The sequence below is a fragment of the Adiantum capillus-veneris genome, chromosome 26, assembly GCF_014529385.1.
Source record: "Adiantum capillus-veneris isolate H3 chromosome 26, ASM1452938v2, whole genome shotgun sequence".
In the NCBI taxonomy this organism is placed as follows: domain Eukaryota; kingdom Viridiplantae; phylum Streptophyta; class Polypodiopsida; order Polypodiales; family Pteridaceae; genus Adiantum; species Adiantum capillus-veneris.
The window spans coordinates 104,307,732-104,580,221 of NC_140956.1; the positions used below are offsets into that span (position 1 = coordinate 104,307,732).

The 272,490-nt window shown below is 43.9% G+C and overlaps 1 protein-coding gene and 1 pseudogene across 3 annotated transcripts; one reads left to right on the forward strand and one right to left on the reverse strand.

The window, feature by feature from the left end:
- Positions 1–96,986: 96,986 nt before the first annotated feature.
- Positions 96,987–97,628, reverse strand: LOC147423933 (uncharacterized; annotated as a pseudogene).
- Positions 97,629–122,232: 24,604 nt separating this feature from the next.
- Positions 122,233–241,580, forward strand: LOC147423934 (uncharacterized). Of its 3 annotated transcripts, XM_086500909.1 has the most exons (10): positions 122,238–122,560; positions 122,962–123,145; positions 130,732–130,818; positions 130,913–131,040; positions 166,147–166,243; positions 170,753–170,830; positions 170,902–171,127; positions 236,500–236,723; positions 240,921–241,021; positions 241,140–241,580. In XM_086500909.1, the coding sequence occupies exons 1-9, from the start codon at positions 122,322–122,324 to the stop codon at positions 240,984–240,986; spliced, it is 1,329 nt and encodes a 442-aa protein (XP_086357035.1). In that variant the 5' UTR covers positions 122,238–122,321; the 3' UTR covers positions 240,987–241,021; positions 241,140–241,580. The 3 variants fall into 3 exon arrangements, with proteins under 3 accessions (XP_086357036.1, XP_086357035.1, XP_086357034.1); XM_086500908.1 differs by having other exon boundaries at positions 122,239–122,560; positions 240,921–241,580; XM_086500910.1 differs by lacking the exons at positions 236,500–236,723; positions 240,921–241,021; positions 241,140–241,580 and having other exon boundaries at positions 122,233–122,560; positions 170,902–171,135.
- Positions 241,581–272,490: the final 30,910 nt, after the last annotated feature.

Genomic DNA, 272,490 nt, shown 5'->3' on the forward strand with positions numbered 1-272,490 from the left:
GCCAAACCACCACTTAACCATCTTGTGCATAGTTGTGTACTGATTATCTAAACTGCTATCATAAACAAGAATGCAATCCCCTTATTGGATAGTATTTGGTCTTAGCCTATGTCGTTTGTCAAAGGCATCTTTGTTCTTTAAACAAGCATTCCTCAATTTTTTCTTTACAGTTTCTACATCCTCACTTCCCGTTTCTAGCTGTTGAATTCTCAAAGCAAGTAAATCTTCTCTACTCATCTCTATATCCCAAGGCAATATACTCCATGTAGCTATCGTCTCCTCAAGAGGCATAATAGGTTTCTGACCACATTAGCTCCGATGGCATGAACCCTGTAACTGTATTGTGTGTGGTACGGTCTACCCATAAAGCATATGGTAAAAAACAAGGCCAATTATCAATATGTCCTTTGCATGCTTTAGCCAATGCCTTGATAATGGGAGGATGTCCCCTTTTACTTTTATCATTTCCTTTAGGGTTATATGCGATCGTGAGAGCTAACTTAATACCCAAACGATAAAAAAAGTCTCTGGCCTCATCAACATCCAGTTCCCCTGTGTCCGTCGTAATTTTACCAACACATCCATATTTGCATACAACATCTTCCATTAAAAACTGCATATTGCACTTGTAGCTTTAGTTCGCAAAGCCCTCCCTTCAACCTGGTTTGTCAAACCTTCCCTGGCAAGCACAATGTACCTCATTTGCCATAACCTTATAGGCATTGTAATCAAACTGCCGACCCATTTGAAATGCATGCACAATGGATATGTTGGATGTAATCCATCATGATGCTTTACATTTGAGTACATTTGACATACAATACAGTTTCGACAAAGTCTACCACATCTTTATACATACCCTTCCACCAATATCGATCTTTGATTTTAGAAAAAGTGGCCCAAACTCCCCTGTGACCTGCCCATGTGGAATTCCTTAAGTACTTGGAGTTGTGTTACGCTATCGCAAAACCACTCATTGAGGGGTTCTCTTTGTTTCTTAGATGCTTCCATAAAAGCGCATCCTGTAAGAAATACCCATAGGCCTTCTTATAGATTTGGTTAAACTCTTGATTGGTACAATCATCTTGCTTCTTCAGTGTACTCAAATATTTCCCAATCAATAGCCATTCACTGTCATAATTATCCTCTGCAAAGGACTATAGTACATAACCCATACTTTTACATTCTCCATGCATTTGTGCAGAGGTAAAGAACCTCAAGCCCACATCTTCAATTTTAGACATCATAGACTCCTCATCCTCAAATTTGGCCACGAACAACATATCAGCTACTACCGGATTATCCTTACCTGCAATGTGATGAAACTCATGATTTAATGATTTTATATATGCAATCCAACCTAAAATAGCTATATCCGGTGTTCAACAACTTGTAATCATCCCAAGTAATGGTAAACAATCTATCTCCACTATTTTACAAAAGCACCAATAAAGTACTCCTTGTTGCACCTCATTGCAGTTGATACACTCCAAAGTTCCCTTTTCACCTATGGATATGCTCTTTGTCAAAGCACTTAATACGTTAGCACCATCTAACTGCATACCTTTTTCCTTGTCCATCATCCTGTCCATTAGTCCACTCAATACCTGTAGGGCTCATGTCAACCTTCACAATTGGCCTCTCGCTTTTAGAGTCTATTTTCCTCAATGTAAGAGCCTCATGTAACATCTTCTCGAGTTTACAAATAACCTTTGAGTGTTCTTCTTTCCAAAAAAACTTATGTCCTTTTTTTAGCAACTGGTACAAAACATCTTCAACATGTGAAAAATGGGGTAACCATATCAAGTAAAAGACACACGCACCTAAGAATCTCCGCACTTCTGTAATGGAATTGCATGTCTCTTTCATCTTTTGAATAGATTCCACTTTGGTAGGGCGTGGTCTTTTACCATTTGGTCCACAAAGTGTCCCACAATCAAAACTTCTTTTACCCTGAACATAGACTTTTGGCCTAAGAGTGTAAGGTTAACCTCTTCAAGCCTATACAATATCCTATCACTATCAACAATATGCTTAGCCACAAATTTTTTGCACCCTCTCTTGTCTTTGACTTCATCTTTTCCACCCTCTTCACACCCTTTTATCGGCACGTCTTCAATGAAAGGCATGGTAATTTGAGGAATGAAATCCCACAACACTTTGTTCATCCCGTTCATCATGTGAGCAATGGAATTAGTTGCTCCCTACGGCAAAGTGCACATTCTTACTAATCCCAAAGGTGTACACATGGTTGTCAAATCCCTGCTTTCCATAGCCAGTTGAAACTAATCATAGATTGAGTACAAATCTCCCATGGAATAGATGATCCACACCACAGTAATGTAAGGCTGCCCTAATATGACTTGATAGGTAGAGTGATCTTGTACGGGAAAAAATTGTTCATCTCTTACATCCCCAATGGTTATTTTAACATTAGGGCATGCACCATACAAATCCCCTGATTGTGCATTGGCAGCTTGAATACGCCACCCATGTTCCACATCAACATGCCACTTTCCTTTCAAGAATAAGCTCTTTGACATAAGGTTTTACTTCTGACCCATGATCTACCAATGCAACAACCAGCTCCTTTGAATCACCTACCTTCACCAAAGTTTCAGTAGTAGACTTGGCCCAATGATTCCGTGTAAAATGGCTACGAGGTATATCATCTGTATACTCATCCTCATGAAATTTGACATGTTTTACTCATCTTGGAAGCTCGTCATTGTTCACTATACTTCCCCATTCATCTTCACCTAGTTCTTCTTCCTTTTAAAACTGCTCAAAATAGCTTCAATTTGTTCATAAATTCTTTCCATCCCCTGTGTCATAGATGGGTCGTTTTAGGCCCATATAGTATTTGACACTTTATCTTCATGTTACTGTCATGAAATTCCCACTTTGCAATACCTAGATCTCACCTAGGGTGAACTCCACCCTACTATTTAGAATGCGCTCCTCAAGTACCTTCTTCACATCAATAGCCTATTCAATATCAGATCTCAGTTTACATGAAGGACCTCGTGCTTTTCCCAGCTTTTCTCCTTCGGCCTCATCCACTGAGACGTCGGCTGGGGTAGTAGGCACTCCTGAGCTAGATTCTTTTCCCTTTGGTACCTATGATCTAGTTTTTTTCTTTGAAGTTCCTACCAGATCCTCTTCCCTCTTCCACTTTTCTTCTACAAAAGCCTCATTGTTTTGAGATTTAGCTATGTATGAATATATTGAGAGGGAATCTATAGGGTCTTCCCACTCATTAGTCTTTCTAACACAATTTCCCACTTGGCACACTCTGTTGATACGCAACTTTTCCTTTTTTCGCATATGGCCAGAAAGTTCCATTCCTGCTAGAACCTTCAATTGGTTTTTCCTATAGTTTGTTCTCGATTTCACACGATAAGTCAATGCTTCAGCTACACTCGCATGGTGTTCCTACAAAATCTCTTTCATGCTTTTCTTCATACCTTCTCTCTTATATTTGGTCTTTAGAGGCAACCCTGTTTTCTACAAATGTATCTAGCCATCCTTCCAAAACACCACATCTTTATGCTTGGCTTTAGCAAATTTATCACACTCATTTCTGACATGATCGAGATTGTCTCACCAAATACAATTTTGATTTCCACTTCCTCTCTGTGGACCGCCTTGTCTCGATCAGATGTTGAACCTTTCCCTTCAAGCTTTGCAGCTTTCAGATTGATGTTTAATTCATGGATTCCCTTTACAAGCTCATCCATGAACGACTTCTCTAGCTTTGGAATCTTCTCCTTTATCGACACATGAACCTCTTCTTCCTTTTCTTCCACATCTGCATTCATCCCATCTGACTTATCCAGTTTTTTTTGCCGTTTTACCACCATATCGACTGCTTCAATCGCTTCTTTCCAATCTAATTTCAGTCCTAATTCCCCTGCGGGATCCCCATGGAGATCCACTAAGCTCTTTTGCAATTTTGGGTCTGTAGCCTACACAAAAAGTTCAACTTTCTCCGAATTAAGAGCAGTACGTTTGGTTGCAGATAATTGACCAAATCTCTTATCAAAGTATCTTAACAATTCAGGAGCAGATAACCCCTTATTATGTTGTTGCACCCACTTTCAAAAAAAACTCTTCTTTGTAACGTGCTCCTTATCTTCAAGAAAGTATTCATCTTTGAGAGCTTGCTTAAATGCTTCCCACATAGCTCCATGTGCAGTTCAAAGTTCCTCAATCCATGCCCGTAAATCAGGCATGATCATGAGTACAAAATTCTCCAGTGTAGCGTACTCTTCTGCTCCCTTGTCTTCATAACCTATTCATATACTTTGCAAAATTTGGAAATGTCACGACCTTCAACTTGCCCCAATTTATCTATCATTGCTTGTCTAGCTTCACGAATCCAAGATTGCATTTCTCTTTTCCACCTTTGAGTCTTCATATGTTGATGGTCCAGATGATGTTGATGAATTGCTACATACCATTATCTTGGCTTGCTGACATTAGTCATTTGATAAGTGGAAGTGCTACTTTCTTTAATACCGAAGATCAAATCAAAGAATTAGAAAAAGCTATCAGAATACATGAGTGCATGAGATGAGATGAGAGAGTATAAAGAAGGTCTAACATGGACAAAAAATCATCATTTGCACCTCGTAATTCAACAACCACCCCAACATTGACTCATGTCAAGGATGACATGAAATCGAAGGGGGGGAGTGTTGGAAGATTTAAATAGTGGGTGCCTTCTCTAAAAAAGGAGGTGCTTGAAAATATTTTTGAGCCTTTGTAGCATAAAGTGCTTGTAATTATCTTGCCAAAAAACCATTAGACTGTTGTCTACTTTTAATTTATGAAGAATTTGGAGCTATGAATCTTTAAGTTGTATATTTCCAAAATAGTTTAGCCCTTGTACATATAAGACACTTAGCCGGGATATAAAATGCAATTTTTGTAGATTTTCAAGAGGCATTATTATTATTGATGAAAGTGATAAAATAAGGTTTCTTTGCACCTCATGTGTCATCTCTTACTACTATGTCTTTATCTCTTTGCACTGCACCACACAATCATTGTTGGAATTTTGAGAGCACCATTGTGTTAGTCTTAAGGAGCTCTATGCATGGATATAAACATTGTAAGTGTATCGTGAGATCTGAGCATTAATTTCCATGATTTTCTAAGTAACATAAATTTCATTTTGAGTGTTGTTTCACATATCTGGCTAGTGAATTAGAGTCCTAATTTTTGGAAACTATTGGGTGGGTTAAACTCCAGATTTATTGACCTAACATTTGTACCTGCGGAAAATTGCATTTTTTCCAAAGTGCAATTTTAGGATTTAATGGTCTAGAAATGTTTTTGATCTTGCAAGGATAGCGCCTACTAAGTTTTGTGTTGCTTGGAGCCAATTTTCTATTGGAAGTGCATGTGATGTGTGAATGGATCATAGAGATAGAAACCGCATTTTCAGTGTTAAGAGCACACATACATGGTTTTAACAAAGTGTATTGTGTTTAGACAAGAGGATGACAACCTCTTAGCATGCCTCTATGTCCTAGTCACGTCACTTGCTTCCTTGGATTGAAATTTTGGTCTTGGGTTTGTCTCTTCATGGGTTGTGATAGGAGATGACAATGTAAAACCCCTAGACAATAGATCTTTACAACTTATGGAACAAGCTCATGAGCTCAAAAAGGGAAAAAATGACCACCACCTAGAGTCATGTGAAAAATTACCAAAGTGAGAGAACAAAGAGGGGAGAGAACCTCAAGGCAACCACAACAAGCTCAAAAATGGGACAAGGGTTACTTACTAGGCCTAATAAGACAAGTAAGTATCATCAAAAGTCCATTTTGTTGAAAGTTTACAAGTAGAGATAATAATTGCACTTCTTACTACAATTTATCAGGCCTTCTAAAATGACCCATTTTTGCACAATTTCTTTACAAATGGATTGTATATGTTTTCTTCCACCCATACACCCACAAAAAGTATAGACATCACTTTCACTTTGTCTTCCACCTAAGAAAACGCAATAGAATTTCCATTTTCCCAAATTTAGCCTAAGGAACACTCCCACAAAAAGTATAGACATCACTTTCACTTTGTCTTCCACCTAAGAAAACGCAATAGAATTTTCATTTTCCCAAATTTAGCCTAAGGGAACACTCCACCAACCCAAATTTCTTCAAAATCACATTTAGGGCCTTAATAAATAATGTTGTTAGAAGCTGGACACACCCCACGGCATCTAACTACTCGGAGGACTATTGTTTTTGTAATTATTAATTCATTAAGGAAAACCCTATTTTTCACCTTGTAATTATTGGGACTTACAGAAGTTTCCACATTGTATCCGAGTTTTGATAGTTAGATTGAGTAGATGGTTGATTTTGTAACTTTAGGGTTTAAGAAGTTGTAAGGTATATATACCACTTTTTGACCTTAATGAAGAACCTTTTGTCATTTTAAAAACAAGTTGGAAGTCTGTGAGTGAGCGTACTGTGTACGAGAGAGAGAGTGTGTGAGCTTCGTCTTGACGCTACGTGTGATCTGGTGGTCGGAATCGAGTGCGGAGAAGTGCAGCGTGTTGCCCCCGACTAGAGCTACGCGTCAATACCAGCATTGCGCACATACGGTCCGGCTTTGCGAGCTCCTTCTACGAGCTTCATCGGTTGTTTGGGTGAGCATACGTTGTCCGAATTTGCATTGCAACATATCCACGTGTTCACATTGAGTAGAACTACACATTAGGCACTTTAGATTTTGGAAACGAAGACCTGCAAATTTCGGCCAGACATCCTACGTGTTTCTGCACCGGTTGTTTTAGGTCGGGATTTTGGTTCATAGACCTTAGGGAGAGTGACCTATTGGTATTAGTAGGGTCTCCTTCAAGTTCTATGGTGTTTCGAGATTGTTTGATGGATGTTCGGCTCTAGAAAGCGTTGTAGGAAGTTTCCTCTTATGCACTCTTGAAGGCTGTGACTTAGACAATTGGTAGAGACCTCTGTAGGAATTAGTTAAGAGTCGGTCGAGTGTAGGTCGACACCTTATAGTTGCTTCCACGCGCCTGCGGGTCGAGCTTCGTCCTTAGCTGACATTACATGTTAGGTGAGTTCTCGCTGTGCTAATGTCCGTCGCGGCGTATCCGTCCAACATTGGCGCCGCTACCGGGGACGAAAACCTTAGGTAGGTGACCGAGACTAATCCTTGAGGAATGAGATTTTTGGCTTTCCAAGAGTCTCGCTTTACATTTAGATAGGATCAGAGGGTGGAGGACTCTCTAGGTCTTAGAGGGAGTCTAGGAAGCATGTGTCTGGCCTAGATCCTTCGACTTAGGTAGACGAGGTTGACTTAGGTAGTTTTACGTAGTAGTCGATTCCTAGAGTAGGAGTTGGAGTGGTAGAAGCGGTGAAAGGAGAGCTTGAGAGTCCGAAGAGGCCAAAAAGCAACCAAAAACACCATTATCACCATTTCACGTGATAGGTAGGAGTAGAGTAAGTAGGACATCATGATTCAGGATCTAGAGCATTTCATGCATGTACACTTACTTGGTAAAATCATTACAAGTTTGTCAAAGACGCAAAAAGACGAAAAAGTGTGTTTGAAAGCCTAATTGAAGTCCAAAAGTTACTGTGAGTGTTTCTGATAGATCTACAGAGCATCAGGAGCATTCCTGTCAAAAAAAAAAAAAAACTTTAATTTTAAGCAGGAGACATCCTACGCGTAGGATGTCTACAAGCTAATCTAGGAGGAATTTTGGGATTTTTAGTTGACCAGTGTGTTCAAAAGGTAGGGTTTACCCTAATTACAACTGGAAAGTGGAAATTTGGCCATATCTTGACAGGATAAGGCCAGATAGACTGAAATTACCAGACATCCTACCCAAATAGTGCCAAAACATTATTTTGGGACCAAAACCATAAGGTGGCTGCATGAGCATGTCTTGCATGATATATTGAGTGACTGAAAGGGGTTTCACCTCATTTGGGTAAGAAAATTGGGTTCAAAGCAGACTTTAGCACTTTTGACTAAAAAAGCAAAAACAACTGAAATTTGGGACTTTTGACATCCAAAACAAAATCTAAGCATACCACTGGCTTATTGACATCAAGGGGAAGCTGTGGGACAAATCTGGGATCAAACAGGCCAAAAAGACATCCTACGCATAGTATGTCTTTTGAGTGATTTGGGACTCCAAACTGAATTCTGAGTATACCAAAGTGATCAGCAACTCAAGGGGAGCCTGGGCTTTGAGTTTGAAGCCATAATGATGAAAAAGACATCCTACGCATAGGATGTCTAATGCAAGAAATTGAAGTCAGACTTTGACTTTGAGCATAGTAAGGTGTTATATAGCCTAAGACAAGCCTCCTAGTCAATTTTGGTCCAATTTGGAGTTGATTAGACTGATCAATACCATCAACAGGCCATCGAAACAGATTTCTAACTCTTTGACCAGCTAATAGGTGTCCAAATCAAAAAGTAAAAGCAGTTGTAAGCTCAGCACAACAAGAGGAAACAACAGTGCAAAAATCCAGGCGAAACACAGCAGGAGACATCCTACGCGTAGGATGTCTATTGGGGCATACTGCAAAGAAAATTTGACCTGGCATAGACAATGAGGTCCCATTTGGCTTAAGGGTTCCAGAACTTCTTTCAGAAGTGAATTTGGACCTTGTTTGCCCATTTGACGAAGCAAAAGACTGAATTCAGACTTTTTCGCGTAAATTGACCAACAACGGAGGGAGTACAGTTTCAGATTAGCAAACTTAATCCAGAACATCAGCAGTGTATAAAATACAGTAGTGGTTGAGATTAACTCTCCATTTATACCAATCATTACTAAGATAACCTCTAGCAGATAAATGCTTTGATTCGATTGCCAAAATTAAAACGCTTGTGAACAGGTATATTCAGCAACAGAGCAAGAAGTTGTGCAGAAACTGACCCATTGCCAGGTGAGTGGTTGAATTTGTGATAAATTGCATTCATAAGTTTGATGAATTTAAGATCAGGAAGATACATAATTAGAGACCAGAAAGTGGCAGGTGACCAAGGTAGCTTAGTGTCCACAGAAGAGAGTGTAACTCAGGCAAGGATAGATCCGCTAGCACCGATTATTGAGGAAGGTAGTGATACTGACACTTCGTCAGACAAATCTTTCTTCATGATGGGTGGTCAACAGCCAGGAGGTTTCACCTATGATGGACCTATGCGAGGAGGAAGCACCTCCCAAAATCCTTTGAATGATTCCAGACTCACGAAGATCTTCTTGGAGGGAACAAACTCGAGAGGAGCCCTAGTCTATTCAGACTATCGAGGCCGCAAGTGCATTTGTACCGAAGAGAGGATAGCTCAAAGATTGGAGATAATCCGAGTGTATGATGATGGAGATAGGTTCCGAGACGAAAAGGGGAACCACTATTTAATAGTTAGTAACCTTGAAGATTACAACAGATATGGAGATAACGTGGCGAAAGGAAAAATGGTTTCAGAAACTCAAGAACCGCCACCAAACATTGATCGGACCGGAGCTATATTTATGTATGATAAGAAAACAACCAGGGTTCCAACTTATAATGAGAATGTGGGAATCTACAAACATGAGAGCGAGGGTATAGTCTCTTACTTTCGTAGCAAAGAACCATACGTAAACGAATTAAGCAAAGACAAGGTTCTTTACTTATTTTCTTATGAAACTGCTACGGGGAAGGGCATAATTTTTGTTGATAGATACGGGCGAGAATACCAACGTATTCTCCCAGAGGAAGTAGAGAGAGCAATAGGCCCAGGAGCATCAGCATATGCCCTTGAGGAAGTGCCAAGAGCCGCCCACACCCCAAGCAAGTCAACGAATCCTTTTTCAGATGAGTATGACACTACTTCACATTCCACCCGACCGCAAGCATTCAACAACCAAGACCAACCAGCAAACCAGCCATCATTGCAGGCATGGCTTCGACAGAGTGCAACAATGGAACCAGACCAAAACAGAGATGGTTATCAAGCCACACGAGGGTTCAGGGATTTGCAAGAACCACCACTCTATTCAAGGTATCAGGCAGAGAGTAAGCCAAAGACTCAAGGGTCAACAGAGCCTGGAGGACCACCCATGGAACGAGTTTGAAGAGAAGAACCACCTCCAGCGAGAACCGTTAGAAATTATGGCTTAGGAGCACCATTAGGAGAGGAACCAGCCTATTACAGAAGGCCTGAGGAGGTGTATCGACTGGGACGGGGTGATCCAATGATGAGGTTTGTAGACCATCGAAGAATTAGACCCTCTCAAGTGCAAAAATGGGTAAACAAGAAATACACAGGAAGCAGAGACCCAAGAGATCATGTAGCAGCCTTTGTGCGTGTAATTAGAGCCGAAGAGGTGTTAGATTTTCCCACCCAATTTGTAGGTTTTGGACTAACCCTAGAGGAAGATGCTGCCACGTGGTTTGACTCTGTAGAGCGTAGAGACTTTGAGTCAATGGAGGAAGTGTTTAACGAATTTATTGAGGTATTCTCTCAAAGGGGAATAGCTCATAATACCGTCTCACAAATCCATAAATTCAAACAAAAAGAGGGAGAATATGTACGAAAGGCAGCCCTAAGACTAAAAAGATATGTTAAGTTCTGTCATGTTGAAGAACTGCCAACTCAGTCCAGACTTATGCTGATATTCATCCAAGGACTAAGAAATGCAGATCTCCAGAAAGACTTACAAATGAAGAGTAGCACGACATTGAATGAGTTGACCAAGGAGGCTCTGTACCTTGTGGACAATTGTGCGGTCTACAAGGAAGGTGAGTTCAAGGACCTTGATGACGATTCATCTTCACAGCAAAGTGGAAGCAAGTCTTCTAAGACAGTACCAAAAGGAGAAGTAGCGGTAAACCAGGAGCAGCTCGTAGATGAAGTGCTAACAAAGATCAACTTGTACACCAAACCCCAGGCTAAACAGCCCAAGTGGTGTGCTATTGAACAAAAATGGACAAACCATGGGACCGAGGAATGTTATTATAACAAGGGATATGTGAGAGAGAGACCTTACACTCCCCAAGCTCCAGTAGCTTCCCCTCAAGTTCCACCGATGCCTAGATATCAAGCAGACAACTTACCAGGACCTGTAGGTGTAGAAAGACCACAACCGGTGTTGGGACAACAACCACCCCTACCAGGATTACGACCAGTTGGTATAAGATACACACCAACAGTAACTGAATCAGAAGAAAAGGCTTTGGTTCCTATGCATGCATATTATGGAGATCCCAATGGATATGCAGCAAACCCTGTCTATTAGAACCCTCGACACCAGAACCATGGAGCATGATAGGGAATCAAGGACCACCAACTGCTGCACAGGCCGCGGGAGAAGGAAGATATAGCCTAGATGAACAAACACTGATGTTCATAGACAATGGAGGCATGGGCGGACAGAGACATGCTTACCAACAAAGAGGAGCTCAAGGAGCACCTCAACAACCCAAGGGACCCTACTACAAGTGTGAAGGAGACCATTGGTTGAGAGATTGTCCTCATGATAAAATCATTAGAGTCAATGCGTATTGCCCAGAATGTGGAATTACTCATTTGATTCCCGATTGCCCTAAAAACCCGAGCAAGGGAGCAAAAACCACCTTGAACATGTTAGAAATAGTACCTTCCAGTGGAGGATCGGAAAATGAAACAATCATACCTATTCAGGCAGTAACACAGGCCCAAGCCCAAAGAAGGACGAATGAACCCATAGTTGAAGAACCAAAAACCGATGCCCAAAGTTCAGAAACGAAAAATCAGAGAAGCACTTGGAAAGCTAGAAAGGCGCGTAGGAAAGCCAGAAAAGAACGAGAGCAAACAGCCCTATCCGAGGAGTTGAAACATACCAAGGACAGATTGGAGCGGTTAGAGGATTTAGCTAGCCTAAGCTCACACACCACAGCAGCCGTAGCACCCAAGGAAATAGCAGAGCCCATAAGTGCAGGATCAGGAGGATCTGTACTAGCAGACAAGGTAAATGAGCAGTTGGATGCGCTTCTAAAACAGCGTTTGCCACAAAATGGGGAATTTATGCATATCGAGTTATGCCATTTGGCTTAACTAATGCACCACCACTTTCCATAGGTTAATGACTCACGCATTCAAGGAATACCTAAGAATATTCTTAGAAATTTACATGGATGACCTGTGTGTACACTCTCTTTTGCGAGAGGAACATATGGACCATTTGCAAAAGGTCTTTGAAAAGTGCAGGACATATCGAATCTGTCTTAACCCGAAAAAGTGTGTATTTATGGTTAAGCAAGGACGAATCTTAGGACACATTGTCTCAAAAAATGGCATAACCACAGACCTAGACAAAGTCAAAGTCATTGTAGACCTGCCCAGGCCTACTAATGCGAAACAAGTACAATCCTTCATGGGACACTACGGATATTATCGAAGATTCATATACATGTATGCGGTTATCGCACAACCTCTGTATCGTTTGTTAGTCAATTTCGAGTAGACCGAGGAGTGTGAAACTTCATTCCAAAAGCTGAAGGAAAACCTTATATCAGCACCTGTACTAAAGGCACCAGACTGGGATAAGATATTCCATGTGCACATTGATGCTTCAGCATATGCCATTGGAAGTATTCTAGCTCAACCTAGAGACGGAACAATGGATTTTCCGGTTTGCTATGCGAGCCGACAGTTAAACAGTGCAGAAAAGAACTGCACAACCATCGAGAGGAAAGGGTTAGGAATGATTTATGCTGTAAAGAAATTTCGGCATTATTTGCTTGCAAACAAATTTGTGTTCTTCACAGATCATCAAGCTCTTTTGTACCTAGTAAATAAACCTTGCAATACAGGGAGAATCGTACGTTGGTTTATTATATTGCTAGAATTTGACTTCAGAGTGGTGGTCAAAAAGGGTAAAACCCATCTACGAGCAGATCATCTTTCAAGGATACACAACGGGGAAGCTCCTGAAGGAGTAGATGATGACATACCATATGCTTATCTTTTCAACATTGAAATAGTACCCAAATGGTCTCAGGAAATTGTTAGTATTCTTTCCTTCGGAAGTGAGTTTGATAATACGAAATGCGGATTCAAACAACAAACAATTCGACAAACAAAAAACTTCCAGTTGATAGCAGGACGGCTGTATCATCTTGGATCTGACCTAATCCTACGATTATGTATAAATCCGGAAGAATTCGAGTGCTACCTTGAAGAGGCACATGTCCAGGGTTGTGCATTTCATTTCTCAACAGTGAAGACACACCAGAGACTGAAACAGTTAGGTGTTTACTGGCCAACTATGTATGCGGATACACATTCTTATGTTACCAATTGTACTATATGTAGTGCCAAATGACCAGTGGATCACGCAACTTTGTTTCAGGTAAACATAACACCTACATGGAGTCAATATATCATTGACTTCTTAACCACCAGGACGTTCCCTGAGAACATCACGAGAGCATGGGAAAAAGCTATAGAGCTGGAAGCACGTGACTTTCAGTTAATTGGGAATCAACTCTATAAGCAGGGAAAGGATAATCAACTTAGAATCTGTGCAAGTGAAAGCAAATACCTGCTGATTCTAGAACATGCACATAGTGGAATAAGTGGAGGCCATTTTTCGGGCGATAAGACGGCAAAAATTGTCTTAACCGCAGGAATTTGGTGGCCTACATTGCACATGGATGCTGGAGAGTTCGTAAAGCATTGTGACGCATGTAAACGCACCAAGATGCCAATAAAAAGAGATGAGATGCCATTACGGCCAATGATGGGAGCAAGAGCATTTGCAAAATGGGGCATTGATTTTGTGGGACCTATATCACCCCCTGCATATCGCACCCATACCCAATATATCATTGTGGCTACGGACTATCTCACAAAATGGGTCGAAGCCAAAGCAACACAAAAAGCTGATGCACGCACCACGGCACAATTTTTGTATGAGAATGTTTTTGTACGTTACGGGTTACCAATAGAATTTGTCAGTGACCGTGGAACACATTTTCTCAATGAAGTCATTGAATATCTGCTAGAGGAATTTATGGTCATACATAGGAAATCCGTACCATACCATCCACAGGCCAATGGGCAAGCTGAGGCCACAAATAAAACACTATGCACGGTTCTCACCAAAATAGTGTCAGAATCAAGAACAGATTGGGATCAGCAGCTACACTCAACACTATGGGCATACAAGGTAGCTTACAAAACATCAATAGGAACAACACCATACAACATGGTATTTGGCCTAAATGCTATACTATCCATAGAGTTTTTAATCCCAACTCTACGAGTAGCAAAAAGCTTGGAATGGACAGGGCATGAGCTCTCTTTAAGGATTGATGATCTTGAAAAGCTAGATGAACTCCGCTTACGAGTTGTCGCTTCAATCTATGCTAAAAAGAGAAGACAAAAGGAATTTTTTGATAAACATGTGCGTACCAAAGAGTTTAAAACAGGTGATTACGTACTTGTTTATACCTTGAAGCAACATGCCAAGAAACTTAAAAAGCGAGGGATGGGACCATTTGTGATTAGTGATCTATCACAAAGTGGAGCTGTCAAGCTTGCTACATTAGCAGGTGAAGAAATGCTAAACTGGATTAGTGGATGTGGACTGAGGAGGTAAATTCTATGTTGCTGGGGCAACCTTGGCAAAAAGCATACAATATATTTACCCACACGAATTCTATGTGGTGACACCAAATGATGCTGGGGCAACCTTGGCAAAAAGCATACAATGTGCAGATAGATTGGAAAGCAAAGGAGGTCAAAATTCAACATGAACATGAACAACAGGTGATAGCTTTTTCTCAGCAATACAAGCATGATCAACTGCAAGCCATGCAATCACCGGGAACAAAGCCCAAAGCACAAATGCCATTAAAGAACATGATACCCACAACAAACAATCAAGTAAAAGCCAACCATGCTAATTACAGACATATGAAGTCACCGGCCGCAATGCAAAGATCTAGGCTACCAAAACCCGGGAAACAAGTATGGATGCGGAAAGATAGAAATGACATGGTAGACAAACAACAATGTAACAAAAGGATTCCAACAAAGCAGACGGTTAAACCACAAACCAAGGTCATAAAACAGATGTGGATCCCAAAGCAAATGCTTAGCCAGAACCCAAATGTCACTCACATTTGGATACCAAAGCAAAAGCCAAAGGAATTACCTTCAGTACAAGCAACAATGGAAAGCAGACAACAGCATTTCAAAAAGGAAAACCGACATATATGGATGCGGATGAAAGACAAACCAGTGGCAAACAAGAAAGAGCCAAACCATCTACAAAAAATCGGCAGCAACAAAATACCAATGGAAAGTCAAGGTCATAAGGCCCATAGCCATTACATCCCAGCCAATTCTATCCTTAGAAACAGCTACGACTCCATCAACAGTGTCGGCAAAGCAATTGCCTTTTGCAAAAAAGACAATTAAACAGAGAGCAGCAGAGTTACAACTGTTACTTGCAAAGAAAGCAGGAAACCTCGACGGCGAATGCCAATAAGCATCTTGCTTATTCCCTTCTCTTGCACAGCATTAATTTTTCCATGCATTGACAGAGTATGCATAAAGTAGGGCCACATTAATCGGCCAGGCATTAGCACAACTTTTTTTAACCTATACACGGCACATACTCCGAGGCAAAACCTTGTCATCAGGGAGGACTCCATCTACGAGGGGGGGAGTCATTCTAGAGGCACTCTCAAATGCGGAACCAATGACGGAAACAACAAAAAAAGGGCATGATTTTCGACTATTTTAAGGGGTGTTGTTTGATTGCAAAATTTTATGGAGTAACCCAAGTACATATGTCCTTATACAGCATGAATCTACAGGTATATGGGGCCAAACGCCAAATCAAGCCCTAGGTGTGTGTATATAAGTAGAAATAGCCATTTTTCAGGCAAAATATTGGTAAAACGAAGAAATCCGGCCATAAAAATTGCATGTGAGTGTATATAATGTGTTGCGGTGATATTTGTGATTTAATATGATTTTTGGGGATTTTCTGGGTTTGATTTGCTATTTTTCTTTTTAATTTTGCTAATTTTCGGCATAAAAACTTCAAAAATACAAAAAGCAGGTGAAAAACAGTCGTAATGAAAAACAAAAAATATGGTGATGATCAGTGACTATAGGACAACCTATGGTACAATGGGGGTGCAATTATAAGACTGGAGCGGAAAGCGTGTTTTGGCCAGGTTTTGACCGAAATGCCAAATTTCTGGTAAACAGAGCAAATGGAGTCCAAATCAAGAAATTTTTGAGCCTAAACCGCATCTCGCAAGAAGATAGGAGCACATGTCAAATTTCATGAAAAGTGGTTCGGGGACCTCCATTATAAGAAATTTTCACCCCATTTTTAGCTCATTCTCACTATTGACTTTGTGGAGAGAGCTTCTGCCACCTAGAGCGGATCGACCTTCCAGCAGCTTCTACGATGCGCACGACTACTCAACGAGCTCCAGACATGAGAGGTAGGCTCACCACCTTGAGCTTTTCGCGCATGTTTGTCATTATGTCGTGAAAATTAGCGTAGGGGTCACACACAAAGCGAGCGGTAGAGACCTACAAGTAGAGACGGCTAACTCGAAAGCAACAAGACTTCATCGGCAACTCACCCTAGTCTAGGAGACCAGTCCTGGATGTCCAAAGGCAGTAGGAAACCATCGGAAAAAACCCTAATTCCCAAAAAACCGCAAGAGGCCACCAAAGGGGAAATCGGCGAAACGGCAACCAAATGCTACCAAAATTCATGGGTAGGAGCATTTCGACATGCTCGACAAGTCTATATGATCTGCATGACCAAAAGTGACCCGAAGCGGCACTAAACTTCAGAAACGGAATCAGAAACACAAAGCGTCAAATTGCACTTGCGGCCAAACCGCAAGTCCGTTTGCCACCAAACTTCACGAGCGGCTTTCCTAGACCATCAACAACCAAATCCTATGGTGGTAGACCACCACAAATCATCAAAGGTATGTAAACGCAACCACGGGTGCTTATAGAGCGACAAATTGCCAAATGGAACTCCAGTGAAGCCAAAGTCGACGGAAACCATACGGCAAGGATCCCCAAGGGGTCAGGAAGCTATGGAGATCAACATCGAGAAATTTCATCAAGTAAAAGCACTCCAAAAGTCAAAAAACGGCTCGGAGGCTCTAATATCCATTTCACTTTTTTGTTGAAATTAGGCTCAAAAGGGACTTAGGGGAGCAAAGGGCAAGCACTGGGAGCACTAGCACTGAAAAAATCACCAGGAGACATCCTACGCGTAGGATGTCTCAAGGGCACTTTTTGGCACAAACTCCAACATCTTTTATCATGCACATGTTCTGAATGACATTTACAAGCCATACACCAAGTTTCATCACATTTGGACCAAGTTTGACCTCATATGCATGGAAAAACGTAAAGTTACGACATAGAGGCAATAATGGGCCAAAGACCTACCAAATCTTGTCCAAATCCCATGAAACTTGCACAACACATTCACCAAGACATCATCAAACAATCTGTGTGGTCAGGGAGAAAAATTGATGAAATAGACATCCTACACGTAGGATGTCTAATTGACCTTTTTGACATGCAAGGGATGTTTTATCATTCCAGATCCAAATACCTCATCATTAAGAGCCCATATGTCAATTTTGAAGCCATTCTAATCACTTTTGACCCTCAACACCTTCAAGATACACTTTTTGAGCCCAAAAATACCTCACAGAGCCTTACAAGCATCAAATATTGTCCAAATTCAAATCCAAGAACATGGCCATGTTCCATAGGCCAAGGACAACCCACAGAACAAGTTTCATGTCATTTTGATGAAAAAGACATCCTACGCGTAGGATGTCTCAAGCATACATTTAGCCTTCTGTGCAAAGAATGACATCATGGGAGCCAATACCATGGTGCAATGAGCCCATATACCAATTTTTAACCCATTTGGACATCAATTGCTACCTATGATGGACATTCTACCCAAATTGTGACCTAAAGCCTGATTCAGCCCAAAAATCAACTTTTTTTGATATCCAAATTCAAATCCAAGCCTATAGCGATGTTCCATGAGCCTTACACTACCTGCATGTCAAGTATGAACCAATTCTGATGAAAAAGACATCCTACGCGTAGGATGTCTAGATGGAAATTTTTGACCAGATTTGCACTGTGAGCACATGCACAGCTTCACAAGTTCCTTTTAAGCTTTAATTTCAATTTTCAAGTCATTTGGATAAGTAAAACTCACTTTCGCAGCTAATATGGAAAAAACACTAACTTCTGACTACTGAGTGCAACAGGATCTATGGCAGCCTCGAAGTCACCGGCAAAGAGGAAAAGAATGACCATCAAAGATTGTCTGGACGAAGTGGAACCCTTTGTCATTCCAGAGGGAACACCAACACCTGGATACAAGAAGATTTGTTAGAGTCAAATGACCTAAAGATCTACCAGGGAGTGTTCAAAGACAATGAAGGCAATGTAATAGAGCTACCAATGCTACCAAGAGAACTCAATGAATTTGTACGAAGCAAAATGGCCGGCCACTTGGAGAAAATTGACCTCCACAACTACTTCGAAGCAATACCAGCAGGAGTGGACATCAAAAGAGTATGGGAGTTTGTAACAAGCATCAAAGAGGATGGAGTGGCCAAGGTAACAGATTTACAAGGCAGACCAGATACAAAGATCATAATCACGGAGCGGGTTGTAGCCCATGCACTAGACCTCTCCAATGAGGGGGACAGTGTAACAAAAACAAGGGATGAAGTCAAGGTGTACAAGGAGAAAAAGGCAAATTACACCTTTGAAGACATTGCCAGCCCAAAGGTGGCAATTATGAGCCAGTTGTACAACCAGTACTTCCAAATGTGCACGAAGAGGCCACAGAAGTACAGGATGCCGCCAGGTGCAATTGCCACAACGTTTACTTGGGCAATGACGAAGGGCACCCCAAAGATAATCAACTATGCGCCATACATACATGACAACTTAGTAAAGATGGGCAACAAAAATCCAACATACATAGTGCCAGGAGAACTGATCACCAAGGTGGTTTATGGGGCACTACACGCTAAAGGAAGGTGGCGTGACCCCCCATCTCAGAATGATTGGCTGAGAATCAAAGAAGACAAGGAAGATGAGCCGCAAAGGGCACCAAGGGTGGCTACGAGATTGAAGAGACGGCTGGAGCCAGTTGAAGAGGAGCAACCCGAGTAGAAGAAAGGAAAGAAGGAGTTTGCTCAAGTGCCAACCAAAGAAAGCGGCAAGACTCGAGAGGCTGATGGAGAGTTTCCGAGCAAAAAGAGCCCTCAAGGGTGATTTAAACGAACTCTAGAAGCCATCTTTCGAGTCTATGTCCGGATCTTCCAGAAGAGTGCAAAGGGACCGCTTTGAAGATTATATCAAGAATTTCGAGATTCTTGATGCTGCAGCGGAAAACATTCCCCATGTCCCTTTCACCGAGGAGGAAGTGGAGCAGATAAGGCAGACACTACTAGATGAACAAGAAAGCCAAGAAAGAGAAAGAAAAAAAAAAGCAGACAGGGACTTAAAGGGCAAACCAGCAGCTTTACCAGATAGCCCTAAACCCAGCCCACAGCCATCTCCACCGCCCTCACCACCTCCCAGCAGCCCTCCACCAGAAGATAAGGAGACTGAGGACAAACAAGATGAAAGGCAATCTGAGGAGCAAGAGCAAAGGCAGTAACCTGAGCCAAATGAAGAGGCCAAGCCTGAGTCTGAGCAAAAAGGATTAGATGAGGCCTACTACGCATTTTTGGACCTGCTAGCTGTAGGCTATAAAAGGGAAGAAGCCGCCACAGTTGCATTCGACTTGGCGAGGACAGGGCAAAAAGAACAGATGCAAGGCATCCGGCTAGTGGAGCTAAAAGAAATTGCTACCGACACGGTAGACCTGCACCCGCCCTCGAATGACTGGGACGTGGTGGTGACAAAGCTAGCTGGATCGCGAGCACAATCCATGGCTTCAGAGAAAGAAATGACAACTCTCAAGGCCACTGAAGAACAGATCAAAAAGGAGGTAGATTCTCTGCAAACACAAAGCCAAAGGCAAAAAGAGAGAGAAGATGACCTGCAGCTTGGCAACGGCTCTACAAAACTGCCAAGCAATGGAAGAAGCAAATGAGGCAGCAGCAAAAAGAATACAAGCAGCTGCAGAAGAGTGTCTACAGCTCAGCAAGTCATTGCGAAATTCCGAAAGAGAAAGGGATAATCTGACACTGCAGTTGGCTGAAGAATCGAAAGAAGTAGAGGCCATGTGAAATGCCAAAGAAAAAGCAGAGATAGAACAGGAAGCAAGCCTGGATGAGGTCCTTGAGCTCAAGGACCAACTAAAAGTCAAAGATCAAACCATCCAGAGGCTGCGAGCATCACCTGCTAGAGTCAGAGCTACGAGCTCGACTCAAATCATTTCCGAGAGTCAACTATATGAAGAGCAAATGCAGGAACTTCAGAAGGAGCTGACTCTCGAGAGAAAGCAGAGGTTAATGATGGCTGAAGGTTCTAACGTAATGCAAACAGAATGGAGGAGGGCCAAAAAGCCCTGCAAGAAGAAGTGGAAAACATAAAGAAAAAGCTCAAGGAGGCGGAAAGAGTAAACGTTGAACTTAATGACCTCCTCGTGCATATGGGCGGAGAAGCTGAAGCGGAAAAGCAAACACTCCTCAGGCAAATTGAGGAGTTGAAAGGCCAGCAAGGAGGAGAAGCAGAAAGCTCAGGGCCAGCCGCCAATGAGGGCATCGACCTCGAAAATGTGGCAGATCCTATGGACACACACATGTAAGAGGAAAGCATAGCAGGATCCTCTCAAGAGCCACAGGATCTAACACAAAAAGAGGAGGAAAAATTATGTAAGGCAATAGAGGAAGAGCTAAGAGAAAGCACGAAGGAAGCCTTGGAATGGGAGCAGAGGGTCTTCAAATCTATGACAATTCAGAAGATCGACGCCAGCAATCTCAGGCGCGAGTGGCTTCAACCCTCTCTCCCATATCCATTGCTGAAATATGAAGCAGCAACAATAAACAAGCGGATCAGAGAAGAGCCAACGGAACCTCTCTACAATGCAGACACCTCAAAGACAGAGGAAGTTAAGCTTATAGTTGATTCTCAGCCAAAGTGGAGGAAGGCTTGGCTTACCAAGTACCCACAATACCTAATCCACCTGGTAGAGGCACCTAAAGATATCAGAGACAATCTTAGCTTCTGTCCCCTACCAAGGGTTAGGACGTGGAAGGCACAGCAAATTTTGCAAAGAAGCCAACCCACTTGGCTGAATCACCCAAAGCTGTTGGGCGTGAAGGCAGGTGAGAGAATAAGTGTCCAATACATGGTGAAAACCCTAACGGGCACCATAAAGTTTTTCACTGTCTCACCTGACCTTACATGCATTATGATGAGGATGATTTGCAGAACCATCTTAGCAGTGTTCGAGACCTTCAAGCCAGGCCAGGTGACCGATAGCATATTCTTCTTCCTGGATACATACAGATGTGCTTATGATCTGTCAGGTCAGTCTTCCATGGAGGTGATACATGCGTTGTATCAAAGAATCATGTTTCTACCATCCTATCACCTCCAAGCTTTTGAAGAAGCATTCTATACGGGGTTCTTCACCATGAATACAGATATCTTTGGTCCAACAATGCTGAACCTACATGCCAAGTACGAATCACTGCTAAAGATGCGGGAAACAATCAGATGAAGCAGCAGATCAAGGCCATGTCGGGGACAACATGAGCAAGGAGGGGGGGAGTGTTAGAAGCTGGACACACCCCATGGCATCTAACTACTCGGAGGACTAATATTTTTGTAATTATTCATTCATTAAGGAAAACCCGATTTTTCACCTTGTAATTATTGGGACTTACAGAAGTTTCCAGATTGTATCCCAGTTTTGATAGTTAGATTGAGTAGATGGTTGATTTTGTAACTTTAGAGTTTGAGAAGTTGTAAGGTATATATACCACTTTTTGACCTTAATGAAGAACCTTTTGTCATTTTAAAAACAAGTTGGAAGTCTGTGAGTGAGCGTATTGTGTACGAGAGAGAGAGAGAGTGTGAGCTTCGTCTTGACGCTACGTGTGCTCTGGTGGTCGGAATCGAGTGCGGAGAAGTGCAGCGTGTTGCCCCCGACTAGAGCTACGCGCCAATACCAGCATTGCACGCGTACGGTTCGGCTTTGCGAGCTCCTTCTACAAGCTTCATCGGTTGTTTGGGTGAGCATACATTGTCTGATTTTGCATTACAACATATCCACGCGTTCACATTGAGTAGAGCTACACATTAGGCACTTTAGATTTCGGAAACAAAGACCTGCAGATTTCGGCCAAACATCCTACGTGTTTCTTCACCGGGTGTTTTGGGTCGGGATTTTGGTTCGTATACCTTAGGGAGAGTGACCTATTGGTATAAGTAGGGTCTCCTTCAAGTTCTATGGTGTTTCGAGATTGTTTGATGGGTGTTCGGCTCTAGAAAGCGTTGTAGGAAGTTTCCTCTTATGCACTCTTGAAGGCTCTGACTTAGACAATTGGTAGAGACCTCTGTAGGAATTAGTTAGGAGTCGGTCGAGTGTAGGTTGACACCTTATACTTGCTTCCACGCGCCTGCGGGTCGAGCTTCGGTCTTAGCTAACATTACATGTTAGGTGAGTTCTCGCTGTGCTGACGTCCGTCGCGGCGTATCCATCCAACAAATGTTCAAGCACCCATCAAGTCCAAAGGCAAAAAAATTCAAAAATACAATCCTAGATAATACGCGCACTTATTATCTACTATGCCAGAATGAGCCCATTTTCATCATTTCTTGTCATTTATAGAACTTCCATTTTCCAAAACATTTAGCCTAAGGGGACGCTCCACTTCTTCAAAATCACATTTAGAGACTTAATAAATCATGTTCAAGAACCCATCAAGTCAAAATGAAAAAAAAAATTGCAAAAATACCAACCTAGATAATACACACACTTATTACCTGTTATGCCAGAATGAACCCATTTTCATCATTTCTTGTCGTTTATAGCTTTAGCATGCTATCAAAAGGCCACACCTAAAGTTTGAAAGAATTTGGACACCAATACGTAGTCATTTTCGAAAGCCTTTCAAATTTTTTTCTCAAAAAGCCAAATCTAACTATTTTCAATGCTTATAACCCATGTGCATAGCCAAAATCCACTTTTCTTGGTAGAATCACACCAAAATCATGCCTAAGATAATAATGGTGCTTATTATATCATATGTAAATTTTTGGGTCAAAATTAGCTTTGGGCCAAAATTGGTTTTGGGTGATTGCATCTTATTTTAGTAGTAATCTTGAATTTGGCTTTCCCACCCTCAAATTGGGTATCAAAAGATTTTCAAGTCTAAAATATACTTTGCTTACCAAGTCTTATGTATTACCTATAGACTCCATGCAAAGCTTGCTGGCTATAAGGAGAAGGCCATGAAGTAGAAATTGCAAGAGCTTCCCTTGTACTACCAGCTAGAGAAAGAGTCCATCACATATGACTTACAAAAATATGTTGAAAGACAAAAGTACAAACATCAAGTTGATTATGTTTTGTAAGGCAAAGAAACATATGCAAAATAGAGAGCAATATACCTATTGGCTTAGATACATTAAAATAACTACGAGTCACAATCCTCCACGGAAGATTTAGAAGTGTAGACTCAAATGGGGCATCAAAATATTTTTGAATTTGAAATGTACTGACTTACCAAGTCTTGTGTATTGCCTACAGGCTCCATGCAAAGGCCGCCATCCATGGCAAATAAGAAGACCATGAAGTAGAAATTGTAAGATCAAAGTAGCAAAGAATACATATGCAGGGAAACCTAGCTAGAAAAGCATCATGTAGCAATTTTCCGTGGAAGATTTAGAAGTGCAAACAGCCAGGTGATAGAGCTCTAGCTACTCCCCAAAGAAATCTATGATGTAACTAAAGCTCTAAAGGTCTGGGAATTAAATAGGAGATTGGGTCTGCTACCTTTCTTTGAGATGGAAACTTGCAAAGTAGATTGAAAAGTTCTTATGAGATCCTAAGCTCAGTTCAAGAAGATGGCATAGCTAGAATCATTGACTCCACTAACCAAGCTATCGGGGTCAACATACCAAAGATATAGTAGCAGAAGCACTCAAGCTACCAGTGGAGGGTGAATTTATGTGATCCAAAGTAGATTTACAAACTGATTATGAGATCCTAAGCTCAATTCAAGAAGATGCAATAGCCAGAATCACTGACTCCAAAAGCCAAGCTATCGAGGTCAACATACCAAAGATATAGTAGCAGAAGCATTCAGGCTACCAATAAGGATGAGTCTGTGTGATCCAAAGAGAAGAAAAGAACGGGGATCTTTGCTAAGAACAATGCCATAACCAACTTTATAGACATGATTCACAAGCCGCCAAAGGATCCCACCAAACTCTACCACCATCACTTTCATTTTTCTACTAAGAGACCCCCAAGGTATACATGTCCCAACCATGATGTAGTATCTGCCTTTACACCAACTCTGAAGACTAATCTATCAAGACTAGGCTTTTGATTCATATTGACCATGCTTTGTGCACGATTAACGCACTAAAGAGTAGTAAGAAGGGTTTACAAATTTCTTATTTAGGACCTCTTGAAGTGTTACCATATACATGTGGTAGTGATGTGTGTGAACACACTAGGACCGTCGGGGTATTTTTTCCCTCTTTACTAGGAGGTTTTTTCCCCTGTGCATTGTATATACGCCCATCAGTCTAGGGCTATCTATCTTTCCATTGCACACTAAGTAATACACTCTCTATTGTGTGCCTTGAGCTTCCTTCATCTTCTCCAAGCTGTGTGCGTTTCTCTGCAACCCTAATTCCAACAATTGGTATCAAAGCAGGTCACGTCCTCCCGGGCTTAGTCGCCAGCTGCTCCAGCACATGCCTACTCACTTTCTCCAATTCCAGTGAGCTTTGGCGAGCATTCGCAGGCTCATTTCGGCCTCCGTTTCCACTATAGGCAGTACTGCACAGGCTATTTCGTCATTTTGTGCAAAATTTTTGTCAGTGCCGTTTTCTGCATAACAGGTGCCTTATAGTCTTCTACGGTTTGTGCTATATAGCACGTGTTGTTCCCGCTCCGTTTCTCCTATTTTCGGGCAGTTTTCACATCAGGTGCAGCATTTACCATGGCTAACACAACAACACAGATATGTTCAAGATGTTTGCTGCTGCTGAGGACAGGTTGGATGGGGACAATTACCCTATGTGGGCTTATATGATGCAACATGTTCTTGTGTCAAAGGGCGTCTGGAACATTGTGCAGGGCATTGATGTACGTCCTGGTTCTCAGGATGTAGGCGATGTTGAGGATGTTGCAAGTCTTGCTGCAAGGATTGCTGCTGTTAGAGTTGTTTTGCTATGGGGCAGAACAAGCTCGTTGGGATGTTAAGGATGCACAGGCTCATGCATTGATTGCGTTGTCTATGAAGCGCACCATTGTTCCTCACATCCGTTCAGCGAAATCTGCAAAACAGGCTTGGGATATTTTGGCTGGTCTTTATGCAAGTCGCAATGAGGCTAAAATTGCTTTGCTGCGTAAAGAGCTGGAGTCAAAGATTATGCATGAGGAAGATGATATGGACACTTTCCTTGCTAGTGTCAAGGATATCAATGAGCAACTCATTTCTGCAGGTGAAGTCATTTTAGACAGTTCCCTAGTGCAGACTGTTCTTGATGCCTTACCAGATTCTTACCAGACTTTTGCTAGTACTTGAAGACTTATGACCCAAGGAAATCCTGAAGTTGTCAAGTTTGATGCATTATGCACATTGCTGTTGCAAGAGTCACTTTCTAGAAAAAACAGGACTAGGCAGCGTGCAGCTGAACAGGCTTTTATTGCTTCTCAAAGAAAGGGTGGTAACAGTAATGCAACCACTTCTTATGGTTCTGCTGCGAGTGGCAAAACTTTTGCTCCTAATGCTTCTATTGGCAGCACTTCGTCTGGCAATTATGGTGATAAGGGCAAAAAGAAGATGGGTTGCCATTATTGTAAAGCTAATGATCACTTGATCAAGTCGTGTCCTAAGTTGAAGGCCAAAGAGGCTAAGAAGAAAGAGGGTGGTTCCACTGCAAATGCTGGTTCCACTACAAATGCAGCCATTGTTGAGTCTTCTGTGAAAGGAGACTGTGATGCTGATGTCGATGCAGAATGGGCTTTTAGCGCAGAGTGCACTAACAATCCTGTTGTCCATGATACATGCTTGTCAGTTGCTGCAGATTCACATGTGTGGTATTTCGACAATGGTGCTACAAAGCACATTACCTCACATAATGAATTGTTTACCTCTCTCGAGTCTATCCCTCATGGAAATTTCAGTCACATGTGCCAACAATGCCTCTTATCCAGTTCAGAGAGTTGGAAAGATTGTGCTTACTGCTGCTAATGGCAGTTCTTTCACACTTGTTGATGCACTTTATGTACCTGGGATCAAGAAGAATCTCTTGTCTGTATCCGCACTTGCTAGACTTGGACTTGTAGTCAAATTTGTGGATGACAGATGTACAGTTCATGATCTCAGTTTTGGTGATGAAATTGTTGCATCTGGCCTTTTGTGCCGTGGGCTGTATAAGCTCACTTTGTATGACAAGTGTGGACAAAATTTTGCAAATGCTGTTGCAGATTCAAGGGCTATTTCAGATGCAAAACTTTGGCATGCACGTTTTGGTCATCTGAATTTTTCCAGTTTGCTGCGTTTGCAGAAATCTGATATGGTTGCTTCTTTGCCGCCTCTTGAAGCACCTGTCAAACATGTTTGTGAAGGCTGTATTTTTGGTAAGATGCAGCGTTCTAAATTTCCAAAGGATGGTTCAGTTCGGGCCACATGAAGGTTGCAGCTTGTGCATAGTGATGTTTGTGGGCCCATGCAAACTCCGTCCTTGGGCAATTACCTGTACTTCGTGACTTTCATTGATGGTTACCCCAGGCATGCATGGGTATTTCCGCTTAAAGCAAAGTCTGAATTTTTTACGTGCTTCAAACAATTTCTGGCTTCAAACAATTTCTCGAAATGTACTATGGGCACCCTCCGTTCCGATCGAAGGGGGGAGTATATGTCTCATGAATTTAACGCATTTCTGGCTAGTCATGGGATAAAACATCAATGTACAGTGCCTTATACACCTCAGAAAAATGGTGTTGCTGAGAGGAAAAACAGGTCACTGACGGAAATGGCACGATGTATGGTCAAGAGTCAAGATTTGCCGCATTCTTTTTGGCTTGAGGCCATCATGTGTGCCACTTATGTACTTAACAGGTGTCCTACGAAAGCTTTGCAGTCTATTACTCCATATGAAGCATGGCATGATAGAAAGCCTTCTATTGAGCACATGCGTGTTTTTGGCTGTTTGGCAAATGCTTTGGTGCCACAAGTGCAGCGCAGAAAATTGGATGATAAGGCTGTCAAATGTATTTTTGTTGGTTATAGTGCTGAAAGCAAAGGTTACAGGTTGTATCATCCGCAAACAAAACGTATTCTGGTTTCTCGGGATGTAGTGTTTGTGGAAAATTATGTTCAGCCCTTGCTGTCATGTACTAGAGACAGTAATGTAAGCTCACAGGACATTTATGACACTTTGTTGCCTCTTTTCAGTGGTGGAACTACGAATGTAAGTTCTAATGAGGCAAATGTACAGCCTATGGGGGTTTCTGAAAATGTTCTAGATCAGCCTATTACTGATGCAGATGTACATGTTGTACTTGATGAGGAAAGGGCTGAAAATGAGCAAGCTAGAGGTATGCCAAAATGGTTGGTGCACACTTTGCGTGACAGTAAATTGGATTCACCTTTGTCTAGTCGTACTCGTTCAGGCTCTCTCCATGCATCTTATGCATCAGATTGTTATGCTTTGGCTATGTCTAGCTTACATGATGTTGAGGAGCCTCTGTCTTTTGATGAAGCACAGAATTCAAAAATTGGATGGCTGCCATGCAATCAGAATATGATGCACTCATAGAAAATGACACATTGACTTTATGTGATTTGCCTCCTTGCAAACAGGCCATTCGTACGAAGTGGATTTACAAGTTGAAACGCAAGCCGGATGGTGAGATTGATCTCCATAAGGCTCGACTTGTTGCAAAGGGTTGTGCACAGCAAAAAGGCATAGATTATGAAGAGTCTTTTTCTCCCACTTGTCGTATGACTACTGTGCGTTTTCTATGTGCATTGGCAGCTCATTTTGGTTGGGATGTATATCAATCAGACATTGTTACTGCTTTCTTGAATGGTAACATATTTGAGGAAGTTTATGTAACGCAGCCTCGCGGTTTTGTCATAAAAGGACAAGAGGACAAAGTGTGCAGATGTAAGAAGGCTTTGTATGGGTTGAAGCAATCTCCTCGTGCTTGGTATGAGAAAGCTGACACTCATTTGGTGAAACGAGGCTTTCGTAACAGTCCAACAGAAAGCACATTGTATGTAAAGCGTGAGGATGATGTACTTCTCATTGTGGGTCTTTATGTCGATGATTTGCTAATCACTTGACCAAATGAGAGACATATTGCTGAATTTAAGGCTGATTTGAATGCTACTTTCAAGATGAAAGATATGGGGCTGTTGCATCATTACTTGGGTATACAATTTACGCAGTGTGATGATGGTATTGCCTTGTGCAGAAAAGTTACATAGAAACATTGCTATGTAAGTTTGGACTTGAGGATTGCAAACCTATTGCCACTCCCATGGAAACAGGTTTGAAGTTGAGTCTACATGATGCTGGCAATCCTGTTGATGTCACTCTTTACCAAACTGTTGTTGGCTGCCTCATTTATGTATGCAACACGAGGCCAGATATTTAGTTTGCAATCTCACAGGTCAGCAGATTTATGCATAGCCCCTGGGTCTAAGCATTGGCAGGCTGTCAAGAGGATTTTCCACTACCTTAGTGGCACTTTATATCTTGGCTTGTTTTATCCCAAGGGGGGATCATTGCCGCCATACTTACATGCTTTTTCAGATCAGATTGGGCTGGTTGTTTTGACACGTGAGTGTCCACAAGTGGTTTTTGTTTCATGCTTGGCAGTTCATGTATATCATGGTTGAGCAAGAAGCAACCTACTGTAGCCACTTCGAGTTGTGAAGCTGAGTACAGGGCAGTCTTCACAGGTACTGTTGAGTGTATATGGCTTAGACGCCTTATGGATTATTTGGGTGTTGGACAGGACACTACCAACACTATCTACACTGATAGTGAGAGCGCTTTGGCAGTTGCGAGGAACCCAATTTTTCATGCTCGTACAAAGCACATTGAGGTGCATTACCACTATGTCAGGGAGAGGCTCTCAGCAGGAGAGATCAGCTTGGCTTATGTGCCAACACAGGACAACCTTGCAGATCTTTTCACAAAGGCATTGTCTCGTGAGAAGCTTGAAGCTTTCCGTAAAGCCTTGGGCTTACTCCCCTTTGTGGACTGATCTTGTCTTCAGGGCATGGCACTTCCCTTTACTCAGGTGCCAGCTCTCGTTCACCGCATCACTCCAGGGGGGATTTGTTACCATATACATGTGGTAGTGATGTGTGTGAACACACTAGGACCGCCGGGGCATTTTTTCCCTCTTTAGGAGGTTTTTTCCCCCGTGCATTGTATATACGCCCATCACTCTAGGGCTATCTATCTTTCCATTGCACACTAAGTAATACACGCTCTATTGTGTGCCTTGAGCTTCCTTCATCTTCTCCAAGCTGTGTGCGTTTCTCTGCAACCCTAATTCCAACATGAAGTCCTATTGTGGATTGTGTACCATGAAACTGGCATGGCTAACAATCTACTACCTACCCTGAATTAGAGCACATAGTTCATAACAAGGGGAAAGAATGAAGAGGAAAAGAAAGAGAAACTAGAAACAACAACCAATTATCCCACAACATCCAAAAGCAAGCTATTGAAACCCTTTGAAGATAAATACAAGGAAAGTAACTAAGTTCCTATGGACAAGATGAACTTTGAAGACCAACTACCAAAATATAGTGCTCCAGAACCCTCTTACATGAAGGAAGAGAAAAAGAGATCTGCAAGCGGAAATCAAAAGATGGGTGAATAAAATTCTAAATTTGTTAGAGTGCCACCTCCAAAAGAGCCACAAGGTTAGAACAGAAAAAGAAACCTATTAAAGGAAAAGGGGCCTACAAGGGGGCTTTGAAGAGTTATGGCAGCCTAGTCTACAAAATCTTTGCACCAAAAACCCCATGTACCATCCACGTAAGGATCTCTTCAAATATTTAGAGTTTCTTTATGGCCAAGAGGAAAGAGAAAGAATAGAAAAAAGGTAAATGCTACCACCATTAGGGACAATGATCCTCTTCCCGTAAAAGACCATATGTTAGAAAGAGTGGCAAGCAGCAAGGAAGCATATATCTTTTTAGATTGATTTTTGGGCTACAACCTACTCGCTATTAAGTTCATGAATACCAACATAAAATAGCCTTTGCCATAGAATGAGACATATATTCTTATTGACTTATGGTATTTGGCATGACCAATTCTCCAACCACATTTCGATAATTGATGAGCCATGAATTCAAAGAATATTTACAAATATTCTTAGAGATTTATATGGATGACTCATGTGCTCATTTATTATTTAGGGAAGATCATACTTGGCTCATCCAAGTGAGCGTAACATGGATTTTCCCTTTTTTTATGCTAATTGACAGTTGAATGGTGCTAAAAATAACACTAAGAAGAACTATATGATAAACAAAAGGAAAGGTTTAGGAATGGTTTAAAAGTAAAAAAAATTCAACACTATTTGTTATCAAACCATTTTACATTCTTTGTAGAATCATCAAGCCTTATTATACTTGGTGAATAAACCTTGCAATACCATGCATATCATTTTATGGTTTAGTATCTTGGTAGAATTTGGATTCCCTATTGTAGTTAAAAAGGGCACAATCATCAAAGAGATGATCACCTATCCAGGATGACACAAGACACAACACCTAAAGGCATGATACCCTACTAGCGATCTCTCCAAGTATGCCTTAATTTATTAGTATACGACTAGATCTAAGGTTCATATAGACTTGTTAAGCCCTGGATAGAATACTTACTAAGATGGATTGGATTGTTATCCGTTTTTCCACTTGACTTGAATTCAACTCCTGTCAAGCCCTCAATTCTTTGCCTACAACCTCGTTCCTTTGTCAGTTTTAACCAAGTTAGTTGTTTTCTCTCAAAGACTATACAATTTTTGCTAACTATTGTGATTGGTATGTGTATGTCACTTCAATCTGAGCCAAGTGAGTCACCAAATGAGACTTCCAAATTCTACCCTGCAAAGAGCTAAAGGACTAATTTGCAACTTAGAAAATGAGTTAGCATGTACTACTTTGGATCCAATGGAACCCAAACTTGACCAGTGAAGTTGTATTATGTTGCTCTAACATTGTACAAGCTCAAAAGTCCAAAATCTTGTCCCTGGGGCTCAGCAGTAAATAATCACGATTATTTAGTTTTCTCAATTTTTTCACTTTTTAGGCTTGTTTTTCCATATAGACACTTGGTTGTAGTCTCTGGACAAGTTTCACTGAGTTTGAACAAGATTTGTCCAAGTTATCAACAATTGTTTAAGTGTCTACAAACTCAATTTTCAAGAATCTGGCTTAAGTCTCACTTTTGTGATCCAAATTTCACCAAATTTGATATGAGAAGTCGACATGATATGCTTGACCCTGTGGTATAGTCAATTGTGAAAAAACTCTCAAATCTGGGACAGATGTAAATAATCACGATTATTTACTTCTGGAAATTTTTAGCATTTTTTTGCCAAGATGATGATACAAACAGGTAAAGCAACTCAACTTAATCTCCCTAGCAAAGTTTCACCAAGTTTGGATAAACCCTGCTCAATTTGTTAGCAATTTGTGTCTACAGAATGTCTTTACAAAATTGGCCGCAATTTTCACTTTAAAGATCCAAACTTCACCAAATGATGTGAGTGTTCAATACAACATGATGGAACCTGTGATATGCTTGGTTGGCCAAAAATGTTTGAAAATTGGACAAAAGTTAATAATCGCGATTATTACATCTGTCAAATTTTAGCATATTTTTTGTCACCTGAGTATACACACATGCTAAACAATTTAAACTAAGCCTCTGAGTCAAGTTCCACACAATTTGAACAAGATTTATCATGTTAAACTCAATTTCTCGATAATCAGTACAGATTTCACTTTTTATCCAGTTTTTGGTATGTTTTGTGATCCAAACTCTGTGAGCCTTCACAAAAGATGTTTGTAATCATGCATAGAGTCTCTGATATCAACCTTGATCAATTTTGAGCCAAATAAAAATAATCATGATTATTTACTTTTGGCCTAAAATGAACAATTTATCCAATATATCTTTTTGTGACATGTTTTAAGCCTCTAAGTCAAGTCAAAACTTAATTTGGCCTAAATTCTCAAAAAAATGTAAATAATCTGAGTTTTTGTCAACTCTTGAAAATTTACCTCAAATGCATCTTTATGCTTACCCACTGGTTCATACAACTTTTATGAGCATAATCTCCACCCGGTTTTAGTGGTTGACTGTCTTTTGATTTTTTTTCAATCCGTAGACCTGAAATTTTGCAACTTCACATAAACAGCTCACAAATGATTCTTTTGGAGTGAGCAATGATTTCAGATTTTCCTCGGATTCTACTTACCCTACTCCTAGGTTCTGCTACAGTTAGGTTGTCGAAAGTGTTGACAAACACTTGTTTTCTTGTTTTTTATGGTTTCTTGAGCATTGATCTTAAGACTTGTCTTGTCCATCAATCATTCTCAAAATCCCAACATAATCCTACAATCCTACAAGGTACTTAGCGAGTACAATTTACTCCCAAACTACCTCTACATAGCAAAAGACGACACTCTTAAGCTATGTGGTTTTACAGAGAAAGTTTAACTCTAGGCAATCCTAGAGGAAGTTAAAGAACAACTACACTAGATGCTCTTGTTTTCCCTAGTTTAGGTCCATTCGTTCCCCGAGAGTGGCGCCAAATATGGGTGGGTTTCCTAACCTCACTCTTATCTTATTGCAGACATAGCGAGAACCATGAACATAATTGTCAATCCATGGAACGAAGCTGACTTGACTAGTGCATGGAGGCTATACAAGAGGGTGTCAATCTCTTGGGAAACAATAGACAAATCGCATCTAACACAAGCTATACTCAAATGGCCTAAGTCATCAAAAGCTAGTCACTAATCGACAAACAAACCATGATCATTACAGCATTAAACGACATCCGAATGCTATGGAAATTCTAGGACACGTATATAAGACCTAAGCATACGTGCTTATGGTTTCAAATCTCACTTTTGATGAAGTGCAAAAAATGCAACTTTTAACAGTAGTGAGATTTTGACCTAGTCGTTTTTGACCCCGAATGCATCTAAATGCTTAGCAATGATGCCCCAATATCCCACCTATACTTATTTTGTAATTTCCTAGCTTAAATTCCTACTTATGATGAAATTAGGCCGCGGGTCGGTGACGTCAAAAGCTATGATTTATCATGATATATTTACGTCAATGCGTAGAGCTCTTACATGTGGTTGCAACGCAATAGATGACACTTCAATGTGACAATCGATGAGGGAGATAGAAGCAGGAGAAGGAGAGAAGTGAGCGTCGTAAGCTCACGCTGTGTATTATTTATCCAAAAAACCTAATAATAACTTTACAAAATTGGTTTTTATACCTTAGCCAAGGTTTCTTAAGTCAAAACTAATCATCTGAGAGCTCTAATCAAGGATAACTGATACAATCTGAAAGCTTATAGCTCTGGCTCATAGATTACAACATCCACTTGTCAAATAGGAGTTACAATATTCTCAATTTATCAAAAGAATAAGTGTTTACAATAAAACCTCTCAAAAAATGTTACATGGGTTAGCTTGCTACTAACACCTTTATCACACTACATTGTGCGGTAATCTTTCTTCAAGTGTCCCTTTTTATGGTAGTAGTAACACTCAACATTTCTCGTGTCTTTGTCACGACTCTTACTACGACCTTACTTGTGATCTTGAGAACGACTGCGACTATGACCACGCTGCCTTTGCTTGTCACAATTTCCACTAGCCACATACGCATCACCATGCCAACTCGCATCAAGAGATTGACGTCGAATATCCTGAGTGAGCAACGTACTAGCAACATCGCTAAAAACTAGCTTGCCATTAGGTGCAGAATTGCTTATGGCTATGTTGAAGGTATCCCATGACGATGGTAGCAAACATAGCAAGAAAATGGCCTTCATTCATCACCAAAGTTGAGACCTTTTGAAGTAATCTGCCAAAATATATTGTTGAACTCGTTCAAGTGAGAACTAACATTATGTCCTCTTTCATATTCATGCACATAAGATTCTTCATCAAGAAAACCTTGTTTGAGGCATTGTTGCCATCCCATGTTGCACATAGAGCATCCATAAATCTCTGGCATTGGTCTTATCCATTATGGTAAAGTAGATGGATTCACCAAGGTGCGGACAAATGGTCGCCATAACATGCTCATTCAAGTCTTCCCATTATTCATCAATGTGTACACATTCTCTTTTCTTTCACGCAAGGTGCTATCAAAGCCTTTGTTGATCAAAACATCTTGAATACACTGCTGCCAAATAGCAAAGTTTGTGCCATCAAAATTTTTGATATAGTACTCTTCTCTTTTGGAAGCACTACTCGTAGCCATGACTCAAGAGAATGTAGCCAAAAACTTTATGGTAAATTGCCTAGGATAATTTTGGCATAGTTTCCCCTAGAACATGAACAAAAACTCAAAACCAAAAGTAGTAAAATCACTGTGTAGAAATAACTAGAAGTTCCAAGAACGCATAAAATGGACTCATGAGAAAAATACGACAGTCTCTCCTATGTACGGGAGCAAACTCTCAAACCTGACAAACCAAAAGGAAGCGTATAAATTGTTGAGAACAATCACTAGGCATAAACTGCTCAAAACCAACTACTGTGTGATCACCAACTTGGTGTTTAAAGCATAAGAAACCGTCCAGATACATGTCCTATGGCGAGGATACCATAAGTGAGCAACTCTTGCTACCTGTAGCACCGAACGTATCTTAAAATTCGAGAATACCCCAGGTCAAAGAAAACCTCACGCAATGATCCTTTTAAGGCGAAAGGGCTCTTCCGGTCCAAGTCTAAGAAACAACCTAGAAAAATACCAAAATAGCCAAAAAAAAATGGCTCCACACGAAGTACAATAGGTAGTGTCCATAAGTTGAAGGCAGTGTCCGCAACTCAACGTTCATGAATGACTGTGCTCAAACATGTGTGAAGAACTGCTACTGATAGCCGTTTTTCGGCTCTCCGTAATTGCTATAATAAGCTACCTCACCCTATCAAAATCACCCAAACACTGTGGCTCTCCCTACCATTTCACTCTATATAGGCGTGTGTGAGTCAGGGAATTTTTCCCATATCTCCTTAAAATTCTCAGCTAGCTAGTAATTTAGGCTAGTTGAGTCAAAAAAATAAAATATATTATGACCTATTTGTGTGTAAATATTGCATTGTATATATGGCCTAAATATAGAATTTTTTATAATTATTTTGATATTTTATTTAAATATTTATACTTAGGTGTATGTTTTACTAAACTTGTGTATGCCTTCTTTCATCCTCTTACACCATAAGTATATATTTGCCAATGTGTACATACTCTAACCTCATATTTTTCTTTTATACAAATCACCCCTACATTTTCACCCTCATCTTCGTGAAAACAAAAATTGATTTCTACTCTCTTAGTCACGTTTATTATATTATTTACTTGCATACCTTTTCCTCTTTCACCCAAAATAATACAAAGAGGGACCATATCATATGATTCCAATATCTTTCCATATCCATAATTTCTCCATATTTTTTTATTATTTTTATTCATTATTCTAACACCATGTGCTCATTGAGCTAAAATCCATGAATAGTCCATACACTAGTCCCACCATGTATATATTGCTTTATTCACCAATAATCCTCCTCCATGCATGTGTAAAAAGAAACTTGGATGCTTTGTATTATGATATGACAAAGGAGGGGCTCACTCTTGGATGCATTGTACAAATTCAACAAAGGAGGGGGCCACTAAAAGACTTTTGCAGGCATAAAAAACACGCTTTTTGGTGAGATTTTTGGCACCCATCTCCACTCTGAATTTCTAGCTATGGTCAAAAGAGAAAATGTGGATAAAAAGCTGAATAATCACCTCAAAAATTTTGGTGATTTTTGGAGCAACCACCGGTGAGCTATGATTTTTTTAGTGGACCCTAGTCTACCCACTTTTCTCACAAAGTAACCCATAGTCTTCTCTCACCTCCTTTCCCACTTCCACACACATACACTCATTCCTCTCCATCCCTCACTCAAACCTGTAACTTTCATGTCTTACTTCATCTTCTTCACCATTTCCATCTCTCCTTACTCCATAGCTCAAAAGATTATCATCTCTCCACACATATAGCTCAATTTCTTCATCCTTTCATAAAAAGAGAAAAAATCAGAAAATAACCAATCTCAAGCCCTGCAAAAGGAGGAGTTTGATCATGGAGAATTCAACTTCCCCATGGTCACAAGAACTGCACCGACAAAGTTCTATAACCGCTTCATTCACTGGAGGAGAAGGTGGAAAATTTCATTTACATCTTGTGGTTTCCACCAAATTGTGTATATTCTCATTCTTCTTTTACTTTTTATCATTGTATAAATTATATAATGCACCTTGAGTGCATATGCCATGTAATTTTACCCCATCCTACTAACTTCAAACTACTAACACTAACTGCTAACCCTTTTTTTGTAAATTGCACCCACTCTACTCTACCGTGGAGTAGGCAACCTCAAACCAAAAACCACTCACCTCTCTAGAATCTTCTCTATTTCACCTCAATAATTCTCTCCTCTTGAGCCCACATCCATGTGACTCAAGAGACAAGAGAGCCCCACTCTCATAAGAACATATAAAAATTTTCATAAACATGATTTTCTATGAAAATGTTGATTAGGTATAATCCTAATTAGGGCTCTCCTCACCTATAAATAGAGCCCTTCTCCCTAATTAGGTATGAGCCCTTCTCCCTTTGTAAATAGAAGGATCCCTACACTATTGCTCACTACTTTGAGCGTGCCATTCACCATCTTAGTTTTAGGGAGTGAGAGTGAGCTCTCTATACACCATTACATGTGGTGTATAGGAAAGCTTCTTTGAGCTAGTTGTAACATTGCAAGGGAGTGAGTGATTCATAACTTCCAATCAAAGTTGTACCTACTCTTGTGCATCAATTTAATCAATAAGTTGGGTGCAAATCGCGGGTCAAAACTCTCTTGAGTCTCTCAAATTCACGCTTGGCAACCTCATCTCGTTTGGTTTAAGGTGACGTGTTTTCATTTTGAGATTCTTTTGTAGTATCTGCTTGTATGTGACTCAAGAGCTCTTGTGTTTGTTTTTCTTGCTTGGGAAAACATTATAAGAGGTTTTTATGGTGAGAGGTCTCCCATAACCCTAAGATAATGTGTAGATTGCAACATCATCAAACTTAATCGTGTCTCTTGACTCTCCTCCAAGTTGTTCATACACCCACGTCAATCATTAAAATTGAAGCTAAATTCTTGCACAAAGATCTCTCTCTTTCTTGTGTGTGTGTGTGTGTTTGGTGTGTGTATTTGTAGCATTTAAATTAGTGATAGTGTACCCTTCCTTCTCGCTTGTATGGCTAAAGGATTCTCCTCTTTTGCGTCCTAGTTCTCTCTCTAACTAAGTGGTGCCCCTATCTTGTTTGGGTTTGGCTGTGGGTTGGTTGTTGTGTTGTGCTTGTGGTTGCCCCTGCCCCAATTGAGCAGCACGGGAGCCTTGAGGGGTGTTTAGAGGTCGCCTCTCTTGTTGCCCGCCCCGGACGGCCTCATTACATGCAGTAAAAAGTATCCATGTGTGCGCGTCTGTCGTACATGTCGGAGCTAGGGACTTGCCGAGCACCGTGTGCGAGCCACGAAGGCTGCAAGCACACAACTAGCAGGCCTAGCAAGCTCACAGAGAGCAGGGGTGTGTCACTCACCTCCCTGCGCGTGTCGCCGTGAAGGATTCCTCGCCGCGAAGAAGAGGGAGCCGCCGCCGTACTGCGCTCAACTGCCTCGCTGCCGCAGGTGCCGTCACAATGCTCGATCACACACACGCTCTCTCCCTCTCTCCCTCAAGCGCGCACACACACACACACACACACACACACACACACACACCTCTGAGCACACAATGGATATGGGGATGGAGATAGGGCAAGAGAACTTCTTCTATTGCACACTGAGAGAATAGGTCAATTTTAGGTTTAGGTGACTTTTATATGAGCTCGCCCCATTCACATTTGGGCGCCCATGCTTAGCCAACTAACCCTTGCGTGTTCCAGTTACAGTGCGCCTCTCATCGACGATCACTCTACCCTTTCCCTATTGGACGACAAGCCCGGTGCCTGACTTTACTAAATAAATAATACGGCGTCCGTCGTAGGCGATAGGGTGTCCGTGAGCCACGAGGGTTAACATGTCCCCCTTCCTGATGTAGATTCCGTCCTCGGAGGCTATTGAGTTGAAGCTTGTTATGTCCATGTTGTAGAGCATCTGGATTTGAATCTGCAAGGTAAAGTCACTGTTTCAGCAAGCAAAATTATATGGCCATAAATCATGAGGGGAATGTAAAGTACATGTGGAAATGAGTAAATGCAAGATTTATGAAATGTTAAGCTGCCATTAAGGACAAATAAATCGCACTTTGAGTAAATTAATTAATCAAGAGTTTTGGGCTTATGGGTGAGTCTATCAATTAGTTAGCTATGACTAAGGTTAAAACAACTACTCTAGTACTAGCTAAGCTAAGAAGATTATTTAAATGCAAGATTCCCTAATTATGCTTTTCAGCTTTGATTAGCCAACTAGCTCTCACAACTGCAAACAAAAGCTTGAAATGTTAACTGTAACCTCGATGGAAGTCTTTTAAATGTCATTCATTTTTTTCTTTTTTCTTTTCTTTTTTTTACTTTGGTTCACAATCATTTGACATGTGTACTTATTTTGTATGTCTGGGGCTTTTTGCTTCTCAAAGAAAAGTGCCCACACTGGAAACCTCTAGGGCTCTAGTACCATAGACAATACATGTGAGTGCAGTACCAAATCAAGCCAGGATTTCTCTTCCAGCATTAGATTTTTTATTTGTGGCACTTATGTTTTTTGCTTCCATTTCCTTTGTATTCTCACTAGTGTTTTTGTTGTTTAAGTGAGCAAGCTTCTCTATGCCTTAAACATTCCTAAGGTCTCAAATACTCAGATAATTTTATCAGCTAGGCCTAGTGGTCAAGTAATTGCGTTAACCTAAAGTCGCGGTCTCCTAATCTCAAGGCTCATCCATAAGATTAAACTCTAGTTCCATCAACTTAAGCAAAGACAAATTTATACATCTATAATGGCAGATAACAAACATAACTATTGCACTCAAACAAACCATGAAAAATCATTACTAGCAATTATACATATCCACCAACATGAATCATGGAAAGTAGTACACCTGGAGGTATGGAGTTGCTCATTTCGTCGAAGCAGATGTCCTCAGCCATGTGGATGGAAATCCATATAAGTCCTACCTAACACATCCAAAAAACAAGCACTATACCTCTAGGAGGCATGTCAGTGTGAAAAAAGTAAAACTCCTAGAAAACAAACTCAAAACACAATCGAGACCCCTAACCTACCTATCTGTCATCCCTTTTAGAATCAAGGAAAGAGGATATTATATAAACCGGGTGGCCACCCTAAGGTTAGGCCTCTATCCTCATCTGTTTGAGCCTTGGCTGTCTTTTTCGTATGGATGGCACGTAGCTCCTCTTGGCTTAAAGGATCGTAGTATCTTTTAAATTTGCTCCCATTGAAGAATCCAATGGTTTCAACTCCATCAAGAGTCTCCACACGAATGGTTCCTTGTGGGGTGATCTCACATACTCTATATGGTCCTTTTCCCGCATATTTCAACTTTTTCTTTTCGTTACGCACTCCATACATAAGGACTTTATCACCAACATTGATATCTTTGTTCTTTAGATGACGGTCAAACCATTTCTTCCTCCTATCTTTCTCCACAAGTGAATTTTGCACAGCTAATTGCCTCTCTTCATCTAGCCTTTCAAGGATATATAATCGCTCAACTAAGGGGTTACCATCCCAACCTTCTTGAGAAGCTACTCGAAGACTAGGAACGACAAACTCCCATGGCATAACTGCTTCTTGGCCATACACCATCTTGCATGGTGTGCAGTTAATGGCAACTTTATACGCAGTACGATAAGCCCATAGAGCTAATGTAAGCTTTAAATCCCAATCTGTGCAATGAGCTTCCACCGTTTTGGTTAAGATAGAGATTAGGGTCCTATTGGTGCTCTCAGCTTGGCCATTTGCTTGTGGATAATAAGGTGTGGATTTATGGTGAGCTATCATAAAGTTGGTAGTGAGTTCTTTTATTACTCCATTTATAAAATGAGTACCATTGTCACTCACAATCTCAAAGGGACAACCAAATCTTGTAATAATGTTCTCAAAGAGAAACTTGGCAGTTGACCTCGCATCGGCCTTACGTGTCGCCCTGGCTTCCGCCCACTTTGTCACATAGTCAGTGGCAACGATAATATATCGAGATTGAGTGCTACAAGCTGCTGGACTAATTGGGCCTACAAAGTCCAAACCCCATTTTTCAAATGGTTGAGTCACTTTAACAGGATGTAAGGGCATCCTATCCTTTCGTTGTGTGATCTTGTAACGTTGGCATTCATCACATCCTTTTGCAAAAAGTGATGCATCGTTAAATAAGGTTGGCCACCAATAGCCTGATTGCAACACCTTTCTAGCTGTTAGTTCCCCTGAGAAATGTCCTCCAGCTATACCCATGTGGGCTTCTTGCAGTATGTATAAATACTCATCCTCACGGGCACAACGTCTAAAAATATCATCCTTCCCTATCCTGTAGAGAGTTCCCGCAATGAGAGAGTAAGGTTCACATTCTTTTAACAGTTTTCGAGCTCTGTCTTTACAAAGCTCTTTGGGTGGAAAACCATTAACTAGAAAGTTCACAATCTTCTCACTCCATTCAGGTATGGTTTTGACTAGGAATAGAGAAGTATCAGGCAATTCATCATCAACTCCATTAGGGGCTTCACCATTGGGTATGCGAGACAAATGATAAGCCATGACAGGTCTTTTACCAGGTCTCACCACAACGGTAAAATCAAACTCAACGATAATTAACAACCATCATGTAATTCTTCCCGTGGAACAAGGTTTATTTACTAGATACAACAAGGCTTGATGATCAACATAGAACACAAACTTGTTGGCCAGAAGGTAGTAGAGAAATTTCTTCACTGCATAAATCATACCTAAACCTTCTCGCTCTGTAGTGGTGTAGTTCCTTTCGGCATCATTCAACTGACGACTTGCAAAGCTAATGGGGTAGTCCAGTTTATGTTCTCCTGGTTGAGCTAGAACACACCCAATAGCAAAGTTCGATGCATCAATATGCACATGAAAAATTACATTCCAATCGGGCACTCGTAGAATAGGAGCACTAGTCAAGGTCTTTTTCAATGACTCATAAGCATGGTCACACTCCGCAGTCCATTGAAACTCAATAAGAAGCTTGTACAAAGGACGAGCTATCTTGGCAAAGTTTAAAATAAACCGTCGGTAATAACCAACATGGCCCATGAACCTTTGAACTCCTTTATAATTTGTAGGTGGTGGCAATTCAGCAATGGCTTTAATTTTGCCCTCATCTATGGAAATCCCATTTTTGGACACTATATGCCCTAAAATGACTCCATGTTTAACAAAAAATTGGCATTTGAAAGGGTTTAAGGAGATGCAATACAATCTACACTTCTCAAACACTTTTCGTAAGCATGATAGATGATCTTTCCAAGAGGAATAAACACAAAGGTCATCTAAGAAAGCTTCACAAAACTCCCTCAAATATTCTCTAAAAGCAGTGTTTATTAATCTTTGAAAGGTAGCCGGGGCATTGGTTAAGCCAAAAGCCATAACACGAAATGCGAACACTCCAAATTCGATTATAAAGGCTGTTTTAGCTTGGTCCTCCAGCACAATTGTGATTTGATTGTAGCCAGAGTACCCATCTAAAAAGCTATAAGCTTCCTTCCCTGCAACTCTTTCAAGCACGTGTTCCGAATATGGCAAGGGGTAATGGTCCCTCCTAGTGGCGGCATTGACCTTCTTGAGATCTACGCACACTCTGAGTTTCCCATTCTTTTTTGGCACAATCACTATTGGAGACACCCATTCTGAGTGCTCAATAGGGTATATGAATCCGCATTCCACAAGCTTTTCAAGCTCTTGTTGAACGATCTTTGCATATTTAGGATTCATTGGGTAGGGTCATTGATGAACTGGTTTAGCCATGCTATTCATGGGGATTGTGTGTTGCACCAGGGAAGGTGGAACACCTTTCATATCATGATATGTCCAAGCAAATATATCCCTGAATTCCTTGAGAAGTTCTTTAAGTACACACTCCTCAGTCGCTGTCAGATCTAGGGCAATGAAGACAGGTTTCGACTCTTCTCCTGGGTCTGCTAACTCTATTTCCATAACTATCGTTGGACCATCATAGACTCCATTAGTCCCATCGATAGGTTTTCTTTGGGCCTTTGTATACACAACCTTACGTTCCTCTGTGGTATAGGATTTGAAATGTTCAGGTGCAGGGTGTAAGTCTGTGGGGTTCTGTTGTTCTGTGGACTGTGATTTAACTTCTGATTCCTTTTGTTGTTGAGCTAACTCTCGATTTTGTCGTCTCCTTACGGTACGGCTCAACCTTGGCTTCTCTGTAGCCTCCAGTTGTGCGATGTCAATGGGTTGTGGACTACACCACATAACGCTTTGAAGGTATTCACCCCAGTTATCTACCAACTTTCGATGAGCATCACATGCCCCTATATAATTAAGCCATTATGCAGTAGATTTCTTTTCATTTATTCTAGCACGCACATTTGCTCGATATCGTTGCCTCTTATATCTCTTACTCTTCTTGTTTAATTCTTGATTACAGTCGATTTCTAGTGAAGACTCACTATATGAATCACTACTTGTGTCTTCTGCTCCCTTGGATAGATTATCATCTAGGTTACCACTGGGCCCTGAATGGTTTGTCCCCACATTTGCACTAAGATTTAACTCAGATTCTTCATCCTCAGAGTCAATTTCAACTGGTGATTCTAACCCCAAATCGTGTGGGCTATAGTCTTGTGAGGCGCTACTGGTTTCAATGCCAGTCAAACTTTCATCTTGTAGATCATCAGAAGCTATATGCATTGCTTCTAGCATGTTTAAGGGTACAAGTGGTGGTATTTCATCCCCCTCAGGTGTTACCCAGGTCGTCCCCCTATTTCCCCAAGTGTCTATGGTTGCTGCTAGGTGGACCCAATCCACATTGTCCGACTCAGTCATCCCAGGTAGTACATCCATATAAGGAGAATCTTCCCCAACATCAATGTCCGCTTTACACGTGTAACAATACTGCAATGGGGCCGAGTGAACTGTGGTGTCAGATCTATGATCAATTATAAACCTGTTTCCTAGAGGATGTGCTCCAACCCGTCACAAGATCCACTCGAATGACAGAATCTTGGAACTGCAAGTAGACATGGTTTTTAGACCAGTCATGCACCATTTTTGCTTCCCTCATGAAAGGACGTCCTAAGATCATCTCCGATGCCATAGTGTGTTTGGAGAAATCCATAACAATAAAGGTAATCCTTATTTTATGTCCAAAGACCTTGATCTTGAGATCTTTTAGCATCCCAATAGGTTTAACAATAGACCCATTGGCCATCTTCACTACTATGGTTGTGGTCACAAGGTGAGGTCTTCCCATAGTTTCCCAACAATTTTTAGTCACAATGCTAACCCCAGCGCCACCATCAAGGATTCCCTTCACAGTTAATCCCTTAGTAGTGATTGGTATGGTCGCATTGGATTCATCACCCTCAAAGTATTGTCCCAACTTGTTAACAGGTATTTCTATAACAAGGTTCTCATCTAGGTTGGGTTGTGGATTTAAGTGTTCCTCCTCTATTGGCATCTCCCCAGCTCCATCCATCTGTGTAAATTGTGGTAGCCCAAACTTCAGTTCTCCATTGAGGAAGGCTCAAAGAGCTGAGACTAGCTCGGGGTCTTTATATAGTTTGGACATGATGGTGGTTCTAACTTCTGAAGACATGAAATCCATCAATTTGGCAATGTTTAACGGAACCTTTTGGCCTTGAGTCCCTTGACGTGGGGAAGATGGGATCTCCATTTCTTCGATAGGATCAGGTAGTCCCTCTGTAAACATTCTTTCCATCAAGAAGTGAGTACGCCCACTTTCCCATGACTTTAAGTCACTTTCTTCTTGGATGACACGAGGTATGTCCAAGGGTCTATGGACTTGGTGAGGTTGTTGTTGCGTAGGGAACACGGTGTCTATAATCTGGATCTTCCTAGGTGCTGGTTCTAGATCCCTTTGGGTATCTTCTACCAAACTCCTTAATTGCTTGACTCGCTCAATCTCCTCTATAGGGTTTGGGTAAGTTCCTATCTTCTTTTTGGATCCAGGCCATTGTGTCTCATGAAGATCTTCCTTGTTGGTTTCTATGTTAGTGGTTGTTTTGGTCTCCATGGTTTCACCTGAATCGGAATCTTCTTCAGCGTCGTTCATATATACGGGGTCGTCACCAGTCCCTATGTTGGTCTTTGAACTGGGGTCTGACTTCGCTGCTTTTTGCAATCTCTTTCTTCGCGTTTTCTTCTTTTTCTGAGATTGGGCAATTGATGTCGTGTCTCTTTTCTCAAGAATATAATTTTGTTTTTGGAGCATCGATCGTGTGAGTACATTTACTGGTACCATGGGTGTACTTGGTGATGGCTCCTCGGTAACTTCAATCAAGTTTAATGGTGTGATCTTCGGTGCATTTGGATTATTTGGACATTGGGCAATCAAATGATCTATGCCACATCGATTACACATGAGTGTTGGCATTGTAGACGTGCTCGCTTGATTGGTTTGCATTAGTGTGGCGTTCTTTTGTAGCCTAATAGGACACTCAGCTACACGATGTGGACCTCCACACTCATAGCATTGAAGAGGTGGTCTCTTGGCAGTGTAATTGATATTTTGGCCTCTTGTAGCAAGAGCAGCTACTTGATATACAGGTTTGACTTGTCCCCAATAGTCCTCCATGTAGTATTGTGGACTTTCTTCAAGCACATCCATCCCATAGGCAATATTAGGATCTATATCTTCCTCAGAGCCTTCCAAACAAGCAATAGATGACTCACAACCCACTTGATTCACAGAAGTGATTCTCGGATGTGGTGGTTGCGGTCCTAGCATTGGAGGTGGTAAGGGTGTTGTTTGGACAATATTTTGGGCCCTAGGGACCATGTGTTGTGCTGTTAGTTCAAGAGGTGGGGCCGGCATCAATGCAGGCACTTGAGGTGTGTCTGTCCATGCTAAGGTTGGTCTATTGGCCATCGCACGCTTAAATACTATGCAATCCTTAGCTTGATGACCATACCTTCCACAGGCATTGCAATTCCCATTGAATTTTACTCTAAAAGTAGGGCACTCACTGGTACTATGCGGTCCATAGCATACTGAGCACCATTGTTGCTACCTTCTTGGATACATATGATTATTTTGCGGAGCACGATTGTCTCTAAGACTCTCTTGAATAGCCTTGGTGAGATCTGCTAAAGTCATCTCAGATATCTTTGGCTCCTTAGCAATAGTCTTTAGGGTCATTGGTTGATGCCCCGATGCTTGCGAGCTAAAAGATTTAGGCTCAATAGACACTCTTTCTCCTTGAATCATTAAATTATCCTCCAATTGGATAGCATTGGTGGTGACTGCTTCCCAAGTGGTGATACCTCTAATGACTAGGCCATTGTAGATATCCTCATGTCGTAATCCCCTAATGAATCTATCAAGCAATTGATTATTATTGAAGCGCTCATTTGGATTACAACGAGAATTCAAATGCTTTAAGCGACTAATAAAGTCTCTCACCGACTCTCCTTCCTCTCGTTCGACTTTTTGGAGCTGAGAGGCTACACCCCAAAGCACTCCCTCTCGTATGTATTCTTTCAAGAACAGTCTCTTAAGTGTAGGGTAATTGTTTTTTTCTTCCATACTTAGGGTTCTATACCAATCCCCTGCCTTCCCACTTAAGGTTAGGCTTAAAGCATTACTCTTATGCAGGTCATTGTGTTCTCCTAGAGAATCACATATTTGTTCAAACACTTCGATATGCTTTCGCACATCCCCGTCTCCACTAAATTTTTGTGTGAGCTTGGCTATTTGTATTGCCTTACTTCTAGGTTCCCTATCAGGCGTGTTACGCATATTCTCAGTGATAGATCGACCAATAGCTTGAGAAAATGTTGCCAAGTCACCTAAGTGAGCAGGTACCGTGGGTGGAGGTGCTCCAAAGACTACATGTGGAGTAGGTATTGGCATTGGGACTGGCGCATAGGAAGCCATTGGGTTCCACACTGGGTACGATGTTGTGCCATGTGGTGGTCCATAGTTCATATGTGTGGACCTAGGCATAGCAGACGTCGGATGTGACATGCTAATGCTAGCCGGTATAGTCCCATGGAAATAAGAACTTGGGTGTTGTGGTTGGGGAGCATAGGTAGTTGAAACAATGGGAGGGGTAGGGACTACATGAGTGTGATGACCCATAGGTGCATACGATTGGTACACACTTGTAGGTACTGTTGCAAGTATTGAGCTACCATGTAAGGGTGCTTTACTAACAAATGAGGTCCATGGCGTGTTTCTTGGCATGCCCATCATTGGGGTAGGCATGCTATACGTGGTGTCATCAAGGGAAAGATGAGCTAGACTTGGAAAAGTAAAGCTATTACTTGTGGGCTCAGATTGCACTGAGACCCCTGGCGAAACAACATATGGGGGATCGATGGGACTCACTGGGGGAGTCTCCATTTGTGATAGAGTGGGTTGTTTCCCTTTGCCCGTGTCTAAAAATCGCATAGGACCCGTCGAAGGTATGTTCATTCCTCGATTTTGCCTCTCCGACTGGATAATCCTATGGATGACATTGCAGATCATGTGTTGTTGTTCCTCTAGACTAGTGGCACTAGATGTGGATTGTACAACTTCTAACCAACCTACATGGTATGTGTAGCCCATGTATAGGTCGGTCAAAGTCTCCGTGTGTAGGTCATATTCCCAATTTTCATTGAGAAATACCCCGTCCAAACTTGGTGTACTAGAGGGTTGCCGTGAGGTGGATGCAATGTTGCTTCCCGTGTTTTGACTTTTAGTCACCGCTACCTTAGAGGCGACTTTGGAAGGTGGTAGCTCGGTAGGGCCCTCATTAAATGAGGTAGGTAGAATGTCCATGTGGACACTCTGAGGGAGTGTGGGGTCTACAGGAGATGTGAATGGTGATTCTACTTCCCCACCCCCTTCGTTTACTTCACTAGCAAGTTCAGAGCGCGTAGCTCTACTAAAAGTTTCCATCAAACGGCTAAAAACACTAGTTCCAGGTTGTTGGGCCCAGCTAGGTACGATTTCATTTGTTCCCCCGGGGCTTTGTGTAAGATGCTCTTCCATAATATTGTAGTTAGAGGAAGAGTCACTAGCCGCTATTTTTGGGTCTTGGGTTGCACTACCTTGGGTCCCCGTCGAGGGCCTAGACCCTAGCGTGGAAGGATGGTGAGTACCCCCGTAAATCGAAGCACTAGCTAGTTGTTCGGACTCTAGCACACGACCAGAGCGTAGATACATGTGCTTTGGTCGCCCTACAAGTGTCGGCAAGTACCCTCAAAGGTTACTTGCTTTGTTTTGTGGGTGTTTTGCACCTCGTTTTCTACTTGATTTTTTCTTGTTTTTGATGTTTTTTGAGGTTCGAAAAACGGATTGGGACATGTGATAGCTCAAAACGAGCGTATCGCTTAGGAGATCTAGGCGCACTTTACAGAACACTGTTTGACTATCAGAAGCTCCCAAAGTCCCTAAAACACTCAATTTCTCCTAGTTTCTACTTGGGCACATGGCTTAAAATAGAAAGTTGAAGGGTGACTTGTGGAGGGAAAGGTGAAGGCTTTGCCCCACGTGCTTTCTCCTTTCACTTGAGCACTAGCCTATGTATAGTGAATATCATTTTCCTTATATCATAAGACCAAGACCATGCTCAAGCTCAAGCTCAAGCTCATCAACCGATCCCGATCTATCTTTTTGAGACAAACTTACAACTAATTTTTGTGTGGAAATAAATATTTCCCTCACAAGAGAGCTTTGCGCATGAAACCTCACCCGAAAATCTTCCTTTTTTTTTCTTTTTTTTCAACAATTGCTTTTTTTTCTGTTTTTTGAAGATAATGTTGACGAAAACGTGCTGATCTGTGGGCCGTGAAACTGCTGCGCACTGAGCTGAACTAAGTGCGGATAACAGGATCGTGCAAACCAGATCTGAGCCTTTTCGACTGTGCAGAACACAAACTGAACTAGATGTACCGAAAACGGACTGAATTGACTGTGCTGAACCGAACTGTAAGCAGAAATCGAAATGTGCAAACTTGTTGTGAGCTCAAACAGAACTGTGTGAGCTACAGTAGCAGAACTGTAATAGACTATGCAAATAAACAGACCTTTCGTACACTAACCCACAACACAAAACTCTTGCAAATCTACACTAGATCTGCGCACACAATCACCAGGCTTCTCTTTCTTCCTTCCTACTTAAGCTTAGTGACTCCACGGGGCATCACAGAGTGCTTCCTGGAGCTTGGTGCAGGGCAACTCCCCGGCAGCGGTGCCAAAAATGTGCGCGTCTGCCCCACGTGTCGGAGCTAGGGACTTGCCGAGCACCGTGTGCGAGCCACGAAGGCTGCAAGCACACAACTAGCAGGCCTAGAAAGCTCACAGAGAGCAGGGGTGTATCACTCACCTCCCTGCGCTTGTCGTCGTGAAGGATTCCTCGCCGCGAAGAAGAGGGAGCCGCCGCCGTACTGCGCTGAACCGCCTCGCCGCCGCAGGTGCCGTCACAATGCTCGATCACACACACACTCTCTCCCTCAAGCACGCACACACACACACACCTGTGAGCACACAATGGAGATGGGGATGGAGATAGGGCAAGAGCACTTCTTCTATTGCACACTGAGAGAATAGGTCAATTTTAGGTTTAGGTGACTTTTATATGAGCTCGCCCCATTCACATTTGGGCGCCCGTGCATAGCCAACTAACCCTTGCATGTTCCTGTTAGAGTGCGCCTCTCATCGACGATCACTCTACCCTTTTCCTATTGGACCGACAAGCCCGATGCCTGACTCTACTAAATAAATAATACGGCGTCCGTCGTAGGCGATAGGGTGTCCGTGAGCCACGAGGGTTAACACCATGCGAGGATATCTGCTCACAAAAGAGCTCAATAGCACAATGGTATACTAAAACAAACATGCATCTGTCAACGCATCTGTCCGCATAGAAATTGCTATTGAAATGACTGTCAAAATTGCCCGAAAAGCAATATGTCTGTATGTGTTTAGGAACCTGCAGAAATTGTGTGTGAACGGGCTCAACCCCCTGTAACCTGCGTATCGGTGTCAATATGGGAATGTCAGTGCCCATTCCACCACCGAACAAAAATGCGCTAGTCGACTAGCCGCCAAGAGAGTCGTAGACAAAAATCGTGCCATAAAGTATGATCAGTGCGTTGGGTGCCGATGCCAAGTGTCACTCCTCTATGGTAGAGGCACCTCACCCGTGCATGTTGCAATCACAATTGTCCTTGGGAAGATGATCGTCCATGAAAAAACTGACGTCAGGTCGAATGTCAAAAATCTACCCGTAATGAGAGCTATCGAGCCGATACGGAGCGCCGAGAAAGTAAGTGTGCTCTCTCTATCACTCAGTACGCCGATGGCAGTGTCGGTGCGAAGCTACAAGTCGTTGATGTCCCAGTGTCAAGGTCAACGGACTAAGGCCAAGACTATCTATGAAGTTGGTGTCGGCACGGCTAATCACCAATGCCAAGGCCGCCTCTTGCCGTCGGACGAGAGTCTCCGATGTCGAGAGTGTGGAGTCGGTGGTCGATGTCTCTCTCTCTCTCTCTCTCTCTCTCTCTCTCTCTCTCTCTCTCTCTCTCTCTCTCTCTCTCTCTCTCTCTCTCTCTCCTGTCTTATCTCTCAAGCTCTCTCACGGTGAGAGTATCTCTCTCTCTCACCCTCTCTTGTGTGTATAAGTAGGTTCAGAGAGTCGAAGGCAAACTTTTTAGGGCTTTTGTAGGATTGAACCCTTCTACACAAGGATGTAAGTTTAAAACAAAAAAATTGAATTTTGTCAAAAACCTGCATGGGGTCTCTGATGAGTCCGCTGGCATATTGAGACCTATCGACTACAGAGGGGTTCCTTGAATCCTTGGCCTTACAAGCTGCCCCGTTTCTACTAGTGAATTGCTTGATTTGAGCTCCTGTCTCGCTACTTATCCCTGCTCGATTCAGCCTCTTTGATTGTGCTTTCGATTTTGTTTATGGCCCCGTATTTGCAAGATTTCACCTTGCTTGCTATTGCTTGAAGATTTTCCTACTCGATACTTTCCACACACTGCTTCGATTTGGTTCTTCTTGCCTTGTTGAGCTCGTAGCTCTGTTGCCCGATTTCCCTGCAGAACAGAGCAGAACATGTGACTCACTGCTCTGCTCTTTACCTGGCAAAGCATCAAAATCTGTGACCACCACCAGTGACTCCTTTAGTCGTGCACTCAATGTTCCCATATACATGTGGTAGTGATGTGTATGAACACACTTAGGACCGCCGGGGCATTTTTTCCCTCTTAAGGAGGTTTTTCCCCCCATGTATTGTATATACTCCCATCATTCGAGGGCTATCTATCTTTCCATTGCACACAAAGTAAAACACTCTCTGTTATGTGCCTTGAGCTTCCTTCATCTTCTCCAAGTTGTGTGTGTTTCCCTACAACCCTAATTCCAACAATTGGTATCAAAGCAGGTTGCATCCTCCCGGGCTTAGTTGCCAGCAGCTCCAGCACATGCCTACTCACTTTCTCTGATTTTAGTGAGCTTTAGCAAGTGTTTGCAGGGCGATAAAATTTTGGATAATCTTGAAGAGCTTAGTCAGCTCAAATTTTTTATTCGGGCTCATTTTGGCCTCTATTTCCACTCAAATTTTTTATTCGGGCTCATTTCGGCCTCTGTTTCTCATTTTGTGCAAAATTTTTGTCAGTGTCATTTTTTGTGTAACAGGTCTCTTACAGTCTTCTACGGTTTGTGCTATATAGCACGTATTGTTCTCACTTTGTTTCTCCTCTTTCCAGGCAATTTCCACATCAAGTGCAGCATTTACCATGGCTAACAACAACACAAATGTGTTCAAGATGTTTGTTGTTGAGGATGGATTGGATGGGGATAATTACCCTATGTGGGCTTACATGATGCAACATTTTCTTGTGTCAAAGGGTGTCTAGAATATTGTGTAGAGCACTGATGTACGTCCTGGTTTTGAGGATATAGACGATGTTGAGGATCTTGCAGGTCTTGTTGCTTTATGTACCTTGGATTAAGAAGAATCTTTTATCTGTATCTCCACTTGCTAGACTTGCTCTTGTAGTCAAATTTGTGGATGACAGGTGTATTGTACATGATCTCAGTTTTGGTGATGAAATTGTTGCATCTGGCATTTTATGCCGAGGGCTATATAAGCTCACTTTGTATGACAAGTGTGGGCAAAATTTTGCAAATGTAGTTGTGGATTCAAAGGCTATTTCAGATGCAGAACTTTGGCATGCATGTTTTGGTCATCTGAATGTTGTCAGTTTGCTGCGTTTGCTTCTTTGCCACCTCCTGAAGATGCACTTGTGAAACATGTTTCTGAAGGTTGTATTTTGGGTAAGATGCAGCGTTCGAAGTTTCCAAAGGATTGTTCAGTTAGGGCCACATGCAGGTTGCAGCTTGTGCATAGTGATGTTTGTGGGCCCATGCAAACTCCATCCTTGCGCAATTACCTTTACTTTGTGACTTTCATTAATGATTAATCCAGGCATGCATGGGTGTATCTGCTTAAAGCGAAGTCCAAAGTTTTTATATGCTTCAAACAATTTCTGGCTATGGGTTAAAATGTCTCGAAATGTACTATGGGCACCCTCCGTTCTGATCGAGGGGGGGAGTATATGTCTCATGAATTTAATGCATTTTTGGCTAGTCATGGGATAAAACACCAATGTACAGTGCCTTATAAGCCTCAACAGAATCGTGTTGCTGCGAAGAAAAATAGGTCATTTATGGAAATGACACGATGTATGGTCAAAAGTCAAGCTTTATCGTATTTGTTTTGGCTTGAGGCCATCAGTGTGCCACTTATGTACTAAAATGGTGTCCTACAAAAAATTTGGAGTCTATTACTTCATATGAATCATGGCATGATAAAGAAATCCTTCTATTGAGCACATGCGTGTTTTTGGTTGTTTGGCATATGCTTTGGTGCCACAAACACAACACAAAAAATTGGATGATAAGGCTGTCAAATGTATTTTTGTTGGTTAGTGTTGAAAGTAAAGGTTGCAGGTTGTATCATCCGCAAACAAAGTGTATCTTGGTCTCACGGGATCTTGTGTTTGTGGAAGATTATATTTAGCCCTTGCTATCATGTACTAGAGACAGTAATGTCAGCCCACAAGACATTTATGACACTTTTGTTGCCTCTTTTCAGTAGTGGAAGTTTGAAGGTAAATTCAAATGAGGCAAATATATAGCCTATAGGGGTTTCTAAAAATGTTATATATCATCCTATTATTGATGTAGATGTACATGATGTACTTGATGAGGAAAGGGCTGAAAATGAGCAAGCAAGAGGTATGCCAAAATGGCTAGTTCATACATTTTGTGACAGTAAATTGGATGCACCTTTGTCTAGTCGCACTCGTTCAAGCTCTCCACATTCATCTTATGCATCAGATTGTTATGCTTTGGCTGTGTCTAGATTACAGGATGTTGATGAACCTCTGTCTTTTGATGAAGAAGAATTCAAAAAACTGGATGGCTACCTTGCAATTAGAATATGATGCACTTATAGAAAATGACACATGGACTTTATTTGATTTGCCACCTCGCAAAAAGGCCATTGGTATGAATTGGGTTTACAAGTTGAAACGCAAGCTGGATGTTGAGATTGATCGCTATAAGGCTTGACTTGTTGCAAAGGGTTATGCACAACAAAAGAGGCATAGATTATGAAGAGACTTTTGCTCCCACTTATTGTATGACTACTCTGCATTTTCTATGTGCATTGGCAGCTCATTTTGGTTGGGATGTACATCAATCAGACATTGTTACTGCTTTCTTGAATGGTGACATATTTGAGGAAGTTTATGTAACGTAGCCTCATGGTTTTGTCAAGAAAGGACAAGAGGATAAGGTGTGCAAATGTAACAAATCTTTGTATAGGTTGAAGCAATCTCCTCGTGCTTGGTATGAGAAGGCTGACACTCAGTTGGTCAAACGAGGCTTCTGTACCAGTCCATTAGAAAGCACATTGTATGTAAAGCGGGAGGGTGATGTACTTCTCATTGTGGTTCTTTATGTGGAGGATAAGGTGTGCAAATGTAGCAAAGGTTTGTATGGGTTGAAGCAATCTCCTCGTGCTTGGTATGAGAAGGCTGACACTCATTTGGTCAAACTTGAGGCTTTTGTAGCAGTCCAACAAAAAGCACATCGTATGTAAAGTGTGAGGGTGTTGTACTTGTCATTGTGGTTCTTTATGTGGATGATTTGTTGATCACTGGACCAAATGAGAGACATATTGTGGAGTTTAAGGCTAATTTGAATGCTACTTTGAAGATGAAAGATTTTGGGATGTTGCATCCTTACTTGGGTATACAATTTAAGCAGTGTGATGGTGGTATTGCCTTGTGTCAAAACAGTTACATAGAGACATTGTTATGTAAGTTTGGACTTGAGGATTGCAAACCTATTGCCACTCCCATGGAAGCATGTTTGAAATTGAGTCTTCATGATTCTCGTGATCCTACAGGTGTCACTCTTTACCAAATTGTTGTTGGATGCCTCATTTATGTATGTAACACGAGGCTAGATATTTAGTTTGGAGTCTCACAGTTCAGTAAATTTATGCATAGCCCAAGGTCTAGGCATTGGTAGATTGTCAAGAGGATTTTCCCACTACTTGAATGGAACTTTACATCTTGTCTTGTTTTATCCCAAGGGGGAATCATTGCCACCAGACTTACATGCCTTTTTGGGCGCATATTGGGCTGGTTGTTTTGACACACGAGTGTCCACAAGTGTTTTTTTTTTTAATGCTTGGCAGCTCATGCATATCATGGCTGAGCAAGAAGCAGCCTACTATGGCCACTTCCAGTTGTGAGGTTGAGTACAGGGCAGTCTTCACAGCTACGATTGAGTGTGCATGGCTCAGACACCTTATGGATGATTTGGCTGTTAAACAGGACATTGCCAACACTATCTACACTGACAGTCAGAGCGCATTGGCAGTTGCGAGGAACCCAAATTTTCATGCTCGCACAAAGCACATTGAGGTGCATTACCACTATGTCAGGGAGAGGCTCTCAGCAAGAGAGATCAGCTTGGCTTATGTGCCAACATAGGGCAACCTTGCAGATCTTTTCACAAAGGAATTGTCTCGTGAGAAGTTCAAAGCTTTCTGCAAAGCTTTGGGCTTACTCCCCTTTGTGGATTAATCCTGATGGCATGGCACCTCCCTTTACTCTATGTGCCAGCTCTTGTTCACCGCATCAGTCCAGGGGAGGTATGTTGCCATATACATGTGGTAGTGATATGTGTGAACACACTTAGGACCGTTGTGGCATTTTTCTCTCTAGGAGGTTTTTTCCCTCGTGCAATATTGTAAATATGCCCATCATTCTAGGGCTATCTATCTTTCCATTTCATACTAAGTAAAACACTCTATGTTGTGTGCCTTGATCTTCCTTCATCTTCTGCAAGTTGTGGGTGTTTTCTTGCAACCCTAATTCCAACACTCAAGAAGCTGTCGTGCTCCACATGTCTATCCTTAGACCCTGTATACACAACGAGTGAAGTGTCACGCTACTCATCAGCAAAGTGTACTCGCCTAGACTGTGAAGGGTTGTATGGCAATGGACTCACATAGACAATGGAGTCTTTGATGCCAAGAACATAGATAAGAGTCAAATGAGCACCACGATGACCTCACGCTATCACAAGTGAACCTCTCCTCATCAAGTAAGAGCTTCTTCTTTATATACATATGAATAAGGGACTCAATCACTCCATTCCCACAAAGTGAAGCTCCACCCATATTAATTGTGCATCTCTTCCCTTCCCCACTCTCTTATGTGCTCTTCTTGCTCCCACATTGTTGGCACCAATCCTAAAAGTGGTATCATATCTTTGGTTTCACAACAAGTGGAGTGCTACAAAGAAGTGAGCTTTTCACTATGGTGAGCTTGCTTTAAGTGGGAGCTTGATTTTGGTGAGCAACCACTAGTTTTGTGCTCATGGAAGCTTGAGAGACGTTCCCAAGCTTGAGAGGAGAGTGTATTGCAAGTGTGTATGCCTTTCTTGCAACCATATTTGCAGAAAGAATGCACGTTTTCATCTTTGCAGGTCATGTTTTGGGCTCCAAAATGGTGTTTTTTGCATAGCTTTTGCATAAGGATTGTGATTTATTCAAGGTGAAAATTGGGGTTTTGGCACGCTACAAACCGGTGGTGATGTCCATTTGGATTGATTTTGACCTTTGAAATTTTTGCAATAACAACCTACGATTTTGTTTTACAGGAGTTTTGTTCATTCCATTTTTGTTGTCAGATTTTGTTTATTGTGCGTCCAAGATTCCACACACGATTTGCTCTCAAGGGTGAGAGTGGTATTGGCAATAATCTGGCTCTCAAGTGGGAGTATATGATGCATTTTGAATGCGTACATGGCTGATATGTATGGTAATATATGGATCTCTTCAAGATCATTTCCAAGATACAATTTGCATAGATTTTGTGCATGTTTGAGTGTAGTTTGATGCGCATTTTGTGCTCAAAATTTTAAGCAGTTAGTATCTGGGTTTGATAGCCTTTTCATTGCCAAAAATCTGGCAAATTTTCCCCATCAGTTTTATGCACATGATTTGATGCAATCCAGGTAGTGATTGCAAGTTCCACTCGAGACTTTCATACGCTATTCTCTACATGTGGAGATTAGTGCAAGTATGCTCGATACTAGACGGGGTGAGCTTGATGATTAGCTCACAAATTTGCACTATCTTGTGTAACAGGTAGAGCTCATGTATTGACATTGTGGGAGCTTCATGCTCATTGATTTCAATCGAGGGATTCCTGGATTGTTTGTCATTGTGTTTGGCAACATGCCATAGTGTTTTGGCATTGTTTATTTCCTCATTTTTTAATGACATTTTGCTCCAGCTACAGAGTGACTCTGTCGGTTTTTTGCCACATTTTATGCGCTTTGTGACAAGTGCTAGAGAGCTGTTTTAGCCAAGTTTTGGCTTGTGCCTATGCGGATGGTCATTTTTCTTGTGCTCTCATTGCATATGATCACAATTTATGCATGATTGGTTCTTAGTTTTGGCATACGGTTGTGCGCTTTATGCAATCTTTGCCATAGTTTTGGTGGCAGGTGTTTGATCAACTAGTTTTCTTTTGCATTGTGCTCAGCAGTTATGCTCTCAAGGATAGTGCATTTACACTTTGTGTAGACTGAACTGTAGACTCATTTTGCGCTTAGTTATGGCATCTTATAGTAATAGTTCATCATTGGATACACACGTTGGTGTATCAGGCAGATTTTGGAGGCACAGATATGTGATTTCTTGGCATTGTGGCAGACCAAGACACATGAGGAGACTTTGTTTCAGGTATTGAAGATAGCAAAGGATTTGATTGGTTGTTGTTGAGAGTACAAGTGTGGTAGACACTCCTACTTTTGTAGGTTCACCCAAACATGCGTGGACTTTGTCTCACAATTGGCAACTGGATAGCAATGCTTCACACCATGTTACTCCTCGTAGGGAGTGGTTTAGCACATTTTTTGCTATGAGACAAGATGGTGTTCCTGGTATGGGTGACATTCATTTACACTTCTCCAATGGATATATGATTGTGCTCCATTATGTTCAGTATGTGCCTGATGCTTGTAGGAGTCTGATCTCCATCTTGGAGCTTAGAGATGTGGGTGTCATGTCTAACTGACTGATGAGTCTTACTTGATGAGGAGAGTTTCATTGGTGATAGCATGAGGCCATCATGGTTCTTGTTTAACTCATCTCTGCATTCTTGGTGTTAGAGATGCCATAGTCTCTGTGAGTTTGTTGCCATGCATACGCTTGTAGTCTAGGCGAGTACACTTTGTTGATGAGCAACGTGAGACTTTGCTCATTGTGCATGTAGGGTTTAAGGACAAACATGTAGAGCAAGACAAATCTTTGAGTGCATGACTAGAGTAGTCACCAATGGTAGTGACAGATTTTGATGCTTTGCTAGTCAGGGAGCAGAGCAGCGAGTCACATGTGTGAGTCAGTGCAGTCTCAGTGACTTTGCAGACATGTACTCAGTGGGAGATGAGGCATGTGTCTTTTGCAAGTGAGATCAATGTTTTGCAGGATGTGTCTATGGATATACAATTAGAGCCGTATTGCTCTAGTGAGACACAGCAGACGTTGTCAAAATTGTGCAGATAGAGGTAGAGTGGGCATGCTCCTTAGAGACACATACATATATTGATGACAAGGAGTTCTTTGATATGGTTATGCTAGATGATGACATGGTTATGCCAGGATAGGTAGAGCATGGTACAATGGATGTAGGGATGGTCGCAATGTTGAGCACCCTTGATTCGTCAGATCCGTTTGCGTCTAGTCCTGATGGTGCAAGGATTGCACATAGTGTAGAGGTGGTTGACAGGGACGTGTTAGCCAAGGTTGCATGGATTTTGTCAGCATTTGGGACAGTCATGTATGACCTTTTGAGGTCGAGACCCAAGATAGAAACTACAGTGAGAGAATTTTCAACTGGCATTGTTAGTCATTTGATGAAACTGACACTAGCATGATGCATTGTGGAGCATGTAGGTTATTAGCAAATACTTGCAGGACCTACATCTAGGATCTAGTAGTGTTGCTCACACTTCCTTGGTGCTACAACAGATACAGGTGCATGCACATATTTGGAGTGAGCCAGTGGGCATAAGTTGAGAGAGTCTCTCACCTATATCTCTTTTGTACATACTAGTAATTATCTAGTAGGATCCACTTATCGGCACATTCTCTTTTAGTGGGAAATTGTTGGGGTAAAGGCTCATACGCCACATGGAATCTGGCTACTCACCATGTCTAACCGCCCACATGTTTACTCATACCTTATTTTTTATATACATATGAATAAGGGGCTCCCTCACTCCATTCCCATAGAGTGAAGCTCCACCCATATTGTGTGTGAATATCTTCTCTTCCCCACCCTCTCGCGTGCTCTTCTCACTCCCGCATAGTCGACACCGATTGTACATATTGTATGGCGGAAATTTTGGATCCACACCCTTAAGATATTTGTAAGACCATGCAAAGACCTCTTGATGGATCAGATGTTCGACACTTATGCATCAATCTTGGATGGTTGTAATCAGAGGGGACATTGATTCCAATTTTCCTTCATCCTCAACACTCTCCATTTCTTATTTCCAAACATCTTTGAGTATTTTCTTAAGGTAGATAGATATATTTGCTCTTCCATTTGACTTTTACCATTGGAGGTTGATGTCGGATTTGGTTGGTCCATTTCTCTTTAGATTTTCCATTCTTTTGCTTGGATTGTTCTTAACTAGCAGAGAATCTACAAGAAATCTTATCTTTCATAAAAAATTTCTTTAATTGATAAGCATCCTCTAGTGTGTCCTTTTGTTAATCGTATAGGCATGTGATTTTACTTGACCTTATTCACACATTTATTCCTTGTATCATCATTGTTGACTAAGGTTTTGGTTTGAGAAGTCAAATCCACTACTCACCTTTTGGATGCATTTGATATTCACTCTCTCACAATTTTCCTTTCATCACTAGCAGCTTGTTGAGGTGATACGATTTTGAGAAAGTAATAATAAGAGCCTCTCTCAGGGGCATAAATCTTAAATACAGATCTCATCTCGAATCCGTCGACATTGTATTTACTCTTTTAATTCTATTATTTATTGGGATTTTTCTATATTTTTCCCAACTCCTCAACCATATAGAATGACATGATGTCATATCCTTCCTCATTGCATAACTTGGTTAGATTTAGTTCATTGATGCAAACATCCACCATAGCCAAGATTTGTGACCACTCCCAAAATGGTGCTTTGTAAATGGTTTTGGTGTGTAAACCTTATCGACTATGTCTCTTTGTAGGGCAAAGTCCTCACTCTACATGCTTCCACACTTGAGACTCCACACATCCATAGATTTTCTTTTGGATGTAGCAAAGCAGTCTTTGTGAACCAACCATGGTTGTTGAGTCAAAATCGTCTACAGATGTCTTGTCGACCTCTCAATATCTATGGTTGCTCAAATTTACTCTTGTAACTATTTCCATATGGCATAGATAGAGGTGTCCATAGCCCCAATTCTATAGCAGTAGCTATTTCCATGACTTTGGTAATTGTTTCCATGTGGCATAGATAACCACATGCTTGGATTATCTTAAGTTATCTCATAAATGGCCATCCAAGAATGACGTCTTAATTGTTCTTTTACAAATCTCAATAAGTGTGCTCATACTTAATGCCATAAGAGGTAACAATTGCTTTTTCCAAGATTCATGAGGGTCTTTTGGATAGCCATTGTAAACTATGGGTATTCTTGGTGATCAAAATATGTGCTTTGCGTGCTGAGGGGAAGAAGTTTTTGGGATGTTTCCATGTGGCCAAGGGGTAATCCCTATAAGATGGAATGAGGGTAATAGGGAAGGGTATAAAAGGAGAAATGAGGACCTTTTATTGTCTCAAAATGAAAGGGAAAGTTCCCCCTCCTTGGTGGCTAGTGGGTGCCTTCCTTGGCCTCATGTGAGGGTGGAAGGGGATGCCTTAGTTGTTCAAGTAGAGGACTCTACCACACTAATTAATGGTAATGGTTAATTTTTCCATGCTCCAATTGATGTGAAGCTTGGCTTGCAAGGTGTGCACATGTAGGTGAATGCAATGGTAAAGTAAAATTTGCAAGTGTTAGGATGACTCCATTTGTCATTTGATGTGAAACTTGGCTTGGAAGACGTGCACGTGCAAGAAATGCAATGGATGTATGGCCTTGATTTTACTAATGAATGTGACCCAATGCTTGGCTATTTAGTGTTTTTTCAATGAAACCTTGTTGGGATTTTGGTGCATAAAGAGCTTATAAGGGAATTAATTAGATAATCTTAAAAAATTTGTTGGATAAGGAGAAAGAGATGATCTGATTCATTTTCTTAAAAGGAAGTGAAGGATCCTTTTTAACCTTAACCTCTAATTTTGACCATAAAGAATCCATCCTTGCGGTTTTAGGTTCTAAACTTGAGATTTCTTTGAATCTCCTTGGTTCTTGTGGACTTTTAGGGTTATAAGCTGGCCACTTCTCCCTACTGGCCTCTCCTTGGGGCTTTGATTGCCTACTAGGGTTACTCCATTTGTGATTTGAGCCATGTAGGTGTTGCTAACTTTGCCTATTAATTTTGAGCTCTCTTTATCCCTTATGTTCACTTTGACCCAATGACCAAATGTGAAAATTTCTACTTCATTCAAGTGATGTTTCCTTAAGATGACCTTGAGGATGAAAAAAGTACTTAGACATGGAAAATGAGCTCCAAATGAGATGAAATTTGTTCCATGCAATGTGCTTGTGATGCAATGAAGATTATGTACTCAAATGCAAGTTTTGTGGTATGACTCAAATCTTGATTCGTGACAGAGGTTTTGATTTTTCTTTTTTGAGTGTCCCCATATATTTTTAACCCAATCCTACTTCTACTACAACAAAGAAATAAACTTTACTTGAAAGAACAAAAGACAAGATTAAAAACAAAGTTGATGCACACTTTTTGCGACTTTCTTTCCTATGAGACTAGACCCATCTTGTGATGATGTTGTGCACTACATTCAGCAAAACTCTCACAATGAATTCCAAAACTACCTAATGGTCTCGTGGGAGTTTCTTACTCCGTTCCGTGGCTACTAAGAGTGCTTGGAATTCCTTTTCTCCATCAGCCTAGTTAAACCTCAGTCTAAAGGCAAACAAACATGAGTCCAAAAAAAACAGTATAGAGGGTTTTTTGCAACATCAAGGATGTACTTCCTAACTACTTTAAATGCTTGATCCTTGACAATGACACCAATATTTGTCGATACGCAGCAACATACAATATAGCACAACTCGCTCTCAAACCAAGATTAAAAAGCCCATCTAAATAGGGTAGTGACCTGAGTAGTGCTTGGAGGCTACAATAGCCAAATACAACCATGAGGTGGTGCTATAAAAGATCCTTAATTCAATGTAGTACAAATTATATACCTAGTATAGCAAAAATTCAACCTTATCCACTAACTAGAATGTGATCAAAATTAAACCCAAATGTAATCGAAGTAAAATTCTAGAAAATAGCTAACTATTGAGGTAATTGTCACTCAAATTTGACATTGGCGCAAATCATGACCTGAGACAGATAGCCCAAAATGTTGCAATCAAATTCTAAATTTTAGCACAAATCTAACACTAGTCTAGCCCATGACTCTAACTATGAAAACAATTTAAAAATAATACAATTAAAACTCAACTTACAAGCTCCAAAGATGGAGGGATAGCAAGATACTCACACTTTAATCACGCTATAATTATGATGCAATCAGTGTCACAATAATGGTGTGATGCAATTTCTATAAACATAGTAGCAACGGATTGGGTAAGCATTGTATTGACAAGGAGATTGATTATAATGAAGGGGAAAGCTCTAATGCCACACACAATGTAGTAGCACTATTGTCCAATAGATCAAAGTTACTAGAGACTAGAGACCCTTATCCAAATCTAAAAATTGATATTCAAACCTAGGCTAATTTCACTAAATTGACCTAGGCTTAAGATTTACATCATGGGTGCATCTTACAAAACTCTAGAGCTCATAATATGAGGGCATGTGTCCTAGGGAGCATGGCTCCAAGACATTTCCACAAGAGCCTTGTTGCTTATAAATAGGGGATTAGATGGGAGAAGGTCCAATACGTGTACCCCTTGTTCTCTAAATGGCATCAAAGAAAAGTAACCAAGAAGCCGGGGGGAGTGCATGCTCTTTTTGCTTGTGCATGGTTGAGACATTCATTCTCCTTCCATACTCTTCAAACACATGTGTAGGGCTACCTATAGACACCCTCGCTACCAGTTCAACCTACACAAGATAGATCATCCTTTGGTTTGTGACGTATGTATTCAAGGCAATGTACATGAGTCTTCCCCTTGAAGGCAAACCACACAAATATCCCAAAACAAGAGTTTGTTTAAGCATTGGAAAAATGGTTCAAGCACAGATGCTTGCCCCACCCACATAACATCATGCGCGTCTCTTCTCCCCTTTCCCACACCGCACCATACACACACATTCGTGCACATGTACTCTTTCAACTGGTATCAGAGCTTCGATTTCATGGCATTTGTAGCACGATGGCTGCATTGGTTGCTTCACAAAAATAGGCAAAACGGGGACACCAGATCCAAGAGCAGGAGATTCGGATCAGATCAAAGTGGGGAGCACCTGGGTCAACCCGCCTTCCCTATGCGTGCACAATGGCCTATATAGGAGCTAAGGTTTCCTACCTTTGCTATACTACATAGAAATTGACTCTGTGCAAATCACTATGCAAGCAAGTGAGTAGCCAACCTTGTGTGCTTGGAGAGAAAATCCTTATGGTGCAAGAAAGTAAAGGCTTCTTGAAGCTTTTAGGGGAGAAAAAACGAGATTTTCAAAAGTCAAAAACGTTACTTTGAAGCATTTAGGGAATTGGCTTTGAGAAACAAAAAAAAAGATAGCACTGGAGTTTTTTGGAGAGCAGTGGCAGAGATCTCTATTTCTTTAGAGTGTGGTTGTGGGTGTGCATGCACACACACACGTACATCAATGGTGAAAATTGTCCAAACAATCTTTAGGTATGTGTACTATGCATGTGCATGTGTGTGTGTGTGTGTGCACGCGCACACACACACTCACACACATGAGCTTGTGTGTGAGGTTGAAGAGCATCTTCAAGCTTCACGTGAGTGACGTTCGAGCCATTCTTAGCATCAAAGAGAGAGAGAGAGAGAGAGAGAGAGAGAGAGAGAGAGAGAGAGAGAATTCTAGGATCTCCTCCGACTGTGACACACACAACGGCTCAAATTTTGGCAACGTGTGCATACACAAGAGAAAGAGAGCAGGAAGGGAGAGAGAATGCATTGGCTCTTCTCCGACAGGCATTCAATATCGCAGGTGGCCAGATAGCTTTGACAGTTCTCCCATCTCTTGTGTTGCCGCATCAGCATTGCATTTTCATAGCTTGGCTCTCGGCATCAGACAGCTAGTACATCTTGGTTGAGAGAGATTCTCCCAAATGGAATCTTCTCAGCATCGACAGCTTTGAGTGTTGGTGTTATGGCTTCGACGACCTCGGCATACAAGTAGAGAGAGAGAGAGAGGAGATTGGCTCTTGGCTGAGTTCCAGCTTCAACGAGCACACTCTCTACAATGTTTCATCTTTCTTGATTTCAACCATTGCGAGCTACAACAGTGGTGCTCTTCCATCTTCTGATGGCAAAAGATGGCATCGAGCATTCTTCTTGGATTTGAAATAGCAAGAGTGAGAGAGAGCATTTTGGCTCTCCTTTGGTGTATCTTCACCATTGACTTTCTTCTCTTGCCCATTTCGGAGTGGCTTTGCTCCAACAATTTTCCCTTGGCTTCTCAATAGAGAAGAGACTGCATCATTGGCTCTCCTCTAGGCCGCATTTGGAGCTGCCCGGATCCACAGTGCCTCCTTGGTGTTTTGGCTTTGATGGTTCTCCATTTTCTTGCTTTGGCGACACACTTTAGACACATATGGCTCTGACAAACCATTTCAAAGAAGATTTCCCACAAGTGAGCATAGATTTTGGACATCGTTTATACGACCACAGGTGGGAAGTTGTTCTATGTGTTTGATTTTTGGTCGTATGAGTTTTTCAACCAACGAGGTCGTGTGCCAAATTTTAGGTGTTTTTCTCACAAGTTGCGCGTTCTTTTCTAGTGTAGACTATGCGGCACAGGTACTGCTCAAGTATAACTTTGTGGGTCATTCTAGAGAGTGTTTTTAGCATGGTTTTGTTTGATTCTATGCTATGTATGCATATGTGGATACAATGTGAGTTAGCTATAGGTTGCAAGTAGGAGATTCACAAGTTTACAAGTTTTTTGGACAGGTGTAGTTGTCCATAGAGCCACTCATGTAGGAGTGAGCTAGTTTGCCAAGCTTTTGGCAGCTTGTGTATACCATATGTGGTTTTTCTGTTGAGACACCAAGTGTCTATTCATGTTGAAGATGCGTTTTTGTGAGATGTTTTGAGTTTTTATTCAATTTTTAGGGGAAACTCCATTGAATTTTTCCATTTTCTTGCCATGTTTTGTGCATATCTGCAATTTACTCTGTAATAGTTTAATGGTCAAGTGATTCCCACTTTGACATTGATCGAGTTTTCACTCTCATTTTGATAGGTTTTGTCAGCTACATAAGCTAGTGTGGTTACAATATAAGTAGTCATAGGCTTTATAGGTTTTATAGGTTTCTGCAAATCTTTGCAGGAATTTTCTTGTGGGATGCATTGAGCATGTTTTCTCACTACATGCATATATGGCTATGCGCTTTACGCTCGGTTGAGCTATTTGTCCCAAATTGGGGTCACTTGGTTTAGTGACATTGTTTATGACTACAGATTATAGAGATTGTTTAGAATAGGCAAGCATTGATTTTGATGCAGTTAATCATGGTTTTTATGATTGTATAGTGGTCCAGTGATTTTTCACTTTGTTGCCATTTTGGCACGGTTTATGGTTAAGATTTTGCTTGCGTTTTTGGCTCAGATTACAAAGGAAACTCTGCCAGATTTCTCCCATAATTTCTTGCCTAGTTTTGGTTTCTTTGCACTTATATAGCAGACATGTGATAGTTCAAAGTTGACAGTGATGACTCATGAGAGACGACGGTCTCGCAATTGCCGATATATGCAATGTTGGCATTGTGATCACACAAGGCACATTAGGCATCACTGTTTCACACGTATGAGGCAGCAATGGAGTTGTATGCATGATGCAAATGAGGATTTAACACATGCTAGAGCGGTGGCTTCATATGCTAGTGACAGTGACATCACATTTACCTTTAGTGTTCCTCTATGTACATGTCTTCTAGAGGTGACACTTGTCCCCATTGGTTGCTAGATAAGGATGTAGTTTTCACATCCACTACATCCTGAGTGGTTCAGCACTTTCTCTAGTGGGAGCTTTGGTTGTGTACACTTGATCGATGGTTCGGCATTTGACATTGCAAGTGCAAGAGATGTTTGATTGTCATTGCCCAATGATGCATCTTATATGCGATGACATGTGTGCTATGTTCCTTACCTTCTGATCTCAGTGAGACAGGTAGCAGATTGTGGGTGTCAAATACTACTTGGATAGTACTCTTTCCAGATGCATTGTGGATCACGAGTGATTTCCAAGGGAGCCCGCAGTGGCTTGGTATATCCTATGCATGTATTTGAGATACGAGATGGCATAGTCTTAATTTTTTTCTTGGTATGCATTGAGCGAGAGACGAGGCATGTCTCCTTTGCGGGTGAGCTCCACCATGTTCACAAGATAGAGCATATAGCTCTAGATGTGCTAGTAGACTCTGTAGAGACAAAGGTAGAGCAGCATTGCTCTAGTGAGACACAATAGGTGTTGTCAAAGTTTTTGCAGATAAAGGTAGAGCGGGTCTGCTTCCTAGAGATACAAATAGTGATGACGAACATGGAGTTCTTTGATTTTCTTACGCAAGAGATTGATGAGTTGATGCCAAGACACATAGTTGTGCCTATGGATGATAGGGACATAGCCATCCCAGTGTTGGCCATGACACACCCATATGTGATGAATAGTCTTGATGATGTAGTTCATGTTAATAGTGCAAGGGAGGCTAGTACAACCATGTTTGCGCAAATTTTGTTAGCGTTTGGGCGTCTCATGTATGATCTACTAGTGTCAAGGCCCGACTCAGCAGCTACAATGGGAGGATTTTAAGCAAGGATTGTCAGTCGTACGATGATTAACACTAGCATGATGCATTGTGGAGCTATACACACCATACAAAGATGTTCGTGGAATTTACATACATGCTCTAGTGTGGATACACACACTCACCTATCACTAGCACCAAAAAGGTTGCATGTAGCTCAATTGAGCGAGCCGTGGGCGTAGGCTGAGGGAGTCTCTCACCTGTTTTCTTGTAATAACTAGAGGTTTACCTAGTAGCACTCACTTATCAGCACATTTGTCTTTAAGTGGGAGGTTGTTGGGGTAAATGCATTGTGCCTTTTCTTGGGGTTGGACGTTTGATGTCCACCAGCTACCCACTGACCATAACCCCTTATTAGTTTTACATAAATACACCAATAAGGAGCTCTTCACTTTGAGGCTTGCTCCACCCAAACATCACCGTGCATTCTCTCTCCTTCCATGCACCACACTGTGCACACACGCATCCATGCACACACACTCTTTCATGAGTTGACTAGATGTTACCATATACATGTGGTAGTGATGTGTGCGAACACACTAGGACTGCCACGGCATTTTTTCCCTCTTTAGGAGGTTTTTTTCCCCATTCATTGTATATATGCCCATCACTCTAGGGTTATCTATCTTTTTATTGTACACTAAGTAATATACTCTCTGTCGTGTGCCTTGAGTTTCCTTCGTCTTCTCCAAGCTGTGTGCATTTCCCTCCAACCTTAATTTCAACAATTGGTATCAGAGCAAGTCAAGTCCTCCCGGGCTTAGTCGCCAACGTCGCCAAGACACCCTTGCTCATTTTCTCAAATTTCAACGAGCTTTGGTGAGCATCAGCAGGTCGACAAATTTTTTGGCTAAGCTCATAAAGCTTGGTATGCTCATAATTTCATTTCGGACTCATTTCAACCTCCGTTTCCACTGCAACCAAGTCCGCATAGGCAATTTTATCATTTTGTGCAAAATTTTTGTCAGTGCCAATTATTTCATAACAGGTCCCATACAGCCTACTGCGGGTTGTGCTATATAGCACGTGCTCATCTCACACAGTTTCTCCTCATTTTGGGCAGTTTTCACATCAGGTGCAAGCATTTTCCATGGTTGACAACAACGCGGATGTGTTCAAGATGTTTGCTGTTGAGGACAAATTGGAAGGGGACAATTATCCTATGTGGTCTTACATGATGCAACATGTACTTGTATCAAAGGGAGTTTGGAACATTGTGCAGGGCATTGATGTACGTCCTGGTATTGTGGATGCAAGCGATGTTGAGGATGCTCCAGGTTTTGCTGTTATGATTGCTGTTGTCAAAGCTGTTTTGCCTACGACTGAGCAAGCTCGTTAGGATGTAAGAGATGCGTAGGCTCATGCATTGATTTCATTGTCTGTGAAGCGCACTATCACTCCTCACATCCGTCCATCAAAATCTGCAAAACAGGCTTGGGATATTCTAGCAGGTCTTTATGAAAGCCGCAATCAGGCTAAAATTGCTTTGCTGCGTAAAGAGTTGGAATCGAAGATTATGCATGAGGAAGATGAAATGGACACTTTCCTTGCTGGTGTCAAGGATGTTAATGAGTAACCAATTTCTGCAGGAGAAGTCATTTCTGACAATTTACTTGTGCAGATTGTTCTTGATGCTTTACTAGATTCTTACCAGGCTTTTGCTAGTACTTGGAGACTTATGACCCAAGGAAATCCTAAAGTTTTCAAGGTTGATGCATTATGTACATTGATGTTGCAAGAGTCACTTTCCAAAAAAATAGGACTAGGTAGCATGCAATTGAACAGGCTTTTATTGTAGCTCAAAGAAAATGTGGGAACAACAATGTAACCACTTCTTATGGTTCTGTTGCGAGTGGCAAAACTTATGTTCCTAATGCTTCTGTTGGCAGCACTTCGTCCGGCAATTCTGGTGATAAGGTCAAAAGGAAGATGTGTTGCCATTATTGTAAAGCTAATGATCACTTGATAAAGTAGTGCATGAAATTGAAGGCAAAAGAGGCTAAGAAGAAAGAGGCTAGATCCACTACAGAGTCCAATACAAGTGCAGCGATTGTAGAGTCTTCTGTCAAAGCAGATTGTGATGCTAATGTTGATGCAGAATGGGCATTTAGTGTAGAGTGCACCTATGATCCTATTGTCCATGATGCATGTATGTCAGTTGTTGTCATAATAATCAATATCTAATTCTCCTAAATGATTTTCTCATATTAAACTGATCATTTAATGTGGGGAAGTGCCAAGGGAGAAAAAGCTAGAATATTGGTTAAGTTAGCAGACCGGCCACAGTAGGGATCCAAAGGAGGGAAAATAGGGATCCAAAGGGGGGGCCATCTGCAAAAGATCCATGTGAAACAATGGGCCAAAAAGACCATAAGGTTCAGCCCATTAAGACTTCCAAAATGCTAAGGTTCCAAAATTCAAAGGTTGTGTCCAAAGGTCAACCCTAGGGAAAATTGGATGCTTAGTGTGTGCCCAAAAAGTCTTTCTACATCCCTACATGGGAGGGGGCGAGCCCCAAAGCTAGGGGATGAGAGAGAGAGCCACACACACACACACACAGGCTCCCTTTACACAAAGGGAATGAGGGACACATGTCAGCTCCCTAGGCCAGATGCCCACAAGGTGTGCCCAATTCCTATTGGAAGACCCTTGAAGTGGACCAATGAGAATTAAGCTAGAGTAAATCTAGTTTAATTAATTTAAAAACATTTAATAAAAGAAACCAATGAGAATTAAGTCTCCTAGAAGACTATTGGGCAGTCTCCCAAGGGGTCCAATGAGCATTCAGGAGCCCCATGGCTTGCCTGATTCCTATTGGCCAGGAGGCAAAGGGGTCCAATGAGAGTTTAGTTTAATTATTTAATTACCTAAAACTCTCACAAAAGGGGAAAGGGGGACACATGTCTAAAGGCTATCACTTATGCTGCTTAATTCCTATTGGCTTGACCTGGGGAGGTCCAATGAGGCAAAGGCCAGACTTATTTAGCAGCTAGGGCTCGCCCAAGAGAGAGGGGGGGCTGATTTTTGCTTGGCATTGACACACACACTCTCACACTTGACCATGTGTAAAGGGAAAATACTCTATCTCCTCCCAAGCTTTAATGGAGAGCTCATCACCTACTCCAAGCTTGTGAGATAGAAGCCTACATCAACACTCTCTTGGCATGTGGATGCAAATCCAACCAAGAGCCAAGCTTCAATGCATGCTCATCTTCTCTACCAAGCTAATTACTAAGCTAAGCTATGCTAATATGAGTGATTATGTGAGGAGATGTACTTCTTTCTCGTAAGATACTTCTTTTTCTTCTCAATCTACTCTCATACCCTGCTAGCTCTCACCATCTTCGAAGGTGTGTGAGGTCTTGGGTCTGAGAACGGGGATAATTCAAGTTGTGTTTGATTAAGTGTTTTGCTTGGTGCATGAAGCTTCCATCTTCATTGCACTAGCTAGTCTTGAAGGAACACAAAGAATTGTATTGTACAATGTCTCTCTTGATGGGAGAAACCATAATACAAAGCCTTTTGGAGGGGGGACCGGCTCCATGCAAATCCGGTCCTCAACTGTTGTCAATAGCTTAATTTCTCTCTCTTTTGAAAGTATTGTCGATGCTATCTAACTCGGTGTTATGCTTTTTGTTGCTCTCTCCACCCAAGCACTCTTGTAATTCTCATTAGGAATTTATTCTAATGAAATGCCCACTATATTCATGCTAATTTCCGCTACACATAAGATTATAGGCCATTAAAATGTTACATTGGTATCAGAGCTCAAGGTTTCTCTTTTCTTGCTCAAGAAGGGAGGTCCTCAAGCTAGCTACAAATGGTTGGTATTATTAATTGCCTGTGAGTAAGTAGAATAGGGATTTTTCAGCCTTGCAGTGCGCCTGCCTTTGTGCAGTTAACGGGGCATCACCGTCGAGAGCTATGGTCTTAATAGTGGAGTCCTACGGGGCTTGCCTACGGCTTAACCACTATTGAGCTATTAGAAGCTTGATAGGAGCCGGTGCTGTTTTGGTATCGAAAGACCCTCTCTTCTATTCCTTGCAATTAATGGTATTCGAGCCGCGGGTACAGTAGCTTGAGTGCTTTTTCTAAAGGGGTAAAGAGGAGTAGCAACTAGGGCTTGAAGTGCCAAAGTACACCTAAAAAGTTTACACCTAAAAGTTGTTAGAATGGCTGACAATAGTAAAGAGAGTGAAATTAATGTTGATAACTTTGATTTTGCTCATGAGCAAGCTACTAATGATGCTTCAATGCTTGTTAACTATCTTGTCTCTAGGCTTCAACAAGCCATGGGCAATCCATCTCTCCAAAGTGAAGTGCAACGGCAGCTCCGTGCTCACGGGATTCTCCAAGTTCATCACCATGACGAGAGAACACCTAGGAAGCCTCCTTGTGAGACTACCAAAAGAGGTCTCTCTCCGATTCGGGAAGAAGAAGAGAATCCATATGAAGGGCTCAAGAACTTACTTCTTGATGATGCATCTCCTTCCCAAAGGAGAACTCAAGAGCCTCCACCGAAGGAACGAGAAAGAAGCGAGTCTCCCGTCACCTCGGCGGAGATGGCTCCACGAAGACGGCGGGCTAAACGCTCTCCATCACCACCAAAGCGGAGAAGACCATTACACTCTTCTCCACGCCATAATTCAAAGAGGGATGATAAAAAGCAAGAGAAGAAAAAGGCGAGAAAGAGGACACCCTCTTCTCCATCTTCTTCATCCTCTTCCTCTTATGAAAGCTATGGTGAAGACGACAAAGATCAAGACAAGAAAAAGGCGAGAAAGAGGTCACCCTCTTCTCCACCTTCTTCAAATTCTTCATCTTCTGAAGCAAGTGATGGTGCAACTTTTGAACCATCAAAAAGAAGAGGCCATAGGAAATCCTATGCCGCATGGAAGAGGTCGTCCAAGCTGAAGAAATTCAAAGAGGGAGGGAAGAGCATCTCTTTCCTTACCTATGATGGCACCTTTGGTGCTACAGACAAAGTTTTGGCCTTTATCCAGCAATTCGATGCGGCGTTTGGAGATGAGGGCTTCACGGAGTCCTCAAAGCTACGCCATGTAGCTATGCACTTTCAAAAGTCCGCCAGACAATGGTGGTCTAGCCTACGAGCCAACGGTGAAGCTCCACGAACATGGAAGGCTTTAAGAGCTTCCATTATGAAGCAGTTTTTGGCCACCGATGCCAAAGACAAAGTACTCACCGAATGGCGAAGCTTAAAGCTCTCTCCAAATGAATCCATCCACAAATATGTAGACAAGTTTTGGGACCTACAACTCAAAGCCACTGTCTTCAAAAAGTTGGATTTTGGAGAGCAAAAGCAACAATTTTGTGCGGGCTTAACCGAAGAAATGGCGGAGTATGTCAACTCCCAAAGGCCACGTACCATATCGGCGGTAATACACCATACTATGGTGGCCTCGCGAATCAATTTCCAAACGGGGGGTAAAAGAAATAATAAGCCCCCGGAAAACAAGGGTTCCAATGAGCCTAAGGGGAAGGACAATGTCCAAAAGTCTCCTAAGGGCAATTCCAACAAAGCCAAAGAGAAGGGAGTTTACAAAGGAAAGAATAAACTCTCTCCTGAAGAGCTTGAGCATTATCGTAAAGATAACCGGTGTTTCAAGTGCGGCGAACAAGGGCATGCATACCGCGCTTGTCCCCAAAAGAACAACCGCCAAGATCCTCCTAGAGCTTCTTTGGTTGAAATCCAAGAGGAGGAGATTCACCAAACTCACCACAAAGGATCTTCTCTATGCCATGCTTGGGGAAAGGTAAGAGAACACGATGCTTTTATTCTCTTTGACCCTGGTTCTACTCACAATTTCATATCTATGGAGTTAGCCACCAAGCTAGGCATACAATCCTACGAGATGGGAGATATCCTACCCGCAGACAGTGCCTTCAAGGGGCAAGAAGCTTCAGTCACTCCCTTAATCGGGAAATTGAGGCTTCATGTCCAAGGCTATGTGGACAAAGAGGACTTCTTTATCTCTCCTCTCAAGCATGAGGATGTAATCCTAGGGGCACCATGGTTTGACCGCCTGGCTGCCGATGTTAAATTTCCTGAAAGGAGAATCTCCTTTAAGTTCAGGGAAAAGGACATGTATATAGATGCTAAGGAGATGGGTAACACCATCCCCATTGTATATACACCAGCTTTCAACAAGTCAATAAAGAGCTCTATTTCCGTGTACATGATTTTTGTTAAAGATTCTCAAAATGAACCTAATGCTTTAGCAAAAGAAAATAAAAGCAACCAAAAGGAATTAGAGTTATCCAATTTTCTCAAGGGGTTTCAAGATGTCTTTATTGACGACATCCCTTGTGAGCTACCTCCTAAACGAGGTAATGACGACCATGCAATTGAACTTCTTCCAGGAAGTTCACCGCCTAACAAACCTCCTTATAGAGTTTCTCAAGCTCAACAAGAGGAGATTATGCGGCAAGTGCATGAGTTAATTGAGAAGGGCATGGTTAGGCCTAGCTCATCTCCATTTTGCTCACCTGTGCTATTAGTGCAAAAGAAAGACGGCACATATCGTATGTGTGTCGACTATAGAGCACTAAATAGGATCACTATCAAGAATAGGTTTCCCGTTCCACGGGTAGAAGACCTATTTGATAAGCTACAAGGATCGACCTACTTCAGTAGGATTGACCTAAAAAGTGGCTATCATCAAATAAGGATAGTTGATCAAGACATTGTAAAGACCGCATTTCGTACTACATTTGGTCTTTACGAATACATTGTCATGCCTTTTGGCTTGACTAATGCACCAGCCACATTTAACCGTTTAATGGAGAAGTTGTTCAGGCCTCATCGAACCTTCACTGGAGTGTTCTTTGATGATATTATCATCTACTCTAATTCATTGGAGGAACACAAGCAGCACCTCCAGGTAATATTTCAAGTTTTAAGAGAGAATAAACTTTATGTTAATCGAAAGAAAAGTGAATTTTTCTTGCAAGAGATTCAATATTTAGGTCACATTATCTCTCAAGATGGAATCCAAATGGATCCATCCAAGTTAGAGGTAATAAAAGGATGGCCTAAACCAAGGAATCTTCATGAACTAAGAAGCTTTATAGGTATGTGTGCATACTATAGACGCTTCATAGAAAAGTTCTCACAAATTGCGGGACCATTACATGACCTAACAAAAAAAAATGTTAGGTATACGTGGTCTGCTAAGGAGAACAATGCTTTCGAAAAGCTTAAAGAAAAGCTTATCTCTCAACCTGTGCTTACACTACCGGATCTCTCAAAACCATTTGAGGTCCAATGTGATGCTTGTGGTGATTGCCTTGGGGCTGTTTTGCTCCAAGAAGGGCACGCCATAGGCTATGAGAGTCGAAGGCTCGACCCTGTTGAGCAAGCTCTAGGCATATACGAAAAAGAACTCCTTGCAGTTCTACATGCCTTAGACTCATGGAAGCACTATTTATTGGGGACTCCTTTCATTCTGCGAACGGATCACCAAAGTCTTAAGTACTTCATGACGCAGATCAAGCTCTCCGACAAACAAATGAGGTGGGCAAATTTCCTTTCGCAATTTCATTTTCATATTGCTCACATTGCTGGCAAGCATAATCAAGTAGCCGATGCACTCTCAAGACGCCCGAGAGTGAATGCGGTTTCCATAGCAACTCACAATGATCTATCTTCAATGATAGATGAGTATGCTATTGATCCCGATTTTAGAGATGTGATTTCAGCCCTTGCATTAGGGAAGAAAGAAGAACCATTTACTTTACAAGATGGTTATCTTCTCTATGGCAATAGACTATGCGTTACTAACTCACTACGTGAGAAAGTAATGTATGAATCTCATGCTCCCCCATATGCGGGGCATAGAGGGATTCAGTCTACCCTAAAGGGAATTGAAACATATTTCTATTGGCCTACCATGAAAGTGAACATACACGAGTATGTTTCCAAATGTGTGGTATGTCAAAAGACAAAATTTGATAGAGGGAAGCAACTTGGATTGCTTCAACCATTGCCAATCCCTAATTCACCTTGGGAGAGCATATCCATGGATTTTATCTTTGGATTGCCTAAGTCTATCCATGGGAATACGGGAATATGGACGATAGTAGACAGGTTCAGTAAACAAGCTCATTTTATACCTGTCAAAAAGACTATCAAAGCCCATCAAATGGCAACCCTCTTCATTTCACAAATTTTCAAGTACCATGGCTTGCCAATGTCCATAGTGTCGGATAGAGATCCTAGAATGACCAGTAATTTCTGGAAGGGTCTCTTTAAGAATTTAGGAACAAGGCTAAACTTCTCTTCGGCCTATCATCCACAAACTGATGGCCAAAGTGAAATAGCTAACCTAACCATTCTTGATCTACTAAAAGCCTATGTAACGGAAGTAGATCAAAGATCCCAATGGGAGAAGTACTTACCCTTAGTAGAGTATGCTTACAATAACACTGTACATACTTCTACAGGAAAAGCACCTTTCGAGGTAATTGAGGGAAGATCAAAAAGTCCCTTGCTACTTAAGGTACATGGGAAGATCTTCGCTGCAGATGAGTATAGCCGAGACCTACAAGAATCTTTTCAAAAGATTAAGGATGCTATCTCTATCTCACAGCAAAGGCAAAAGGCTGCTGCTGACAAGCACAGAAAAGCCCAAGCCTTTAAAGAAAACGATTGGGTCTTGTTAAAGTTTCCCAAGGCTCGATTAAGGCACACGACGGGCAAGAATCCTACGGGCCACCAAAAGTACTATGCTAAACTAGCAAAAAGGTATTATGGTCCCTTCCAGATTCTTAGGCCAATCAATGAGATGGCCTATCAACTTAAGTTGCCCAATCATTGGCTCATACACAATGCTTTTCATGTGAGCCTATTAAAGCCTTACAAAGGAGAGCCACCTCAAGAACCAACTATTGAAGACCCACCGGAGATCGAGGACCACGAGGAGGTGCTGCAGCCCGAGTCCATTCTCCGACATGAAGACAAGGTATTAAGAGGCGGTAAGACTATCCGACGATATCTTATTAAGTTTAAGAATTATCCTTTTGAAGATGCTAGATGGATGCAAGGCATACAATTAAAGGATAACCTAAACCTTGTCAATGCTTACAATGCTTCCCAAGAGTAAGCAAATGTACAAAATGTTAAAAATGAACAAAAATTTTTTGTCTTATAAGACTCTCTTTTTCTTTATTTGTGCACAAAATGAAGTACTATGCATGCTTAGATCAAGTTTGCGGAGACGACGTCTCCCAAACACCAAGTAGAGCTTGTCACTCTACTATGGAAGACTGATAGGACTAATGTGCAGACATGCTTGCGGCAGCCTCAGGCTCTCAAGCGCCAAATGGACTAGTCATCCATTATGGAATGATGTCGTAGGGTAACATAGGGATCCTCTACCCGCTAAGAAAAGGACTCATGCATATGCTTTATCTTCTCTACACCATAGTCGAGGACGACTATGATTTCAAGAGAGAGGTAATGTCATAATAATCAATATCTAATTCTCCTAAATGATTTTCTCATATTAAACTGATCATTTAATGTGGGGAAGTGCCAAGGGAGAAAAAGCTAGAATATTGGTTAAGTTAGCAGACCGGCCACAGTAGGGATCCAAAGGAGGGAAAATAGGGATCCAAAGGGGGGGCCATCTGCAAAAGAGCCATGTGAAACAATGGGCCAAAAAGACCATAAGGTTCAGCCCATTAAGACTTCCAAAATGCTAAGGTTCCAAAATTCAAAGGTTGTGTCCAAAGGTCAACCCTAGGGAAAATTGGATGCTTAGTGTGTGCCCAAAAAGTCTTTCTACATCCCTACATGGGAGGGGGCGAGCCCCAAAGCTAGGGGATGAGAGAGAAAGCCACACACACACACACACACACAGGCTCCCTTTACACAAAGGGAATGAGGGACACATGTCAGCTCCCTAGGCCAGATGCCCACAAGGTGTGCCCAATTCCTATTGGAAGACCCTTGAAGTGGACCAATGAGAATTAAGCTAGAGTAAATCTAGTTTAATTAATTTAAAAACATTTAATAAAAGAAACCAATGAGAATTAAGTCTCCTAGAAGACTATTGGGCAGTCTCCCAAGGGGTCCAATGAGCATTCAGGAGCCCCATGGCTTGCCTGATTCCTATTGGCCAGGAGGCAAAGGGGTCCAATGAGAGTTTAGTTTAATTATTTAATTACCTAAAACTCTCACAAAAGGGGAAAGGGGGACACATGTCTAAAGGCTATCACTTATGCTGCTTAATTCCTATTGGCTTGACCTGGGGAGGTCCAATGAGGCAAAGGCCAGACTTATTTAGCAGCTAGGGCTCGCCCAAGAGAGAGGGGGGGCTGATTTTTGCTTGGCATTGACACACACACTCTCACACTTGACCATGTGTAAAGGGAAAATACTCTATCTCCTCCCAAGCTTTAATGGAGAGCTCATCACCTACTCCAAGCTTGTGAGATAGAAGCCTACATCAACACTCTCTTGGCATGTGGATGCAAATCCAACCAAGAGCCAAGCTTCAATGCATGCTCATCTTCTCTACCAAGCTAATTACTAAGCTAAGCTATGCTAATATGAGTGATTATGTGAGGAGATGTACTTCTTTCTCGTAAGATACTTCTTTTTCTTCTCAATCTACTCTCATACCCTGCTAGCTCTCACCATCTTCGAAGGTGTGTGAGGTCTTGGGTCTGAGAACAGGGATAATTCAAGTTGTGTTTGATTAAGTGTTTTGCTTGGTGCATGAAGCTTCCATCTTCATTGCACTAGCTAGTCTTGAAGGAACACAAAGAATTGTATTGTACAATGTCTCTCTTGATGGGAGAAACCATAATACAAAGCCTTTTGGAGGGGGGACCGGCTCCATGCAAATCCGGTCCTCAACTGTTGTCAATAGCTTAATTTCTCTCTCTTTTGAAAGTATTGTCGATGCTATCTAACTCGGTGTTATGCTTTTTGTTGCTCTCTCCACCCAAGCACTCTTGTAATTCTCATTAGGAATTTATTCTAATGAAATGCCCACTATGTTCATGCTAATTTCCGCTACACATAAGATTCTAGGCCATTAAAATGTTACAGTTGTTGTAGATTCACATGTGTGGTATTTTGATAGTGGTGCTACGAAGCACATTTCCTCACACTGTGATTTGTTTACCTCTATCGAGTCTGTCCCTCATGGAAATACGGTGACTTGTGCCAAAAATGCCTCTTATCCTGTTCAAGAAGCTAGAAAGATTGTGCTTACCGCTCCAAATGGCAGTTCTCTCACACTTGTTGATGCATTGTATGTACCTGGGATCAAAAAGAACCTTTTGTCTATATCTGCACTTGCTAGACTTGGTCTCGTAGTCAAATTTGTGGATGACAGATGCACAGTTCATGATCTCACTTTTGGCAATGAAATTGTTGCATCTGGCCTTTTGTGTTGTGGGTTGTATAAGCTCACTTTGTATGACAAGTGTGGACAAAATTTTGCAAATGTAGTTACAGATTCAAGGGCTGTTTCAGATGCAAAACTGTGGCATGCACTTTTTGGGCATCTGAATTTTTCCAGCTTGCTGCGTTTGCAAAAATTTGATACGATTGCTTCTTTTCTGCCTCTTGAAGCACCTATCAAACATGTTTGTGAAGGTTGTATTTTGGGTAAAATGCAGTGTGCTAAGTTTCCAAAGGATGGGTCCATTCGTGCTACATGAAAATTGCAACTTGTGCATAGTGATGTTTGTGGGCCATGCAAACTCCGTCCTTGGGAAATTACTTGTACTTCGTGACTTTCATTGATGACTACTATAGACATGCATGGGTATATCCATAAAAATTTAAGTCCGAAGTGTTTATGTGCTTCAAGCAGTTTCTTGCTATCGCTAAAAATGTCTCAAAATGTACTATGGGCACCCTCCGTACCGATCTAGGCGGGGAGTATATGTCTCATGAATTTAATGCATTTTTGGCTAGTCATGGGATAAAACTAATGTATAGTGCCGTATACGCCTCAACAAAATGGTGTTGTTGAGAGGAAGAATAGGTCTCTTACAGAAATTGCACGATGTATGCACAGTCAAGAGGATTTTTCGCTACTTGAGTGGCACTTTGCATCTTGGCTTGTTTTATCCCAAGGGGGGGATCATTGCCACCAGATTTACATGATTTTTCAGACCAAGATTGGGCTAGTTGTTATGACACACGAGTGTCGTGGTTTTTGTTTCATGCTTGGCAGTTCATGTATTTCATGGTTGAGCAAGAAGCAACCTACTGTGGCCACTTCCAGTTTTGAGGCTGAGTACAGGGCAGTCTTCATAGCTACGGTTGAGTGTGTATGGCTCAGATGCCTTATGGCTGATTTGGGTGTTGGACAAGACATTGCCAACATCATCTACACTGATAGTCAAAGTGCATTGGAAGTTGCAAGGAACCCAGTTTTTCATGCTCGCACAAAGCACATCTAGGTGCATTACCACTATGTTAGGGAGAGGCTCTCAACAGGAGACATGAGCTTGGCTTATGTGCCAACACAGGACAACCTTGCAGATCTTTTCACAAAGGCATTGTCTCGTGAGAAGTTTGAAGCTTTTCGCAAATCTTTGGGCTTGTTCCCCTTTGTGGATTCATCCTGTCCTCAGGGCATGGCACTTCCCTTTACTCTTCATGCCAACCCTCGTTCACTGCATCACTCCCAAGGGGGATTTGTTACCATATACATGTGGTAGTGATGTGTGTGAACACACTAGGACCGCCGGGGCATTTTTTCCCTCTTTAGGAGGTTTTTCCCCCCGTGCATTGTATATACTCCCATCACTCTAGGGCTATCTATGTTCATTAGGAAAAATATGAACCCTCTATGGGCCCTTTGGGATTAAGGTTAATTAGAGGCCAGCCAATGAGAAGAGGGTGGTGGACACACTCTATGCCCTCAAAAATGTAGGGGGACAAAGTAGTTTTACACTTTTTAAATGGGCTCTTACCTAGTGAGAAGGTGGGGGGGGGGCATATGGAACCTCCAACTTCCTTCCTTTTTGATCCGGTTATGAAAAAATCCCAAAAATTTGAAATTTTTCAAAAATTTCAAAACTCAAATTTCATCTTCTGAAAACCCCCCTAAAACTATTTTATGGTCAAAAAAGCATTTTTTGATCTCAAAAAGTCAAAACGTGCATCCAAAAACCCTAAAATTCAAAATTTTTATAAAACTTTTAAAAAATCTTTTTTTGCTATCCAGAGCTCCCCCAAAATTAGTTATTAGGCAAAAAGGGATTTTCTCTCTCTAGAACCCCTTTTCCAACCCCTTCTTGGTTGCAACCATCACACTCATCCTCTACTCCAACACTCTCTCTCTTTACACCATCTCCATTGCTGCAGCAAGGAAGCTCCTCTCTCCTCCCCTACCACCTTCCATTGCCACACCAAGCAAGGCTTATCCACCTTCTCCTCCCAGTGCCACACCAAGCAAGGGTTGTCCACCTTCTCCTCCCATTGCCACAAGGGTTGACCATTTTCTCATATCACTTTATCACACCTACATTGTAGCAACAAGCAAGGTTCGTCTCCTCCTCCTAGTTTGCTTTGCTCAACCATGGCCAACTCTACTTCGCAAAGGCGACCAAAGGATGAGGTCACAGCACTTGCATGCCACAACACTAGAGGTGTAGATGATGAGTGGGTGCCACAAGAGTTCACCAAAGGTTCTTGGGTATACATGCAACCATCTGCTGTTGGCCCTCATCGTGTGCCGAATCGTGCAAACTTGGATCTTCATTGGAAAGGAAAGCTCCTTGGTTTCAAGAACCGCAAAGACAAGGGGACCATAGCCATTGTGCAACATGTTTTCTCAATGTCAACCATGCACTTGCAACAACCACCTCGATTTCCAACACATTGTAAGTACATGTTTTGAGAATACAAAGCTAGGTGTGAAATCACAGTGTAATGTTATTATGGATTCATACTTAACATTTGTCATGCATTTATAGTCATATTTCCATCCACGTTGGTGGAGGAGCAGCCACTACATAGTCTCTCCGGCACATTCAATGCTATACATACGGATATTGGAGCAATAATGTTCCCGCATCTTTGCCCAACCAAACTGGTTCAAAGAAGGATTTTCTTCTATTCTCACTCCTATATTGTCCCTACTTCTACACAAGCATTTGGAACGCTTGAACCCATCAAAGTAACTTCCTTATTAAGTATGGAGTGGCCAGTCCCAGATTTGTGGTCGGTAGCATCTTTCAAGCAAAAGATGATAATGGATGTCCAAAACTCTTTGAAATACTCTAAAGCTTCTAGGTCTGTGGGCTTGAGCTGGTGTTTGCCTATTCATTGTTTTGTGCACATTTTTAAAGAGTTTGGATTTGTGGAGACTACCACAATGCTTGTATGTAAAGATGCGCATTATGAGGAATTAGGAAGGCTTTTAGAAGAGGACTGGGGTTTTGTGGAGGGCATGCACAACGGGGATCGGTACCGTTGTAAGGTTGGAGCTTCAGGTATTGGAATGCGCTATTTGAAATCCCGCACCTCCTTGTACATACGATTTCACTATGATCGTTGGATGTGCAAGCTTGGAGTGTGGACTCCCTTACAGAGTGTAGACAGCGCTATTGCAAGCTTTGACATTGCAGTGAAGATGCCCAACGATGCTTTGGAGGCAGTCCAAGTGAACAAGCATTGGACTCTCAGTAATGTTCGAGAACATTTGGTTATTATGGGTTTTGAGGCCCTTCAACAAGCACAATTTCGTTTACAAGGTCACAAGGTGAGAATCCTTCCACCACATTTTCAATACATCATGGTTTGTCGATCATTAGATGCTTATTGTTATGAATGTCTGCAGATTGGGAAGAGAATGGAAGACAAATTGAAGGTCGAGGAGGACTGGGGGATAGATGGAACTATGCTATCGATCTTATAACTTTGTAACTCTTGCAATTTTCATATTGATCCCCGCTGTAATCAACATGATTTGCTTTGGCAAATCATGCCTTTGAATATAATTTTTTGCATTGGGATGAGAAATCATTTTTTGGTGAAAGTGCCTTTTTTTTTTAATGTCTTAAAAAAAGGGTACATTATGAAAGGGGGGCCACCTAACTCATTCACTATTTTCACTTTTGCAACTCCTGAGCTCCTGCACTCTCTATCCACATCCCGGGCTAAACATGGATGCTGCCACAGCCTCTGCATCTGTACCCACATCCACCCCTTTGTCACGCTTCATCCTCTTCCTCGAGGACACCAAATACAAAGGGAAGTTGGACCTCCACACCTTTTTTACTCGTCTCCCTGACCTTGACGCCACAGTTGCCCTTCACATGGATGCATTTGAGGAGATTACTGCGTTCATGGAGGAGCACATCATAAAATATTATGTATCTATCCCCCCACATGCAGGGATCTGGGTGCCTTGCGATCTTTTGCGCTATATACACAAAGGTGATCGTCCATTCGCCAAGCGGTTGCAACGATTCCAAGAAATTGCAACCAATGCAGGCCATTACTTGGACGAGCAAGCCTCTGGGGTGTCAGCGCTCAAGAAGCGCAAGTTGGGGGTGGAGTACCTTTCTCGGCTCGCAACATTTATCTTCTTGGTGAGCGAGGAACCTGATTTGGAGGAGCTCCGCTTACCACACCTTCAAGTTGGGTCCTTTATCAAGGACACCAAGGAGCAGCAGGTTATCCCCATGAACCCTGCAGCGGAAGGAAAAGCACACCAGCTGGAGTACCCTAGGGGTCTTGAGGAAGTGGTTGAGAAATCCATAGTTGCGGCTGGCCCTAGTGACACTCCAGTGCCACTACCACTGACGGATGTGGCTATCCCAGAGGTAGAAATTAGCCGCTTCTCCTCAGTGTTAGTGGATAGGGAGGAGTTTGTGTTCCTGCATGATTTGGAAAAAGCATTTGGCCTGCGCATGGATGAATGCTTGAGCGTGCTATGCAACAGCAGCAAATGTCCCTTAGACAATACGCCAGATGCCCTAGAAAGCAAGCTCTTGCCAGATGGGGACTCTGTTGCTGACACTATTGCAGTTGTATGTGCGGAGGTCGTGGCAGCAGAGCAGTTGCACGTGGCTGATGAAGATTTCCAAGCCACGCAAGCCAAGGTTGAGGCTGCTAGGATGCCTATGCCATTATGCAACCTCCCATCTGATGATCCAAAGCTTGTATCTGTGGTGCATGGGACCATTGACTTGGATGCAAAGGGCAACAAGGAGGAGGATGACAAGGAGCAGGAGGTAAATTGTACCTAATTTTCATGTTACTATTTTATCCTTCATCGTCTTTTTTCTCAACCTTCATCGGTTTATGACAGGATGTTGTGGAGGTTGATGATTTTGCTGCAAGGACGGGTGGCAAGCGGACGGGCTTTGGACCTCAAGCTTCCCTTGCGCATTACCTCGGACAACTCCCCCCTGGCGATGTGGCCATTATCCATAATGAATTTACTCCCCAAGCCCATTTTATGACTTGGTCGTTAAAAGCTTTGAGCAAGTTTTTGTGTTTGAGTACCATTGCTCAAACTACGCATCAAGTGTTCCTAGTGCGTAGATCCCTAGTATGCACAGCGTTTGGCACTGGCTTTCGTGGTAAAGTGCTTGCCCAGATAGGGATACATGCTTCCATTGGCTCAACTGACCCAAATGCCATAGCGCAGTCCCTCTTGACTGGGGAGTTGCCTTACGCGCAAAATAGGCGCCAGGAAATGGTCAAAAAAATTCTGAACTCCTCAGATACATGATGTAAAATCACCGTGCTAGAAGGAATAAAAAATATTTGAAATTGTCTCTCTATATTGCAAATTCTTTTCAATCTGATTTGTCAATCTTGAAAATTGTTTCAATTGGTGATATGAATTGTTTTTTGACTTTGTTATTTCAAGGTATGTAATTGCAGTCAAATTGAGTATAATTGTGATTTTTAAGTACCCTAGGGGGTTAGATTAGCCTATAAGCTGCAAAAAATGCATGGCCACAAGGGCGCGCAAATGGCCCATCCATCAGTTTTGGATGGGCCATTTGCGCGCCCTTGTGGCCAGGCATTTTTTGCAGCTTATAGGCTAATCTAACCCCCTAGGGTACTTAAAAAGCACAAATTTATTGCAATGGATTGGTTTTGCAGCATTCATTTAAATGCAACCTTTTTATGGCAATTCCAGTATATGTTCACACTCAAGGACACTAGAAAAGCTCAAATCAATTATGAAATGAAGTTTCCACCAAACTATCACTTGCTTTAGTTCTACCTACTACACCCTTGCACCAAAAAGTCAAATTACATTGGACACTTGGTTTCCCAATATGTTATTTGTTTTGATATCCTATAAGGAATTCAAAGCTTGAAATGACCATAAAAAAGGTGTCCATAAGGATCCATATAAAATATTGATGCAAAACCAATCCATTGCAATAAAGTTGTGCTTTTTAAGTACCCTAGGGGGTAGATTGGCCTATAAGGGGCAAAAAAAGGCATGGCCACAAGGGTGCGCAAATGGCCCATCCATCAGTTTTGGATGGGCCATTTGCGCGCCCTTGTGGCCAGGCATTTTTTTGCCCCTTATAGGCCAATCTACCCCCTAGGGTACTTAAAAAGCACAAATTTATTGCAATGGATTGGTTTTGCATCATTCATTTAAATGCAACCTTTTTATGGCAATTCCAGTATATGTTCACACTCAAGGACACTTGAAAAGCTCAAATCAATTATAAAATGAAGTTTCCAGCAAACTATCACTGGCTCTACCTACTACACCCTTGCACCAAAAAGTCAAATTACATTGGACACTTGGTTTCACAATATGTTATTAGTTTTGATATCCTATAAGGAATTCAAAGCTTGAAATGACCAAAAAAAGGTGTCCATAAGGATCCATATAAAATATTCATGCAAAACCAATAGGTTTTAGTAAATTTGGTTATTTTAAGTACCCTTGGGGGTAGATAAGGCTACAAGGGGCAAAAAAGGGCCTGGCCACAAGGGCGCGCAAATGGCCCATCCATCAGTTTTGGATGGGCCATTTGCGCACCCTTGTGGCCAGGCCTTTTTCTGCCCCTTGTAGGCTTATCTACCCCTAAGGTTACTTAAAATGCACAAATTTACTGAAATTGACTACAATTACATACAGAACTTGAAATTACAAAGATAATAGACAGAGTAGACACAACTGTTGATCATATTGTCATTGGAAAGTCAAATCATTACAAAGATAAGGGTGTGCAATACAAAAAGAGGGGTAACCTCGGCTAATGCTCGAAGTCTCGTCGCAATCGTCGTGCAACCTGCATATCTTTTGGCTGTATTGTCACTCGCTTTGCATGAATGGCACATAGGTTGGTATCTTCCAACACTGAAATGATGTGGGCCTCTGCAACTTCTTGAATAGCCTCTAGCGCTATTGCTTGCATTCTATACTGATTTCCATAGCTTTGAAGCACTTCCTTCACAGTGCGAGCAAAGGGGGCGCGTCGAATCAAGAGCTCCGTCGTCTTCTGGTAGTGGCGGATTTCTGCAAATGCCCTTGCTATTTTTCCGCGCCGCTGCGGTTGTCTTGGGGGCACTTGCATATTTGCTGGCGGGCGGCGTGAAGGCTTCTTGAAAAACTTAGACTTGCGTCTGTTTACATGCTTAGGGGCTGGTTCTGCAGCCTGTTCTGATTCTTCCTCTTCCCTTGGTTGCCGATCTTGTCGTGTGGGGAGAGCTCCCTTGCCTTGAGGCAATGTCTTCCCCCCAACGGCCACCCGGTGTGTGCGCGGTATGTTTTCTCGCAGCCATGGTGGCTCACTCTCCGATTCGGTGTCTGTATTGACCACCCGAGTCCTGGATGGTCCTGCTTGTGATTGGGGGCGCGACGGTTGCTCCCTATCGGACTCTGATGTTTGCTGGCCCTCTGCTTCTCTCCAGCGTTGGGCACGTTGCTTCATTCTCTTTCTAGGTGTTATATCTTGAGGAGGTGGAGATTCAACAGTCCTTGATGACTCTCGTGCCCTACCACCATGCCCACTACCAGAAGAGTTCCTGGAACGGCCAGGTGTTCGTGGCCGTTTTCTTGTGCCTTTAAGCCATGACGGCTTCTCACATCCTTGGAGGGTGTTTTTGTTGGCAGGCGGATGCTCTTTCGCAGTTTGTTTGGTGCACGCCATTTCGTTGGTAAGAGCTCACCCGTTCTTAAGAAATGAGTGATTTATGAGAGCATGCAACATTTATAAGGGCCCATTTAAAAAGGGCCCTGTTCACACTAATTTTTTTAAAAGAAGTATTATTTTTTAAATAAACATGTCGCTAAGAGTTGGACCCTGCGTTCACGTTTAGTGACTCGCGCAGTATCCACTTTGATCCTTGTCGCACTCTGCATCGCCGCCATGTAGCATGCTTGGTGGGACCTTGCGACATTTGCCACTTGTTGCTATGCTCTTGACGACTCCATTTGCGCACTTCAATAGCAATCTTGGATTGTCGCGCACGCTCCATTGTGAGCTTACGAGCAAATGTTGTGCGAAAAAACCAGTTGAACATCTCCTCCAAATAATTGGATTGCACCATTCCACCACCATGTCGAGTATTTTTGAAGTGCACTCCCCTTGCTCGATAATGGGACTTCTCCATGCCTTGAGTGCTAAAAATTTCAAGCGATCCATACTTGTGCATAAAAAATGCACCATGCGCAAACAAGATATGATGTTCACATGAGCAAACGATCCACATTAGTAAATAAAAACAATCCCTTGTAATGAATACACCATGAATGACTTACCATGTAATGTGTGATGTTATTTTCACCCCAAGAAAGGGTGAAGACCTTGGTAAAATCCGCCAAAGCTTCTTGAAATGATTGCCGTTGTTCTTCTGTTGTGCTGTTAAGGCTCATAAGCTTGACCATTTTATCAAAATGGGCCCAAACTTGCTTGCGCTTGTTTGCAAGCTCGCCATTTGAATCATTGTCAGTAGTAGCTTTGCATAACTCCTTCCAAAGCTCCCAAAGGTTACCTGCCTGCTGGTTGGAGCATCTTTGAGCATCATATCGACTTGGCTTTTCTTGGGAAACTTTCTTCAAAAAGTGTCTAGCTTTTTGTCCACTCATTGACACTTGTTGAGCAATTTCATGGGCCTCCCCTGTGTTCTTTGCAGCAACTATAGACACATTTCCACCATGACAGCCAATGGAATTCAAGAGTACCTCCACTCTTTCGATCCCTTCCTGGGACTTTTCCAACGGTTTCATTGTGAAAGCATAGTCAATGTGGAGCTTCAATAGCCTATCAAAAATACGCATGAATGCGTGTAATGTACAAAAATGTACATTCGATAGAGGAAATCGAAAGATTGGATTCCAAGTGTGGTCCTTTTGATCACGGTCTGGGGCATTGAGCATGGGACATCTCAGAATAGACGCTTCCCATTCTCTACCTTCATCTCCGACATCATGACAATCTAACCCTTGTTCTCCATGCCCTTGCCATGGAAGCATGTAACTGGCCTTTGCAATGCTCTTATGTGATTTTTGTCCATTAGGTTTGTACCCTCGAGTGCAAAATGGACAAGGCATGAGAGAAGAAGCCCCTTGTTTGCAGCCAAGCAAACACTTTATGGTCTTCAAATCCCCACCTAAGTGCCACTCCACATCATAACTACCAAAGCCCTCAATCTCCAACTTCTGACCTGCAATTTGGGAGTGTATTACTTCTGTGATCCATGGAGTTCTCTCAAAAATCCACGAAAGTACTCCATTGGTCTCTTTGGGCACCTCAATAGCACCCAACCACCAAATGTATTTCTCTGATTACACGCTAAAAGATAGGGTGGGATATGGCTCGACTGAATCCCTTCGCTTGGTTTGCAGAAGGGCCTCGTTCATTAGAGTGACACTTAGCCTCTCTAACCTTCGGCCTTTCACTATTTGACACTCATCGAGTTTCAGCACAAAAGCGACTTTTGTGCCAAGCACTACAAAATAAATAGTGCTAAGACCTTAAACTTCAGCTTCTATGAAAAGAATAATACCAAAGAAAAAAGTAAAGTGTGTCACCTTCTTCAGGTAACTCGTAAAATCTAAGCATGGCTTCTTGAAGCCTTCTAAGATCCACGAAAATATTGTTCCACATTGTGTAAGGAAAGCCCTTATTTGAAGGTCTTATGGATTGTTTCTTACCTTTTCCCCTTGTCTTTGTTGCGCACGAAGCATAAAGGGAAGTTGGCATTGTGTCCTCAATGTGTAGGTATGTCCTAATGCGGGAGAACACATCTTCGTTTGTGGCCTTCTTTGCGAGCTTGACCTTGTGAGGAACGGGAAATAGGTTTTCCACAATGCCATGTTCTTTGAGGGCATCCTTTAGGAGTTGAAAAATAGCCTGATAGGCTTTGGTGCTGATTCCAGCCTCATCACAAGCTTGTTGAACGTCATCATCATTAACCACATTTCTTAATTTACGCATAAGGTCCTTGGTGACTGCATCCTTAATGTGCTTACCTCCAGGTGATTGTAAGATAGAAATAACGTCCTCGGTATTGAGACAACTAGTGAGAAGGTTGACTCGATTATCTTGGCTTGTTCCACCGCATGCCTCCTAGATGAAGTTTCTAGCAACAAATAAACATAAATGTTAGAAAATAGTGTGAAGTAAGAATGCAGCATGCAAGTAAAGACCAAATCACCTTGTGGCTGTAACTCGTCATTTGCGTGCTCCTCCGGAATGTGCAAGAGTTTCAATGGATGAATACGGGCGTTTGCGTTCCCTTGCACCAAGGGGTGTTTCTTTCAAGTATGTGATGATGTTGGTAAGCTTCTGGATGTGGGACTCCTTTTCTTGCATTTGTTGTTCAAGACTTTTAACTACCCTCTCCGAAGAGGCAACACTCTCTTGTAATGCCGTCGTCTTGAGGTGAAGAGCTTGACATTCGTGCATCCACATATGCAAAGAAGCACCTGCACCCATACACAGCCGCTTGCAATAGCCTAACAAGCCTGCTTCTCCCCTCCCAAGAAATTGAAGAAATGTGGAAAGGCTATTAAACGGTGGATGGAAGCGGCTTATAGGATCGTAAGGGTACAAATGGCCATCCACCCAAATGTCAACATTGGTCTCACAAGCGGTGCGACGTTCCTGTGATGACCTTTGATCACCTTCACTAGTGGTCTTCGGTGCAAATGCCGTGGGTAAGCGAATATGTATGCTTTTGGTGTGCGGAGTACGTGGTGGTGGAAGCAAACCATTTGTGATGTCCGTGAGCACCATGGAAGCTGTTGCGTGAGGAAGCAAATGATGAAAAGATAGAGGGGGAAGGGTAGAGAGGCCGAGCAGGATGGGAGGAGAGAAGGAGGGAGGGAGGGGAGGGAGAGATTGGGGAGGAGGAGGAAGGTAGGGGCAGAGAGGGAGAGGAGCGGGAGAGGGAGAGAGGAGGGAGGAGGGAGGAGGGAGGAGGATGAGAGAACAAAATGTTTATTACTTTTTGGGGGAAAAGATTTTTGAAAAAATGGACTTTCTAAGCTTGTGGGTTAAAAAATGGGTCAAAAAATGATTTTTGGATATGTATATATGTTGGGAGGGAGTTTTAAGTAAAAAACAAATAAAAATGAAATTTTTTTAAAAAAGCCAAATTTTGACTCTTTTTGACCCACGGAATTGCTGATGTGGACACACCCCTATGCTTCCTTCACTTTAAAAAAGGCTAGAGAGAGAAAGCAACCTTTTAGGTCCACATCCTACATTTGTCTAAAAAAAAGGCTAGAAAAGCCTACTCAAAACTACCTTCTTCAATGCCCTTGCCCCCTAAACCCCACACAACATTAGCCTTAATCCCTAAAAATTAGGATTCCTTACAAGGCCCATGCAAGGTTCATATTTCTCCTAATGTTTTATTGCACACTAAGTAATATACTCTTTGTTGTGTGCCTTGAGCTTCCTTCGTCTTCTCCAAGCTGTGTGCATTTCCCTACAACCCTAATTCCAACACTAGCTAGCCACATCCTACGTACCTCATATTTAGTGCAATGCTTCTCGCCTTGCAGTCAACCATGTAGCCATGTACTACTTTTCATGCATATTTTGATTTCATAGCCTGTATAAGTTACATCAAAAGCGCTTTCCAAAACTTACTCTCCACAATCCCTGTGCAATCTAAGTCAAGCGACCTACCATTTGCACCCTGCCACTTGCATTTGACTCCCCGCATTCTCACTACAGTGTTGCACACTTTATTTCTTTACTTGTTTCTATACTAAAGGTAACACATAATACAAAACTTGAATGCCTTAATTACATGCCAAATCAACCTGCAATAAAAAAGAAAGCTAGAAGTATGTTGGACTTGTGGCGGTAGGTCTCCAGCTCCTCCGCAATCTCATTCTTCCAATGGTTTAGAAATGGAGGAAGGGAATTATTGCCTTCATCCTCTCTTCCTTTGGCAATGAGCATTGTGTAGTTAGCGGATGCATCTTCAAAAACAAGTGCCTTCTTTCTCCACATAGGTGTCAACCAACAATTTGTTCAATAGTGAAGAAACTGATAATCAACATTATATATAATCATTCATCTCTTATTTTGTTCCAAGCTAAAGAAACCACGCCAATAGAATGTCCTACCATCAATACTTGTTTCCAGTTAGGGGGCTTCCCAGGGCTTTGGTCATGATGTTTGTGATAGGTATTTTGATAGGGAAGTTGATGAAGAGGTGAGGAATGTCTTCTATTGTTGCTTTGCACCTCCATAAAATTCCTATCCCTAGACAAGCCTTCAAATTTTTTTGGCCAATCCACATTGCCTAATGAAGAATCAACCAAAGGAGGACTGACTCTTCTTGCAAGGAATGTCAGAACTCCATAGGTTTTTTAACTTGAATCCCCACTGTCTCCTATCTAGGTTGACTCTCCATCTTTTATTCAGGATGACATGAATAGGTGGGGAGGGAGAGGGTGAGGGAGCTTGAAACTTCCTTACCAAGCAAACCCTTGAGTAGCACAGGGCCATATAGACTGAGGGTTCAACATAGGTAGGGTGGAAAGAGATCACACCTATCTTTGACTTTGACTATTTCTCAAGGTTTGCAATTAAATATAGCCACCAAAGTGTCATCTAAATGCAAACTATGTGTGTCTAGAGACCAAATGTCTTTCCAAACCCTCATGCCTTTGTTGTGTATAGTGAGCGAGGCTCGGAGGGTATTCTTAGGGGGAGGGTGATGTTGATCACTAGCCACCAAATCAAATTGTTAGGGGGAATAGAGCAACTATGATTAGATGACCAATTAATCTAAAGGAGAGGTATGAACCTATACCAGGGATCCCACAATGATCTGAGAAGGTTTGACCTGTTGCTTAAAGAGTTGAACCTTCTGAAAAAGGTAGCGATAGAAATGAGGCTTTCCAAACCTTGTTTTCAACCAACCTAAATCTGTTAAGTGTCTAAGCAAGAGGAGAGACCACTCTTCTTGGGGCGTTGAGGGCCTATACTTGTAACTTATAAGTTAATTTGTTAGCGCCGTGAGAGAGAGCTATGATCCCTAACCTTCCTTTGGATTTGGGAAGGTAGCAAGTGGACCATCTGACTTTGGAAGTTTTCTTGACAAAGGGGTCCCTAGCCCATAAAAAGTTCTTGCATATTTGTTCCACATGTAGTAAATGTGTGTCAAGAGGACTCCAACACCAGAGATAGAAGACTATGTAGGCCACAAGGTAGTGGTTGATGATCACAACTCTGCCACTGATAGAGATTTGAAACCCTATCCACCTAGTGAGTTTAGCTTTGAACTTAGAGTAGACCCAATCCCACCTCTAGGTAAGGGAGTCCCCAAACCCCATGGGGATACCAAGCAACCAAAAAATCTTCCCCTCCTTGATGACTTTGAAACCCTTGTTGAGGACCCATTGGATATTAGGGAGAAGAAAGAAGACCCCAGTTTTGGTGTGATTAATCTTGGAGCCTAAAGCTGCATAGAAAATATCAAGGGCCTCCCAAAAGGCTCATATGGAGTTCTTGTCTTGAGAAAATATCAAGGGCCTCCCAAAAGGCTCATATGGAGTTCTTGTCTTGAGACAATATCGTGTTGGTGTGATCCGCAAAGTAGGATAGACATTGTTGGTTGGGGGGGCTGGGCATAGTGATGCCTTTGACTAGCCCCAACCAAATGCCTTGCTAAATGAAATAATTGAGCCCATTTGCTACTACTGCAAACAGCAAGAGTGTAAGTGGGTAGCCTTGCCTAGCAGAAAAATTCAAGGGGAAGTGGTTAAAGAGTAGACCATTGATTGCAACTCTTGCTCTAGAATTCCCTGGAAGTGTTTTCACAAACATGATGAGCATAGGGATGAGCCCCATGGATTCCAAGCTAGCAAGAACAGGGGATGGGAATGGAGGGAGCTTTTTCTAGACTTTTTCTCAACTGAGTAAAAATAAAAAAAGAACTCCCTCCTGGAGCGAGCTTTTAGGAGAGAGATTTTTTCCTTCTCTGAATCTCTTTCCCTCTCTCTATCTATCTATCTCCCTCCCTCTCTCTCTCTCTCTCTCTCTCTCTCTCTCTCTCTCTCTCTCTCTCTCTCTCTCTCTCTCTCTCTCTCTCTCTCTCAACCAACTATCAAAGTGAGACGACAAGAACTCAGAACCAAACATAAATGGGCGGTCGTACCACTAATGTGTGGCAATGTCTATAACCCTTACAAAAAGTTTGTCAATTATTGACAATTTATAAGCTAAAACAAGGCTTTTGATAAGAAATATTTCTTTTTTTTTACAACAAACAAAAGATGACAAATCTATGACACTAAAAAAGTTTGTGAAATCTTGTACCATCATGTTCTGAAGCAGTTGCCTTAGTGTTAGATCTTGCTTTGCATGCATGAAAAACTCTTCCATGACGGATAACATTTTGAGAAATTTCTGTAGTTTATGGCCACCATCAACAGTTGGACCATTTGTTGAGCCTATTTTTGTAGACAGCATTTTGTGATGCTTTGTGCAAGTACCACCACAAACTTTGCATCCGACTGTTGTCAAAACGCTTGGAAAAAGACTCCATCAAAGCTGTTTTCAAGCATTTTGGAAAGCTTGATATCGACAAGTGATGTCCCTTTGTTCCTGTGGGCATTTTGATATGTTTTTTGCAATTCAATGACTAGGTCTTTGAGCATCTCAAGATGCTAGCCTTGTTGTGCCAACTGCGTTTTGATATGCTAGGTGCAAGAGAGACCACCTCGTCGTAAAGCTATGTGTCGTCAACTGCCTACCGTTAGAGAGGCATTTTGAGAAGTTATGTGCGGGATTCCTTGCTCCAAAAGCAGCATTTTAATAAGCCTGCAAATTTGACTGTGCTACAACTTGTAGGGTTCACCTTGTCACCGCCACAAGACAGGGGCAACGTTTTAAGAGGCAGTGACCAGAAGCCTTTATTGCCTTGCTTGCCTACTTGTCAACAACGTCCATGCTCTACATCATTTTGAAAAGCTTGCCTAGAAATATGTTTGACCACGGATTGAGCCAAGGATAGCACTCAAATTTGACTGCATTTTGGAAAGTCGCTTGCCACCTTGCTTATGCTCTATTTTTGCCACTGTTTTGTCGGCTTTTTTGAGATGTTGACCTTGACCATTGCTGCCAAGCCTTCTTCACATGCACTCGCCTTGAAGATTCACACTCCTGGCTTTGATACCAATTGTAAGTTTTGAGATGATAGCAAGGTAGAGCCATGGCATGGTGCAGAGGAGCATACAGAGGCACAGAGAGAGAGAGAGAGAGAGAGAGAGAGAGAGAGAGAGAGAGAGAGAGAGAGAGAGAGAGAGAGAGAGAGAGAGTCAATTGCAATAAGACAAGGCACGGTATTCACTTGATTGAAAAAAGAGTTACATATATACATAGTAAACCTTCCATGCAAACTAACTGTGCTAATTGCATGCCATAAAAGATGTTCCCACGGGTTTGCCTTTACCAGACCAACCTTGGGCTTGGAACCCAACACAATCTATATATATATATATATTCCTCTCTCCCCCCTTCTCTCTCCCTCTCTCTCTCTCTCTCTCTCTCTCTCTCTCTCTCTCATGCTCATTCTCATGTTCAAGTGGGCGCTAGGAGAGAGTTATTCCATTATACAAACCGGTTGCTAAGCTATAAAAGACAAATGATATGCAAACAAAAAAGTCTCTTCTATAGCAACTCTCTCTCTCTCTCTCTCTCTCTCTCTCTCTCTCTCTCTCTCTCTCTCTCTCTCTCTCTCTCTCTCTCTCTCGTCTCAAGAGATAGAGAAGGAGAGAGCTTGAGCTCTTGCAAGCACACACACACACGCACACACACAAAAGTGAGAACATGAATCCGTTGGTAGACTTGCAATCGTATGTACTACCAGCCCAATCCGCAATAGTGTAGCCATAGAGCTGCAAATCCACATCAGCTCTATAAAAGAGTGCATAATCCAAAGTAGCACTCACATAGCGCAAAGTGCGTCTCATTGCATCCAAGTGTGATTTTTTGGGAGACGACATAAACTGACTCACCAGTCCAACTATGTAGCTCAAGTCTGGATGGAGATAGTAAGTAGATCAAGTTGCCCACAACCTTCTTGTACATGTAGCATATCAAGCACTTGACTTGCATCATTTCCCAATTTCAAATTCTGATCGAAGGGCATTGCAATTGGCTTACAATCAGCCATACCATACTTTTTCAACATATCCAAAGCATATTGAAAGCCATACACCTTATTTTGTGGGAATAATTTCAATGCCCAAGAAATAGCGCAAATCTCCCAACTCTTTCATGTCAAACTCCTACATAAGTAGAGCATGCACACCCTCTATTTTACAGGCACATTATCACCTCCAACAATGAAATCATCCACATAGATACATATTACCACAATTCATGTCGCATTCTTCCGCACATATATGCATCAGACATCTCAAAGCCTAATGAAATGAGGAATGCCACAATCCTCTCATACCAAGCTCTAGGTGCTTGCTTCAGCCCATACAATGCTTTCTTTAACATGCATACAAGGTCACATAGCCTCATATTTGCATAACCTTGTGGGCGCTCCATATACACAGCTTTCTCCAAGTCTCCATTCAAAAATGCATTCTTTACATCCATTTGTTTCAACACCCATTTTAATGTTGCAGCCACTGCAATAAACACATGAACGGTAGCCATCTTAGCTACGAAGTTGAAGGTCTCTTCATAATCAATCCCATAAGTCTGTGCATAACCTTTGGCCACAAGTCAAGCCTTGTACCTGCTCACACTGCCATCAAAATTATGCTTTATTTTGTAAACCCACTTATATCCAATTGCCTTCTTATCCTTTGGTAATGGCATCAATTCCCATGTTCCATTTGCATCAAGTGCAACCATCTCTTCAACCATAGCTTGCCGCCATTTTTCATCCTTGACAACATCCTCAAAACATGTGGGTTCTACTTCCTCTTTAATCTTTGCCATAAATGCACAATGACAAGCCACATAACTCTCATAAATCAATATCTGCACAAAATTTCTTACTCTTTGTAACTTGTGTGGTCCAGAATCACTTCCAAGTGCCCTATTCCTGCTTGCATTCTTCTTGCACCCGAAGTCTTCACAGAGGGTATGCCAAACTCCTCATCTAAACTCTGCTCAAAACCACTGCTATCGCCATCATCATAACCAGCACTCAAATTTGGCAACTTAGGGGCATCATCAACTTTTCCCTTTCCTTTACTTGATACATGATACATTTGAAGAGTTTGCATGACTCACTCTTTCACGTAACCTGTCACTCCATGGATTCTCACCATGACTTGCACTAGAGGACCCTTGTGGCCCACTCAAAACTTGTGACTATGCACCTGTATTTTTTGCAGCCACATTCTCTCTTACATCAGTCCCCCAAATCGTCTTTTACATCAAACATACCAACTTTCTATTTCATAAAAAACGACATCCTTGCTCACCCTCACTTTACTCATGTGATAGGATTGTAACACTTGTACCCTTTCTATTCAAGGGAATAGCCAATAAACATGCATTTTTCTACTTTTGGATCAAGCTTACTTCTTAGCTCTTCTGGCACATACACATAAGCAATACACCCGAACATTTTAAAATCTGATTCATCTGGTTTTTCACCACTGAACTTTTCTTCAAGTGTCATATCATGTACTGCAACTGTAGGGGTCCTATTCATAACTTAGACACTTGTAGCAATAGCCTCAGCCTAATAACAATGAGGCATGTTCTTTTAATTCATCAATGCTCTAGCCACTTCTGCAATGTGCATGTTCTTCAGCTCAGCAACACCATTTTGTTGCGGAGTATACCTGCATGAAAACTACCTCTAAATTCCATGCTTTTTCAGAAAACAATTGAATTCATTGGAGAAGTATTCTCCCCCTCCATTTGACCTCGAGCACTTTACATGTTTTCCAGATTTTTTTCAACCATAACTTTGAAATTCTAAAAATGCATAAACACCTCACTTTTCTGCTTCATGAAGTAGACCCATACCTTCCTCGTATGGTTGTCAATGAGACTCACGTAGTATCTACATCCGCCCATAGATACAGTCTTTGTCGGCGGACCCCATACATGTTTATGCACTTTATCCAATGCATTCCTGCTTACATGCTTATCATGAGGAAAGGATGATTTTTCCTGCTTTCCAAATTGACAAGCGTCACATAGTTTTTGCATTTCAGCAACTCGAAACATAGGTAAACTTGTAACCGTCTCCTTAGTCTACATCATTTTTAGCCTCTGCAAATTTACATGACCAATACGTTTGTGCCAAATCTCTATATCCAAAACAACGCCTGCACCTCATGCACACATGACAGCATTCACTTCGGCCACATTCACATATAATATAAACATTCTGCCCACTTTCTTTCCTTGTGCAACCAGCTTTCCATCCTTCTTATGCTCTTCAAAAGAGACTATCGGAGTTAAACCTAACCTGTAAACCCTGCTCAACCATTTGCCCAACAGAAATTGGGTTCTTTGTAATGTTGGGTACGTGTAGTACATTAGCCAGATACTTCACTTTACCATCTTTCATAGACAGTGACACATTTCCTGTATGCATAATATGATGTGCAATATCATCCCCAATATTTACATAAGCAGGACTTTGTAAAGTCTGCATTTCCTTAAACCATTCACCATGGCTTGTCGTGTGATTTGATGCACCAGAATCAACATACCAGACGTTATCACTAGATTTTTCCACATTTACAGACCTAGTATTCAACATGTGTTGCACCACAAATAGCCTCTCGGACTCATCTACATTCATGCTAGTAGTTGCATAATTATTTTGTTGCCTCCTCTCTGTACAGTCACATTCAAAGCGACCATGTCTTCCACAGCCCCAACATACTACATTTTTGTATTGACCTGCATTATTGCGTTGCGCATTTCCACGACCTCTTGGACTCACCCTGCCTTGAAAGTTTCCTCAACCACCACGTGTTGTGACCATGATTGTTGTTCTACTATTGTGCTTGGTGGTTGCCTCTTCCTCGGCCTTTTCCACGAACTGTACCACGTCCCCTTCCTCTTCCTCTGTTGTTGAAAAGGACCTATTCAGAGTTGTTTCCACCTTGCGTAGAGGAATCTTCCTCAAGTTCCTTCTCTTCCACAATCAATAAGGACACTAAAGCTGTAAACGAGAAAATGTTCTCTTGAAGATGGATGTCGGTTTTAAACTGTTTGTACTCAGGACCCAAACCTCTCAAATAGACTTCTACTTTATCATCATCATTGACTGTAACACCAATCAATGTAAGTGACTCACATATGTTCTTTATCTTCAACAAATAGTCATTGATAGACAAGATTTTCTTCTGAAAAATATTCAGTTCAGTTTTCAACCGCAACGTCCTTGCCTTTGTGTTGGTCACATCCAATGATAGCAAAGTGTCCCAAGCCTCCTTAGGAGATTGAGCATCCTATATATGCCCAATCATAGTGTCATGTACACTGACAAAAAGCCACTACATGACCTTCCAAGCTCCTTGGTTTCAGTCTTTAAATGTCTTAATTTGTGCAGCAGTCGCACCTTCCTCTGGCAGTGATGGTGTTATCTCATGCTCTCCATCAATGTAGTCCCAATAACCTTTGCCCATAAGCAAATTGGTCATTTTGAACTTCCAAGCAAGGAATTTTTTCTTGTCCAGTTTCTCACTGACAACCTAGTTAAGCCCATCATTGTTGAACGACATGTTTCCAACCCTTTACACAATCTTTGAGCAGCTTGCTGAAAATAGACGGTTACTACATGTAACCACAATCTGCGTACATACACCTGTTACAATGTACTAAATAGTGTCTATGGACACTGCAACCAAACCAAATCTTTTTGCACCACCTATATGCAGATCTGTAGAATCCCAAACCTTAGCGTTTTTGCACGCGAATGCACACTAACTCTCGAGAATGTCTCCTACTTGCTACTCCAAGCTCCTTAGACACAACCAGGCTCTGATATCATGTCAAGAGATAGATAAGGAGAGAGCTTGAGCTCTTGCACACACACACACACACACGCACACACAAAGATGGACGCAAAAAACTGTTCTTCTTCTTCTTCTTCACAAACTCAAGATGAGGTCTACAAAACATAAGGGAAAACCAACATAAAAAGAGAACTAGTACAACGGTCTAGTATGAACCCCCGCTAGTGAGTGAGGTGAGTAGATAAGTGTGCCATCACTCCGATAGGTAGACCAGCTTGGTGTAGTCTAGCTGTAGTATCAACCGACGAAGATATGCGTATCCACCAAGGCATGCCAGTGATGATGACTATCAGTGGTAGTCATCCAGGGGTCGTACATGTTGAGCTTGACATCTCTACATCTCTCTCTCTCTCTCTCTCTCATGCTCATGCTCAGGTTCAAATGGGAGCTCTCTCTCACTCATGCTCATGTTCAAGTGGCACCCACTTGAACATGAGCATGAGAGAGAGAGAGAGAGAGAGAGAGAGAGCAAGAAGGGGAGGAGAGAAATATATATATATATATATATATATATATATATATATATATATGTATAGAGAGAGAGAGAGAAGGAAAAAATCTCCCTCCTAAAAGCTCGCTCCAAAAGGGAACTTTTTAAGGCACCTTTTTTTTTTTGCTCAGTTGAGCAAAATTCTAGAAAAAACTCCTTCAAAAGCTCTCTCAAAAATCTCTCTCCATACCTCAACTCACAAGAACAAAAGACCACTCCAATATATTGTAGGCCTTATCAAAATCCACCTTGATGAATATGAAGTCTTGGCGTGACTCTTGGGCATGCTCAAACCCTTTCTAGATAGATATAATTGCTTCCAGGAGACTTCTCACCTTATTTAACCCTTTTTGTTCAACAAAATCCAATTTATAAGGTGGGAGGAGATTTTGTTAGAGATAGCCTTGGCAAAAGTTTAGGTAGTAGTCAACATGGTGAGTGATCTTCAGTTGCTCAACTTGTTCATGTGTCCCCTTTTATGAAGAAGTTTGATAATTCCCGTGTTGATTGAACAAGGCAAGGCTTCATGGATGAGAGAATCTTCCCATATTCAAAGTAAAAACGAGGATAAAGTCTCTTTGAACACTTGGCAAAACTTAGTTAGCGATCTGTCGATGTCGAGAATTTTCTTGGGCTTGGCACCTTCTATGGCTATGTGTATATCTGGGAGGGCGAGGGGGGGAGCATGCGTGGATCTTTGCTTGCTCTTAGACCACCGTGCATCTAGCTTCCAAAACTTTGGTGATGCAAAAGGTCACATAACACGTTGTCCTTGATGGAGGTGATGGGACACACTCTATAGAGAGAAACATGGGAGAGGCCTCTCTTTAGGTCTTCTTTCTAAGGAGCTTGAATATTTCCTTGGATGGCATGTCGAGTTTACGTGCCCACCATTCTTTAAAGAAGATGGTTGAGTGTTTGAGAATGGGTTCCTGCTCTAGCCTGATTTCATGTATGAGGCTAAAGATCAAGGGTTGGATGTCCAAAGAGGGCGGCTGAGATTCTAGACGGATCAAATTAGATTTGGACCACTTGATTGTGGAATTTGAAGAGGGTCTGTTGGGTTTTTATCGTTGCGGTAAACAAATCCTTGGCTAGATAGGGAGAGGTTGAGAATGCGCCATTCAGATAGCTTTGATAGCCTCCTAAACCCGAGGAATGAAAAAAAGGTAAGGGTTGGTTTGTAACCAGTTGGGGTAAAGCCCCATGTGGCCTGTTAGGCTAGGCACCCACCTGCTATACTTATTCATTATGTACATAATAGAATAAGGGGGCTCACATATTGAGAGTGAGTTTTAGCCCCTGCAAACACAAGGGCTCCTCTCTTCTCCATTGCTACGCACACTCACACACGCTCCCGCTCGCGCACTTCAACTAGTATCAGAGGTCATGGCAATTGCGGAGAGCACGACAACATTGTGGCGGAGATTGCGGTGAAGCTGTGAAATTTTCAGCACTGTTTTACAGCATAATTTTGGCTGAGACAAAGATCGATTTTCAGCTTGATTCCCCCACTCGCTATCAGAAATGTTGTGGTCTACAAATTTCCAATTGAAAGTTTTTCCAAATTCAGCATTGATTTTGTTGTACGTTTGGCAGATTGCCTGCACAAAGGTACACAACTGCAAATTTTTATAGATCTATTTTGACCTGTAAAAACAACCCATTTAGGTCCATTTCCATCAAATGCTGACCATTTTTCCAAGATCTACAACTTTGCAGAAGGAAGTTTTTGCGAATTCTGAACGGTTTGAGAGATATGGCTGACCAGCTGCTGCAGGGTGTTCAGAAAGTTGAAGATTATGTATGCCTATTGTGGTGATTTGCTACATTCGGAGAGCTCGGATTGAGCTTTGTCATTCTCTTGTTTTGTGCATTGATGTTTTTCTCTCAGTGAAGAGAGTGTGAGTTGAGATTTTCAACAAATTTATGCGCATATGTTGAGAACACTTTGTAGATGTATGCATTCTTGTAGACTCTCAGGATTCAAGAGTGGATTCATCACAGGTTATGTACATTGACTTGTGCGATTGTGCAGATTTTGAGAGTGTGGTGCACGGATTTGCAAAGAGTTTTGCAAACATTTCTGGCATGATTGTGAGTTGAATTTTCAAATGATTCGGATGCTCATTTGATACACATTTGGTGCATGCTTGATGCTCGTTTATATCGCCATGTGGATGCACATGATGTGTGCTTTTCAGAGAATGATATTCTTCGCTTTGCAATGGCATATGTGGGCTGATTTTCAGCTGATTTGAGCATCAATTTGTACCATATTTTGGTTGGTTTGCATCCAAGTTTATGCTAGTGTATGCCTCGCTTGTATAGTGCGGTTGATGCACTCTGTGTTTCCGATTACAGGATTGTGTTCCAGGTTTAGGGAGTTGAGACTTTGGGGCAGCTCATGTATGCTTGAGTGCGGATTTTGCGCATGTTTTGCTCATGGTTTTGATCATGTTTATGGCATGTATGGTTATTATGGTTAGATTGCCAAATACTTCCGAAACTCTTGCAATTTTTTCTTGCGAGTTTATTTGTTTATGCGCATGGTTTGCAATGGTGTTTTGATTGCAATTGGCACTCATTGGTTGCTTTGCCATAGTGTTTTGGCATCGCAATGTGAGAGTGTTTGCTCACCGGATTATGTGATTTGACATGTATGCGGTAATCTCTTCAGGCGAGAGATTGTTGATGATAGTTTCATTGGTTACCACAAAGTGCTCTTGGATTAGAGCGGGTTTTTTGGCATCATTTGAGCGTTTTTGTTCACATATTTTGTTACATTGATCACCATATTTGCTGACACTTCTCTTAGACTGATTATGTTGTATTTTGACAGTACTTGGTGTTACCATACACATGTAGTAGTCATGTGTGTGAACACACTAGGACCGCCGGGGCATTTTTTCCCTCTTTAGGAGGTTTTCTCCCCCGTGCATTGTATATACGCCCATCACTCTAGGGCTATCTATCTTTCCATTGCACACTAAGTAACACACTCTCTATTGTGTGCCTTGAGCTTCCTTCATCTTCTCCAAGCTGTGTGGTTTTCTCTGCAACCCTAATTCCAACAATTGGTATCAGAGCAGGTTGCGTCCTCCTGGGCTTAGTTGCTCGCTGCTCCAGTACACGCCTACTCACTTTCTCCGATTTCAGTGAGCTTTGGCGAGCGTTCGTAGGTCGACAAAAATTTTGGGAGATCACAAAGAGCTCGGTCTGCTCAGAATTTTAATTTGGGCTCATTTCGGCCTCCGTTTCCACTACAGGCAGTACTGCACAGGCTATTTCGTCATTTTGTGCAAAATTTCAGTCAGTGCCGTTTTCTGCATAACAGGCGCCTTATAGTCTTCTACGGTTTGTGCTATATAGCACAAGTTGCACCCGCTCTGTTTCTCCTATTTTTGGGCAGTTTTCACATGAGGTGCAGCATTTACCATGGCTGACAACAACAACACATATGTGTTCAAGATGTTTGCTGCTGAGGACAAGTTAGATGGGGACAACTACCCTATGTGGGCTTATATGATGCAACATGTTCTTGTGTCAAAGGGTGTCTGGAACATTGTGCAGGGCATTGATGTACGTCCTGGTTCTGAGGATGTAGGCGATGTTGAGGATGTTGCAGGTCTTGCTGCAAGGATTGCAGCTGTTAGAGTTGTTTTGCCTACGGCAAAACAAGCTCGTTGGGATGTTAAGGATGTGCAGGCTCATGCATTGATTGTGTTTTCTGTGAAGCGCACCATTGTTCCTCACATCCGTTCAGCAAAATCTACAAAACAGGCTTGGGATATTCTAGCAAGTCTTTATGCAAGCCGCAATGAGGCTAAAATTGCTTTGCTGCGTAAAGAGCTGGAGTCGAAGATTATGCATGAGGAAGATGATATGGACACTTTCCTTGCTAGTAACAAGGATATCAATGAGCAGCTTATTTCTGCAGGTGAAGTCATTTCAGACAGTTCCCTAGTGCAGACTGTTCTTGATGCCGTACCAGATTCCTACCAGACTTTTCTAGTACTTGGAGACTTATGACCCAAGGAAATCCTGAAGTTGTCAAGTTTGATGCATTATGCACATTTCTGTTGCAAGAGTCACTTTCCAGAAAAAACAGGACTAGGCAGCGTGCAGTTGAACAGGCTTTTATTGCTTCTCAAAGAAAGGGTGGTAACAGTAATGCAACCACTTCTTATGGTTCTGCTGCGAGTGGCAAAAATTCTGTTCCTAATGCTTCTGCTGGCAACACTTCGTCTGGCAATTCTGGTGATAAGGGCAAAAAGAAGATGCGTTGCCATTATTGTAAAGCCAATGATCACTTGATCAAGTCGTGTCCTAAGTTGAAGGCCACAGAGGCTAAGAAGAAAGAGGGTGGTTCCACTGCAAATGCTGGTTCCACTACAAATGCAGCCATTGTTGAGTCTTCTGTGAAAGGAGACTGTAATGCTGATGTTGATGCAGAATGGGCGTTTAGCGCAGAGTGCACTTACAATCCTGCTGTCCATGATGCATGCTTGTCAGTTTTGCTGCAGATTCACATGTGTGGTATTTTGACAATGGTGCTACAAAGCACATTACCTCACATCGTGAATTGTTTACCTCTCTCGAGTCAGTCCCTCATGGGAATTCAGTCACTTGTGCCAACAACGCCTCTTATCCAGTTCAAGGAGTTGGAAAGATTGTGCTCACGGTTGCTAATGGCAGTTCCTTCACACTTGTTGATGCACTTTATGTACTTGGGATCAAGAAGAATCTCTTATCTATATCCGCACTTGCTAGACTTGGACTTGTAGTCAAATTTGTGGATGACAGATGTACAGTTTATGATCTCAGTTTTGGTGATAAAATTGTTGCATCTGGCCTTTTGTGCCATGGGCTGTATAAGCTCACTTTGTATGACAAGTGTGGACAAAATTTTGCAAATGCTGTTGCAGATTCAAGGGCTATTTCAGATGCAAAACTTTGGCATGCACGTTTTGGTCATCTGAATTTTGCCAGTTTGCTGCGTTTGCAGAAATCTGATATGGTTGCTTCTTTGCCGCCTCTTGAAGCACCTATCAAACATGTTTGTGAAGGCTGTATTTTTGGTAAGATGCAACGTTCTAAATTTCCAAAGGATGGTTCGGTTCGGGCCACATGCAGGTTGCAGCTTGTGCATAGTGATGTTTGTGGGCCCATGCAAACTCCATCCTTGGGCAATTACCTGTACTTCGTGACTTTCATTGATGATTACTCCAGGCATGCATGGGTATGTCCGCTTAAAGCGAACTCCGAAGTTTTTATGTGCTTCAAACAATTTCTGGCTATGGCTGAAAATGTCTCGAAATGTACTATGGGCACCCTCCATTCCGATCGAGGGGGGGAGTATATGTCTCATGAATTTAATGCATTTCTGGCTAGTCGTGGGATAAAACACCAATGTACAGTGCCTTATACACCTCAGCAAAATGGTGTTGCTGAGAGGAAAAACAAGTCACTAACGAAAATGGCACGATGTATGGTCAAAAGTCAAGCTTTGCCGCATTCTTTTTGGCTTGAGGCCATTATGTGTGCCACTTATGTACTTAACAGGTGTCCTACGAAAGCTTTGTAGTCTATTACTCCATATGAAGCATGGCATGATAGAAAACCTTCTATTGAGCACATGCGTGTTTTTGGCTGTTTGGCATATGCTTTGGTGCCACAAGTGCAGCGCAGAAAATTGGATGATAAGGCTGTCAAATGTATTTTTGTTGGTTATAGTGCTGAAAGCAAAGGTTATAGGTTGTATCATCCGCAAACAAAACGTATTCTGGTTTCTCGAGATGTAGTGTTCGTGGAAGATTCTGTTCAGCCCTTGCTGTCATGTACTAGAGACAGTAATGTAAGCTTACAAGACATTTATGACACTTTGTTGCCTCTTTTCAGTGGTGGAAATACGAATGTAAGTTCCAATGAGACAAATGTACAGCCTATGGGGGTTTCTGAAAATGTTTTAGATCAGCCTATTACTGATACAGATGTACATGATGTACTTGATGAGGAAAGGGCTGAAAATGAGCAGGCTAGAGGTATGCCAAAATGGCTGGTGCACACTTTGCGTGACAGTAAATTGGATGCACCTTTGTCTAGTCGTACTCGTTCAGGCTCTCGCCATGCATCTTATGCATCAGATTGTTATGCTTTGGTTGTGTCTAGTTTACATGATGTTGAGGAGCCTCTGTCTTTTGATGAAGCACAAAATTCAGAAAATTGGATGGCTGCCATGCAATCAAAATATGATGCACTTATAGAAAATGACACATGGACTTTATGTGATTTTCCTCCTGGCAAAAAGGCCATTGGTACGAAGTGGGTTTACAAGTTGAAACGCAAGCCGGATGGTGAGATCGATCGCCATAAGGCTCGACTTGTTGCAAAAGGTTATGCACAACAAAAAGGCATAGATTATGAAGAGACTTTTGCTCCCACTTGTCGTATGACTACTGTACGTTTTCTATGTGCATTGGCAGCTCATTTTGGTTGGGATGTACATCAATCAGACATTGTTACTGCTTTCTTGAATGGTTACATATTTGAGGAAGTTTATGTAACGCAGCCTCGCAGTTTTGTCATAAAAGGACAAGAGGACAAAGTGTGCAGATGTAAGAAGGCTTTGTATGGGTTGAAGCAATCTCCTCGTGCTTGGTATGAGAAAGCTGACACTCATTTGGTTAAACGAGGCTTTCGTAACAGTCCAACAGAAAGCACATTGTATGTAAAGCGTGAGGATGATGTATTTCTCATTGTGGTTCTTTATGTCGATGATTTGCTGATCACTGGACCAAGTGAGAGACATATTGCTGAATTTAAGGCTGATTTGAATGCTACTTTCAAGATGAAAGATTTAGGACTGTTGCATCATTACTTGGGTATACAGTTTAAGCAGTGTGATGGTGGTATTGCCTTGTGTCAGAAAAGTTACATAGAGACATTGCTATGTAATTTTGGACTTGAGGATTGCAAACCTATTGCCACTCCCATGGAAACATGTTTGAAGTTGAGTCTACATGATGTTGGTGATCCTGCTGATGTCACTCTTTACCAAACTGCTGTTGGCTGCCTCATTTATGTATGCAACACGAGGCCAGATATTCAGTTTGCAGTCTCACAAGTCAACAGATTTATGCATAGCCCAGGGTCTAAGCATTGGCAGGCTATCAAGAGGATTTTTCGCTACCTTAGTGGCACTTTACATCTTGGCTTGTTTTATCCCAAGGGGGGATCATTGCCGCCATACTTACATGCTTTTTCGGACTCAGATTGGGCTGGTTGTTTTGACACGCGAGTGTCCACAAGTGGTTTTTGTTTCATGCTTGGCAGTTCATGTATATCATGGTTGAGCAAGAAGAAACCTACTGTGGCCACTTCGAGTTGTGAGGCTGAGTATAGGGTAGTCTTCACAGCTACGGTTGAGTGTGTATGGCTCAGACGCCTTATGGCTGATTTGGGTGTTGGGCAGGACACTACCAACACTATCTACACTGACAGTCAGAGCGCATTAGCAGTTGCGAGGAACCCAGTTTTTCATGCTCGCACAAAGCACATTGAGGTGCATTACCACTATGTCAGGGAGAGGCTCTCAGCAGGAGAGATCAGCTTGGCTTATGTGCCAACACAGGACAACCTTGCAGATCTTTTCACAAAGGCATTGTCTCGTGAGAAGCTTGAAGCTTTCCGCAAAGCTTTGGGCTTACTCCCCTTTGTGGACTAGTCCTGTCCTCAGGGCATGGCACTTCCCTTTACTCATGTGCTAGCTCTCGTTCACCGCATCACTCCAGGGGGGATTTGTTACCATATACATGTGGTAGTGATGTGTGTGAACACACTAGGACCGCCGGGGCATTTTTTCCCTCTTTAGGAGGTTTTTTCCCCTGTGCATTGTATATACGCCCATCACTCTAGGGCTATCTATCTTTCCATTGCACACTAAGTAACACACTCTCTATTGTGTTCCTTGAGCTTCCTTCGTCTTCTCTCTGCAACCCTAATTCCAACACTTGGTGTATGAGTTAGCTAGGATTTGGCTATTGTCAGCTGATTGATTTGTGCTTGATCTTGTCACAGGTTATCACCATGGATTTGGCATGTACATCATTGTCAGGGTTTGTGATTTTCCATACGAAGTTTGATAGTTCAAACTTTGAGCATTGGAAAGCAGGTATGCATGATGCAGTGTCTTAGTTGGGCCAAGTGTTACCACTACAGGGCATGTATGCTAGGCCAAAGTCTATGAAACTGACGATGAGTGGGAGGACTCGGATGAGCTTGCACATTTGACGATCGTGTTACACCTTGGTGAGTCTGTCTATCGCATTGGTTTGGATGCATGTACAACTAAAGAGTTATGGAAAAGATTGTGCAATGATTTTGGCACAAATGAGTCTAGAGAGATGCCTACAGTCAAAGGACAATCTTGCAAGCAAATAAATGTTGTGTGTTGGCATTGTGGTCATACAAGGCATGTACGTAGGCGTTGTTTTTGGTGGGTGAGACAGCACAGGAGACAACACGAGAGGGATGATATCACTTGGATGTGGGAGCACGTGTAGCGTATGTGGCTACACATGACAGAGATGTTGACTTTACTTCTATGTTTACTCTTGATTTTCTTATGTCGGTTTTTGACCACACATTACCTTCGCATTGGATACTAGATGTGAGTGCTACATTTTATGTCACGCCAAGTCGTGAGTGGTTTAGCACATATGCTAGTGGCATGCTTGGACATGTGTATCTAGGTGATGGTTCAGTGCATGACATAGTTGGTGTAGGAGATATCTGACTATTGTTGCCGAGTGGTGCATCATACATGTTACAAGATGTACGCCATGTGCCATGTTTGACGCACAGTTTGATCTATGTGAGTCAGTTACGAGACATCAGATGCCAGGTAGTGCTTGATAAGAACTACCTGACAAGCCTATCAAATGCCAGGTAGTGCTTGACAAGCACAATTTTAGATTGCATCGTGGACATCTAGTCATAGCGCGAGGTGCTAGTGTTGGCATGAGTCATGCGATGCGAGTACGTCATGTGCGAGACGACACAATCTTTGTGAGTACGCAGCCATGCAGAGAGACGAGGCATGTCTCCTTTGCTGATAGATTGCATGATGCTCTAGTTTGTGAGCATGTTGAGCTAGTTGTGCATCAGGGCATGTCATTCGTCGATACGATGACATATATGGATGGCTTGAGTGCTGAGGATTCAACCATAATTTAGTCATTTATGGATATACTTAGGCTAGAGGTTGATGCGTGTGAGTTGGAGATAGGCATTGCTCTTGCCACACAAGGTTTAGGACAGACAAATACTCTTGGTGCGCATGTGACATGTGATGGACACGAGGATGGATTACAAGGTGGAGTTCGGGTGTGAGGGTGATTTCCTACATGAGTGGAATTCTGAGCCAGATTTGACTGAGATGGTCAAATTGACGAATTGCCAGGACTGCATCAACATTTGGGAGTCTCATGTACGAGCGATTGATCTTGAGACCCGAGATTACATTTGCGATAGGTGCATTTGCAGTGGGAGCAGTCAATCGTGCAATGACTGACGTTGGCCTTGAGCATAGGGGCACTTTGCAGTGTATGGTGAGACAAGGTTTAGGATAGAGAAATACTCTTGGTGCGCATGTGACATGTGATGGACACGAGGATGGATTACAAGGATCAGAGTTCGGGTGTGAGGGTGATTTCCATGAGTGGAGTTATGAGCCAGATTTGACTGAGATGGTCAAATTGACAGATTGCCAAGACTGCATTAACATTTGGGAGTGTCATGTACGAGTGATTGATCTTGAGACCCGAGATTGCATTTGCGATAGGTGCATTTGCAGTGCAAGCAGTCAATCGTGCAATGATTGACGTTGGCCTTGAGCATGAAGGAGTACGAGCGGAAGTGCGACGCGAGAGAGAGTGCGAGAAGAAGAGCACGACGATATGGTGAACTCGCTCTACTATAATGTGTAGAGCATAGTGAGTTCTTATTAGGTTTTTACAAAAGAATATGTGTACATACCTGGCGGCCCGCCCACTTACCTGGGCGACCACATTGGGCTTTATACCCCAACAACCTCCCACTTAAAGTCCAATGTGGTACTTTAAGTGTGAGAGAAGCTAATATACAAGCTAATATACAAGAGATGTAGAGAAGTGATGTACTACCCTACACCTAACTGCTTGCGAAAATGCGCAAAGCTCTCTGAGGGAAGTCCTTTTGTAAGTAGATCAGCAGGATTTTCTATGGTGTGAACTTTGACAAGCTGAAGTTGCTTATCCTCGAGCATTTCCCTGATGAAATGATACTTCACATCCACATGCTTTGTCTTTGAGTGATAAACTGGATTGCGAGCCAATTGTATAGCAATTTGACTATCACAATATAACACAGGCATCTCTTCTTTGATTCCCAAATCTGTTACTAGTCGATTAAGCCAAATAGATTCTTTGCATGCCTCTGATGCTGCAACATATTCAGCCTCTGTAGTAGACTGAGTAACACAATCTTGTAATCTAGAATGCCATGATACTGCTCCACCAGCCAATGTAAAGACATACCCTGACGTAGACCTTCGGTTGTCTAAGTCACCTGCATAATCTGAGTCTGTAAAACCCTTTACACTTAGCTCCTGACTCCCATAGCATATACGCATACTCTTTGTAGCTTTCAGGTATCTCAATATTCCTTTCACTGCCTCCCAATGTTTCTTGCCTGGGTTTGACATGTATCGACTTACTACTCCCACTGCAAATGCAATGTCTGGGCGAGTAGCAATCATTGCATACATCAAACTACCCATTGCAAACGCATATGGAATCTTATCCATTTCAGCCTGTTCTTCCTCAGACACAGGACAATCTTGTTTGCTAAGTTTCACATATGGTGGCAATGGAACACTCTGTGCCTTTCCCTTCTCCATATTGAAACGTTGCAAAACCTTGTCAATATACTCTGTTTGAGATAACCGAATCAACTTCTTTGATCTGTCTCTCTCAATGCGCATACCAAGTATATGACTTGCCTCACCCATGTCTTTCATGTCAAACGATTTTGCCATCTTTGACTTCAAAGCTGAAATTTCTTCCAAGTGCTTGCCAGCAATCAACAAGTCATCCACATACAAAATAAGGATCAGCCAACTACCATCCTTAGCCTTCTTTGTATATAGACAGTGATCGAACTCACTACGTTTGTAGCCTTGAGAAAGCATAAACTTGTGGAATTTATGGTACCATGCCCTCGGTGATTGTTTTAAGCCATAAAGACTCTTTAACAATTGGTATACCCAATCTTCCTTGCCTTTCTCAACAAACCCTTCTGGCTGCTGCATGTAAATTTCCACATCTAAATCACCATGCAAGAACGCTGTCTTGACATCCATTTGGCGCAACACCAAATCTAATATGGCAACCAATGCAAGAAAGCATCTCAATGTAGTCATCTTGACAACCGGAGAGAAGACTTCATCAAAGTCAATGCCTTCTTCTTACTTAAAGCCCTTGGCAACAAGTCGTGCTTTGTACTTTGGCTGACTATCATGAGCGGTGATCTTATACCTGTAAACCCATTTACAGGGTAGAGCCTTTTTGCCCTGTGGTAATTTAACTAGCTTCCATGTCTGGTTTTTGTGTAGAGCTGTCATCTCTGACTGCATGGCCAATTGCCAATTCCCAGAGTCCTTCATTTGTACTGGTTCCTTGTAACATGAAGGCTCATTGCAATCAGTCAACATGACATAGTTCATAGATGGAACAAACCTATCAGGAGGTCGCGTGACACGTCCAGATCTACGCACAATAGGTGGCTCAGGCTTAGCCACAACCTGTGGTTCCACTCTATCCTGTCCTTGCTCCTCTTGAGCCCCAACATTTTGTCTTGCACGTGCATGTCCATCTTCTTGGAAGACAACTCTTCTAATCTCCTCAACCCTCTCTGGTTTAGAATAATATTTGGATTCATTAAAGTGAACATCATTGCTGCGGACAACCTTTCTGGATTCAGGATCCCAAAGTCTGTACCCCATCTCACCAGAATTACCATAGCCTAGAAAGATGCACTTTCTACTCTTTGGCTCAAGTTTGTTCCTAAATTCCTTTGCAACGTGAGTATATGCCTCACAGCCAAAGACTCTGAGATGCTTGTATGACGGCACCTTGCCTGACCATACCATCTCTGGCACTGAATCCTTTTGCAAAACCTTGCTAGGAGATCTATTTACAAGATGAACAGCTGTTGATACAGCTTCAGCCCAAAACCCATTTGGCAGCTGTGCATTAGACAACATACTTCTGACCTTCTCTTGTATGGTCCTATTCATCCTCTCAGCAACACCATTTTGAGGAGGATTGTAAAGAGCAGTAAGTTCACGTTTTATACCTTTTCACTCACAAAAGTCCTGAAAGGCCTTTGAAACATACTCTCCACCATTGTCAGTGCGTAAGCATTTAAGCTTCTTGCCACTCTGATTCTCCACAAGTGTCACAAACGTTTTGAAAGCACTCAACGCTTCATCCTTGTGCTTGAGAAAGTAAACCCATACTTTCCTCGAGTAATCATCTATAAATGTCATAAAATAAGAAGCTCCCCCTAGAGATAGGTTAGGCATAGGTCCACACAAATCACTATGAACAAGTGCCAACTGTGTATCTCTTCTATTGCTTCTATGCTTATGTGGCTGCTGTGTATGCTTACCATACAGACAATGTTCACAGAATTCAAAATCATTAAATGAAAAGCCAGGAAAATAACCAGAACGAGACAAGATTTCCATTCCCTTCTTGGACATATGTCCTAACCGGCTATGCCACAAAGAAACGTTCGACTGCTCGGTTACATTGATTACATTTTTAGAGACATTTGATACATAAATCATGTAAAGTCCTCCAGACTTTACTCCATGTGCTACTATCATAGAACCCTTGGATATCTTCCACATGTTCTCTCCAAAAGTGGTGACGTAGCCAGCATCATCAAGTAAACTTGTGCTGATCAAGCTCTTTGTAATTGCGGGAACATGTCTCACATTCTTCAGCGTGAAAGAAGAGCCATTCTGAAACTTAAATTGAACATCTCCAACACCTAAGATCTCACATGTCTGCCCATTGCCTCGCCGAACATGATCTTTAGTGGGCACATAAGAGGTAAACCACTCCTTGTTTGGAGACACATGAAGTGATGCCCCTGAGTCTATAATCTAGGCACTCAGTGCATTTCCATCAGATGCTGTAAGGAGAGCTGAGTCCATTGTATTCTTCAAGAAGTAGACATCTCCTGACACTAGACTGTCATCCTCTGCAACAGTGTTTGTCACATTTATTTCTTGAATCTTTACTGAGGACTTGTTCTTCTCACCATGGTCTTCAGCTTTCTCTTTGCCTTTTTCTGCTTTCCATTCTCTGCAGTCTCTTTTCATGTGACCCTTCTTGCCACAATGGTAGCATTCTATGTCACTCTTGCCTTTAGCACTGCGGGACTTGCTACGAGACTGATTCCTCTTTCCACCTTTGTACTTTTCTTTGGTTCTTCCCCTGACAACTAAGGCTGTTCCTTTGCCTTTGTCCATTGTCTTTCTATTGGTTTCTTCAGTAAGCAGACTTCCTTCTACACCTGCTATGTTCAAACCATCTGGAGGTGCAGAATTACTCAAAGCTGTGGGAAAAGTGTCCCAACTTTCCGGCAATGTGATCAACAGGAACATAGCTCTAACAGGTTCATCAAACTTGACACCTTGAGCTGACAATTGACTATAGATTGTGTTGAATTCATTCAGATGATTGGACATAGGTGTCCCTTCTTTCATCTTCAAGTCAACAAGCTTCTTAAGCCAGTATACCTGTGAAGCTGCACTCTGTTTCTCATAAAGATCACTCAGCTTTAACCATGCTTGATAAGCCGACATCTCGTCTGCTACATTGAAGTAAACGCTTTCTGCCAAAGTCAGCATAATGGTAGAAAGTGCCAATTCATCCATTTGGCTCCATTCATCTTCGTCCACATCTTCTGGTTTTATCCCCTTGAGCTTTATAGGTTTTATCTGCTTCTTTTGTACCAACACGTGCCAAATATGCTTCTTCCACAATGGGAAATTGGTTCCATCCAGCTTCTTGATATTGTAAAGAGCAGTGTCTTGTGATCCAGCCATAGCTACGCTTGAGAGTAGTTTACTTTCCTGGGAAAAATTCGGCAGAGTTTCCCCTGTAAACTGACCTCTAAACCAATATCAACCTGTCAAATGAACCAAGAAAGATTCAGATTCTGCATAAATTTCGGCAGAGTCTCCTTTGTAAAATGGCTCTGGTGTACTAAAAAAACAGACAAAAAAACAGCTCAAAAAACACTGTCTCTCTGACACTGTAAGCTGCGGGTAAACCTGTCCTGCACCTGTACTGTCTCTCACTGTCCTGTCACTGTCCTGTAAGCATAGACTGCGACAATACCTCAACGGCAGTAAAGCAAAGATGCAATCCCAACTGTCTAACTCACAGTCAATACATCCTAGCTGCCTATCTAAGGGTGCTCGAGGAATCGCTCCAAGACCTGTATCACCGAAAGGATCTCAACATTCGAGAATCCCCCAGCTCAATAAAACCTCACTCGACCCTCAACAAAGGTTGTAGTAAATCTGACAGTACATAGACTTCCCACAAAGTCATACATCCACAAATTTCCCATTGTATGCTGTAACCGCTGCGGCGGTTGTTTGCTGCGTGACTCACAGCCAGAAACCCTCAATAGACATACATCATCTCTGACAATACATCCCATGTGGAAGTACCTGCAATGTCAGGATCAAATCTGGAATATCAAGCAGCAAACACAAGCTACCTGACGAACTAGTGGATGTTGCCTATAGTCTGTGTGTAGATGTGCCCGTGTCGTATGTGACACGCCTCCAAGAACTGCTATCCGTCCTTCGATGTGTAGACAGCCACAAATCAACACTCTGGGAGTGTCGATATTCTCAGCACCTGCAGTCGTAGGCCGAAAAACCCCAAATTTGCAGAGTCGGAATTGCACCCGTCGAGACCACGTAGTCGAAAATGGCCTGCGCATACCTTTGTCGAAGCCGAACGGTGGTCGAGATGACCTCAGAATGAATTTCACTCCAATCTGAGCTGGTGACTCTAGCCTCCTGCAGTGCTGCCCCGAGCCTCGATCTGAGCTCTGATACCAGTTGAAGGAGTACGAGCGAAAGTGCGACGCGAGAGAGAGTGCGAGAAGAAGAGCACGACGATATGGTGAACTCGCTCTACTGTAATGTGTAGAGCATAGTGAGTTCTTATTAGGTTTTTACAAAAGAACATGTGTACATACCTGGCGGCCCGCCCACTTACCTGGGCGACCACATTGGGCTTTATACCCCAACAGAGCATAGGGGCACTTTGCAGTGTATGGTGAGATACATGCAGGATGTGTGCTGCTTTGGTGAGGAGTATGTAGTCGATCGCTCTATACTTCCTCTACGATTAGAGCTGGATGCACATAGTTTTAGTGAGCCAGTGGGCGTTGGATGAGGTCATACTTGTGATGGCCTTGTACAGGTTTTCTACGGTTTTCTTTTCTCTCTCACGACCACATTGACATTTACGTGGGAGGTTGTTGGGGTAAAGCCCCATGTGGCCGTTTATGCCAGTTGCCCGCCTACTATACTTATTCATAATGTACATAATAGAATAAGGGGTCTCACATATTGAGAGTGAGTTTTAGCCCCTGCAAACACAAGGTCTCCTTTTCTCCTCTCTTCTCCATTGATGCGCACACTCTCGCTCACGCACTTCATAACCAACTATTTTTTATTTTAGTGAACTTGGCATCAATGGTGACAACGAGGGGATACTGGTCTCAGAGGCAGCTTGTATAATGGCTATAAGGTAATCTATCATGACACAACGAAGAAGAGGGATTCTCTTAATCTCAAAAGATTCTCATTTAAGCATGATTAGTTACTTATCTTCTACTTCTAGTCCCTCTCCCTCTTTTTAGGGCTACCCGACTTGCATAATCATATGCGTTTGAGAGGGAGGCTAGTATTATTGGTGCGTAATTGGTAAAATGAAGCTATGAATTACCCATTTTTTCAAGTTTTAAGCAATAATTAACAAAGAGCTCGATAATTTATTGTTTTCTTTGAATACAATTGTTATTTTCTCTGTTCATAATGGAAAGTCCTTTTGAGGAAGGTTAGCCTTATAAAATCCAACCCTCTACATTGTGTCAATGTCAATTCATGCTTCACTCGAATATCTTTATCTTAGTGGTGTTGATTAAAATCAATGCAATCGTCATTATATTAGCCAATTGCAAGTTACTATTCAGATACACCCCCTTACCCTATATCAACAATATTTTCCTGAACAATTGGTCAAGACATTTGTGAATCTACACTTTTCCCTTGAATACAATTACATCTCTTAACTTTACTTCAATGGATTATTATTATACATATATACTAGCTAAACCTTGCTCCTAGTTTTTCAATTTTGCCCCATGCTACAATTCGAAGAGTCTTCCATTTGGATAACAATACATGTTATCTTCCTCTTTGGATATATAAAAAAGGAGAAAGCCACAACCCACCTCCTCCCTTCTTAGTGGTAACGTGAATTACTTTCTTTCTGATATGTTTTGATAAAAGGAGATGATCTTGCAAAAAGACTCCTTGCTTTAGCCTATAAAAACATATTACTGCTCTTAGTATGGCTTCCATATCCTCTTTACACACTCCCTTTGGGAGATCCTCCCCTTTCTAACTAAGCATCTTTGTATCCTCAAAGACCATAACTCCCAGTCACACATAGGTCGTGATACTCGCTATTCCTTGTGATCCTAAGGGGTGCACATTCCTAGTCATCCATGAGTACTCAAGAATCATAACATAGAGCTTCCACCAATAAGGCTCAATTCTCGATGGTGGCTGATGTTTGTAAGTATGGTGACGTGGATGAAATATGTCATGGCTATCCACACCCACAATATACATCTTACTATGGATGCACGTTAGAAGATCATGGCTTCCTAGGGATGCAATTCCATTCCATAACCAAGTGCTTTTCAAACTTTGTATAGATGTGTTCAATTATAATAAATTTGATATGTTTTTTCATATTGTCATTTTTACATACATATGAAGGAGTACGAGCGGAAGTGCGACGCGAGAGAGAGTGCGAGAAGAAGAGCACGACGATATGGTGAACTCGCTCTACTGTAATGTGTAGAGCATAGTGAGTTCTTATTAGGTTTTTACAAAAGAATATGTGTACATACCTGGCGGCCCGCCCACTTACTTGGGCGACCACATTGGGCTTTATACCCCAACAACCTCCCACTTAAAGTCCAATGTGGTACTTTAAGTGTGAGAGAAGCTACTATACAAGCTAATATTCAAAAGATGTAGAGAAGTGATGTACTACCCTACACCTAACTGCTTGCGAAAATGCGCAAAGCTCTCTGAGGGAAGTCCTTTTGTAAGTAGATCAGCAGGATTTTCTGTGGTGTGAACTTTGACAAGCTGAAGTTGCTTATCCTCGAGCATTTCCCTGATGAAATGATACTTCACATCCACATGCTTTGTCTTTGAGTGATAAACTGGATTGCGAGCCAATTGTATAGCAATTTGACTATCACAATATAACACAGGCATCTCTTCTTTAATTCCCAAATCTGTTACTAGTCGATTAAGCCAAATTGATTCTTTGCATGCCTCTGATGCTGCAACATATTCAGCCTTTGTAGTAGACTGAGTAACACAATCTTGTAATCTAGAACGCCATTATACTGCTCCACCAGCCAATGTAAAGACATACCCTGACGTAGACCTTCGGTTGTCTAAGTCACCTGCATAATCTGAGTCTGTAAAACCCTTTACACTTAGCTCCTGACTCCCATAGCATATACGCATACTCTTTGTAGCTTTCAGGTATCTCAATATTCCTTTCACTACCTCCCAATGTTTCTTGCCTGGGTTTGACATGTATCGACTTACTACTCCCACTGCAAATGCAATGTCTGGGCGAGTAGCAATCATTACATACATCAAACTACCCATTGCAGACGCATATGGAATCTTATCCATTTCAGCCTGTTCTTCCTCAGACACAGGACAATCTTGTTTGCTAAGTTTCACATATGGTGGCAATGGAACACTCTGTGCCTTTCCCTTCTCCATATTGAAACGTTGCAAAACCTTGTCAATATACTCTGTTTGAGATAACCGAATCAACTTCTTTGATCTGTCTCTCTCAATGCGCATACCAAGTATATGACTTGCCTCACCCATGTCTTTCATGTCAAACGATTTTGCCATCTTTGACTTCAAAGCTGAAATTTCTTCCAAGTGCTTGCCAGCAATCAACATGTCATCCACATACAAAATAAGGATCAGCCAACTACCATCCTTAGCCTTCTTTGTATATAGACAATGATCGAACTCACTACGTTTGTAGCCTTGAGAAAGCATAAACTTGTGGAATTTATGGTACCATGCCCTTGGTGATTGTTTTAAGCCATAAAGACTCTTTAACAACTGGCATACCCAATCTTCCTTGCCTTTCTCAACAAACCCTTCTGGCTGCTGCATGTAAATTTCCACATCTAAATCACCATGCAAGAACGCTGTCTTGACATCCATTTGGTGCAACACCAAATCTAATATGGCAACCAATGCAAGAAAGCATCTCAATGTAGTCATCTTGACCACCGGAGAGAAGACTTCATCAAAGTCAATGCCTTGTTCTTGCTTAAAGCCCTTGGCAACAAGCCTTGCTTTGTACTTTGGGTGACTATCATGAGCGGTGATCTTATACCTGTAAACCCATTTACAAGGTAGAGCCTTTTTGCCCTGTGGTAATTTAACTAGCTTCCATGTGTTGTTTTTATGCAGAGCTGTCATCTCTGACTGCATGGCCAATTGCCAATTCCCGGAGTCCTTCATTTGCACTGGTTCCTTGTAACATGAAGGCTCATTGCAATCAGTCAACATGACATAGTTCATAGATGGAACAAACCTATAAGGAGGTCGCGTGACACGTCCAGATCTACGCACAATAGGTGGCTCAGGCTCAGCCACAACCTATGGTTCCACTCTATCCTGTCCTTGCTCCTCTTGAGCTCTAACATTTTGTCTTGCACGTGCAGGTCCATCTTCTTGGAAGACAACTCTTCTAATCTCCTCATCCCTCTCTGGTTTAGAATAATATTTGGATTCATTAAAGTGAACATCATTGCTGCGTACAACCTTTCTGGATTCGGGATCCCAAAGTCTGTACCCCATCTCACCAGAATTACCATAGCCTAGAAAGATGCACTTTCTACTTTTTGGCTCAAGTTTGTTCCTAAATTCCTTTGGAACGTGAGTATATGCCTCACAGCCAAAGACTCTGAGATGCTTGTATGAGGGCATTTTGCCTCACCATACCATCTCTGGCATTGAATCCTTCTGCAAAACCTTGCTAGGAGATCTATTTACAAGATGAACAGTTGTTGATACAGCTTCAGCCCAAAACCCATTTGGCAGTTGTGCATTAGACAACATACTTCTGACCTTCTCTTGTATGGTCCTATTCATCCTCTCAGCAACACCATTTTGAGGAGGATTGTAAGGAGCAGTAAGTTCACGTTTTATACCTTTTGACTCACAAAAGTCTTGAAAGGCCTTTGAAACATACTCTCCACCATTGTCAGTGCGTAAGCATTTAAGCTTCTTGCCACTCTGATTCTCCACAAGTGTCACAAACGTTTTGAAAACACTCAACGCTTCATCCTTGTGCTTGAGAAAGTAAACCCATACTTTCCTCGAGTAATCATCTATAAATGTCATAAAGTAAGAAGCTCCCCCTAGAGATAGGTTAGGCATAGGTCCACACAAATCACTATGAACAAGTGCCAACTGTGTATCTCTTCTATTGCTTCTATGCTTATGTGGCTGCTGTGTTTGCTTACCATACAGACAATGTTCACAGAATTCAAAATCATTAAATGAAAAGCCAGGCAAATAACCAAAACGAGACAAGATTTCCATTCCCTTCTTGGACATATGTCCTAACCGGCTATGCCACAAAGAAACGTTCGACTGCTCGGTTACATTGATTACATTTTTAGAGACATTTGATACATAAATCATGTAAAGTCCTCCAGACTTTACTCCATGTGCTACTGTCATAGAACCCTTGGATATCTTCCACATGTTCTCTCCAAAAGTGGTGACGTAGCCAGCATCATCAAGTAAACTTGTGCTGATCAAGTTCTTTGTAATTGCGGGAACATGTCTCACATTCTTCAGCGTGAAAGAAGAGCCATTCTGAAACTTCAATTGAACATCTCCAACACCTAAGATCTCACATGTCTGCCCATTGCCTCGCCGAACATGATCTTTAGTGGGCACATAAGAAATAAACCACTCCTTGTTTGGAGACACATGAAGTGATGCCCCTGAGTCTATAATCCAGTCACTCAGTGCATTTCCATCAGATGCTGTAAGAAGAGCTGAGTCCATTGTATTCTTCATGAAGTAGATGTCTCCTGACACTAGACTGTCATCCTCTGCAACAGTGTTTGTCACATTTATTTCTTGAATCTTCACTGAGGACTTGTTCTTCTCACCATGGTCTTCAGCTTTCTCTTTGCCTTTTTCTGCTTTCCATTCTCTGCAGTCTCTTTTCATGTGACCCTTCTTGCCACAATGGTAGCATTCTATGTCACTCTCGCCTTTAGCACTACGGGACTTGCTACGAGACTGATTCCTCTTTCCACCTTTGTACTTTTCTTTGGTCCTTCCCCTGACAACTAAGGCTGTTCCTTTGCCTTTGTTCATTGTCTTTCTATTGGTTTCTTCAGTAAGCAGACTTCCTTCTACACCTGCTATGTTCAAACCATCTGGAGGTGCAGAATTACTCAAAGCTGTGCGAAAAGTGTCCCAACTTTCCGGCAATGTGATCAACAAGAACATAGCTCTAATAGGTTCATCAAACTTGACACCTTGAGCTGACAATTGACTATAGATTGTGTTGAATTCATTCAGATGATTGGACATAGGTGTCCCTTCTTTCATCTTCAAGTCAACAAGCTTCTTAAGCCAGTATACCTGTGAAGCTGCACTCTGTTTCTCATAAAGATCACTCAGCTTTAACCATGCTTGATAAGCCGACATCTCGTCTGCTACATTGAAGTAAACGCTTTCTGCCAAAGTCAGCATAATGGTAGAAAGTGCCAATTCATCCATTTCGCTCCATTCATCTTCGTCCATATCTTCTGGTTTTATCCCCTTGAGCTTTATAGGTTTTATCTGCTTCTTTTGTACCAACACGTGCAAAATCTGCTGCTTCCACAATGGGAAATTGGTTCCATCCAGCTTCTTGATATTGTAAAGAGCAGTGTTCTGCGATCCAGCAATAGCTACGCTTCATAGTAGTTTACTTTCCTGGGAAAAATTCGGCAGAGTTTCCCCTGTAAACTGACTTCTGAACCAATATCAACCTGTCAAATGAACCAAGAACGTTTCAGATTCTGCATAAATTTCGGCAGAGTCTCCTTTGTAAAATGGCTCCAGTGTACTAACAAACAGACCAAAAAATAGCTCAAAAAACACTGTCTCTCTGACACTGTAAGCTGCGGGTAAACCTGTCCTGCACCTGTACTGTCTCTCACTGTCCTGTCACTGTCCTGTAAGCATAGCCTGCGACAATGCCTCCACGCCAGTAAAGCAAAGATGCAATCCCAACTGTCTAACTCACAGTCAATACATCCTAGCTGCCTATCTAAGGGTGCTCGAGGGATCGCTCCAAGACCTATATCACCGAAAGGATCTCAACATTCGAGAATCCCCCAGCTCAATAAAACCTCACTCGACCCTCAACAAAGGTTGTAGTAAATCTGACAATACATAGACTTCCCACAAAGTCATACATCCACAAATTTCCCACTGTATGCTGTAACCGCTGCAGCTGTTGTTTGCTGCGTGACTCACAGCCAGCAAACCCTCAACAGACATACATCATCTCTGACAATACATCCCATGTGGAAGTACCTGCAATGTCAGGTTGAAATCTGGAATATCAAGCAACAAACACAAGCTACCTGATGAACTAGTGGATGTCGCTTACAGTCTGTGTGTAGATGCGCCCGTGTCGTATGTGACATGCCTCCAAGAACTGTGAGCCGTCCTTCGATGTGTAGACAGCCACAAATCAACACTCTGGTAGTGTCAATATCCTCAACACCTGCAGTCGTAGGCCGAAAACCCCAAATTTGTAGAGTCGGAGCTGCACCCGCTGAGACTACGTAGTCGAAAATGGCCTGCGCAGAACTTTGTCAAAGCCGAACGGTGACCGAGCTGACGCCGTGTCTTCGCCTGTCGAATTTCACTCCAATCTGAGCTGGTGACTCTAGCCTCCTGCAGTGCTGCCCCGAGCCTCGATCTGAGCTCTGATACCAGTTGAAGGAGTACGAGCGGAAGTGCGACGCGAGAGAGAGTGCGAGAAGAAGAGCACGACGATATGGTGAACTCGCTCTACTGTAATGTGTAGAGCATAGTGAGTTCTTATTAGGTTTTTACAAAAGAATATGTGTACATACCTGGCAGCCCGCCCACTTACTTGGGCGACCACATTGGGCTTTATACCCCAACAACATATGCACGTACACACACACACACACGTGTGTGTGTGTGTGATATATATATATATATATTCCTTCATCTTGAGCAATGAGCAAGATATCCAATGCTTGGGGTAGCTCAAAGGCAATGAAAGTGACATTTAATCAAGACAAAGACCTAGGTGAAAGTGAGTCCAATGAAGGACAATCAAGGAGAGAAAGTATTGCCAATATTTGTAACATGGGAGTGCCTCTATAAAACTCCTTTTATGAGGAATTTAGTTAGGGTAGGCTTTAGCCCCTAGCCTTTTGGATCTTTAGTCATTTTTCTAAGTGGGGTCCATGCCTTAACATCTCAAATAATGCACATGCAAACTTGGATGTCAATGTTATGTTTGCTCCTGTGTTTGTGTTGAACTCTCATGCATTGCCTGGTATTGAGGTAGAGTTAGAACACAATCCCTCAATGGATTATGGGGGCAAGTATCATTGTTGAGTTGCAAATCTAGGAATCCTACGAGTTGGTAGATGCAACACTTTGCAAGATTAGTCAAGTCCCAAAAATACCAAGACTAGTCAAGTCCCAAAAATAGCAATCTATTTGCAGCTTTACAATTGCTTTTCAAGCCCTGCGCTGCAAAATCTTGAGAGAACTTCCCTCTTTGTCGCACTTATGTTGCATTGATGAATTGTTACACGTGTTGTAGGCTTGTAACCATTTCTAGCAATAGATGCAATCTGAAGGACATTGAAGTGCTCCATGTCCTCCCTGCGGGAGGGCCTAGACTATGCCAAAATTGAACTTTTAAAGGCTTGAAGCTTAGCTTGGGCCCTCAACTTTCAAGTTATCTTTTGACTACTTAATCTTTTTGTGATGCACACACCATTTAAATTTGATTTTCTTGTGTTTATTAGTAATGCAATAGCATATTCTAGAGCTTTTCCAAATTTACAAGGGTTGATGTGAAATTTGATCATTTTTCTCTAAATTTGTTTTTTTTGCGCTATGGTATGACGTTGTAGGAGTTAAATATCATCTTTTTTTACGTTGTTGCAAGGAGTCTAGAAATTTGACGAAAGAGAAAATTTCTGTCTCATTTGAGGTTGAGGAGGTTCTTGCCTCTTCAAATTATGTCAAACCGTTTCATTTTAGGATGAGAAGGATTTAAGTTTTGCCTCCTAGGACGACCTGTTTGCTTGACAGAGCCTCGGCCGTGCGAAACCCCCCTTCTGTTTGGAAGTAATTTGTGAAATTGTGATGGTTTTACATTCAATGCAGCTGTATGTGATTTACCCAGCCCATGCCTCGCGGAGGCAAGGCTATGGAGACCTTCGCGCTGAAGGCAGTACTCTCTATCGCGTTTCTTTTCATCATCAGGAGCATGATCCGGCCCCCTCCTCTCATGCAATTCGTCGTCAGCATTTCTGAATTAACCGTTCCCGACAACGGCTTTGCTCTAGAAGGTGCCCTCCATGCGCAATCGGCATCCCTAGCCATCGCTGGAGATATGCCTTCAGAGAAGGAGACTTTGCAGAATAGGTGAGAGAGTCGTAGTCATCTTTGTGGTGCAAAAATCACAATGCCACAAAGGTGCTGATCGAGGATCCAATTGAGACAATCATCTGGGCAGACTCTATTCTCTTCCTGAGCATACATAGTAGTTGTACAGTATAGCAGTAAGATGAAGACTGTTATAAGCAGGCTTTATTTTTGAAGCAAGAAATTGTTGCTCTTTCTTTCCTTGAGGGAATGCCTTTGGAAAATAACTTAACATCATCCTCAAGCATTTAGTTTGTGTGGAGTCTTTGTTCTGCATGTGAGTCTTCCGAAGGCTTCGATCTGTCTATTCTTGGGCGTAAAACTGCTAATTTTTACTAGGAAATCTTGCTTAGAAGCGCAAACTTCAATGATAAAGTGCTTTCTCATATCATTTGTTGCAGCTCGGTTGTCTCAATACCTGAAAGTGGATGTGATTCTCAATTTAAAGTCGTGGATTTTATTGGTGCTCCCTACGGGAATTCAGTTCTTTCTACTCTGCCACATCCAGCCATTGTTCTTGAAGACTATACTTATGACCCAGGGCATGCTCCGTTTCCAAGTTGCCATGCATCCACCATTGTCGAGGTACATTAACCACACTTTCCCAAGAGATCTATGCTTACTTTGCTCAAATTAGTGTCTCAAGGAAATTTCTATTCTAGGAGTTAAGCCTGTGTATGAACATACTCAACATTGCTTGCATTTGTTCAAAGAGGAGTAATAGAGTCATCTGAGCTTGAGCAAATTGTTTGAGGTAGCTGATTTGCATGTAGTTGCAAAGATCTCGTATGGGAGTCCTCGGAGCATGAGGCTTTGAAGATACATGATAAAGAGTTACCAAAGTAATGATGGGGAAGTATACAAACTCATTCTAGAGGTAGTCTATTGGCATAGAAGAGCTGTATGAAACAGAGATGTTTATGTGGCAAATCGCTAGAACCTGACAATTCAGAGTTGTCTGCACGGATAAGGCTGACATAGCAGATTTTCCAACACTAATGATTTGAGCAAACTACGCGCGCACACACACACACACACACACACGACATTCAATGAGTATTTTATTGTGTGGAAAACCAATCCCAAGAGGAATCTCCTCAACTAAAGAGACTGACAAGTGGCACTACAAGCAACACAACACGATACTCTGGCTGTGCCGAAGGGAAGGTAACAATAGGTTGCCTCTTTTAATGTTCCAACAACTTGCTCCTAAACCATAAGAAAGAGCGTGTCCTGTTGTTGAATGTCGTGTGTGGATATCCGCCCCAATTAAAATTAGAAGAGTAATCTTGGAGCGTGTACCTCTTGTAGCATATCAAATGCCCAACGATTGTGACTGTTGCAAATACTGCACGATCCAAAGAGCTTGTTGCCATTGTGGCTTCATGGGCTTCCATGTAAATGAATTAAGAAGTTCATACTTTAAATACTTGAACTGAAAGAGAACTTAACGCTTGAGATGAGAAATAGTGATGCGGAGTTTCCACTCAGAGGCATTGGCCCCTCAACTAGGCGCGCGTACAACTTTGTAAAGCATGAGGCCAAGGGCTTACAAATAGATTTCTTGGGGGAGCCTTTTAGAGTTTGGAGTGGGCTCTCCCCAACACTATATACTCAATTGCTTTAATAATTATGGCGCCCAAGAGGTCTGGAAAGTCAATTGCTTTCAAAACTACTGCCAAGAAGGTGCAATGTCAAACTGTGTAATAGACTTGGACACTCCAAGCCGAAGATCTACAGCAACATACGTTAGGGAAACTGAACAATTGCGTCCCTTCTCGGTATTTCTTTATTATTATGCTTCTCAAAGTACAATGTTTGGACTCTTGAGGGTCCTCCTCCTCTCAGTGCTCCCACGAAAAACTGAGCAGAGTGAGGCCTTGGACACACTTATAAAGGCCCTTGGGCACACTCAAAAGAAGTTGCATGAAGAGCAAGAGTTCTAAAAGCATTTGGTGCCCAAAAGCAAGTGCCCTATGGGTTGTCCGTAAAACGCGGAAATCCATATGGGCCACGTTAGCAGCTAGCGTCAAACAGGGAGTGTCCGCACAACAATGCCACGTCAGCAGCTCGACGCAAATTTGGTTCCCTTCTTTATTTGTAGAGGTTCTAGGCCACTCTGCCAATTTCTATAAGCTGGGATGGGTTTTGAAACCTAACCCCTTCTGGGCCACTCAACCATAATCTGCAAGCTGGTGAACCTTCTTTTGCCTCTTTCGCTAGGATTTTGACCCCTTTCTGTCCGGGCTCTGACCAAGTGCGCGAGTTCCCTCGCGAAGAAGTGCCTATGGAGCGTGATTCCATCGTGACAAGTCGCTATTTTTCTCTGTTTTCAGCCCATAAACGTCGTAGACGGGGCTGATTTACGAGAAGGAACCCGAGAACACACCTCTTTTGTGTGTAGGATTGGAAGAGAGGATTTTCTATGTAGAGATATCTTTTGGGGAATTGCTTTTCGAGAACCGAGTTGCGTTTTGAGCATCGAGACTTTGAAGGTAACGATTTTCATGTTATGATCTCTAAGTATTTGTTTGCAGGTGTACTTCCTCTTAGTGAGGGAGTAGGAGCAAAGGAAGGCATGAGCCTCTGCAGGAGAAAGCGCTCTAAGAGCAGATCCACGGATTGAAGAGAGGTAGACTCTCGAGATGTGATCCGGAAGTTGAAATTTCCAAGGGAAGGACTTCGTGTCTAGGAAAGCGGAGTTATTTTGCAGGAAGAGGACTTTGGAAACAGAGTTAGAAAAGAGTTGTAGGGATGCCATGCCCTGAGTCTGGAAGGTGAGGTCCAGAGGCGAGAACCTTGATTCTCGAGGATTTGGAATAAGGAACGGAAGTTCCTTGGAATAGGGTTTTGCCCTAGGAATAGGAAGCCGAGGCTTCTAGGAACTATCAAGTCTTATTCAGAATTCTAGAACGAACGTGGTAAACGTTCGGTTCAAGTGCTTGTATAGACTTCTCCTCAGTAATAAAGATACTATTACGGGGGGGGACTAGCCCATCTTCTGGTCCCTAGTATTGTGTCGATCTTCTCACTCTCTATCTCTCTCCCTTTATCTATTTCTCTCTCTATATACTTTGGCTTCAATATTAAGTGATAAATTCTATTTATCCGAGTCTATTCTACATTGCTATGTGCTCCCGTTTGTGACAGTGTGGATCTTGATGCGATTGCTAAATATGTTGCCAAGAATCATGGTCCTAGATCTTGATGGATTTTTTATGTGATTTGATTTGAATGTGACTTAATGTTCAGTGATTGTCGTCTTTGTACAAGTGCTAGATTTGTGTCGTCTAGTGCGTCGGTACTTAGGGTCAATGTCTATTGAATTGGTTTATGGCTTGTGTCTGATTTTGCAGGCGTAATTGAGGGCGATTACAATTCTTTCAAGAAGGGGGTATGTCACAAAGTGATGACGTGGCACGACTACTCGGACACCAAAGTCATTTCATAAGTTGTTCCAACTTATGGGTACCTGTCGACTGGGCCCAAGGAACACAAGAAATCAAAAAACGCTGATTGGACAGTTGTATGGATTTTTCGCAAATTGTGCTGACAAGTTGACGTGGCAGCCATACGGATTTCTGCGTTTTGCACTGATAGGTGTTGATGTGGCAGGCTGTACAGATTTCCGAAAATTATGCTGACAGCTTTTTGGGCCAGATACTTTTGAGTTGAAGATTTTCATTGTACTGCTTTTGGGGCTCTGCCCTTGGGGCATCCCTTGTAAGAATAAAAGAGCCCTTGGGGCCTCACTTTGCAGAGCATGTGGACGCAGAGTCTGAGAGCAGTCTCTCTGGAGTTGTACTTTGAAATGATTAACGATAAAGAAATACCACAAGGAGCGCCAGATTTTGGGGCCAATACCTCTGGGCACGGAACTACGTCGGGCCAATACCTCTGGGGCCGTGTCGACCTCTGTCTCGAATTTTGTGTGTGTGAGAGAGAGAGAGAGAGAGAGAGAGAGAGAGAGAGAGAGAGAGAGAGAGAGAGAGAGAGAGAGAGATTATCGTCCTTGGAGGGCAGATACGCATAGTTACATGGGACGGCGGGTCGGGGTCGGGAACGGGGTCGGGACGACAAAAGTCAGGAAACGGGGACGGGGTCGGAACGGCAAAAAAGAAAAGAGAGTTTTTTTGGCATTTTTTGACCTACACACATGCCACACACATAGAGCATCACTTTGACCATAAATTTACACTAAATAGACCAAAGACCACGAGTCATATAGGCTGAAATGTGCTAATAAAACATCGATGATCGATGGATACAAAATGAGAAGTGCATGCCACAAGGGCTCAAGAGTCAAAAAGCCTAAAGGACTTAGGACAAGCCTGAGGCCTCAAGGATAACAAAAAGTACAAAGGGCTATGTAGTACGTAGAGTCGTAGACTCAAGAGTCTAGACTCGAGAGTCGAGTGATCAATGATCATCAAACTCAAGAAGTGCTCGCCTGCTGAATCTCCACATCGTTGTCGTAGTCGAGGTCGTCAGCAACGTATGAGGGCTCCGGCTCGGGAGGCTCGCATTGAGGCTCAAAATCCTCCTCTAGCTCCTCCAAAAGAGTATCGGCCATAGATGGATTCTCTTGTGCCATCTCCCACTCAGTGAAAGGATCTGCCTTGTGTGTGACGCTCTTGGCAAGCATGCGCAAGTTAGCGCTCACAAACACCAAATCATTGGCCCTCTGAACGCCAAGGCGATTCCTCTTCTTAGAGGCAATGTGGCTGTACACACTCCATAGTTGCTCCAAGCAACTAGTGCTACATGCTTGGCTAAGGACACGAACAGCCAAGCGCTGCAAATGTGGGCCATCTCCTCCATAGTCCTCCCACCACAAAACCGAGCCAATCTTGTTGCGATCAAGCTGTGCATCTACATATCCATAGGAGCCCTTCTTTTGCCTGTAGTTGAGTAGCTCGTCTCTAATCTTGCGCCTAATGTCACTGCTAGGCTCAAGGCGCTCCAATGCAAGCCGCCATCCTTTGCTCACCTCCTTGTCGGTCTCTTGACGCCTTCCTTGAAACTCAGGGTCAAGCACATAAGCTGCCGCATGAAGTGGAGAGTAGTATCCATTCCACCTCGACTCACACAAGCCATGAATCTCCGCATACTGAACAGGGTCAGGCACAAGCTTCTCAAGTGCCTCTATCATCCGATCCATGGCTTCGTAGACTTTGCCAATGCATGGCTGCAAGCCATCCACCACTCGAAGTAGGTGTAGAATAGGCTTGACCATGGCGTCAAGAGTCTTCACCTCCTCCCACCAAGCGGCGTCGTCGGCCCATTCTCGGCATTTCAATCCTACTGCTGATGTAGACTCTGGCATGGCCTGGAACTCATCACTGAGAAAGAGGCCCCTTAAGGCTCCGCCACATGTAGACAAGCGGCCTAGCATAAGCCAATTGAATGCAAATCTTGTCTCTGAATATTTGAGCAAAGACAAGTGGCTCCTCTTTGAGAATTCATGGCGCACTTTTTGATGGTTGAGCACAAAGGAGACAATTCGAGAGGCGTCACCAATGGTGGGTGAAATCCATGACAAGTTCCCTATGTCCTTGAGGAGGTTATTGAGGCAATGCGCCATGCAAAATGTGACATGGATGCTGGGATACATGCCCTCAATGATAGCTCCGGCTGCCCTATTTGACGCCTCTCCATCTGCAACCATACAAAGGACATTCTCCGGGCCGGTGATCTCTATGGTGCTTGTCCACTCTGCAGCAAGCATCTCGGCGGCCTTGCCACTATCGGATGCATCATGTGACTCCACAAAGTACATCTCCCCCCGAGAGTAGGCCACCACCCCGTGGATGGACCGCTTGCGGGTGTCGCTCCATCCATCTACAAGAAGAGAGACGCCATTGGTCTCCCACAAATCCTTTGTTGCTTGGGCCGCTTGCTCCACGGCAAGCTTCTCTTTGTCAAGGAGGGTGGTGCGAAGCCTCTCCGATGAAGGTGGCACATAAGAGGAGCCATATTCCCCTATTTTCGTAACCATGGTTCGAAAGTATGGAGACCTATCCACACAAAATAGAGCATGTTGCGTTAGTATGGAGAGTCGAGAAATTATAACCCATTATGAATACAAAATGGAAGATTGCAATGTGCATATGCCAAGGGAAACTCACCGCGAAGCATGGAAGGCAATGTGGTCGTGGAAGAAGAATCGGGCAACCGACCTATCTACCTCTTCCTTCAATTTAGGATTCCAATTTTCGTTGAGAGTGGTTTGGCGATGCGGAAGGGAAGAGGACGGTGTAGATCCATGGCTCTTGAAGGTTCGAGAGATGTCGTCAAGGTTGGCTTCCCTTTGCTCTCGCGGTGTCGCCGTGGCGGAGGGATCAACGGCAACAAAACGGCCCCTCTTGGCCGCTTCCGCAACCTCATACACTGTGAGTTTCTCAAGAAGATCCAACCTCTTCTCGGGAGCTACATGAGGGCAAAACTTCACCTCGTGACCGGGTTCATGAAGAAGATGGGCTCGCACTTTGTTTGAACCACCCGATCTCTTGTATGGACATAGCTTGCACGTCCATGGTCTTGCACCGCCACCTTTGCCACGTGAGCTAAAGTCGACTTCATCCCACCACGACCACGTTTGCACGGCGGGCCTCCTTCGAGAAGAAGCGGCTTGAGAAGTGGAGTTGGCTTGAGATGACATGATGGTGGAGAGACTCGAGAGAGTAGAGCTTAGAAGTTAGAAGGGTTAGAGGAGAGCTTGTGTGGAGAGAGAGTAAAGGAGAGCTTCAAAGTGGGTAGAAGAGGGAGAGGAGAGCTTCAAAGTTCAAACTTGAGCCTTGAGCTTGAGGGAAATGGAATGAGCATTGAGCATTGAGACTATGAGTATTAAGAGGCCCAAGGGAGCCTTTTATAGCCTCCCAAGGGCCAAGGCTTAAAAAATATGGTAGTTGGGGCTGCACAGAGCCGTTGCAAACGGTAAAAAACGGTCACTTTTTTGAATCCGACCCCGGCCGACCCCTGCCGTCCCCGTCCGACCCCGGTCCGTCCCCCCTGCGACCCGCCCGTCCGGCCCGTTTTCCGTCCGTCCCTCGGCGTTCCCAGCCGTTCCCGGCCCGGTTACGGCCGTTCCCGGGCCCTAGGGCCCGTCCCCCCCGTCCCCTGTAACTATGCAGATACGACCTATGGGACCAAATGAAATACATTACAAAGCGGCTCATCATATGATTGATACAACTCAGTTGGGTGAAGTATATACTGGAAATTCTAGCTTTTGGGAGACTAATATAAAACGGGAATAAGGAGGGGTAAAGTGAGAGAGAGAAACCTAAAGGGTATCTTCGGCCAATTGCGGCGCGGTCTTCTTAGAAGTTCGAAAATCTTGGATGATAGCTCGTCTATTTTGATAGACTGCCCATTTGCCTTGTTTGCGGGCATCGTGCGTCTTTGTGAGCTCGCTTTCTTTGAGTTTGAGTTGATTTGTTGTCAATTTCTCGGCAATTCAGCACTTTGTTCCCTTGAGGAAGCGTGATTGGCGTAATAGCTTCTGACGCTCCTCTTTGTCCTTGAGGGTAAGGGTGCATTGCGCGGGTGGCAGGCGCCTTTGTATCAATGATCAAGGAGACTGCGCTGGGCTCGATGCTGACTGGTTGAAGTATTTTATTAACCTTGATGATTGCTTCTTCAAGAGTGTCCTCGTTGATACGCCAAGGTGATGGGAACCCCCCAATCCTTACCTTAAGGCTGAGGGATTCCCGCAATTGACGTTCTGTAAGGGTTGCTTGTAGCTCGGTGTCGATCCTCTTTGAGAGAGAGAGAGAGGGAGAGAGTTGAGAGAGAGAGAGAGAGGGGCTCTCCATGCTGATAACAAATTGCTAAAACAAGTGACCAAGGGTGGTCCAGCGTGTAACTGACATGCTTGGAAGGATAGACCCAAGGTACACACAACTGCTATTGCTGTGCAATGATCCATCTGTATCTATGGTACGATGTTTGTTATGGGGCTCAAATGATTCGTTCTGCCAATTGCATTGTGTAGGCACCAACTACAGTCGTGAGTTTCTCAAGGTCAACATGTTTGTATGTGCAAAGCAGTTTTCTTTGTTTAATGTGTATATTAACATTTTGGTGCTTCGCTCTCTTTTTATGTACTATGCTGCATTCCTATGTTATTAGTGTGAAGCAATACTTGATCATGATATACTGTGTTGCAGGTTGAAAAGGGTGTCTTTCTTGCGGCTTATTTTGGTGGAACATATGAAGGTGAACCAGATGTCAAGATTTGGAGCCAACTTTATAAGGTTGTCTCTTTTTTCATGGGAATGCTACCTATCAAAGTGAAGAAACTTTATCGGGTTCTAACTCCATGCTGATGATTTACATGTGAAAATGCAGGGTGGTGTTTGGAGTGAGCCAGCAATGATTGATGAGGAGCCAGACATGCCTATGTGGAATCCAGTGCTCTTCAAGATGCCAGATGGCCAACTTCTACTCTTTTACAAAATTGGGCCAGAAGTGCAAAAGTAATCAGATTTATCCATTGGAATGTGCATTTATGCATGTTTCCACCTCTCTATGTCTAATAAATCTGATTATAAGCCTTCACAGTCACCACATGATGGTGTGAACATCCACAGCATCCTAGTGATAAATTCTGGGGCATGTATCTTAGGATTTCTATTTAAGCCAGCTATAGTAGCACAGTTTCACATTGAACTGCATGTTTTAAATCAACAGTGTTAGTGCTAGATTTTAGCATGGACGTTCACGGCCATCATGGCCTGTTGTATGTACACACACTCTATTTTTTCTTTCTATTTTCTCTATCTTATGGAGGCATCTAGTTAAAGTGTACTCAGGTGAGCAAAAGAGAGAAATCACATAAGGAAGATTATATGAACATCTTGTAGAGGCCAAAAACACTGACGTATATAAGACAAAACCTTATGCAACTCAATTCCTGTATCCTCCAGGTGTCATAAAACATTAAAATGAAAACCGGAATATGGTTTAATTGGTCAAGTGTAATGGATACAATCCTCAATGAAAAAAGGAGGAGGGTGGGAGGCGGGGGGGGGGGGGGGGGGGGGGGGGGGGGGGGGGGGGGGCGGGGAGATGAGCTAAATGTAATCCTAATCAGTCCCATCCTGTGGTAAAAAGTGGTTGTAGACTATCAAATATTGGGAGCCTTGTGTGAAGACTCGTAGGATGGCCGCGAGATCAGCACCACCTCTCGTGGAGGTTGTGTTGCTGGTGTCACAAACGGGAGCGCATAACAATATAAAATATACTCAGATAAATAGAATTTATCTCTTATTATTGAAGCCAAAGGATATAGAGAGAAATAGATAGAGAGAGAGAGATAAAGTGAGAAGATCGACACAGTACTGGGACCAGAAGATGGGTTGGTCCCCCCCCTTAAAGAGTATTCTTTATTAGGGAGAATCTTTTTACAAGCACAAGAACCGGAGAAAACCCCTCCGTTCTAAATCTCTAACTCGATGGTCGTTCCTTCCCGTAAGGGAAATCCGAGCGACAAGCTCTCAATCCTTTTTCCGTATGTACTCGGAGTTGAGACTCCGCAGACAACTTCCGAATTCCGTTTCCGGAATTCCCAAGCGTAGGCCGAAGCCTTCTCGCTTCTCCTTCGCGATGAAGTACTTGCAAACACACACGCATACACGCGACAACAATTCGTATGGCGAATCCACAATAGATACATGTCGCTCTTGCGCGGGAAAAGCGACTTCCGTGCTTCGTAGTCTCGCGATCTCTCGCGGCAGAGTCTTCTCTTGCTGACGCTGGCAACCCCTTTCAGTGAGGGCATGTGGTGCTTTTATAGCTTCTTCGCCACGGCACGAATAGCTGCTCGCGTAGAGATCGCGGCATTTGTTTTTTGTTTTTTTTTTTTCAAAAACAAATATTTTTTTTTTCCGGTTTTTTTCTGTTCTACCCGAAATAGGGAGAGAGAATTCGCTAGCTGATCTGTTGCCTTATTTATCAGATGGCTGCCCACTTATTAAATCGGCGGCCGGCGTATTTTAAAAATAGTCTGAATCTGCCAAAAACTCAATAAAACCTTATAAGTTAAAAACAATGCTTTCACATCACTTCCCAGGCGTCCCTGGATGCAATCACATGCACGGATGCAATGCAAACATAGATTCCTCGCGGGAAAGCGTTTGCTCTTCCTGGAAAACTCGTTAAAATTTTCCGCTTTTTAAGAAAATCTTCTCAGAACCCATCTTTATTCTTGTGCTTGCGTCTTTACGCGTATTCCTCTTTTCCTGTTCGGATTTCCTCTCGACTATGGATATCCCCTTTCCGATGCACCCGTCACCCACCTTGTGACGCATCATGAATACCCAGCACCTAGTCCTTTCCTACCGAACTTACAGTACAATCCCCTTCACGATGCTCTATGTCACCCATTTTATGACGCATCAGAGATGTCCGTTCCCGCATGGTCGGATACTTCTTCGATGCTCCCTGTCACCCATCGGATGTGACGCATTAGAAGTACCCGTTCCTGGTGGCCTTACAGATATTCCCGTTCACAGTGCTCCCGTCATTACTTTGAATGACGCACTAGGAATACTCTGTACTCGGATGTCTCCAGCGAGAAAAACCCTCTCACTTAAAATTCCAATAATTCATCTAGAATTATTTTCTTGGTGTTCCAAGCGAGAAAACCCTCTCACTTATAAATCCCATAATTCATTTAGAATTATTTTACTGTCAGATAAAGCCAATTTAGCAACAACTGGTGTCATGCTCTTATCTCCCAAATCGCTGATGTAACAGACTTGGACACTCCAAGTCAAAAATCAATCGCGAGAGCACCAAATAACCACTTCAAAACAATTCACACAATAGATTTACACTGGCCCGGCGGAGTTCCGTGCCTAGAGATATTGGCCCCAAAGACTGGCGCCCCTTTTGGTATTTCTTTTTGTATTAATCAATCATCAAAGTACAAGAGAGCGGTTAGGGTTTCACTCTCAAACTTTGCTTCCAGATGCTCTGAGAAGTGAAGCCCTCACCACTAATTTAAAGGTTACAAGGGATGCCCAAAAGCAGAGCCCCAAAAGCTTTTAAGATAAAAAGCATCAGTTCTCTCTCTCTCTTAGAGAGTCTTTAGCAAAATTCGCGTCGCTCATCATTTTCCATTTTTTTTTTCTCAAGCCTCCGCGATTTTCAGAAATTAGGGTTTCCGGCAAAAATTAGGGTTTTTGCCGTCCGCCACGTCATCACTTTGTGACATTCCCCCCTCTTGAAAGCATTGTAATCGGCCGCGATTACGCCTGCAAAACCGACAAAAGCCATAAACCGTCTTAGCAGACACTGACTGTTAGTACCTACGTACTAGGAACACACAGCTAGCACATGTACAAAATCGACAGTCACATCACACGACATTAGAGGACATCACCAGACATCACAGGACATCACATGGCATTCAACATTCATTCGGATCTTAGACCATGATTTATCGGCAATGTAGCTAGCAATCACATCTAGGTCCAATCGGGACCTCATCGATGTCTGATTGACTAACCCCTATTGCAACCATGTCTATTCGAGATCAATCAGACCAAAATGCTGCAGTCATTTCGTCTGTTAGTTCCTGCACTCGCAAGAAGTCAAGAACAAATCAGTATTATAATCAGGAATTCCATTTCATAAAGTCATCCAGCAGAATACTGTCAGCTCTCAGTATCCCTGAAGCTCAAAGAGACATCAGTGACTTTAGTATCAAAATCAAGGCATCTGTTGACAAAGGAGCGGAGTAACTCCCCTCTTGTGCATCCCACTGCACCAGATCTTCGGCCAAGCTGAGTTTCTGGGTTCCGTTTGGAGTAGACTATGCTAAACCAAAACATCGAGGTAAAGTTTCACAATCCGAGGAGTATCTGCTAGGTCCTCCTCCTCCATCCACTTCGCATCAAATGCAGGAAAGTTCTTGAACTTAACCAAGAACCGCCTTCGGACTTTACCTTTCTTCGTATCGTTATGTGCCAAAATCTGTTCAGGAACAAGGATCTCCTCGTTTTCTTCCACTTCAGGTTGCTCATCAGGCTCCCCATCATCAGGCACATCACCCTTAACAGGTTTCAAGAGACTCACATGCAATGCATTGTGAATCCTCCAAGTATCTGGTAGTTTCAATCGGAAGGAGACATCATTTATCTTTTCAGTAATCTGGAAAGGTCCGTAGTATCGCATACTAAGCTTTGGAAAAAGCCTCTCCTTTCCCTTTTTCTTTCTTAGGCGTGCCTTCTCAAAACGTAAGAGCACCCAATCATCCTCCTTCAATTTCAAGTCGCGATGATGGCGATCCGTTGCCTTTTTCTGTCGTTCTTGAGACTCCTGCAAAGTCTCGCGAACCTTGGCAAAAGCCGTATCCAAATCTCGCGAATATTCATGCGCTTCAAATATCTAATCTTTCGTGCTCAGGAAGGATGGAACCTTCGCAGCACTTTCAACAATCTCACATGGCGTCTTCCCCGTCGAAGAGTGTATCGTGTTATTGTAGGCAAATTCCACCAAAGGTAAGTTCTTTTCCCATTGAGTCTTCTGATCCGAGATACAAGACTTCAATAAATCTAAAATCACTGAATTGGCAATCTCAAATTGCTCGTCAGTCTGCAAGTGGAACGATGATGAGAACTGCAACCGCGTGCCAATGTTCTCCCAAATTGCCTTCCAAAACAAACTCATAAATCTGGGGTCTCTGTCGGAGACAATCGTCTCAGACGTGCCATGTAATCGGAAAATCATCGTGATCATTCTGTGTTCTTGGGCGATCAAAAATGAAATCCATTGCAATACTTTCCCAGGGGTGGGTGGGTATGGGTAAAGGCTGTAACAATCCCTGTGCCTTATGCCTGTCAAACTTGACCTTCTGGCATACCAAGCAACTGCGCACAAACTCTTCCACATCCTTTTTGAGTCTCGGCCCAAAGAAGTATCTCTCTACCCCCTTCATGGTGGTAGCAATGCCGCGGTGACCCGTAAAAGGTGGACAGTGGCATTCAGTCATAACCTTATCCCTCAACGGCTGTGTAACGCACAACATAGTCTTTTTCATCAAGTAGCCTTCCCAAAGGGAGTATCCAGCTACTGTCTCCCCATCCCGTATCCTTGTGAAAATATCTGCAAAATCTGTATCTGTGGCATACTGATCGACCATATCCTCGAAGCTCCTATGATGTATCGCGGAAACAGCCAGAGCCAAAGGTTTCCGAGACAAAGCATCTGCCATCACATTCTTCTGTCTCTGCACATGGACAATCTGGAAGTGGAACTGTGACAAGATGTTCGCCCACCGCATCTGCTTTTCCGAAAGCTGCTTCTGTGACAAGAAGTAGCGCAAACTCTGATGGTCTGTAAAGACAGTAAAATCCGCTCCGAGTAGGTAATGCCGCCACTGAGTAAGAGCATGGATAACCGCCAAAAGCTCTTTCTCATAGATCTGTGCTGTCATCTCCAGCCTAGAGAACAAACGGCTCTCGTAAACTATGACATGGCCTTCTTGCATCAAGACCGCACCCAGACTACGACCACAAGCATCACAATATACTTCAAATGACTTCTGCAAGTCCGGCAAAGTCAAAATAGGTCCCGTAGTCAATTTCTCTTTCAATGTCGGAAAGGCAGTTACCTCTGTGGGTCCCCAGGAAAAAGGTACTCCTTTCTGTGTCAAGGTATGCAAAGGGGAAGCAACCTCTGCAAACTTTCGTATGAACCGCGTGTAGTACGAACACAGTCCCAAGAAGCTTCTAACTTCATGGACATTCCTCAAATTGGGCCAATCACGGATAGTCTCTATCTTGGCCGGGTCCATTTGCACTCCTGCTGTTGACACAATGTGTCCCAAAAAGAGTATCTCTGGTAGGAAAAATTCACTTTTCTTTGCATTAATCACTAACGTGTGATCTCGTAATGCGTGAAAGACTTGAAGCAGATGATCTCTGTGTTCTGTCTCATTCTTGGAGAAAACAATGATGTCGTCAAAGAAAGTGCCAACAAATAGCCTGTACTCTCGAAAAATCCTGTCCATCATCCGGTTAAATGTCGCAGGAGCATTGGTTAAGCCAAAAGGCATCACTAAAAACTCAAATACCCAAAAGTCGTCCGAAAAGCTGTTATGTAGACATCTCCTGGCGCTATCCTGATCTGATGATATCCACTCTTCAAGTCAATCCTGCTAAAGCACGAGGATCCCTGTAACCTGTTGAGTATATCATCGATCCTAGGAATCGGAAATCTGTTCTTGATGGTGATTTCGTTGAGAGTGCTATAATCGATGCACATTCTCCAAGATCCGTCTTTCTTCAAAACCAACAACACTGGAGAGCAATTCGGTGAAGTACTAGGCTGGACAAGACCCTTTTCCAAGAGGTCTTTCACTGGGTTCATAATCTTTTCATTCTGTACTCGGCTCACACGGTAAGGTGGCTGATTCGGTGGCGTGCTTCCAAGTATCAGATCAATGGTTTGATCTTCAGGCCCTCTGAAAAGAAATCGGCATGAGTGTGGAGAAAAATCTTGGCGTTCTTTTGATCAGGTCAAAACATATTCAACCTTTATCCAACGTTCAATTCTCTCCCAAAAGAATGAGTAAGAAACTGAAGTTCATCAAGTACAATCTCTAAGCCCTTCATTTATCAAAGTCGCTTTCTCGGCCCAGTAGTCAACCACGGCGTAGTTCTTGTGGTACCAAGGGATCCTGAGTAGAACGTCACTCGCGTGCCCTGAACACCCCTGTCATTGCAAACAAAGTTTGCCAATGCTCGGTGTAATGGCAACATCCCATCTGGGTGCCAGTCGAACTACCTCCGCCTGTGGCGTCAGTCTGTCGGGCGTAATTCCAAATCGAGCCACCAATTCCAAGTGAAAAGAAGTTGGCCTTTGCTCCTTCAAAAGAGCTTCTTGATCCGTCACTTTGCCCCAAAAGCGGCAAAGTTTGTACTTTCATTCATTAGATTCGGTGCAGGTCCCACGCCATGTGGTACCAATTCTGCTTTTCTATCTGCCTTTTCTGCCACATTCCTCAGCTGCTCTCGAACTCTCAGGCCTGTCGTTGTCTTTATCATTATGTTCTTTCTGTGCCTTTTTAGGACACTTCGCGGAGATATGTCCATGTTCCCCATATCCAAGACACTTCCCCTCTCTGATGAAGCGAGCTCTCTCCTCAGGAGTAAGCTTGGGTCGTGCATCATTTTTCTCTTGGTTGCTCTTTTTTCTTTCTACTTTCATTCCCAGAAGTCTGTTCGGCTCGTTGTGTCATGGCCTCATCTGTGGGGTAGGTCAGACTGCCAGAGTGAATGGCAAAGCCCCGCTTCGCATGACTCATCAACTCCTGAATAGAAGCTGACTTCTGTTCCAAGCAGTGATCTCGGATCTCTGTAGGTAGACCCAAGGTAAACCGCTCAATCTGTTCTCTGAACGAGATCTTCTTGAATGAAGAGGCGGGTAGAAAAGAGCTCCAGAATCTTTCACAATAAGCATTGATTGTATCTTTCTTGGTCATCCGAAGATGGTTCCAAGCAGCTCGTACATCTCGTTCATATCTTGCGTCAACCAAGAAGAAATAAAAAGCTTCTTAAATTTCAGCCATTTAACTGGCGTACTCTTGTTAAAAGAAGCGTGGACCACCAAGTACGAGCATTCCCCTTAAGGTAAGAGGTAGCTCTCCGAATCTTGGAGTGCTCTGAATAGCGTCCTCCCACGAAAGCGATGCCAAACTGCTGTATAAAAGACAAAGCCTTCGAAGCATCTGAGTATCCTGAAAAGTATCAAACTTGATCGAGTGGCCACCTTCCTTAAACTCTCGGACTTTCTTGCTTTTATCTTCGAGAAAGTCATACTGGTTGGCTTTGTAAAAATTCTTCTTGTTCGCATAAAACTTTCCGTCATCGGAATCTGATCTGTCTGTAGACGAGTCCTGAGTAGAACTGTCAGTCTCTGGGCGAGATGTAGCCTTCTTTGCCTTTTTCTTGCCCTTTCCGAAGCTGTACGTCTTGCTTCGCTTTTTGCTTTTTCTGTCTTCTTCGCTCTAATCCGAGGAGCTAGAAGAACTGTCAGAAGAAGAAGAAGAAGAACTGGGTACTCCTTCAAATCGAACACGCTTCTTCCGTTTCTTTGCCTTATCAAAAGTCGACTGACGACCCAAATAACCTGGAAAGTCGGCGCTTTTCTTCTGCTTTTTGCCGTGCTTTTTGGCTTTCTTTTGCGCGTCAAAAAGCTGAGCAATCCGTGCATCAACCATGTTCTCCAATTCCTTCTCCGTATATTTTCTTGGAGGTAGAAGGTTTCTTGAGAGCGGGTTTCGGGAGTGGTGTTGTGGTTCTTTGCCACTCCATCTGTACCTCTTTCAAAGAGGCATATATTTTGCCATCTTCGGGTCCTTGGCAAAATTGAGCATCATCTTTGTTGCATCGCCAATCAATTGACGACGCTCCATCTCTCTTTGCTCCGCCTGAGGAGGCCAAGGCGGGCCATACTCTCTGCCGGAATCTTCGTTGTGATCCCAGCCCGCATCTCCAGATGCAGAGGGAGTCTACTGATCATTGCCTGAAGCCATAGGTGCCGCGGAAAAAACATTCGGGGATCGGATTTCCCGTAGAAGAGAAATCGGCCGTGCTCTGATACCACTGTAACAGACTTAGACACTCCAAGTCAAAAATCAATCGCGACAGCACCAAATAACCACTTCAAAACAATTCACAGATCACAATAGATTTGCACTGGCCCGACGGAGTTCCGTGCCTAGAGATATTGGCCCCAAAGACTGGCGCCCCTTTCGGTATTTCTTTTTGTATTGATCAATCATCAAAGTACAAGAGAGCGGTTAGGGTTTCACTCTCAGACTCTGCGTCCAGATGCTCTGAGAAGTGAAGCCCTCACCACTAATTTAAAGGTTACAAGGGATGCCCAAAAGCAGAGCCCCAAAAGCTTTTAAGATAAAAAGCATCAGTTCTCTCTCTCTCTTAGAGAGTCTTTTCTCTTTTTTTATAAAAAACTCTTTTTTTATAAAAAAAAAGCAAAATTCGCGTCGCTCATCATTTTCAAAAAAATAAAATAAAATATTTTTTTTTCAAGCCTCCGCGATTTCCGGAAATTAGGGTTTTTGGCAGAAATTAGGGTTTGCAGGAATTTTAGGGTTTCTACTGTTCGCCACGTCATCACTTTGTGACAGCTGATCTATGCTTGTGTGAGGTGTTGCAACCATGAGCCCTGAGTATTGTGAGGGCTGTGATCACCTGTGATCTCCTGTGCTTGTAGCGCGGATAATGTGTCATGCTCTCTACAGTGTGGGTGCCCCTCAGTGCAATGTGCGTGACAATCTCACTCAAACAAATGGAAACTCTCTCAAACAGAATGAAACACAGGAACAATGGATAACAACAGAGACACAACAGTGGACCAGAACATGTGGACTCGACTAGCTCAAAGAACCATGTACAGAGTCTGGCGTGGCAGCACACTCAGCTCCAGCCCAGGACTCACAGGTACAAATGGGTGTTGAGGCTCAGATGTGCAGGGATGGTGAAGCAGTGCTTTGTGTAAGACGACGATGACCCGACCATCTATATAAGATGATGATAATGACCCAACGGCTACTACTCATAGATACAATCATAAAGAGCCACCAACGGCTCATAAATGTCAGCAAGCTAAGTGTGACCTGGCCACATGTCCACTAGGCCACCATCCGTATCCCTGCCACGTGTCATTGCCCAGAGTGTCCGTCGAGTGTGAACAGACCAGACCAACTGTACTAACTGTAACTGTGTCTTGTGAAAGTGACACTGTAGCCTGCTACAGGTTGCCCGCCACAAGACTGGTCATCGTCTCTGTGAGCCAAAACTGAATGAAATTGCAAAAGTAACTATATGTACAATGAAAGGTGGGGCAAGAGCACAGTCCTGTCACCCAAGGGAAAGTGTCGTCGCCACTGCTGCTCCAGAAGTATCTGGATCGGGAGGAGCCATCAGATCGATTGTGTAACGATGCGGTTGCTGGACTGTGCTCTGCATAACCTGGCTTCCTGTGGTTGTAGCAGCCATGTGCTGCACAGCGGATGGAAGCACCTGCTCTGAAGTGAACTCCGGACGCCTAGTAACACAACCATGGCGGTGTGCACCAGCAACACCGTCACAGCAAGGAACACTCTGGCTCTGCATGTGTGGCATATGGACCTGTGATCCCTGCTGAGTAAAGTACTGGAACTGGGGCTGTGGATAGTGTCCCATGAACTGCTGAGAGGGCTGAGAGGGACCTGCTGGGTAGTGTCCTATGAACTGTTGAGAGGGCTGAGAGGGACCTGCTGGTGCTGCAAAGCCTGCTGGATTCTGGACTTGTATCCCTGGCCCAGTCCATCCATATCCCACAGGAGCCTGGGTAGGCCTGTTACCATACATAAGCATTTCTTGAAATCCCTGCACCTGTGCTTTTAGGTCATCAATAATCCTTGACTTTATCTTCAATGCTTGCTGTAGTGCAAAAATCGTTGTATCTCGATCTGCGATGGCACTCTCGGCAACTCGCAGAGATCCCTCCATAGCTGCGTATGTGGCGGAGTGATGCTGGTGGGTTGCAGCTAGCTGCTCCGCGCCTAGCTCGATGGTGGCAATAGCAGCTCTGGAGTCCTGAAGTAACTTCTCTGAAAGCTGAAACAGAGAAGTAGAGTCAGTCCTACCTGAAGATCCCTCAGATGCATGTGATGCTGGAGGGCGCACATATGGCACAGCCGGCGAGCTAGAAGTAGGTACAATTGGTGTAGTAGGTGCCTCGGAGATTGTTGTTGTAGGTGGAGCGAGAGATATGTTGACCGGTGTATGAGTGAAGATGGGAGAAGAAGGAAGAGGATCCTGTATGGGTGAAGTGACCATCCTGTCCTGAGGAGCGGCAGTAGACACTGGTGCCGGCACAGCAGAACCAGGGGTAGAAGTAGATGTGTGATGCTGAAGATGTACCCTAGTCTATTGGCTCTCAGAAACTGGCAAGGAGAGTAGAGACTTTACTGTATCCTTCACCACTTTCGCCTTGATCTTCTTTTTCTTGGTGACTGTGGGGTCAACCTGCATGCTCACGGTTTTCCTTTTCCCTTTCGAGGTTCCCTGCTCCTCATCCACTTCATTTATGTTAATAGGTATGTTTATGACCCATGCCAAGAGAGGTGCCGCAAAACATTTAAAACTTTAACTGCATAGACTGCACTTGGGCCCGAAATCTTTTAGCCCTAGTCTGCAAAGAGCTGAAGAGAATCTGGTGGAATCCACAAGGGATAGTGTGGATTAAACAGTATAGCCCGTCGCAGTGGGAGAATGTAGTGAGAAGATCAGTTTTTTCCTTGTCTTCTTTGGCATCTCGAGCCAGAAAGTAATACCTGAAGATTGCGAGAAGCCGTCTGTTTCGCTCATAATCCGGGTGATCCGAACTCAATAGCTCTTGACATGCTTGAATTGTCGCATCCTTGGACAGCAAAGAGAAAGTGCGAGTAGTAGACTTCACAGGTGGAAAGGTGGTCGTACCCATGGCATGGCCAAGCCTTGAAGCTGTTAGCTTGTGGCCCCGGACCTTTGGAAAGTCTTTCAACAGTTGATGTATCAGCTTTGCTGGAACCGTATCAGGTAAATCTGCATCAGCCAATGCTGTGAGGTCCAGAGTCCGTAGCTGAGCAGTCGAAAGCACCTCACTGAGAGATGGTCGAGGTTGCTGCATATGAAAATTTAATGAGAATGCTGTGCGATTTTTCGAAGAAGCAGGCCTCTTGATTTCATGAGTGATGATTGGCTGCTTTTCTTTCTTCTGAGCCACTTTTGAATGTTACTCCTGATCACTGGAAGCACCTGACTCGGAATTTACATCTGAATCATCAGATTCTGCTGAGTCTGCTTTGTAGCTCTCATCACTTGGGTCACTGGAGGTAAAGTCATCTATGCCATGGATGCTGCTTGCAGATACTTCCTCTGCTTCGCTCTCTGATTCTGCAACCTGAGCTTTCCTCTTCTTCAACTCTATCTTTCTCTTGCTACTTCCTTTTGGCTGTTTCTCCTGTTGCTTGCTACCTCCTGCCATGGTGAGGTCGGGTGGATGACAAACAGTGAGCAGTTGAGTAGACCAAGTGATGGAAAAGCACCACGATCAGACAGATGCAGACCAACGCGGAGTATAGAAACAATTTGGAATTTGGCTAGTCAGCCTCTGGACAGAAGGGGAGCTGGTGCGATTTATTGTGGGGCTGGGCGAAGAAGTTAGGGCTGAAGTGAGTAAGTTAGGGTAGGGGCGAAATTAATAAGCTTGGGCGAATTTGTGGCATGGCGAATGTTCTTGGGCTGGGGCGACTGCAGAGGAACTGGGTAGGGCGAATTCAAAGCTCTGGGTAGGGGCGAATCCAAAATAGGGCAGGGGCGAGAGTGGGTGGGTAGAGGGTAGGGGCGAGGGGTAGGGGCGAGAGGGGGTGCTGAGAGGGTAGGGGCGAGGGTTAGAGGGTAGGGGCGAGGGTTAAGAGGGTAGGGGCGAGGGGAACTGGGTAGGGGCGAAAGTAGTGCAACTGGGTAGGGGGAATTGAATAGGGCTGGGGCGGATCCAAAATAAGCTGGGGCGAATTATGAAGGATGGGCGAATTTTACAAGGGGCTGAGGCGAATCCAATATAGGCAAGGGCAAATCCATGCAGAGGAGGGCGAATTTCGTAGTCCCAAATTCTTGCAGCCGGCAGCTATATGAAAAGGGACGAATTGGGAGGGAAGGGGATATTGGGAGGCAGAGGGCTAATTAGGAGGGCGGATAGGACCAGAGGGCGAATTTGGGAGGCATAGGGGGCGAAATGGGCAGGGTCAAATTGGGATGGGAGAGAGGGACGAATTGGGAAATATGGGAGGGGTTCTAATTGGTAGGAGAAGGCAGGGGCGAATTTCTGGAAGGGGCTAATTCAGCCTGGGCGAATTTGGGAGGGAAGGGAGCCGAATTTGGAGAGAGCAGAGGAGGGCGAATTTAAGAGATAGGGGAGGGAGACTAATTGGACAAATGGGATGATTGGCAACCAATGCTGAAGACGAAAATTTGAGCTGTGCCCCTCCATACATCACTTTGCACACCTTGCAGAGAGGCATACAACAAAGAGTTTACCGCTGCTTGATACAAGCATGTCCTTGAATTTGCCCATTGTGACCACAGTGGGAACAATGCTCAGCCATTTTCGAAGAAGGCCAAGCAAGGCCAAGGCTAAGAACTTACTTACCAAATCTTTACTGACAAGCTACTTATATGTGGCAGACCTTGAGAGGAGGTAGTAACCTTAAAGAAAAGATCACCAAAGAGACTAGGAGCTTAATTGAAAATACCTGAGTGCAAATGTCAGATAACACTGATGATAGAACAATCAGAGAAAGAGTGATTGAATTGTAAGAAGTTGAAGACAATACCCAATTACCGAGACTGAGTGGGAAATGATACTTCAGACTGAAAGATGGAAACTTCTACAAACCTAGCAGAGATTGAGACATAACAGAACCTCCCGTTCTGGTGGTGGAAAGGTAGTTGGGATGAGAGAGATGGGATATTTGAACCACATATGGCGAAATGTTGCACATTGCTTACTCAGAGTAATAGCACTTGATTCTGGAGCCATTTACCAGAGGCAGTGGGACACCTTCTAGAGTGACTAACTGGACTGCCCCCTGTGGTAAAATCTCTTCCACCACGAAGGGCCCTTGCCAAGCTGGAACTAGCTTCTTTGCTTTTTTCAAATATTTTGCCTGATAGAGTAGCACCAGTGTGCCTTGCGTTATTTTCGGCTTTTTGAGGTGGCGATCATGCCACGCTTTGCGACGAAGTTGCTTCGCTTGCAGAGCATGAGAAGCTAAAAGGTGGCTTTCATCCAATAAGGTAAGACGGGATATAGAAGCAGCTTCCATGCCCCGACTTGCACGCAGACTGCCCACCCTAGGGGATCCGGAGTTGAACTCAAATGGAGCTATGGCTTCCAAACCGAAAGCGAGTTGAAAAGGCGTGTGATTCGTTGTTGCTTTGAAAGATGTGCGGTATGCCCAAAGAGTACTGTGCACAGCCTGAGCCCACGATGCTGGATGGAGATGACATGCTTTCCGCAGGAGGGCGATGAGAACCTTGTTGGTGCTCTCGGCCTGTCCATTGGCTCTAGGGTAATAAGAGCACGACTTGCAGTGAAAAATCTTGTAATTGGCCAGCAAAACTGAGATCATGTCATTGACAAAATGACTGCCCCTATCACTGGTGATCTCTAAGGGACATCCAAATCTGCATAAAATATTTTCATAAAAATTTGGCTACTGTATTGCCAGTGCAATCTACTGTTGCTAGTACCTCCGTCCACTTTGTTGCATAGTCTGTAGCCACTAGCAGATATTTGCGATTACCTGGTTGAGCCGAGGGATATATTGGACCCACAAAGTCCAAGCCCCATCTCTCAAAAGGTAGCCACGCCATCGAGACCTGCAGAGGACGGTTGGATTGCTTACTTGGCTTCGGCCCACAACGCTGGCACACATCACAAACCTTAGAATGCATCCTTAAAAACGTAGGGCCACCATAGACCACTCTGTAGAATCTTCTGGGCGGTGATGTGACCAGGGTAATGGCCACCAGTGGGACCATTGTGGGCATCCTCGAGAATATGCTCCACCTCATGAGGCGAGACACAACGCTTCAGAACACCATCTGGTCCCGATTTGTAGAGCTGGCCCCCAATCAGAGTGAAAGGCCTGGACTTCAATAGCAATCTCCTCTTCTGCAGTGGAGATGTCTTCTCTGGGTACAGCCTAGTAGATAGAAAATGTAAGACCTCCCCGTACCATTCCGGTGTTGTATCGATTTTAAAAAGACTGCTATCTGGAAAGTCATCCGCAATCCCGATAGCTTCTTCACCTGTGTGAATGCGAGAGAGGTGGTCAGCCATTACATGATGCTTACTAGGACGGAGTACCACTTCAAAATCAAACTCTTGGAATAGGAGGAGCCATCGCCACACACGACCTGCGACCTATGGCTTATTAAGTAGATAGCGCAAGGCATGGTGATCAGTAATAATTGTGAAGTGGACCCCTAGCAAATAGTGACGAAATTTTTGTAGAGCATACACTATAGCCAAACCTTCCCTCTCTGTGGTGCTATAGTTGCGCTCTGCTTTGGTGAGCAGGCGACTTGCATAATGTACAAGGCGATCCAAGTTGAACTCTTTGCTAGGCTGAGTCAGCACAACACCCACAGCCAATAGACTGGCATCTGTATGCACATGAAAATGTAGGGCCCAATCCGGGGCAACTAGAATAGGCGCTTTAGTGAGGCGTTTTTTGAGGTATGCAAATGCTTCGGCCTCAGGTGTTGACCACTGGAAGGGAACAGCAACACTGGTGAGCCGGGTCAATGGTTGAGCCCCACCTGTGCATACATACGTATAAACCTGCGATGATAGCCGGTGTGGCCCACAAAGCTCTGAACACCTTTGGGATTTATGGGAGGAGGTAACTTCAAGATGGCCACTATCTTCTCTGGGTCAGGTGCTAAACCTTGAGCAGACACCACATGGCCCAACAGTGTGCCCTCTGTGACCAAAAAATGACTTGTTCAGATTGAGCTTCAAATGTGCCTCTCTGCACCTGAGGAAGACTGCAGAGAGCTGAGCAAGATGCTCCTTTAGATTTTCTACTGGGGTCGAACATTGAGCACCCGAGAAGGTGGAAAAGTCGTCCATGAATATGCGAAGGTGATCAGTAAGCAGAGGACAAAAGATGAGATATACTATGCGATTGAAAGAAGGCGGTGCATTTTTAAGCCCAAAAGACATTCTAGTGTAGATGAAAATACCCCAGGGAGTCACAAAAGCTGTTTTGATTTTGTCGTCAGGATGTATTCCTAACTGATTGTAGCCGCTAAACCCGTCCATAAAACTATACAGTACATGGCCAGCGACATCTTCGAGGACTCTCTCAGTGAAAGGTGTCGGAAATCCATCCGTGATTGTGACCTTATTCAGAGCCCGGTAGTCGACGCAAACTCGAATTTTGTTGGACTGCTTCTTTGGGGCAATAACCATAGGGGACAACCATTCTGAGTGCTCTACTGGCACAATAATACCTGCTTCTTGCATTTTTTCCAACTCGATTTTGACTGCTTCTGCATACTTGGGATTCAGTTTGTAAGCCCGTCCTCTGACCGGCTTAGCCCCCTCCATCAGAGGAATTGTGTGGACTCCTAGCTCTGCTGGGATTCCTTCCAAATCGTGGTAAGACCAGGCAAACACATCCTTGAAAGAGCGCACGAAAGAGATTACCAGGTCGAGTAGAGCGGGGTGATCCCATAACCAAGTGGCTAACAAGATGGGCTGATGGTTGTCAGGGCCGCCTAGGTTGACCTCTCTGACTGGGTCAGGCGGTGCAGTGGGCGAGGTTGCGTTAGGGAGAGAAGACCGTGCCGCCTCTGTTAGCTTCTGGACATTATGAGCTGGCGTCTGATCAATGTTGAAATCAGCATACGCTTCCTGCAACCATCCTAATGGAAGCTGTGCAAATGGTAAATCCTCAGATACCTCAAAGTGCTCCGGCATGGGTGGAGAGTCAGATGGAGTAGAGGCTAAGGAAGGAGCTGGGGTGTTGACCAACTCTTGCAAGGGAGAATTTTTCCCCCTTCTATGGTGGGTTATAGGCTCACCCAGGCCGACGGTTTCCATCAAGGGACCCTCTGAAGGATGGGCACCAAAGACCGGTCCACTTGGTTCTGGCTCACTTGGCTGATTGGGATTACTGGCTTCAGGTGTAGCTTCAAGTTTAGCTTCAGGTGTAGGATCAGGGGGAGAGGGTGAATCTGTTGGCAAAGGTTGAAGAGAGACTACATAGCATGGCATCGAAGAGGTAGCTTCTAACCACTGCAGTAAGTCTTCATCGGACCCATCAGGAGGGACAAGCTGCTCCAAGTCAGGGTTGGACTCTACTGACAAAGAGCTATGCTGAACGACCGGATCCATACCTCCTTCGAGACGAATTTGTTGCATTGGAGAGCCAGGAGTATGTATCCACATGGCGTCATTTCCCCAGTCGTGAAGTGCTTTCGTATGTCGCAACCATGGCCTACCAATCAGCAAGGGATAACCTTCCTCTACCTGGGGAAGATTAACTACCACAAAATCCAAGTTAAAAGTGAAATCTTGTACCTTCAGAGGCACCTTGTCGACTATGCCCATTGGGTAGACTGTTCTCTGATCGGCCAATGTAACAGTGAAAGGAGCAGGTCGGGTAGGCTGTAGACCTAAGGCCATCATAGTGAATTCGGGCATCAAATTGATTTCAGATCCACCATCAACGATGACGCCGGATAGCTGGTGCCCAAGAATAGATACAGTGAGATGAGGACTTTTATAATCGGTGAGGGGAGTAGTTGGATAGGAAATCAAATAAGACTCTGAGGGCTGTACTGGGAGGTGCCCGCCACTAGGCCCAGCCCCCGGGTACAGAGACTGAATGACTGACAGGGTGTCACTTCTGAGTGTTGCGTCGAGCCTTAGCATGTCGTATAGTGACACCTGCTGAAAAGTATTTTTCAAGATGGCTTCTGCTATGGGCTTGGCGCCTTCGAACTGGGCTCCCTTTGGGACCTTAATCTGTTCCAAGTCAACCACTGCTTCCAAGAAGGCTCCATCAATGTCAGATAACAGGGAAGCTGGTTTGCTCTGAGCAATTTTGAAGGACTCGTCCTTTGGGTGAGGTAGACCAGATTGAGGAAGTGGGAACTGGCGAGGTTGACCTGTGGGCAGACTGAGACCAAGAGCTGCTCTTTGTGCCCGAGTAAGGACACCAGCAGGCTCCTCCACTTGCAGTGGCTTAACCACATGAGTAGCAGGTGATGGTTGAGGCACGGTGTTCACAGTAATCAAGTTTATCTTCGAGAAGGTGAATTCTTGCTGGTTCTGAGTCGAGCTTGAAGACGTGGATGCCCTTTGCGTGGGACAATCCTTACTGTAGTGATCCTTCGAATCAGCGCAATGACGACAAGGAGGGGACCCCTCAGGTAAAGGACACTTGCTCTGATAATGCCCATATTCTCCGCATCTGTAGCAGAGTATGGGCCGATTGGAAGGACGAAACGGGGGACGAGGTGGTTGCTGCATGGAGTTGCACCGATCACCAAAGTTTGAGATACTTCTTGTCCTAGAAGCAACTTTCGGATAAGCAAATGAAATGGACAAATATTTTGTCGCAGTTTCATTTTTAGATCGCCCATGTTAAGGGAAAGAAGAACTTGGTGGCTGATGAGTTGTCTTGGAAGCCACAGATACTGGCTATTTTGGCGATTCACCATCAAAACTTCGAGGATATGGTTGATCAGTATGCCAGAAATCCAGATTTTTCGACATCTTTGACCGATTGTAGAGGGGGGAGACAATTGCAGGCTATTATCTAAAGGAAGGTTATTTAATACGGAAGACAATGCTATGTGTTACTCAGGGGTTGAGGAACAAGGTGCTGATAGAGTGCCATTGACACCACCTATGGAGAAATATTTCTATTGGCCAAGGCTCAAAAAGAATGTGGACGAGTTTGTTTGCAGTTGTTCGTCTCGCAGATTTTTAGATTACATGATATGCTTGAATCTATAGTTTCAGATAGAGGTTCCCATTTCAGGAGTTTGTTTTGGAGGGCACTCTGGGAGAATATGGACACAAGGCTTCAATTCTCATCCTCGTTTCATTCCACAAACAGATAGCCAATTCAGTGGTCTTGGACTTGTTACAATCATACATCTTTGATCAGAAGACTCAATGGGAGAAGTTTTTGCCCTTGGTGGAGTTTGCTTACAAAAACACAGTTCATATCTTTGCGTGGAAGGCACCATTTGGGATTATCAAGGGTGTTAGGAAGGTTCCACCCATTTTGAGCACCATAGATAAGATTTTTGAATCAGATCAGTATACACAAGATGGTGACACTGCTTTTGCCAAGGTACGATAGGCTTTGGAGAAGTCTCAAGCATGGCATAAGAAGACAATGGACAAGCATTGACGTGACTTGCAGCTGAAGGAAGATGATTGGATGCTAGTCAGGTTTGAGAAGGCACGTTATGGAAACGGAAGGGTAAGGAGAGGTTTTTTCCAAAGCTAAGGTGGAGTGCCAGTGGACAGGGAGCCAGATGAGTAGCCCATAACTTTTAAATGCAATTCATGTACTCAAGAGAACGAGAGAGAGAGAGAGAGAGAGAGAGAGAGAGAGAGAGAGAGAGAGAGAGAGCTAGACACATCATTGGGGACCAGAAGATGGGCTAGTCCCCCCCCCCCCCCCCCCCCATAAAGAGAATATCTTTATTACTAAGGGAGAATATTTACAAGCACGGGAACGGGGCAAACGCTTGTCCTCCGTTCGTTCTTGTTCTTTATTTGCTTCTGACTGAGAGAGAGAGAGAGAGAACTACTCTCTAACTGCTTAAGAGGATTCTTCCCCTCTTCTGTGAGATTTTTGGAAGCTCTCGCAAGCGAGAGTCTGTCTTCCACAAACCTTCTTGGAAGCTCTCTAAACAGAGACTCTATCTTCCGCTAATTGGTCACCTTCATACTAAATCATTCTTGCAATAAGAAACACACAAAACGCGCACATATATGCTTGCTGTAATTTTCTGCACATAACCTGAAATTGTCACCTGTGCACGTTCCAATACCGAAATGGAGGCCTCTTTTGCGATGGAATTGTACCAAACTTGGTGTATGCGTAGGGAGGTAGAGAGGGATAAAATTCCATGAATGCTCTACTGAAATTCACGCGAAAAGAAGTGTTTAGGAGCTGAAAACAGAGAATTTACAGCCACTACATTGGGGAGTGAGAGTGTATGCTACCATTTGTCGCGACAAAACTTCTAGAGAAAGTGGCTATAGCTTTCAGAGCTTTTGTTCTAAACTATGGGAGCTCAAAGCTACCACATAAGTCACGAGGGGCTGCTCTCAAGCTTCAATGGAGAGCTCCATCGCGTAGAGCACACTCACAATAGGGGGGGTAAGTGCACTGCCAACCTCCCAAGAGGGGGAGGGGTTGCTCTTATAAAGCCAACATGAAGAGGCGGCGCTAGAGAGAGAGAGAGAGAGAGAGAGAGAGTGAGAGAGAGTTTGCATGAGTAAGTGTGCCTCTTGGCACACTTACTTTATAACTTAAAAACCATTCAATTTTTAACTTTAAAAGTTCCTAGGCCATTATTAAAATGTGCAATTCACTCACAACTGGTTACTAATTATGAACACATCAGATGCTCCCTAGCACAATGCTGTACCGACACGGCCCCGGCATTACCTGTTCACACTTGTCCAGCCATTTGGCCCGGACACAAATAGTTAATTTAACTGGCTAATCCCAAGGCCTTATTAAAAATACTGAAGGCCTTAGGTTTACTATTTTGAGGACCCCCATCTCGTTCCTGTGCTCACACTGACGTGCGTAATCTTCTGAGCCTAAATCTGAGGCTATTGTCCACCCCTTATTGAAGGCCAGATTTCCCAATCCTAGTGCTTCAAGGTATTTTCTGCTAGGGTCCCCCTGAAGTGCTTTGGCCCACGTTTAGGCGCACGTGGGGCCCTAGGACTACTATTTCTATTCTGATGTGCACACAACTAATTAAATAATTATCTTCTAGTAAATAAATTAATTATTTACAAAGACTGACATTGTTGCAATAGTAACAAGATTTAGTAGATCAAGAAATCTGTGAAAAGATCAGCGCGGTCTGGATGATGTGATTGCTAAATAAGCTACAATGATCATGATTCTCATGTAAGATCTAAACGAGGATGGTGGTGTGATTGTTTAGTGACTGCTATCTTCGTGCAAATGCTGGATACATGCCGTCTAGTACATAGGTACTTAGAGTCGGTGTCTGCGGAACTAGTTTTTGTCTTATGTCTATTTTGCAAGCATAGTTGAGGGCAATTACAATTCTTTCAAGTGGGGGGTATGTCACAAAGTGATGACATGGCATGACCTAACGGACAGAGGCCGGACATAAGGGGCCGAAACCCTAGTGAAAGAAGTGAAGAAGAAGAAGATCTTTCAGCTTGCAGGTTGTTGCCCAGGGGCCCAGAGGGGTTAGGAATTAAATTCCTAACCTGCCCAACTAATGGAACCCGACCGAGAGACCTAAAACCCTTAAAAATAAAGTTAGGACCCAAATTGCGTAAAAGTGACACGTGGTAGTAGCGCACCGTCTGTCCTGCATTTTGCGGAGGTGACCTATGATAGCTGTACGGATTTCCATGATTTGCGGTGCGTTTTATGGGCAGCCCTTTCGGCGCTTGGGTTTTGGGTTAGATGCTTTTAGAAGTGAAGCTTTTCATGTAACTGCTTTTGCTTAGGTCAGGGGCCTTTATAAGGGTTCCGGGGCCTAGTCTTTGGAGCCAGTGCATCTGGTGTGAAACTCCGCCGTGCCATGTCATCTGTGTGTGTAGCTGTTTTTACTTAAATAATAAGACATAAATGAACTTTAACATTCAAAAGACAGCTGGCTTGAGAGAAAAGGCAATGATTAGTACAAAAACAACTCAGTCTTAGAATTATCTTTGTACATGGCTTATGAGAATGAAGCCTCATTCTAGTATACAATGATAATGACTCATTATAGAAGTACTTCTCAAGTAGTAGGAGCAAGTGTAATCATGGACAGATATTTGCTTTAAGCCAAAAAAAATTCCAACAAAGGATAGAGTCCTCACCTGCATCCATTCAAACAAGACAACAGATATGTTAGCCTTGGATGTGTTTTACAGGTGTCAATGGACTATATCAGTGTTAGGTGCAGCGGAATGAATGTTTGCGCTTTGCTCAAGATGAGTGTTCCATATTTTGCTCAAGGTTCCTTTTAGTTCTTATGGAAGGGAGTGCCTTCCGTTCTTAATGGAGAGTGCTATGATCACGAACAAAGTGAGTGGACAATGTGCGTGCAAGTGTATGAGACTGAGAGATAGAGAGAAGAGAGATACGACACCAGAGACGTTGTAAAACCCTCCTCCGAAGGTCCCACTCTCGTTGGCGAGAGTGGTCTACGATTGATTGCACAAACGGGTACAATGATGATGCATAAAACTGATGCAAATCTAGGCTATGTTGACGGTGGTGACGGGAATGGCGAGACTGACAACGGGGCTGAAACTGGAAGCTTCTGACTGCTGTCCAAAAACGCTAATTGCTGAAATCTGCTGCAATGGAAAACGCTGATTTCGAGGCTGATCTTGTGTTGCTGAAAAACGCAGGTTTGGGGCTGAAAAAACGCTGAGTTTTGCTTTAGGGCTGAAAACACTGGCTTATCTGTTGCGGGTTAAGGCTGAAAATGTCAGGGCAGTGGAGATGCTAGCGATGATGCAAAACGCTAGGGCTGATGGGTGATGGGGTCTCCAAGGTGATCTTGGAGAGTCTGCTAAGAGAGGGGGAAACCTGTCGCCAATGGCCTGCTGTTCTCCTTGCTCATCTGCTGTTTAGGGCTAAACTTGGTTTGCTTATATATTTTCTTACCCAAATTGCCCTACCTACTTTTGTTGGAAAGTCACTAATAAGCGAAAAATGTCAAGAATAGGTAAAATAGGCTAAATGCACTAGAAAATTCCCCTAATTGATTCTAATGGATTCTGATGGGAATGCTTATGATCATGCTGTCTGCAACCAGAGGATATGCATCTATACTAAGTGACTGGGCATGCACGGTCTACGAATAGACTCACAAAAAGTGCCAGATCACTTCTAATCTAGACTGACTGGACTGACAGAAACCCTGTTATGGTGTAGCTTGTCCACGGACACATAGGGTTGGATGTGTCACGTGACATACCCTCCTTTTGAAAGTGAGGTAGTGGTACCGAATTGTATGGCGTCGAGGGAGATCGCCAATAGCATCCGGAATCCTGGAAGGGACTCTTCGCCTGCCCACGCTGATGTGTGGGTCGTGCGGTACTTGAACTTCATAAAGGTCTGCAATGCCTGCTTCTTTGGGCCGCGTCGAAAGCGACACAAAGTCATCTTCAATGCTTCAACTTTGTCTAGAGTCCTGCTTCTTTCTTCTTCAAGAATCTCCATGGCTGAAAAGTCTTGAAACCATTTCCAACACAAAAACATGAACATACCCATTCCATGTAAAGTGAATGGAAAAAATCTTGTCTTCCTCAAAGACTATGCATGCTATGTAGATGAACAAAGAGACAGAGTGCCAAACCGTTCATCAAACACATGCAAACAATGAGATCGAATCGTTCTCTTTTGATCTAGAGCAATCAACTTTGGCAATTTACAACGGAAATGCCCATGCTTGGTGCTCATACTTTCATCTGCTCTTTCTACAAATGTGTCATGCCAAGGAAGAGACATGGAATGTGACTTGCTTGAATGCATACTTTTCAGCTTTTCATAAACAATCCGCATACATTCGTGCTCATTCATGAGTGAAACGTGCTCAACGTACAATATGTCATGCCTAGTAAAAGGGATCACATAAAGACGCTCACTAAAATACAGGAAACGACCACGAATGAAACACTCGAACCATGCGTGCGTATCAATCATGCGAACACATAATACTTCCTGTGAGGGTTCTTTGGACCAAGGCTCGAGAGCCAAGATCGGTTCTTCCTGAGGGGGTTCTTTGGACCTAGGCTCGAGAGCCAAGATCGATCCTTCGTGATTGATCGAATCTACAACGAGGTTAGCTTCGCTAGAAAAAGCATCCACTAACACATCATCCTTGTGAACAATCACATCATCTTCATGCAACTCATCATGCTTGTGAGAAATTGCATCTTGATCATGCAAAGCATCATGCTTGTGAGAAATCACATCTTGATCATGCAAATCATCATACTCATCATTATCATCCAAATCATCATGCTTATCATTGTCATTCAAATCATCATGCTTATCATCATGCAAATCCTGTGTGTCATGCTTTGGAGAAAAAGAGACCGAGAGAGTCTCCTTCTCATGAATCCGTTCAAACTTGTCCTACATATTAGAATCAGAGATGGAGAATGAACAATGTCCTCTCCATGAATGACAATGGGAGAATCACTTTTGGCATTGAGAGTGAAAGTGTTAGCCTCCCAATCAATGAGAGGGTTAGCATCACGAAACCATTGAATGCCCAAAATCATATCACATCTTGAGAGAGGAGAGACAACAAATCTTCTAGAGAAGGCAGCTTTTTGAATTGCAAACAACACATCAAGGCACTCCTCTGTGATGAGAGCGTCCATACCGGGAACAAAGCCAGAGACCTCGATAGGGGATCTCTGACTAACTTCTAGGCGGGCTCTCTCAACAAGAGGGACTGATCACATCATGCATACTACCTGGATCAAACAATATGACAAAACGTTGCCTCGTCATATGACCATAACATTCAATGAGAGAATCATCAATGGAAGGGTCATGAGAAACTTGGGGCACACTCGTGTTATCACTAATTGCATTGACAGAGGAAGTGGGTTCTGTGGATTCTTTAGATTCATTCGATTCAAGCTTAGGACATGTTCTTGTTATGTGACCCTTAATGTGACAATGAAAACAACGACCTTCCTTAAAATAAGTGCTTTGCTCTTTCGACGTGATGTATCCTCCTACATTTCCTTGTGCTACCTTTTCATCTGGAGTAAGCTTAGGTTTAGCAATTGTGTTAGCCTTACCCTTAGATTCATTGGAAGAATTCTTTTCTGAGAGACTGTTGGAAGATTGGTTAGAAGAGTTACCATTCTTACCATGCTTACCGTTCTTACCGTTCTGAGGGTTCTGAGAAGTGTGCGAGGTACTTGTGGACGTCTTGTTCTCCTTAGGCTTTCCCTTGTTGTGCTTCATCTCCTGTGCGAGAGCAATTGCTACCGCCTTGTTGAGATCGATTGGATCGAGCACTTCGACATCGTACTTGATATACTCGTCCAATCCATAAAGGAATGCCTCTTTGCGTTCATCATCCGACTTGTGTAATTGGGTACCTAGTTGCAAAACACGATTAGAAAAAGACATAACTGGCATACCATTTTGCTTGAGAGCGCGCCAATCGTCCTTCAATCGTGCGAGGTACTGAGGTGGCATAAACCGCGCCTTGAGCTTGTCTTGGAAATCAGCCCAACTGAAGGAAAGGGGGCGTGAGTTCGTCGGCTTTCTCTAGGTGCGCGCCTAATTGTGCCTCTTGCCATGTGTTGTACCAATTTATGGCATCACCGGCAAGCTACATAGCTGCCGTCAAAACTTTGCTATTTCCTGTCTTCTTAGTTGTCGCAAAATAAGCATTAAATTGATGCAACCAAGAATGACTAACCGTAGTATCCATCTTACCATCATACTTATTGAAAGTCAACTTCTCTGCGACTGGATGGTTGGAATCCGCATCGTGGCTTGCGGCACTTGAGGAACTCCCACGATCTTTGATTGGTTCGGATTTCGAGGCAAGTACTTGTCGAATCAATTTTTGAGTGCGTAGTTCTCTTTGAGCCTCTCGCTCGATCTCCAAGGCCGTGCTTCGTGCTGCAGCTTCCTCCTTTCTTTGTTCTTTTCGTTCTTTTCATTCGTCGTGTTCGCGTTTTAAAGCAATGCGATTTGCTTCTTGTTGTGCGAAAATTCTTTCGTTTCTTTCGTCGTGCTCACGGTCCTTAGCAATGCGATTTGCTTCTTGTTGTGCGGCAATTCTTTCGTTTCTTTCCTCGCGCTCGCGGTCCTTAGCTTCCTGTTGTTCTGCTTTGCTTGCTAGTTGTGCTAACGCAACTCGATTTGTTTCTTGTTGTTGTGTCATCATGTCCAACATCGACTTGACCATCGCTTCCATAGAAGTTGGTCCAACTCGTGGCGTAGATGGCGAAGGGGGAGGGTCGGAAAAATCTCTTGGTGGGGAGAACTCTTCGTCGCCTCTCTCATGCTCATCACCTGTATGCGAAGTATCCATTCCGCTTCGGGTGACGACCATGCACTATGATCTTTGGTTCTTAAGTTCACGAGGAACTTGGGTTCTTGAGGGTCTTGAGGTTCTTGAGGTTCTTGAGGTTTTCTTTCGCTTGCAATCCGTGTTTGAGAAGGATCTTCTCTTCACCCGTTCTACTCCTTTCTGCGGGCGCACCCCTTGGCGGCCTTGCGCTCACACCAAGGTTGCTCACGTCGATTGGCCGGCCACTAAGTGCACCATCCGCTCTCAATGAGTGAAAAGAGACACAAGGGGAGGCTGGACAAGCCCTTCTTTCTTGGGATTCCTGTCACTCTTCAAAAAACACGATTAGGAATCGACACGCCCATGCGAACTTGGGTTCGTGCGACCGCAACACGCAAAAAAGTTATTGTGATCTTTGTGGTTCTTTCCTTGAGTTATACAGAACACTGCCAAAGCTCTGATACCAATGTTAGGTGCAGCGGAATGAATGTTTGCGCTTTGCTCAAGATGAGTGTTCCATATTTTGCTCAAGGTTCCTTTTAGTTCTTATGGAAGGGAGAGCCTTCCGTTCTTAATGGAGAGTGCTATGATCACGAAAAAAGTGAGTGGACATTGTGCGTGCAAGTGTATGAGACTGAGAGATAGAGAGAAGAGAGATACGACACCAGAGACGTTGTAAAACCTTGCTCGGAAGGCCCCACTCTTGTTGGCGAGAGTGGTCTACGATTGATTGCACAAACGAGTACAATGATGATGCATAAAACTGATGCAGATCTAGGCTATGTTGACGGTGGTGACGGGAATGGCGAGACCGACAACGGGGCTGAAACTGGAAGCTTCTGACTGCTGTCCAAAAACGCTAACTGCTGAAATCTGCTGCGATGGAAAACGCTGATTTTGAGGCTGATCTTGTGTTGCTGAAAAACGCAGGTTTGGGGCTGAAAAAACGCTGAGTTTTGCTTCGTTTTTGGATGATGAATTTGCTTGACAAAAGAGCTGAGGGCTGCTGTTTTTAGGGCTGAAAACACTGGCTTATCTGCTGCGGGTTAAGGCTGAAAATGCCAGGGCAATGGAGATGCTAGCGATGATGCAAAACGCTAGGGCTGATGGGTGATGGGGTCGCCAAGGGGATCTTGGAGAGTCTGCCGAGAGAGGGGGGAACCTGCTGCCAATGGCCTACTATTCTCCTTGCTCATCTGATGTTTAGGGCTAACCTTGGTTTGCTTATATATTTTCTTAGCCAAATTGCCCTACCTACTTTTGTTGGAAAGTCACTTAAAGTAATAAGTGAAAAATGTCAAAAATAGGTAAAATAGGCTAAATGCACTGGAAAATTCCCCTAACTGATTCTAATGGATTTTGATGGGAATGCTTATGATCATGCTGTGTGCAACCAGAGGATATGCATCTATACTAACTGACTGGGCATGCACGGTCTACGAATAGACTCACAAAAAGTGCTAGATCACTTCTTATCTAGACTGACTAGACTGATGGAAACCCTGTTATGGTGTAGCTTGTCCACGGACACATAGGATTGGATGTGTCACGTGACAATCAGTTGTTATCCATGTCCAACTTACAACTTTTTTAACTAAAAACAATTGTCCAAAAGAGCTCATGTAATCTAGATTTTTAAGAGTATTTTTAGATTTTTAGGAGATAATTATACATATGGTTTCTATATAGCCCCAATTTTTTTAATAGACCTTAATAGATATTATTATACATATTATTTTGATCAAAAGGCCACCACCCCTTCTGATTCAAGTGTCTTAATACCCAAATCGGCACAAGAGATCCAACCCTTTAATAACCTTGTAGAGAGTGTCCAATCCAACCTTATTCTTTGCACGATTTAAGTCCAGTAAGACATCACGGTAGAGTGTAGTTTGTCCAGGAGCAGAGATAGCTGAAGCTAGGCCAACAAGATATAACGTTCAAGGTACCAGTTGTGTCCGGCGAAAAAAACCTTCAAGTTTTTTAGGGCTAAGAGGAAGGAAGTAATGCTAAACCCTTCAAATAGCAACCAATCTAAGCTTGATAATCAGATCGGTACTACATTTCTTAAGCTACAACATACTTTTGTAAAGTAGACAGTTTTACGCTGCTTATTCCTCTTTGCATCATCGATACTTTGTTAGAACAAGTCAGCACAAAAAAACCATAACCCATGCAAAAATCCATCTTAAATGACAGTCCTAATGAGCTAGTCATGGAAAAAAACAATCATACTTGACAGTTTATACAAACAAAAAACCTTTATCACGGATGGTCAAATACGGTGCAAACAGAGTTTTTGTATCACCTTAATATTCTCTATCTAATTCAAAGAGGTAAACGGGATGCGATACCCATAAAAATTATGAAAATATGCGTTCGAGGCAGGACACCCCACCCGTTTATGATGCTCCTAAGTCATGCTTAACAAGCTAGGCGGTAACCTCTTTACTGTGAGTATTGTTCCGAAGTAAACCAATCCAACTAATTTCCATACTCGTAATAACGTAGGTGTCTTGTTTTTTTATGCAGTGAAATGCTTATGCAAAGCTTACAGACCAAAAACCATAAACAGACAAAGTTACTAGATCATTAAATCATGAGCTATGTACCAGAAAAACCCCACAATATATCAACCAGATTCCATCAAAAGGTAAACACCGACCTAAGACGATAGTTCAATCACCTCCATAACTGCACAATACGCGTTTATGCACTCACTTCTCTCTTTCACAAACACACGCGAAAAGAAATACACCACAGGCTAAGTGAGGGGCCAAAGCACCCTCACCTCTTATATAGTGCTGCATGGTTCGGTTCTTCAGTCTTGCCCAAGGTGGTAAAAGCCCCCACGATCCAAGTACTCAGTAGGTGCAGGTTTCCAAGAAGCAGCTACGGCCGCCCCTGCTCGTGTAGGGGGGGTTGAGAGGGAGAGAGAAGGTAAGATTTAGTGTCACCAGCCAGTGGCAATTCCATTTTTGTTTATTTTCTCTTTCTTTGGGGAATTTCATTTGTCTTATCTTTTGGAAACACCCCTCTGGAAATCTAACTGCCTTGCATTGCATAGCCAGTGTGGAATTGTTTAGAGAGAGTCCAGGCCTGAGGGCTGAGGAGCACTAAGGTTGGACAAGGATTATGGGTAGCCAAAGTGGGGTCATTGGCCAGCCAAAGCGGAATCCTTTGCTACATAGGCTACATTTCAGTTCTGGGTGTAGCTGCAGTGTACAAAGAGGGTCAGATGACCTAGAAGAATGTAATGGCAGAAACTCCTAAATTTTAGGGACTGCTATTTTTGGACGGCAAAATGTCTTCGCGTCATTACGTGCAGTTTGACATGGGGATCATTTTGTTACTCTGTGGCCAAGTCAATAGAGGCTGCAGGTGAGATATTTTTAGACCCGAGGGTCTAAAGCGGGAAAATGCACAAATGAGTGACACTTGGCACTCTGAGGCCAGTTTACTACTTAAAGAGAAGGCAAAAACGTGATTTTTCAGCTGTGAGCTCGTTTTTGGAGTGCTGTCACAGGTGGGAGAGCTTCAATGGAGTGCTGGCTTACCCTCTATGTACAGTGAGGTGCAGGATGTCATGACACGCACACCTCTCACTGCTCTTCTCTCCCCTATTCTTTATGGTTATGCCCCTCTAGTGGGCTCATCAGATTGACCAATGTACAGTTGTGTGGGTTCATGCGCGATTGCTGAGGCAAGAGCCTCTTGCACAGGTACTGGATTAGCTAGCGGCTAATCCCCCGCAGGTACAGGTGATTCGGAGAGGTTTCACGTGCGAAATCTCGTCCGTTTCAAAGGGCAAGTAGCCCTACAGGTGCGGGAGCTCAAGGACTTGCTACGGATGCGACCGGCACGCAAGACGGAGCCCGAAACAGTGAATTACAGCCTGCTGTGTATTTTTGAAGGTTTAGGGTTTTGGCCCTAAACGGACCCTAATACCCCCAGGAGGTTCGGGGACGTGAGGACACCATTGTACAGGTGATCTGGCACATTTTCAGGGTAGAAAACAGAGAATTCAGCGTGCTGCAGATTCTCGCCAGGTTTTGCAAAGTGTCCGTATGCGTCGGGAAAGTCATCTAATGCGTGGGGATACTGACTGTGAAGGGTCCTCGTACAATTATGTTGCCGAAATCGGGCCAGAACAGAAGAAATTCAGCCCAGATTGTGCGGGGCAGCTTGTAGGGAACCACAGCTTTTATTCCCTCTTTTAAAGAATAAAGAAATACCGAAAGGGGCGCCTAATTTAGGGGCCAATCTGGTGTCGGTCTTCTCATACAGGTGCAATCTAGCAGCCTGTATCCCTTTCCCCTTTGTTGTGTCTTGAAAGTACAGGTAAAGTGGGCGACAAATTAAATGGGTGAAAGCAAATAAAGTTTAAGTCTAAGGTCTACCACCCTTTTTGGATTGAACAGGTCGGTTACATGGTTCCATCGACGGGATTAAATCACTTTTTCCTCAAAAAGTGAGCCTTGGTTAGTTTGGGTTAAAGACACAGAGAGAGTTTGGGATGACCTTGAAAACACAGAGAGTTTGAAAGTAGATCGAGTGGATTTACAAGTGAGAAAGGCTACGGGAGTCTTTCTTTGGATTTACAGGTGAGAAAGGCTATGAGTCTTTCTTTGGATACAGGATGGATGGCAACAAGGAAGAGGGTTCCTCTTCAGAGGATAGACAGCCTATTCCAACTCCACATGAAATTGGCGAGAGTTCAGGCCAAGCAGAGAAAGCTTTGCAGGTTGTTACTGCTGTGACCATGTTCAAGCAATTGATGGAGAATCCAAGATTTATGGAGTTCATACAATCTTCATCAAAAGCACATCAAGTTCAAGGCAGTTTTGGCATGCCAGAAACAGTGTTTAGGGGTATGCAAGGCATGGTGCCCAACCCCATGTATGCAAACATTGGTTTGCACCCAGGATTTCAGGGCACACAAGGTCAGTTTGGGGTGTCACAAGGCAACTTGGGTATGGCTGGTTTTTCAATCCCATCAGTGAATATGACACCTGGACATCAACATGTTACTGGCCACGGAGTACAGATGGCTCCCACAGGTGTACCCATTATGCAAACTGTCTCTTTTGACAATTTGGAGTCAATGGATAAGCTAAAGCCATACAAAGAAGATGATCAGTGAGTCCATTGACACATTCAATGGCTTTGATGAGAGGACAAAGGTTTTTTCTTTCCTCGAACAGTTTGACAAAGCATTTGTTGGAAGGAGCATTTAAAGTCAGGAAAGTGGTCACTTTTCTGGAAAAAAAAAAATGCAAGTCAGTGGTGGAATACACTGTTGTTACAAGGACAGACTCCTTCCACTTGGAATGATTTCATACAGGTACCGAATTAGCTAAAGGCTGATTCAAAATAGGTACAGGATGATTTAACAAGATTTCTTGCGAGAAATCTCGTGTAAATCAAAGGGCAAGTAGTCCTACTGATGCAGAAGATCAAAGGCTACGAATTGGTGCGATTGGCACGCAAAACAGAGCCCGAAAGAAGAAAATACAGCTTGCTGTATTTTTCTGCAGATTTAGGGTTTTGACCCTCTTTGATGCCTTTTTGTCCCAAAAGCTTCGGGGAAGCTAGAGGACAATAATACAAGTGATCTGGAGCATTTTAGGAGCTAAAAACAGAGAATTCAGCGTGCTGAATTTCCGGGACAGGTTTGCAAAAGTGCTCTATTATGCGTGGATAATCACTTGGATATGTGGATTTTTGGTTGTGAAGGTTTCTACTACAGTTATGCTGCCAAAATTGGGTCAAAAAGAGAATTCTCAGCTCAATAAAAGTGACAGCATAAGGGTAGATCACAGGTTAATCTCCAAAGATCAAGATGAAGAGCAGAGAAAGATTGTTTTCGATGCTCTATGCAAATCAATGATATTGCATAAAGGCTGAAATTGCCTGAGAGTTGGAAGATTCACAATGCGTTTCACGTGAGTCTTCTCAGACCCTATGTGGGTGATGTGCCAGAAGATATGCCAACTGAAGATCAGCCGGAAGTCGAGGAACTTGACGAGATCTTGATCCCGGAACAGATTTTGGCACATAAAGAAAGAAAAGAAAAGGCAAGGTTGCAAGGTGCTGTTTGGTAAAGTTCAAAAGCTATCCACCTCTGGATGTCAAGTGGATGGAAAAAAGTGAACTTGCAGAGTCACTAAAAGTATGAGAACTTAAAACCTTGGTTTGCAACCTACCTTGACCCCTTGAGATTGAGAGCTACATGGATTGTCAGTGTGACAATGGCTTCTGAAAGAAATGATGTACATGTTACTTACAGTGAGCTCAAATGAAGTGCATGTTACATGAGTTGTACAGATTGTCAGTTTGGCAATTGCTCTTATGGAATGTCCAAAAGTTTGTTTAGTGCTATAGAAGTGAGTATTTCTTGTTAGTTTGTCAAGGGTACAACAATTATTTCTATTGAAGAGTACATGTGTAACTGCATTCTTAAACTGTCGGTTTGGGTATGCTCGAAAGGTTACTGGATCCAACGTGTACTTAAAGACGGTGACAAAATGTGACGCTTCCATTTTGTCATTGGAAAGTTATGGACTCAAAGCAATGGCAGAGTGTGACGCTTCCACTATGTCATTGGGACAGGGTTCACACGCAGGCAATACATGTGTCGACGAGGTGTTGAATACACCAGGGTTGACAATGAGCATGTATGTGTCGTACATGTGTCGACAGGTGTTGAATACACCCGAGTGCTGACTATAAGCATGTACGACATAAGTGCAAACGAGGACGTTTGAGATTTCAAGAGGGGGGTATGTCACCAGCCAGTGGCAATTCCATTTTTGTTTATTTTCTCTTTCTTTGGGGAATTTCGTTTGTCTTATCTTTTGGAAACACCCCTCTGGAAATCTAACTGCCTGCATTGCATAGCCAATGTGGAACTGTTTAGAGAGAGTCAAGGCTTGAGGGTTGAGGAGCACTAAGGTTGGACAAGGACTATGGTTAGCCAAAGTGGGGTCATTGGCCAGCCAAAGCGGAATCCTTTGCTACATAGGCTACATTTCAGTTCTGGGTGTGGCTGCAGTGTACAAAGAGGGTCAGGTCAGATGACCTAGAAGAATGTAATGGCAAAAACTCCTAAATTTTAGGGATTGCTATTTTTGGACGGCAAAATGTCTTTGCGTCATTACGTGCAGTTTGACATGGGGATCATTTTGTTACTCTGTGGCCAAGTCAATAGAGGCTGCAGGTGAGATATTTTTAGACCCGAGGGTCTAAAGTGGGAAAATGCACAAATGAGTGACACTTGGCACTCTGAGGCCAGTTTACTACTTAAAGAGAAGGCAAAAACGTGATTTTCAGCTGTGAGCTCGTTTTTGGAGTGCTGTCACAGGTGGGAGAGCTTCAATGGAGTGCTGGCTTACCCTCTATGTACAGTGAGGTGCAGGATGTCATGACCTGCACACCTTTCACTGCTCTCTCTCTCCCCTATTCTTTATGGTTATGCCCCTTTAGTGGGCTCATCAGATTGACCAATGTACAGTTGTGTGGGTTCATGCGCGATTGCCGAGGCAAGAGCCTCTTGCACAGGTACTGGATTAGCTAGCGGCTAATCCCCTGCAGGTACAGGGGATTCGGAGAGGTTTCACGTGCGAAATCTCGTCCGATTCAAAGGGCAAGTAGCCCTACAGGTGCGGGAGCTCGAGGACTTGCTACGGATGCGATCGGCACGCAAGACGGAGCCCGAAACAGTGAATTACAGCCTGCTGTGTATTTTTGCAGGTTTAGGGTTTTGGCCCTAAACGGACCCTAATACCCCCAGGAGGTTCGGGGACGCGAGGGGACCGCTGTACAAGTGATCTGGCGCATTTTCAGGGAAGAAAACAGAGAATTCAGCGTGCCGCAGATTCTCGCCAGGTTTTGCAAAGTGTCCGTATGCGTCGGGAAAGTCATCTAATGCGTGGGATACTGACTGTGAAGGGTCCTAGTACAGTTATGTTGCCGAAATCGGGCCAGAACAGAAGAAATTCAGCCCAGATTGTGCGGGGCAGCTTGTAGGGAACCACAGCTTTTATTCCCTCTTTTAAAGAATAAAGAAATACCGAAAGGGGCGCCTATTTAGGGGCCAATCTGGTGTCTGACTCGCATACAGATGCATTCTAGCATCTGTATCCCATTCCCCTCTCTTGTGTCATTATAGCACAGGTAGAATAGACGACTACTAATGGGTGAAAGCTAAATCAAGGTTTTAAGTAAAGTCTACCGCTCTTTTTGAAGTTAACAGGCCGGTTACATTTAGCACGGGGTTTCTCTGAGCACGAGGTGTGTTGCAGTAGGGACAAGGGGGAGAGGGCGTGAAAGGTCGGGCCAATTTTAAGAGGCATGAATGCCACGTTCTTCAAGCTCTGTATTATGGGTGGGTACCCATAGGGGAAGAAAGGAAAGAGTTTTCCCGGTTTTTTTTGGGTAATGCCGAGCCATACTACAGTTAGAGCAAGCCTAGGGGGGTTATTTTGGGGTATTTAAATGTAATACTTATGGGTTTCTTTAAAAACTAATTAAACAAGCTCAATTATTGCTAATTATCATAGGTTGTGATGTTTTGAACAACAATTCTGTAGTGCATGTGAACCAATTAGTGCTGAAAGCTTGATCTTGGTTTATAGGTATCCCAGAAAAGAGTTGGCTTTTGTACTTGGTTAAATGCTAGCTATATAAGTACTTAGGTGTGTGTGTGTGTGCGCGCGCGTGCGTTGCTCAACTGCAGAAGAGGATATTTGCCACTTGTTGTGGGATTGCTGCATTACTAGAGATTTCCTTCGCTGTGTATCGGTCTGTATGTGGCTCCGTTTTCCTGGGGTTGTCTTCCACAAAATGTTCTAGGCATTTGGCATTTTCTCACCAACAATACAGCGTTTCACGGTCTTCTTTATGTGGGTCAGATACTGGGCTTATTGGACCTTGTGGCGTCAACGTAATGCTTACATGTTCCATTGTACTCATGCAGACCCATTCCCACTCTTGAAGATTTCTCTTAGGCAATCGTTACGGTTTGCTTTGGAAGTTGGTGATATCACCGTAGAGATACATCAGCTTTCCTATGAATGTTTCTAGCTACTCTTTACAACTGAGTAGTTCTGTGTTCTTCCCCTTGTATATGACCCTTTCGGTGGGTTTTCCTCGCTTCGAGGTTTCCCAATAGTAAATTAATCAAATGGATTTAAAAAAAAAAAGTGTGTGTGTGTGTGTGTGTGTGTGTATTTTTCAGTTCTGTTAAGTTGTTTTGAGTTTTCCCTCACGTGTGTTGTAGATTTCCGGCTTGGAGTGTCCAAGTCTATTACACTTGTGCATCGGACACATCTGTAAAGAGTTCAGTGTGGACTTGGATATGTTGAATGGATAGATCTAGTGTGGATCCATTGGCCAGTATGGATATGTTGAATATTATGTGTTGATGGTCATGAGCGTGTTTGCATGATGACTTTGTCTATTATGATAGTTTTGATAGGTGTAATTGAGGACGATTTACTCTTTTTCAGGAGGTGTCTGCCAGAAACTGCGTATGTGGCATACTTTGTTGTAAAAATAAAAAACTTTTGGCCTCCTGTTCTAAAACCAATGAAACCCCCCCCCCCCCCCCCCCTTCTCTCTCTCTCTCTCTCTCTCTCTCTCTCTCACACACACACACACACACACACACACACACAAATTATCTAATCTATTCTCTATAAAATGTCATGTCTGCAGGTGGAGTGGATTTATGAAACGATCCTTTGACAATGGCGTTTCATGGTCTGAAAGAGAGCAACTGCCCCCTGGTATTTTGGGGCCAAGCAAGAATAAGGTTCTCTGTGCTTCCTTATCAGCAAAATGCAGAAGTCTTGGTTGAATATAAGTTCTTCAAACTCTCTTTTAAGAAGGTTTTCTTATTTTGTAGAGTATGCTGCGTATTACCATCGGCTACCTTGAGTAGTTTGAGCACTTTGTGTCAAAGTTACGACTCGGTGCTCCTTAGCATCGCTTTGTTTCAGGCTTGAGCTTTGACTTTGAATCTTAGAAACTGTTCAATCAGAATCTCAGTATGCAGACTTTTGTGTTAATGTACAGTACTACATCCACTGCTGGTTACTAGAGGGCTGTCCTTGTAATAGACAATACTACGCATTCTGGAGTTGGTGATTGTAGCGTCCAGGTTTAAATTATTTAGTTATATCTTTACATATATATCGAGTCGTGGCTGTATCTTTTCTTTTCGGAAACAAAAAATCCCTCATGAGTCAATACACTCAAATGGTGCCAATTCTGAGGCAAATACAAATGTTAAAGCTGTATAAGCATTAACTGTAGAAACTGATACAACGGAGCCACAAGGGCATCTATAATAGAAACTGTAAGGATTAATAATGCCACGGGAAAAAAACTCATCTCAAGAGACTAAAAAGTTGCCTGGCCACCTAAGAAGGAAAGAGGATGACTAGCTTCTAAAAGATAGGCACTCCGCAGCAAAAGCACCCTTGCATCTGTACTTTAAAAACCTATGAGGAGCAGAAGAGCACTAGCACTGTGCGATAAAGGAACAGTTTCACGAGGTAGCAACTTGAAGTCAGGCCAAAACCGACCAGCTAATACCATCTACAACCATGCAGGTGAGAAGTAACGATGAACGAGTGACTGCCCATGATGAAGATGGGTGGCAATAAGTAACTGGCATCACCAGATAACATGCAAGAAGAGCTCCAAAGGAGCACTTAATCTGGAGCAGCTATGGAGGACTCTAGCGCTGCAGACCACAATCCAGTTGCTGAAGGTGGTTCCTGTAATCGGTAGATGCTAAGGCTCTTTCTCCAAGGGGACAGCAAGGACATCCAGGTCCAACGAGAAGATATCCAATTGTAGACAACGTGGTAGTGAGAGGAGAGAGAAACCCCAGGCTGCACACACATACCAAGCCAGCAGACAGAAGACAACAAAAAAAAAGCAGACCAAAACCAAAACAACGAAAGAATGTAAAGAGCATACAAAAATGAAGGAAGAAAACAAATACAAAAGATAAAGAAACAAGCATAAAAGAGAATGCAAAAAAAAAGGCAATTATAAACAAAGGGTTATCAAACCATGCCTAACTCACCCACCTGACGCACCCACCCAACCCAAAACCCGCACGCTCAAAAGAAGGAATGATAAAACCCACATACACATAGACAAAAAAAACAGATAAAAGCCAAAGGAAACCCATGAAAAGGATCATATACAAAGGGAAGAACACAATAGTGTTCGGCTGTGAAAGAGGGCTAAAGCATTCATAGGAAAACTGAAGCATCTTGGGAGTGATATCACCAACATCGAAGGCAAATCGTAAAGATTGCTGAGGAGAAAGCTTGAAAAACCGAAAAGGATTGCAGTAGAACTATGGAACATGCAGCCATTGCGTTGACGCCACAGGGCCCAATAAGCCCAAAATCTGACCCATATAAAGAAGACCACAAACTGTTGTACAAAAGGCGGGAGAATGCCAAAAGCCCAAAGCTGTTTGTGGAAGACCATGAGGGGAAACGCAGCCGCATACAATCTGATAGGTGGCAAAGGAAAACCCTAGTAATGCAGCAATCCCAAAGCAGGTGACTAACTGTCTGCCGTAGTCGAGCAACGAACACACCGAGAAGAGCAGATATGACGTGTACTGTGAAAAGTGCCCACTGGGAGAACTCCAAGCAAGCATCGCCAAAGAAACAATCGTTCCTTCAAAGGCAAGCGGCTCTTCCATATGGCAAAGAGTGGCTTCCTCCAACAGGTGTCAGACTTGTGCATCGACCATAAGACATTACAGTGATCAGCAAGCCAAGGCTGTGGTAGAAGAAGAGCATAAACCTGACTGGCAGAAACGGCCTCAAAAGGCGTATCCCGGAAAGTCCAATGAGATATGCGAGTACCGTCAGCCAAATGCGGAATGAGTAGAAAGTCAGTCAGCATGCTCTGAAGCGCTCTCCAAAACTGTCGGTAATGCATACCCAATCCAAAACGGTGAGTAGCGAGAGGAAACTGAAAGTGTAGCGTGCCTCATCAACCACATCACCAACCACTGAAGGCCACGACAAGAGAGAAAATATGCCTGGCAAGGCGAATGGTCGACCAAAGTAAGAGGAAACGCCTGACTCCAATGAAGACTCTTGTGTTGAAGCGAATTCTCTTCACCTTGCTGTCAACCATGCCATGATAAATGAATTGTAACATCTTTCCAAGCAGAAATTAAACTGGAAGTAAAAGGGCATCCAGGAATACTCCCAAAGAGAGGGTTGCCAATGACCAAAGGAGGAAGTAACCATATATTAGCATAGGTAGGCAAGCATAAGTGAGTTTGTTGCACAAGAGCAGGCAACAACATGGCTTTCCTGGCAATAACATGCACCTACGCAAGTCCAAGATATTGAGACCATCAAAGCGCGTAGGAGTGCAAAGTTTCTCAATCGACATCAAGCCTTTTTTGTCAACATGTGGTCGCCATAAATGAGACAAACTAGCCGACATAAGGGAAGTGAGACAATGGCGAGGCCAATGCATTAGTGGAAAATAGAACTTAACGCAAGCCATCAAGATACTTTGAACAATTTGCAAGCAAACATGTAATGGCCATGTAGACAATTTCTAGTAATGCAATTTGACATTCAAGCACTGCATAACCCAGTCCACTTTTTGAGTATGAGTGCCTGGCAATCGCATTCGGAGGAACAATCGCTCCTGGCCATAGCCGATTATGCCAATCACAAGAAGCAAGCGGCAGAAGTTTCGATTTGCGGAAATTGACTCTAAGACCAACCGCAATCCATATAGCTCCAAAGCATCCATAATCACTTGGACATCAGCCTAACAATTGCGAGGCGTAAACAAAGAGTTATCTACATAAGCCTGACCAATGAAGTTCTGACCCGAGGGTAACCGCAAGCCATGGTGATGACCAGCAGAAGTCAGGTGATTAAGATGCATCAGCAAGGGATGTCTGGCAATGGAATACAACAATGCACTAAGGGGACAGACATACCTAACCGAACAACCAAGGGGCCAACGTTCCGCGAGTTCACCTTCAAGAGCCCCCTGAAGACATACTGTGAGTACAAGAAATAAACAATATTGGCCGAACTTAAGACCGCATCGTAGCAGCAATGTAGTCCCATTGCACAGTGTCGAAAGCCTTCTCGATATCAACTTGCATAACAAGTACATCCTGCTGCGTGTATTTTGCATATTCCATGCCAACCAAGAATATTAGCCAAGTTGTCAATGATTTGGCAGCGAGGAATGAACCCATATTGAGCTTGGTGGAGTCGTGTGAGAAGGTGATCTGATTCACCACCATCTTAGCCAAAATCTTGTCAACGATAGGCATCAAAATAATTGGCCACCGATGAGAAAATTGCTCACACAGTGCTTGCTTTGGCAACCTCCCATGCCACACACACACACACACACACACACATTTCTGGCCAGTCCATAAGGTTTTTGGCCGGCTTCTACATGGACACGCTCTTGCCAACCAAACTTGTGAAGATACACCTCACGAGACGATTCAACATACCTAGGGGTCCAATAAAACAAACATGCATTGCGACAAAGTCACAATGACTATACTCGTTCAAAATCTGTCATGTTGATGTCTTGTTTACTTGTCTTCAAGTGGACCTTGGAGAACAGTAAACACCTTTGCCCATGGAGCTCTTGAGGATATACCTTATTCTTCATGGCCATCTTGTTGTGATCCTTCTAATCATACACACAAAGAGGATGAGCCATCTTTCTCAAGCACAACTAGGATAGCAACAAGAGGCTTCCACTAGGACGAACAAACACCTAGTTGTTGGTGCTCCTACTCTTCTTTATGAACCTTACTCAAAGGCTATGGAACTTATTCAAAGGATATGGGAACTTATGAGTTGTGACGCTTGTTCTCCTACTTTTCTTTAAGGTTACAAATGAAATCAGGGCCATGGGGGCATAATCTCGTGCTGTTTGTGGTGGTTCAGGGCAACAAACGCACTGTCGGGCAAGGGGATTCTAGCCCACACTACATAAGATGTCTGTCAGCTGACCTCTTTGATGATTCATCTCTTTCTAGTTCTTGTAAGTAGTTTAGAATCTCAACAGAAGGCAAAGACATCTGTACTTTTGGCATGTGGCTTGTCAAGCAGCAACCTTTCAGGCGAGTACCTTACATGTTGGCAATGCAGTTAACCTTTGTTCGTGTAGTAAAATTTTTCCGGGTCATTTAGAGATTTGATTTATATAACGCAGGAGTAATTGTTTCAGGTCATTACAAGTTTCTTATCATCATTCTTAATTTATGTGTTGTGGAATTTTTTAGCCATTGCTACTAGACGACGGTTCACTTCTTTGTGGGTCTTCTATAGAAAGCTACATGGCTTGGGGTGCATGGATGGAGGTAATTATTTCTTATCATATTTCAGTTGATTTATCCATTGCGATGGTATCAACGATCAGCTTTGTTTGCAGATTACTCATGATTGTGGTGTCACTTGGTCAAAATATGGACCTATATATATTCCTGATGTGCCAATGGGAGTTATCCAGCCAGTCCCATTCATCACAAAGAAAGGGAATCTGCGTATTTTGTTGCGGTCAACTGATGACATTGGTTCAATCTGCTTTGCCGAATCGTTAGATAATGGCCACACATGGAGCTATGCTTTACCAACAACACTAGAGAGTCCAAATAGCGGTGGGTGAAAGCAACTTGCCAATCGTTTTCTATTTTTGTACACATACTCCCGTTATAGGGCTTTGGTTGCAGTGCAATTTTGCTGCAAGGCATGCCACCAAAAAACAACTCACAAGTTTTCAACCTTCTCAAGAGTAGCTAACAAACTTCTAACCACCTTGAATTTCATAGGTTGGATCTCCTTGTCGACATATCATACTGACTCTGGTCTTGTTTTTCCTGTTTCTTTACTCATTCTTTCAAGATACATTTTGGTAATGATCTTCTGGCCAACTTTTCTCTTTTGTCAATTCACGTGCATCCCTCCAGGTCACTAACAGGGTGGCAGTCCCCACTACCAACTTGTTGGCATAACCTGCAGATGTGTCTCTCTGTTAATACTCATGCTGCTATTCCTGCCTCATGCTTGTGAGTGGGGAAGTTGCTTGAAACTGTCCAATAGCAAGGCAGAGCATGAGGCATGCCTTTCTCCATGTAACCTGGTGTTTACATAAAGATATCCCTAATAAGCTGCAAAGAGTTATTTATGTAGTGATGCCTCTTGATCAATTCATGTATGATTGGTATGCAATATAATTAGACTCTTGACACTTAAGGATGCAATGCCTAGTAATCCTCATCATACTAATCTAATAGTTAAAAGATTCCTTAGTAGCATATTGAGGTCAGGACTAATGTGTAACGTTGGGACCTTAGTGAGGGTTCATGAACGTGTGAGATCCCAACGCTACACCTTGCAATTGATGGCATCCAGCACTACAATCCATAACGGACGTCACGCTTGCAAAGAAGAGAGAGAGAGAGAGAGAGAGAGAGAGAGAGAGAGAGAGAGAGAGAGAGAGAGAGAGATGATGAAATGAAATGTTATATTAACGTCTTCAAAAGGCCAAAGTGACCCATGAGACCAGAAAGTTACAATGTGGTGGATCTGATACAAAGTCAGAGTTAGAGTAACAAGATGACAACAATGACAAAAATGAAATGACAAATGTCACAATAAAATACTATGGAATCCTAAACTACTAGGTGTGAACAGCAGCTAGCTGGGATAGCTAGATCACAAGAGATCCAGCATCGGTTGCTGGCGGATCTCATCAATCTCCTCCATGGTCAGTAGTCTGACCGGGCGTCGTGCATGTCAAGCCAAAGTGATCCGAATCCTCTGACGCAGCCTCCGTCGATGCTGTGTAGTCCTCCGCAGTCGTGGGCGTGTGGATCTTCCCAGCTCAGTCGCTCGGTCGATCAGTGTGCCTCTGGTGTGAGACGACGAGCTCTGCTGTGGTAGTAACTCCAGCGGGTGTCCAGTGGTAGCTCTAAAGAAATCTGTGATCTGTCTCTGGGACTGGCTAGCCTCTCCTCTCATCAGGTTCTCTCTGTGTCTGCGTAGCTCAAGCAAAAACAAACCCAAGCATCTCTGATCCTCGTACTGCATGACTCTGGAGAATGGTCCAAAGCCCTCTCTGAACAAGCAATGGAAGCGGCCTCGTATCTCGTAGTAGACGGGGCAGTGGCATGTGTAATGCAACTTTGTCTCAGGCTCGATGTCACACAGGGGGCATGTCCTGGCCTCTGCTGGTACTCCGCTGTATCTCCCAGTCTCGATCCGCAGTTGGTGTGAAGATGTGCGTATCTGGCCGATAGCACATCGTATCCCATGAGACAAGTGGGTGTCCATGTATCTGGGTCTCGTCACAAAACCATCAACCGTAAGCTGGAGGAGATGCTCTCTGTAGAAAGCCATCTTCGTGCCCAGCTCCTGTGCTGGCTGTATCCATGTCCTACTGGTGTCTAGCTGAGTCAAGTCCTGGCGGATGAGCCTGGTGATCTCGGACTGTGTAAGAGTCAGAGAGGGTGCATCCAGTGAGTACTGGAAGGGAGGCAATCTGTCTATGCTGAACCCATGCGCCTGAAACCATGATGTCATCTCCCCATACCAGCATGCTGTATCTCCCTGCATGGCTAACTGTCGAGAGGACTCAAGTGCAAGGTGGGCATATCTGTCTCTGGGAAGTTCCCACATGCGGTGTATGAAGGAGACCGATCTGGTGAGCGCCTCAACCACTAGTGGGGGGGCAGCTAGCTTTGCTCGAACAATAGCACGTGGTACTGAGGCCTTGGCTCTAATGAGCCGCGAGATCATAGAGACCATAGGCTTCTCCATGTCCCCCCATCCATCATTGCGGCCTGTCCTCCCGTGATGGTCTAATGAAGGTCCCCAGATCTCAGCTCCATAAAGCAATGCAGAAGCCACCAGAGTGTCAAAGATCCAGAGCTTCGTCCTAGGCTCCTGAAAGTGAACCTATGAGCACATCCTTTCCAATCTACCCAATGCTGCATGGGCTCTGGTCAATCTAGTCTCTGCTGCCCTCCTCAATGAAAATGCTGGCCCACTAAAAACCACTCCGAGGTAAGTGTACGCATCTGTATACTCCACAGTCTCCTTTCCGTATGTGAATGCTGGCGCTGACCTCCTGATCCACTATGGGGTGGTATTAAATACCATGACCTTGGTTTTACCAAGGTTGACGGACAAACCACTTTCCTGAGCAAACCTATTCAAAGCATCCAAGTGACGTTGCATCCCCTCCGGAGAGTCGGAGATCAACACAATATCATCAGCATATAACAATAATGGAATCCATGTCCCTGCCATCTATGCACCTCTATCACCATCTCTCTCAATGTAGTCAGAAACCTCATCCACATACATACCAAATAGAGTAGGAGAGAGCGAGAAGCCCTGCTTCACCCCAATAGTGGAGTGAATCGGTGTGGATAGACCCTCTGAGGTGCGTACCTGCTCCACTATTGACCTGTATAATGCGATGACCCCCCAAATGAGCTCTGTGGGTACTCCCATCTTCTGTAATCTGCGCATCAATCCAGCTCTAGGCACTATGTCAAATGCTTTGCGGAAATCCACAAAGCTACAATAGATCCGTCTCCCACGCGATCTACCCTCCTCAATGATGGCCCTGAGTGTCAAGATATGGTCAAGAGTAGAAAAACCCCTCCTGAACCCTGCTTGCCCGGCTGCGCGTATCCCCATAGGGTCTCCCGACTTGAAGATAGGTACAATAGTAGATAGGCTCCAAGTATCAGGCAAGCCCTCACACATGGCACGGTTAAACATCACTGCTAGAAGCTCTGCTAGTAGATCTCTGGCATGCGTGAAATGCTCAGCCACTAAACCATCATGATCTTATGCTCTCCCAGTCCTCATCCTATCAATGGCCTTCCTCACCATCTCCGCAGTGAAAAAAGCACATGTGTGTGGGCATGGATCGGGAGGGCCGGGAAGGGGGGGCTGCTTAGGAACTGTGTACAGAGATGATGCGTACTGACCCGAGTCCTCTGTAGAAGTGATGGCGGGGGGGGGGGGGGAGAGTGCTCCTGAAAGATCCTCCATGCCTCACGTGAGTCCTGACTCAAGAACAACTGATATAGATCCTGCTCTAGCCGAGCCAAAAATGCCCTCTTCTTCCGCCGCACTAGGCATCGGAAGTCAATCTGTGATTGTCTGTGAGTGATGTCCCCCAAAAGCACCTCCCTCTGAAGTCTAGCTCTAGTGTCACGGCATTCCTCATCATACCAACTGTTCTGGGGCATGCTCCCCGAACGGCGTCTCTGCTTAGGCTGGGTATGTGGGTATGCCTTTGCTGCTGCATCATGTAGTGTCTGTGTCAATATAGTAGTAAGCTCCTCCAGAGGTCGCCCTGGCTCCTCTGTGCATAGGCGTCTGTAGATCCCATCTATGTATACAGAGTCTGTCTCCCGCGTGAAGGTGTAGCGGGTAGGGGTTGCTGTCCGTAGCCTGTGTGCTACACTAAACTGAAAAGAGATGGTCATTGACACAAGAGCATGATCCATTGCCACACCAACAGGTCTGGGTCCAACCGTGAGATCTTGGATACTAGAGATGAGGCTCGGCTATGCCATGACATAATCCACTGTGCTGGCTCCATGTCTGTGTGGAAAGCATGTAAAACCCCCTGAGGCGGGAAATCTCTGTAGGCCATTCAAGATGGCCAATCCATGTGCAGTCCCCATGTCTATCAAGTGTCGTCCATACTCAGTGTGTTCTCCATCTTGTGATAGTCTGGATAGGCCTGTCTCCGCAACATCCAGCTCTGTCAGCATCTCCTCTGAAGTATCATAAAATACTGTCTGATGATGGGCAGTCCTAGCATTGAAATCCCCTAGAATGATGATGTCACTATCTCTAGAGAACTCCCATATGTCATCATCCAAAATAGAGAAAGGGGATTGTACAGTGATGTGCTCGGGGGAAAGTAGCAAATAGCAATGTAAAGATATCTGTCTGTCTCTGCTCTCAGTCTCACCCACATGTACCTAGCTTGCTCATCTCTGCCGGCTATATGTATCAATGGCTGCAACTCCTCCCTGAATAACACTGCCACTCCTCCTGATCCCCGCCCTCTGCGCTCTGATCGTGTCTCCTGTCTATAGGTAGTCTCCCATCTATATCCACTAATGTGAGGCATAGACTGCCCATGGGCTTGATGTGTCTCAGAGTAGAAGACGATGTCTCTTCCCCTGAAACTATCCTCAAAGGCGCCCACATCAAGTCGCATAGATCCATTACAATTCCACGTGGCAACTTTGAGGGTGGTCCCACGGGTCTCGCACCGTCATGTGGAGCGCCGCTCTACAATCACAACCCAGCCATCTTTGTAGAAGGCCGTCTTTCCCTTCTCCCTTGCCGCTTGAATCTCTGGCATTACCTCTCTCATATGCGCAAGTTGTGTGAGAGTGAGGTCATCTTGTCTTTAGTGTAGGACGCTTCTTCAAGAAGTCCTTCTTTGCCTCCATGGATGGGAAACGGATGATTAGAGCTCTCCCTTTGAAGTCTCCCCATTGCCTTGTGTCTTCTTCCCCACCCTCCATGCCTTTGTATGAGTAGCCTCACTACCCATCATGCGGAGAAGTTCTTCAACTTCTCCTTCCACATCATCTCGGTCTTTTAGACCGGTTACTCTTATATGCAAAGCTCTAGTTTTCCTTCGTTGTTCTTCTTCAAGAGTCATGTTGATGATTGTAGGAGTGGGGAGAGATGTGGTTTCTTTCCCTTTGCCTTTCTTAGCGACTTCTATCCACTTCTCGGCCTCATCCGCCTTCTTTTGCGTCTTCGTGATCACATCCATCCACGAGGACGTCTTTACCATCTTTTGTTTCTCCTCCTCTTTGATCATCCGTACCTGCTCTTTGATGACCTTGATTTCCTCTACTACCGAAGGCTGGAATTCCCCCTCCTCTAGTCCACTGCTTGCTCTATTGGCAAGTTCTCGCTTGAGAGCTGAGACCTCTTCTTTAAGTGCTTTGGAGTCCGCCTTAAGTGCTTGTAGCTCTGCGTGCAGGTCCTCTTTCTCTTTCTTCCACTGCGCGCCTTCGTTGAGAAACATTTGAAGAAGGTTGGCCTTCTCTTTCCACCATCCCTCCATATGTGCTTTCCAGTCTTTCATCTCCCTCTCCATTTGTGTAATCCGCTTGTTTGTAAGCACAAAGGTTGCCTTCGGATGGGGCTTACATACCGGCGAAGCAGTCATGACCTCCATCAAAAATACAATCTGCACTTCTGCCAAGTCAACCCACTATGTCCACATCACACATACATCCCTGTCCTGCATGATGCATACATGCGTGTTCCCCATATCAATCATACATTTTTTTATTTTCTGCAATTTTTTGCAATTTTCTGTCAATGCTGAAAATTCTGAAATTCTGAAATTTCCTTGCAGGTCTGCAACTTGTGAGAAATCTGAAAATGTAAATTCTGTAGTTCTGCAGGTCTGAAAAAATTTGCAGGTCCGAAAAATTTGCAGGTGTGACTGCGCGCTATCTGCACTGTAATGCACCTGCGGGCTTGGGGGGGTGGGGCGCAGCCAAAATGACCTATGAGACCAATCTGTTACAAAATGGTGAATTTAATACCATGTCTGGGTACAAAAGAACTAGATACTACTACTAGAATCCATCCTCATCTGCACTTTGGATATTGAGAGAGTATGGCTCAAATCCTCTGCTATAGTCTCCGTCGATGCTGTGTAGCCCCTCTCCTCAATCGTGGCCGTCTGGATCTCCGTAGCTCTAGTGCTCGGTCGATGAGAGTGCCGGTAGTGGCCGAATGAGTGTGGGCCAAGCTCTGCAATGATGACTGCTCCTCTGGCTGTCCATATCTAGTGAAAAGAAAATTGTAATTTGTCTCTGGGACTGTCTCAAAGTGTGTCTATATCTGTGTAACTCAAGTGGATATAGCCCAAGACATCTCTGATCCTCATAACTCATGACCCTAGAGAAAGGACCAAAACCCTCTTTGAATAAGCAATGGATACGGCCCCGTACCTCATAGTACACTGTGCAATGACATATGTAATGTAGTTCCGTCTCTGGCTCTAACTGGCATAAGCGGCATATCCTGCTGTCCGTTGGTATCCCTCTAAATCTACAAGTCTCAATCTCCAGCTGATGTGAGGATGTGCGTCTTTGACCAATGGCACACCGCAAACCATGAGACATATGTGTGTCCATGTAGCTGGGTTGAATCACAAACCCATCTCCTGTGAGGTGGAGAAGTTTCTCTCTATAGAAAGCCATCTTTGTGCCCAACTCCTGTGGCGGCTCTATCCATGTCCTCCTGGTATCCAGCTGGATCAGGTCCTGACGAATGAGTCTAGTAATCTCCACCCGTGTAAGAGACATTGAGGGTGCCTGAAGAGAGTACCGGCTAGGGGGCAGCCTGTCCATGGTGAAACCATGCGTCTGAAACCATGATGTCATGTGTGCATACCAGCATGAATTGTCCCCCTGAAGAGCTAACTGTCTGGTAGACTTAAGGGCCAGTGAGAGAGAGAGAGAAGAAGAAGAAGAAGATTGTTTTAACGTCGTAGGAAACTATCCTAAGAGACCTTAAAGATCTATCCGATGAGGAGAGTTGAACTCAAGACTTTTTATTCAAGAGGGAAATGGCATAACCAATCTACCACACTTGGATGATAGAAAGGTTATACCATTTTCCTCTTTTTATTAGCACACCCACACACACACCCGAGAGAGAGAGAGAGAGAGAGAGAGAGAGAGAGAGAGAGAGAGAGAGAGAGAGAGAGAGAGATTATTATCATCCTTGGAGGTCAAATATGACCTGTGCAACATGTGATGTAGCATGTATGGGGCTGATGAGTGATTCTCGACGCTCCAAAATTGTGGTGATGAGAGTCACAAGCTGGGAGAGGAAAGTGTGTAAGTCATGGCTAAAAATGTGAGGAAAGCAAGTTCGGATGTGACCAAAAACTGAGCAGTCTAGTAGTGTATGGTACTTAGACTCTCGAACTTGCAGTGTGTATTTTTGGTAGGAAAAAGTCGCTCTTTTTCCCACCAATCTGTACCGTCGTAGAAGTTCAAAAACCTATAAGAGATGGTGTCGATGGTCTGCTTCACTCTTGGAGAACACGATGATGTCGTCGAAAAAGGTGCCCACAAATGATGTATACTCTCTAAAAATCCACTCCATCATCTTGTTGAACGTTGCAAGAGCATTTGTGAGATGAAAAGGCATCACCAAATGATTGTACAATCTCAAGGATGTCCTAAACGTGGTCTTATATACATCTCTAGGAGCAATCTTGATATGGTAAAACAGGTAGAACCTTGTAGTCTGTAGAGTATATCATCGATCTTGGTATTGGAAACCTGTTCTTGATGGTTCTTTTTTTAAGAGCTCTATAGTCAATGCACAATTTCCATGACCTAGATTTCTTTAACACTAGAAGCACTAGTGAACAATGAGGTGACGTACGCGACTGGATTAGACCCTTTTCAAGAAGTTCTTTCACTTGGTTCATGACTTCCTCACTCTGGGCTTTGCTGCCTTTGTAAGGTGGCCGGTTCAGTGGCGTATTGCCAGGTATCAGATCAATTGTGTGATCGTCAAGTCTCTCAAGAGGTAACTCTCCAAGACCCTCAGAGAAAAGTCGGCTTGAGTTTGCTAAAATTCTTGTCGTTCTTTTCTGACAAATTTGACTTTTTACTCTCACCAAGTTCATTCACATAGATGGAGTAAACAAAAAGACAGGATTTTCATTAATTTGGAAACAACCGAGGCGGATACAAGTGGGACAAACCCTCCCTTTAATTTTACATCAAGAGTAATTTCTTTGCCTTTTTCATTCTTTAATGTGGCCTTCTTGCCCAATAGTCGACCGCGACGCAGTCCAAGGGATCCCCAAAAGGATGTCACACCCCTCGAGAGACATGATGTAGAAGTGCTCGTGCCCGCAACCCTAGATACCTTGACCATATGATCGAAGTTTGCCTATGATAGGGGTAATGGCGACATCTCTCCTGGTGCTGCTAAAATTGCCTCCATCGATGGTCCCATTTCATCAGGTGTTATTCAGGTGTTATTCCAAGCCTATTCCGGTGAGATGAAACTCCTCCATCAAAGAAGATAAGGATTTTTTTATCTTTGTACTTTGCCCCACGCTCTGCACAGCTCCGTACTATCATCTATCTACTCTAGGCTCTCGTCCCCCGCAACATGTGGAACCAATCCTGCCTTCGTCTTCCCTTTCTTTGCACGTTGGTCTGCCGCTTTGGAATTCTCAGGTTTTTCCTCAGCCTGTTCTTTGGGTGCTTTGTTAGGGCATTTTGCAAGAATGTGCCCTTGCTCCCCACAACCGTAACACTTGCCCTCTTTATAGTACTACTATGCACGTTGCTCTATAGACAATTTGGGGCCAATGGGTTTCTTCTTTTGCTGCTTGCCCTTCTTTTTGTTACCATTGGAAGAATCTTGTCCTATTGCAGTGGACACCGGCTTCTCCGAAGGGTACTTTAGAGTGTTGCCATGCATACCGAAGCCCTCCTTGGCATGCCCCATAGTCCTTGAATTGAGTCGGAGTTCGGATGTCTGCTTTAGGCAATATTGCCGAATCTCTTTGGGTAGGCCGCAACAAAACTGCTCAACCTGTCACACACTGACGACGTGGTGTCACTAGCGTGTGACTACTATCTATCCTTTTTGTTGATTTCTTTCTTATTATCTATTTACTTTCACTTTTTGGAAACACCCCTCGGGAAATCTAACTGCCCTGCATTGCATAGCTAGTGTGGAACTGTCCAGAGGGAGTCCAGGCCTGAGGGCAAGAGAGCACTAAGTTTGGACAAAGACTATGGTTAGCCAAAGTGGGGTCATTGACTAGCCAAAGTGTAATCCTTTGCTACAGAGGGTACATTTCAGTTTTGGGTGTGGCTGCAGTGTACAAAGGGGGTCAGATGACCTAGAAAGATACAATGGCAGCATCTCCTAAAATTTAGGGAACTGCTATTTTGGGACCTGAAAATGTGTTTGCGTCATTACCTCCGGAATGACAAGGGGAACATTTTCTTACTTTGCCGTGAAGTCAACTGGGCAACCGGTTGGGAGATTTTTAGGCGGCAACCCCGAAACGGGAAAATGCTTGTAAATGCGCCAAGTGGCACATTCTGGTGCACTTTCCTCATGCAACAAGAAGTGGCGCTAAATTTCAAGCTGGGAGAGGCTCATTTTCAGATTTTGTCACAGGTTAAGAGCTATGGAGTGCTTGCTTTCCCTCCTATGTACAGTGCGGTGCCAAGAGTGATGCCCTGCACGCTACGCACTGCCCTCTCTCTCCTCTATGGCAGTATGTTATGCCCCTCTAGTGGGCTTTTCAATTGACCAATGTACAGTTGTGTGGGTTCATGCGCGATTGCCGAGGCAAGAGCCTCTTGCACAGGTACTAGATTAGCTAGCGGCTAATCCCCCGCAGGTACAGGTGAATTCGGAGAGGTTTCACGCCAGAAATCTCGTCCGATTCAAAGGGCAAGTAGCCCTACAGGTGCGGGAGCTCGAGGACTTGCTACGGATGTGACCGGCATGCGAAACGGAGCCCAAAACAGTAAATTACAGCCTGCTGTGTATTTTTGCAGGTGTAGGGTTTTGGCCCTAAACGGACCCTAATACCCCCAGGAGGTTCGGGGACGCGAGGGGACCGCTGTACAGGTGATCTGGCGCATTTTCGGGGCTGAAAACAGAGAATTCAGCGTGCTGCAGATTCTCGCCAGGTTTTGCAAAGTGCCCGTATGCGTCGGGAAGGTCATTCAATGCGTGGGAATACTGACTGTGAAGGGTCCTAGTACAGTTATGCTGTGGAAATCGGGCCGGAACAGTTGAAATTCAGCCAAGTTTGTGCGGGGCAGCTTGTAGGGAACCATAGCGTTTATTCCCTCTTTTAAACAATAAAGAAATACCGAAAGCGGCGCCTAAGTTAGGGGCCAATCTAGTGTCGGTCTTCTCATACAGGTGCAATCTAGCAGCCTGTATCCCTTTCCCCTCTGTTGTGTCTTGAAAGTACATGTAGAATAGACGACTAATAATGGGTGAAAGCTAAATCAAGGTTTGAAGTAAAGTCCACCGCCCTTTTTGAAAGTACAGGCCGGTTTCACGTGGTTGTCTATAAGTGTACCCAACTTATGGGGCACCTGCTAACAGGGCGCTAGGGACACTAGAATTAAAAAAGAACGCGGATTGTGGCTGCTGTACGAATTTTCCACAATTTTCGCTGAGGTCGATTTTCCTTCCACCGGGAAATCCAATCCCTTTATCGCGACACACATGGATGGAGTAGGTCAAAGGACGAACAATTCGAATGAGCAAACCGAACAGGAATATGGGCCTCCTCGGCCTACGAAGTATCAACTCATGGAGATGCAGTGCCAATAGTAAGTTGATGAAGCTACCAAGTAGATCGCGTCACCCATGGATTCAAACAAGGAATCCCGCAAGAGCCAGAAGAACAAACCCGTTGACTCCGAATTGGGTGCAAACACAAAACCCGACAATTCTGGAGCAGGTAAAAGCACAAACAACTCGAATGAGCAGACCGAACGGGAATATGGGCCTCCTCGGCCTACGGAGTATCTACTATCAACTCATGGAGATGCAGCGCCAATAACAGGTTGATGAAGCTACGAAGCAGATACTTAAGTTTTGAGAGGATCCTCAATTACGCCAAGCTTTTGACCAAGCATCCAATGGATAAAGTTCACGATCAGTGGCGTACAACCATCGATGCACCTATTAAATCGGCATTAAAGAAAGCCCTTCCCGCAGATGTTTACTGAGATGATCTTGACGATGTGGTTGATCGATGAATCAACCAGATTTTGAAGATCTTGAACTCAGACAAGAAACGACGCAAAGGAACAGACAACCCCGTTTATCTGGGGTTGTTAGTCTGCTTTTGCAAGAGCACGGAAAGCAAAGAAGCATATACGCTTTGAGGGTGTACCTAGTTCATCCTCATCATCTTCTGACAGTTCAGACAACTCTTGCTCTTCAGACTCCAGTGATGAGGAGCGAAAGAGCCGGAATAGACAAAAGAAGCAGAAATTCGGCAAGAACAAGAAGGCGGCCAAGAAGAGCAGATCCCTCATAAAGCTCCAATTCTCTTCCAGTTCAAAGGAGGACTTATCCTCTACTGAGAGTTCGGACTCCGATGACCACATGTTGTATGCAAAGAGGAAACATTTTTACAGAGCTAACCAACATGACTTTCTCAGAGAAAAGGGCCAGAAGCCCAAGGAATTCAAGGAGGGTGGACAGGCAGTAAAATTTGAAACCTTTTCAGGGTTTCGAGATGCACCCAAGGCTCTAGCATTTATTCAACAATTTGATATAGCTTTTTTTGGAGGGTGCTACTCAAAGCACTCCAAAATTAGAAGGGAAGCATCATACCTGAAAGGAAATGCACGAACATGGTGGTCCACTCTTCTCTTGAGAAAGGAAGCCCCAACAAAGTGGTTAAATTTCAAACGACTTTTTATTTCTTCTTGGCTGACTTAGGAGTACGAACGAGATGTGATGACCGCTTGGAATTATCTTCGGATGACCAAGGTTGACACTTTGGATGCTTATTGCGAGAGATTTTGGGATGCTTTTCTACCAGCCTCTTCTTTTAAGAAGGTCATGTTTAAACAGCAAATCGAGCAGTTTTGTCGTGGAATTCCCAAGGAGATCCGAGATTACTGCCTTGAGCAGAAGTCCGGGTCCATCCACAATTGATGGGATATGCTAAGCGGGGATTTACTATGCATTCGGGTAATTTTAGTTACCTTGCTGATCAGGTTTTGACACAAAGGACCGGACAGAACTCTACCAATGATAACAGAAGGAAAAGAAAGTTTTAGAAAAAGAAGGAGGCATCGAGGAACAGAGAACAGACTACCTCAGAGAGGGGAAGTGCTTTGGTTGCGGAGAACAAGGACACATCTCGAAAAAGTGCCCTAAAAAGGCACAATGAGGACAATCAGAGGACAGGCCTGAGAGCTCCAAAGCAGCTGAGGAGCAAGGGAAAAAAGGAAAGATGAAAGCAGAACTGGTACCAGATTGTGTAGGGGCCAACCCATATCGAATTGATGAAAGCACAGAACTTTGCCACGCATGGGGCAAAGTATGAGATCAAGAAGCCCTTATCTTCTTTGATGGAGGAGCCAAGGCCAACTTCATTTCTCCCGAATTGGCGGCTCAACTTGGAATTACGCCCGACAGAATGGGGCCACACGCAGAGGCAGTTCTAGCAGCACCCGGACGGGATGTTGCCATTACACTTGTCATTGGTAAACTTCGTTCGTATTGTCAGGGGTATTTAGCACACGAGGACTTTTACATCATGCCTTTGGAAGGGTGTGACGTCCTCCTAGGAATCCCTTAGTACCACAAGAACAACGCTGTGGTCGACTATCAAGCTAAGAGAGCGACTTTGACAAATGAAAAGGGCAGGAAAATTGTGCTTGATGTAAAATTCAAGGGGAAATATGTCCCTATTGTATTGGCTTTGGCCATTTCCAAATTAATGAAATCCAGTCTTTTTGTTTAGTCGATCTACTTGAAAGAATTGAATGATGAGCAACAAACCAATATGTCTCAATTGGATAAGAAACGGCAAGAATTTATGCACGCATAGGTTAACTGCTTCTCTAAAGGCCTACGAGGCGAGCTACCTCCACCTCGTCCTGAGGACCACACGATTGATTTGATTTCTGGAAGTACATCACCGAACCGGGCCACCTTATTGAGTTAGCCGAGCCCAGAATGAAGGAATAATGAACCAAGTAAAAGAACTTCTAGAAAAGGGTCTCATCCAACCTAGCACATCACCTTACTGTTCTCTGGTTTTGCTAGTACTCAAGAAAGACGGATCTTGGAGAATGTGCATTGATTATAGAGCTCGCAATAAGATCACCATCAAGAACACATTCCCTATTCCAAGGATCGATGATATTCTTGACAAACTTTAGGGGTCCTCTTGTTTCAGCAGAATTGATTTGAAAAGTGGAGATCATCAAGTCCAAATCACTCTGGGAGATGTCTACAAGACCGCCTTCCAGACAACTTCTGGTTTATATGAATATTTGGTGATGCCTTTTGGACTCACAAATGCTTCGGCAACATTTAATCGAATGGTGGATAGGATTTTCCGAGAGTATCGATCTTTCATCGGCACTTTGTCACAAGACGGGCACCCCGTGCCAATAGAAAAGAACAGACTGAACAGGCTTTTAGCACTTCAAATAACAACTGAACTAAAAGAGAGAGACGACACGCGACACAGAGTGGCGGAATTCCACCCCAGAGAGTATTGGCCCCAAACCTTCGCGCCCCTTTCGGTATTTATTTATATTGCATCAACACAGTACAAGCCGGTACTCCAAACTCTGCACCTTCTCCAGGAAGCATGCGAGAGAATGAGCCCTAACCTCATATTTAAAGGCCTTAGGCGCCAAAAGCAGTTTACAATGAAAAGCCTTCAAACTCAAAAGCATCTGGTCCAAAAGCAAAGCCAAAAAGCTGCCAGTGTAAATCACGAAAGTCTGTACAGCCTGCCACGTCATCAGCCGGCGCAAAACGCGGAATTCCATACAGCTTGCCACATCATCCTGTCAGCGCAATTTTCGAAAATCTGCTTTATTTTAATCCTTTATGTCACTTGGGGCCCCATCGGACGGAGTCCCCATAAGTTGGTAGGACTTCTTCTATTACTTGCTCTTCTTAGGGTTTAGGCCCCTCGGCCGGCATCTGTAAGTTGGCTCCATTCTTTAGGCTGACACGTAGCAGTTTGTGACATCTCCCCTTCTTGAAAGAGAGTAATCGTCCGCGATTACAGCATATCTGCAAAACAACTCAAGTTAGCTCAAAAATTTCCGAGGGTCATTCCGAGGGACATTCCGAGGGACAATCCGTTTGCTCTTTTTTGTTAAGGAGTTAGCTTCTCCTTTCTGCTCTTTTGATCAAGGAGTTAGCTTCTCCTTTCGTCCGAGAACTCCCCCGAGACAAACGGTCTGCGGTATGAAGCTACTCAACGACTACCTCGTCACTCCCCCCGCAAATAACCTAAAAAGGTTGGGGCCATGAGCTCAGGGGACTGTACAACGAAACTCTCCCCAGACCACAGTCTGCGTCGCTTGGAGGTTCAAGCATACAACCAAACTCTCCCCAAGCATCGGCTTGCGTCGTTCGAAGGTTTTCTAGCATACAACGAAACGCTCCCCAGGCATCAGCCTGCATCGTTCCGAGGTTTTCAAACAATACCAAAACAGTATTTCTCACTTCTCCACCCGAGAGTAAAATCACCAATCATTGAAACCAGTATTTAAAACCAGAGTCAAACAATTCAAATGTAAGGTGCAACGGAAGTGAATGTTGAACTTTGCTCAAGATGAGTGCTCCGAACTGTGCTCAAGGTTCCTTTTACTTACGGAAGGGAGAGCCTTCCGTTCCTTTAGTGAGAGAGTGCAATGGACAAACAAAATGAATGGATACTGTGAATGGAAGTGCATGAAACTGAGAGATAGAGAGAAGAGAATACGACACCAGAGATGTTGTCAAACCCTCCTCCAAGGGCCCCACTCTCTATGGCGAGAGCGGTCTACTTATGATTGCACAATTCTCTACAATGCTTGGACTTGCCGACGATGTCGACGACGAGACGGGCTGAAATCTGAAAATGCTAAGGGCTGAAATCTGCAAATCTTTATCTGATGAATTTTGACTCTATGTTGGTGACGATGTCAATGACGACGATGCGACGACGACGCTCTGAAAACGCAGATGCTGAAATCTGCGTTTTTCGGGCTGAAACTTTGCGGCGAGGATCTGCTGCGGGAAGGTGAGATCTGTGAGGTTCGGGGGTTCTACTGCGGTATCCGAATGCTGAAAACTGAAAACGCTGGTGTTCCTGACGGTCTTGTCGCGCCGGAATTGCAAAAACGTTGAGTGTCTATGCTACTTAAAAAACGCTAGGCTGAAAACTGTCTTCCTGCTATTAAAACTGCTAATGCTAGGGGATTTGTCGTGTCGTGATAACGCCGGGCTGATTTGCTGAACAAAAACGCCAGGGCTGGTCTACTGATGCAAAAACGCTAGTGTATCTGTTGTGAGGCAAAAACGCTAGGCTTTGCTGGGGGTTGATCTTGCTGAGAAGTTGCCTGTTGAGCAATGCTCCTGCTGTCCCTTTTGCCAGAAAGTGCTAACTCTGGTTTGCTTATATATTATCTTAGCAAAATTGCTCTACCTAGTTTCCAACAAAAGTCACTTAATAAATAAGTGAAAAATGTCAAAAATAGGGAAAATAGATTTAATGCACTGGAAAATTCCCCCGATGGATTCTAGTGGGAATGCTGATGATCATGCTGTGTGCAACCAGAGGATATGCATCTAATCTAAGTGTCTGTACATGCACGGTCTGCGAACAGACTCACAAAAGTGCCAGATCACTTCCTATTCTAGACTGATTTGACTGAACTGAACCCTGGTCATGCTGTAGCTTGTCCTCGGACACATAGGGTTGGATGTGTCACGTGACATCCCCTCCTTTTGAAAGTGAGGTACTGGTACCGAACTGTATGGTGCAGAGGGAGATCGCCAACAACCTTCGGAATCCTCGAAAGGACTCTTCGCCGGCCCAATCTGATGTGTGGGATGCGATAGTTGAACTTCATAAAGGTCTGCAAAGCTTGCTTCTCTGGGACGCACCGAAAGCGACACAAAGTCTTCTGTGGCTCCTTCAATGCTTCAACTTCGTCTAGAGTCATGTGTCTACCTTCTTCAAGAATCTCTGACGCTGAAAATTCCTGAAACCGCTTCCAACACAAAAACATGAACATACCTATTCCATGTAAAGTGAATGAAAAAAATCTAATCTTTCTAAAAGACGGTGCATGCGATGTAGATGAACAAATAGACGGAGTGCCAAACCGTTCACCACACACATGCCCATAATGAGATCGAATCTTGTCTTTCTGATCTAAATGAATCAAGCGTGGCAAAACACAATGGAAATGCCCATGCTTGGTGCTCATACTTTCTTGTGCTCTTTCTACAACTGTGTCGTGCCAAGGAAGAGACATGGAATGTGACTTCCTTGAATGCATACTTTTCAGCTTTTCATGAATAATCCGCATACATCCGTGCTCATTCATGAGTGAAACGCGCTCAACATACAATATGTCATGCCGAGGAAAAGGGATCACATAAAGACGCTGACTAAAATACAGGAAACGATCACGAATGAAACACTCGAACAATACGTGCTGACAAATCATTCGAACACATAGTACTTCCTGTAAGGATTCTTTGGACCTAGGCTCAAGAGCCAAGATCAATCCTTCGTGATTGATTGAATCTGCAAAACGAGGTTAGCTTTCGGTAGAAAAAGCATCCACTAAACCATCATCCTTGTGAACAATCACATCTTGATCATGCAAATCATCATGCTCATCATCATGCAATTCATTATGCTCGTCATTGTAATCCAAATCGTCATGCTCATCATTATCATTCAATTCATCATGCTTATCATCATGCAAATCCTGTGTATCATGCTTTGGAGAAGAAGGGACTGAGAGAGTCTCCTCCTGATTCTGTTCAAACTGTGCCTGCACAATAGAAAAGAGTCGCAAGAACTCTTTCATGTGTTGGTCGCTCTTTTCTTTTCTTGTTTTCTTCTCGCGATCAAACTCTGCTTGTCTTGCTTTGCGTTCTAACTCCTAGTCCATCATCATCTTGTCGAAAGCTTCCATAGGAGTTAGGGCAATCCTTGTCATGGATGGGGAAGGGGGAGGGTCGGAAAAACCTCCTGGTGGGGAAAATTCTTCGTCGCCTCTCTCATGCTCATCACCTCCAAGCAAAGTATCCATTCCGCTTTGAGTGATGACCATCCATTGAAGTCGTGGGTTCTTGCGGGTCTTGGTTCTTGGGGTTCTTGAGTTTTTGAGGTTCTTGTGAGTCTTGAGGTTCTTCTTTCGCTTGCAATCTGTGTTCTTCACCCGAGTTCTGCTCTTTTCCGCGGGTGCACCCCTTAGCGACCTTGCGCTCACACCAAGGTTGCTTTTTCCCACCTACGTCCATTGGCCGGCCGCTAAGTGCACGGTCCGCTCTCAATGAGTGAAAAGAGGCACAAGGGGAGGCTGGACAAGCCCTTCTTTCTTGGGTTCCCTGTCATTCTTCAAAAACACGATTAGGAATCGACATGCCCAAGAGGTCTTGGGTTACGTGCGCTCGCAACAAGCAAAATTTGTGTGGTTCTTTCCTTGAGTGATACAAAACACTGCCAAAGCTCTGTACCAATGTAAGGTGCACCGGAAGTGAATGTTGAACTTTGCTCAAGATGAGTGCTCCGAACTGTGCTCAAGGTTCCTTTTACTTACGGAAGGGAGAGCCTTCTTTTAATTTAGTGAGAGAGTGCAATGGACACAAACAAAGTGAATGGATACTGTGAATGGAAGTGCATGAGACTGAGAGATAGAGAGAGAAGAGAATACGACACCATAGATGTTGTCAAACCCTCCTCCAGGCAAGAGCGGTCTACTTATGATTGCACAATTCTCTACAATGCTTGGACTTGCGGACGATGAGGACGACGACGAGACGGGCTGAAATCTGAAAATGCTAAGGGCTGAAATCTGCAAATCTTTATCTGCTGAATTCTGACTCTATGTCGGTGACGATGTCGATGACGACGATGCGACGACGACGCGCTGAAAACGCAGATGCTGAAACTGCAAACTTCGCGGGATCTGACCGTGCGGCGAGCATCTGTTGCGGGAAGGTGAGATCTGTGAGGTTCGGGGGATCTACTGCGGTATCTGAATGCTGAAAACTGAAAACGCTGGTGTTCCTGATGGTCTTGTCGTGCCGGAATTGCAAAAACGCTGAGTGTCTATGCTGCTCCAAAAACGTTAAAAAATTGTCTTCCTGGTATGGAAACCGCTAACGCTAGGGGATCTGCTGTGTCGTGATGACGCCGGGCTGATTTGCTGAACAAAAACGCCAGGGCTGGTCTACTGATGCAAAATTGCTAGTGTATCTGCTGTGAGGCAAAAACGCTAGGCCTTGCTTGGGGGGGGGGGTTTGATCTTGCTGAGAAGTTGCGTGTTGAGCAATGCTCCTGCTGCCTCTTCTGCTAGAAAGTGCTAACTCCGGTTTGTTTATATATTATCTTAGCAAAATTGCTGTCACAAACGGGAGCGCACACGAATAATCAACAAGATGAAAATAAATAATCTTTCAACTAAACAAAGTTGAGGGAGAAGTTCGACACAGTATTTGGGACCAGAAGATGGGCTGGTCCCCCCCCTTAAAGAGAATCCTTTATTAGGGAGAATCTTTTTACAAGCACAAGAACCGGAGAAAAACCCCTCCGTTCTAAATCTCTGACTCAATGGTCGTTCCTTCCCGTAAGGGAAATCCGAGAGACGAGCTCTCAATCCTTTTTCCGTCTGCCTCGGAGTCGAGACTCCGCAGACAATTTCCGAATTCCGTTCACGGAATTCCCAAGCGTAGGGCCGAAGCCTTCTCGCTTCTCCTTCGCGATGAAGTACCTGCAAACACACACACAAACACGTGACAACAATTTGTATGGCGAATCCACAATAGAATCATAGATACCTGTCGCTCTTGCACGGGAAAAGCGACTTCCATGCTTCGTAGTCTCGCGATCTCTTGCGGTAGAGTCTTCTCTTGCTGACGTTCGTAACCTCCCTTTCAGTGAGGGCATGTGGTGCTTTTATAGCTCCTTGGCCACAGCACGAATAGCTGCTCGCGTAGAGATCGCGGCCATTTTTTATTTTTTTTTATTTTTATTTTTTTGGCGCTACTTTACCCGAAATAGGGAGAGAGAATTCGTTGGTTGGTTTTGTTGCTTTAATTTCTAAGTGGCTGCCCACTTATTAAGTGGGCGGCCGGCATATTTTTAAAATTGGTCTGAACCTGTTCAAAAACTCAATAAAACCTTATAAGTTAAAAACAATGCCTTGCACAACATTTCCCAGGCGTCCCTGGATGCAACCACATGCACGAATGCAATGCAAACATAGATTCCTTGCGGGAAAGCGTCTGCTCTTCCCGGAAAACTCGTTAAAATATTCCGCTTTTTAAGAAAAGCTTCTCTGAACCCATCTTTATTCTTGTGCTTGCATCTTTACGCGTATTCCTCTTTGCAGTTCGGGTTTCCTGCCAGACCCACGAGATATTCCCTTTCCAATGCTCCCGTCACCCCATCACGTGACGCATCAGGTATATTCGTTTCCCGATCTCTCCCACCGAACTAACGGTAAAACCCCTTCGCGATGCTTAATGTCACCCATCATATGACGCATCAGAGTTTTCCGTTCCTGATGGCTTTTAATAATTCCAGTAGATCTACAGTTCCTAACCTTACGGTTCAAGTGCACATCTCTAAATATCCTAATTTCAATAAAAAGAAATTACTCGAGAAAATAAGAAAATAAGAAAATAGTCTATTTAGCAACAATTGCCCTACCTAGTTCCCAACAAAAGTCACTCAATAAATAAGTGAAAAATGTCAAAAATAGGGAAAATAGGTTTAATACACTGGAAAATTTCCCTGATGGATTCTGATGGGAATGTTGATTATCATGTTGTGTGCAACCGGAGGATATGCGTCTAATCTAGTGTCTGGACATGCACGGTCTGCGAACAGACTCACAAAAGTGCTAGATCACTTCCTATTCTAGACTGACTTGACTGAACTGAACCCTAAGTCACGCTGTAGCTTGTCCATGGACACATAGGGTTGAATGTGTCACGTGACATCAAATCGGCACCAAGACAGGTTCAAAATAGATAGCATCCATTTCAAACAAATTTCAAACAATACAATGTTCAAAAGTCTAACTAGAAAACGACTAGAGAGGTCATTCAGGGTTTTGTTCGGACAACCGAACTTTGAGAACAATGGGCTTGCTCTTTTGCATCACGGTGATGGTTCGATTCCGGACCTGGAGAGTTGCATCATTCTTGTCGTGCGAGGGCATGCGAGAACATCGCAATTGCCCAACTTGGTAATGTGGAAATCGGCTTTTCCATGATAATCTTGTATAGTCACTGGAAGTGCACCAATGAGTGGTACCACTTTCTGAGTTTGCCCCGTGGCTAGCTCAGCTTCAATTTCTCCACCCTCTGCTTCATAATCAAAGTGCATCTGCTTCAAGAATTCTGGATGGATGAAGTTCTCCATAGCTCCGGGTTCATAGAAAATAAGGGCTTTCAAGCCGTTGACTTTTCCATAAGCTCTGCATTATTCATTAAAACTCTTGAGGTGTATACCATAAATATCGGGTACTAGTCCAATAGCAGGTCTAGCCTTCTTGGTCGGAGGTGGCCCTGGGGATCTGTCTGTCGTGGGAGCAGAAGGTTGCACTGAGAACGTCGAGGCTCGCTCAGGACATGTATTGAACGTATGCCCTGTTTGGAAACATTTGAAGCATCGGCCTTCTTGTAACAAGGCGTCTCGTTGACGTTGTGTCAAACAAGGCCGTTGAGATTGGTTTTCACGGGATTCCCGAGAATTTGTCCGTTGTTGCCTTGGGAGTTCTGGTTAGTGGTCGGAGGTTCTTCTGTGGTAAACTCCAACTTTCCTTTCATGAGCTTGTAGCCGACCGCGGCATGGTCCATAAGCTCTTGCATGGTAGAGACTTGCTTGGAGAGACCATATTCCTGCAATGGTGATGGTAGTCCAATGGTGTAGTGCTCGCATTGGCCCTCCAAGGGAATGAACTTAAAGAAGGACACCGGAAGGTACACGTCGAGAAACCTTTGGTTATAGTCGTCCATGGTTTCGGTGGCAAGCATTTTCAAGTTGCCCCACTCTTGCCAAAATCCGGACTTAAAATATCAAAGTCATGTAACTACGTGCAAAAACTGTCTTGAAAGCCTGCCAAGTCCTTGGAGCATGCGGTTGTGTCGCGATTGAACTCCACCATTGCATAGCATTATCTTTAAGAAATCCCGCTACTCGAGAAATCTTGGATTCTTCTGTATAGTTTCCCGAAGCATAGATGTTGTCGAATGGCTGTAGGAACTGCAATGCTTTCTTCGATCTTTCACCCCGGAAAAAGTGAAAAATTTGACTGTCATGCCACCATCTTTGAACTCTTTGGGTTGGTTAGGCACATGTCTCGGGTATGGATAAGGGTATCCATATGGGCTCCAAATATCGTAGCCTGCTGGCGGTGGTGGTGGAGGTGGGGGCAATGGCGGTGGCAAAGGCGGTTGCATTGGATCAGGGTCAGATGGCTGCACCATATTCTTGAAGACTCCCCCGATCGGAACAGATGGCTGAGAAGGTTGCCGGTTGGAAGCTCTCGTACTTTCTGGTGCCGGAGGAGGAGGTACCACCTGGGGCTTCAGAGGGGGTAACATGTAGCTCAAAAATTGTTGAAAACTTTGCAGCATCGGAAGATTCTGCTGAGGATGTCGCGAAAGAATGTCGTGAAGCTCGTTGAGCAGAAACTGCAAATATTATGTTGAATCCATGAATTCCAAGTCTTGGGTTCTTTATGGCTTATGCCCTGTAAGACACAGCGATGAAGACGGGAGCGCGCCCGATGCGCGATGAAGTAAGGGTGGGAGTGGCTAATAAGTCCAGGTTAGAGGGCGCAGATACCTCGAATCAAATTCCAATAGCTTTGTCTGTTCTTCTGTAGGACCGGTATGCTTTCAGAAAAGCACACGCCTGATGCTCTGATACCACTGTCACAAGACGGGCACCGCGTGCCAATAGAAAAGAATAGACTGAACAGGCTTTTAGCACTCCAAATAACAACTGAACTGAAAGAGAGACGACACCCGACACGGAGTGGCGGAATTCCACCCCAGAGAGTATTGGCTCCAAACCTTGGCGTCCCTTTCGGTATTTCTTTATATTGCATCAACACAATACAAGCCTATACTCGAGACTCTGCACCTTCTCCAGGAAGCATGCCAGAGAATGAGCCCTAACCTCATATTTAAATGCCCTAGGCCCCAAAAGCAGTTACAATGAAAAGCCTTCAAACTCAAAAGCATTTGGTCCAAAAGCAAAGCCAAAAAGCTGCCAACGTAAATCACGGAAATCCGTACAGCCTGCCACGTCATCAGTCAGTGCAAAACACGAAATTCCGTACAGCTTGCCACGTCATCCTGCAAGCGTAATGTTTGAAAATCTGCCACGTCATCAATTTTTGCGTGTGTGCGGGTCTTGCTTTATTTTAATCCTTTATGTCACTTGGGGCCCTATCGGACGGGGTCCCCATAACTTGGTAGGACTTCTTCTGTTACTTGCTCTTCTTAGGGTTTAGGCCCCTCGGCTGGCATCTGTAAGTTGGCTCCATTCTTTAGGCTTTGACACGTCAGCAGTTTGTGACACACTTTCTTTGATGACATTAGAGTTTTCTCCAAGAATGAAGTAGAGCAACGACATCATCTGCTACAGATCTTTCAGGCATTATGTAAGCATAGATTGGTCATCAATGCCAAAAAGAGTGAGTTTTTCTTATTGGAGATACACTTCTTGGGATGTGTCTCAGCAAAAGGAGTACAGATGGACTTGGCCAAAATCGAGACTAATAGGGCTAAACAATGTGTAGTTGAAGAAGCCTTCATTGCTGCTAAAGAAAAAGCGGTAACAGCAATGTAGCCACTTCTCATGGTTCTTCTGCAAGTAGTAAATCTCTTGTTCGTAATGCTTCTGCTTGCAGCACTCCGTCTGGGAATTTTGGTGAAAAGGTAAAAAGGTGTGTTGCCATTATTGCAAAGCTAATGATCACTTGATCAAGTAGTGTCCTAAGTTGAAGGCAAAAGAGGTTAAAAAGAAAGAGGTTGGTTCCACTACAAGTTCAATTGTGACAAACTTGGACACTCCAAGTCAAGATTCTACCGAGACAGAGCAGAGATTCACTTCAAAACAGTTCACAAAAGCCGACACGGCTCGGCGTAGTTCTGTGCCAAGAGGTATTCGCCCCAAAGCTGGCACCCCTTTGGGTATTTCTTTTTATATTAATCTGTGTGTGAAGTATAAGAGAGCCCGCGGGTACTAACTCACACTCTGCGTCCAGATGCTCTTAGAAGTGAGCCCCAAAGGCCACTTATAAAGAATTTACAAGGGATGCTAGAAGCAGAGCCCCAAAAGCTTCTCAAACTCAAAAACATTAATCTCCAAAAGCTTGGCTCAAAAATTAAAGCATAATGGCCCAAAAGCTTCTTAGCGCAATTTTCGGAAATCTGTAATGCTGTCAACGTAAAAAGCAGAACATCCGTACTGCCGCCCGCACGGCCTGCCACGTCAGCATGTCAGTGCTTTTTCCGACGGAATTTCCGTTGGCAGCCACGTCAGCCTTTCGGCGCATTTCACGAGCCTACCACATCACCAGTTTGTGACATACCCCTCTATTGGAATTGTAATCGCCCTCGATTACGCCTGCAAAACAGACAGAGGCCATAAACTGTCTTAGTAGACATTGATTGTTAGTATCGGCGCACTAGACACAACTCATCTAGCACTTGTACAAAACGACAGTCACATCACCGGACATCACAGGACATTCACTTCACAAATCATATAGAAATTCATTCCAAATCTCAGACCATGATTAATCGGCAACATTTTTAGTAATCGCATCTGGATCCAGTCGGGACCTCACAGATGCTCGATTAACTAATCCTTATTGCAATCATGTCTATAGAGATTTGTGAGACCGAAAATGCTGCAATCATTTCGTCTTTCAGGTCCTGCACTCAAACAAGTTAAGAACAAATCAATCATTTTCATTTTCGAGAATTCCAGTTCATAAAGTCATACAATAGAATATTGTCAGCCCATCAGTATCCCTGAAACCCAAAGGGACATCAGTGACTCTGTTCTAAAATCGAGGTAATCCATTGATAAAGGAGCGGAGTAACTCCCCTCTTGTGCAAACCCGTTGCACTAGATTCACCCATGCTGAAATCGGGGTTCTATCGGAGTAGACTATGCTACACCAAATGCTTCAAGGTAAAGTTCCAAACTCTAAGGAGTATCTGCTAGGTCCTCCTCCTCCATCCACTTCGCATCCAATGCAGGATAGCTCTTGAACTTAACCAAGAACCGCTAATCACTTTACCTTTTATCTTTCTGTCCTCGTGTGCCAATATTTGTTCTGGAACGAGTATCTTCTCGCTTTCCTCCACTTCGGGTTGCTCATCTGGCTCCCCATCATCGGGCACATGGGGCTTCAATAGACTCACATGAAAAGCATTGTGAATCTTCCGAGTATCGGGCAGCTTCTGTCTAAAGGAGACATCATTTATCTTTTCTTTTATCTGGAAAGGGCCATAGTATTTCATGCTAAGCTTTGGAAAAAGCCGCTCCTTTCCGAATTTGCAATCTCAGTGTTAGGTGCAGCGGAATGAATATTTGAACTTTGCTCAAGATGAGTGCTCCGAACTGTGCTCAAGGTTCCTTTTTGTTCTTATGGAAGGGAGAGCCTTCCGTTCTTAATGAGAGAGTGCAATGATCACAAACAAAGTGGATGGACACTGTGCGTGCAAGTGTATGAGACTGAGAGATAGAGAGAGAAGAGAATACGACACCAGAGACATTGTAAAACCCTCCTCCGAAGGCCCCATTCTCGTTGGCGAGAGTGGTCTACTATTGATTGCACAAACCGGTACAAAGTGAATGCATGTGACTGATGCAAGTTTAGGCTAGGTCGATGTTGACGACGGGGATGACGAGACCGACGCTATGGCTGAAACCTGCTGCTCCTTATTTGCTGCCCAAAAACACTAATAGGCTGAATTCTGCTAGGACCAAAACCGCTGTTGTGGGCTGATCTCTGCTGGCGGAAATTTGCTGGTTCTTAGGCTTGTCAAAGGCTGAAATTCTGTTGGTTCTTAGTGTCACCAGCGTGTGACTACTATCTATCCTTTTTGTTGATTTCTTTCTTATTATCTATTTACTTTCACTTTTTGGAAACACCCCTCCGGAAATCTAACTGCCCTGCATTGCATAGCTAGTGTGGAACTGTCCAGAGGGAGTCCAGGCCTGAGGGCAAGAGAGCACTAAGGTTGGACAAGGACTATGGTTAGCCAAGCGGGGTCATTGACTAGCCAAAGTGGAATCCTTTGCTACAGAGGCTACATTTCAGTTCTGGATGTGGCCGCAGTGTACAAAGAGGGTCGGATGACCTAGAAAGATACAATGGCAGCATCTCCTAAAATTTAGGGGATTGCTATTTTGGGACCTGAAAATGTGTTGACGTCATTACCTCCGGAATGTTACAATGCCGTGAAGTCAACTAGGCAGCCGGTTGGGAGATTTTTAGGCGGCAACCCCGAAACGGGAAAATGCTTATAAATGTGCCAAGTGGCACCTTCTGGTGCACTTGCCTCATGCAATAAGAAGTGGCGCTGAATTTAGGAGGGGGAGAGCCTCATTTTCAGTTTTTGTCACAGGTTAAGAGCTATGGAGTGCTTGCTTTCCCTCTTATGCACAGTGCAGTGCCAGGAGTGATGCCCTGCACGCTACGCACTGCCCTCTCTCTCCCCTTTGGCAGTATGTTATGCCCCTCTAGTGGGCTCTTCATTTGACCAATGTACAGTTGTGTGGGTTCATGCGCGATTGCCGAGGCAAGAGCCTCTTGCACAGGTACTGGATTAGCTAGCGGCTAATCCCCCCCGCAGGTACAGGTGAATTCGGAGAGGTTTCACGCCAGAAATCTCGTCCGATTCAAAGGGCAAGTAGCCCTACAGGTGCGGGAGCTCGAGGACTTGCTACGGATGCGACCGGCACGCGAAACGGAGCCCGAAACAGCAAATTACAGCCTGCTGTGTATTTTTGCAGGTTTAGGGTTTTGGCCCTAAACGGGCCCTAATACCCCCAGGAGGTTCGGGGACGCAAGGGGCCGCTGTACAGGTGATCTGGCATATTTTCAGGGCTGAAAACAGAGAATTCAGCGTGCTGCAGATTCTCGCCAGGTTTTGCAAAGTGCCCGTATGCGTCGGGAAAGTCAGTCAATGCGTGGGAATACTGACTGTGAAGGGTTCTAGTACAGTTATGCTGCCGAAATCGGGCTGGAACAGTGGAAATTCAGCCGAGTTTGTGCGGGGCAGCTTGTAGGGAACCACAGCGTTTATTCCCTCTTTTGAACAATAAAGAAATACCGAAAGGGGCGCCTAAGTTAGGGGCCAATCTAGTGTCCGTCTACTCATACAGGTGCAATCTAGCAGCTTGTATCCCTCTCCCCTTTGTTGTGTCTTGAAAGTACAGGTAAAATAGACGACTAATAATGGGTGAAAGCTAAATCAAGGTTTAAAGTAAAGTCTACCGCCCTTTTTGGATTGAAAAGGCCGGTTTCATGGTTCCATCAACGGGATTAAATCACTTTTTCCCATAGAAGTGAGCCTTGGTCAGTTTTGGGCTTGAAGACACAGGGGATCATAGACCAGACACAGGGAATTGCAATTATGGCTGACAGACCAGATGATGTGACTGAAGAGGTTTCCTCTTCACAGGGTCAACAGACACATGAAGTGGGTGAGTCCTCAAGACCACCACAGACGGATGATGATATATTCAGGACCCAGTTGGCTACTGCTGTGGCTATGTTCACACAAGTAATGCAGAACCCAAGGTTTTTAGCCTTTTTGCAACCTCCTGTTCCGTCTCAGCAAGTTGGGTCACTGGATCATATTCAAAAGCCTGTTAAGGCTCGAGCACAGGTGATTCATACCGCACAGTCAATGGAAACACCTGTACACTTGACGGAGAACATGCAGTCTCCACAACCTATGCCTAAGGTGCAAGAACAGGTGGCTAAGATGCCAGTCTTTCAAGCTGTACCAGTTCAGTCCGCCACCTTTCAGCAGCCCATAGCTGGTTCTAATGGGCAGCGAAGCAACCTACAAGCTATGCAACAGGTCTTCCCACCACCTTCAGTACACCCTGGCTATTTTGGAGGTGGATCGGTATTCCAGAGCATGGCTGGTCATGCACCTGGAAATCAGTTTTACACGCCAGGAACAGTGTTTGGGGGTGCTCAAACGATGATGCCTAACCCCATGTACAGTGTCATGGGTATGCAACCAAGGTTTCAAAGCACTCAGGGCCAATTTGGGATGCCACAGGCAAATTTTGGTATGGCTGGAATTACAAATCAGCAGCCAAATATGGCATTTCGAGTCAAGTTAATAGCGGCCAAGGAACACAGATGAACCTTAATAGTGTTCCCATGTTTCAGTCACTTCCATATGACAATTTAACGCCGCTGGAGAGGCCAACTCCGTACAAAGAAGGTGGCAAAGGTGTGACTTTCACGACCTTTACAGGGTTTGATGACAGGAAGAAGGCTCTCTCATTCCTCCAGCAGTTTGACAAGGCCTATGCAGGGGGAAACTTCACAGAGGCTTCAAAGGTCCGCAAGGCAGCCACTTTCTTGACAGGGAATGCGGGACAATGGTGGACAACTTTATTGCTTCAAGGGCAAGCTCCGTCCACATGGATTTACTTCAAGCAGATTTTTGCAATAGCATGGTTATCTGATGATTTCAAAGCAGATGTCATGACAGAATGGCACCAGCTAAATGTTGCCATGTTCCATTTTCAAATTGTGCATGTGGAAGGCAAGAAGAACGTTGTGGTTGATGCCTTGTCAAGGAAGCCACAAATTTCAGCTGTGTCGATTCCTTATCATCATGAACTTGATGATATGAGAGAACAGTATGCAAATGATGAAGATTTTGCAAGGGTCTTCGAGCAGCTAATGGATGGACAAAGTCATGAACACTATCTTCTCAAAGATGGGTTCATGATGATGCATGGCAGATTGTGTGTCACAAAGCCATTGCGACGCAAAGTTATGGAAGAGAGTCATGTCCCACCGTATGCAGGGCATCGTGGTATCGATGCTACAGTTAAAGCGGTTGAGACATTCTTCTATTGGCCTACATTGAGAAGGGATGTGGATGCCTTTGTGCGAGAATGCCTAATATGCCAAAAGGTCAAGTTTGACAGGCAAAAGGCACCAGGGTTATTGCAACCACTACCTATTCCAGATAAACCATGGGAAAGTATTGCTATGGATTTTATCTTTGATCTTCCAAGAACGCAGACAGGAAACGATGGTATTTGGACCATTATTTGCAGATTCAGCAAACAGGCTCATTTTATTCCTGTCAGGAAGAAGATAAAGCCAGATCAGATGGCACGCTTGTTTATGAGCAATATTTTCAAGTATCATGGCATGCCACAGTCGATTGTTAGCGACCGTGATCCACGCATGACAAGTTTGTTCTGGAGAGGTTTGTTTGAGAATATGGGCACCACGCTCAAATTCTCTTCGTCATTTCATCCTCAAACAGATGGGCAGTCAGAAGAGGCAAATTCTACTGTCCTAGATCTGCTGAAGTGTTATGTGTCAGAGCATAAAGGAAAGTGGGAGCAGTATTTGCCATTGGTGGAGTATGCATACAATAATACAGTGCATTCATCAACTGGCAAGGCACCCTTTGAGATAGTTGAAGGTGGCAAGAAAGTTCCTCCCATACTGCATACAAAGGACAAGATATTTGAAGCAGATAAGTATGTTCAGGACATGGATGAAATGTACAAGAAGGTCAAAGTGGCCTTAGGAAGGACTCAGGCAAAGCAAAAGAAAGCAGCTGATCGTCACCGTCGTGAAGTGGTATATTCACTTGGTGATTGGGTGCTTTTACGCTTTGAAAAGGCAAGGTTAAAGAAGATGAAGGGCAAGGAAAGACTGTTTCCAAAGCTCAGCATGCGTTACTATGGGCCTTTTCAAGTGTGCGACATAATCAGTGATGTTGCATATAGGCTGAAATTGCCTGACAGTTGGAAGATTCACAATGCGTTTCATGTGAGTCTTCTCAGACCCTATGTGGGTGATGTGCCAGAAGATATGCTGGCTGAAGATCAGCCGGAAGTCGAGGAACTTGACGAGATCTTGGTCCCGGAAGAGATTTTGGCACACAAAGAAAGGAAAGTGAAAGGCAAGGTTGCTAGGCGTTACTTGGTAAAGTTCAGAAACTATCCACCAATGGATGCTAAGTGGATGGAAGAAGGTGAACTTGCAGAGTCACCAACTGTGTTATCACTTTACCTTGAAGCCTTCGATTTGCAACTTACCTTGACCCCTTGAGTTTCAAAGCTACATGGATTGTCAGTGTGACAATGGCTTCTGAAACAAATGATGTACATGGTATTTAAAGTGAGCTCAAATCAAATACCTGTTACATGAATGTTAGAGCTGTACAGATTGTCAGTTTGGCAATTGCTCTTATGGAATGTCCAAAAGTTTGGTTAGTGCTATAGAAGTGAGTATTTCTTGTCACTTTGTCAAGGATACAGTGATTGCTTCTATTGAAGAGTACATGTGTAACTGCATACTTAAACTGTCGGTTTGGGTATGCTCGAAAGTGTTACGGGATCCAACGTGTACTATAAGACAGTGGCAAAATGTGCAGCTACCATTTTGTCATTGGAAAGTTAGTGACTCAAAGCAATGGCACAGTGCGCAGCTACCACTATGTCATTGGGACAGGGTTCACACGCAGGCAATACATGAGTCGACGAAGTGTTGAATACACCAGGGTTGACAATGAGCATGTATGTGTCGTATATGTGTCGACAGGTGTTGAATCATCAGTGTTGACAGTAAGCATGTACGACATAGATGCAAACGAGGACGTTTGAGATTTCAAGAGGGGGGTATGTCACCAGCGTGTGACTACTATCTATCCTTTTTGTTGATTTCTTTCTTATTATCTATTTACTTTCACTTTTTGGAAACACCCCTCCGGAAATCTAACTGCCCTGCATTGCATAGCTAGTGTGGAACTGTCCAGAGGGAGTCCAGGCCTGAGGGCAAGAGAGCACTAAGGTTGGACAAGGACTATGGTTAGCCAAGCAGAGTCATTGACTAGCCAAAGTGGAATCCTTTGCTACAGAGGCTACATTTCAGTTCTGGATGTGGCCGCAGTGTACAAAGAGGGTCGGATGACCTAGAAAGATACAATGGCAGCATCTCCTAAAATTTAGGGGACTGCTATTTTGGGACCTGAAAATGTGTTGACGTCATTACCTCCGGAATGTTACAATGCCGTGAAGTCAATTGGGCAGCCGGTTGGGAGATTTTTAGGCGGCAACCCCGAAACGGGAAAATGCTTATAAATGTGCCAAGTGGCACCTTCTGGTGCACTTGCCTCATGCAACAAGAAGTGGCGCTGAATTTAGGAGGGGGAGAGCCTCATTTTCAGTTTTTGTCACAGGTTAAGAGCTATGGAGTGCTTGCTTTCCCTCTTATGCACAGTGCGGTGCCAGGAGTGATGCCCTGCACGCTACGCACTGCCCTCTCTCTCCCCTTTGGCAGTATGTTATGCCCCTCTAGTGGGCTCTTCATTTGACCAATGTACAGTTGTGTGGGTTCATGCACGATTGCCGAGGCAAGAGCCTCTTGCACAGGTACTGGATTAGCTAGCGGCTAATCCCCCCGCAGGTACAGGTGAATTCGGAGAGGTTTCACGCCAGAAATCTCGTCCGATTCAAAGGGCAAGTAGCCCTACAGGTGCGGGAGCTCGAGGACTTGCTAAGGATGCGACCAGCACGCGAAACGGAGCCCGAAACAGCAAATTACAGTCTGCTGTGTATTTTTGCAGGTTTAGGGTTTTGGCCCTAAACGGACCCTAATACCCCCAGGAGGTTCGGGGACGCAAGGGGACCGCTGTACAGGTGATCTGGCGCATTTTCAGGGCTGAAAACAGAGAATTCAGTGTGCTGCAGATTCTCGCCAGGTTTTGCAAAGTGCCCGTATGCGTCGGGAAAGTCAGTCAATGCGTGGGAATACTGACTGTGAAGGGTTCTAGTACAGTTATGTTGCCGAAATCGGGCTGGAACAGTGGAAATTCAGCCGAGTTTGTGCGGGGCAGCTTGTAGGGAACCACAGCGTTTATTCCCTCTTTTGAACAATAAAGAAATACCGAAAGGGGCGCCTAAGTTAGGGGCCAATCTGGTGTCCGTCTACTCATACAGGTGCAATCTAGCAGCTTGTATCCCTCTCCCCTTTGTTGTGTCTTGAAAGTACAGGTAAAATAGACGACTAATAATGGGTGAAAGCTAAATCAAGGTTTAAAGTAAAGTCTACCGCCCTTTTTGGATTGAACAGGCCGGTTTCACTTAGGGTTGTCAAAGGCTGAAATCTGCTGGTTCTTTATCTGCTGAAAAACGCCATGCAAAGGGGGTGATTTGGGCTTCTGGAAAAACGCCAGGGCTGAGGTGGTCTAGGCGATGGGTGCTTGATGAAAAATCGCTAAGTGATGAAGTCTTCTGGCGATGGTACTTGCTGATGAAAACACTAGATGAAGGGGAGTCTTGCTTGGAGGGAAAATGCCACCAAGAGGGTTCTTGCTGAGAAGTTGCCTGTTGAGCAATGGTGCTCCTGTTGCCTCTTCTGCCAATTAGTGCTAGCCTAGGTTTGCTTATATACAAACTTACTCAATTTGCCCTACCTACTTTCCAACAAAAGTCATTAAAACATAGTAAGTGAAAAATGTCAAAAATAGGGAAAATAGGCTAAATGCACTGGAAAATTCCCTGAAGGATTCTGATGGATTTTGATGGGAATGCTTATGATCATGCTGCGTGCAACCAGAGGATATGCATCTACACTAAGTGCCTGGGCATGCACGGTCTGCGAACAGACTCACAAAAGTGCCAGATCACTTCTAAATCTAGACAGACTGGACTAACTGAACCCTTGTGCTGTTGTAGCTTGTCCATGGACACATAGGGTCGGATGTGACACGTTACACTCATATTGCCCATCTGTCTGCGAGTGGAAAGATTACGAGAACTGCAACCGTGTACGAATGTTCTTTCAAATAGCCTTACAAAACAAACTCGTGAATCCGGGATCTCTATGGGAATCTATTGTCTCAGGCATGCCATGTAATCGAAACTTCTGGGCAATGAACAGTTTCGCTAAATGGTCCGGCTTGACTGTTTTCTTCACCGGAATGAAATGAGCTTGCGTGCTAAATCTGTCAATAACAGTCCAGATGCCATCGTGCCCACTTTGTGTCTTTGAGAGATAAAAAATGAAATCCATTGCAATACTTTCGCAAGGGCGGGTGGAATGGGTAAAGGCTATAACAATCCTTGTGCTTTATGCCTGTCAAACTTGACCTTTTGGCATACCAAGCAACTGCGTACAAAGTCGTCCACATCCTTCTTGAGTCTCGGCCAAAAGAAGTAACACTCCACACCTTTCAAGGTGGTGTCAATGCCGTGGTGACCCGTAAAAAAATGGACAATGGCATTCAGTTAGAACCTTTTCCCTCAACGGCTGTGTAACCCACAACATCGTTTTCTTCATCAAGTAGCCATCTCGTATGGAATATCCCGCTACTACCTCCCCATTCTGTATTCGAGTGAATACATCCGAAAAATCTGGATTCTGGCGTACTGATCAACCATGTCCTCGAAGCTTTTATGATAAATCGCGGAAATAGCCAAGACTAACGGCTTCTTGGACAAAGCATCTGCTACCAAGTTCTTCTGTCCCTGAACATGGACAATCTCGAAGTGAAATTGTGACAAGACGTTAGCCTACCGCATCTGCTTTTCCAAAAGCTGCTTCTATGACAAGAAGTAGTGTAAACTCTAATGAGCAGTAAAGGCCGTAAAATCGGCTCCGAGTAGGTAATGTTGCCACTGAGTAAGAGCATTGATAACCGCCAAAAGCTCTTTCTCATAAATCTGCGCTGTCAATTCCGGCCTTGAAAACAATCGACTCTCACAGGCAATGACATGGCCTTCTTGCATTAAGACCGCACCAAGACTACGACCACAAGCATCACAATACACTTTGAATGACTTTTGCAAATCCGGCAAAGTCAATACTGGTCCCGTAGTCAATTTCTCTTTCAATGTCTGAAAGACAGTCACCTTTCTGGGTGCCCACGAGAAAGGGACTCGTTTCTGTGTCAGAATGTGCAAAGGGGAAGCAACCTCTGCAAACTTCCGAATGAAGCGCCGGTAGTAAGAACATAAGCCCAAGAAGCTTCCAACTTCATGAACATTCCTCAAATCGGGCGAATCACGTATAGTGTCAATCTTGGCCAAGTCCATCTGTACTCCTGCTGTTGAGATGATGTGTCCCAAAAAGTGTATCCCCGCGGCAAGAAAAACTCACTCTTTTTCACATTTATAAGCAATTTATGCTTCCTCGGTGTCTAGAAAACCCACACATGATCGGTACTCTCTGAAAATCCAAAAAGTCGTCCTAAAAGCTATCTTGTAGACGTCTCCAGCAGAGTAACATTGAATGGGCGGAACGGGCCCCTCCCGTTCTCAGCACGTGTTCCCAAAGGGGTCGGGGAGCCGGATTGGATACGCGGGCGGAACGGTATTACCGAAAAAATTGTCACCGAAACGGTTGGTGGAACGGGCGGAACGAGACCGAAATGGGTTGGCGGAATGGCGATTTCAAAAAAACAGTCCGTTGGGACAGATTTGAAAAATTTGTCGGTTGGGATATTTTGAGCGCTTTTGAATGGTTTGGGGGGAAGAGAGGGGGTCTTCTCCTCTCCTATATAAGCCAAGGGCCTCAAGGCAATGAGGCATATCTATTATCCCCCTCAACTTTCCTCTCTCATGAGTCAAGGTCCAAGGCAAGGCAAGGCACTCTCTCTCCCTTCCTTAAAGCCTTCAGGCTCAAGCTTGAGGCTTGCTGCTCCACTTCTCCCTCAAGCTCCACCTCCCTATCTCTCCATCTCTCTCGAGTCTCGAGTCATGATTCACTCATTCATCACCTCTCTCCCTCTCCTTTGGGCCTAGAGGCTTTAAGCTTCAAGGCTCAAGCTTGAGAGTCTAGACTCCACCTCTCTTTCACTCTCCATCGCACCATCTCTCTCTCTCTCTCTCTCAGATTCCTTCCTCTCTCGAGTCTCATCACCTATGGCGCAAGCTTCCGCATCAAGTGAACATGACCCCTTGGGTGCCAAGAAGAAGAAGGACGAAGCATTATGGTGGGATGAAGTGCATTCCCGAGTGTTGCGAAAGTCCGGTGATGCACGCACATGGAAGTGCAAACTATGCGGCTTCGAACGGCAATCCGGCACAACCAAAGTCCGTGCTCACCTCCTTAAGCTAGAGGGACAACAAGTAGCAATATGCAAGGCCGTCAACGAGCAATTGTTGAAGGTATTTGAAGCCACGGATACCACCATCAAAGCCAACAAAGAAGAGAAAGAAGCGGCAAGGCCTAAACGTCCCGCAATCAACCCCAACAACTTGGTTTTTCCCTCTTCTACACCTTCTTCATCTGTTGGTGGTGATAGTAATGCGGCAACGACGGAGACGGCGCGACATCATTTTGATCGGCGTTTTCAATGCCTAATACTACTCGGGTCTCCACTCCCAAATCTCGCCAACACACCCTACATACCACTTGGGATCCAAAAAGGAAGGAGAATGCGGATGCAAGTGTTGCCCTTTTTCTATCACGATCACATCCCCTACATAAAGACTCGGTAAGACTTACTATCATTTTCATACAATCAATGATCTCGATTCTCATTCTCATCTAAATAGTAAATACTAATATTTCTTGTGTGCAATGTTTAGGTCGGAGTACTTCAAGACCATGTGCACGAGGATTGGAGAGTATGGGGCACGCTACGTGCCACCCTCTTCCCAGGCCCTCCGTACTACTCTACTTGATAGAGAGAAGGCCGTTGTGGAGATGGCAACCCTCAACATGAAGAGGCAATGGACGAAGTATGGCGTGACCCTCATTGCGGATGGATGGAGCGACGCTAGGAGGAGGTCCATCCATGGCGTTGTTGTCTATTCCAAAGGGGAGATATATTTTGCCCACTCCCATGATGCCACGGAGATAGGAAAATCAACAGATGTCCTTGCGGGTGAGTGGGTCTCCGTCGTAGAGACCATTAGGTCGGACCTTGTGATAGGTCTGGTCACGGATGGGGAGGCATCAAACAGGACAGCCGGAGCTATTTTGGAAGGCACTTATCCTCACATCATGGTGTCCTTTTGCATTGCACATTGCCTGAAGGATTTGGGCAAACTACCTTGGATAGAGCCTCTCATTGCATCCACGTCCAAGGTGGTTGCTTTCATCAATAACCACCACATACTTCGAGCCGAGTTCTTGAAGCCGTCGGGGGGCAAAGTGCTTCTAAAGTATTGTGAGACCCGCTTCACCTACAACTATCTAATGGTAAGCCGCTTGGTAGAGTATCAAATTGCAGTGGGGCAACTCTTCATCAGTACAGAGTTTGCTGAGACTACCCATGCAAGTATAGTCGCAGAGATCATTTGTACAGGGAAGGTGGAGGATCCTGAGTTCTGGGAGTCCCTAAAGAGTATTGACAAAATGGTGAAACCAGTGATCCACTTGCTTAGAGTGATGGATGGTATGCAACCTTGCATTGGCAAGGTCTATGAAGCAATGGATCGCATGGTCGGGGCCCTTGAAGAGCATGAGAAGAACCAAGATAGGCTCGAAGAAATCAAAGAGCTTTGCAGTAGCAAGTGGAATGCCTATAGTTCACCTCTTCATGGTGTAGCTTTTGTGCTGGACCCAGAGTTCCAAGGAGCATGATTCGGAGGTACACACATATTGGAACACCATCTTGAAGAAGCTTCACCCTGATCGTGACATGCAACGCAAAATCAAGGATCAACTTGCATTTTACAGGGATATGCGAGGATCATTTGGGACAACGGATGCCCAAATTGATCGCACCAAGATTTCCTTTGTCTTGTGGTGGCAGAAAAATGGTTGAGAAGGTCCCATCTTGGTACCAATTTTGCTTTCATCTTTCCTTTTCTTCCGCACTCGGCTGCTGCTCTAAAACTCTCTGGCCTGTCTTTAGTCTGTCCTTTCTTTGCCTTTTTGAGGCACTTTGCGAAGATGTGCCCTAGTTCCCGGCAACCAAAACTCTTTCTCTCTTTGAGATAGATAGCCCTTTTTGTAAGAGTCAGTCGGGGTCGTTTATCGTTCTTTTCTTTGTCCTCGAAACTCTTTTTCTTTCTACTTTCATTATTGGAGGTCGGTCTGGTCCTCTCAGTCAAGATCTCATTAGTGGGATAAGTCAAATTCCCGGGATGTATCGAGAAACCCCGTTTTGCATTACCCATCAATTCTTGAATAGAATTTGACTTTTGTTCAAGGCAGTAGTCTCGGATCTCTGTAGGGAGTCCGCAGCAAAACCGCTCAATCTGTACCTTAAAGGTGACTTTTAATGAAGAGGTTGGTAGAAAGAGTCCCAAAATCTCTCGCAATAAGCGTCCAAAGAATCTCCCTTATCATCCGAAGATGGTTCCAAGCAATTCTTACATCCCGTTCGTACTCGCGGGTAAGCCAAGAAGAAATAAAGAGCCTTTTGAATTTCAACCACTTGACTAGAGCTTCCTTTCTCAGAAGAAGAGTGGACCACCATGTTCGAGCATTTCCTTTAAGAAAAGATGCAGCCCTCGGAGCATCTTGGAATCCAAAAAAGGATTCAAATTTTATTGACTGTCCACCTTCTTTAAATTCTTTTGTTTTCTTGCTCTTGTCTTCGAGGAAGTTACCACAAATGGGATGATGTGGTAGCAAACCCGGACACACAGTACACGTGGCAACTGTACGGCAGCAGCATACAGCAGTCTTGGATTTTGCGGCCAAAACTTGCTGACAGGTTGACGTGGCATCTGTACGGATTTTTTGTAAATTATGGAGCTGATGGCATGGCATAGCGTACGGAATCCTTGAATTTACGTTGGCAATTTTTTAATGGCAGCTTCTAGGCCCAGTTGCTTTTGAAAGAGAAGCTTTTAAGTTTAATGCTTTTGGGGACTCTGCTTTTGGCATCCCTTGTAAGAATAGAAGAGCCCTAAGGGCCTCACTCTTCAGAGCATCCGGACGCAAAGTCTGAGAGCAAAGGACCCTGCGGGAGTTGTACTTTGCTCAAAGATTAATATAAAAGAAATACCGAAAGGGGCGCCAGTCTTTCGGGCCAATCTCTCTAGGCACGGAACTACGCAAGGCCATGTTGACCAAATTGAACTGTGATTTTAAAGTTGTGAAGTATTTTAAGTGATTCTCTCTCGTGTCGCGACAGAATCTAGACTTGGGGTGCCCAAGTTTGTTACAGAAGACATATTGGTTGGATCTGTAGAAGTGCTTCTTTTCAAGAGTTCTTGTCCATCTCTTTTTGCGAGTACAGGTTATGCTTTTCTACACTCGTCTGTCCTTTCGGCTTTCCTCCCTACCTAAGAGGAGAAGCAATGACCACATGCCATCTCGAGTAAATCTTATCAATCGGGTAATTAGGGTTGTCGCCTAATCTCGAGTCCCTGGAGTTCTTAATCAATTTGTTCACACATATACCAATCTGCAATTGACGTTTGTACTCTGTTCTAGCAAACTTGTCCGAAATTTTTTTTGCCCAAATCTTCATTCTTTTCTTCAGTTCTCGTGTGGGATTTTCAATTTTTCTTTGCCTTCCCACTGAGAGGAGCCATCTCTGTCAGATTCTCCACGAGAACCCATGTGTAATCTGGGATTCTTTATGGCTTGTTCATAACTCTGTAAGATAGAGTGATGAAGACGGGAGCCCGCCCAATGCGCAATATATGAAGGGTGGAGGTCGCTAATAAGTCCGGGGTCGGGACATGAAGATTCTTTCACAAAAGTTTGTGTGTGCTACAAAAAGGATCGGATCCTCTGTAGAAGAAGAATCTTTTTGTTGGAGTGGCTAATAAGTCCGGGGTCGGGACACGAAGATTCTTTCACAAAAGTTTGTGTGTGTTGCAAAAATGATCGGATCCTCTATAAAAGAAGAATCTTTTTGTGCTCTAATACCACTGTAACAAACTTGGACACTAGTCAAGATTCTACCGCGACACAGTAGAGATTCACTTCAAAACAATTCACAAAAGACGACACGGTCCGGCGTAGTTCCGTGCCAAGAGGTATTGGCCCCAAAGACTAGCGCCCCTTTGGGTGTTTCTTTTTATATTAATCTATGTGCAAAGTACAAGAGAGCCCGCGGGTACTCACTCTCAGACTCTACGTCTAGATGCTCTGAGAAGTGAGCCCCAAAGGCCAGAATTTACAAGGGATGCTAAAAGCAGAGCCCCAAAAGCTTCTCAAACTCAAAAACAATAATCTCCAAAAGCTTCTCAGCGCAGTTTCCGAAAATCCGTACGGTTGTCAGTGTAAAAAGCGGAATGTCTGTACGGCCTGCCACGTCAGCATGTCAACGCTTTTTCCGGTGAAATTTCCGCTGGCTGCCACGTCAGCCTGTCCGCGCATTTCACGAGGCCTATCACGTCACCAGTTTGTGACATCAGCTACTGTAGAGTCTTTTGTGAAAGGAGATTGTGATGCTTATGTAGATGCAGAATGGGCTTTTAGTGCAAAGTGCACTTATGATCCTTTTGTCCATGATGCATGTATGTCAGTTGCTGCAGAGACCCATGTGTAGTACTTTGACAGTGGTGCTACAAAGCATATTACCTCTCATCATGACTTGTTTACCTCTCTCGAGGATGTCCCTCGTGGGAATACAGTCACTTGTGCCAACAATGCCTCTTATCCTGTCAAAGATGCGCTGACTATTGCGAATGACAGTTCTTTCACAGTTGTTGATGCACTTTATGTACGTGGGATCAAGAAGAACCTTTTGTCTATATCTGCCCTTGCTATACTTTGTCTTGTTGTCAAATTTTTGGATGATAGATGTACGGTTCATGATCTCAGTTTTGGTGATGAAATTGTTGCATCTGGTATTTTGTGTCATGGGTTGTATAAGCTCACTTTGTATGACAAGTGTGGGCAAAATTTTGCAAATGCAGTTGTGGATTCAAAGGCTATTTCAGATGCAAAACGTTTTTGAACATTTGAATTTTGCCAGATTGCTACGTTTGCTAAAATTTGATATGGTTGGTCTTTCTCTTGAAGCAGCATGTTTGTGAAGGTTGTATTTTGGGTAAGATGCAACGTTCAAAGTTTTCAAAGGATAGTTCAGTAAGGACTACATGCAAGTTGCAGCTTGTGCATAGTGATGTTTGTGGGCCCATACAAACTCCGTCCTTGGGCAATTATGTATACTTCGTGACTTTCATTCATGATTTCTCTAGGCACACATGGGTGTATCCACTTAAAGCTAAGTCCGAAGTGTTTATGTGCTTCAAGCAATTTTTGGCTATGGCTGAAAATGTCGAAGATTTACAAAGAGAGGTTTAGAAAGGTAATGTATGGGTAAATTCTTTGAATTTTGTGAAAATTCAGCAAAGAAGGTATAAAATTCTTTGATTTTCTTCAAAACTAATTTTCTTTGAAAATCAGTAAAACCAACCCAAAAATCCTTTGGTTTTGTCAAAAATCATCAAAATCAACAATCACACGTATTAAATCTCAATTTTTATAAAAAATCAACAAAAGGATTATGAATTTTCACCTGCACACTTGCTTACAAGAAGAAAACAGATAATTTCAAAAGTTAGTTATTTAAAGTTAGACCATAGGTATGCATGTGGTCCTTCCTATAGCAAAGCGATCCATAGGTATGCATGTGGTCCTTCCTGTAGCAAAGCGGTCTCTGATACCATGAAATGAACACTCGAAGAGGATCTCCCGGCTACACGGACTGCCTATAGACATGCCCCGAACGAACCACTGGATGTTACCATATATATGTGATAGTGATGTCTGTGAACTCACTTAGGACCATCGGGGCATTTTTTCCCTCATTAGAAGGTTTTTTCCCCGTGCATTATATATACACCCATCACTCTAGGGCTATCTTATCTTTCATTGCATGCTAAGCAATACTACTCTCTATTGTGTGCCTTGAGCTCCCTTCGTCTTCTCCAAGCTGTGTGTATTTCCGTGCAACTCTATTTCCAACAATTGGTATTAAAGGAGGTTGCGTCCTCCCGAGGCTTAGTCGCTAGCATCGCCAGCACACGCCTGCTCACTTTCTCCGATTTCTGTGAGCTTTGGTGAGCGTCAGTACATCGACATATACTCCGGGAGGGCTCGAAGAGCTTAGTCTGCTCTTTCCATTTGGGCTCATTTCGGTCTCATAGTACTGCGCAAGCAATTTTGTCTTTTTTTGCAAAATTTCAATCATTGCCATTTTTTGCATAACAGGTCCTGTACAGTCTTCTTCAGGTTGTACTATATAGCACGTGTTGTTCTCGCTTCGTTTCTCCTCTTTTCAGACAATTTTCACATCAGGTGCAGGCATTTGCCATGGCTGACAATAACACAAATGTGTTCAAGTTTTGTTGTTGAGGATGAATTGGATGGGGACAGTTACCCTATGTGGGCTTACATGATGCAACATGTTCGTGGCCCTGGTTCTCAGAATACAGGGGATATTGAGGATGTTGCAGGTTTCAGTGGCTGAGTTATTGGTGCTAGAGCTATTTTGCCTACGGCTGAGCAATCTCGTTGGGATGCTAGAGATACGCAGGTTCATGCATTGATTGCGTTATCTGTGAAGTGCACTATTACTCCTCACATTCATTCATCTAAATCTACAAAACAGGCTTGGCATATTTTGGCTAGTCTTTTTGCAAGTCGCAATGAGGCTAAAATTGCATTGTTGCGTAAAGTGCTCAAGTCCAAGATTATGCATAAGGAAGATGAAATGGACACTTTCCTCGCTTGTGTCAAGGATATAAATGAGCAACTTATTTTTGCAGGCGAAGTAATTCTAACGGTTCCCTTTTGTCACAAACTCATCACATGGCAGTCCCAGACATGCTGACGTAGACAGCTGTACGGACACCCGAAAAACTTGCTGATGTGGCAGGCCGTACGGAATCCACCGAAATGCGTTAGCAGGTGCTGACATGACAGCATATTGATTTTCGCATTTTTCGCTGGCAGCTTTTGGGCCAGTAGCTTTTGAGTTTGAAGGCCAGGGGTCTATGAATATGTACTCAGGGGTACACTCTCTCAAATTTTGTCACAGAGCAACTGAGCAGAGAGGACTCTCGGACTTTGTAACTTTGCTCAGGGGTGCCAGACTTTGGGCCCAATACCTCTGGGCACAGAACTACGCCGAGCCGTGTCGACTCTATTTAATTGTGATAAAGTTTGTGAAGTGTTTTGAAGTGATTCTTTCATGGGTCGTGCCAGATTTCCAACTTGGGGTGTCCAAGTCCGTTACAGTCGTATCTAACCTTCAGGCATGTGCGTTTCTCAAAGCATACCAGTCTTACCAAAGAACAGAAAGAGCACTTTGGTGCTTCCAAAGTTTACTGGAAATTCTATTAAAGAATCTTCATGTCCCGACCCCGGACTTATTAGCCACTCACACCCTTTGTACATCGCGCATCGGCCATGCTCCCGTCTTCATCGCTCTGTCTTACAGGCATAAGCCATAAGGAATTCAACTTTGAAAGCGCCAAAGTGCTCTATCTGCTCTTTGGTAGGAGTGGTATTCTTTGAGAAAAGCACACTCCTGATGCTCTGATAGCATTGTTACAGGCTTAGTACCCCAAGTCGGGAATCGAGCATGACATACGCGAGAATTAATTAAAAAATACTCCACAATTTTATCACACTTTTTAAAATATAGACGACACGGCCCGGCGTAGTTCTGTGCGCAGAGGTATTGGCCCAAACTCTGGCGTCCCTTTCTGTATTTCGTTTTATATTAATGCTTGAGCAAAGTTACAACTTCTGAGGAACCTCTGCTCTCAGACTCTGCGTCCAGATGCTCTGCAGAGTGAGGCCCCAAGGGCTCTTCTATTCTTACAAGGGATGCCCCAAAAGCTAAGCCCCAAAAGCAATACAATGAAAATCTTCAAACTCAAAAGCATTGGGCCAAAAAGCAACCAGCAGAAATCGCGGAAATCTGTACAACATGCGACGTCAACATGCCAGCGTAATTTGCGGGATTCCGTACTACCATGTCATCAATTTGTGACAAGGAATTTGCTAATGATGGCTCAAGAATGAACGTGATCACGGTTCAAGATAAGAATAATGAATTTTGTTTGAAATTTGAATGAAGAATGATGATGAATGATGAAATAAGACTCTAGTACATCAAGATTCCCATATGAATGAGATGATTGTATACTGTTGTGAGCGCATCAAGAGTTCCCGAGGGATGAGATGGCTACACAGGAATCTAGGTGCATCAAGAGTTCCCGAGGGATGAGATGGCTACACAGGAATCTAGGTGCATCAAGACTTCTGGGCGGATGAGATCACTAGACTGAATGATCGAAACATTGTGTTCAATATGAACTAAGTGTGTGAATGAAGAACTTTGAAATGGGAATTCCCAAAAATGAATCTGACTCTCGTGCTCACTCATGTGATTGTGTTTGAGTGCAGGTCTGAAATGATTGCAACATTTCGGTCTTGAGATTCTATGGACATGATCGCAATAAGGATTAGTTAATCTGACATCAGTGAGGTCCGGTGTGGATCTAGATGCGATTGCTAAACACGTTGCTAGGAATCATGGTCCTAGATCTAGATGGATTTTACGTGAGAATGTGATGTGAATGTTGCGTGGTTGTCGTCTTTGTGTGAGTGTTGGATTTGTGCCGTCTAGTGCACTGATACTTCGAGTCAGTGTCTATTGAGCTGGTTTATGACTTGTGTCTGATTTTACAGGTGGATTACAATTCTTTCAAGAGGGGGGTATGTCACAAAATGATGACGTGGCAATCTCGAAAATGCTGATGTGGATACGCTTGGAAAACTTGTTGGCCTGCTGACGTGGCATGCCGTACAAAATCTCGCGAAATGCGCTGACAGGTGTTGATGTGGTACCGTACAGATTTTCGTGTTTTTCGTTGGTAGCTTTTTTGTTTTCCCGAGAAAAAGATCCTTCTATTAGTTACTGAAACTGCCCATAGGGCTACAACAACCATGGTGGGAGACTCTCCCAATGAAAAAACCAGCATATGTACAATGGGGCTAAATCAAGAAATGGGGGGAGGAAAAAGCCACACAGGTGGTCGGTAGTGCCATCGGAGTACACCCTGGACCATGGTGTAGAAAGGCCCAGGACGCCAGAGTCGAAGGATAGCCTCTCTGCGCTCCCGCATGCGGTCGGAGCTGCCCTGTAGTCCCTCGAGCTGTCCTCTAAGAGTGTGGATCAGCTCTAGCCAAAAATTGTGAACAGTCTCTGCTGGTGGCACAGGGCGAGCCTCAAAGATGCAGAAGCAACGGGCCCGCCAGATGAACCAGAGGGTCAGGCCATTGATGAGCTCCCAACACTCCTCTCTCTCACTGCACCAGTCCTGTGGAGTAAGCTCTGTGTGACAAGCTGGAGTTTAGGTCGCCCCTCCTGCATCACTATTATCCTGCTGGTGGAAGATAGCTCAAACTGAAGTGCTCGGCCCGTGAGGGTGGACCAAGCCGCTGCTCCCCAAGTGTATTGTCGAGCCGTGGAAAGAGCAGGCATCAGCCGAAGAACTCGAAGCCACACCTGTTGTGCCGAAGGACAGTCCCAAAGACAGTGACGCTGACTCTCCACAAGATGGTCACAAGCTACACATGCGGCCGAGAGACCACTATGCACTAGCCAGCTCCCAACTGCTGTAGCTCTGTGTGCGACTAGCCACTGAAACAAGGTGACTCGCCTCGGCTGTCTGAAGTCCCACAACCTCTCCCAGAAGGCTGTCAAGAACTCAGCTGTGAGACCCTCCTCCTGCCAATGAGGTGCTGCAACGGGGCGGGCCTCTCTATGTGCTGCTAGTATATGACGTCCCAGTCCAGCAGTGTACTGAAAGAACGGGACACCTGGGTGGTCTGCAGAAGAGAAGGGGTCCCTCCAGGGCCTCTCACCAGGATCCCACTGTACTCGTGCCAGTGGACAGCACTCCCAAGCCCACAGCCTCCAGTGTCCAGTCTCAAGAGCTACCAGGTTGGGATCGATGACACAAGTCCTCCCACAGATGCCCACTACTCGGATCCTCTGAAAACAGCCCTTTGCCACCTGCAGGGCCTCTACTGCAACTCGCTGTAAGCGTCCCCCACCCTGAAGCTCGAAGAAAAGGGATGAAACAGTCTCTGAGCAGGCCCTGACTGAGATGAGAACCTCCAGTCATGTGAAGGCTCCCATCCACCTGGGTGCTACTGGCTCGAGAGGCGTGAGCCACTCAGCTGGAACTGCCTCTGAGATGTCGTGGCACATGCTCTGCACCCCTCTCATGCCCTGTAGCTGGAGACCCTGCACCTCCTTTGACAAGCTTGTGAAATCTAACCAGTCACTTAAAGAGCGCGCTAGACCCGCTGCCATGGGACCCTAGGAAACATGAGGCCGACTACCAACCAAGTGGCCTCTCTGAGTGCTAACCATGGGGTTCCAGACAAGGGGCTGCCGTAGGCGCTCCTTTGTGCAAGTAGGCTGTCTCTGCACCAGGCCTCGCCGTAAGAGCTCCCAAGATTGAAGCAAACTCACAGCGAAGCGGTCCTCCAGTCTCCTGCTCAAACCAACTCTGCGCATCTCTGTGAAGATCCAGCTGGTCGAAGGTCGCCAGGGGCCTCCAGCCTGAGGCACCCTAGCACGAAGCCGCTGTAGCAAGAACTCCTTCCAGGTCTCCTCACCTGGAAGAAGTCCTCTGACTATGAACTTCCCAAGAAGGGCTCTGCTCTGTTGTGCTGGGTCAATGATCCCAAGCCCTCCCTGTGAACAAGGAAGAGTGATGACTTGCCAAGCCACTTTGGCTCGGGCTATCTGAGTGTCATGTCCTGACCAAAGGAAGTTCCTGATCAGCCTCTCTACGTGGCTGATACAAGAACTCGAGAAGATCCAGCAAGAAGTGATGTACCACATAGTCGCCAACAACACCTGGTTGGCCACTACTACTCTGCCAGCCAAAGAAAGTCGTGCTAAGCTCCAGTTTAACAACTTCCTCCTGATAGACAGGAGGAGAGGAGCAATTTGCTGCTCGGGAGACAAGTCCAAACCAACCGGACAGCCCAAGTACCGAACTGCAATCCCTAGGGGAATCCACCTAAAACCCTCTCCTGGCATCCAATCGGGCACAAGAGCACTACCAACCGAGAAAACCACTGTCTTTCTCCAGTTGATCATTGCGCCCGGTGCACAACAGAAGGTCTCTAGAGCTTGCTCACACTTGTGAAGGTTGGCCTCCTGGCCATCTAAGTACAAGGCTGAGTCGTCGGCAAACTCAGTGTCTAGTAGCTCATCTCCTCGAATAGGGAGTGCTAAGCCCCGTAGACCAACCTGCTCATCGCCTCCGCATAGAACAAAAAGAGGAAGGGGACAAGAGGACAGCCCTGTCTGACTGAACGTGTGAGCATGAAGCGATCACCTCTACCTCCTGCCAAAAGTACCTGACTGTGAGCCTGTTTGTACAAAGCTGACACCCCTCTAATCCAAGCATCTGAGAAGCCCATCCTGCGTAGAGTGCCCTCTAGAAAGTCCCAGTCAACTCTGTCGTATGCCTTCTCAAAATCAAGAAGAAGAATCACTAGGTCCTCACCACGGAGCCGTGCTAGAGCAGAAGCCTTCCAAAAAGTAAAGATGTTGTCAAGGATACTGCGTTCCTTGACAAAACCTGTCTAAGTCCCATGTATAAGGCTCTCTAGAAGTGGTTGAATCCTCAAACTCAAAGCCTTGGCAAGAATTTTGTAGGCTGAGTTGAGGATGGTGATGGGGCGCCACTGTTGAATCTCATCCAAGGAGCCACCCTCCTTGGGAATGAGGTAGATCAAGCCCTCACTCATGCTATCAGGCATCACTCCTGTGTGCAAAATGTACTGAAAAGCACTACAGAGATCTGGGCCAAGCAGGTCCTAGTACTCCAAGAAAAAACTGGGAGTCAGCCCATCCTCACCTGGACAGCTACCACGAGGGAGGGCCCTAAGAGCTGTGTGCAGCTCCTTAAGCTGAAGTGGCAGCTCAAGCCTCTGACGCATCTCCTCAGTCACAAGACAAGGCATCTGTGCCCAAACTTGCTCCCTGCATGCATCCTGACGCTCTGACTGAGGCTCTGCAGACAGTAACTCACGGTAAAAGTCAGTAGCAACTGCACGCATATCCTCCAGCTCAGAAGCAACTGACCCGTCGGGCCTATGCAACTGGCTGACCTTGGCATGCGAATGTCGAGGTCCCACTGCCTCAAAGAAAGCACCAGTCACTCTGTCGCCCACCTTTGTCCACTGAGATACCTGTCGGTGGAAAGCAAACTCATGTCGCCTCTCCTCTGTGCTAACAAGCCCCTGTCGAGCTTGTTGTAGTTGCTCCTTCAACCAAGGACTGTCTGGATGTTGCTCTTACATCCTCTGTAACGAAGCAATGTCCCGTCTGAGGCATTGCTCCTCCTCTCTCACTGCAGCCCGACGAGCCAAAGACTCCTGGAGAAAGAAACGGCTAATCTGAGCTAGTCCTGAGGCCACTCTGTCAGCAAGAGAATCCTGCCTGTCCAAGCTCTCTATCCAGAGAGCCTCTACTCGCTCTCTGACTGCAGAGTCCAAGAAGACCCTCTCTGGGATGCGAAGCATCGTGCTCCCTCTCCTCTGCCTGTCTGCCCCTGTGAGGATCACTGGTGCATGGTTCGAGAAGGAAGTCCCTGCCAGAATGCCAATTGTCCCTCCCAAGTCACTGAAGTGGTCACTAGTGTAGAAGCGATCTATCCGCGATAGATTCACTCCTCCCACTCTGCGGTCCGAACGAGAGAAGGCAAGGCTGTCTGGGGGCCTCAAAAAACTAGAGTGCTGCCAAACATCTGAGACCCTCAGAGTCATACAAAACCTCTCCCAAGCTGCCAGCTCAACCCCATGCACAGTAGCATGGCTACCACCAATCCTGTCAGAAGGGTCCTCCAACATGTTGAAGTCCCCCTATGCACCAGTGTTCTGCCTGCGACGGCGGCAGAGACTCAACTATCTGTGACCAAAACTCTGCTCGAGCACTCGCCACATTGGGCGCATAGATGTTCAGGAAGCCCACAAGGCAACCCTGAACCTGCATAGTAATCCACTGAGCCCTGCCTGGCACAATAATCCCTCTGCCCACAATGGCCTGCTGCAAAGAGTCCGCAATAGTCATACATACCCCACCCTAGATGCCTCCAGGTCCAAAAGCAGTTGACCAAAAAGTATCATATCGTCCACGCAAGAGCTGACCACAACGTCTAATGCGGCTCACACAGATGGTGCTCCTGAAGCATAAGGAGATCAATCTCTCCTCCCACAAGGCAGCGCTGAAGCTCCTGACGCAATCGGCTCCACTGTCGCTGAAACTGGGGCCCACCAAGTCCCTGCACGTTCCATGAGACGATCCTCGTGGGGAGCGAGAGAGAACAAATGCTGCCGCAGCAGCTAAACGGGCTATCTTCGAGGCTGGCTTGGATGGGGAGTAATCCGCATCCGAGCGTCCTCTAGATAGACGTGACTACAACGAGTGCCTGGCCCAAGCCCAAGCAGAGCGAGCCGTACGCAAAGCAACCTCCTCTGTCCAGGAGTCCTCATGAATGTGTACATAGCATGGCAAGCACTGTGTATCGGCAAAGAAGTAAACCACAATGTGTCTACATCCTGCTGTATCTGGAGGTGTCACCGCAAACTTAGCCAATGGCCACAAAGTCTGAAGCATGTCTGTGACTCCTAGTTCTCCCATGTGGTGAGAGAACTCTAGGACCTGTGTGTGCAACCATCCCAACACTGAGTCGAGAGTCCACTCAGTCTGGTCCCTGCCGCAAAGGGGAAAGGAGAAGCCAACTGCTGAGTCCAAGGCCTCTGTCCCCCTAGCTGCAAGGAACAGAACATGGACCCTGAAGCAGGCTGCCTCATGGTCTGTTGAGGGGTCGTCGAGAAAACGAGTAAAGTCATAGTTGAAGAAGTCCCATCGACGTCGAATGTCAATGCTCGTCAGACCACGAGGGATAGCTGCAAGGGGAGACGTCTGTACCTGTAGAGGGGGTCGCAAGAAAGGCTGTCCCTCTCTCTCCAAGCGACTCGTGGCAAAGGTGCTGCCAAGAGATCTCCTAGCACCCGGAGAGGGCCTTGCCCCCTGGGTCGACTGTGAAACTGGAGCGGGAGGGGGGGGGAGAAGGAGCAGGGGGGAGCAGTGGAGAAGAGGGGCGGGGGGAAGAGGCGGCGGGGGGGAGGATGATGAGGAGGGGGGGAACTCTGGGGGGGAGGAGGGGCTGTCGAGGGTGAGGCTGAGGTGGGGGCTGGAGCAAGGACCTCATCCTGCTCAAGAGGACCAAACTGGTTCCCCGTGGGAACCCACTGCTGTTGGGTAGGCGCCTGAGGACCACTCTGAGTGCCAGGCTGTCGCTGTGGCCCCTGCCGTCGTCGACCACGGGCCTGTTGCTATCCCTCCTCCGCCGGAGCCCCAGGCTCAGAGGGTGGCTCTGCATGTGTGTGCTCTGCCTCTGTCCGTGGTTGCTGGCCAGGCCTTGCAGGTTGGGGCTGAGTTTGTGGTGTAGGTCGAGGTCTCCGCCGTTGACAGGTCTTCGCAAGATGGCCCATCTGTCGACAAATGAAGCACTGGTTCGGGAGGCCCGAATACTCCACACTCTGTCTAAACCAACCCCCACTCACCCGAGGCAGAAGAACGACCTTCGGGAGCGTGTGAGTGTCTCTGACCAAAACGCGAACTGAGGGAATGCGAGCCGCCTTGGCAGCTACTGGGGCTACCGTGCGAGGTGTCTCTAGGACAGTCCCAATGGCTGAGCCTATCCTGGACAAAAGTGGTAAGTACTCCCTCCGCAAACCCGGAAAGCAGACGGAGATGGGGATGTCTGCCTCCTCTACTAGAACATCTGAGGTAGGGTCGAAACCATGTCTCCACTGTTGAAAGTGGGCTCGTGCTACTCGGATGGTCAGTGGACTCATGGTGATGACCTTGGACGCCATCTTGGAGGTCTCAAACTCAATCTGATAGTAACCTTGTCGGAGTATCTGTACGTCCAAGATCTTGTCCACCTCTGCGAGAAGACGGGCCTGGAGAAGGTCACGCAGCTCTCCTTTGCTAGGTCGGGTGCCGAGAATCTTGCAGATGACAGAAGTCGCCTGCAAGCGCTCTACCTCTGCGGCAAGGCCCGCTTGCTCTGTTAGTGAAAGAGCAAGTCGAATGGTGGGCTCAGCGGAGTCGGGCGAGGAGGCTTCGGACGAGTCTCTCTGTGGCGGAGCTGGAGCCTTCATTTGTGTCTACTGCTGTGGCGAAGAAGCGAACGGAGAAAGAACCTCTGCAACCGAGCGCGCCGAGCACTGTCCAAAGAAACAATGCCGCCAGAGCCAATTGCAGGGAGACTTCGGGAAAGAGGAAGGCGGGGGGGGGGAGGGGGAGCGGATAAGGTGAGCTGGGGAGTAGCAGTTCAATAGGCAGCGGGTGAGGGGGTGGCAGCGCGAGAGGGCAGCGGGCGGGGGGGGTGGCGGCGTGAGAGGACAGCGTGCAGGCTGGGCTGCCACGCGCGAGGACAGGCGGGAGGGGGCGGCAGCGAGAGGAGGGGGGGGGGGGGGGGGTTTAGCAGTAGCGAGCAACACCACGAGTCACAGTCCACAACCAAGGCCTGGACACAGCAATTTAAAGTGGAAAACGAGGAAAAATGCATCTCGTTGGTAGCTTTTGAGCAGCAGCGTTTGAGTTTGAAGCTTTTCATGTGCTTGCTTTTGAGTTTGAAGGCCATGAGCCTATAAATATGTACTCAGGGGTACACTCTCAGATTTTGCTAGAGAGCAACTAAGAAGAGAGGACACCCGGACTCTGTAACTTAGCTCAAGCATTAATATAAAAATGAATACCGAAAGGGGCGCCAAACTTTGGGCCCAATACCTCTGGGCACGGAACTATGCCGAGCCGTGTCGACTCTATTTAACTGTGATAAAGTTTGTGAAGTGTTTTGAAGTGATTCTCTCGTGTGTTGTGCTAGATTTCCGACTTGGGGTGTCGAAGTCTGTTACACCTTGTGCGGAATGTCCTTGATGCTTTGCCAGATTCTTACCAAGACTTTTGCTAGTACTTGGAAACTTATGACCCAAGGAAATCCCGATAATGTCAAGTTTGATGCATTATGAACTTTGTGGTGGCACGAGTCATTTTCAAGAAAGAACAGGGCTAAACAGCGTGGTACTTTGATAGTGGTGCTACAAAGCACATTACCTCTCTTCCTGACTTGTTTACCTCTCTTGAGGATATCCCTTATGGGAATACAGTCACTTGTGCCAACAATGCCTCTTATCTAGTCAAGGGAGTTGGAAAGATTGTTCTGATTGCTGCGAATGAGTTCTTTCACACTTGTTGATGCACTTTATGTGCGTGGGATCAAGAGGAACCTTTTGTCTGTATCTGCACTTGCTAGACTTGGTCTTGTTTTCAGATTTGTGGATGACAGTTGTACAGTTCATGATCTCGGTTTTGGTGATGAGATTGTTGCATCAAGCAATTTGTGTCGTAGCTTGTATAAGCTCGCTTTGTATGACGAGTGTGGGTAGAATTTTGCAAATGCAGTTGTGGATTCAAAGGCTGTTTTAGATGCAAAACTTTAGCATGCACGTTTTGGCTATCTGAATTTTGTCAGTTTGCTGCGTTTGCAGAAATGTGATATAGTTGCCTCTTTGCCGCCTTCTTGAAGCACGTGTGAAGGATGCTTGTGAAGGCTATATTTTGGGTAAGATGTAGCGTTCAAAGTTTCCAAAGGATGGTTCAGTAAGGGCTATATATAGGTTATAGCTTATGCATAGTGATGTTTGTGGGCCCATGCAAACTCTGTCCTTGGCAATTATGTTTGCTTCGTGACTTTCATTGATGATTACTCCAGGCATACATGGGGTGTATCCGCTTAAAGCTAAGTCCGGAGTGTTTATGTGCTTCAAGCAATTTCTAGCTATGGCTGAAAATGTCTCCAAATGTACGATGGGCACCCTTCGTTCAGATCGAGGGGGGGAGTATATATCTCATGAGTTTAATGCATTTCTGGCTAGTCTTGGGATAAAACACCAATGTATAGTGCCGTATACACCTCAGCAAAATGGTGTTGCTGAAAGGAAAAACAGGTCGCTAACAGAGATGGCACGATGTATGGTCAAGAGTCGAGCTTTGCCACATTCATTTTGGCTTGAGGCCATCATGTGTGCTACTTATGTACTTAACAGGTGTCCTACGAAAGCTTTACAATCTATGACTATATGAAGCATGGCATGATAGAAAGCCATCTATTGAACCCATGCGCGTTTCCGATCGATTGGCTTATGCTTTGGTGCCACAAACACAGCGCAAAAAAATGGATGATAAGGTTGTCAAATGCATTGTTGTTGGTTACGGTACTTGTAACAAACTGCTGACATATCGACCTACTGAAGAACGGAGCTACCGGCCGAGGGGCCTAAACCCCTAAGAAGAACAAGTAACAGAAGAAGTGACACAAAGTGATGACGTAGTTGCTCGAGAGCAGAAACCCAAACCCTAATTTTTGCCAAAAACCCTAACTGTTGAAACCCTAATTCTGGAAACCTAACCCTAAAACCTGGAAACCCTAATTCTGTTGCCAAAAACCCTAATCCTAACCCTAAGGACAGATTTTCGAGTTTTGCGCTAGCTGATGACGTGGTAGGCTGTACGGATTTCCGTGATTTACGTTGGCAGCTTTTGGCTTTGCTTCTGGATCAGAAGCTTTTGAGTTTTAAAGGCTTTTTATTGTAACTGCTTTTCAAGCCAAGGGCCTTTAAATATGAGGCTAGGGCTCATTCTCTGGCATGCTTCCTGGCGAAGGTGCAGAGTCTGGAGTACCGGCTTGTACTATGTTGATGCAATATAAAGAAATATCGAAAGGGGCGCCAAGGTTTGGGGCCAATACTCTCTGGGGTAGAATTCTGCCACTCCGTGTCGCGTGTCGTCTCTCTCTCTTTCAGTTCAGTTGTTATTGAAGTGCTAAAAGTCTGTTCAGTATGTTCTTTTCTATTGGCACGTGGTGCCCGTCTTGTGACAACAGTATCAGAGCATTAGGTGTGTGCTTTTCTGAAAGCATACCGGTCCTACAAAAGAGCAGACAGAGCTATTGGAATTATTATGTGAGGTATCTTCGTCCTCCAACCCGGACTTATTAGCCACTCCCACCCATACTTCGTCACGCATCGGGCGCGCTCCCGTCTTCACCGCTCATGTCTTTTAGGGCATAAGCCAATTAAGATCACTTGCAAGAGAAGAATCCAGATTTGTTTCAAGTCACTGTTTTTCTCAGAAGCAGTGCCATGCCGATGTTGATGTCTACAGCTACCAAGCAGCATACTCCAAGTAGTTGGCAAGCTTTCAAGAAAAAAAAAACTTGCCCGAAGTTATATGGTTTTTGACATCTTCCTTCGGAGTGCAACTTCTGGCAGAGTGGGGTATCCTGAAATGCTTGCCATGGAAACCCTAGCAGATTATAACTTGAAATTTCTCGACATCTCTCAGTAGATGTCTCTTCACGAGCAGATGACCTTGGAGGTCCAGTGCAATTGCTATCTTGGGACTACCATCGCCGTCAAAGAAACACTGTTTGTCCAAGAGCTGATGGACCATGCTGTGCTTGGCTACGACTTCATGGAAGGAACCTAACCTAATTTTTGGTGTAGGTTTCAGGATGGAAAGTCAGCCGACTTTTCGAGCTCGACCAATGTCGAGATTGCTTTTTAAGTTTGAGTTCTGTTTGATCTTGTTTGGTGATCCTGTTTTGAATTTGTTTGAAATGGATGGTATCTGTTTTGAACCTGTCTTGGTGCCGATTTGAATTGTTTGACTCTGGTTTTAATACTGGTTTCAATGATTGGTGATTTTACTCCCGGATGGAGTAGTGAGAAATACTATTTTGGTATGGTTTGAACCTCGGAACGACGCAGGCCGATGCCTGGGGAGCGTTTCGTTGTATGCTTGTAAAAATATTGTTGTTGTGACTCCCGGCCCGGACCTGGGTGGTTATGCGGGAGGAGTATTAAGAAGTCTGAGCAGTGGTTACTCTCAGCACCTCCAAACGACGCAGGCTGCGGTCTGGGGGGCGTTTGGTTGTAAAAGGCCTCTATATCTCTTGGCCCGGACCTTTTTAGGTTATGCGGGAGGAATGATGAGAGAGTCGTTGAATATCTCTCGGCCCGGACCTTGTTAGGTTATGCGGGAGGAGTGTTCATCGGCGGCTTTATGTTTCTATGTCTTGTAACATGCATATGTGAGCATTTGTGTTGCATTGTGATGTGCCAACTACTGAATATTCTTAATTGGATGAGATTGCCTGGGTATGTAATTTTAGTGCATCAAGACACCCGTGGAAGATCAGTATGGCTAATTTTACTACACCGGAATATCAAGAGTTCTGATCTGGACGAAAGGAGAAGCTAACTCCTTGATCAAAAGCTAACTCCTTATAAAAAGAGCAAACTGAATGTCCCTCGGAAATTTTTGAGCTAACTTGAGTTGTTTTGCAGATATGCTGTAATCGAGGACGATTAATCTCTTTCAAGAAGGGGAGATGTAACAAACTGCTGACGTGTCGACCTACTGAAGAACGGAGCTACCGGCCGAGAGGCTCAAACCCTAAGCAGAACAAGTAACAAAAGAAGTGACACAAATTGATGACGTGGTTGCCCGAGAGCAGAAACCCTAACTATTGAAACCTTAATTTTGGAAACCCTAACCCTAAAATCTGCAAACCCTAATTCTGCTGCCAAAAACCCTAAAACTGCAGAAACCCTAACCCTAACCCTAAGGGCATATTTCCGCACTGGCTGATGACGTGGCAGGTTGTACGGATTTCCGTGATTTACGTTGATAGTTTTTGGCTTTGCTTTTGGACCAGAAGCTTTTGAGTTTTAAAGGCTTTTTACTATAACTGCTTTTCAGGCCAAGGGCCTTTAAATATGAGGCTAGGGCTCATTCTCTGGCATGCTTCCTGGCGAAGGTGCAGAGTCTGGAGTAGCGGCTTGTACTATGTTGATGCAATATAAAGAAATACCGAAAGGGGCGCCAAGGGTTGGGGCCAATACTCTCTGGGGTGGAATTCCGCCACTCCGTGTCACGTGTTGTCTCTCTCTCTCTTTCAGTTCAGTTGTTATTGAAGTGCTAAAAGTTTGTTCAGTCTGTTCTTTTCTATTGGCACGTGGTGCCCCTCTTGTGACAGTATTGAGAAAAGATTACAGGTTATACCATCCACAAAGCGTATCTTTGTTTCACATGACGTTGCGTTTGTGGAAGATTCAGTTTAGCCTTTGTTGTCATGTACTAGAGACAGTAATGTAAGCTCACAGGACTTTTTTTTTTTCGAGAAAAGATCCTTCTATCAGTTAATGAAAACTGCCCATAGGGCTACAACCACCTCTGCATGAGAGGGCTACAACACTCATGATGGGGATACTCTCCGAATGAAAAAACAGCATATGTACAATGAGGCTAAATCAAGAGATGGGAGGGGGAAAGAGCCACACAGGTGGACGGTAGTGCCATTTGAGCACACCCTGGACCATGGTGAAGAAAGGCCCAGGACATCAGAGTCGAAGGAAAGCCTCTTTGCGCTCCCGCACACGGTCAGAGCTGCCCTGGAGTCTCTGGAACTGCCCTCTGAGAGGATGGACCAGCTCTAGCCAAAGATCCCGAACAGCCTCTGCTGGTGGAACAGGGCGAGCCTCGAAGATGCAGAAGCAACGGGCCCGCTAGATGAACCATATGTTAGGCCGCTAATTAGCTCCCAACACTCCTCTCTCTCACTGCACCGCTCCTGTGGAGTAAGCTCTGTAGCAAGCCCGAGTGTAGGTCGACCCCCTTGCATCACTATCATCCTGCTGGTGGAGGATAGCTCAAACTGAAGTACCGGGCTCGTGAGAGTAGACCAAGCAACTCCTCCCCATGTGTACTGCCGAGCTGTGGAAAGAGCTCGCATCAATTGAAGAACACGAAGCCACACCTGTTATGCCAAAGGACAGTCCCAAAGACAGTGACACTTACTCTCCACAAGATGGTCACAAGCTGCACATGCGCGAGAGACCATTATGTACAAGCCAGCTCCCAACTGTTGTAGCTCAGTGTGCAACCAGCCACTGGAACAAAGTGACTCGCCTCGGCTGTCTGGAGTCCCACAAAAAGTTGCCAAGAACTCATCTGTGAGACCCTCCTCCTGCCAATGAGGTGCTGCAGCAGGACGAGCCTCTCTCTACACTGCAAGTATGTGACGTCTCAGTCGAACAGTGTACTGAAAGAAAGGGACACCTGGATGGTCTGCTAAGGAGAAAGGGTCCCTCCAAAGCCACTCTCCAGGATCCCACTGTACTCGTGGCAGTGGATAGCTCTCCCAAACCCACAGTCTCCAGTGGCCAGTCTCAAGAGCTGCTGGGTCGGGATCTATGACACAAGTTCTCCCACAAATGCCCAGCACTCGGATCCTTTGAAAACAGCACTCTGCCACTCGTGGAGCCTCTATTGCAACTGTCTAAACGTGCATCGCCCTGTAGCTCGAAAAGCAGGGAGGGTATAGTCTCTGAGCAAGCTCGAACTGAGATGAGAACCTCCAGTCGCGTGAAGGCTCCCATCCATCTAGGCACTGCTGACTCGAGAGGTGTGAGCCACTCAGCTGGTATTGCCTCTGAGATGTCATGGCATCTGCTCTACACCCCTCTCATGCCCTGTAGTAGCTGAATGCTCTGAAGCTCCTCTGACAAGCCTGAAAACTGTAACCAGTCACCTAAAGAGCGTGTTGGACCCTCTGCCATGGGACCCCAGGAAACATGAGGCCGACTACCAACCAAGTGGCCTCTATGAGTGCTAACTATGGGGTTCCAAACAAGGGGCTGTCTCAAGCGCTCCTCCGTGCAAGTAGGTTGACGCTGCTCCAGGCCTCTCCGCAATTGCTCCCAAGATCGGAGTAGACTCACAGCGAAACGGTCCTCCAGTCTCCTGCTCAAGCCAACTCTGCGCATCTTTGTGAAAATCCATCTAGTCGAGGGGCGCCAGGGGCCTCCAGCCTGAGGCACCCTAGCACTAAGCCGTTGAAGCGAGAACTCCTTCCAGGGCTCCTCACCTGTAAGAAGTCCTCTGACGATAATCTTCCCAAGAAGGGCTCTGCTCTGTTGTGCTGGATCTATGATCCCTAACCCTCCCTGAGAACCAAGGAAGAGTGATGACCTGCCATGCCACTTTGGCCCAGGCTATTTGAGTGTCATGCCCTGACCAAAGGAAGTTCCTGATCAGCCTCTCTACCTGGTTGATACAAGAACTTGAGAAGATCCAACAAGAAGTGATGTACCACATAGTAGCCAACAACACCTGGTTGGCCACTACGACTCTGCCTACCAAAGAAAGTCGTGTGGAGCTCCAATGTAACAACTTCCTCCTGATAGACAGGAGGAGAGGAGCAATCTACTGCTCGGGAGACAAGTCCAAACGAGCCTGACATCCAAGTACCGAACTGCAGTCCCTGGGGGAATCCACGTGAAACCCTCACCTGGCATCCAATCGAGCGTAGGAGTACTACCATCCGAGAAAGCCACTGTCTTTCTCCAGTTAATCAATGCGCCAGATGCACAACAGAAAGTCTCAAGAGCCTGCTCACACCTGTGAAGGTTGGCCTCCTGGCCATCCAAGTAAAGCTGAGTCGTCTGCAAACTCAGTGTCCAGTAGCTCATCTCCCCAAATAGGGAGCTCTAAGCCACATAAACCAACCTGCTGTGAAACCAAAAACCTGCTCATCGCCTCAGCATAGAACAGAAAGAGGAAGGGGGCAAGAGGGCAGCCCTGTTTGACCGAACGTGTGAGCATGAAACGATCACCTCTACCTCCTAACAAAAGCACATGACTGTGTGTCCGTCTGTACAAAGCTGACACCCCTCTGATCCAAGCATCTGAGAAGCCCATCCTGTGTAGAGTGCACTCCAAAAAGTCCCAGTCAACTCTGTCGTAGGCCTTCTCAAAATCGAGAAGAAGAATCACCAGGTCCTCACCACGGAGCCGTGTGAGGGCAGAAGCCTCCCAAAAAGTAAAGATGTTGTCAAGGATACTGCGCTCCTTGACAAAACCTGTTTGAGTCCCATGTATAATGCTCTCTAGAAGTGGCTGAATCCTCAAACTCAGAGCCTTGGCAAGAATTTTGTAGGTTGAGTTGAGGATGGTGATGGGGCGCCACTGTCGAATTTCATCCAAGGAGCCACCCTCCTTGGGAATGAGGTAGATCAGGCACTCACTCATGCTGTTAGGCATCTCTCCTGTGTGCAAGATGTACTGAAAAGCACTGCAGAGATCTGAGCCAAGCAAGTCCCAGTACTCCAAGAAAAAGCTGGGAGTGAAGCCATCTTCACCTAGACAGCTACCACGGGGGAGTTTTATAAGAGCCGTGTGTAGCTCCTCTAGTTGAAGAGGCAGCTCAAGCCTCTGGCGCATCTCCTCAGTGACAAGACAAGGCATCTGTGCCCACACCGCTCTCTGCATGCATCCTGACGCTCTGATTGAGGCTCTGTAGACAGTAAGTCACGGTAGAAGTTAGTAGCAACTGCACGCATGTCCTGTGGCTCTAAAGCAACTGACCCATCAGGCCTCCTCAACTGACTGACCTTGGCATGCGTATGCCGAGGTCCCACTGCCTCAAAGAAAGCATCTGTCACTCTGTCACCCACCTAGGTCCATTGAAATGCCTGTCGATGGAAAGCAAACTCATGGCGCCTCTCCTCTGTGCTGACGAGCTCATGGTGAGCCTGCCTGTAACTGCTCCTCCAACCAAGAACTGTCTGGATGCTGCTCCTGCATCCTCTGCAAGGAAGCAACGCCCCGTCGGAGACGCTGCTGCTCCTTTCTAGCTGCAGCCAGGTAAGCCGAAGACTCCTGAAGAAAGAGTCGACTAAGTTGAGCAAGTCATGAGGCCACTCTGTCAGCAAGAGAATCCTGCATGTCTAAGCTCTCTATCCAAAGAGCCTCCACTCGCTCTCTAAGTGTTGATTCCAGCAAGACCCTCTCTGGGATGCGAAGCATCGTGCTCCCCCTCCTCTGCCTATCAGTCATTGTAAGGATCATTGGAGCATGGTCCGAAAAGGAAGTCCCTGCCAGAATGCCAACTGTCCCACCCAAGTCACAGAAGTGGTCACTAGTGTAGAAGCGATCTATCCGAGATAGATTCACGCCTCCCACTCTGCGGTCCGAACGAGAGAAGGCCAGGCTGTCTAGGGGCCTCACAAAGCTCGAATGTTGCCACACATCTGAAACACGCAAGGTCATACAAAACCTCTCCCAAGCTGCCAACTCAACTCCATGCACAATAGTATGGCTACCACCAATCGTGTTAGAGGGTTCCTCCAACATGTTGAAGTCACCCCCTATGGACCATTGCTCTGCTTGCGGCGGCAGAGACTCAACAATCTGAGACCAAAACTTTGCACGTCCACTCGCCACATTGGGCGCATGGATGTTCAGGAAGCCCACGAGACAACCCTGAACCTGCATAGTGATCCACTGAGCCTTGTCTGGCACAATAATCCCTCTGCCCAGAATGGCCTGCTGCAAAGAATCCGCAATAGTCATACATACCCTACCCTGGATGTCTCCAGGTCCAAATTCAGCTGACCAAAAAGTCTCATGTCGTCCACGCAAAAGCTGACCACAACGTCTAATGTGGCTCTCACACAGATGATGCTCTTGTAGCATAAGAAGGTCAATCTCTCCTCCCACAAGGCATCGCTGAAGCTCCTGACGCAGTCTACCTCTCTTGACACTGAAACTGGGGCCCACCCCATCCCTGTACGTTCCATGAGACGATCCTCATGGGGAGCGAGAGAGAACTGATGTTGCCGCAGCAGCTAACCGTGCTATCTGGTCCCTGCCGCATAGGGAAAAAGAGAAGCCAACCGCTGAGTGCAAGGCCTCTATCCCCCTAGCTGCAAGGAACAGCTACACATGAACTCTGAAGCAGGCTGCCTGAAGGTCTGGTGAGGGGTCATTGAGAAACCATATAAAGTCGTAGGCAAAGAAATCCCAACGGCAACGAATGTCGAAGCTCGTCAGACCACGACGAACTGCTGCAAAGGGAGACGTCTGCACCAAAAGAGGGGGTCGCAAGAAAGGTTGTCCCTCTCTCGCTAATCGACTCATGGCAAAGGCACTGCCAAGAGATCTCCTAGCACCTGAGGAAGGCCCTGTCCCCTGGGACGGTGTCACAAAGTGATGACGTGTCTGCTCAGGAGCCGAAACCACGACTACTGTTGAAAACCCTAATTTTGCAAACCCTAACCCTAAAACCTGCAAACCCTAAAATCTGCTAGAAAACCTAATACTAACCCTTACCCTAAAAATTGTCATAAACCCTAACCCTAACCCTAGCAACAGGCTGAAAACCCGTGAAAAGCGCTAGCTGATGATGTGGCAGAATTTCCGTAATTTGCGGCAGAATTTCATGCTTTTTGCGTCAGCTTTTTATCTACGCTAGAAAAAGAGAGAAATTCGATTGCTTTATTTGATTTATGCTCTAGAGAGAGAGCTTGTGAGAGAAAAGAGTTCTGCTTTATTTTTAAGCTTTTGGGACTCTGCTTTTGGCAACCCTTGTAAACTTTAAATAAGTGGTTTGGGCACCCACTCTGCAGAGCATCTGGACGCAGAGTCTGAGAGTGAAACCCTAACCACTCTCTTGTACTTTGAATTGATTAATACATAAAGAATACTGAAAGGGGCGCCAGTCTTTGGGGCCAATATCTCTAGGCACGGAACTCCGCCAGGCCAGTGCAAATCTATTGTGAACTGTGAACTGTTTTGAAGTGGTTATTTGGTGTTGTCGTAATTGATTCTTGACTTGGAGTGTCCAAGTCTGTTACAAGCGGCTACGGGACTGGAGCGGGAGGAGGTGAGGTAGTAGGGGGAGAGGAGGGGGCAAGGGGGATCGACATAGGTAGGAGGGCGAGATGGAGAGGCAGAGAGAGGAGGAGGGGAAGGGGCGGATGAGGGGGAAGGAGGGGCTGTCGAGGGTGAGGCTGAGGTGGAGGATGGAGCAAGGACCTCGTCTTGCTGAAGAGGATCAAAACGGTTCCCCGTGGGAACCCACTGCTGCTGGGCAGGAGCCTGAGAGAGGACCACTCTGAGTGCTAGGCTGGCGCGGTGGCCCCTGCCGACGTTGACCACGAACCTGCTGCCAGCCCTCCTCCGCTTGAGCCCCAGGCTCGAAGGGTGGCTCTGCCTGCGTACTCTGTGACTCTGCCTGCTACTACTGGCCAGCCCTTGAAGGCTAGGGCTGGTGCTAGACCTGTGGTGTAGGTCGGGGTCTCCTCCGTGTACAGGCCTTCGCAAGATGGCCCATCTGTCGACAATTGAAGCATTGATTCGGAGGCCCAAATACTCCACGCTCTGTCTGAACCAACCCCCACTCACTCGAGGAAGAAGAATAACCTTGGGGAGAGTGTGGGTGTCCCTAACCAGAACACGTACTGGGGGAATGCCGGCAGCCTTGGCAGCTACCGAGGCTACCGTGTGAGGTGTCTCCAGGACAGTTCCAATCTCTGAGCCTATCCTTGACAAAAGTGGTAAGTACTCCCTCCTCAAACCAAGAAAGCAGACGGAGATGGGAAGGTCTGCCTCCTCTACTAGAACATCTGAAGCTGGGTCAAAACCATGTCTCCATTGTCGAAAGTGGGCTCGAACTGCTCGGATGGTCAAGGGGTTCATCGCGATGACCTTGGTCGTTATCTCGGAGGTCTCAAACTCTATCTGATAGTAGCCACGTCCGAGGAATTGAACGTCCAAGATCTTGCCCCCCTTTGCGAGAAGGCGGGCCTGGAGAAGATCACACAGCTCTCTTTTGTAGGGTTTGGTGCCGAGAATCTTGCAGATGACGGAGGTCGCCTACAGGCGTTCCACCTCTGCGGCTAGGCTCGCTTGCTCTATCGGTGATAGAGCAAGTCGAATAGTGGGGTCAGGTGAGGGGACTTCTTGGAGTTCCTCTGTGACTGAGCTTGAGCCTCCATCTGTGTCTGTTGCTCTGAAGAAAAAGCAGAGAAGCGTCGACGAAGGTGGAAACTCCTGTTGGACCAAGCTTATCGAGGCCCGACAAGCAGAAGTGGCTAAAGGTAAAGTGGAGGCGGGCGGGGCAATGGATAACGGCAATGTGCAGGCAGGCGGATAGGGCAGGCGGATAGGGCAGCGGGTGGGGATGGCGACGGGCAGCGGGCAGGGCGAAAGGCAGCGGGTGGGGGCTGGCAACGGGCAGCAAGCAGCAGGCAGGCGATAGGCAGCGGGCAAGGCAAAGCGCGTAAGGGGCGGGCAGGGGGGCTGCGCGCAGGAGGAGGGGCTATGTGAGGGCAGGGGGGGGCAGCGATGGCCGCGGGGGGGGGGGGAGTGTGCGGGCAGCAGCAGTGAGCACGCAGCTTGGGAGGACATTTATGACAGTTTGTTGCCTCTTTTTAGTGGTGGAAGTTCGAATGTAAATTCAAATGAGGCAAATGTATAGCCTATGGGGATTTTTGAAAATGCTATAGATCATTCTATTTCTGATGCAAATGTACATGATGTACTTGATGTGGAAAGGAGTGAGAATAGAAGGTTATAGATATGCCAAAATGGTTGGTGCATACTTTGTGTGACAGTAAATTGGATACACCTTTGTCTAGTCGTACTCGTTCAGTTCTCGCTATGCATCTTATGCATCAGATTATTATGCTTTGGTTGTTTCTAGCTTATTATGTGATGTACTTCTTATTGTTGTTCTATATGTGGATGATTTGTTGATCAATGGACCGAGTGAGATACATTGTTGAATTTAAGGCTGATTTGAATGCTACTTTCAAGATGAAAGATTTGGGGTTATTGCATCATTACTTGTGCATACAGTTTAAGCAGTGTGATGGTGGTATTGCCTTGTGTCAGATACGTTACATAGAGACATTGCTATGTAAGTTTGGACTTGAGGACTGCAAGCCCATTGTCACTCCTATGGAAACAGGTTTGAAGTTGAGTCTTCATGATGCTAGTGATCCTGCGGATGTCACTCTTTACCAAACTGTTGTTGAATGCCTTATTTATATTTGCAATACGAGGCCGGATATTCAGTTTGCAGTCTCATAGGTTAGCATATTCATGCATAGCCCAAGGTCTAAGCATTGGTAGGTTGTCAAGAGGATTTTTCGCTACTTGAGTAGCACTTTACATCTTGGCTTGTTTTATCCCAAGAGGAGATCCAGATTTACATGCTTTTTCGGACTCATACTCGGCATGCGACCACTGAGAAAACACATTCGATATGAACTCCCAAGCTCATGCATATCATGGTTGAGCAACAAGCAACCTATTGTGGCCACTTCTAGTTGTGAGACCAAGTACAGGGCAGTCTTCACAGCTATGGTTGAGTGTGTATGACTCAGACGCCTTATGGCTGATTTGGGTGTTGGACAAGACACTGCCAACATCATCTACAGTGACAACCTTGCAGACCTTTTCACAAAGGCATTGTCTCGTGAGAAGTTCGAAGCTTTCCGCAAAGCTTGGGAATACTCCCCTTTGTGGACTGATCATGTTCTTAGGGCATGGCTCTTCCCTATACTCTATGTGCAAGCTCTCGTTCATTGCATCACTCCCAGGAGGGATTTGTTACCATACGTATGTGGTAGTGATATGTGTGAATACACTTACGACCGCCGGGCATTTTTTCTTTCACTAGGAGATTTTTTCACCTGTGCATTATATATACGCCCATCACTCTAGAGCTATCTTATCTTTCATTGTGCACCAAGCAATACTACTCTCAGCTTCCTTCGTCTTCTCCAAGCTATGTGTGTTTCCCTGCAACACTATTTCCAACACCCGATCATAGCCAACATCCAACAGCACCCCCATGTTGGGGCCAACGTCCAAGGAGTGCACCTATAAGACCGAGCGTCCCATACCACCCGGCCTCACCACCTCGAGGTGACCTCGCGCACTCTTAGCATCGCGGGCTAACCACTAGCACTCTGCTAGTGGGGTTGATAACTACAAATAAGGCCTTGGCCTACCTTTTATAAAGGTGGCTGGATTCACACTACATACGCCCAAACACCGGACGCCCATCCCGGCGGTGTCTTAGACTAGATCTCCTCTCCTATAAGCAGGACATAACACAATGCTTTGCGGAAGTCCACAAAGCTACAATTAATCCCTCGTCTCCCATGTGCCCTACCCTCCTCATTGATGGCTCTGAGGGTCAAAATATGGTCAAGAGTGGAGAAGCCTCTCCTGAAACCAGCTTGTCCCGCTGCCCATATGTCCTCACTCTTTGCCCATCTGTTCTAGTGCGGCTCAAGGATAGCTGCATATAATCGAGCCAGTGTGTGTCCAATCATAATATTATGATAGTTCCAAGGCTCTGTAGGATCACCTACCTTGAAGATAGGCACAATAGTAGACAGTCTCCAAGTCTGAGGTAGACCTTCACACATGACACGATTGAATAGAACTGCAAGAACCTCTACCAGCATATCTCTAGCATGTGTAAAATGCTCTACTACTAGATGATCATGATCATATGCCCTCGCGGTCCTCATTGTGTCAATGGCCGTCTTTATCATCTTAGTGGTAAAGAAGGTACTCGTAGATGGGCATGGCTCGAGAGGATTTGGAAGGAGTGTCTATGCAGGATCTGTATATAAGGATGTTGCATATTGACCCCACTCATCAAGAGAAGTAATCATTGGGGAAGGGGAGTGCTTATGAAAGTAACACCATGTCTCTCCCAAGTCTCTACTCAAGAACAACTGGTATCAATCTCGCTCCATCTGAGCTAGGAATGCTCGCTTCTCCAATCGCACAAGGCGCGTGAAGGCTATCCAAGATTGTCTGAGATCCCTTTGAAGCTGCGCTCTCGTCTCCCTACAGTCCTCATCATACCCCTCTGCTGCTGCATCATGCAAAGTCTCCTCCACAGAGAGTCCTGGCATGGCTGTTGTACATAGACGAGTATAGATCTCCTCTATATAAACAGAGTCAGTCTCTGGTGTAAATGTATAGCGCATGTGTCCTCCCTCCTAACACCTGGGCTGTACTATACTGAAAGGAGACGAAAAGTGTCAAGAGAGCATGATCCACTACTACACCCACTGGTCTGGGCTGTGAAATCCTGAATGCAGGGATGAAGGTCGGCTATGCCATGGATGATGCTTTTGCAGTTGAAGAGCATCATAGCCGTGTTGATTGCTGTGAGGGATGGCTTGAGGTTGTCTCTTTCGGAGTTTTGATGCAAAGTAGCTCTTCTACTGGTGTGCACCTTTTGGCCATGGAGATTTGAAGTCTAATATTGGAGACTCTTTGGTGGATTTTCGACTTCTTCGAATGTGTGAGAGCAATTGTTCATCCAAGGAGTACTGAAAGGGTGGCAATCTGTCCATAATAAAGCGATGCAACTGAAGCCGAGCTGACATCTGCGCATACCAACATCCCAAGTGGCTAGCTATCGAGATGATCTGAGGGTCAATCTAGCATAGCGATGACTTGGAAGCTCCTACAAGCCATGTAAGATATTGATCCAATAAGTGCCTCAACCTCAACTAGTGTAGCTCTCAACTATGCTCTAGCAACCTCATGCGACACTACAGCCTTATTCCGGATCATCTTGGAGACCATAGTGGCTAGCGATCTCTCCATAGCTCTCCATCCATCATACAATTGGCAATACCGACTAGGATGGCAAGACTAGGTCTCAGATCTGTCTTGGCGAGGAAGAGGAGGCATGGCTATCTTAACGTCCCCCCATAGGTCTGTCTCTTGCGCCTGGGGGAGATGGGTCGAGGCAGCTATAGGCAAAGGCAAAGGAGGAGCTAGGGTCCGAGCTGAGAGAGGGGGGGGGAGGGATGATATATTAACATCTTCAAAAGGCCAAATGACCTATGAGACCAATCCATTACAAACTGGTGAATTTGATACCATGTCTGAGCATATAAAAAGAGAGATGAAAATGAATCTAGAAGTGCTGCTAGCTGGAACTATGTGGGTATGTGCGACCACTGATACAATGCGTGCCCAATACGCTAGAGAGAGAGAGAGAGAGAGAGAGAGAGAGAGAGAGAGAGAGATTGCTTTATAATTTCAGGGATCGATGGTGTCAAACTGAAAGATGGCCGCTTATTGGTAGTTCATAATGTGGGTTCTCGAACTACTCTTAAGGTTTCGGTCTCCGAAGATGATGGAGATACATGGTATGAAGTATTGACCTTGGACGACGAAGACTATAGTGAGTTCTCGTATCCAGCTGTCATACAATCCTCAGATATGTTAATCCACACAACTTACACTTACAATCGAACACAGATTAAGGTAAAGATCTCTCTCTCTCTCTCTCTCTCTCTCTCTCTCTCTCTCTCTCTCTCTCTCTCTCTCTCTCTCTCTCTCTCTCTCTCCCCCCTTTGAGTGGATTCTAGTTTAACATTTATGGCGTGCTAGTGGTAGGGTGCTTGGATAGGGGACACATGTATGTTGCAGATCAGACACCTTTGTATTTATTGTTCATCCATGATGCACAAGATAGAGAAATTGCAGTGTGTGTTTCTTCATTTTGTGTTTTGTGCAGAGACGCAAAACTTGAAAAACTTGAAAAGTAAGCTGATTAACTTCACACAAACAAACATGTGGATTCTTAACATCTGAATTCTCTTCGATCACCCTTGATATCCACTTTTGTTGTCTGGAAATCATTGATGATGGCTCTATCTCAGTGATAGACACAACCTCGCCTCATCAGCGTGGAGTTAGAACCCAATAATGTTTCTTCGCTTTGATAGGTACCATTCCCATGAAAAAAGACAACCTTATAAAATTGACTCCAAATCTTGGCATCTGGTTTACCTTCATATGTTCCACCAAAATAAGCCGCAAGTAAGACACCCTTTTCAACCTGCAACAGGGAATATCATAATCAAGTATGCCACACAATAACAACATACGTATGCAGCATCATACATAACATGAGAGGGAAGCACCGAAATGTTATTATACACATTAAACAAAAAGAGCATCTTGAATTTTACTTTGCACATCCAAACATGTTGGCCTTGAGAATCTCACGACTGTAGTTGGTGCCTATCACACTGCAATTAGTAGCATGGATCGTTTAAGCTCAGTAACGAACATGGTAGCATATATACGGATAATGAGTCATCACAATAGAGATGGAGCAGCCAGCTCGCAGCCATCTCATTTGCATCTTTGCAGGAGCTAAGCAGCCAGCAAAGATGCCAATTCATCTCTGTTTCAGTCAATTCTAGCCTAGTAGAACCTAACTCTAGCACCACACTGATCCTTGCCCAGTTCAGGCCCAAGACGTAACCACGGGAGGAGTTGCTTGGAGCCCTTTTGTAGGAATCCAAAATAGCAATGAGCTTTTATTAATACTGCAAATCAAAATCAGTTATTAGAAGCTGAGGTTTTTGGTGCACACAAAAGTGTGTTTCAGGGATTATGGGAGAGGATAGACTTGATTTGCTGTTGAACACAAAGAGTAAATGTAGTTTAGGCTAATTATCACAAATCAAAGCAAGACTTTGTAGTAACGAGAGAAAGACGACCACAAATGAGCACACCCCAGTAGGGGTGACAGAAAGTGAGTTGAAATGTGGAAGCTTCGCCTAGTGTTAGGCGCATGGTTAGTTTTCTTTTAACCATTAAATGTTCACCTTTAATAAAGTCTCTAGCATGTATCAGATGCACATTTAGGTCTAGAACCTGGCAAGGATTTTACTGCAATGCATTACCACTGCTGCCACAAATGAACGTCACACTGCCACGTGCCGCCGTGACGCTAGCTCACTGGAACCAGCCAGCAGAGTTTCTTTTGACGTCGGGCAACCGGGATCGGGATTTCTATCCAGAAACCTTGGTGCTTGGGAGGTTTGCTAGGCCGCCTCAAATTATCCTCAACTATGAGGTAGTAGGTCTGCTCAAAGGGGCATCAAGCAGTGATCCCCCACCTAGGCAAATTAGCTTTCACTTCATGCACCGCGGTGTTTTCCCAAAGGATCCGCTAAGGAACGCTATTATTTCCATGTGGGTTGAAGTGGGACCTACGTGCGGTTTGGGATGGAGATGGGTTGGACGCCCAAGATGTGCCAAGCCGTGACACGAGGATGGGAAGGTGGAATAGAACAGTTGAGCCTCGAGCTGGCCTCAACGAGCCAACCCGAGGTGGAGCATGGCAAGTTGGGATTGAGATGGTTGAGACCCAAGCCAGGGTGTGAGTCGAGATTTTGGACCAAAGCCGTGGAGCCGAGTCGGACTCGAGCAATGTCATGAACCCGTGACGGGTGTTTTGGAGAGACAGGTGCCACCAAAACCTAGCCATAATTTGATCTAAGTGCATTTGAAAGCTCAAATAAGAGCATGGTCTTTTGATAGTGTGCCTACGGTGTATATGGTATAAAACAGTATGGTTTATCCAATACAAGTATGGAATGCCCGGCTGCTTGTTGAAGTTTTTATTTGGAATTGCATCTGGCCATGTTTTTTAACTGGCTAACAAATCCAACAAATTCAAGTTTTTCCTTTAAGTGCTTGTTTCTTCTCATTATTGGTTGGAGGAGCTGTATGAAGGTTAATATTGTGATTTTGAGCATGATGGTTTGGCATCACACCTTAGCCACAAGTGATGGTCTCGTGTCTTTGTGAACATATAGCCACATATACCAACAGGAGCCAGATTTGGAGTGACCCTGAAGGGAGCCATTCTGTGTTAGGGCTACATGCAATTAATTGTGCTTGGAAAGATTTGATCAAGATCGAGGAGTGACCCTTAGGAGAGCAATTATAGTGGTCAAGGTTGCTTTGGGATGCGTTTTGGGGTATTTTTCCCTTTTTTAATGGGTGAAAATGTGAGCTAGCCTTCAAAAAATACACTGGAATGAGCTGGTCACTTCTGACAATTATTCCAGGTTAGAGCCTTGGAGTTAATACGACAAGAGACTGGAACTCATATGTATTCAGATACTGGAAATTGTACAACTCACACCAGATAAAGCTAGGAAAGAGCTCAATGATGCGCAGAGCAAATGTTCAACAATTACAAAAGGGTAACTCTAGACTCTAGAATGACTAGCCCACAAAATGAAGTAATGGGCCCTATTTATAGGTACATGGACTGGGCTCTGACTGACTGTACACTGTACACTCAGGTTGCTCTGGCATCTTCTTAGCCAGATCTTGGCTGCCAGAGTTCTCTGCTCTTGCCAATCATCAACCTCCTTAGCTTTGCCCTTAGTGTTCCATGTAGTCCATTGCTTTTCCCATCTCCGAGCCTCTTTTGTTTGCTTTGCTTCCTACACATGCTCGTCTGGTAAATCCTCGATCACATCCGTATCCTTCCTGAGGTCAGGTTCAGTAACTAAACCTCGCTCTGACTCCTCAACCCACTGTGCTAATGTGATCCTGCTCCTCCATGAACACAATGGTCAGTCTCCTTCCGCATCCTATTCTTCTAGGCAGCATTGTTGACTTCGGTTGTCACAGGACGGGCACCACTTGCCAACAGAAAAGAACAAATTGAACAACTTTAAGCACCTCAAATAACGAAAGAGATGCACGAAAACATGAGACAGGGAGTGGCGCAGTTCCACCCCAAGAGAGCAATGGTCCCAAACCTTGGCACCCCTTTTGGTATTTTTTTTATATTGCTTGAACTCAATACAATGCTGGTACTCCATCCTCTGCACCTTCACCTCAAAGAGTGCCAAAGAATGAGCTCTCTGCACATATTAAAGGCCCTTGGCCATGAAAAGCAGTTACATGAAAAGCTTCAAGTTCTAAAAGCATCTAGCCTCAAAAACTGGTGCTAAAAGCTGCCAGCGTGTTTCACGGAAATCCGTACAGCTGCCACGTCATCAGCGTAAAACACAAACATCCGTATTGTTTGCCACGTCAGCATGTCAGCGCAATTGCGGGCATCCATACAATTGCCACTTCATCAGCAGTTTGCGCAAGAGATTGAGTGTGTGTATGTGTGGTCTTGCTTTATTTTAATGCCTTTAGGTCCCCTAGGCCCCATCAGACGGAGTCCCATAAGTTGGTGGGAACTCTTCTTTAAAATTAGGCCACTCGGCAAGACTTTGCAAGTTGGTGAAACTTCTTCTGCTGCTTCTGCTACTTCTAGGGTTTAGGCCCCTGGGCCGGGATCTGCAGGTTGGCTTTGTTCTTCAGTGGCTTGACACGGCGCTAACTCCAAACTCCAACTAGGAGATAGGTTCTCTGTCACGAGCGTTAGCTCACCAACATGATCGCCAAAATAGAATGAGCTGGACTTTTGACAGCTATTCCAAGTTATAGACTTGGAGTTTTAATCAAATCTGATTAGTTGTTAAGATTGTCAAGAGTTTTGTACCTTGGGGCTCCATCCAAGTTAAAGGTCCAAAATGTAGTGTTCATCATTATGTGGCAAAAGTGAATGTTTTGTGGATGATCATTCCAGGTTCACTCATGTCAAGTATTTGAGTTTTGTATCACCTAATGCTTCACATTGTCAAACTGCAGCATGTCACTATCCATCCTGCCTCTTTGCCTACATTGGCAGAAAGCAGGTTGCCAATTGAGAGATGATGGAACCTGGCGTATGGAGCTCTCCTTATACACAGGTGTCTGCTCCTGTTGCAACATGACTCCGTGCATGTGTGAGCTTGTTAGTAAGTGAGGTATGAAGAGACAATTAAAGATGTTGGGACCTGATATCAGGATGGCTGTTCTTGACAACAGCTGATGGCCATATCAAAAGCTTGTAGCTAGCGCTTCAGTAGGCGATTTGTACCTGCATGAGGGGCTTCTTTTGAGGCTTTCCTTGTATCTCGCAATGTTGCTTTGATTCCAACCAGTCAGCCATCGCTGGGCTCTTTGCCAAGTTCAGCCAAGCCATTCGAAAATGCAGGAAGTCGGACAATAACAGATTTAGTGTGCAAGACTGCAAGGTGAAGCTGATGATGCTCATTATTTTAAATCCATCTTTTGTAAAAATTTATTTGATTGAAGTCTGTACAGAGAATGAGGACATACTTACCTCAAGGAGCCTTGCAAGTATTGGGTATGTAATACCTGCATTAAGGATAGATACAAGTGGTTTTTCCTCATCATTTGTAACCATATTTTGGCTGATGTGCGTATATGTTAATAAAAGCTTGGACTTTGTAGTCTTTTTCATAAGGTTTTTACCAGATTTTGTCTGAAAGATGCTTTACAAATTTATGAAGAAAAGGAGGGAAAATTTAAACAGATGCTGATTGGCCTGACGTCGAATGAAACCAATCGTTGTAAACGGACAGTCATAAGGAGTTGGATTTTAAACTTTCCCACTTACAAGTAATGGATACGAGTGCTAGAATGTTTTCACGCCCTTAATTCTGATGAGAATTTCTCTGGCTTTTTGGTTAGAAAGATGAAATCAGACAAATTAACAATTCTTCGCGGCTTTCAAAGTTACTTCAAGATTTTTCCATTTGATTTTTCTAGAAGTGGATCGCTAAATGCATGTTAAAAATTTTGAGTTGGATTTCATAGTTAATGAGGGCTAACATATTTGAGCACACCTTTAGCTTAGGTGAGAATTTGGGGCTTTTAATGATTAGCAAGAGTGATACAAGCACCCACTCTTCATAGTTGTTTAAACTTTGTTGTTTAGAAGTGGATTGCTGGTGTGTTGAAAGAGTCCTATAAAATACCAATGTTTCTCTTTAAGGGTCCATTTGGACTCCATGATGGGGTAGCTATTAGGCTTAAAGCTATTCCTTGCTTTCCCATGCACAATCTCTAAAGGTGCCGCTTGATGGTGGACCTTGAAAACTATGCTCCGCTTTCGAACAATTTGTGCAAGGCCATGGAGGAAAGCATGTCTTTGTCAAAAGTTTTGTTGTGCACAGTTTGAGCCGTGTCTAAGCTATAAGAGATCATCCTCTTTTTTTGGAGAGAGATGGCAATACTTAATGGTGACACGAGCATCTAATTTACTGATCTATCCCAGTGATTTTGATTATGCATTTTTATTTGTAATAATAAATATGATTATCCTACTTTTGTACTAGAATGTTGAAACTCACTTTGCTGCAATATAGCTAGAAAGTATATGCCTAGAGGCCATAAACTTGACACCTATAAAGATTGTTATTGCTGTAACATATGGCTATAAAATCAAACAATGCCGGGGCCAAAAAACGTCATCAAAGGAGGAAAAGGCGACCCGGTCACGAACCATAAGAGAATATAGGGGCTTTGCCATCTTTGTAATAATGGCACCTTGAAACATGTTGAATAAGCATCATTGATGGTGAAAACAAGGGAGCAGCAATGCCTGCCAGGAGCAAAAATGCAATGTGCAGTTTGGACGAATTTGAAGAGGGGTGAGGGGAAAACCAAGACCCTATAGGAAGGTCCCACAAAGTAGAAGCAACCAAAGCTCATTAATCGAGAGTAGACATATAAGTAAGGCTCCTAACCAGTCACGTTATTTTTTTCCGTTGCATTGCATGAGACATGGCGATTGGCTTGCACTTGGCATGCACATGTCAAAAGAGTTGAAGCCTATGGCTGACTCTCCAGCCATACAACCATAGATAAAATCAAAGAACAACATACAATTAGAAAATATAAGAACGTGCAACCATGTCTACCAAATGGGGCCACCTAGTGTTTCACAAAAATTGGGGTTTAGTATGCTTTTAACTAGCTAAAAGAGCAAAATCTAGGGTAGATTCCAAGCTTGCCTTCAAGAAAACCAGTAAAATTTTCCAAGTTTTAGTGTAAGTATCGGCAAATGGTTCAAATTTTAACCTAAAAATGGGAAAAGTTTTAAGTGTGCCCCCTTTTCTTTGGCTAGAAAAAATGTTTTGGACGAGCCCTGTGCCACCTTGATCCTCACACACGGGCATGTGCATTCACACATTGTTCATAAATAGCAACAAGACATAGTTTACATAAGAGGATAGCAATGTAGAGGGTGAATCCATGTATACCTATATCAAACGCTTGAGAAGAGCAACACAAACAAGAAGTTTTCTCTATAGCATCCTCTCTCTCTCTCTCTCTCTCTCTCTCTCTCTCTCTCTAAAGAAGTTCCCTCTGGAGTATCATGTCTTAAGTTCAAAACTCCTCGAATAGATTTTTGAGGTCTCATGGGACTATTCCTACGACGTCTCTCTCCCTTGCTCGATATGTAAGAAGTTGGGATACACATCGTCAAAGAGTATGCCATTTACCAAGGCATAAAGGTTGGGAAGGTAAGCAACAAAGCGTTTGGAGACAGTCGTAGGCTTTGCCTTTCACTTTGGGGGCGGGGGGGGGGGGGGGGTTTCGGGAGAGAGAGAGAGAGAGAGAGAGAGAGAGAGTACCAAACTCCCTTGGCATACACCCTCCCTTTTTGCCAACAAACACATGGTGTTTAATTTAGGAGTGAGGAAAACATCAAACATTCTTGAAGTGTGGTACTATTAGAGACCTCTCTATTGATACGTAGATGACAATCCCAAGTGGAAAATTGCACTATGATCTCTAGAGGATCACATGGGACAAGATCGAGAGGTCATAGGGAGAAGAGATGAGGAGGCCAAATTTGTGGCTGTGGATATGTCTATCCAACTTAGAGCAATCCATATCGCTCTAAAGTCACTTCCCACCTAGAAGATCTACATATGCCCGATCCAAGGCAAATAGCCACACATGCAAGAAAGTAGGGGGATAGTAGGATAGAGAGAAGGATGGGTAGATAGTGGGGAGGGAGAGATTGAGATAGATGGCACCCCGTAGACATAGTTACTACATTATAGCCTTTCATGAGACATTCTACAATTTGTAGAGGAGGAAGAGTATTTTCAGTGGGGGACTCCAACGTGTGTACACAAAACCATCATCATGATAAATTTGATTTGAAGGACGTTATTCGCCTACAAACTATTGATCCAAAAGAGTTGCGGATTGGACTGCATTGAATGCGGCACCCACATCATGCCTTTGAGAGCATCACGCCGTCTTCCCCATCTACAATGATATTGAGCAATGAGTACGATCAACAAAGTTTGTATAATTTTAGAAGGAGGCAAAGGTGGTGGTAGTATGGTGGATTATGTCATGGAGACTCGATCAACCATGAGGCTTCTCCATTCATTGATCATTCCTCCATGCTCTCTTGGTGTCACTTCCATAGAGAGATTTCCTCACACCACCTACATACCAGACTCTACCACTGTTGGGACTATACCCTAGAATGGGTGGCATGATGATGAGTTTAGATAGTTCAGCAAATTTCCCACTTCCAGGCAATGGACCTCTTCAACATGCATGCGAGCAAAGTTAGACATAGCATATCGTGGACCATCCACGCCTATTGGGGATCATGCAATCCAATATACTTGTTTTGATACGGTGATTGATACAAAGGTTACCACATGGAAGAAACTCAAACTTTCAATCTGGAAGGCTGGACCATTAGCAATTGGGTAACTATCCATTCTCGCCACATTTATGTATATTAAGCTCCCCATTAGAAGGGAAGTCCATCAACAATTGTGCTCTCACATACATAGAGAGAAACAAAGGGTTGGAAGAAGATTCCTTGTCTCTGTGCAGAGGTCATAGGGCCGAAAAAGTTTTAGTTCTTTTAAGTTTTTCTCCCATTTCTATTAGCGAGACAAGATTAAGTCTTTTTTTAGTTTTAAACTCAAACCATCGTTAATGGCAAGAGCATGTTTCTTGAATTTTTCTTTTTAGTGACTCTGTCTTTCATTTGGCCTAAAGATTCGTATCCTTTTGACACCAATACTTTGTTCAAAACCACCATTTTCATACTTGACAGTCTGATAGTGTTGAACTTGACCCTTGACTCATTTCAAAAGATTAAACACTGGAATTTTTCCACCTTTCACCATAACAACTTGTTTACACAATCTGCAACTATTTTCTAGCAAATCTGCTTCAAGGAGACATGGATCGCGATCCATGTTTGGAACCCATTTTTGACAAAAATTTGGGGGTAGCTTTTGGGCATGTTATATGTACATACTCTCACTCTAGGTATCTCACGCGTCAAAATTTGTCAATATGGCTCATTAGTATGCCTGATAAGAGTCAAACTCTACTAAAAAGAAAAAAATTAAGCAACAAAACACGCTTTATACATTGTACACATGGTTTTTCATCTTGTAGCTTAAGGTCTTGCAATATACTGCTTCTGCTTATGATAAGTCATTCATAAATTGAAAGCATTTCCTAAACTCAAAAGGCGAGAAAAAAAACCAGTGCCGTAGATACAAAAGGTTCAGTAGAAGTTGCCATCCATGTACATATTCCGGCATATGCATGAGGAATATTACTATATGAGCAAGTGAATCACAACACATCCAAACAGTTCAGACAATAGTCTCATATCAATGCCATAAGTCACATGAGATTGAGTCGGAGCAGCCAGCTCCATAATAGCATGCTTATCTTTTCTTTTTTCCATAGAGCTGACCACTTAACGATACACCCTTTGCGGGTAAAACCCTCACAATCCCAATGTGTAGACAACCACTCACAAGTACACATACACACACCACATAAGCACATAGTACCAATGCTAAGTGAGCATGGAAGCTCACCTTTTATAGGGTTTGGTACCAGTAGCCACATTCCTTCATAGCAGTATGGCAGGCCCAGCTTCATGAGGGAGAAGATACAACAGCGTCGCCTCGTACACACACACACACACACACACACACACACAGAGCTGTAGCACAGATCCACCAGGGGGGGGGGAGCCATCGTAACATTAAGCAGATGAGGTCAAAGTTTACAGAGCCAGGCAACCCGCCCAAACCCTTATTACCCCCTTTAACTTCTAAGGTTAGGTACCATTAAGATTCCACCTACTAATATCATTTTAGAAATTCACCTAGTGAATTCGAGCTTTTTATTCACCAGAGGTTTCCCAGGCCAACAGTCCCTAGCTAAGTATACCAAGGACATAGCAACACGCCACTCCTATATATTGGAAGGAGTTTGTACTTCGTATGAATAGCCGTGTGTGTGTGTGTGTGTGTGTGTGTGTGTGTGTGTGTGTGTGTGTGTGTGTGTGTGTGTGTGTGTGTGTGTGTGTGTGTGTGTGTGTGTGTGTGTGTGTGAGAGAGAGAGAGAGAGAGAGAGAGAGAGAGAGATAAAATATACTATCTAACTTTACCAAATGATTTTCTCATATTAAACTGATCATTTAATGGGAAGATAAAAGGGGAACAAGAGTTAGGATATAGATATGTGCTTTTAGACCTATCTCAACAGGGGACCAAAAGGAGATGGTTGCATCTCAATAGGGGGTCCAAAAGGAGACGGTCTACCAAAGAGCAATGTGCAATAAGTGCTTCTAGATTTACCTCAGCAAGGGACCAAGAGGAGAGATGGTTACATCTCAATAGGGGTCCAAAAGGAGGTAGTCTATCAAAGAGCAACGTGCATCTAATGGAGCTTAAAAGACCTTAGGGTTAGCTTCATTAAAGACCTCCAAAAGTTAGTGTTAAAAAGTCATTTGACCTTAGGCAATTTGACCTTAGGCAAGCTAGGGGTGACCTTGAGATGGGAATCCTACCCAAGCATGAGGTGTTTGTTGGCTTGCTAACTAAAGTGCTTAAAGTCTTTGTGAGAACCTTGCTCAAGTTTGAGGTGATCCCCATGCTTAAATGACTAAGGTTCTTAAAGTGTTCAATTCAAAGATAAACTCTCAAGAGGCATAAACGGTTTCCATGTTTAATTGACTAAGTAATTGTTCAATTCAAACCAAATGACTTAAGAAGCATATAAGACACATGTCAAAATCCTCCACATGTAGCCCTCGTGATGTGCTTGAATCCTATTGGATAGTGTTTACACGGGTCCAATGATAATTTAGATGCATAAAAATAAATAATTAAGTTCTTTCTCTTAAAGAGGAAAAAGAGGACACATGTCCAAATGATATAATTAAATAATGAGAGAGAGAGAGAGAGAGAGAGGGGTGGACGAAGCTTGAGAGGGGGTATACTCTCCCACACACAGACACATTCTCTCATTATGTGAAGTGCAAAGTGCAAGAGCTCCATGTCCTTCTCCAAGCTTGTTGAGAAGTGGAGAGCCTACACCAACACTCTTGGCTATGGAATGCAAATCCAACCAAGAGCCCTACTTCAATGCTTAAGTTTTCCATCTTCTTCATCTTCATTATTATGCTATTATGTTATGCTAAGCAAGAAGAGTGATGATAAGTGAGGAACTATTTCTTTCTCCTATGGATGATTCTTCTTCATCTTCCCTACCCTCATTCCCCGCTAGCTCTCTCCACCTTCGAAGGTGTTTGAAGCCTTGGGATTGAGGCTTGGGATAGTTAATGCTTTTTGCAAATTTTATGTTATGCTCATGATGCATGAAGCTTTCCATCTTCATAGCATCACCAAGGTCACAAGGAACACAAAGATTGTATTGTACCAAGTCTCTCTTGATGTGAGAATCTATAATACAAACGCATTTTGGAGGGGGGACCGGCTCCAAGTAAATTCGGTCCTCAACTATTGTCATGTTCTCTAATACTCCTCTCTCTTGCAAAAGTATTGTTTATGCCAAGTTAATTAAGTACTATGTTCATGTTGCTACCCCTCTATGTTCTCAAAGTGATCTGACAAAAATTCTCACTTTAATTCTCTTAATTCCGCTATTCTCAAAGTTCATAGGCCATTTCCATTACTCTGTGTGTGTGTATGTGTGTGTGTGTGTGTGTGTGTGTGTGTGTGTGCGCGCGTGCGCTGACCCTTACCCAGGTACCATAACTAATGAGTTTAGTAGGCTCATTAGATACGGACCTACTTCCTCAGTAAAAGAATAAGTAATACAACATCAAACTTGACACCATGCCATTCTTTTTTACTTAGAGCAGCCGTTATGGTAGAAATCAAAACTCTTCTATGGAAGCCTTTAGCTGAAACTTCCTAATAAGAACCCCCATTTCTTGTAGGGCTTAAAATACATTTGAGGAAGAGTAAATAATTAAATGAAGAATACTTTAACATGTATATAGAGCAATTTTGAACGGTCTGTTGCTCTTTTTCATTACAAACTCAGTAGTAGTAAGCTTAAGGTGATCCTGTTTTCATACCTAGTAGAGAAGTTACCATCAAAGTAAGTGCCATTATTCAGTTCAATCGACAGATAGTTAGTACGTTTAATGAAGGCGATACCGTTGACAGTTTCTTGTTCTAGAAAAGTGTTGAATTGCTAGAAGGAGGATAGATATCCAACACCTGCTGGGCAAAGTTGGGATTATTGATACTTAATATGTCATCCATAAATCTAAAAGTGTGATTACATTGTATAAGAATAGAAAACCCTTCTGCTTGGGAAGTTTGCCTAATAATCCATTTATATTCAAAATATAGTAAATAAAGGTTACACATAGCAGGAAACAAGAGAATCCCATAATAATGCCACAGTTTGACGAAAGCAGTTATTACCAAGTAAAATATAGCATTGGTTCAGAACCCACTGAATGACTACTTGAAACTGAATATGATTCATGTGAAGAGGGGAAGCCTTGCTCACTTTCTTAACCCACCTGGTTGACTTAACAAAGGAAAAGCCACAGAATCCTTCTTTGGCTTTAGAGAAGGCCAAGTCTACGAGACAATTCAATACATTTATGAGACCATATTCACCTACTAGAGGGATATTTTCATAGCATTGGGTAATATCAGTTGTATATACTGAATAAATGGCAGATGGAAGATTCAAGAGGACTTCAGACGAGTTACCAACTTCAGACGAGTCCACTCCTGAGAAGCGCCTTACATCTTCTCTTTTAATAGCACATATTTTTTTGAGCTCTTCACATATCAAATTGATTCCTTCAACATGTTTCATAATATTTTAAAAAAAGGCAATTGGAAGCATCTGAGATCCATCAAAATTTACTTTCATGACCTTTAAAAGTTGGAAACGGGATGGAAAGCTTGGTAGTTACCACCTGAAATCTTAACTCAGTCATGCTTTTACATGTTCTTTGGATAATAATATCCAAGTCTTCTTCAATGTAACAGAACTCGCCACCTTTGAGTCGGTATTCAGTCGCTTCAAAGGCAAGTTTTTTGCAGATGACAGATACCATGTCAGATGCTTTATCTAAACCCACAATGAACCATTTCGACTTAAGCTTGCGAAAGGCTAAGGAGAGATCAATGGTGAGCCATGTAGAGTCAGTATGTAACCAATCATGTGGGAGTTGTGAATCCAGTCTGGCAAAGACATCCACTCAATTCATGTTGAATTGATAACTCTAGTTGGAGTTTATTGATCAAGTCATCCAGACATTCAGTAAGTGTCTTTACAGCAATATGAGGATTAAGTGGGGGAGGAGGTATGTGATTTAGGCCTTTGGAAAGGAGGCATCTTACAGATCTATCCTCAATAATAGAGAGATCTGTGGTACATACATGCCTTCTAAGAATGCCAAATTCCATCGTAAACCCATCCCATAAATGACAATCACATGACAAGGGTTTTTCCTTCCTAAGAAACTCATTAGAGTATACCAAATGTAGTATGGATTCAGTAAATCTCCACCCTATCCTAACTTGGCTTAGTATACCCAAATTACCAAAGGTAGAGATAAAGCATTTGTTAAATATAAAATGAGGTGAAAAGAATTCTAAAATTTGGTTGGCGAAGACGCAATGAACAAGAATTCCATGCATACTTTCCTCGTGAGATATCAGATGCATTCTACCAACCCCATTACACAGTACCTGCATTTACACATCCAACAAGTGTTTGACAAGATAGCCTCTGTCTCTCCCTCTAATCATGCTTCTCGCTTTTCCTCTCCCTCCATAAGACTCGGCAGAAGAGGAGGTGGGAGTCAAAAAAGATGTGTACGAAGAAGTGGGGATATTAGAGAGTTGGGTCTTTTAAAAGTAGGGGAATCCTCAGCATCTATATCAGGTTTTAGCAAGCCAAGGAGAGTTTTACTACCAAGATAGTTACCATAAGTAGTGAAAAGAAGCTCGGGTTTTTCTGCAGCCAACTCTTTGAGAAGAGAGAGCATACGGGAGCGAAACTGAATAAAAGCCATCTCAGCTAACACAAGTTCCTTGGCCTGGTCTCCAAGCCAAGAGTAGAAAAGGAAGAGGTAGTGAGATGAAGAAGTGTCAGGAAACATGAGATTCAAGTTGTTGAGGGAATACCATATAGCATGATCAAACCAGATAATGCTTGATTCACAAGAGGCCTTTGGGTCAAGAAACCGACAAAGCGCATTTGGCATAAGGCCTGTAAATGTTCCAAATAGACTCAGTGTAGTACTCAGAGTTACTTTTGGAGAACTCTATCAAGCCCTTGGTACGCACATACAAACCAGTGTTTGAGCCGCATTTCTTTGTATCAAGAAACAGCATAGTGAAAGGGGCTTTGATAAGGTCACCTTTATCAAGAGATTGGACGCCTCTTAATACTTTGATTCGTGCTTCTTCCATTGAAGATGCCGGAAGATTGGCTAGAAAAACATAGGTTTCGATAGAGATAGGAGCTAAAAAGCCTTTGTTGGGAAGGGCCCAAAGGTGATGGTCCACACCAAGGGATTCGATTTCAACTTGTTTGGATGGCGAGAAGGGAAAAACCCAAGAAACTTTAGGTACCATTTTCGTAAGAGAGGTCTCACTGAGAGAGCGCATCTCTTTCTGAAAGGCCTTGTTGACAGCATCTATGGCTAAGGGGTCCCTGCAAAATAAATTGTTGGATACTATTTGTACCGGAATGGAGGGAGCTGAAACAAACCCAGGGGTGATACCACGTAATTTGTGTAAGTAATTGGTCAGTTCAGCACCTTCAAAAGAGAATCTCCTTTGTGAGCAAGTGTCAGGGTGGGAATGTTCTCTATGAATTAAGATAGATCTGCTACCCCTTACTTAAAGTTGTTGACAAGTTGGGCGAGGGTATGGACACACTTATCAAACGACATGGTTTGAAACAAGGAGTTGACTAGATCAGTTGAAGCCCCTACTATTAGTTCAGATGCCATAGGGTCATGAATGCATCTAAATACTTGAAGCGAGGCTTTAGAAAGAGGCTCAGTAGGAAGCTCTAACCCTTGAGATAGTGCTAAGCTCTGCGTAGTCAAGAAATGTTAATTAGAGAAATATATGACTATTGGTAAGAATTGGTAGCCTCTTCAACCTTCAACTGACCAGGAGAACCTATAAGGGCCATGTGAAGAGAGCCATCCCACAAGGATCGGTCCAAGGTAAATCTGTCTAGGACAAAAACCGAGGGATAAATTATAGTAACTAGGTCTAGGACAAAAACCGAGGGATAAATTATAGTAACTAGGTCTTTGAATAGTATCAATACTACTCTTGGTGTTAGGTGTGTGTGTGTGTGTTTGAGTAGCAATATAACATAAACACCCAAGGATCCTTTCAAATTACAAAAGACACTAGAAACTATGTCAATGAAAAGGTGGTATAATTCCCATTCATAGTACAGAACAGTTTTTATACACAAGTACAAGAGAATCAAAAGCCTGAAGATATATAAATCCGTCATCTTCAAGCCAAGGAACTTTGAAAACCATAGTTGAGAAGGTAACCCTCACGTGCACCCATGGAAACACCACAACATTTAGTTAGCATTGGCATCCTATGCAGGTGATGCATGGGTATCCCACATGTTATAGATGTCACCCAACTAGATTGCTTTCAAAGACAAATAATAAGAAAGGTAAAGCTAATCATATATTCAGAGATGGTTTCATTTACAAGGGGGGGAAACCATTTACATCCCCTTTTGCTTTGCAAGCTCTCATGAGATAAGCCCGGAGACGAATTTTATGAGGCAATTTAGCCTTGAAGTGGACCATATATACATGTTTTGACTTTACAGAGTTTGGCATTAATGTCGCTATCTTTTATGGGTCAGTGGGACAATGCTCATACATGCAGCCAATCTATACTTTGGAGTCACCCATAACATAAAGAGATGTTAGTAAGTAAGTCCTACACCTCCCTAGATGGAGTCAAAAACCACATGTAAGGTAGTAAGTATGAGTGCTTAATCCCCTTAATCATAATGCATATAGGTGGGATAATCCATAGTTCCTCGTTCGTTCCAAAAAGCCAAGGTAGTGTGCCGCCAAGGCCCATAACATCAATGCAATAAGCAACCATCTACGGCCTCATGAGCAGCCCTGAGTTAACCATTTACAACCATGTCTACCATATTCCACAACCCTTCATAACCATATTTGGCCGCAATCAATCTTAACCCTATTCACAACCAACCATTCATAACCATATTCGGCCAATTGAGCAATTTTGCCAAAGATCTGTATACACAACACTAAAACGGCATAGATCGTATCTAAGCAAGAAAGGTAATCTCGATAACAAACCCTAGAGGCACATCATCAGTAGAATAACCACCACCGTAGCCTCAACAGAATATACCAGGCCGCTTGTCTTACACCCACAAGTAGGCCAATCCTAACATATAGGGTCATTCACCAAGTATTAAGAAGAGCTTCTATCATTACTTTTTAGCTAAAAAAGAAATTCAAGGCAACCATTATCCAGTATTGAAAGAGGGTACAACCTTTCAATGTTTTTTTCATATACATGCCTATGACAGGTCCGTAGATATGCATTGACAGATATCCCTAAACTCGAAAGGGAATTACAAAACCAATGTCGCAGACACCAAAAGGGTGATCAGTAGAAGTTGCCATCCATGTGCATATTCCAACATATGCATGAGGAATATTACTATATCTAACAAGTGAATCACAACACATCCAAACATTTCAGACAGTAGTCCCATATCAATGTCGTAAGTCACCTGAGATTGAGTAGGAGCAGCTAGCTCCACAATAGCCTGCTTATCTTTGCCTTCTGCCATAGAGCTAACCACTTAACAATACACCCTTTGCGGGTAAAACCCTCACAATCCCAATGTACATACAACCATCACAAGTACACACACACACACACACCACAAAGCACATAGTACAAATGCTACATGAGCATGGAAGCTCACCTTTTATAGGGTCTGGTTCCAGTAGCCACATTCCTTCATAGCAGTATGGCGGGCCCAGCTTCATGAGGGAGAAGATACAACAGTGCCGCCTCATACAAAGAGAGAGAGAGAGAGAGAGAGAGAGAGAGAGAGAGAGAGAGCACTGTAGCGCAGATCCGCCAGGGGGGAGCCACCATAACATTAAGCAGATGAGTTAGAGTTTATAGAGTCAAGCAACCGGCCCAAACCCTTAATACCCCCTTTAACTTCTAAGGGTTAGGTGCCATGAAGATTCCACCTACTAATATCATTTTAGAAATTCACCTAGTGAATTCAAGCTTTTTATTCACCAGAGGTTTCCCAAGCCAACAATCCCCAACTAATTATACCAAGGAAATAGCAACACGCCACTCCTATATACTGGAAGGAGTTTGTACTTCGTATGAATAGCCAGTGCTCTGAGATCCGAAATCTCCTCTCGGTCCGGTTTCTCCGTGTCGGGTCTACTATCGCCAAGCTTAAGCTTCCATAACCGAGCTCTTTTGCTTTCGCACCTAGCCAGGAAGCCGTCGCATGTGTGCTAATTGCTAAGTTGTAGCTAGAATACCATTTCAAAGAGTGCATTGTTGGAGTGCATGTCTCTCCAAGGTCGACCAAGAAAGCATCAGGCTTCTGGCTATAGAGGGAGAAGCAGTCAAAACCAATGCGGTTAGGACCCGGAAGAAAATCATGACTCGGAACACAAATAGCAGTGAAAATTCAATTAGAACCAATTATCGACACTTAATTGATGCTGGCAATCAGAAGATGCTTCCAATAAATTGATATCCGAAACCCTGTTACAAATCGGTTACGTACGCCATCGTCAATATGCCTATTGATTTGCAAACCCATAATAAAAAATCCTCAATCCCTCAGAAGCAATCTGTAATTGCCAGGCAAACCCCACCTTGTATAGCTCCCCTGCTCATCAGTTCCAAAAGTTCCCTTTTGCCCTCTATCCGGTCAAATTTTGGTTGCTCTTTATCTTGCAGAACAATTCTCCTTGTGCACTGCCTGATTTTTAGCCGCCTCTCCTCCCTCCTCCTTTCATGCCTTCCACCCCTTCGTTCTTGCAAAAAAAAACCTTTGTGCTTGCCGATCCCGCTCTTCTTTTTCCTTTCTTCGAGGTTCCAAGAAAATAAGATCAAGCACCCCTTTTCCTCCTCCTCCCTCTACTCCCCTTGCATGGAGACTTTCCTCGTTCTCCCCTCTCGAAATTGAGAGAGAGGATTATAGCCAAATCTTTGTCGAAGCTGAGTGAGAGAGTTAGCGAAAGAGAGGGAGAGAAATTCTTTTCTCGCCTTGTAAGCTCGAGAGAGCCTCGTCATCTCCCGAGAGCCAGCTCCTCCTTCCTGCTCTTGCCCTCCTCCTTGCCTTGCTTTTTGTTCCTCCCTTCACGTTCCTCCTTCCCTTTGCAAAAAAACCCTACTCCTTCCCTTCTCTCTTCGCAAGCTCGAGGGAGCCCTTTTGTCCACCGACCGAGCTTTCTCCTCCACCCTACCTTCTTCTCCTCTTCCCCTTTGTTGCTTCAAGGTCGAGAGAGAGAGAGAGAGAGAGAGAGAGAGAGAGAGAGAGAGAGAGAGAGAGAGAGAGAGAGAGAATATGGAGCCGAGTTCCCGTGCTCGCCAAGGTCGAGGTCGAGAGAGAGAAAGTTCTCCCCCCCCACCTCCCCCCGGTTCTCTCTCCTGCTATTTAAAGCCCTCCCCTTATAATAGCCCCCCTTCCCCTCCTAAGCAACCACAGTGCCGTCATTGCTAGGCACGGGAAACAGGATGATGACGTGGCATGTCGACATTTCCATCTCCTCCAAATTGCATGGGATCAGCACCGAAATGGGCGCCACGACATTCTGAGGCATTTCTCCTTCTTGTTTGGCCTTGTTCGATGTCTCCCTGGCCTGCACGAGCCTCGCCACCTTCCTTTGCCTCCAAGCTCGTTGCCTGTGCGCTCACCACATTCTTTTCTTCCCCTTCTTTCACACAATGTAGGCCTTGGCCCCCCTCCCTTTGGGCGGCCATTCTCCTATTTGACCTTGGGTGGCCTTTCTCCTATGGGTGGCCGTTTGTCCCTTCAAATCATAAGGGCACCACATTTGGTATACACTTTAACCCGGGCATTGCCTCGCACACACCGGCTCAAGCATTGCCGAGCACAACATTTTTTTCCGGCACCCCATCGACCTCTTGCATAACTCCACATGCCTTCAAAACACGAACATAGGTGAAAGGATTTGGAGCGAAGCCCTAGCTCAGCATTCGCTGAAAACAACTCGGAGCTACCTGTCACCGAGCCGTCAAAACCACCTTAGATCTCACCTCCCACGCTTCAACTCCACCTACACTCTCCGCTTTTTGAACTTGGCATGGTCTCGAATCAAGCACCCCAAAATGGAAAAAAAACTGTTAGACTCCCCTGCTCAGCAAATGGCCTGCACTTCAGCAAGCCGTAACTAATTGACCAGGCATCGTTCTAGGAGTTGTCACTTTGTGCTGACTCATCACAATGTAAATCATGCTCCAAAACCCTTCCAAGGCCCAAAAAACACCTGTTGGGACGTAGCAATCAAATTGGTCCCAAACCTAGCCCCCAATGAAACTTCATTTGGCAATAACTTGGCATCCATAAGTCCAAATGACGATTTGAAAAGACCAACATGCTCCACATGATGAGCACTTCAGCCCTGTGCATTCATATTAACTTTGACCCTTCATCAACAACTGCCCAATCCGCTACGGATCTGCAAAACATCTCGACTTCAAACTGCCATAACTTCTTTATTGTAGCTCCAATTGACAAGCCATAACTTCTTTATTGTAGCTCCAATTGACAAGCCATAAAGACAGGCCTGAGGAGTATGTCGAACACTACAAATTTAGCATGTAAAACCACTTTTCGAAAGCATCAATGCAGCTCATTTTGTAAGCACCAATCTTCCTTTCTAGCCATCGAATCCACAATTTGAATACATTTCAATCATCCTATTGTTATATCAGACCCTGGCATAAATCACAAGTTTGGCAAAACTTTGAATTGCTTGCAGATTCTCGTCTTTCATCACATGCTCGCAAAGCGGCATGACATCCACCCCCTCTAAACTTGCACATCCTCTAGTATGTGCCAACCATTATTCCAAATCTGCAAACATAATCCTGTAAACATATACGTATTGGCCACTATGAGCATGCTTTGAAAAAATTTCTACAGGTGGCCTTATTAGAATATACCCTCCTCCAGGATCATAGGGAAAACACAAGAATTTCCCAGCAGTAGAGTATAAACAAGAATTAATCCATAAACCATCATAAAAACCGTTGGATCATATGGCATATAAGTCAACCACCCCAAATCACCAACATCTCCATCTCCACCCGGATCAAACGACACATCAATCAATTGCCCCGGACCATGCATATAACTGTTTTCTCCTAGATCAAAATCTAGGTCAACATCCCCTATATCATAGGGTAACAGAGAATCCCATACAACAGCAGGTATCACTAGATACCGCCATATCCTTTGTGCAACTGACTCATCCAATTGTTGATCATCAGTCACGGGCAGGAGAATTGGTAATTCACCTTCACCCCCTCTAGCATCGAAATTCTGATCATGCATATCTGGATACATCAAGTCTCTGGAAAAATCCTCTTCATTAGACTCTCGAGATGCATCAAAAAACATTCCCCTAGTTTGTATAGGTCCAAAACCCAATAGAGCATCATCCAACAACTACATAAGGTCATCATCAACCACATCTGGATAAATGTGCTTATACATGAAACCAAACTGCTCGGTACCCTTTGCATCTATAAATGAGAAGTCTTCCAAAGCTTCATCCAATAAGCACATAAGCTCAAGGTCCACAAAATCAAGTAATTTTGACTCTAGTAGATACTTTACTAGAAATTTAGTTATGATAATTTTTATTATAGCTTCTTAAAAATGTGTTTGAGCTATGTAAATTATTTTGTATTTCTAATTTATTTTGGAAAAAAATCAAAAATAAAGAATTTTGATCTTAATAAATATTTAAGCTAAAAATCTAATTAAGATATTTTTATCTCATCTTCTTAGCAATGTGTTTAAACTCTTCAAATTACTCCAATTTTTTGAAATTATTTCGGCTTTCTCCCCTTCAATTTTTTGTCAAAATAACAAATAACAAATGATGTTGACTGGACATATGGCTATTGTTAAGTATGGATCCTAATTTACCCCTTGTAATTTTCTGTATTAAAAACGCACATTTGTAAGGCCCCCATTATGAGGAGAAGCCATCATGCATGAAGAAAAATCACTCGCCGAAAACAAAATCACTCGCAGGAAACCAAAATTTTCACAGCCAGTTTTGAACAAAGCTTGAGAATGGCTTTCCGAGAATATTATGGCCGGATGGCGGTCGAAAAGTGGTCGAAAAAACGGCCCATCGTTTGGCCGGTTGGCCGGTGGCCGGAAGTCAATGGCCGGTGATGGTCGGTGGCCGTAGTCAATGGCCGGTGGCCGATTTCAAAGGAGGACTTGTCTTCTCAAGGGCGGGGCGGCCACACATGGGCAAATTGGAGGGTCCGATTTTGACTTATCTACACAAGGACGGCTACACATGGCTGCCTCTCATGAGAGAGGGCAGCCCTTTTGGCCTATAAAAGGAAGCCATTTCTGCACACAATTCATAGTGTGAAGTTGATGCAACAAGGTGGGTGTGAAGTGGTGAGAGTGAAGCAAGGTGGGAGCTCTATTAAGGGTACAATCCCTTTGTAACCTACTTCTTGTTTGAAGTACTAAAGCCATTGAGTGGTTGTTTTCTCGTGGATGTAGCCCACATTGGGTGAACCACGTATATGGTGTGTGGTCTCTCTCTCTCTCTCTACTCTACTCTATAATCTCGTGTGTGAAATTTGTCTCTCTCCGTTAAGTAAGCTACTCAAATATCTATTTAGCTACGTCCTATTTCTTAACAACTGGTATCAGAGCAAGGTTTGCTCGTAGCTAAATTATCTCAAGGAAAGGATTCCTTGAATTGAGTGGGAGTTATGGTGGAGGAAGGAAAGCTCAAGATTGAGAAGTTCACCGGCAAAAACTACCAACATTGGAAGATGCAGATTGAAGACTATCTCTACTAGAAGGACCTTATTTACCACTAGGTGGTCTTGCAAAGAAGCCCGCAACGATGGCAGATGAAGCATGGACTGTCCTTGATCGAAAGGCACTGGGAACAATCCGGTTAAGCTTGGCATCAATGGTGGCCTTCAACATTTCGGAGAGATGAAGACCACGGAGGACTTGATGAAGTCACCTGACGACTTCTACGAGAAACCATCGGCATCCAATAAGGTATTTCTCATGAAGCGCTTGTTCAATCTAAAGATGGCAGAAAATGGTTCAGTTGCAGAGCACCTAAATGACTTTAACACAAACATAAGTCAACTTTGATCGGTGAAAATCAATTTCGATGACGAAGTGCAAGCTCTCCTTATACTATCGTCTCTACCTGATAGTTGGAACAGCCTTGTGACGGTTGTAAGTAATTCTATCTCTGGCACAACTACTCTTAAGTTTGATGATGTTGTGGGTGTTCTCCTAAGTGTGAAGCACTGTCAGTGGAAACAAGAGGGAGGCCTAAGGAGAGGTTCAAAAACCAAAAGGGTCGTGATCGCTCAAGGCGAAGCAAGTCACGCACAAAGTCAGATCTTGAATGTTGGAACTGCGGCAAGAAGGGCCACGTTAAGATGGATTGCTGGTCCAAGAAGAAGAAAGAGTCAGAGTCTCAAGACAACAAGCCAATATCGGAGGCCAATGTGGCAGGTAAAGTAGAGCAAGATGCTCTAATTCTCTCATTAGACAGTGTGTCTAATTCTTGGATAGTAGATTCCATGCGACACCACACAAGCAACATTTCCAAGATTAAACCAAAGGTAATTTTGGGTATGTATACTTGGGAGATGATGAAGCTTGTGAAATTGTTGGCAAAGGTACAGTTTGTGTCAAAACTGCTAACGAAAATCGATGGAAGCTTACAGATATTAGGCACATTCCTTCTCTTCACAAAAATTTGATCTCTACAGGACAATTGGACGTGAAGGTCACAACATTGTATTCAGAAACAAATGGTGGAAGATCTCAAAGGGATCTTTGGTGGTTGTCGAAGGAGAAGGTTGGTACACTTTACTTGTGTACTATTAGCTTGCAACCTTCAACTTGTGCAAAAAATACAGAAGTCGACAATGTGGTGTGGCACTACCGGCTTGGGCATATGAGTGCCAAAGGAATGCAAATCCTTCAAACAAAGAAGCTTCTACCTAGTTTGAAAGAAGCGAACTTAGAGTTCTGCAAAGATTGTGTTTATGGTAAACAAAAGAGGGTAAAATTTCAAAAATCAAGAAATGAAAGAAAAAATAAAAAACTTGAGTTGGTTCATTCTGATGTTTGAGGTCCTGCAAGTACACCATCACTTGGTGGCTCATTGTGATGATGCGAGTAGAAAAACATGGGTTTATGTCATGATGAATAAGTCCGATGTATTTTCCATATTTCAAAGGTGGAAAGCCTTTGTGGAGAATGAAGCAAGTACCAAGGTTAAGTGCCTCATATCTGACAATGGAGGCGAATATTGCAGCCAAGCTTTTGAAAGCTTTTGTGCTAGCAATGGTATTCGGAGGCAAAGGAAAATCTAAGAACACCTCAACAAAATAGGATTTTGGAAAGGATGCAGAGGACAATCATGGAGCAAGCACAAAGCATGCGGCTACATGCAGGCCTACCACTTGAGTTTTAGGCAGAAGCTGTAAGTATGTTTGTGTACTTAATCAATCGGTCACCCTCAACGGCATTGGATGGGGGAGTCCCAGAGGAGGCGTGGACAGGTAAACGGGTGAACTATTCATTTCTCAAATTGTTTAGGTGTGAGACTTTTACGCACATAGATAGAAGTCTAAGGTCAAAGCTAGATGCAAAGTCCAAAAAGTGTTTCTTCATCGGCTATGGAGAAGGTGACTTTGGGTATCGCCTATGGAATCCTGAAGATGGTAAAATCTTTAGGAGTAGGGATGTAATTTTTAATGAACAAAATATGTACAAAGATTACTTGGAAAGAAAACAAATAAAAGAAACAGGTGATGAGTACATGGACCTTGAGGACGGTGAAGACTCAAGGAGTACAAACGATGACAACGTACAACAACGTCAACCAAACAAAAAACCGCAACCTATTCCCCGAAGATCCACAAGAGTAAGTAGACCTCCAAAGAGGTTTGTTCCTTCCTTCAACCATCTCTTGATCTTAGATTCTAGAGAGCCAGAATCATACGAAGAAGCTATGCATCACGAATCCAAAGAAGAATGGATGAAGAGCATGCAAGTGGAGATGGACTCACTGCATCGTAACGAAACATGGGAGTTGGTTGAGTTGCCTAAAGGTAAGCGGGCACTTCAAAACAAATGGATGTACAAGGTGAAGGAAGAAGAAGGTGGCAAGAAAAGGTACAAGTCTAGGCTTGTGGTAAAAGGGTTTTCTCAAAATAAATGCATTGACTTCAATGAAATATTTTCTCCTGTTGTAAAAATAAACTCAATTAAGCTTGTCTTAAGCTTTGTGGCCGCTCATGATTTAAATCTCAAGCAAATGGATGTAAATACGGCATTCCCTCATGGTGACTTAGAGGAGAAAACTTACATGCTTCAACCAAAGGGGTATGAAGTAAGGGGTAAGGAGAAAATGGTTTGCAGATCAAAGAAGAGCTTGTATGGTTTAAAGAAAGCATCAAGACAATGGTACTTAAAGTTCGATCGATGGATGTTGGATTATGGATTCAGAAGATGCAACTCAAATCATTGTGTCTACATAAAGAGTTTGGGAGATGGGAAGTTCATCATCCTAATGCTTATGTTGATTGCAAGTGCTAACATGCAAGACATCAAAGACCTAAAAGAGGAGCTGTCTAAATCTTTTTCAATGAAAGATTTAGGTGTTGCAAAGAGGGTACTTGGTACGAAGATATCAAGGGATAGGACGAAGAAGACAATAAAGCTATCTCAAGAGGATTACATCAAGAAGGTACTAGAAAGGTTTGCAATGAAAAATGCAAAAATGGTTTCTACACCTTTGCCTGGTCATTTTAAACTAGCCAAGGATATGTGTCCGAAGACACAAGAGGAGATTGCCTATATGTCTAAAGTTCCATATGCTGCATCAGTATATTGTCTTATGTATGCTCTGGTTTGGACAAGGCTAGACATTGCACATGCAGTGGGAGTTGTAAGTAGGCTCATGGACAACCCAAGTAAAGTGCACTGGCAAGATGTGAATTGGATACTTAGGTATCTAAAAGGGACAACAACAAATGCTTTGTATTTTGGAGGAACATATATTTTTCTAGAAGGGTATGCTGATGCAAATATAGAAAGTGACAAAGATACTTGAAGGAGCACTACTGGCTATACAGTAAGCTGGGCTTCAAAGCTGCAGAAAGTGGTCTCACCTTCTACCACGGAAGTAGAGTATGTAGCAATGACGGAGGCAAGCAAAGAAATTATGTGGCTTCACAATTCTTAGAAGAGCTTGGATTCAAACAAGACAATTGTGTCTTGAACAATGATAGCCAAAGTGCTATCCATTTTGCAAAGAACTCAGCCTTTCATTCAAGGACAAAGCACACTGAGGTGAGATATCACTTCATACGCACTCTTTTGGAAGAGGGACAGCTAAAGCTAGGAAAGGTGCATACAAGTGAAAATCCTGCAGACATGTTTACAAAGGTGGTCAACAAGGAGAAGTTGAGCTTTTGCTCATCTTCAATCGGCATTCAAGAATAAGAAGTCAAGATGGAAAGCAGTCACAAGTTTGGTTTGGAGATTAGTGTATGGAGATTGTTAACATACTTAACTGATCTCCAAACCAAGTGGGAGATTGTTAAGTATGGAGCCTGATTTACCCCTTGTAATTATCTTTATTAAAAACACACATTTGTAAGGCCCCCATTATGAGGAGAAGCCATCGTGCGTGAAGAAAAATCACTCGCCGAAAACCAAAATTTTCACGACCAGTCTCAAGCAAAGCTCGAGACTCGAGACTAGCTTCACTAGAATATTATGGTCGGACGAGGTCGGAAAGTGGTCGGAAAACTGCCGTTCGTTTGGTCGGTTGGCCGGTAGCCGGTAGTCAATGGTTAGTGGCCGGTGGTTGGTGGCCGATTTCAAAGGAGGACTTGTCTTCTCAAGGGCGGCCACACATGGGTAGATTGGAGGGTTCGATTTGGACTTATCTACACAAGGGCGGCTACACATGCTTGCCTCTCATGAGAGAGGGCAGCCCTTTTGGTCTATAAAAGGAGGCCATTTCTACACACATTTCATAGTGTGAAGTTGATGCAACAAGGTGGGTGTTAAGTGGTGAGAGTGAACCAAGATAAGAGCTCTATTAAGGGTATAATCCCTTTGTAACCTACTTCTTGTTTGAAGTACTAAAGCCATTGAGTGGCTGTTGTCCCGTGGATGTAGCCCACATTGGGTGAACCACATATATCGTGTGTGCTCTCTCTCTCTCTCTACTCTACTCTATAATCTCGTGTGTGAAAATATGTCTCTCTCCATTAAGTAAGCTTCTCAAATATCTACTTAGCTACGTCTTATTTCCTAACAGCTACACATACCCAAAGGGAGCAAGAGATCAAGGAGACCCAAGACGAATTGGCCAAAGCTAAAGCGGATCTAACCAACCAAGGAGAGAGACACAGTCAAGAACTACAAAGTAAAGATTAGGCAATTAATGCACTGCAATCAAAGGCCATAATACATGCCCAACAAACCACACAACAAGCGGTAGAGTTTGAAAGCATAGATTTACCCCCTTGGACCTACCAAGCACATTAATAGGGGGAGGGCAACATGAGTTTGACAAGGAGACAAAGCAAATTAATAGGGGGAGGGCAACGTGAGTTTGAAGAGGAGACAAAGCAAATTGATGCCCGACATGAACTAAAGAAGTGGATTGAAGATATGCCAAATGGCTCCACACAAGGAGTACATGCTATATGAGTTCAAGCCGCTCAAATCGATGACTCTACTTAAGTGGTCAAAAACTTTGGCCATGAATTGATCCCACTCCCACTAGCGAAACAGGAGGCCATGCTATGGAAATAATATCTTCTACCATCATTGGAGCCAAATGCCAAGGGTGACTACAAAGACATGCTAGTTATGGCAGATCTAGTGCTTTTGATCTTGAAAAGTCAGCCCTTGTGGAGGAAGAAATGGTTTGAGAAGTGACCGCAAGATGAAAAATATACAAGAATGCACCGCAACATCTCAGGGTTGACATTATATATTTCCCAATTCCTTGACGATTATCTTGGGATAGCTCCTACACATGGAAAAATTGAAGACCTTCAATGTTGAATTACCCAGTGCTGTCAAAGCTGATCAACAATTACAGGTTGAGTAAATCATACATGGTCCACACAATGAATGGAACGATTGCTTAGATGAGGGATGTGTTGGACCTCACTTGCAAGATGTTGACCAAGATAGCAAAGATGATAATAACCTGCATACAAGCTTTTGAAGATATTGATGTAGCAGAGCATCCCTGGTAAGTATTTTTGAAGGAACTAAAGGTATTGCATGGAACTTAGAAACTAAAGTCCCAAGCTGTAACATACTCATGGGAATGTATTCCAAAATCATGTTCCTCCCCTCGCACTATATGTAAACACTAGAGGAGGCATTCGTGAAGAATTTTTTTGAGATGGACCCTACCCATCTTCAGTTTCCTCACAAAAGATCTGCAAGTGTGCCATATGGCATAACAAAGTGCCATCCTCAACAACCCTTTCAAAGATCTCTCAATACATGTAGATAGAGTAGCTCATGCTGCCAAGTTTATCATCATGACAAAGACCCTGGAAAAGAGGCAGCTTGACTATTGAAGACCCGACGACAAAGCTTGCACGAGAACGTTTAAAGGTTGCACTCTCTTGCTTTTTCTTTTAAGTATAATCATGCTCATCTTTGCTATGGTTCACGACTACATGTTTGTGAGCTAAATCTGTAGTTTTGAGTGCAAAAATGGTTGTTTTTTACGTTTTGACCATAGAACAATGTTCTTAGACCATAGGGCGACCTATCTGGACTGTCATGTTGTAGTTTTTAGGTCCTCGACCATGATGGATTGGGATTTTGGTACCTTGTCGGATGACCTGTAGACTTTGTAAGATAGTGTCCCTATAACTATTATGGCTCCTCTTAAAGTTTTGTTGCATTTCGAGTTCATTCGGTCAACAAATGGCGTGATGACCTAGGGTGTTGAGACATGACATAGATAGATTTCCCAAATTAAAGAGTCATATTTTGCTAGTGCCGATGATAGCTTAGTTGACAAGGTTTACTTTTTGAGGTTGACACCCTCAAAGAGTCTTTGTGCCCCATCCGAGTCACTTCCCTAAGAATTGACATTATGTTAGTGTTAGACAGCTATGCTGCAAATGTCCAATCACGGTGTCGAGGGAAATGGGGTTCGAAAGGCAAGTCGGGTAAGCGTCGTGCTGCTAACTGTGGGAAAAGAAAGAGGGAGAAGCTAAGCTGCACAACACCGCACAAAAGACTAATAACCACTTGGAAATGAAAAGCGAAGCACAAGAACAATTAAAATTGATAGCACGGATGAGAATCAACACTCAATTGCCAAGGCGATACTGTTAACGGCACCATTGATTGGAATAACCATAGATTAAGGATTTTAAGCTCCCTTACAAAGAATTAAGTCAAATTAGTTTAGCTTGCATTGTATTTGAGCACCTGATGATGAAAAAGAGCGCTCAATGGTGACGATTGTCAAGCTCTCAATGATCTTGACCTTGATGATAATGGCGAAGCTCTCCTCTATTTCTCTTCACCGTTGCACACCCTCTTCAGTTGTCGAGATAGCTCTCTTCTTCACCTCTCTTGCTCGACAAAAACTCAACTCCACAACAACCCTGAATGCCAAAAAGTTTTGTCCCCTTAAGGGCGTGTGAGCCTCCTTTTTCTATTTTGATCGGCTCCTCCTATTTTTAGCTCTAGTTTTCATGTATGATCACACCCTTCTATTCCCAACTGGCTTGGAACTCAAGACCTCATGTGAGCCCCCACTAGAGGGTTGTGATGGCGCCATGACAACCCCTCGTGGGAAGCTTCTCTTCGATAAAACCGGTTGGCCTTCTATGACTGCGTGGGAACAGCCCCGTAGGCTTCAATTGCCACATCAGCATCGCAAACAGCGTTAGTACCATGCGACAGACGTCCCTCAAAACCAACCAACATCACTGTCGAACAGCAACACCAACACCCACAGCGCCAAGCATCGAACCCGCCATGGCCACACGGGAAAGGACTCCCTCTCTCTCTCTCCCTTGCTTATGCTCATGGAGGGGCACGCTTCTACATTTATATCCCCCCCCCCCCCCCCCCCCCCTCTTGAATGGGCGCCCGCATGTGGGTTTTCCCATTGACACGTGGCGGCCTCACGGCGCTTGGCTTCTCATGCCTCCCTAATATTTTGTCAAAAAGCCCTAAAACCCTATTTTGCCTTCAACTTTCACAGTATCACAATTTGATGCCCACTGACCCAATTTCCGAGCCGCAACTTCCCACCAAAATTTTACCTCCCGCATTTGACCTGCACAGTCCCTACTGCACTTCAATATTGCCGAGCCCTCCAACCAGAACGACAAAAATTGGGAAAATCCACGTGGCATCATCCGATCAGCAACCGTCGTCGCCTTTGACCTTCAATATTTCGTTGACCCGAACTCCGATTGATGAGCCGTAAAGTCCTATGGCCTTCACACACCGTATAGTTTCCATGCAAACCCTGGTGAGACTGCAAAAACCTCAGATGGCACACTGACTAAGGTGACCAACTTGGCACATAATTGGACTCCAGTTAGACTTCAACTGGTAATATCTTGGCAACCAAAACTCCAATTGCCGGTCTAAAAAGATTGACACGCTCCACAAGATTATCACTTCAAGCCCATGAACTCACTTCAACTCTGATCTTTCATATGCACTTGTTCTCGCGTCAAACATACCCATTTTAGCTTTAAAAACATAGTTTTCAGTCCTTAAAGCCGCATATGGAATACATTTAGTATTAGACCTTGCATGTTATCAAGCCTTGATCACTCCTCAATGATGAAGCATGATCTGTGAAGGAGAAGCTGTGGGCAGGGAGAAAGAGCACATAGACACACGTATGGAAGGGGGTGAGCCGAAGATTAAGGCCCCCAATTATAATGTACACATATATTGAAGAGTGGCTCAAGTGTACTATACACTTGGGTTAGTAGCAGTTAGATGGGTGGCCGGACATGGCCAGCATAAACCCAACAATCTCCCACTTGATGGCCAATGTGAGGGGCCAAAGGAGAGAATGAATGAGTAAGTCTATATCTTACCCAATGCCCATCAACTCACGACAATGTTGAAACTAATGGATGGAGAGACTCTTGGTGAGTGCATCCGCTGTGTTTTCTGACGTAGGAATTTTCACTAAGTCAAGGCTTTTGTTTGCCAGATATTCACGATTGAAGTGATAACGCACATCAATGTGTTTCGTTCTGGAATGAAACACTAGATTTTTAGCCAAGGCAATAGCACTTTGACTATCACAGTGAAGAATTGGTAAGCACTGCTTCAATCCAAGATCCTGCACTGGGCGAGCAAGCCAAATAGCTTCTTTGCATGCTTCACTCAATGCAACATACTCTGCCTCTGTAGTGAAAATGGATGTACAATCTTGAAGAACTGATCTCCAAGAAATGGCAGAACCAGCAAATGTGTAAATCCAACCTGTAGTTGATTTACGACTGTCAACACAGCCTGCATAATCACTGTCTACATATCCCTTAATGGATAACTCTCCATGACCATAGCATAACTGTCTATCTGCAGTGCCACTCAAGTATCTGAGAATCGACTTGACAGCATCCCAATGCTTTTTACCAGGGTTAGACATAAATCTGCTAACAACTCCCACTGCATGTGCAATGTCAGGTCTTGTAGCCACCATGGCATACATAAGACTACCACAAGCTGAAGCATAAGGAACCTTAGCCATCGCAGCTTTTTCCTCAGCAGATTTGGGACAGTCTTTCTTGCTAAGTTTCAAGTATGCATGCAATGGAGTACTCAAAGCCTTCCCCTTCTGCATGTTGAAACGATCAAGAACCTTGTGCACGTACTCTTTTTGAGAAAGGTACAACAACCTCTTCTTACGATCATGAGTAATGCGCATACCCAAAATGTGATTGGCTTCACCCAAATCTTTCATGTCAAATTGACTTTTCAGCTTGGTTTTCAAGTCAGCAATGTCCTTCTTAGAATGACCAGCAATAAGCATGTCATCTACATAAAGGATAAGCATAATAAGCTGTCCATTTGGTTGTCTTTTCACATAAAGACATGGATCCTCATTACTGCGCTTATAGCCTAGGGAACGCATAAATGCATCAAACTTTTGATACCATTGTCTGGATGATTGCTTCAAGCCATAGAGACTTTTCAAAAGCTTACAGACCAAATGTTCCTTGACCTTTAGCACAAACCCTTCAGGTTGCTGCATATAAATCTCTTCCTCGAGATCACCATGTAAGAAAGCTGTAATGACATCCATTTGATCAAGCTCCATATCTTCAGTGGCAACCAAAGCAAGCAACATTCTTAGTGTCGTCATCTTGACCACTGGAGAAAAGATTTCCTGGAAATCTACACCATATTCTTGCTTGAAACCTTTGGCCACTAAACGAGCTTTGTAATTCTCAACATTGGATGCAATCTTCTTCTTGTAAACCCATTTACAAGGCAAAGCTTTCCTACCTTTTGGCAATGGAACAAGTTCCCATGTTTTGTTGTTTGCAATACTGGATAGCTCCCTCTTCATAGCATGTTCCCACTGAATCTTATCATTGGCTAGCATGGCCTCTTTGTAACAAGAAGGCTCACCACTATCTGTCAGCAAAACAAAGTCCACGCCTGGAACAAACCGTTCTGGCGGATGTGATACTCTTTGAGATCTCCTCGGCTGATCAGAGCTTGTACTAGCATGTGTAGTAAGTGGCTTTGGAGCTATCTGTACAGGAGGTGATACATCGGAAAACGTCACTTTCCGGAATTCAACCTCTTTCGTTGGCTGCCTATGCATCTTGGTCTCATTGAAGACAACATCACTGCTACGGATTACTGATCGACTTTTCGGATCCCATAAACGATAGCCAAATTGACCATCTACACCATAGCCAATAAAAATGCATTTCCTGGACTTAGGGTCAAGCTTAGCACGCAACTCCTTGGGTACATGTGCATAAGCTTCGCAGCCAAATGTACGGAGTTTTTCATAAGACAACTTATGTCCTGACCATAACTCCAAAGGTACACGAAATTGTAATGAAGCATGTGGTGATCTATTGATCAAATACACAGCAGTGTATAATGCTTCAACCCAAAACGCTTGCGGTAAATTAGCCTGTGATAGCATAGACATAATCCTCTCTTGGATGGTCCTATTCATTCGTTCGGTAACACCATTTTGTGCAGGGGTATAAGGAGTTGTAAACTCGCACTTAATTCCCCTACTTGAACAGAAGTCTGCAAACTCTTTGGAGACATATTCTCCACCATTGTCTGAGCGTAAAGCTTTCAACTTGTGTTCAGACTGAGTTTCCACACTAGATAAGATATTTTTGAAACAAGAAAAAGTCTCATCTTTAGACTTCATGGCATAAACCCAAACATGTCGTGTTGCATCGTCAATGAATGTAACATAATAAGACGCACCACCATGGGATTTAGAAGGCATAGGCCCACATAAATCACTATGTACAAGCTCTAAGGGCTTTCTTTCTTTGTCAAAAGACTGTGTACGATGTGCTCGTGTTTGCTTACCATATTGACAGTGTTCACAAAAGGGAAAATCAAAAAATGATAAAGACGGTAAGTAGCCCAAACGAGAGAGTGTCTCCGTTCCCTTCTTTGACATATGCCCTAACCGGCTATGCCACAAAGCAGCAGTTGGCAGCTCGGTTACCGAAAGAACACTGTTTTTATCGGATACATAAAGAGGATAAAGTGAACCAACTTTAGAACCATGGGCTATAATAAGATGACCCTTCGCAATACGCCAAGACTGCTGATGAAAAGTGACTTTGTACCCCAAGTCATCAAGACGTCCAACCGAAATCAGATTGCGTGTCAAGGCTGGAACATGACGCACATTATGGATGATAAACTTCACCCCATTTGCAATAACCATGGCAATATCACCTACGCCAACAATGTCACAAGAGTAGCTGTCACCTAGCGTAACAGTGCCAATGGTTTCCTCATATGTAGTAAACCAATGCCTATGGGGTGTGACATGCAACGAAGAGCCTGAATCAAGAATCCATGTATGGGACACTTCACCACTAACAAGTAGCTCTGCCGGCATAGAACTCTGCAAAGATAGAGTTTCTTGTGCATCATAAAATTTACATCATTATTTTCAGTCAACATATTGATGTCTTGTGCATCACAATCATCTTGCATTATGTTCAGTTCTTCAATCTTAACCGAACTCTTTGGTTTCTCCTCTTTATCATCATTGTCTTTGCCTTTGCCTTTACCTTTGTCATGCTTCCAAGCATAACAATCCTTCTTTATGTGACCAAACTTATCACAATAATGGCATTGAACATTGCGACAACCAGGAGACTTTGATCTACCCTTTGAAGCATCTCTATTGCCCTCTTTCTTGGATTCACGATTCCAAGAACGACCTTTACGCTGTTTTCCATCCTTTTGCACATAATGAGCTTCGCCATGATGCGAGCTATCCATAGCCTTGCGGCGCATTTCCTCTGACAAAAGAGAACTAGTGACATCAATGTACACTAGCGTACCATTAGGAGCAGAGTTACTGACAGCTGTGCAAAAGATATCCCATGAGGGTGGCAACGAACAAAGTAAGAAGATTGCTTTCATCTCGTCATCAATATTGATCCGTTGTGCACGAATCTGGGCAAATAGAGAATCAAAGTCATTATTATGACTGGCAACACTGGCTGACTCCTTCATGCGAAGGTTAAACAATTTTCGCATCATGAAAACCTTATTACTTGTCGTATCCTTTTCATAAGTGTTGCATAACTTTTTCCATAAAGCATAGGCAGATTCACATTCTAGCACTGAAAAGTACACTGACTTAGCGAGGTGCAATCTAATAGTAGATCTGCATAGCTCATCAAGCTCCTCCCATTGAAACTGAGTCAAATTCATCTCTTCAGTCCGTGTCGCATAAATAATAGGCAATTTCTGTTGAAGAAGTACGAGCGGAAGTGCGCTCACCCACAGGATTTGGGGCCGTGTCTTCGCCTGTCGAATCTCACTCCAATCTGAGTAGGTGACTCTGGCTACCTGCAAATGCTGTCCCGAGCCTCGATGTGAGCTCTGATACCAGTTGAAGGAGTACGAGCGGAAGTGCGACGCGAGAGAGAGTGCGAGAAGAAGAGCACGACGATATGGTGAACTCGCTCTACTGTAATGTGTAGAGCATAGTGAGTTCTTATTAGGTTTTTACAAAAGAATATGTGTACATACCTGGCGGCCTGCCCACTTACCTGGGCGACCACATTGGGCTTTATACCCCAACAATTTCTGTTTCTTTTGGACAAGCACATCTTGCATCTGTCTCTTCCAAAGCTAAAAATTAGTGCCATCAAACTTCTTTATGTCATAAATGTCACGGTCTTTGCTAGTAGACATGGTGACAAAACTACCAAAAGATTCTGGGAAAATTTCGGCAAAGTCTCCTTTGTTTTTGGGACTATGTCAACCAAAATACGAGACAAAATGACAAAGTATGTCACTCACAAAGCATAGAAGAGAGCAATGCCTCTCAAAAGCACACTGTATAGAGACCAACTGAGGCGCATAAACAGTCAAACTGACCATAGACCGCCAACTCGGCGTCAAAAGCACCTATACCACTCTATACATATCCTATGGTGAGGCCTCATAAGGGATGCTCCAGCTACCTGTATCACCGAAGGTATCTCCACATTTGAGAATACCCCAGCTCAATGAAAACCTCACGCTATCGACCCTCAACAACGTAGGTTATGCAGCAAAAAACGTATAGCCAAGTCTCAGAAATGGCTATCTTCCGAACCAAGTCTCAGAAATGGCTGGGACTGCCGTACTAGCCAAAAGATGGCTCCACAAAAGACGTACACTGGCAGTATCCACAAAGACGTACAAGGCTGTCACTGCGCACAAACAGGCGCCAAAAGCATATGCATGCCAAAAAGTATCTCTGCAAGCAGGCAAATTTCTCTCAAAAGGGCTCAAACACTGTAAAAAGTGTCAAAATATGCATGTACGCATATAAATTGCTCCCACTGGAACCAAAACTGACATAAATGCTGCAACCTGTACTCTGTGTCGATGCCGTTGTCGAAACGCAATCCGATGCCGGAAACCTGTGTAGAGTAGGGATCTAGGAGCTGAAATGAAAGAGCTATGGAAGCCCTCACACAAGAGGCAAAACACCTGTAGAATGCAGATATGCAAGAAACATGTTGTTGTCTACATACAATCTCCTGATCAAACGTATCTTCCAAATGGTGAGGAATTAGCATATGCGCGTGAGTGGCAAAAAGTTGCGAAACGCTGTTTTCGATGGCCTCGCGGACAGAATTTCGAAAAACGGCTTCTGTCAGAAATTCTCTTAATGAACACTAAAACGGGCTGAAAATTGCAGCACACACACACACTCCAGTACACAACCATCTACAAGCACATTACTCTCTTGCAATGTCTCAAATCTGATGTGCAGCCCTCTCTCTTCTCCTCCTCTAAGCTTGAGCTTCAACTCCGCTCAAGCTTTGAGCTCAAGCTATGGCTGAACTCTCTGCTCCCACCTGTCGCTCTGATATCAATTGATGAAGCAGGATCTGTGAAGGAGAAGCTGTGGGCAAGGAGAAAGAGCACACAGACACACGTATGGAAGGGGGTGAGCCGAAGA

What these genes read in the sequence shown, in the direction of transcription:
- LOC147423934 (XM_086500909.1), top strand. Translation starts at nt 122,322, where the DNA reads ATGCCTCGCGGAGGCAAGGCTATGGAGACCTTCGCGCTGAAGGCAGTA. An exon ending in AAGGAGACTTTGCAGAATAG is followed by an intron (nt 122,561 to 122,961) that starts GTGAGAGAGTCG and finishes CATTTGTTGCAG; the next exon opens with CTCGGTTGTCTCAATACCTG. An exon ending in TTTGGAGCCAACTTTATAAG is followed by an intron (nt 130,819 to 130,912) that starts GTTGTCTCTTTT and finishes GTGAAAATGCAG; the next exon opens with GGTGGTGTTTGGAGTGAGCC.